The 288,358-nt window shown below is 36.6% G+C and overlaps 3 protein-coding genes, 1 non-coding gene and 1 pseudogene across 8 annotated transcripts; 3 read left to right on the plus strand and 2 right to left on the minus strand.

Moving 5' to 3' along the window:
* Positions 1-14,916: 14,916 nt before the first annotated feature.
* Positions 14,917-15,053, minus strand: LOC111756261 (small nucleolar RNA SNORA2/SNORA34 family). The gene has a single exon (XR_002790739.1). It is a non-coding gene; the product is annotated as a small nucleolar RNA SNORA2/SNORA34 family (small nucleolar RNA).
* Positions 15,054-24,164: 9,111 nt separating this feature from the next.
* On the plus strand, positions 24,165-52,546 carry Ccdc126 (coiled-coil domain containing 126). Of its 2 annotated transcripts, none has more exons than XM_063239496.1 (3): positions 24,165-24,352; positions 40,128-40,506; positions 50,691-52,546. In XM_063239496.1, exons 2-3 carry the CDS (start codon positions 40,269-40,271, stop codon positions 50,873-50,875), a joined length of 423 nt encoding a protein of 140 aa, XP_063095566.1. In that variant the 5' UTR covers positions 24,165-24,352; positions 40,128-40,268; the 3' UTR covers positions 50,876-52,546. The 2 variants fall into 2 exon arrangements, with proteins under 2 accessions (XP_063095566.1, XP_013005908.1); XM_013150454.3 differs by lacking the exon at positions 24,165-24,352 and adding an exon at positions 24,529-24,827.
* Positions 52,547-77,114: 24,568 nt separating this feature from the next.
* Fam221a (family with sequence similarity 221 member A) lies at positions 77,115-103,645 on the plus strand. 4 transcript variants are annotated; one of them, XM_013150457.3, is made up of 8 exons: positions 77,149-77,278; positions 78,232-78,324; positions 79,426-79,599; positions 83,011-83,201; positions 86,232-86,438; positions 88,956-89,060; positions 91,164-91,246; positions 103,261-103,645. In XM_013150457.3, exons 3-8 carry the CDS (start codon positions 79,502-79,504, stop codon positions 103,327-103,329), a joined length of 753 nt encoding a protein of 250 aa, XP_013005911.1. In that variant the 5' UTR covers positions 77,149-77,278; positions 78,232-78,324; positions 79,426-79,501; the 3' UTR covers positions 103,330-103,645. The 4 variants fall into 4 exon arrangements, with proteins under 4 accessions (XP_013005909.1, XP_003467981.2, XP_013005911.1 ...); XM_013150455.3 differs by lacking the exon at positions 78,232-78,324 and having other exon boundaries at positions 77,115-77,278; XM_003467933.5 differs by lacking the exon at positions 78,232-78,324 and having other exon boundaries at positions 77,115-77,278; positions 91,167-91,246.
* Positions 103,646-118,614: 14,969 nt separating this feature from the next.
* Stk31 (serine/threonine kinase 31) lies at positions 118,615-207,833 on the plus strand. The gene is made up of 25 exons (XM_063234589.1): positions 118,615-118,745; positions 119,095-119,172; positions 121,165-121,211; positions 121,292-121,344; positions 123,329-123,427; positions 136,235-136,309; positions 137,605-137,763; positions 141,512-141,870; positions 143,117-143,291; positions 144,699-144,814; positions 150,133-150,292; positions 152,836-152,958; positions 158,753-158,932; positions 159,368-159,484; positions 160,671-160,790; positions 161,731-161,862; positions 163,228-163,329; positions 164,839-164,919; positions 175,299-175,424; positions 176,008-176,133; positions 176,315-176,401; positions 177,037-177,186; positions 180,606-180,728; positions 183,380-183,448; positions 207,437-207,833. The coding sequence occupies exons 1-25, from the start codon at positions 118,696-118,698 to the stop codon at positions 207,662-207,664; spliced, it is 3,135 nt and encodes a 1,044-aa protein (XP_063090659.1). The 5' UTR covers positions 118,615-118,695; the 3' UTR covers positions 207,665-207,833.
* Positions 207,834-252,583: 44,750 nt separating this feature from the next.
* On the minus strand, positions 252,584-253,260 carry LOC100713462 (nucleoside diphosphate kinase, mitochondrial-like; annotated as a pseudogene).
* Positions 253,261-288,358: the final 35,098 nt, after the last annotated feature.

The raw sequence follows: 288,358 nt of genomic DNA on the forward strand, positions 1-288,358 counted from the left end.
TAATTTTTCAGCATCTTAGTATAACAGATATAACGCACAAGGAAAACGGAGAGGCCAGATGTGGTGGTGCATGTCTATAATTCCAGCACTCAGGAGGCTTAGGCAGAAGAATTGCTGAGAGTATGAGACCAGCCTGGGCTACAAAGTGAGGTCAAGGTCAGCCTGAACTGCACACTGAAACTCTGTCTCAAAAAGATAAATAAATAAATAAATGAGAGACATCCTCTTTTTATTTATGTAATTTTAAAGAGAATAAAACCCAACAAAGCAAAACAGAATATAAGTCAATCAAAACAAAGGAGTGAACATTATCTATCCACCACATGGTCTTACATTATAAACATCATGTAACCTTGAATATCTACACTACTTATCACTACTGTATCATTTAGATATAGGTTTCATTGCTCTTTAATTGATTTCTTAGTTGGTCTTATTTTCTTAACCTCTTTGTAAAATCACCAAGTGTAGACCTCTTTTGTGCTTGTCAGGTGTTTTCAAGGAACCAGATGTAAACCTGGGCCGTTGGTGCTCCAGAAATACTTACTGATGAGGTCATTGATTTAGAGGAAGATATCTGTATGAATACTGAGAGTGTGTGCCCCATTCATTATTATTTGCCAAGTAGCACAGTCTAGTTAATCCCTGTCAGTTTTTTTCTTCTTTCTCTCCTCTCAGTTTTTATGGAATTTAGGAGAGATGGCTGACAGTTTGTGGGTGGGAATAGATGAATCCAACAGGGACTAGAATTTCAAGGCTGCATCTATCTGTTCTGCTGAAAGACTATCTGTTCTGTTGAAGGTTTGATCAGAGTTGTATTTGGAAAGTATTGGAATGTGTGTATTGGGGGAGGGAGTGTATTGGAATGTGTGAATTTTATAGAACATGTTTAAGTGGAACAGATGACAGACAAAGCTCTTGGGATTATAAGAATTAAATATAATAAAGCTAAGTAATGTTTACACTAAAATATTAATATGATACAACACTATATATTATTTTCTCTAGATTCTCAGTATCTTCAATCTTGACTTTTTAAAACCTCATAATCTATTTGAGAAACAGGAAAAGATATACATACATTTTATGATGAATGGGTGTTTTAGTTACTTCTCTTGTTGCTGAGATAAAATAGCTGACATTCAAAGTTAAAGGAGGAAAGGTTTTTTTGCCTCACAGTTTGTAAAGGTTTCAGTCCATAGTTAGCTGGCTCAAAGGCAGCGTGGCACATGACAGAGGGGCATCACAGAGGAGAAAAAGTTCATGGCAAAGTGGTACAGGCAGAAGGCAGAAAGCAGCAAGCAAGTGGTAAGTGACAAGCAGGGAGCTTCTTTCTACTCTATATTTTATTCAGCCTAATCATCGTTAGGAAGGATAGCATTCACCCCAGTGTGGGCAGTTTTAATTTTAGTCAGAACTGTGTAGCCTCTGGCTATAGCTCTAGATGTTTAGGAGGAAAGAGAATGGGAAAATAAACAAAAGAGACGAAAATTGAGGTCAGGTGAAACCCTCTCCTGAAAGGAGGAAAGGAACTGCTCAACCACTGTAGGGTTGTTTATACATTTAGCAAGATAAAATCATGTGACACACCTTTGCCTAGCACTCCATTGCTTGAATTGCCTTGGGGCTTGGTGTTCCCCAGGCTGGCTCAGTTTGTTGACACTGTTCACCCAGGCACTCTTTGTTCTTGGGACAGCTTTGCTTTAGCTCTGTGTGTGATCTGACCTCCAGCCTCAACTGCTCCTAACAGAACTATGCCAATCCAATCGGGGACAGATTTAGTAGTCACGCACCCTTGATCCCAGCATCACATATTCCAGATCCAGCTACCTCTGAAAGCCTCACCTATGACCCTAAGAGGCTTTGTGTGTGTGTGTGGGGGGGGGGGGGCGTGGATATCTAGGCATAAACCATAACAAGGGGTAAACTAAAATACAGTTTAGTGGTTTGATATATAGTAAATATAGTAAAGTGGTTTGATTCTTAGGATTCATCAAACACAATTATTAAAAGTTGAATCATGGCAGCAGGACCCACAGGAAGGTCAGGTGCCTTCCTCTCCTTGCCTGGAATGAATGCTTTGGACCCTTATGTAGAAAAGTGGAACTGTCCATGAAGGGTCAGGGATGTGGGCTTCTGGAGGTAGGCCTTTTGGGTGGCTAAATTCGCTTCCAACTTTCTCCCACCATTCTGTCCCCCACTTTGAACTCTCAACAAAGAGCCAACAGCGCTCTTGGGAAAGAGCATTGTCCTACAGGTCTAGTCTAGAGTTCTTTTCATGATCTCAGAAAATGTGTGCTTCCTACCTGAGCATCATGCTCTACCACAGAAATCAGAATAGGAGCAGGACTTCAGTCCCACTTCCCTTTCCTCCCTTCAGTTGCTAACTCCAGATTCATCCCTGCTACACTAGGCGATGTCTTCAGCTCCCCATTCCCACCACCTTTCCCTAATTTTTTTTTTTTTTTGAGATACGTTCTTGTCAAGCTTCTTGGGCTGCGCTTGTCAGTTTCAATGCGCAGGCCTCCTGCCTTAGCCTCTCAAGTAGCTGGGATTACACGCCTGTGCTACGGTGTAACAGTTGCTGACTTTTCTTCAGAGATCACACAATTAAATTCTGAAATGGCTGTTTTTCTTGTTAGCATGGTATCACTCGCTTTGTCTTTTGGAAAGAGACTACCTTCTCACCTAACAAGCTGTGCTGAGGAAGGTGGCACTTTCTGATAAGGAGCCTGCTTGCCACTAGCTAGCTGTGGTTTTTGCCTTTGATCCCAGAAAGGAATGGTTAATTAAATTCATTTGAGCAGCTAATTATATTCTTTTGATTCTACATTTCTCTTTGACAGATGAGTGAGAGGAGTTTGACAATGCATCCTACTACTTCTTTTTTTTTTTTTTTTTTTGTCTTTTTCCTTTTTATCAGTACCAGGGATCGAACTCACGACTGCCTGCTTGCAAGGCAGGTGCTTATGCCGCTGAGCTAAATCCCCAGCCCCCATCCTACTACTTCTAAGAAAATGGTTTCTAAGATGAAAATTCTGTAAAAGTAACTTTTATTATTATTTTTAATCTGTTGAACCTTCCAAATTAATTTACTCTGTCTACCAAGATGTAGAAAGTTGACAGGAAGTCTTGAAAATAACACTAGACGAATGAACCACTAGAGTCCAGGGAAACCTCTGTTACAGAGTCAAACGGCACTGTAAACATATACAGTGTCCAGAGACTTTTATACTTGAGTTATGAGGAAGATTTATTCATTCACCATTTATTTAATGAGTGCTCCTCTCAATCTTTGCTAACAGTAGCTAGTGAGACATTTATAATCTTATACAGAAGAAAGTGGCCTAGCATACAAACATATTAGGTAATAAAACAGTTTCATATAGACAAATAGAGAACCATCTCTGATTTTAACACTTTTTAATGGCTCTCTAAATTAAGGAGAACAACCTTAGCTTGACATTTAACAAGTTCTTGCCTTTTCCTACCTTTTTAGCTTTCTCATATACTTCTGTAGCAGCCTCGACCAATTGAAATGCAATGCAAACACAAAGGAGATTTTATTTTTATTTGTAGTTTTCTTCTGTCTGTGTATGTACGAAGAGACTGAACTCAGGGCCTTGTGTATGCTAGGCAAATGCTCTACCGCAGAGCTACACCTCCAGTCCCTGTAGTTATACTTTAATTTTTAAGAAAACTTGTTTTCAAGGTAAGTTCCAAAGGTTTATTGTACCAAATGCCACAGAAAATGGATCAAAATAATACATGAACAAGTTTTAGTAAAAATTTCTCACACACTGACAATGTATCTATTCAAGTGATCAAAACTAGAAAAAAGTTCCCATCAATTTCTCTTAATGGAGCTATTTTTTCTTTTTCTTTTTTGGTACCAGGATTGAACTCATGACCTTGTGCTTGCCAGGCAGGCGTTTATGTCTCTCCAGTCTCTTTTTGGCCTTTTTGAGGCAAAGTCCCTATGTAGTTCAGGCTGGCCTCGACTGCACTGTGTAGCCCAGGCTGATCTTGAACTTGCAGTGATCTTCCTGCTTCAGCCTTCCAAGTGCTAGACTTACAGGAGTGTGCCACCACACCTGGTTTATAGAGTTTTAATAGTAACACATCCCAGAATTTCCTGTTTTCAGCCACCGTTTAAATTTTAGTATATTGCAATTTCATTTCCCGGATAGAAAGTCACCAAAGCTTAACATTTAAAAATTAACATTTAGAGTGGAGCTGTTTGATTTAGGGGGAAAAAAAATGACAATTATCTTCTCTCCCAAGTACAGGCAAAAAACAAATGGTTTGCATTTTGCATTTTGCATTTAGAAAAGCAAGATGCTACAAAAGTTACACTCAACAGGTAAGGCTTAAAAGTTGAAGAAACCCTAAGATTGAATTCTATCAACTGAGGTAGATTTCTTCATGTTTATTTTTATTTTTTTATTTTTTCTCACAGTGGGTATGGAAGAGTGCTAGGTTCCCCATGGCAGCTAAGGGAGACAGAGCCACCAGTGTCCCGACTGCGCGAGTGGGTGCATCTCAAGATTATTCCATGAGGGTATTTTCTTTTTTACTTTTGGAAAGAGATTGAATTTAAATTTTTTTTTTTTTTTTTTGTACCAGGGATCAAACTCACGACTGTGTGCTTGTCAGGCAGGCATTCGTGCCACTGAACTAAACCTCCAGCCCAAAGGATTGAATTTAAAACAAAGAAAACTTGAGTGGTCAGAAGGTTACAAAGAACAGCAGCATTCCTGGTCTGGTCTTGTAGGTAACAGATAGGAGGATCAGGGTCTGACTAGAAAATACTGTCACCGAGACAAATGCGTGACACACCTGCAGTTTCTCGACAGGCATTTTCTTGAGAGTAAGTTTGGAGCATTATATGATTAAGAGGTAAGTTATCTCAGGCATGTGTGTGTGGAGGGTACTGGGCTAAATAGTTATGTACAGAGTTGAGAATCAGCCATTTACGGCTCAGTTTTCACTGGGTGGGTCTAACTCTCAACATGCTGTGACATCCACATCAGAATAGAACTGATTTTGTGTGGAGTCATTTTTTCTCTGAAACCCTGGAAGGTGGTGAATGAGGCAATAGGCCCACAACATGCAACAAGGAAAAGGAGGCTGGAGATGAAGGGAATGCTTCATGCAGATGGAAAAGCTGTAACATCGGTTTTCCTGATTAATTCACACATCAGGCAAAGCAAATGCCTGGTGAGCCTTGTGCATGGGGGGTGCATTCTTTTTCTGCAGTGCAACAGCAAATGAAAAAGATGGAAAATTTCAATTTCGTGAAATACATAAAATAAAAGTTAAAACTCTTAAAAGCCTTGAGGTATCCACTGACACTTTCATAGAATGAAATGGGGACAGAACTAACAGTTCTGACCTAGTCCTATGAAGTATTTCCAGCGGTGGAGCTGGCTGGCCTCTACTATGTCATTTGATGTTAGAGTCAGAATTTTATCAAACATAACATATCAAGTCTTCCTAACCTCCTGGAAGAAGGTTCTTCCTGTGGTTAGTGTTACAGGCAATTGAGTTGGATAAAAATATTACAGGCAGACAGGGTGAGGTCCTCGAAGGAGCCAGTACAAAAGACCAGATACCTTGCAACTGTGTGGCAGACAGACACCTCCTGCTGTGAGCCAGGCTTCAAAACAAAAGATCAAGCAAATATACCCACATCCTAAGGACTCATATTCTAAATAGGTCTCTATCATCCTGAGGAAGCCAGGAGTAACCATGCTGACCCCCTCCAGGAAGAGTGGCTGCTCTTTAAGCATGTCCCCTTGCTTCTTCATTTGTCCCCGATTTCCTCAATTTTACCTGAGCAATTAATTTTATTGGTTAACTATATTTCTTTCCTACCTTATGCCCCCCTTTCGAGTTCCCATGTTTTCCCCACTTGGACCCATCTCACCTCGTGGTTTTACTGTATAAAAATCCCTGGAAAAGACAGTCTTTGGCAACCCACTCAGGACCCCTCTGCTCTCTCAGACAGAAGTTTTCTTTCTCTCAATAAATATATTCTGCTCTTAACCTCTATTCGTTCCTAAAATTCATCCTTCACTTTTAGAGAACGTGAAGTAGTACAGACATATAGTAAGTAGGCTGGGAGTTTCATTTCCCTAGATCATTAGGACGAAAGGACAGAAGGGGTAACAGTGGTTTGCTTTACTAGATTAGCTCTTGCCCCCTTTCATTGAGGAAGATTTCACTGTGTGATGGCCTCGATCTTGCAGCAATCCTCCTGTCTCAGCCTTCTGAGAGCTGGGATTACAGGCATGCATCACCATGCCCAGCTTTGTTGTTTTTTTGAGACAGGGTTTTGCTTTGTAGTTCATGCTGGCCTTGGACTTACTAGGTAAGTCTGGAACATGCAGTGATCCTCCTGCCTCAGACTCCTGAGTGCTAGGATTACAAGTGTATACTACCTGTATACTTTTAATCATCAATTTTTACAAATATTTTACCTTAGATATAAGGGCATAGTCTGTTTTATGGTCAGCAAACTAAGTTTGCTTTACAGTAACAAAAACTTTTTTAGAAAGTGAACTAAAAATTCTTCACTTTGGTGAGATTTATATGATGGTAAAGTGAATTTCTCGAAAGATATTTTGAAAAGGACAGAATTAAAAAGGTCAGAGGTGATAATGTAAAAGATAATGTAAATGTAACTGATAATGTAAAAATAAAGTATGTAACTGATTTTAAATGTTCAGACTAACTGCTTTCATTACTCATCCTGAACTGCTGCAGGTTTTGGTTCCCACTCAGACAGATGCGCCTTTTAAATATAAGCAGTCGTTTGCATTAACTATTATAGGAAGGTGATGGTGACCACTACAAAGCAGCTCTGAGCAGGATTTAAAATTAACCAGTTGGCTTTCTATGTTTACTTGTGATTCTGTCTGAGGCTTTGGGCCCTTGTCTGGAGGTGGACAGCAGATTCATAGTAAGTGAACCTCTGTGAATCACTGGTCTTGGCTGTAATGGCCTGTGAAGCTGTAATGCCTCAAAGGACAAGACAAGGAAAGCACAGGTGAGGATGTCTGGCTCCAACCTCAATTACCTAGATAGAGACTGTCCCTGCAGGCATCTCCCTTCTGTTGTGAATGCCAATCTGGAGATAAGATAGTTCTCCCAATTAACATAAAATACTACTTGGAGAAGTCTTTGAACCAACTCCCACAGTCCTGCTCAGGTCCTGAACTCCCCTCATTATCCCCTTCCTTTGTTTAAAAACTAAATAAATATGGGCTGCCCAGAGAGGTTCTTTGTCTTAGTCCCCACAGAATCTTGAATTCTGCTAGAGAAGCCCTAGAATCATACCACTTGTCTTCTATTTAAGCTTTTGGCATAAACTCCTTTGGGAGGTTTGGGAGGTTACTGATCAGTTCTTGATAAGAAGAAAGGGCTGGACTGGGAGACTTTGTCAACAGGCACCCTGAGCATACAGAAATACCTTTGGTAAATGGCCTTTCCTAAAAAGGCCACTTCACTGTAAAGCGAGAGACAGACACAGTGTCTGAGGGCATGCTGCTGCTACAAACTACACTTGCTGGGCCTTCAGGATGCCGCTCTGGTTCTTAGATATGTTGCACTAATAATCTATCTCTGAGCACAATGTCTGCATCTGAATCAAGGTATTTTGTTTTTGTTATTTTGGAGGGTACATTTTAGATACACATAATGATCACATTCTTCATAGGGAATTTGTACCTGTACATGATGTATCTTGTTCTTTTTTTTTTTTTTTGCCATTCCCTCCTCTTCAACCCTTCTTCCCCTCATTTACAAAAGCTTCATTTTTTTCTTCTATACTCTTTTTTTCATGTCTCTTCCTTCCTTTCCCCTTCCATCCTCCCTTGTTCTCCTTCTCATTTGAATATTTTCTTCTCATTTCCCAGTATCTATTATACACTTTGGTCCTTCTTTACACTTTTGGTTTCTCACACAAGAGAAACAGTGCAGTATTTACATACATGTGTCTGATTTATTTCACTTAGGACTATGGTCTCAAGTTGCATCCATTTAGCTAGAAATGTCTCAAGCATGTCCTTCTTTATGGCAGAGTAGTACTCAATTATATAAGAAAAAAAACCACATTTTTTTATTTTAAAGTGGGTAAGATTAAACATAACAAAACAGAATGAAACAGTTCATAAGGAAACAATTTAAAGAAACACAGATTTCAAAGCAAGTCCATTGGAGATCACTGTCTATCTTACTGTTCCTAGTTTTCTTCCAAATAGTTGTCCCCATCTTCACACACATTGAATATATACTGAACATTATAGAACTAATCAGATCATTACAGGATGATGGAGGCTTTTTAGGTCTTTAAGACCTGACATTGGGGAAGTCAATAATGACTACCATAATGTCTCTCATTTTCTTCGAAGTAGCTGTTCTTACCTTTATGTATGCTGAAATTGAACATAAGAGACTAGACCAATATCACTCTGAACAGTGAATAATAGTATTGCTAAATTTTATATCATACATAACACTACAGAATTAGCATTGGGTTTCTTAGTGTCTCTTCTTCAGAGTATCTATTCATTACATCGTGTATTATATAATCTGTTCCCGTAAATAGTTTAGAAATTCTCCCCATGTGTGAATCTCTACATGTATATCTATATTTTCTGTATTATAGGGAAAAACAGATCATAACAAGACAAAAGAACAAATTCCTAGAAAAACATGAAATGAAAAAGACATATAAGACTACAATATTAGGGGCTGGGGATTTAGCTCAGTGGCATAAGCGCCTGCCTTGCAAGCAGGCAGTCATGAGTTCGATCCCTGGTACCGATAAAAACAAAAAAGACAAAAAAAAAAAAAAAAACCCAAAGACTACAATATTAGGTGATCTACAGTAGTTACTATGCTTTCTCTTGTTATTTTCAATAGAATTGTCCACATCATTAGGCATAATATAATTGAACATAGCATTACATAGCTATTTTAATAAAAATACAACTTTGGAGACTGTAGAACTTTGAAAGCAGTTAATAATCAAACTGGAATGGGTATCTTTTATATCTTGTCATCTTCAAAGTAGTTGCCTCTACTCTTAGACTTGATACTATCAAGTATACCAAATTCAAATAAAATCAGTCAAGGCAAAACAGCAGTATAACAAACCAACTTCAAATAACATCAGTCATAGTAAGACAATGTAAGTAATACAGGGTTTCCATTTAAGTTAATAGGAAATTAAGGATAGTTACCATGGTATAACCTGCTATTTTTGGGATAAGCTGTCTGTGCCCTCAAATCTAGTATGAGTAGACAGACTGAAACAAAATAAAATCAAACTAAACAGAGCAATGACTACTGTGGCTTTTAAACCCTGATACACTTATAACAATGTCCTCTGACTTCGTTTTTTAGGCAATTTCTCACCTTTCCCCTTCTCAGGATGCTTTGTATATTTTGGGTCCCACTAGCTCCTTTAGCTTTTAGATTAGGGGGTCAAGCCATTAAGAGTGTTGCTGAACCTTTCTACCCCTGAGCTTGTTCTTGAGCTGTACTCCTTTACTTACTAAAGCCACAATGTTTTCCTTCTGTCCAGCTGTGTAGTTCTAACCTGCCCCAAAGTGTCATAACTTTCCAACCTGTCTTCAGCTGCTGGTCGAGTTGTCTCTATTTCTCTCTAGTTCCATGTCACATAGAGCATCGTTTTCTCATCTTTGACTTTCAGTTTATTAACCTTCTTTCAGGTTGAGTATATTTCCTATTCAGAGCATCTCGATGGGTCCTGCCCCCTAATCTACTCTGCCTGTTTTTTTTTTTTTTTTGTTAGTGTATCAAGGCTATCTATGTTAAAGATTATAGCATACCTTTTCTGCTTCATCTCTGCTATTCTATTTTTCTGCTATTATTTGTCCACTTTACTCCTTCATTCTACTGTCTGCCCCATTCATTGAGGCCTCTCTACCAATGTTGCTGGAATACTGGTATTTTTTTCTCTCTCTGTCTGAAATGTCCTTCAATATTTTTTGTAGGGTTAGATTGGTGGCCATGAACTCCCATAGTTCCTCCTTGTCTTGGAAATAGCTTATTTCTCCATTAATTTTGCGAGTTTTTCAGGTACATCAATCTGGACTGCAGGTTATTTTCTTTCAAGGCTTGGACTATTTCCCCCCAGGTTCTTCTCAATTTGAGAGTTTGTGTTGATAAGTCTGTCGTTATTTTGATGATTTTTCCTTTGTAGGTGATCTTCTTTTTTTCTCTGGCTGCTTTTCATATTCTGTTCTTGTTGTGGATTTCTGGGATCTTGATTTTCATATGTCTGGGTGTAGATCTGTTTTGCTTGTAGTTGGCTGGAGTTCTGCATGCCTCATTTATCTGGATATCATTTCTTTTTTCTATGCTTGGGAAATTTTCCTTAATTATTTCTGTGAATAGTCTTTGTAATTCATTTGTGGTTACTCCTCCTTCTTTGCTCATGTTTTTATGTTATAAATCCTTTTGTTGTCTTCTAGCATTTGAATAGTTTCTTCCCAGTTCCTTGTTATTTTTAAGAGATTTTTTCTTTCATGATCACACATTATAAATCTCTCTTCAAGTTTTGAAAGGCTAACTTTAGTTTCTGTCAAGGCATTTTGCCACTTTTCAATGGAGGTTTTAGTTTTCTGGTAATCTGTTTGGCTCTGTTTCATGTATTCTAGGTTTTGTTTATATTCTTCACCAAAGGTTTCTCTTCCTTTTTGGGTTCCTCCATTCTTCCACTTGTGTTTTCTGGGGGGGGGTTAGCATTTCTTTAATTAATCTTTTGATATCTTGCCTCACTTGGATTGAATTTCAGTTTTAAGTTCGTCTATGAGGTCATGAAAGTATTTCTTTATGTCCACTGATGTTGTGGTTAATATTGCATGACTGCTGCACTGGATCTCTTCTGTATTTACCTCTCCTGGACTTATTTTCCCAGGGTCAGTGGCTGGAGGATTTTTTTTTTTTATTTCTATGTCTTGTCATGTTTCTGGTTTCTTTCAGACAGGTGTGTCATGGAGATCTCTGGCCCTCTCTGTATTGCTTATGGTCTTCCTGAAGCTGAATGGGGTTTTGTTGCCCTCTCCAGTTTGCTGTTATCTGAGGTGCATGCAGGGACTGTGGGCTAACCATTCTTCTCTGAGCCAGGCAACAGGCAAGTGCCTTCAGCAATTTAGGCTGTGCTGTGGCGGACATCACCGAATTGTGACAGTTTCATCTCTGGCTATTGGGTCCCAAGTAGGGGCATGGCTCAGCCCAAGTAGATCTCACCTGTCCTCTCTGGGCCAGGGGTGGCTGACTGACACCACTGCAGCACTGGGATTTCCTCCAGCCAGCAACGCCCAGGGTAGGATCCAATCTCCAGTACTCACTGGGAATCAGTGTAGTTCTCCACCTTGACTCCACTCCACGCTGTACCGTGTCCTTCCGCCAAGGGCCTGGGACTCACCAACTCCTGTTATCGGCGGCCATGGATTCAGCGCGACCTTGAATTGCCTGACTCCATGGCGCTGCCAGCACAGCACAGCACAGACCAGTCTCAGGGAGTGCGTTGGGCTCCAGCCCTCCACTCACATTTTTCCTTCCTCTTTCTATTTTTCTTTTCCCTTCAGTTTCCTCCTTGGTTCATGAGAATCCCTCTCCATTTGTCTGGTCCTCTCCATGTTGTCAAATTCCAGCATCTGAGCTGTTTTTCCAGAGAGGCTCTCTATACAGCTACCTAGCAAGCCGCCATCTCTGTTCTCAAACAAAACAAAACAAAACAAAACAAAACAACAACAACAACAAACAAACAAAAAAAAAAACAAAACAAAACAACCCCCCCCAAACCAAAAACACATCTTTATTAATTCATTCATGGATGGGTATTAGGGCTATTTCCAAGATTTAACTATTACAAATTATGCTGCTATAAACATGGGTGTGCATTTATCACTGTGCTATGTTTTTAATTCCTTTGGGAAGATACTTAGAAGAGGAATAGCTGTATAAATGGAACCTTTAGTATTACTTTTTTGAAGAATCTCCACACTGGTTTCCACAGTGGTCAATCACTCTACATTCCCACTAGGTATGGAAATGGGTTCCTTTTTCCTCACAGTCCTACCAGCATTTGTTGATTTTTTGTTTTTGTTTTTATCTTTTTGAGACAGGGTCTTGTCGTGTAGTTCAGACTAGCCTTGAACTTACCATGTGGCCTCTAACTCATGGAAGTTCTCCTGTCTCCTGCGATTACAGGTGTGTACCACCACACTGGGCTTGGTGGATTTCTTGCTGATAGCCATTCTTTCTAGAATGAGATGGAATCTCAGTGTTGTTTTTTGCATCTCTCAAATTACCAGCAATGTTGAACATTTTTTCACACATTTATTTGCCATTTCTACTTCTTCATCTGAGAAGTGTCTATTCATTTTGGATGACCATTTTTGGATTTGGTCTTTAAATGTATGTACGGTCTTTCTTGAGTTCCTTAATACATTCTAGATATTAGCCTTTTGTCTGAGTAACAGCAGGCAAAATATTTTTTCCCACATTGTGGGTTGCCTCTTCTCTTTGTTGGTGGTTTCTCTTACTGTGCAAAAGCTTTTTAAATATGACGAGATCCCAACTGATGATTCTTTGTGATATTTCCTGTGTGATTGGGGTTTTGTTCATAAAGTCTTTGCCTAAAACAATGTCTTTAAGAGTTCTATCTATTCTATCCCCCAGGAGATTTAGTGTTTCTGTTTTCATATTGAGATCTTTGATTCATTTCAATTTTAGTTTAGTGCACACTGAAAGATATGTGTCTAGTTTTAATCTTTGGCATGTAGAAAGCTAGTTTTTCCAGCACTATTTATTAAAAAGGCTCTTTCTTCCAGTGAACATGTCTGGTCCCTTTGTCAAAGGTAAGGTAGCTGAGTGTGCCTAGAGTACTATCTTTGTCTTCTAATCTGTTCTGCTGATCCTCAGGTCTATTTTATTGCTGGTACCATACTGTTTTTATTGTTATTTATTTATTCACTCATTTTTGGTATTAGGACTTGAACTCAGGATCTTATACTTGCCAGGCAGGTGCTGTACTACTGAGCTATATTCCCAGCTCTACCATGCTGCTTTTATCACAGTAGCTTTGTAGTATAATTTCAAGTCAAGATTGTGGTTTTCTCTGCCTTCCAAAATTGCTTTTGCTAGTGTAGGTTTCTTCTGGTTCCAAATGAACTTTAGTATTGTCTTTTCTTTTCTTTTCTTTTTTTTTTTTTTTTTGTCATTTTCCTTTTTATTGGTACCGGGGATCGAACTCACAACTGCACTTGCAAGGCAGGCCCTTATGCCGCTGAGCTAAATCCCCAGCCCCAGTATTGTCTTTTCTAATTTTATGAGATACATAATTGGTATTTTGATCTGGATTGTGTTAAATCTATACAAAAATTTTGAAGTATAAAATATGCGTATTTTCATGTTTGTCCTTCCTACTCAAGAATGAGGGATATATTTTCATTTTTTGATCTCCTTTTTCAGAGTGCTGGAGTTTTCAATGTAGAGATCTTTTACTTCCTTCATTAGATTGATTCCTAAGTATTTTACTTTTTTGGATGCTATTGTGAAAGGTGTTTCTTCCTAATTTCTCTCTCAGTGAGTTTGTTACTAGTGAACAGGAATGCTATGGATTTTTTTTTTTTTTTTGTCTTTTTCTCGGTACCGGGGATCCAACTCACGACTGCCTGGCAGGCGCTTATGCTGCTGAGCTAAATCCCCAGCCCCAATTTTTGAGTGATGACTTTGTATCCAGCTATGCCACTGAATTTGTTTATTAGATCTAAATGTCTCTTGGTGGAGTTTTTGGGCTCTTCCACATAGAATATCATATCATCCACCAATAATAATTCAACTTCTTTCTTTCATATGGTTATTCCTTTTCTGTGTCTTGTCTAATTTCTCTGCCCAATGTTTCTACAACTATATCGAGTAAGAGTGGTGCTAGTGGACATTCTGTCTTGTTCCTGATTTTAGAGTGAACGCTCTCAGTTTTTGTTCATTTAGTATGATGTTGGCTGTTGGTTTTTCATAGATGGCTTTTGTCAGATTGAGGTAAAAACCTATTCCAGTTTTCTCTAGCATTTTTATCATAAATGGATGTTGGACATTCTCAAATGCTTTTCTGCATCTATTGAGCTGATCATGTGGCTTTTGTTCTTGACTCTGTTAATGTAGAGTATTACATTTATTGAGTTCCATGTGTTGAAACTTAATGCCTTCCTGGGATGAATCCTACTTGTTCATGGTGTATAATCTTTCCTTTTAAATTTTTAAAATTTTTATTTTAAAGGGAGTAAAATTAAACACAACAAAATAGAGCAAAATAGGACATAAGAAAGCAATGTAAGAGATATAAATTTCAAAGCTAGACAACCTGAGATCTTCACTATCATATCATATTGTCTCTTGTTTTCTTCCACATAGTTGTCCATATCTTTGCATACAGAGAATTCATATAAAACAACATAGTATAAAATTGATCCAAACAGAATGAGGAAGATGATTTAGGTCTTCAAAACCAGACAATAGGGAAGCCACTAATGGCTGTCGTAGAGTCTCTAGTTCTGTTCAAAACAGCTGTCCATACTTTCATGTATATCTAAGTTCAACAAAACAAAACAGCTAAGGGAAAGGGGTTGCTTGGTTTCCCAGTGCTCCAGGTCCCAGCATGGCATGAGTCCCAGTAAATGCCAGTGGCTCCTGTCCTGGGCCACTGGAGCCTGCCATGCTCACAGCCACTCACCAGAGGGGGAAGGGTTGTTTTCCCGGTGCTCCTGGTCCCAGCATGGCATGGGTCCCAGTAAACACCTGTGGCTCCTGTCCTGGGCCGCCGCAGCCTGCCACGCTCACAGCCACTCACTGGGGGTGGGGGGAGGAGTTGCTTCAAGCTGTGTTTTTCTAATGAATTGACCATTTCACTGCCCAAGTTCTGAAATGGCCAACAGACTATAGAAAGACATCTCTTTAGGCTTCTGCTTGAAACCAGCAGCATCAGGAAGCTTCTGGCCTTGATTCAGGGCCAGGTGTATAATCTTCTTAATGATTTTCTGTATTCTGATTGCCAGTATTGTATTGAAAATTTTCGCATCTCTGTTCAAAAGAGAGATTGCTCTGTAGCTCTCTTTTTTTTTTGGAATGAAATTGTTTCCATAAACAAATTTTGTAATATTTCTTCCTTTCAATTTCATTAAAGAGTTTGAGGAATAAGTGGCTTAAGATCTTCTCTAAATTTCTTATAGAATTCAGCAGTGAATGCATCAGAGCCTGGGTTTTTCTGTGTTGGAAGTTTTAAAATTACATCTTTAATTTCACTGACTGATACTGAGTTATTTAGAATTATTAGGGTCAGGAATATAGCTCATGGCATAAGTGCCTGTCTGGCAAATGCAGTTTCCTGAGTTCAATTCCCAGTACAAAATAAAAAAAGAATTTTTGCATCTTCTTGGTTCAGATTTGGTAATTTATATAGGAATCTTCGCTTTTTCTGTTTTCCATCTTTTTAGAATACAGGTTCTTGAAGTAAGTATTGACAATCTTCCTGATTTCTGTATGATCTGTTGTGATTTTACCTTTTCCATTCCTAGCTGCATGAATTTGAGTCTTTTCTCTCCTTTTTTTGGATAAAGTTGGTTAAGGGTTTGTGAATTTTGCTTAATTTTTCAAAAAAGCAAATCTTTCATTCATTCTTTGTATTTTTTTTTCGCTTATTTATATTGGGGATCAAAATCAGGACCTTGCATTTGTAAGACAAGTGCTGTGCCATTGAGCTATGTCCTCGCTCTGTACTGTTTTTTAAATCTCTATTCCATTAATTTTTGCCCTGATCTTTATAATTCCCTCCCACACATAAGCTTTACATTTGACTTGCTCTTTTTTTTTTTTTTTTTGGTACCAGAGATGGAACTCATGACCTCGTGCTTGCCATGCAGGTGCTTATGCTGCTAAACTAAATTGCTGGTCCATTTACTTGTTCTTCTTTTTCTAGAAACCTGAGGTTCAACACTAGGTTGTTTATTTAAGCTTGCTCTGTTTTTCTGATATGAGAATTCACTGATATAAACTTGCCTTGTAGGACTGCTTTCATTGCGTCCCATAAATTTCAGCATGTTGTATTTGACATTATCATTTAATTGTGGAAAATTTTTAATTTCTTCTTTAATTTTATTGGCAACCCATTGGTTGTTCAGGTGTGTGTCATTTAATTTCTATGTGTTTATGAAGTTTTTGTGGTTTCTTTTGCCATCGATTTCCAATTTCATTACACTGTGGTCTGATAATAAGCATGGGACAATTTCAGTTCCTTTGCATTTACTGAAGCATGTTCTATGAGCTAGTATGTGATCTATTTTGGAGAACATTTTGTGTGCAGCTAAGAAGAATGTGTATTCTGACATTATGTCTGTAGACATTTATTAAGTCTATTTGTTCAAAAGTTTGGTTCAGTTCTGGTATTTCTTTGCTCATTTTTTGTTCTGATATTTCTTTGTTCATTTTTGTCTAGTTGATATATTTGTGACAGTGGGGCATTAGTGCTTACTTGATTGTAGTTGTATTAGTGCTTATTTGATTTTTCGTGTCCATTAATATTGGTTATATATAATTGGGTGCACTAGTATTTGGTGCATGTTTTAATTGCTCTTCTCATTGCTGAGGAAAAATACCTAATGCTTCAAGTTAAAGAAGGAATGTTTATTAAGCTCACAGTTTGTAGAGGTTTCAGTCCATAATTGGCCTGCTCAAGGCAGCACTGCACATGGCAGATGGGCAACATTTTAAGGTGGATAGAAGGTAGCAAGGCAACAAGGGACCAGATGAGCCTTTTTCTTTCTCTTATGTTGTATCCAGGCTATCAGGATTAGGACAATGCTGTGTTCAGCCCAGCGCAGCTCTTGAAGTTCCCAGAGTAGGGTGGGAAGGATGGCAAGAGGATGGGAAGATAAAGAAAAGAGACAAAAGTTGAGATCAAGTGAGCCCTCTCTCCAGATGGGAAGAAAGGAACTATTCAACCATGATAGTGTGTTTATATATTTAGCAACTTGATGTCATGTGACACCTCTGTGCCTAGTAATCTACATGCACAGTAGCCTAAGGGCTTGTTGTTTTCCAGACTGGAACATTTGTCTGCCTTGGGCACTCATTGTTTTCCTATTAGGTTTGCCTCGCTCCTGCATGTGTGATCAGTCTCCAGATTTGAGTCCCAAACCAGTCAGTAGACTGATTTAGCAATCACTCACACTTAATCCCAGCATTGCACCATGTATTAATCACACACTCTGGATTCAGCCACTTCTGAAGAAGCCCTACCTATGACTGCATGAGGCTTTGGGGGAGACATTTAAACACAAGCCATAACAGTATATATATGATAATCAATTCCTCTTGGATTGTTCTCTTTAAAAGTATAGTGTTTTTCTTTGTCTCTCTTAATCAGTCTTGGCCTGAAATCCACTTTGTGTGCAAATAGAATAGCCACCCCTACTTTTTTCTGGGTTCTGGATATTGTTTTTCATTCTTTGACTTTTAGTCTATGAATTTCCTTTTAAATTAAATATATTTCTTGTACGCAGCATATTGTTGGATCTTGTTTTTTAACCCATTCTGCCAGAATTGAGACCATTTACATTGGTGGTTACAACTGATATGTATTGACTTATCCTTGTCATGTTATTTTCTTGTTTGTTTCTCTCTCTGTTTAATTACTTTCTGTACCTGGTAGTTTCATTTTGTTGGGGTTCATGGAGCTGTAGTACTTTTTATCTCATTCTAAAATATCCTTAGAACATTTTGGAGTGCTAGTTTGGTGGTCATGAATTTCTTCAGGTATTCTTTGTCATAGAAGCATCTTATTTCTCTATCAATTGTTTTTTTTAGGCTAGTCAAGTGAAGCAGTGGGAGTGGAGAAGGAACAAAGCAATCTGTAACTGGTTGTGATCAATTAGTTGTAAACACCACTGCACTTGGACCAGCCTTCTCTATCAATTTTGAAAGATAGTTTTGCAGGGTATATAGTCTGGGTTAGAGGTTTTTTTCTTGTTTCTTTTTTTTTTGAAACAGGATCTCACTATGTAGTTCAGGTTAGCCTTGAACTCATAATGATCCTCTTGCTACAGCCTTTTAAGTGCTGGGATTACAAGCATGCAGCACCATGCCCAACGTGAGGATATTTTGTTTTAAGACTTGAAATACTTCACCCTGAGCTCTCCTGGATTGAGGGTTGTATTGAGAATTCTGTTGTGACTCTGATGGGCTTTTTTTAAATACGTGATTTGCTTTTTTTCTCTAATAGCTTTTAATATTCTGTTCTTGTGTTGCATTTCTGGAATCTTTATTATATGCCTAGGTATAGATTTTTTTCTTTTTTGATTATGCCTAATGGAGTTCTATATATCTTGCTTATCTGAGTACTTTTTTTTTTTTTTTTTTTTTTTTTGGTGTGGGGATCGAACTCATGACCTCATGACCTCATGACCTCATGCTTGCCAGGCAGGCACTTAAGCTACTGAGCTAAATCCCCAGCCTATCTTGCTTATCTGTATGTTAAATTCCTTTTCCATGCTTGGAATTTTTCTGCCATTAATTCTGAAAAAGTTTTTTTTTTTTTTAAAATCATTTGTATTATCTCCTGCTTTTTCATTGACTCTGATTAATTTTATGTTATTCTTCTTTGCAGCATCTAGCTGTTGCTGGATTGATTTCTCATGGTTCTTGGTTTTATTTTATTATTTTTTTGTTACTGGGGATCAAACTCCCAACTTGCACTTACCAAGCAGGGACTTATACTACTGAGCTAAATCCCCAGCCCCAGGTCTAGCCATTTTTACGAAACCTTTTCTTAAATTTTAAATCTTTTTTTTTTTTTTTTTTTTATTGGTACTGGGGATCGAACTCACAACTGCATGCTTGCAAGGCAGGTGCTTATGCTGCTGATTAAATTTTAAATCTTAAGACATCTTTTTCTAAATCTTAAATTTTTTCATGGTCATTAACCATAATCCTGTTTTCTATATCTGATAGTCTGCCCTTACATTGGTCATTTTGTTGTGTATACATTCAAAGGAATTTTTAATCTTCTGGATATTTACTTGAATCTGTTGCATGGATTCCAATTCTTTCCTATGTTAACATTCATGGTTTCTGTAACTTCCTTAAGCTCTTCTTCTTCTTCTTCTTTTTCTTTGTACTTGCTCTAGAGTCAGTAACCAGGTCCTTCATTATGGTCACCATCTCAGTGAGTTATCTGAGAGATGATTTCTGAATTGACTTTTTCTAGAGCCTGCTCATTTGCTTTTTGCTTCTGCTGTTAGCACTTCAGAGAGTCCAGCTGGGTGGCTGTTTCACCTCATTGCATGCTGGCTTTGCCTTTTGTGAGCAAAAGTTTGGGGTTGCATCTTGCTTAAAAGTGTCTTCTCACTTTCTTTCTTGTTTTCTTTTTAGTCTAATTCTGTCTCCTGCCCAAGCAGCACCTGGCAATCAGTGCCAATTGCTTAGCAGTTAGAGGAGTGCTGTGTGTTCCTTCCTTCCAGAAGCCATATTCCTTGCTGATTTATGGCTAATAAAAGGCAAAAAGGATTTCTTAAATTCACAAATGCCTTTATGTCAAGTAAACATAGTTCCTCCCATAAAGCGTGCACTTGAAAGCAACAATGCAAGAGAAACTGTGGAATGACTGCTTTTGCTTGCTTTTTTCATGCTTTTGAAGTCATAGAGAATTATTTCTTTCTCTTTCAGTTGAGAATTTGTTTTTGTTCGTCCAAGGAAGAATTGTCCCGAGATTCAGCTTATGAATATTTGAGCCACACAAGGGGAAATGGCTCAATAGTAGTTAATAGCAGTAGGTCATTAGATTCAATTGTAGTAATATTTTAAAGGTAAAAAAACTGATTTTATAATGTATTCTATTTAAATATTGATTATATTTAAAAACCCTAGTTTTTTGAATTTCTTTGTACTAAGTCTTCAAATATTTGGTGTATCCATTATATTTACAGCACATCTCAATTCAGATTATTTATACTGCAAGTTCTCAAGTCTCATGTGACTGGGTGTGATGGTGCATGTGTGTTTTCCTGGCACTCAAGAGGTTGAGACCAGAGGATTGCCTTGAACTTGCGATCAGAATGGGCTGCATAGTGAGTTCATGGCTAGCCTGAACTAGATAGGAAAAAACCTTGTCTCACATACACAAAAAAAGTCACATGTAGCAGTATTAGAGAATTTTTTCCCCTTTTTCCCTAAATCCATTTTATATCAAGGAGAAAAAAAATTAAAAGAAATTTCAATCAGAAGGCAACAATGGTACATACCTTGTACATTATGTTAGAGATTAAAGAAAATCTGTGTTCAGAGAATTCCATTTTGTACATGATCCATATTGTTTCTTTCTCTTTGTGTCTGCCTACCGTGCAAACATTTTCCATTAATATGCAAATTTTTTTCTCTCCAGACAGCAGATACTATGTTCCGCTGAGACTGAATACTTAATCTTCACCTCTATACTCTATGCCATAACCATAAAAGACCATCTCCTGATTTACCTGCTTCAGTGTCTAAAATGCTTTATTGTGGTTATAATAATAACTGATATTTCCTGAGGACCTGCCATGGATGGAGCACAGTAAAAACCACTTTATACACATCAACTTATATTCTTTTCAAATATCCTAATATTCTTACGACTGAAATTTTAGAGGTAGGCTTAGTGAGCAACTCAGTCAGTTGCTCATTGCTGAGACACAAAACCCAACACCCAGAACTTAGAGGAAAAGAGGTTTATGTTGGTTCTCATTTTAGAAGTTTCAGTCTTTGCATGACGGACTGGCTCCAGGAAGAAGCACCATGGTAGAAGGGTTGGTCAAGGAAAGCTTGCTCACATCAACAGCCAGAAAGCAGAGACAGCAAAGAGAGGGGTGGGGAGGGAGGTCTCCCCTTCCAGGTCTTGCCCCCAGTGACTTCCCCCTTTTGACAAGGCCCTGTCTAATAGCAAGTCAGCCATGACACCCCTGTAACCTAATCGTTTTCCAAACACAGAAGGCCTTGGTCATTTTAGACCTAAACCATAACAGCGAGGTTACAGAACTTGCCTAATTCTAGGTCCCAGTACAAATAGTTGTAGGGCCTAGAATTGAATGAAGGCAATTTGATTCTAGTTCTAATTTTAAATTAGAGAACATATATTTGGAAGCATGTATAAACAATAAAGTCTAACAAAGTATAAGTCTCCAATAATGTAAACACCAGCTGCAGCAAGGAATAGAGGATTTATAAAACGTCAACCTGCTATTTCCCAATATCATCTCCCTCTTCACAAGGCTTTCTGATATGGCCATTAATCACACTTTTATAGTAATCAATTGTTTGCTTTTATTTATAGTTTTAACACATAAATAAGCATTTTCTTTTCTTTTTTCTTTCTTCTTTTTTTTTGACAGATTCTGGTTGTGTCATCCAAGTGGTCTTGACCTCCCTTATTTATTTATTTATTTACTTATTTTTGTGGGTTTTTTTGAGACAGGACCTCCCTATGCAGTTTGGGCTCACCTTGGCTCACTTTGTAGCCCAGGCTAGTCTTGAACTGGCAACAATCCTTCTGCCTCAGCCTTCCGAGTGTTGGAATTACAGGCATGAGACACTACGCCTGGCTTTGACCTTCCTTAGAGCTACCTTAGGCTTCTCTTGAATTTGTGATCCTGCTGCCACTGTCTCCCTGAGGGCTGGGATTATAAGTATGCACCACCATGTCCAGCTTCAATATTTTTTCTTCTGACTGCAGTTTTTATATATTCTAGTTACAAGGCTTCTCAGTTATATGTATTATAAATTTCTTATACCACTCTGAAGCTTCTCTTTCACCCTCTTTAATGGTGTAATTTGATGAAACTGAGTTTTAATGTAGCATATTTATCAATTTTTCTGTTATAGATAGGGTTTTTTGGATTAGTTTTAAAAGGTCCAGGGGGTTTAGGGTATAGTTCAGTGGCATGGTGCCTGCTTGGCAAAGCAAGTTCCTGAGTTTATTCTTGGTCCACTTACCTCCCCCCCCCCCAACAGCCTGTTCCCTACCCTTAAGTCACAGTTGTATGCTCTTATGTGATCTTTAAAAACAAAACAGTTGATGTCTTATTATTATTATTACTATTATTTTTTTCTTTTTGAGACAGGGTCTTAGTTTACGCGGTTCAGGCTGGTTGTAGGCTCACGTTGTAGCCTGGGCTGGTCTTGAACTTGGAACTATCACCTGCCTCAGCCTCCCAAGTGCTGGAATTGCAGGAATGTGCCACCACACCTGGATCCAATGTTTTATTATTTTGCCTTTCAAATTTGTGTATGATCTACCTGGAACTAATTTCTTGTGAATAAATAACATGGAGAATCCAATTTCACTTTTTACCCTCTTGTAGGGCTATTTTTTTCCCAACATCAGCTACTTACTGAAACTTGTTCTTTAGGCATTGCTTGGAACTGCCACCATGGCAACATACATCAAGTTCTCATATATGGAAGAGACTTTCTGGGTTCTCTATTGTTTATTGCCTCATTAGTATTTTCTGTTTCATTGATATATTTGATCCAAAACCATACTGCCTTACTTACTATGGCTTTGTGACACAGCTTGATAGTTGACAACATGAATTTTTCTTCTCCTTCCCTCCTCTTTTCCTCATTTCTTGTTCTCCTGAATGCTTATTTTGCTCTTCCATAAAATTTTAAATAAACTTGTCAAGTTTCTGTATTTATCACACAGAAAAATCTATCAAGATTTTGTTTAGATTTAGAAAGACTATTGTCTTCAGTATTGAATTTTCTAATCTATGGACATTTACAGTTATGATTTATGTAGGTCTTTTTTGGTGTCTTTCAATGTTTTCTTTATAGATTTGCTTTTCTTTATTCCCAGGTATTTGATATTTGAAGATACTACAAATGATATCTTTTAAAAATTAATTATACTTTTTCTGGCATATAGAAATTTGTTTTTGGTGGTACTAGGTATTAAACCTTGGCCTCTTGCAAGATAGTCAAATACTACCACTGAGCTACAATCCCAGGCCTTTTTATTTTGATACTGAGATTCACTAAGTTACCCAGGTTGGCCTTGAATTTGCCATATTCCTCTGCCTCTGTCTCCCCAGTATCTGGAATGACAGCCATGAGCTACTAGGCTTGGCTTGTGTCTTAGTTACTTTTTACTCGTCGCTGAGACAAAATACCTGAAGCCCAAAGTTGGGAAAGGAACAGTTTTTGGAGGTATCAGTCCACACTCAGTTGGCTCCAAGGCAGGCGGGCATGGCTAGGCCACAGTTCATGGCGACTGCCAACAGCAAGCTGAAACCTGCAAAGAGCAAGACACACCTTCTTCCTGCCATTACATCACATCCTGGCTCCACTCCTTTGTGGGCGGTGCACTGACACCATCAATTCAAGCACCAGACAATGAACAAATAATAAATGCATAATGCAAACTTATGAGGCCTGGGGGACACAGACATATACCATGACAGCTTGAATTTTTAAAATTATTTACTTATTGGTGTTAGATGTACAATCCAGGGGCATGGGTATGCTAGACAAGTGCTCTACCATTTAAACCCCAAATCTAGATTTTAAAAAAATCTATTAACTTTGTTAAACTCTGCTAATTGTAACAATTTATTTGCAGGTTCTTTTGAATTGGGCATATGCATAATATATCATTTTTAAAGAAAGTAATTATGTTTCCTCCTTTTTAATCTTTAGTCCTTTTACTTTTCTTGGCTTACTCCAGTGGCTCACAATCTTCATTGGCAATAATGGACACACATGCATACTTAACTTCCACTTCAAGTTAATAACTGCACTGGGACGTTCAAGACAGAAGGTTGGCAAAGTGACACCAGCGCCCTCCTGTCAACACCTGCAGGAAATTGGAGATGAGGTGGGCCTCCTACCTTCTCTTTTGATGTGGAGAGCGGAGCCAGCCGCCCTTCTCAGGCTGTCAAGCTCTCGCGAACCAGGAGTCCTAGTGGGGCAGGTGCGAGCACGTGCCGCCGCTGCCTCCCGCAGAGACTACATTCCCCACAATGCCGCCGGGCGCCGGCCCCCGAAGTGGGGGAAGGGCCGGGCCGGGAGGCGGAGCGGAAGCGGAGTGCCAGGGGCGAGGAGAATACTATCTCCGCATGCCGGGAGCCAGCCTCGTCCTGATTCTCAACCCCTGGCCTTTCTCCATCCCGACCTGCTGGCTGCTTCTCGAGCAGGAGACGCTGCTGACGCCCGCTCCACGGCTTCGGCTGCGCCGCTTGGACTCAGGAGCGCCGCGGTGGCGGCGACCGCGACAGGAAGCCCACAGGCAAGGGGGCGGAGGGGGCGCGAGCGCGGGCGCGGGCGCGGGCGCGAGCGGGGAGGAGGGGGCGTCTCTGGGTCCGTCCGTCCGCCCTCCGTGCCGCGCCCCCCGCCCGGACTCCGCCCTCCGCGACAGCGGAACCGGGCCGGGGTCGGACGGCGCAGCGGCCGCCGGGGCTCTTTGTCCCTGCCCTCCGGTGCGACCGTCGCGGACCGGGGCGGGCGCGGGAGGACGAGCGTGGCTCGGGCTGCGGTAACCGAGCGGAGCTGCCAGTCCGAGCTTCGGGGACGTAGAGCTGCCTGGCGCCCGCGCTCACTTCGTGTTCTGTTTTGACAGCTCACTTTCGTTCTACTTTGGGAGAGAAAGGAAGTCAAATGCCCTTTAAAAACTCCTTTTCAGAATTCATTCCCTGGTGACCGGCAGGAATGAACTTAAACTGTCTTGTCGTTTGTTGGCTGTGGCGGTTAGAAGAGGGGCTCAGGTATGCGGGGTTCGTACCCTGATTCTCTGGCCGCCCGCTTTTGTGTTCTTGATTAATTAAACGCTCTCAGCCTGATTTTCCTCATCCATCAGGCGAGGATAAGAACACAGAGCTTTAAGTTGTCAGAATTAAGAAATACCGACTGCACCATTAATTTCTTCATTGGTTGGAAAGATCTTTTGAATCCTATACTTTCCGTTAACCAGGACCCAAATACCCTCTGGACTTGGAACTCTTATACTTTGCTTTGTTTGATCATTAGCACCATAAGTTGTATGTTAATTATAAATTTGTTCTTTGTTCACCTTAACCCTAAGTAGTTTCTTAAAATATGCCTTCTTAATATCCGCTGTTTTAAGATGGCTGAGAATGTTCTTAGGAAATTGATGACTCTGCTTTTCTGGGGATCAGCTCTATGGACACTGTACAAGGACTTACTCACCTCTCCGCCCCAAGCTGCGTCCTGTGAGGATTCTTGAGGGGCTTAACTGTGTTGTGAGCATCTAAGTGGTTGCAGTCTGTCAGGGGCTTCATCATCTTTGTCTTTACCCTATGTCAACTTTTTCCTGTGTTCCACTACACTTTCGCACCGGTTTATGATTTTTACTCCCTTGGGAATTGTGTTTCCAAGTTGCAGTTTTTGTGCTCAAACAGATTGAATGTATTCAATAGATCTGATAAGGAATGACTTGAAAAAAAATGCACATTAGTCCCATTTCAGTTTCGATTATTCTCACGCTGCTTTCTCCTCAGTTCTATTGACGCTGGTGATTTTTTTTTTCCCCTTGAGGGGAAATCTTTATGCCCTTTAATTGAAATTTATTTTTCATTTAAAGTGACTGTACTGTACTATTTAGATTTCATACACTATTGTGTAAATATGAAGTAACATGTTTTGAGTAAATGCTGCTTTTAAATGCACAGTTGTAGGAAGAAGAGGCCAGTGGACCTGACATTGTGTAATTTCTTTAGTGACAGGTGACTTTGAAAGACATTTATATGAAGAACAGAAGGAGAAATCTAATGAATGTATTTTATAGGGACAATAGAGGGCCTAAGAGTAAAATAAGTGGAAAACTTAAATTCTAAGAGAATGCATATATATATATATGCATATATATACATATATGTGTATATATGCATATAAAGATTTCTGATTCATTTTAAAACGTGGCAAAAATACTTATTTGGAGGAAAATGTTTGTTGCTGTTTACGGCATAGGATAGGGAATGTTGACTATGGAAATATAAGACCTTGGTCCTTGTGCCAGCTTTGCCGCTCTCTGTGTATCTTTAGGGTTACATTGTGGTCCTGCATATCCTTGTCTCTAAAATAGTGAATTGATCTGATTCTAAGGACTCTTCTAGCTCAGACCTTCAATGCTAAGGGTTTTTAAAGGTTCTTTTGAACACGGGGAAAAAATTGATGTGAACCATTTTGATCCCACATTTGTGTTCAAGGATTTTTTCCTGCTCCAGGTCATATAGTTCTCTTAGACCACTTTGAGGAAGGGGTTACACTTGAAAGAACTGGAAAATTGCCCCAAACCAGCATCCCTACCATCCAGTTAGAGCCCCCTTTTGCAGGAGCTGTGTATGTTTTATTTGCATTTTTGACATGTGTAGCTCTCTTTCTCTTTACTCTGTCTCTTTTCATAGTCTCTATCTATTGTGTTTGCTATAACCTTAGTTTGCCAGTCCCCTAACCCAGCTCATTGTTTCTCTTTGTGAATTCTCTTCAGCATCTTCTGCTAACCCTGGTTTCCTTTGAGGCCTCTTTTTGTAGATAGCTGCTGGCAAGGATGCCCAGTGCCAGTCTAGTTAGCTGTGGAAGGGGAGGTTGGGAACACATGGTGCTAATCATGATTGGCTGAAGCTGTGGGCAAGTGAGACTTTGTGACTGAAGTATCTAATATTGCATAATATACTTTAGATTAAACTCTTTCTGTAGCACAGCAATTAGTTTTCCTTGAGCTGTAACATTTTCTATTTTTATTCCTACTTTACCCTTCTTTTATCTATTTTTGTAATTTTCTGTGCAATTGTCTTCTCCCTCATCCAAAGATTCCATCTAAAAATGATCTCATTTTTTGAGATTGATATTTGTATATTTTAGCAGGAATTCTAGTATAGCTTCTATTAGGGCAGTGGATTTAAAAAAATTTTTTTTTACTTCTTAGTGCTGTGGATTGAACCTAGTAACTATATCCCAAGGCTCAAGGCATTTTAAATCTTAGATCTAATTATGAAGTACATGCCTGTGTCCTACGTTAAATTTCTTTCCCCAGATATTAGCCTTAGGCAGTATTATGTAGAGAAAATATTTTAGGAATGGACTTTTCCCCTGAAATTACATTTCTGGAGCAAGACTGTAGAGGGCTTCTGAGCCTTTTTTTGGAGAGAACTGTCTGCCCCTCGGGCTCTGTGAATGTGCTTCTTACCTTCTGTCTTCTCTCCTTCTCTGAGAGTGGGGATTGAATTAGTGCCTCTAGAATACTAGTCAACCACTTTTTGCCACTGAACCCAACCCTACCACTGAACTACATCCTCTTGCTTTTTTTTTTATTTTTTATTTTTTATGCAGTGTCTTGCTAAGTGACTAAGTTGGCCAGACTGGGCTTGAATTTGTTATCTGACTGCTTCAGTTTGCCACAAGGCTGGAACTGGTGCACACTATGATGCCCAGTTGCTCTTGACTTTTCTAAGAAATGTAAGCCTCTAGCTGTCAGTTCCTTGGAGTCTAACGAGTAGTGATTATTAAGGCAGTAATGTTTGAGTAAGAGTTGCTCTGCTTACTAGTTGTTGCCATTGTTGATAGAACTTTTTAGCTCTAAGTCATAATACCACAAAAAACACAGCACTAAATAAATGCAAAAATGAGATTTGAATGAGAGATTTTTAAGGTAGGATTAGCCATCTGTTAATGTTTTTAATGTTGCTGTTAAAATGATTGCATAAAAAAATAGAAGGAAGTGCTTTGTGACAGCATGAAATGCAGTGTTTTAAAAACTTTTTACTGAGACCCATAGCAAGAGATCTTTTTAATTTAGACTTTATAGTTATATAATTATGCGTTTATGTGTATGTAAAAACAGGTAAACAAAAATTTTACAAAACAAAATCTGTAGAATGTACACTGTATTTTTTTTATAAGGAAGGAAGGTTTATTTTGGGTTGTGGTTTAACGTTTCGGTCCTCAGTCACTTGGCACTCTTGTATAGAACCTAAGACAGTTCCGTATGACAGTTCAGGAACCTACAGAAGAGAAGAGGTGTGTTCACTTCCTTCAGGGCAGCTCAGACTGCGCTGCTCTTGGGCTGCTGGGTGCCAGTTCTCAATCTCGCCTCTGTCTGGTTCAGTTGGCTTGAGAAATGGTAATTGGCTGGAGGCGCTATATAGTCTAGTCTGATGGTTTCTGCTTATCTTGATTTTTGAAAAGTGCTAGTTATAAGCTAAATTGATTTTTGCTTCTCTGCTTTTGAAAAACATTGGATCCGAGGTTGAGAGTTTGTATGCCTAATTTTCCCCATTTGTCATTCGTCATTAATCCTTTTTGTGCTTCACTTTGCTTGTTTTTAGAAGGAAAGTATTCTGGTTTAAATATTTAGTGGCTCTTTGTCTTTTCTCTGATGCATTTGTCTTTAGGTTCCTGTTAGGGAGAAACCACTGAAAAATTGTTAAATATCTGGTTATTTATATGTGTGCTATTTGGCAAGAAATATGAAACAGCTTTGAGTAGTATTTTGCTCCAAAGATCTCCTAAGTTAGAGTGGAGACATTAACACTTGTCATATAGTAATAAAGAAATTTAGAAATATAGTAATTTAGAAAAACATTTACTTATGTTTGTTGTTCTATGTTTCTTAACAAGGAATATTTTAATTTGAAAAATTGCACTTAAAATGCTTCATAGCAGATTTCTACCTAGAGTTTATATCTTACCTTGTCACTACTCCTTTCATATTAGAAAACAGCATTAAGAGTATGTTTTTCGGTAAAGACCACCACATCATTACTGTCCCAGACATTATCAGTGTAACTACTGTTTCCCTAAGAAAGGGGAACTCACGGCTTTGCACATGGGTTTTCTTCTGTTTACTTTGATTTTTCTAGACCAGGCCATTTTATACTAGAGATTGAGAGCCCTCTCATTCTTATTTGTACCAACGATAGCAGGAATAAGGAATTTACTACCTGCTCCTAAGATTCTGGTCAGAAAGAAGAATGGTTTTAGTTGGAAGGAAATAGGAGGCAGACTTTGTACTACCTAAAATCAGTATTATCTTCTTAGAAGGCTTTTCGTGACCCCAAACCTCATGTAGACTTCCTCACATACCGCTTTATTAATGTTCTTCAGATCAGTTCATCATAAGCTGAAATTAACTTGTTTTGTTACTTACTAATTTTCCTCTTCTACTAAAACAGAGTCTCTAGGAGAATAACAATCCTATTTTATATCATCTTTTATATCTCCTATTCCTGACACATAGTACCTTAATAAATATTATGAATTAATGGAAAAACACATGAATGAATAAACAAAGCTCTTTTTTTCCCTCTTTGTTTTTTTGAGACAGGATTCCACTATATAGCTTGGGCTGGCCTTGAACTCACTATGTAACAGAGGCTGGCCTCAAATTTGTAGTGATCCTCCTGCTGTATGGCCTCCTAAAGATTGGGGTTACAAAGGTGTGCCAACCCACCTGACACAAATCTCTTTCATACTTTGAACACACCTGTAATAGTAAAATCTGGGCCTTTGTATATTTTTTTTCTGGAAATGTGTTACCCTTTTTCCTTGAAAATAAGATCTAGTTGGAAAATAACCTTGAAAACCAGAGCACAAAAATGCCAGCCCCAATCAGCCTATCCCTGCTGTACCTGCCTTACAGAGTAGCCACTAAGAAGAGTTGTGACAGTAGATAAGGCAAGAATTGGCTGCTTGTGGCTGGCATTTTTGATTTCTAGTTTTCAAGGCTGATTATTTTCTGAGTGGGTCTTATTTTGGGGGAACACAGGTGTTTGTTGATTGTGATGAAGGTCTGTAGCTCCAGAAGACCTTGTATTTATCTTTTAAAAAATTAACACTTTTGTATTCTACTTCTGACCTATTTAAAAACTGAGGTATGAAACCTATTCTTAAGTCCTTCTTGTACCAACTTTCAGTAATACTTTTGATTCATGTGAATAAAGTGTATTACAAACTTTAATGGGCCAACCTCATAAACGCATGAGTAATCCAAGCTATGCGTCTACAGGATCTTGAGATCATTGCTCCAAACTGCCTTTACTATTTTCTAGCTGTATTTATTCTTTTAAAGAAAAAAGAAAAAGCTTGATTTAATATTGTAAATAATTCAGTATTTACAAACACAGCCTTTCTAGTGGAGGTTAGGGAGCTGATACCTAGAGGGTGGATCAGGATCCATGTTCTAGACCAGGGCAGTTTGTACCACTGACTGGTTGTCTCATTTTAGGCAAGTCATCTCTTCAGTTCATCTTGAAATGTTAGGAGATTGGATTTGGTTTCTTCTCAAGTCCTTCCAGCCCACAAATGGATAATTAAAGATAGTTCATTTTACCTCCAAATTTTCATCTTCTGCCCTTTTATCCCCAAAAGACATTGCAGGAATGTCACATTACTTTTTGGAGAAAGTGGTGTTAGGCTCAGAGATATGTTTAAAAATAAAGTAAGGCATTTCACTGTGACTGCTGGTTGTTTGCCAGGTTCTGTGGGGGATGTGGTAGTAGTTTAAACCATATTATACTTGCTTTTAAGGGACCTGAGACAATTAAGGAAACAAGTGTCCAACACGTGATTGGACAATATGATATGTAAAACCAGTTGGTACAAAGTAATGTGTGGGGGTTAGAAGATCAGAACAGGCTAAATAAAGCAATAAGGTTTTGAAATTCTTCTAACTTATGTAGCATTTAAACAAGTATATTATCTTGTATCCTTTTAGGCTGTTAGGAAGATGAACTGTTCTCATCAGTATTATGCTGTTATACCATTCAGGACTAATAATTCTTCAGCTCAAATTATTTCTTCACTTGAGGGCCTTTTATAAATGAAGCATTTCTTCTTCACAAATTTTCAGTAGAAATTTAGCCTATGAGAGTTAATCAGAAGAGTATTTGGGTCTGTTAACACAGCCCCTGTGTTAACTCAAATTGCTCAGATTATTAAGAATTAGGAAAGGTTTATTTTGGCTCATTGTAACACTGTTGCATAAGTGGCTGATACTATAAAAATATTTATTAAGTACCATGAGTTTATTTTTGACGTATTAAGAGATCTTACTCAGGCCCTTATGCATGTTAAACAAGCACTCTACTCCTGAGTTATAGCCCCAGCCCTGAGGTATCATTTAATCTTTGTCAGTTTTAGATGGTATTGCTACCCATTATAAAAGTGAGGACATCAAGCTTTAGGGAAATAAAATAATTTGCTTTTTAGGGTTTATAACAGTTGGAGGCTAGCTCAGTGGTAGAAGTGCCCTGAGTTCGAATCCTAGTATCAAGGAAAAATAGTAAAGATTTTGTAATTTTATATAGAAACTTTTAGAGTATTGTCTTATTTTTCTCTCATTGCTAATACAAAATACCTCATACCCCAAGTTAAAGGAAAAAGGTTTATTTAGCTCACAACTTGTAGAAATTTCAGTCCATAACTGGCTGGTTCCACGACACAGTGGCATATGGCAGAGGGACAACACTTCACAGCTGCAGAAGACAGCAAAAGAAACAAGGGAGGTTAATAGTGTCTTTCTGTCCCTTTTATCTTATCCAGACTACAGGGATTAGGATGGTGCCAAACCAGTCAGTGGACTGATTTAGTAATCACATACCCTTAATCCCTGTATCACACACTCTAGGTTCAGCCTCCGCTGAAAAAGCCCTATCTCTGCATGAGCCTTTTGGGGGCCATCTAGACACAAACCATACAACAAACATACCTTAAGGCTAGAGGTAGGATAGAATGAGAATGTTGTTGTTTTTGTTGTTGTTATTTATAGTACTGGGGATTGAACCCAGGACCTTCACACCAATCTGTATTTCCAGCCCCCTCTCCCTTTTAAAGTCTTTTAAAAATTTGAGACAGGGTCTCCCCAATGTGTTCAGGCTGGGGTTGAATTTGGAATCCTACTGCTTCAGCTTTCTAAGGATTGGGATTACAGGTTTGTTCCACCATGCCTGGCCCAAAATACATTTTTTGTTGTGTGGAGTTTTTTTTGGTGATGTTGGAGACCAAACCCAGAGATGCTTTGCTAAGGGATACTCTGCTATTGAGTTATATCCTTGCCCCTTGTATTTTTTATTTTGAGATCGGTTTTTGCTAAGTTGCCCAGACTGGTCTTTAGTCACAAGCAGCTGCATATAAGAGCCACATTTCACTTATTTACTGATCTGTTGATGGACACCTGGGTTGTCTCCACCTTTTTAATTATTGTAAATAATGTTGGATTGGACATTGATGTACAAATGTTTCTTTAGTTCCTGCTTTCAGTTTTTTTGTGTGTATACTCAGAAGTGAAATTTTGGATCATATGTCAATTCTATGTTTATTATTATTTTTTATTTTTTTTGTTTTTATGTTTGTACTGGGGATTAAAGCCAAAGTCTTATGCATGCTAGGCACTAATTTTACAGGGCTACATCCCTATCTCTAGCTCTTCAGTTTTTGAGAGACTACCATATTGTTTTTCACAGTAACTGCATAATTTTAACATTCTCATCAGAAGTGCAGAAGAGTTTTGATTTTTTTTATACTTTGTCAAAATTCTAAAAGTTTTATTTTATTAGAACATGTTTGCAGTATATGATAATCATGTTCATTGTGGGGAGTTACTTCATGTATATAACACATCTTAATTCTTGTTATTTTTTCATCCCTTCCCCTCCTTCCAGCTCTAGATTCCTTTCTCATTTGTCAAAGATCGATTTCCCTGTTTCTTATTGTTTATCTTCTATTTTGCTCTTTAAATTACTTATACTTTGCGTTTTCTTAAGAGAAGCTATGTGATGTTTAATGTGACATGTCTGATGTGTTTCACTTACCAGTATGGTCTGGAGGTGCATCCATTTTTCTTTAGATGACTCAAATACAAAGATGACTTCTTTATAGCAGAGTAGTATTTCATTGTGAATAAACGTCACATTTTCCTTATCCATGAATCTGTTGATAGACCTTTATACAACTTCTAAGATTTACCTGTTATGAGTTGTGCTGCTATAAACATGGATATGTATATTTACCATAATACAAGATCTTTAAGCCCTTTCAGGAAGATACCTAGAAGGGGAATAGCTGGTCAAATGGAATTCCTAATTTTAGACTGTTGATGTTATTCCTTGTACAACTGGGAGTTTAGTCTTTTGAGGAATCTCCAAGCTGATTTTTATAGTAGTTGTAGTTGACATTATCATCAACCATGTAGGAACTGCCCGCCCCACCTTCCCCAGCCTTGTCAGCATTTGTTACTAGTTGATTTCTTGATGATAGCTATTCTTGATGATGGAATCTCAGTATTTTTTTAATTAGCATTTCTCTAAAGACGAGAGGTGACCTTTTATTTATTTTTTTGGAGATACGGTGTTGCTGTGTAGTTCAGGCTGTCCTTGAACTCACTATATAACCCAGGTTGGTCTTGAACTCAGGACAGTCCTCTTGCCTCAGCCTCCCAAGTGCTGGTATTATACAGATTGGCATTTTTTTCAGGTATTTATTGACCTTTTGTATTTCTTCTTCTGAGAAGTATCTGTTTCAGTTGGCTTTTTTTAAATGGCTCTTTTATTTTTGGGGGGGTCTGATTTTTTTTTTTTTTTTAGTTCTTTCTATATTATAGATATTAGTCCTCTATCTGTGGGGTAGGTTGCAAATTTTTCCCCCATTCTCTAGGTTGTTTCTTAACTTAATTGATTGTTTCCTTTGTTGTGTATACAGGAGCCTTTTAATTTGATATAATCCTATTTGTTGATGTTATTCCTTATACAATTGGAGTTTTTAAAATAGTCTTTACCTGTGGATGAATCTTCAAGACTTTTTCTATTTTATCTTCTAGCTATTGGGTCTTTGATCTATTTTGATTTTATTTTGGCACATAGCGATAGATAATGTGTCTAGATTCTGAAAGAGTTTTGGCCCAGAGGACACTGTAGCCAGTAAAACCAAGGAGCTCCTATCTCCCCCACCCCTAGGAATTTACCTATGGCACCAAACAAAGACCAATGGGCTACCTGTGCATCCTTAATGCCCCCTTAGGTTCCACCCCAAACCAAGGCTGCTTATGTGCCTTACTCCACGTGTTCCACGGAGAGATCGCTGACTCCAGGGTGGAGATGCCAGGCCCCAGGGGATGGGGGTGTCTCTCCCTGCATTCTCAAAATAAAAATCATTTATATTTCATACTTCTTATCTTTTCAGCTGCCGCTGGTCTCCCACAGTTCTATCAGATTCAATCTTCTGCATGTTGATAGTTTTCTTTCCCAGCACAAATTGATAAACAGGCTTTCTTTCTGCCCATGTATGCTTTTGGTCCCCTTTTCAAAGACCAGAGAGCTGCATCCTCTCTTTTGTGCCACTGATACATGTCTGTTTTTGTGCCTGTACCATACTGTTTTTATCACTCTAGCTTTGTAATATAACTTGAAATCTGGGATCATGTTGGCTGCTGCTTTCTGTTGTTATTCAGGATAGCTTTTGCTATGCAATGTCTTTAGGCTAAATATAAATTTTAGGGTTACTTTTTGTAGTTCTGTGAGAACAAATGTTTTGGCTGCTTTGGCAAATTTGATACTTATCCAGGGATGGGGGGAGAACTTTCTATTTTATGATGTCCTCTTTGATCTCCTTTTCAAGGGTACTGTAGTTTTTATTGTAGAGCTTTTTAGTTCCTTGGTCCAGTGAATTTCTAAGTAATTATTCTTTATGCCATTGTGAATGGTATTGTTTTCCTAATTTCTTTCTTGGTGGGTTCATTATTGGTGTACAACAGTACTATTGATTTTTGTGTGTTAATTTTGTACCTTGCTGCTATGCTATATTTATTATTTAGTTAATCCTGTCTTTTGGTGGAATTTTTTGGTCTTCTACATAAAGAAGCATGTCATCTGCAAATGATAATTTTACTCCTTTTTCAATATGTATTCCTTTTCTTTATCTTGACTTACTACTCTGTATTTTGAGTACTGTATTAAACAAGAGTGTTGATAGTGGATATCCTTGTGTTGTTACTGATTTTAGAGGAAAGCTTGCAGTTTTCCCCAGTTATATGTTTGCAAGAGGTTTGTTTTAAATCTTTATAAGGAAAGGTTTCTATAATGATTTTCTTCTGAGTTTTTATCATGAATGATGCTGGATTTTGTTTGGTTTATTTTTGATAATAGACAGTCTTCTGGGTATGAAGTGATATTTCATAATAGCTTTAATTTGCATTTTTTAAATGATTAGTGATGTTCAGCATTTTTCCTTCATTGGCAAAATACTCAAATCCTGATTTAAAAAAGTTTTTTTTAGTGGTGTTAGAAATGGAACCCAGGACTTCTTTTTGTTTTGTTTGTTTTGCCTTTGTGTGTGTTCCTAGAATGTAGGACCAGTACTTGAAACAAAGAAAACAGGTGTGGGGGTGCTGGTGGGAGTGGGGGGCGGGTAGGAAGTTGGATGGGGTGTTGAAGTGCAAATTCTTTTATTGCTTGCAGCTTTGAACATTACCCAGAAAAAAGAGACATAGAGCTCTCCCTTTTCTTTTTTCCTTAACAATTGAGGCTTAGACTTATTTCTCTTTCTAATCAGTAAAAGTATGTAAGTAAACTGCCCTCAGTTGCCAAACAATTCAAATTTGTCTCTGAGAACAGAACAGTGTATTCATATTGATAGTAAGAATTAAAGTGATACCAATGGAAATTGCGTTCTCTTTACTTCGCCTCTATGCATGCCTAGTAAAAATGGAGCCTTGTCCTCATGTCAGTAATGACTTGGGTTCTAGCAGAACCCTTTCCTTTCAGGGTCATTATGGGAAAGCCTAAGTGGCGGAAATCCTGTGTGACACCTGATAAGCTGATTTATGACTTTGAATTTAGACACTCTAACTGCAGCTCTCATTGCTGCGTCACAAGGAAGTTTGAGATTTGGGCAGCACATCTCCAGTCTCTTTGCCCATCAAGGAATAAGCTAGTGTTTAAAACAGTAACAGCAGCAACCAAAAACCAAATTCCTGGCTCCTTTCTCCAGGCATTTTAATGTAATTGGAGTGGGATGTGATAGCACTGAGATTTAAATAAAATCTCTCTAGATGATTGTAATGTAGACTATCCCCCCAGAAGAGACCAAAGGTAAAATTTTGTCCTTTTAGAAATTCTAATAACCTCTACTACCCTAGTTTGAAATTGCTTCTGGAAACAAACTGGAATCCTCAAAAGTGAACCCCTCAGCCCTTTGTTAAATGTAATGTTTAACTTGGAGAAGGCGCTTGTCTACAATGTCCTATCTTGGTGGTGATCCCCACACATACTTGAATCCTTGGTGTCCTTTGGGAATTCTCTGGTGTAGAGTGGGATAGTGCTTCCAATTTCTCGTAACTCTGATATTCTCAAAGACAAACCCTTTTCATATTAAATATCTTACTTTTTAGCACTATAACAACTTATATAATGAACATGGTAAGCTGAAAAACACATACATTGCTAATCACAGTACTATGGAATTTCCTCACTTCCCTCTGACTTGGTTGCTTACACCACTTTTATTTGCTGAGTATGTGGCAATACTGAGCAGACCCAGGGTGTACGGAATCCAGGCTGGAAACATCTTTCACTCATGAAGGTATTTTTTTGTTGTTGTTGCTTCTTTTTGGTTGATGGTACAGTCAGACCTTAGTATACAATCCCTATAGACCAACAGGGAGCTCTTCATTTAAAAAGTTTGCAACTGAGATCTTTGGCCCCTCATCTTTGGGACTCACTAGATTTTGTGAGGCCTTCTTGTTTCTTGAGGTTTTTTTATTTTGGGATCATATCTTCAACCAGCTTTGTTCCTGCTCTGCTACTACCATTGTAATTTTGTCTTGTGTTGCTACACCATTTACCCTTAAAGCCAAATGTAGTGGTGAGCAACCTGCTATTCTTTTTTTTGGTACCGGGAATCAAACTCACAACTTCGTGCTTGCCAGGCAGGTGCTTATGCTGCTAAGCTAAATCCCCAGCCAACCTGCTATTCTTAAGCTTGTGCCTACTTGTAAGGACTTGACCTCTTATAGATGAGGTTCCTATTGTTTTCCCTCAGTACTGTTTTCACACTCTAGTGAATCTCCTTTTTTTCTGTTTAAGGCCCTTAATAGTTTTTGGGATTTTCTATTTTTGAAGCTTTGAAAAGCCTACAAGTTTTAATGGAACTGGGTTTGAGTGCCCTTTGAGAAGAGGGCTGGAGAGGGAGGGCTGGTGACTTGGGCAGTAAAAAGAATTTACACCAACAAGGATGAGTTCATCCAGAGTACACTGTCGAGGAGGACAGCTGAGTTTCCAAGAGAGTAATCACAGGCTTTGGGCTAAAGATTGGGGTCTTACAGAGTTTGAGGATATAGAAAAAGGATCTAGGCACAAATGTGATTGAAGAGAGTCTTTTTTTAGGATCATCTAGAACCTTGTAAATATTCCTGAAACACTCATTGTGTTTAAAATTATAAGTTTATACCTGGTGTTTGACAAGATCATTTCCCCTGGCTTACAGAAGGCCTTTTAGGTTTAGATAAGGAGGTGATAAGCAAGTCTGTACATACTACCTTTTGGAGAGCCTGAGTCAGAAGTCAAGGGAGGAATTGCATTTTTATCTTGTGAAGTTTTAATCAGTTTTGTTGTCTTCTGACCTCTAGTGGGGAGATCTAGTCAGTTCCAGTTCCAGAATGGCTTTAATGGAGTTCCAGGGGTTGTTGCCAATGGGCAGTCATTATATTAAGGAGTTTTAAAAGCAATGACAAACCCCGAACAGAGATACAGATTCTGAACTTTTGGATTTTTAGTTCTTACCAGACTTTAGGCAGCTGATGTCAGTAGGCATTGATAAAAAGCTTAGGTAGGTTAATCTCTCTAAATCTTAATTTGGTCATTTTTAATGTGAAAATAGTAGCATATTCCTTGTGGGATTGCTACAGACGTTAAATGAAATAACTCTGTGAAGTATTTACCAAAACATAGGTACATAACAAGAGCTCAGTTCACCGTTGCAGTCCCTGCTGCTGCTGTCTTACTGTTGTTGCTGTAGAGGGGCAGTAGTGAAGAGCCGGAGGTTGAATCCTGTCTTTACTACTGTGCGGTTATATGATGTTGGGCAAATTACTAACTTCTTTTACCCTCAGTTTTCTTACTTGTTAGTTGAAAATGTATTAATGTAGGTAGGGTGAAAATACAATGAGTTTAATTAGCATAAAGTGACCAAAAATATCTACAGGCTATGTTCTACATTCTTAGTGATGTCACTCACCTGGCTTTGTAGTCTACCAATTCTGGAGCTGATGCTGTGACTGCTTCAGGACAGGTTCCCAGTAGATCCTTCCTCTGGCTGCTAGCCTAGGAGTAACAGTTAAACACAAAGAAGATCCAGTAAAGATTGATGAAGAATAAACTGAGTGTAAATATGTAAAGCACTTCAAACTTCTTGCTTGGAAATCTATAATCTGTGTGTGTGTATGTGTGGTTTTTTTTTTTTTTTTTTTTTTTTTTGGTTCTGGGACTCAAACTCATGACCTCATGCTTGCCAGTAAGCACTGTGCCATTGAGCTGTATTTCTGGCCTGCTTTCTGAGCTCAGATGTAAAATATCTTTAGAAAAGATGTTTCCTCATTTTGATAATGAACCAAGTTTGCCAGGTGTGCAGGTAGGAGGATAGCCGTGAGTTTGAGGCCAGCCTGGGTTGCGAAGTGAGTTCAAGGCCAGTTTAAACTACATAGTGAGACCCTGTTTCAACAAAACAAAACAAAACCAAACCAAAACAAATAATAAAGCAAAATTTAGTACTTCAGTGTGGATATTAATGATTTTTTAAACAATAAGATCCAAAGAAACTTGTTTTGTGAATGTTAAGAAATATGTAAAAGGAAATTTGAAAAGGAGTTAATTTCCAATTTTCAGTACACATATTGTTTGTGACAGTAAGGTATTCATTAATGGTATAGTCATGCTTGTGGTGGGATTTGGCAGGAGAGTACACTTTGACCAGAATGGATGGATGTTCAAACCTTGGAGCTCCAGAATTTAGTTGGCGTGACCAGGTGACACACTGGGTGTTTTCTGAGCAAGACAAGTGAATTGACTGGGCTGAGAATGTCCCCTCTTCCGTATGCTTTAATTCACACATCCTATAGAGAATTTTTGTATTTTGATATTTTATATAAAGGTAAATGTTACTTGCAAGGAGTAGGGATATAGCTTAGTGAAAGAGCTTCCTGTGGTAAACTGGTTTTAGTGCCAGTACCACACACATGCACATACCTGTGCACCTACAATGTTGAAGTATAATCTTTAAATTTTTCCTTGTCTAATCCAAAGTGCATACTTTTTTCACTTAAAATGTGAAATTGTAAGTTTAGAAATATAGAAACATATCTTAACCTGTTTTAAGACTTGTCGTTAAGTAATCACTATTATATCTACTATCATTTTATAAGGTAATAACTTGAAAACAACTTATTTTTCCTCATAGGTGGGATGTTTTCTAGGGTTACCTCATTTCTGTTAATAATGTCTTCTAGTGATATTTGCACATGTTTGTACTTTATTTGCCTTGTGGAAATTCTTTTTTTGGGGGTACCGAGGATTGAACTCACTACTTTGTGATTGACAGGCAGGTGCTCATGCTACTGAGCTAGATTCCTGGTACCTTGTGGAAATTCTTCTTAGACAGGCATTTTGATTTTCGAATCCATTTTATCTTTCCTTATTTCAGACTTTTATTTTGGCATTCACTTTTTGTTTAATACGGAGAGCTGTTAGGTGATTAGGTTAGTGATGTGTTTGAACAGATAGAGATCTCCTATAAATCTATTATGTGTCTGTGATTTTAGTTAAATGAGAAGAGATTACTATGGTGACTTTTTCAGATATTTTCAATGAATTGATGTTTCTATAGTTAAAATTTTGAAAAGTTACATGAATGAAACTAGTAAAAGACAAAAATGTCCACTGGCAGTGAGAAAGTTGTCAACGAAATAACACAGTTCCAAATCAAAACTACAGAATCTTTTTAAAATCACTATTCTGTTACCATTACGTGTGGGACTAACTACCTTTTTTTGTCTCAATTTACAGAGTTAATGTAAGAGTGGAGCAACCTTGCCGAAGATGAAGCATATACGTTAGAGAAGTTTTTTCTTTTTTCTCTCAAAAGTTTTGTTTGAGGGCTTGTCTCCAGTTGCTGCTTTACAATCAAGTCTGCTTTCTTCATTGAAAATGTTTTTTACAATCTCAAGAAAAAATATGTCCCAGAAGTTGAGTTTATTGTTACTTGTGTTTGGACTCCTTTGGGGAATGATGTTACTGCACTATACTTTTCAGCAACCAAGACATCAAAGCAGTGTCAAGTTACGTGAGCAAATATTAGATTTAAGCAAAAGATACGTTAAAGCTCTTGCAGAGGAAAATAAGAACACCGTAGATGTCGAGAATGGTGCTTCTATGGCAGGATATGGTAAGATAACCATGAAATATTCCTAGTTTTCCTCTCTTTAGCTTGTTTTCTCTTAAAAATAGCCACAGAGATTGAACTCTACTTCATGTATGGATCTTTAAAAATAATTTTCTTCTTCACTTTTTATTAGAAATGTTAACTTTACTGAAAAATAGAAATATGATACTCATCTATTCATCACCATTTAAAAATTATTAACATTCTACAACATTTGTTTGATCTAAATTGTTGAAGAATAAAGTACATTGTAGAAATTGGGATGGGGCATTTCATTACTGGGTTTACCTGTCTTTAAAAAATATATGTTCAAAAATATATATATAAATGTATGCGTGTGTGTATTTTAAATGTTCTGTTTCTGCGTAACATGATATTTTAGGTTTTGGAGAGATATAGAGGCTTTAGGAATCAAATAGTTTTATAAATATTCACCCAGACCTTTTTTTCATCCCTTCTTTAACCCTGTTTTCAGTAATGTGTGGTAGAAGATTCTAGGGCATTTGGGGGGTGAGGCTCGATGGAGAAGACTGAATTCTTAACTTTTCCTGTTCATTTAAAGTTCAACTTTTTGGTTTGCAAAGTCAGTTATTATTCATCCATTTTCCAGCTTCTGAAGTTTTGCTGCTGTTGTTTCCTTTCTTATTTTACCTCATGGTTAAAAATATTTTATTTTATCAATTAATTAATTTATTTTTTGGTTCCAGGAATCAAACTCAGGACCTTGCATTTGCCAGGCAACCTCATGGATTTATGCTTAGGGGTGGGAGGAACAGAAATGAAAGAGAAAAAATTACTGTAATGTTTAATGAGATATCCAGGGTCAGTGTAGTGAAAAGCCTGTGTTCCATTTACCATCTATATCTGAGACACTTTGTGTTTATTATCGTCTCCTTTATGATGATTTTTTTTAAGTAATAGTGTTGTTCTGCATTTATTCTTAAGAATCAAATTTAGATGACTAGGTATGAAAGAGTGAATGTGTACTGAGATGAAAGTACTTGTGTCACAGATACAAATGTAGAAATTACATTTGTTTTGCATTCTGTTCAGTTCGATTCTGGTAGAAACAGTATGGAAACATGTTCTTATAGAACAGGAGCAGTATTTGAAAGAAATTTCCTCCTACTTGGCCATAATAATGGTGGTATTTTAAAAAGCAGCTGTCTGTATTATGTTACCCAGCTGTGTATAATGGTCAGGTATTTATTTTATAGATATCTTTATGGAGAAAAAAATTACCAAAGAGCAAGCAAAAAGAACCATAAAAAGAAAAATTTCCAGGTCTACTGCTTGAATCTATGCCATTTTATTTTTCTTTATTGTACTACCTACAACTTCATGAACTCATTAAATTTTTAAAAAATTTTATTTAAGGAGAAAAAAGAAAAAAACAGAAAAAAGGTACAAGTTATACAGAATTTCAGAAAAAATAAACAGTAGGAAATCACTAGTTAATAGATTACATATTGTCATCTTAGAAATAATTGTTCAAGTTTTACAAAATTAAAGCATATAGAGTGGACATTCAAACAGTGAGACTGCAAACAGTTCTGTTCAGTGATCCAATAAAACTTGGTAATATGGTTACCTATCCTATACACTTAAATATACATACAATTATGTCCTTTAGAGCACTTTCTTTTCCTCTCTTTTGTACAATGACAATTACACATTTTGGGTTTTATTACTCCCACTGTTCTTATTACTTTTTTTTTGAAGAACGTAAATGTGACATAATAGGACAGAGTCAGTCAAATCAAAAGGATGGACATAATACATAATGTAAAAACAAAATACAAGGTGATCAACAAAGCTTACCATTAATGCCTCTTGCTGTCTTAAAAAGAATTGCCTAGGTGCTGGGGATTTAGCTCAGTGGCATAAGCGCCTGCCTTGTAACCAGGCAGTCATGAGTTCGATCCCCAGTACCGATAAAAAAGGAAAAAGACCAAAAAAAAAAAAAAAAACCAGATTGCCTATATCATCAGTTATAATAAAATTGAACAAAACAGTAAAGATCAAGACCAATAAAACCAAAACATTGGAGACATTAGAGGACTTCAAAAGAAGATAATAGTCAACCAGAATGGGCATCATAATGAATCTTACTGTCTTCATAGTTGTTGCCTATAATTTCAAACTTGGTAGTATCAAGCAAAACAGAATAGAGGAAAATCAGTCAAAACAAGATGGTGAGAGCAATACAGGATTTCAAATCAAGTTAATAGGAAATAAAAGTGGGTTACTATAATATATCCTGCTATTTTAAATTTATTTTTCCCTTAATTAAAAGGATAAAATTGAAAAAGTAGATAATAAAAAGGAGATTGAGATAAAAAAGAGGGCATAACAACAAAACAGCACAGGTCAAAACATAGCCATTTAAGCAAACTAGTGTTTCACCACAAGATAATTTCAACATAAAAATATTTACCATAGTGTCCCTTTCCTTAAAATCTTTGGCTATAACTTCATATACTGTAACATTAAACATATCAAGACAATGTAAAACCATTCAAGAGAATGACAGTATTACAGGGTATTTAGAATCAACTAATAGAAAATGAACAATGGTTTCTGTATAATCTCCTTGTCTATAAAGGTTTTGTTTATATTATCACATATAATAAAGTCCAATAAGATACAACAGGTTAAAACCGATGGAGACAGAAGAACAAAAGCTTGATGGGACTTCAAAACAAGATGATATTAAATAAGCACTAGCTATTATGATGTCTTGTTTTCTCCAAAATGGCTGTTCCTACTATCCAACCTTCTCTGCCTCATTTCTGTTGAGCTCTTTTTCTAGTCATTAGTTGTCAGTTTGTCTTCTTCATTTCGCTTTCTGCTTCATTCATTGTGGCCTCTCTGCCACTGTTTCTGGATTCTTGGTATTTTTCTTTTTTAGAATATCCTGCAGTGTTCTCTGTAGAGTTGAATTGGTGGTTACAAATTCCCCTAGTTCCTCTTTATCCTGGAAGCACCTTGTTTTTCCATCAATTTCTAGAGACAGTTGTGCAGAATATATCAGTCTTGGGTGGAGGTTATTATCTTTCAAAGCTTGAATTATTTCCCCCCACGCTCTTTGTGATTTGATGGTTTATGCTGAGAAATCTGCTGTAATTCTGATGGGTGTTCCCTTGTAAGTGATCTGTTTCTTGTCTCTGACGGCTTTTAATATTCTGCTCTTACATTGGATTTCTGGAATTTTGATTATTATATGCCTGGGTGTAGCTCTGTTTGGGTTGTTGGTGGCTGGGGTCCTGTATGCCTCATACGTCTGAGTATCTTTACCTTTTGCTAAGTTAGGGAAATTCTCCTGGATTATTTCTGTGAATAGCTTTTGTAGTCCATTTGTTTGTGTCCCTACTTCTTCTTTTATGTTCTTAATTCTTAAGTTATAGATCTTCTTATCATCTTCTAGCCTTTGTATTATTGCTGTTTGTTTTCTTGTTATTTTTAGGAAGTTTTTCATTTCATGCTCCTACCTTACAAATCTGTCCTCCAGTTCTGATAATCTATCCTTAGTTTCTTTCAAGCTGTTATGCCAGCTTTCAATAGAGTTTTTAGTTTCCTGGTAATCTCTTTGAACCTGCTTCATGTATTCTATGTTTTCTCTATTTTCTCCATCAAACAATTCTCCCCTTTTTTCTGTTCTTCCATTCCACCGTGTGTTTTTTCCTGGGCAGTGCTTAGCATTTCTCTAAGTATTCTACTTATATCTTGCTTTATTTCATTAAATACTTCATTTTTGAACTTGTCTATGAGGCTCTGGAGATATCACTTTATGTCTATTGGTGCCATGTCTGATATTGCATGTTTTCTGTCCTCATTCTCCTTTGCATTTACCTTTCCTGGATCAGTGTTCTCAGGATTGGGGACTGAGGACCCTTTCTTGTTGGTCCCTCTTCCGATACTTTTTGTCCTTCCATATAAGCGTATGTAGGAGGCCTAGTTTTTTATTCTCTTTGTCTGTTACAGTTTGTTTGAATCCGCTGGCTAGGTGTTCCCGCCCACTGCAGTGTACTAGGGAGACACAGACCTGGGCAGCCTCTGCTGGGCCCGTCCCTCCAGATCAATCTAGTGAAGGCTTCACTGCTAGGGTGCACCACCAGGCACAGGGACCTGGTTTGGGCTAGCCTACTGGATCTTAGTCTGCAGCATCACCAGGCCCAGCGCTCCCCACCAATCCCGCTTGAGAGGGGATATGCGACTAAAGTCACTGCAATGTTCTGTTCCAGCTAGTCTGCCCGGTCCCAGAATGTCCTCTGTTGAAGCCTCCTAGTCTATGAAAGGGTCCCCATTTCTCTCACTCACCACAGCTCGATACAGGGCTCCCTGCTAGTCCTGTTCTCAACGCCGTTTGGTTTGTGGATTCCCGCTCTCAGAGCTTTCGCTCGTCTCTCTCCCTGCCTTGCTGATTGGGAGGAAGCAGCAGCAGCAGGGAATTCAAATCCTGGCTTCCAGTGGCCTGGGCTCCAGCTTCCGTGCTGAGATTTTATGTGTTCCTGTTATAGCGTCAGGATTGCATTTCCAGTTGGTTTCTCTCAGCTTAGTTTGTTTCTGGGTCAGCATGGTACATCTCCCCTCACTTAGGACTCCTCACACGGCACCATTCCTGGATTCTAAGCTGGTAATCTCAGAGAGCCTCCGTGGCTGCTGTTATTTATCTGCCATGTTCTCCCGGAAGTGAACTCATTAAATTTTATGCTCATAGTAATGCCAGCTCCTCAAGAGAAGATTAAATTATGCTGACTCTATCATGGTTTTTAGATATAGAAAAGTTTATAGTGTACATTTACGAAGAGGTTTGTTTTACTTTGGTCACAATAAAAATAACTTTATTTTTATAATAAACTAATATATGTTTCATGTTAAAAATTGACAGGTAAGAAGTAAAGAAGAAATAGTATTTGTGGTCCTACCACACAGATTTACTTAATATTTTGTCTTTTCCTACTAACTTTTTCTGTATGCATAAATGTGCACACAAACTTGGTTTAAAATTTTTCTTTTCCCAGTACTGGAGATAGACTCTAAGGACTCCCTACCACTGAGCCACATTTTAAGCTTTTTAAAAATTTTTAAATTTTTTTTATTTTGCAATGGTACATTGCTAAATTATTCCAGATAGCCTTAAATTTGTGATCCTCCATGTATCAGCTTCCCAAGTAGCTGTGCTTACAGGCATAGACCACTGCGCCTGGCTGCAAACTTTTTTCCTTAGTACTGGAGTTGAACCCAGGGCCTTTATGCTGAACTATGTCTCTGGCCCTTGTAAATCATCATCATCATCATCTTCTCTTTCTCCTCTTTCTCCTCCTCCTCTTCTTCTCTCTTTCTTTTTTCTTTCTCCTTTTCTTCCTCTTCTTCCTTTCCCTTCCTCCTCTTCTTCTTCCTTATCTTCTTAATATTATTATTATATAAGTGTTTTTTATTTTGAAATAGGATTTTGCTAAGTTGCCCAGGGTGGGCTCAAATTTGTGATCCTCAACCTCAACCTCCCAGAGTTTAGGCTTATAGCCGTGTCCTTCCATGCCCAGCTTCCAAACTTGAAGATAAAAGTAAAAATGAGACTCAGCTATATATGGGTATATATATATTTTTTACTATATTTCTGATTGTAAAAATGTTTAAGTATTTGAATATTACAGAAATACGTAACATAAGTAAAGCAGAGAGAATCTGTTAATTTGGGTATATCAAGGATTGACATCCTTGATGTCAATCCTTGATATACAGTGCTAAACAGTAAATATCTCTAACTTTGGTATTCACGTAGTATCTGCAGCAATAAGTGAATATGCTGTTCTCTATTAATAAACTTCATGTACAAAGATAATCAGCCATTTGTAGTTTACTAAAGAGACAGTATAAATGTACATTCTAACACTTCTTTATATTTTGAACCAGGGATTACATTATGCATAGGAGTCTGTAATATATTTGTTTTTACTTAATTTCTGTGTACATATTTCATGGTATTACATGTAAGTTATGCTGTTAATGACTAATAGTTTCCTTCCATAACTATGTCTTTACCTCGCTTAGTCTATAATGATGAGGAATTTGGTGCTAAACATTTGTGTATTTTATTCAGTGCTATAACTATTAGGGAAATTGAATTTATAATTTAAAATCCTCCCCTCTGGCTTACGCATGCCAAAAATCACTAGACTCAGATGATTTTGCTGAAGATTCTGTCAGAAATTTAAAGAATTAATGTTCCAGAAAAGAGAAAACCTTCCCAGTTCACTATAGCAAATTGAAAACAATGTAAGAAATAAAAACTATAGTATGTCTGCTGAATATAGATGAGAAACTCATTAAGAAAATATTAAATAGAATTTAACAATATTTTAAAAGTTATCAGAGCTGGGCATGGTGGTACATTGGCTGTAATTCCAGCTTCTCAGGAGACGCATGCAGGAGAATTATAAATTTGAGGACCACATGGGCAATTTAAGACCAGGTCTCAGAATGAAACATTAATAAAAAGGACTAGAGATACAGCTCAGTAATAGAGTGCTTGCCTAGTGTTCATGATGTCAGTTACAACTACTATAAAACAAATAATCATTTCTTATTTATCCTACCTTTTCCTTTAGTTGCTATTTCTAATCCTAATCAATGATTACACTATACCTTCATAATTTATATTAAGACTCCCAAGGATTTAGCTTCATTTTGTTAATATTCTAGTGATCCTCACTCCCACCCCATATTCTCTTTCTTCAGATTGTAAAGGACTGTCAAGCAAAACAGAGGTCCAGTATTGGTTCTTTTTTTTTTTTTTTTTTTGTAACTTTTTAAACTTTTTATCGAACCAGGGATCAAACTCATGACCGCCTGCTTGCAAGGCAGGTGCTTATGCCGCTGAGCTAAATCCCCAGCCCCTCAGTATTTGTTTTTTAATCTTATTGCTGAAGGATGTAAAAAATAAATAATAATTTCCTATATCCCCTATTTACCAGCCACTCTTAATATTTTTTTTTTCCCCTACAACTCTTGATTGAAAGATCTTGAGAAATGTCTGCTTTCCCTATTTTTAATTTGAAATCTAGAAGATTTTAAAAATTTGTGTTTTAAGAGTTGGGTTGTAGGGCCAGGGGTTTAGCTCAGCAGCATAAGTGCCTGCTTTGCAAGTGTGCGAGTTGTGAGTTAGATCCCTGGTTAAAAAAAAAAAAAATGGGAGTTGGGTTGTAGCCCTGGATGAAGGCCTGAGTTTGGCCTCCAGAGCATGTACACATCAGCATCTAGCTACATAGTTTAGATGGGCCTTGAACTTATAGGCCAGGCTGGCCTTGAACTTGCTACGATCTTCCTGCCTCTGCTTTCCAAGGGTTTGGGATTATAGGAGAGCACCACTGTGCCACTGTGCTGTGGTTAAGCTCTACTTAACCATTTTTAAGGGTACAATTCATTGGTATTACTTACATTTACAATGTTGTGGTCCATCTGTGTTTCTTTTCAAAACTTGGATCACTACAAATAAGAAGCCATCTGACTATTAAGCAATCATTGGGGGAGAGGACAATTCCTTGATGACACCTCCTCGCCAAATAACTCTTTATTCCTTTCTCCCTGGTCCTTGGTAACCTTTCATCTACATTCATCTACTGTTTGTCTCTAAATTTGCTTGTTTAAAAAATTCTGTGTAGTAGACCTGCACAATATTTGATCTTTGTGTCTAACTTACATATTTTGTTTTGCATAGTATCTTCAAGGTTCGCCCATAGCATTGATCCAGAATATAATTTGTTTTTTTATGGCTGAATAATACTGTTTTAGGTGTATAACACATTTTATTTATCCATTTATTTATTTGGTACCTGGAATCGAACTCATGATCTTGCGCTTGCCAGGCAGGCTGTGCTGCTGAGCTATATTCCTGGCCCTCCATTTATCTTTTTTTTTTTTTTTTTTTGTCTTTTTCCTTTTCCTTTTTATCGGTTCCAGGGATTGAACTCACGACTGCCTGCTTATGCCGCTGAGCTAAATCCCCAGCCCCTCTCCATATATCTTTTGATGGACACTTGAATTGTTTATACTTTTTGGGTATTACAAATAAAATTTCACAAAAAAAGAACTTTGGTATACAATATTTCTTGTCCTTGGGGTTGTATACGTAGGAGTGGACTTCCTGGTCATGTAACTTTATGTTTATTTAAGTTTTTGAATTGCCAAGCCATTTTCTATAATAATTGTGCCATTTCATGTTCCCACCAGTAATGTAAGAGGTTTTTAAATTCCTTGTATCCCTTGTCAGTACCTCATTCCTTCTTTGATTATACCCATTCCAGTAGGTAGCAAGTGGTATCTTATTATGGCTTTGATTTGTAGTTTCTTTCTACAAACTACAAAGATCTTTCTTCATGCTTGTTTGCTCTTTCCATACCTTATTCAGAGAAATGTCTGATCAAGTCCTCTGCTCCCCACCCCCCTTTTTAAAAAAAGTATAATCTCTGCTGGGGTTGGTGATTTATGCCTGATATCCCAACACTTGGGAGTCTGAGGCAGGAGGATCTTCATGAGTTTGAGGACATCCTGGACTACATAGTGAGTTTGAATCCAGCCTAAACTGTATAGTGAGACCTTGTCTCAAAAAACAAAAAAAGTGTAATTTCTATTATCTATTTTCCCAGAGGATGGTAAGTTTTTCTTCAGTCTGTAAAGACCAACTCCTTATGGGCATTGGTGGGGGTTGTGATGCAGCATTAGCAGATCTAAATCAGGGTGGTGGTGGGGGATGGTGTTTGGTCCTTCTGTGCTTCATGAGATTGATTCCTGACAACCTTGCCCTGGGTGACACAACTCAAGTAATGATGTAGTTTCACAAGAAGCTTGGGAAGTACATAGAGATTGAGGATATTTAGTTTGGACATTTCCCTGATAACTGTGTCTTTTACTGTGTTTCAGATTTACTTTTGTGTGTATGTCATACTGAGGATTAAACCCAGGGAACCTGTACCACTGAGCTACATCCACACCCCCTTTATTTATTTTGAGACAGGGTCTTGCTAATTTGTCCGTGTTGGGTTCTGACTTGTGATCCTGCTGCCTTGGCTTCCTATGCGATGTGCCACCACTCTGACCCCAGAGTTTTTAAGTTTGAAGAGGTTCAATTTATTTTTTGTTTTCTTTTGTGGTTCATGCTTTTTTTTTGATACTTTAATAATAGAACCATTGGCAAATTTATCAGTTGGCGTTAGGTGATTTTCATTAGTGATCCCAGGTTAGGTTGCTTTTTTGGTCTGAGATAAAAGACAAAAGAAAAACTAATGCAAAAGCAACAAAACACAACAAAAACAAAAGCCCCCCAAAACCAAAAACAAAACAAAAAACCAGTATTATGCAGGATGGTGAGGCAGGAGGATTGCCTGTTTGAGACAAGGCTGCACTACATAACAAGTCGAATGCTAACGTGGGCTGTATAGTAATACCCTATCTCAAAACAAAGCAAAGCAGAAAAAAAAAAGCCCAAAACAATATTGCTAATATTTAGCATTTAATGTCTATTAGATGTGTTTTGTAAACCTGAGAAAATAGAATTTTATAAAAAAAGAAAATCATCATTTCGTTTTTCTCAGGTAGATTCTATTGAAACCCTTAACCTTCCAGTGAGCTCAGGGATGTAGTATTCCCCATTATTTCTTTGGAAGAGATTGAAGTACAAGGTGTGTTACCTCCTGCAGTGACCATACTTCTGGTGTTTGCTTGGAACCCCAGGCTCTCACCTGCACTGTACTCTGCGGAGACAGAGGCTTCTGTTTTCTGTATTGCAGTGTACCTCCTAGCTACCTTTTCACCTTTCCTGCCAGTCCACTGTATTTTTTTCAAACTGCTTTTAAGAAACTCAAAGTGAATATATTCCTTACAGAGGGACTAATATTTTTGAACCAGTCTTTAAATTTGTTCCATTGCACTACAAAAGTGAGCGCCCATATTTACAACTCTCACATTCCTTTTAGTAACTCCATATTAGAACATTGACTAACATAGCCCCCGCCTCTAGCAGAAAAAAAACCACATAAAATAGGCTTTTCCTACTTGTGGTTTGAATATACACTCTGTATATTTTCTCTGGGATGATTTGATAATTATTTACTGTTTTCTTTCAAAGTATAAAAGCATGTATTAAGTGCCCTCCTGATGTACTTACCATTCTGATTTTTCCCCCCTAGCTGATCTGAAAAGAACAATTGCTGTCCTTTTGGATGACATTTTACAACGCTTGGTGAAGCTGGAGAGCAAAGTGGACTATATTGTTGTGAATGGCTCAGCTACTAACACTACCAACGGCACTAATGGGAACTTGGTGCCAGTAACCACAAATAAAAGAATAAATGCCTCGGGCAGCATCAGATAGCAGTTGAAGATCACCTTGCACTGTTATATTCACTGTGAATTATATCCTATCACAGAGAAGCTTTTTAATTGCTGGCTAGGAGAGAGTAATACTTTACAATAAAAGTGCAACATATTTTCAAGGAATTTGCTGGATTCATGGAACTCTAATTCTGTATATAAAATTATAAGTGTCACTAGTTTGCTTTCAGACAAGTCTCCCATGCTGTACTACATCCTTAAAGGGAGTTTGTCAACATGGTTGATGTGATAAGCAGGTAGGTGATCTTTGTGTAAATGTTTTGTGTTTGAGGTCAAATTGAAACAAAAACACTAAAAGATGTGAATTTGGTTTCATAAAATATTTAAGTATATAACATGTTTTCAGACAAGTGGAGAATATTGTTACAGAATTATTCTGTCATTTGTTCTCAGTAAATGTAACTGTTCAACTAAGGTTACTGGAAAATGTGCTTACTTCCAATACTATATTTTGTTACTCAGATTATGAACAGAGAAATGAAGTATAATGTTAAAAGATAGTGTTTTGAAATCATGACCCAAAGAATGTCTTCATTTGCACTATTCGTCAAAATAGAGGAAGGTTAATTGTTGTATATTTTTAAAAATTACATTTGTAAGTATAATCTTGAAATGGTAGCAGCCACTGTCTGTAACCTAGTCTAAATATTGGGGGCAATTTATAACAACATTAAAGTTGCTTATCTAATCTCATATTTAAAATTTCTTACATATATCTGGAAAATAAAAGTATTTTTATGATAAAATGAAATATAGCTATAGTCATGATTTTTCACATACATGAGTGTTGATTTAAAAGTTTAATCCCTTAGCTAGATGCAGTGTTAAACACCTGTAATCTCAGCTACTCAGGAGGCTAGGGCAGGAAAATTGAGAGTTCAAGGTCAACCCAGGCAACGTAATGAGACTGTCTTTAAAAAACAGAAATGAAACTTAACTCTGTGAGTGTCTAGGACATAAGGAAAAGCACATGATTCCGTATTTGGGTAGTTTTGCTTCTGTTGGTGGGACAGGAGGGGACTCAAGGACCTTTGACAGATGTATATAATGTAGGTATTGTGCTGCATAAATTGCTTGGAAAGTGCTGCTATTTATGTTACATGAGTACCCTGCTTTATGAAAGTTTGGATTAGATATTTATCTTACATAATGACCACTTAATTAAGGACATTTATATTGTAAAGATTGACTCTCTTTTTCAGGAAAATAGTGATTATAAACAGCACAAGAAAACTTATACTTGGATAATTCTAATATAGAACAAAATACACCTTTATTTAAATTTCCATGTAGCAAATCTGATTGCTATATGGTGCCCTGTGTTTCATAGTATTTATTCTCTATACTGCTCAAGTGCAGCTAGCATCTAGATTTAGCCTCTATGGACTTTAATTTTAGATACTGTATTGTTCAAGATTTCAATATGCTACCAAAAGTTGTAACATTAATTATAGCATTTTGTTGAAATAAGTATGAGAAAATATTTCATGAAGATAGCTTCCCAAACTGTCTTCTCTGTACCTTTAAATGAAGAAATTAATTATATACCACTACCAGGTAAAGTTTGGAATAATTGTTCTCTCTTGATTAGATGTAGACATTTTGTTTTATGTGTTTGTTTTCAGGGATGAAATAAAATATATTATTTGTACTTAATGTGTTACATGCATTTTTCTTTAATAGTGTTTGTATATTTGATAAATGATAAATGATCAAAAGAAATCATAATTTTAGGTTTGTGCTGGGTGAAGTGGTGCACACCTATATACCCAGCACTCAAGAGACTGGGACAGGAGAATCACTCTGAGTTTGAGACCAGTCTGGGCTACAAAGTGACTGGCCTAGAGTACATAGCAAGATTCTACCTAAAAAAAAATTGGGGGTCTATTTAATCAGCTCTAGATAATTTTTTTGAAAGGAAAATGGAAGGTTATGCAATAGTTCCTCTTTTTGATGTCTTAGCTAAGACAATGGATCTCAGTGTAGGGTCAGAGGGAACAAGTCCAGATTGTGGTAAGAAGTAGATCCTAGACTAACACCTTCAAATTGAAATGAACTGTTGATGGGGGAAGGTAGGGATTGAACCCAGTGCCTTGCATGTGTTAGGCAAGTACTTTACCACTGAGTTTATTACTTATTTATACTTTCAGTTGATCTCAGGTAATTAGGACTTAACACAGAGGACCTCGTTAAAGGTATTAACAACTTAAAACTTTCACATTAATGTTAGAGTGAGAGAGGAGAGAAGGGCCTAATTCTCCCCAAGAAGTACTTCTTAAATTCTTCGGTGGCTAGGTCACCTTACAACCAGCCTATTACATCAGCACCCCACAGCTGCTCTGGGAAATATTTCGTTCAGCTGTAGCATATTCAGTCATGGACCTGTCAGCCTCTCTTGATGATTCTGTCCCTCTGTAGCTCTCATTCTGATCTGCAGAGGCCGGCAACCCATGACCAGTCTGTCTCTGCACACGGGCAAGCCCTCCTTTTTCCTTTGAAGCATATCTCCTGTGCCTTCAGCAGGTTCAGCCTATGTGCTGCTACCTCTGCGCTGCAGTGTAAGTCCTGATAAAGCCTCTGCCAGATGCTGTATTCTTCCCTATAGCATGCTCCCCTGGTTCACTAGGAGCTGGTAATACCAAAGGTTGCTGGCAACACTGGAAAAAGGCTTCTGGTGCTGAAAGTAGCCAGCAGTTGGTGCTTATAATACTCTAGGTAGCTGGCAGCAAGTGATGGAGAGTGATGAAGGGTAGGTGGAGCCACCATCTCTAGTAGCTAGAGTTCCTGAGAACTGCTGATAGTTGCTGGTTCTGAGCAGCAAGGAGGGCCGCTGGCATTCAAAGCCAGGGCTATTAAAACTAAAAGAGCTACACTTTGCCAATATGAAGTTTTTATATGAATTGAGCAGAACTTGCAGTTGATTTAGAATCCAGTGTGCAGTCTGTCTCTTTAGAAGCCCCGGAACAACAGGGCAGACAGTGGTGGACAGTGGCTCAGGAACAAGCTCAGTTTGATTTCTATCTTACATGCAACCCAGAATTCATGTTAGCCAGTGACAAGAGGATCTTTGATTTTACTGTAAGCACTATATTAAACAATATTTAAACATTTCAGGAGAACTTGGGTTTTATTTAGTCTTCAAGAAATACTTGGCTAGAGATAGATAATAGCTCACTGGCACAGTGCTTGCCTGGCAAGGGTGAGTCCTAAGTTTGATTCCTGGTACTAAACAAAACAAAACAAAAACCAAAACTAACTGGGTGCAGTGGTGCATGCCTATAATCCCAGCACTTGAGGCTGAGGCAAGAGAGCTGCCGTAAATTTGAGACTAGCCCGTGCTACATAGTAAATTCAAGGACAGCCTGACCCTGTCTCAAAAAAGCAAAGACAAAAACTAATGACCTTGACTTTGACTAGGTAGGTTGTATTGAATGAAGTATCTTTTCAGAGACAGAACATCCTTACGGATTTACAGAATCTGCCTCATCTCATGAATTTATACCTCAGAAGCTTAAAAGTATTAGTTTGCATTGCAGCCTCTGACTTGCAGGCTTAGTTTAGATGCAAACAATGTTCTGGTTTTAACTGAGCCCTTTGAGTGTAGTAGCTAGCAATACATTGTTTTCCCTTCTTTTAAATGTCTGTTTGAAAGAATGGGTCATGATACAATGAAAAATACAAAATCAAAAATGTTTAGAACAGAGAAGGAGATCCTTTATTTAGAATTTACTGTTTTTTTAACTTTGTGAAGAGGTATAATAAAATGAGTTCTTTTTTTTTCTTTCTTTTTTTTTTTTTTTAATAAAGTGAGTTCTTAAAAAATATTTTTGTCTAAAAACTATTGGGTGGCTGGGGATATAGCTCAGTGGCATAAGTGCCTGCCTGGCAAGCACGTGGTCCTGAGTGATTCCCATTACAAAAAACAAACAAATGAAACCCTAAAACCCCCAAAAACCTGTTGGAGCCAGCCCCGGAAGATTGAGGACCATCGTTATGGTCCAGAGGATTGGAGAGACACTGCTGGATGAGGAAGACCCCACTCAGCACATGGCTTTTCTGCTCCACTTCTCCTTTCTCTTTTTTTTTTTTCTTTTTCTTTTTTCCAGTGACTCAGCCTTTTATTGAAGTGTAAGTTTGCATTTTGTGTGCTTGTTTGCTGTTACATGTGTGTTGACAATCTGTCAAACCATGGCTCAAACTTTCTTAATTTGAGGGCAACAAATACAGCCCTCAGGTCATCTGTTAGTCTGTTTCGTGTATTGTATTTGATAGAACTTAAAGCTGAAAACCTGCTCACAAGCTTAGGGTGATCCAAACAAAGTAAGAAAAGCAGTCCCAAGTGCTTTTGTTGACTTAAAATTTGGCAGAGAATCCCACTTTAAGGATTTCTTTTTCTTTTCTTTTTTTTTTTTCTTTTTCCCCCTTTTTATCGGTACCAGGGATTGAACTCATGACGGCCTGCTTGAAGGCAGGCGCTTATGCCGCTGAGCTAAATCCCCAGCCCCAGGATTTCATTTTCACAACTACCAGTTGTACTCCTTTGTCATGCTTTTATACTCTTAACTAGTATTGCACACAGTTCATATAATTTTTTTTCTAGATAGAGCTCTCTTGAAATTTCAATAGCTCCATTTCCAGATTTCCAAAATCTAATCAGTGTAAGCTAAAAAGATCAGGTTGTTCAAAACTGGTTTTATCTGGAGCAGAAAGAAAATACAGGTCTGTCTCCATCTTATGAGACTAAAAAAACAAATTCTCTTTGCAGCTGCTACAATGCTAGAAAATTCCTTCTAAATTTCCTGGTGGCTTAGGACTGACTGCAAATGGTGAATTTTCTAAATGCATTTTTAGATTTAGAAAATATTTCAGTTACCCAATTTAAAAAATGATGTAGTTTTCTCTCAAATGTTTCGATATTACAAATCATCCTTTGTCTTCCCTGTACTTTGTGCAGGTTTTTTTGTTCATTTAAGTGTGGTGTAACATCTCTTGTGACAAAAAAGCCACCACACAGCACTGTAGATATCTACCCCTGTGTTCTTCCAGGCAGATACCAGTTTCAGGAGCTCCTTTCTCAGGATGTCACCAACAGGGTAACACAAAATTACTGCTACCTTTGCATTATTATTTATATCTCTGCTTTCATCCAACCACATAGAGTTAACAGCCTGCCTTTTATAAGTCAGTGTTGAGCTGCTAACATCATTTGCTATGCACAAAACTTATTTTTACAGTTTTTTCTCTGTTTTTTTTTTTTTAGACAGGATCTCACTATGCAGTTCAGGCTGACCTTGAGCTCATTTTATAGCCCAGGCTGGTCTCAAACTTGCAGCGATCCTCTTGCCTCAGCCTCCCGAGCGCTGGGATTACAGGCATGTGCCACCACACCCGTTTTGCTTTTTTCCTTTCTTAAAAAGCTCATTATACTGAGTCCCCTAAGATGGCGTTTTGAAGAACTTTAAGGTTCAGCCTGTTCATATTCCAATATACTGGTCTTTGAATAAACCTCTAATACTCATCACCTGAATATTGATCTTCCAGCAGTGGGCAGCCTAGACCTTAATCCAGGAACATTTATATGATTTTTGTTTTTTCTTAATAAACCACACACTGGTTTTGTTGAGATTGTGTGATGCTTAGTTTTTGAAGAATCCACCAAATTGTTTTCCAGGGTGGCTGTTTCATTTTATATTCCCAGTGGTAATGTATGCAAGATTGTATTTGTGCATCTTCATCAGCAGTCTATATGTCAGTTTTTAAAATTTAGCTCTTCTCATTGTGTGGTTAAATCATTCTAATCAGCCCTCAGCCAAAGCCTAAGAGTATCCCTTCACACATTGTGCGAGCTCTGCCTCTCTGTGCAATTCTTAGTGTTTTACTTTGCAAATTTATCTGTACTATTATTCCTGAATTCTCCGTTTTTCCTCTTCAATTTAAGGACCTGACCATGTTTGGATTCTTCTTCCCTAAACTGTAGCTTTGGAACTTATGCAGTAAACTGGGGCCATGATAGGGCTCAGCTCATTTTGTCTCTCTCAGGGATCACTGTTCTATGCTTCTCTTGTCCCATATGTGAAAACTTTTATCCTATTTTTTTATTGTGTAAGGTAGCAGAGAGGCGTGTTGGTTTTCTATAATTGCCATTAAAAAATGATTACAAAGTTGGTAGGTTAAACACCATTTACAAAAAATAAAAAGGGCTAGGGACATAACCATGGGCTCAGCCTCCCATATTGAAACAAACAAACTCAAAATTCTTGAGTGCTGGGGTTCAAATATCTAAAGTCAGTTCTAGTGGCTAAAATCAAGGTGCTAGCACAACTGGGGTCCCTCAGGAGCTGTGTGAAGGTCAGGATGCGTTTCCCACTCTGTCCAGCTGCTAGAACTGTGTTCTTTGCATTCCTTGGCTCATGGCCCCACTTGCTGTTCCAAAGGCAGCAGTGAACATCTAGCTTCAGCCATCACACTGTCTTCTGTGGTGAAATCTCTCTCTGCTAAGGACACCTGTAATTAGATTTATTGTCCATTGTATAATCTAGGATAGTCTGTGTGTATTCAACTGCCCATCTTTGTGACAATCCCTGAGACAAACAATTTAAAGGAGGAAAGAATTTTGGTTTATGGTTTCAGTCTATGGTTGCTTGATCCCATCACTTTGGACTTAAGTCACGATTGAACATCATGGTAGAGATACATGGTAGAGAATGTATTGTAGGAAAGTATGTATGGTAGCTGGGGATCAGAGAGAGAGACAGAAAGAGAGCAAGAAAGCGCATGTGAGAGACACAGAGAGGTGCCAGGGTCCTAACACCGCATTCAAGGACAGACTCTAGTGACCCACTTCCTCCAGCTAAAGTTTTGCACCACCTCCTGGGAACCAAGCCTTTGGCACATGAGCATTTGAGGGGAATGACACAAGCTTTAACAGTTTTCTCAAGACCCTTAATCTGCAAAATCTCTTGTCATATGAGTAACATTCACAGGTTCTAGGGATCTATGCTTGGATACTGTGCATGAGTGTGTGTGTGGTCATTATTTATCCTACAATGGAGGGTAAATATAGTCTTCCTTTCTGCACACCATAGGTGGAAGTAGAAGTTGTCTTTTCAGTTACTGGCTTTTTAAAAAATGTGAGAGTTGGCTGGAGATGTAGCTCAGCTGCATAAGTGCCTACCTGGCAAGCACTAGGTCATGAGTTCAATTCCTGGTACCCCCCCTCCCCGCCAAAGTGAGAGCTGGTAGTGTAGCAGCTGCATACTTGGTGCACATGAGGCTTCAGCACCAAAGCAATACCAAAAGACAAGTGTGTTTTTCTGAACTGTGACAGAATTAAATTGAATTGTGATCAAACCAATGTGGCTTTTGTAGTGGAAATCTTGTCAGACCTATGCTGAAATTGTATCTCTACAGTGATCTTGTATTTACTTTCTGCTAGGTAACTTGGTAGTGTTATCAGGATTGATTTTTATCTTTTCACTTATGAATTAAAAAAACCAGCCAGTTACCATGAATTTCAGTGCCAAGCCCCTGTGATATCAGAGTCTTCACTGTAAAAGTAAGAGTAGACCCTGCCACCGCACCTTTAATTAGAATTTTGTGTGAGGAAAACTAGCTTTCTCAGTCTCTTCTGCTGATAAAGTCAGAGTCCCAATCTCCTGACCTCGCACAGCCTGGTAACTGAAGACCTTTGTTTATTGAGATGAATATGTATTCCAATTCCATTTCATGGCAGCCTCCGCTTCTGTTCATTCCTCTATTTTGCTTTCTGATTTTTGTATTTGCCTATCATTTAAGTCCTAATTCTGTGTTTTCCACGATTACACCTGATCAGATGGATCTGAGTATTGCCTGAACTCTCTATCTAACCTTACATAAATTCTGAATGCTGTGTGTCAACTTTGTGGGGTTTTTTTTGTTGTTTATTTGTTTACTTTTTGAGACAGACTGTCGCTATGCAGTGCAGGCTGACCTTTAACTCATGTGCAGCCCAGGCTGGCCTTGAGCTTGCCATCATCCTCCTGACTCTGCGTCCTGAGTGCTGGAATTACAGAGTCCTACCATGTCAACTTCCTTTCTACTTACTGCTTCAATACCTTTTCTTGTCTCTTTAGTTCCCCAACATCTACTTGTCAGTCTCTTCTAAGTTATAAGTTTCATATTTTACTGGAGTACAAGCAATTAGGAAGAGTTTTACATGTTTAAACGTATGCGATGTACTTTCCCCTTTACCTATACAGTAAATTCGCTAACTTTCCTTTTCTTATATTAGCTAACTGCCTCTGTTCCTGACAAAGGCCAGTATTTCCAGTTGACCCTCTGTCTTCAGCAGCATGAACTTTGCCATCTCTCAGTATTCATCTCTCTTCTCCTCTAAAACCAAAATGAACACAAAACAAAAAAGAACTCAACACTCTTCTGAATCTATATTCTCCTTCAGCTACCACCCCTGGATTTATCAGCAAATTTTATAACAAATTACTACGAAAGAACCAGAAGCTTAAAATATAACTCACTTAGCTTACAATTTCTGTCAGAACAGGGATCCAGGCACAGGTTAGCCACGTCTTCTACTCCAGAGTTTCACAGTTGTAATCAACGCATTGTCCAGGGCTGGGGTCTCTCCTGAAGGCTTGACTTCCACACTTAGGTCACTCTTGGCAGGGATCACTGCCTTCTGGGCTTGTGGACTGAGGGCTTCAGTTCTTTGTTGGCTGCTGGCCAGAGATTGTCCTGGGTCCTGAATACGTCAGACTTCCTGTTTGACAGCTTGCTTCGATGAACTGTAAGCCAAGTAGGCAACAGAGAGAAGTCTGCTAACAAGATGGCAGTCACAGTCTTACAGTGTAGTCCAGAAGTGACATCTCCTAATTGTTGACATATTCTATTGGTTATAAGCACACTGTACACAAGAGATGATTATACAAGGTTGTAAATACCATAAAGTGGGCTTTGGGGCTGTCTTAGAGGCTGCTTACCACAGTGACATCCATCTGCTACTAGTTACTTCTTCCTCTCCCATGTTTCCTTCCGGAACCCATTGTAAGCACTGCGCTACCGCAGTTATTTCCAGTGACTTCACATTGCCAAGCCCGTGGACAATTCTGTCAACTGTCTCGCACTATTTGAACAGCATTAGCACAGTTACTCATTCTCTCTCTTTTAAAAAAAAGCCATGAAGAGATAGAATGAGGCTGGTATGGCAGTGCATACTTATAATTCCAGCACTGGGGGAGGCTGAGGCAGGAGGATTGTCATGGGTTCAAGACAGCCTGCTACATAGTGAGTTCAAAGGCCAGCTTGCACTGTGTAGCAAGACCCTGTCTCAAACAAACAAAGAAACAAACAAACAAAACCCCGAACAGTTTGGAGTGGGGGAGGGAGAGAAAGGGAAGTAAAAAAGATTAAGATGTGTTGTATAGATGTACCAACTCCTCATGATGAGTGTAGCCATTGTGTACTGCAAACATGTACCAATAAAAACTTAAAAAATAAGAAAATTACAAAAAGTCCAAATTTATGCAAAAGTAGAAAGAGTACTTTACCACTCTCAGGTGCTCATTACCTACTTTTAGTAGTTGTCAACATTTTGCTGTACTGGTCTCAGAAGTCACCGCCAACCCTTACTTTTATTTCTAATTTGTTTACTTTTTGCTGTTTTTTTTGGGGGGGGGGCGGTTTTCAGACAGGGTCTGGCTATGCAGTTCAGGCTGGCCTTGGGCTCACTTTGTAGCCCAGATTGGACTTGAACTTGCAACGATCTTCCTCCTCAGCCCCCTGAGTGCTGGGATTACAGGAATGTATCACTATAACTGGCTTGCTGAAGTATTTAAAACCATATTTTAAATGACATATTTGATATTTTAATCCTAACTACTTCATTATGCTTTAAAAGACAAAGAGTTTTTCTTATATAATTTCAAAGTCATTTTCATATCATTATGCTGAAATTATACTCAGATTTATGATCTTGTAGGATCTGCTTTGAATTTGTGATGTTTTCGTTTTGTTTTGTTTTGGAAATTGGACCCAGGGCCTCACACATGCTAGGCAGTAAGTGGTTTACCACTCACTGAGTTACATTCCCAGCCCTGAAATAAACATTTTTTAAAACTTAATACAAGCTGGGTCTGGTGGCATACATTTGTAATCCAGCTACTTGGGAGTTCCAAGTGAGCTTCTTGGAAGCAGGAGGACTGCGAGTGCCAGGCCAGACTGGGCAATAGAGTGAGATTGTAGCTCAGGAAACTAAAACTGCTTTGCTTGTAGCCTAGCGTACACTTTAGCTGTGTGAGACCTTGGGTTCAGTCCTCAGCACTGGAAGAGAAAAGAGGAGGGGAGAGAAGAGGAGGATGAGGAAGAAGGAAAAGGAAGAAGAAGGGGAAGAGGAAAAGGAGGAAGAGAAGATGGAGGAGACAACAATTTAATACAGGCCAAGAAGATTTCCCTGATTATCTCAAAAAATGGAATTCGTTTATTTGGTTTTTTTACTTAGACAACTGAAATTTATTTTCTCAGAGTTCTGGAGGCCAGAATTCCAAGGTCAGAGCTGGAGAGCTCTTCCTGGCTTGCAGATGGCCATGAGTCCTTACATGGAGAGAGTAGTTTTGAGATTCTTTGAGATCTGTCCATCTTCTTTCCTTTTTTTTTTTTTCCATTTACTTTTTAAGAAACCAGGGCCTACAGAGCCTTCTGATTGCTTCCTTGTAGTGTCTTATTTGTTCCCGTGTCCAGTATAGTTCCTATAGTTAGGTTGATAGACACTTGTTTAATTTCAATGTTTCGAGAAGAACATGCCATAAATAATGGCAATGTACTTCATATTATTTTAAGTGCCATATAGTTTTATAGCAGAAACTGCCACCCAGCCAGTATACTTTAGTTGCCAGGTGACAGACAGTTCCTCTTCCAGTTCTGGTTGCTTCTGTCTCTTAGAAATGGCTGGTCACTGGGATGCATAGCTGGTCACTAATGAGGCATATTATAAGAACCAATCAAAGACAGCCAACTGGTCTACCTTTGTACCTCTTCCACTGCTACCCCATAAAAGCCTTCCTCCTGGGGCCTTCAAGGCATGATATTTTGGGAATGATCCCAATCAGTGCTGGTTGACATCAACAAATCTGCATCCAAATCCTGGGTGTCGTTTTGGTGTTTCTGCTTGCCTTTGCAGATTCAGATTGTCTCATTTTAGTAATACTTGAATTGTTCAGGAGGTGACAGACTAATTCCATTACTGTAAAATTTCTAATCAATGTTTCATGTATGAGTTTTAGTATCTATTGATGACCATGCCTTAGGATTGCAATACAGTAGTTTTCTTTCTTTCTTCTCTTTGTGTGTGTGGTATCCAAGATGGAAGCAGGCCCTTCACACTGAGCTAAAACTACATACCTGTAAACCTAGCACTTTGGAAGGCTGAGGCAAGATTGTAACTTTGAGACCAATCTGGGGCAACTTATTGATTTAGCAAGATCCTATCTCAAAATAAAGGGCCAGGAATTTAGCTCAGTAGCATAAGTGCCTGCCTGGCAAGTGCAAAGTTGTGAGTTTGATCCCTGGTACAAAAAAACAAATACATAAAAATAGAAAGGGGCTTGTATGAGGCTCAGCAGAAAGGCCTTTTTATTCAATTCCCAGTACCATAAAACAACAAAACAAAAATTTAAAAGCAAGAAGATTATTTTTTATGAATGAATTTGTTTTTATATTTTATTTTCAAACAGTCTAGAACACAGAATATTCGTTTCAAAATTTAAGACACCAACATAGCATATAGCAATTTGGATTGTGAAGTTTCGGCAGGCAATATTGAAAAAGCAGGTCTTATCCTCTATTAAGTCCCCTTAACCAAGACTTTAAGTATAATCCCAGTAGGGTTTTTGGATTTTATTGTGTACTCCTTTATCAAATATTTGCTAAATATGTAGTGAATGGCAACACTACAGCAGCTACTAAAGATGATAAAATTATAACTTATCTGGCTGTGATGATGCATCTCCAATAATGTTGGCACTCTGGGATGCTGAGGCAGGAGGACTGTAAATCTGAGCCCAGTGTGGGAAATTTAGTGACTTAACAAGACCCTATCTCAAAATTAAAAATAAAAAAGGGCTGGGAGTGAAGCTCAGTGTAAATGTCCTGGGTTTAATCCCTTCTACTGCATCCATCCAGCTATCTGTCTATTCCTCTGTTGGTCTGTCATGGTGTGACTTTGAAACATCGTCTCACAAAACTCATTCACTAAAAACTTGATTGCCAGATGATGGAATTTTTGGATGCAATTTGATGATGGGTTCTAATTTATCAAGTGGATTAATCAATTGATGAGATCACGATTTGTTAGAATTATTGGGAGGTCTAGAAAACAGGATGTGGGGCTTAGTTGAAGGCAGTGGCTAAGAGGGCTGTGACCTTGGTGTCTCTATCTGGTCCCCAGCCCCTTTCTCTTGAGGGCTTCCTCCCTTCTGCTTTCCTGGTTGCTATGAGTTGAGTGGGGTTCTACTGCCAGGCTCTTCTACCATATTTTTGCCTCAGTACAGATCTAAAAGCAATAGAGTGGACCAATCATGGATTGAAATCTCTGAAATCATGAGCCGAAAAAAAAGTGTTCCTCCTTTAAAGCTGTTTATATGAGGTAGTTGGTCACAGAGATGAAAAGTTGACTAATACTATGCTTTCCTGAGAGCTAACTAAACATCAAGCAAATGCTTTATAGGGATTAGATCAATTAACTTTCATAAAAGAGGTACTTTTATTATTCTCAATATGCAAAGGGGGAAACAGAATCTTTCCAAAGGATTTTCAAAAAGTTCACCACTCCAGGGGGATAAGAATAACAGTAAACATAATATAAAGTACTAAATGCTCCAACAGAGTGCCCAGGAATTGTCTTTAGGATGCTCAGTGAAGGAAGGTCTAAAGAGCACAGGATGCTTGTTCTGAATTTGAAAAGTAGAGCACAGTTTGCAGGATGGAGGTAAATAGTTGGAAATATTGCTAGCATATATGTTGACACTGAATCTGAAATAATTTGAATATAAGTGAAAATTTTACTTAAGCAGCAGATTTATTATATAGCACACATTCTGTATTTTCTTATTGTTATGGTTTAGATTTAAAATAGCCCTCAAAACCTCATGTGTTTGGAAGGTGATTGGATTATGCAGCTATATTGTTGACTTGCTGTTAGTGAGGTGGGGGGAGTTGGTTGGAAGAGGCTGATCCCTGAGTGTGACCTAGAGGCATTTATTCTCTTCCTGGCTCCTTCCTTCTCCCTCTGTTTCACAGTTGCCGTGATATGAGCAGCTTTGTCCTACTGGCAGGTCTTCCCACTATACCACCATGGAGTCAGCTGATATAGACTCCAACTTCTAAAAAAAAAAGTGACTAAAATAAATCTTTTCTCCTTTATTTTGTAGGTGTCAGGTAGGGAGTCCCAGTAGTGGCAAAGTGACCAAGACACTTATTAATATGAAGATCCTCCTTGGACCAAAAGGATCAACTGCTTGAATTATTACTAGGTAACCTGGAGTGCTGGGAGGGTTTGGTAGGAATAGGCATAGTGTGTAGAACTTTGTGTCCTAAGTTTGTACCTTAACTTTGCAGGTCTTTCAGGGAGAGACATCATGCTGATACAGTGGCTAAGACAACAAATGCTGGGCTGGAGATACTGTTCAGTGGTAGGGAGCTTGCCAAGTATGTATGAAGGTCTGGATTTCATCTTGTTGTAGTCAGAGTTTACAAGGGAGTGGGTTTAATACAAGACACATTGTTTATAGTATTATTTTATAATATTCACCTGACCGGCGCAGCCCCAATGAAACAGGAGACGCTTCAGGTGGTAACAGGAACTGCTGCTTTATTGTTGCGGGTTCTGGCTTATATATCTGACTGTAGCCAATCAGGCTGCCACGAGGAGGCAGGGCTGGAATGAGATGCGGGCTCTGGCTAATATACCCAGCTGTGGTGAATACGAAGTGAGCACGGGGTGGCTAATTTGGAGAGGGATGTAGTGCATTGCGGAAGCTGGCGTGGTCCTTAGTCCCGGGTGGGGTATGGTATGTTGAGCACCTGCGCCCAACATTCACCCAAAGAGTCAAATGCAAAAGTGGGGGAGATCTGTCCACACAGCAGAGACCCAAAGAATCTAGCTGAAGGCCTGGATCTCACAGCAATGTCCTGCATGAGTCCAACCGAAGACCTAGAGCCCATGGCAATGTCTTCCACAAGTCTAGATAGAGGCCTAGAGCCATGACAATGTCTTGTGCAAGTCTGTTTCAAGGATCTGCACTGGGATGGTCTTGTTCAGCGGTAGAAGTTAGAAAGTCTGTGCCAGTGGGATGAAGGATCTGTGCTAGCAGACTGAGGGATCTGTACTAGAGCCAGGAAATGATGCTCAAGGTAAGGACCAGAGCTCCCCTAAAAAGAACTGCAGCCATCCTTAGAGACAGGGAGGACCTGAGCTCCTCTGATGATGACATCCAACTTCAGATCAGGAAAGCCAGTGTAACAAGCTTCTCCAGGAGAATCACCAGCACCGTCTGCCTCTCCAGTTCTCTTTTTATGCTGTTGGCAATGACCCCAGGTAGGCCATCCAAAACCAGTACCATACTGATTCAGTTTAGCTGGATGTTACAAGTTGACCATTAGTTAATCCACCGTACATTCCCAGAACCAAAACAGCCATCATCTTCACAAACAAACAAATGACTATTATTAAGAAGACTTTAGACTTTGAGGTGGTTGTAAAAACCTCCATATAATCTCATGAATGCATTCAACATAAAACATCTAAGAAGTGCATACAAGGATATTAGAAAGTTCAAAGGTGAGCTGTAAGACCTTGTGAAGGGCCAGCTACATGGATGTTCTTAGCTCAACAGACTTTTTAAACCCTATCCTCGACTACTTGTGTCACAGAGCTATAAATCCAAGCTCACTTTCTCAGCCTTTTCTGCCTGTGGGTGGCCATGTGACACAGTCCTGATGAATGACATATACTAAAAATATCTTTTTCTCTTTTTTTATTTTTAAGAGACTAAAACCAAACAAAATAAAACAGAATAAAGCCAATCAAAATAAAACAGTGGAAGCAATACAGAACTTCAAAACAAGAAAATGGCTTCAAAACAAGAAATCAATAATGGCTGCCATAACGCTTCTTGTTATCTTCAAAATAGCTGTTCATACCTTTAGACAGATTAAAATCAAACCAAATAAAGCAGAAGAAAATCAATAAAAAACAGTGAAAGAGATATAGAGTTTCAACACAAGATAATAGGAAATAAAAAATGGCTACCATAATGCCTCTTATATCTTCAAAATAGCTGTCCATACCATTAGATCTAATAAAATCAAATTATGCAGAACAGAATATGCCAATCAAAGTGAAACATTGAAAGTGATACAGGATTTCAATACAAGATAATAGGAAATCTAAAATGGCTACCATAATATATTTTATTATCTTCAAAATAGCTGCCCATGCCATCAGATATATTAAAATCAAACCAAACTAAACAGAGTAAGACCAATCAAAATAAAACAATAAAATGATACAGGACTTTAAAATAAAGTAATAGGGAATTAACAATGGCCACCACCTTCCCTTTACAGACATTTCCTCCCCTTTTACTTTCACAGTGTCCATTTTACATTTTGGATCCCACTGACTCCTTCAGTTTTTTATACTAGGGAGATAACACAGTGCTCACCTATATGAGTCCGAACCATTTCCCTCCAGAGCATGACCACAAGTTGCATCCATTTACCTACAAGAGCCTCATGATTATCCTTCTTTATAGCTTGGTAGCTTTCCACTGTATAAAAATCTTATCTGTTCTGCTGTTGATGGTCAGGCTATCTCTGCTTTTTTCTGGTTCCCTATCACATGGAGCATTGTTTTCTCTCCTTTGACTTTCAACCTATTTGAATTTCCTTTTGAGTTAAGGTGTTTCTTGCAAGAAATCTTATTTCTTGATCCATTCTGCCTGTATTTCTTTTTATTGGTGAATCGAGGCCATCTACATTAATGGTGATAGCCAACATGCACTGGTTCATCTCTTTCATGCCTTTTTCCTGCTGTTGGCTCCCTACTTTTACCCTCCATTCATTAGTCTGCCCTGCTGAGTGATGCAGCTTTGCTGCTGATCCTGAGACTGTGGTGATTTTTATCTCTCTCTAGAATATCCTTCAGTACTCTTTGTAGGGTTGGTTTGGTGGTCATGAATTCCTTCAGCTGTTCTTTGTCACGAAAGTACCTTATTTATCCATGAATTCCAAAAGATAGTTTTTCAGGGTACATCAATCTGATTTGGAAGTTGTTTACTTTCAGGACTTGAAACACTTTACTCCAAGCTCTTATTGATGATCTGTGTTGAGAAGTCTGTCATGATTCTGATGGTTTTCCTTTATAGGTGATCTGTTTCTTTTCTCTAACAGCTTTTAATACTGTTTTGTGCTGAATTTCTGGGATCTTGGTTATTATATGACTGAGTGTAGGTTTATTTTGGTTATGGGTACCTGGAGTTGTACATGCCTCACTTATTTGAATGTCAGGTCCTTTTCCCATGCTGGGAAGTTCTCAACTATTATGTCTGTAAATAATCTCTTTATGTCATTTGTGTTGACTCCTGCTTTTTTGCTGACTCCTATCATTCTTAAATTATTTTTCTTTGTGTCGTCTTGCAGCCATTGAATTATTATTTCCTGGTTCTTTGTTATTGTTAAAGAGATCTTTTTTTTTTTTTTGTGATCACTACTGCCATCCTGTCTTCAAGGTCTGAAAGTCTATCTTCAGTTTCTTTCAAGCAGTTTTGCCAGCTTCCAATGGATTTTTAAAAATTTTCTGGATATCTCTTTGAGTCTGTTTCATGCAGTCCAATTCTCCTCTGTATTGTTCATTTAAGATTTCTCTTATTCTCCTATGCTCCTCTTTTTTTCTGTCTTATTTAGATATGCTCAGCAACCCTTTTATTATGTTTGTCATTTCTTCTTTTACCTGAAATATTATTTCTGAATCTGATTTCTTTTACATGAAGTAGTTTCTTTACTTCAGTTGCCATCATTGCAGAAATTTCAGATTTGCAACTTCTGCTTTCTTTTATGTCCATGTCTCAGGAGGCCAGAGATTGCCTTCTGTTCCTTCATCTTGACATTTTCCTAGGTTCCTCCGGACCAGTTGGTTGTGGGGGTCCCAGGCGTTTCCCATGTTGGCTTCCCATCCACAGTGTAGGGGGGATGGGTTAGGCACCTGGGTTTCTCTTAACCCAGGTTCCCCAGGAGGTGGTGGGGTGCAGGGCAGGCTTCTCTAGACACTGGGGCTTTTCCAAGAGGGGCTGGCCGATTCTCCTGGCTTGCACTGGCTGCCCACCTGAGAATCCTGATGACAGCTGGCATGACAGCTGACAGCACGCAGGGGTTGGGCTGGCTGCTTTTTCCCTGCCCATCCTGGCTACCTGCGGGAGTCCTGATGGCAGTTGGAGTGGATGAGGGGGCTGGGCTGGCTGCTTTCTCCCTGCCTGTGCTGGCTACCTATGGAGAGTATTGATGGCAGATGGAGTCCTGAAAAGCTTTTGCAGGTAGTTTTTTTTTTTAATTTCTTTTCTTTCTTTTTTGCCTTTTTGAGACAGGGTTTCACTATGCACTTCAGGCTGGCCTTGACCTCACTTTGTAACCCAGGTTGGCCTCGAACTCTCTGTGATCCTCCTGCCTTTGCCTCCCTAGTACTGGCTTTTCAGGTGTGCATCACCATACCTGGTTTTTTTGGTTTTTTTCCCTTTGCAGGCAGTTTTTAAGGACAACTTGCTTGATAAAAGGAACAGTTGACCTTTTCCCTGTCTTAGATTTGGATATAATTTCTGAAGCTGTTGATTTCTCTCACACCTGACCCCAAGGCTACCTACCTTCCACTTCTATAAAGTAAAAACATTTTGTATTTAATCAAGTCAGTTGGGCTATTCTGCTATTTCCAAAAGGCATTCCTAAGATGAATTGTTGCAAAATGTTGATGATTTCTATCTTACAAAGGTTTATGAAGAGTCAATATATAAAATATCTAACATTTGCCTACACAATTTTCAAGCTTTCTGTCCATTCTGCCTCCTGAGTCCATTTAGCTATCTTTGGGAGGAAATTACAGTTTGATTATGCATCTTACTGGAAGGCAGACTTTTATATAAAGTAAGGATAACATTTTCTACTTGGCTCTGTATTTTGAATTTGTCATGCTCAATACTTTTGTTGATTTCTTTGCCTAGCAGCGTTTACTGCTTCTGAATCTCTCAGGAAGAGTCTACAAGTGTGTAAACCTATTTTAATCATTTCCCTCTGGATTCATTAAATACCATTGCCCACATGAACATTTCCCTGCTGCTTTTCTTTTTTAAGCTCATTGAGGCTGGCATTTTCTGCTATTTATGTTTGTTAGTTTAGCTGTTGCCTAAAAGCTGGACCAGGTGCTCAGAAAGCAGTAAAACTGGCAACAACAAACCATGGTTATGATTGAAGAGCCCTGGATGGTGATTTCAGGATCACTCTTTTATCTGAAGGTGGACGCTTACTATACTTAAAAAGTCTCTATAAAATAAACATTTGCTTGGTAGACTTCAAAGCTTATTAGATTATGGCTGCATTGTTACAATAGTTAATAAAAATAGAGAGAATGCCAAAGTAGGAAGAGACTGCCTGAATAAAAACATAACGTCATGTGAGAAGAGACTTAAAGGGAAGGACACCCAAATAATACATCTACATAGTATTTTACTTTTTGGATCTGAAATATAGAAGAAAGTACTTTTAAAGTACTGAAGTTCAATGGGTTATTTTTCTTACTCTTTGCCTATATTGTCTCTCAGATGACTTAAGCAGGCATGTCTCAGATGTAACAGGTTTGGATCCAGACCATTGCAATATAGTGAATATTGTGATAATGTAAATTGCATGAATGTTGTTTGGTTTCCAAGTGCATCTAATAATTATGTTTACATTAAGCTGAAGTCTATTGAGTGTGCAGTAACATTATGTACTGCTTCATTGACAAAGTTTATGTAGTATTTTAAAGAAACTCCTTGTTGGCATTTCAACAGTGTCCTAGCATCTTCACCAGGAGTAGAATTTATCATAAAAAAACAACTTCCTTTGCTCATTTGTGAGAAGCAACCTTCATCTACTAAAATTTCATCATGAGGTCTTAGTAAATTTGGTCACATTTTCAGGCTGTACTTGCAATTTTAGTTCACTTGTTATTTGACCACAAATTTATTCATCTCCTCCATTGAACTCTTGAATCCCTCAAAGTCATCCATGAAGCTTGGAATCAGCTTCTTTCAAATTCCCATTAATGGTGATATTTTAACCCTATATGGATCATGAAGTTTCTTTTTTTTTTTTTTAAATTCATGAAGGTTCTTTTTTTTTTTTTTTTTTTTTTTTTTTAATTTTTTTTAAATTTTATTTAAGGAGAAAAGAAAAAAAAAAGCAGAGAAAGGGTACAAGTTATACAGATTTGCAGAAAAAAAATGAACAGTAGGAAATTACTAGTTAATGGATTACATATTGTCATCTTAGAAATAATTGTTCAAGTCACAAAATTAAAGCTTGTAAAGTGGACATTCCATCTATGATACTGCAAACAGTTCTGTTCAATGATCCAATAAAACTCTGTGATATTATATTCTATCTTATACACATAAATATACATGCAGTTATATAGTTTAGAGCACTTTCTTTTCCTCTCTTTTGTACAATGACTATTACACATTTTGGGTTTCATTGCTCTCACGGTTCTTATTACTTTTTTGGAAGAGAGTAAAACCAGTTGTGACATAACAGAACAGAATCGGTCAAGTCAAAAGGGTGGACATAATAGATAATGTGAAAACATAATACAAGGTGATCAACAATGGTTACCATAATGCCTACCGCTATCTCTAATAGAATTGCCTATACCATTAGTTATAATACAATTGAACAAAACAGTAAAGAACAAAACCGACAAAACCAAACCAGTGGAGACATTGTAGGTCTTCAAAAGTAGATAAAAGTCAATGAGAATGGGCGTTATAATGAATCTCACTATCTTCACAGCTGATGCCTAAATTTTCGAACCTGATACTATCCAGCAAAACAGAATAGGGGAACATCAGTTAAAAACCAGATGGTGAGAGTAATACAGGGCTTTAAATCGAGGTAATGGAAAGTCAAAGTGGGTTACTATAATATAGTAACCTGTTATATTTTTTCTTTAATTAAAAGGATAAAAATTTTTTAAAAAGTATTAAAAAAGTAAATAATGGAGTGGAGATTGAGATAAAAGAGGGCATAACAACGAAACAGCGCAGATCAAAACATAACCATTTAAGCAGAATAGTGTTTCACCACCAGATAATCCTGACCTAAAAGTAGTTACCATATTGTCTCTTTCCTTGAAATCCTTGAGTACAACTTCGTATACTGTAGCATTAAGTATATCAAAACAATGTAAAACCATTTAAGAGAATGACAGCATTACAGAGTATTTAGAATCGACTAACAGAAAATGAATAATGGTTTCTGTATAATCTCCTTGTCTTTAAAAGGTTTTTGCTTATACTATCATACATAATAAAATCCAGTAAGATACAACCTATTTAGACCATTGGAGACAGAAGGACAAAAGCTAGATGAGACTTCAAAACAAGATGATACTAAATCAGTATTACCTATTAAGATGTCATTTTCTCCAAAATAGCTGTTCCTATCATCCAATCTTCTCTGCCTCATTTCTGTTGAGCTCTTATTCTGTCAGTAGCTGTCAGTTTGTCTTCTTCACTTTGTTCTCTGCTCCATTAGTTGTGGCCTCCACTATTTCTGGATTCTTTGTATTTTTCTTTTTTTAGAATATCCTGCAATACTCTCTGTAGAGTTGAATTGGTGGTTGCAAATTCTCCCAGTTCCTCTTTATCCTGGAAGCACCTTGTTTTTCCATCAATTTCCAGGGACAGTTGTGCAGGATATCTCAGTCTTGGCTGGAGATTATTATCTTTCAAAGCTTGAATTATTTCCCCCCACGCTCTTCGTGATTTGATGGTTTGTGCAGAGAAATCTGCTGTAATTCTGATGGGTGTTCCCTTGTAAGTGATCTGTTTCTTGTCTCTGACAGCTTTTAATATTCTGTTCTTGTATTGAATTTCTGGAATTTTTATTATTATATGCCTGGGTGTTGCTCTGTTTGGGTTGTAGGTAGCTGGGGTCCTGTATGCCTCATACATCTGAATATCTTTACCTTTTGCTAAATTAGGAAAATTCTCCTGGATTATTTCTGTGAGTAGCTTTTGTAGTTCATTTGTTTGTGTCCCTACTTCTTCTTTTATGTTCTTAATCCTTAAGTTATGGATCCTCTTATCATCTTCTTGTCTTTGTATTATTGCTGTTTGTTTCTTTGTTATTTTTAAGAAGTTTTTCATTTCATTCTCCCATATTACAATTCTGCCCTCCAGTTCAGATAGTCTGTCCTTAGTTTCTTTCAAGCTGTTATGCCAGTCTTCGATAGACTTCTTAGTTTCTTGGTAGTCCCTTTGAACCTGCTTCACGTATTCTATGCTTTCCCTGTTTTCTCCATCAAACAATTCTCCCCTCTTTTTCTGTTCTTCCACTCCACCATCTGTTTTTTCTTGGGTGGGGCTTAGCATTTCTCTAACTATTTTGCATACTTCTAGCTTCAGGTCGTTGATAACTTCATTCCTGAATTGGTCTATGAGGCTCTCTATATGGTGCTTTATGTGTATTGGTGCGGTGTCCGCTATTGCCTGTTTCTCAGAATTGGGGGCCGAGGAGCCTTTCTTGTTGCTGCCTCTTCCCATATTCTCTGTTCCTTATATATGCAAGCTTATATGAGAGGCCCAGCTTCTCTCCCTGTCAGCCACAGCCTGATCGAATTGCGCCGGTTAGGTGTTCCCACTCACCGCTGCGCACCAGGCAGCCTACGCGGAGACCCACCCCTCCCGGCCTCTGTCGGGCTCTGGAATCTGGTTTGGGCCAGCCTACGGGGTCCGCCGGCAGCGTCACGCAGGCCAGGCACTTTTCACCAATCCCGCCCGAGAGGGGAATGTGTGGCTGGAGTCTCCACCGCGCCCTGCTCCCGCAGGACTGCTCGGGCCCAGAAAGTCCGCTGGAGTCAAACTGTGGTGGAGTGTCAGTTTCTCTCACTCACCTCGCCACAAGTCAGAACATGCCTCTCTGCCCGTCCTGTTTTCGACTCCGTTCGCAGACTCCCATTCTCAGAGTTTCCGCGCGTCTCTCTCCTTGCCGAGCCAATGTAGAGGCAGCCAGCCACTGCGCGGCGGGAAACCCAAATCGCGGCTTCCAATGGCACAGGGTCCAGCCTCAGCAGCGAGACTTTTCTGTTCCTGTTTTAGCACCAGGACTGCATTCCAAGTTGGTTTCTCTCAGCCGAGTTCGTTCCTGAGTCAGCAGAGCATAACTCCACCTGCTTATGTCTCTTTAGTCCACACCATATCTGGCTTCTGAGCCTAGTTTTTCAGAGAGCCTCCGGTAGTTGCTGTTATCTGTCCGCCATGTTCTCCCGGAAGTTCCATTGGTATTCTTTTGACGCCATAGGTAAATTCCGAAGGTTCTTAATGGTGTTAAAAGAGCAAATTTCAACAAACCTAGTCTTTAAGATCTCAATTAGTTTTATTTGCAATTCTAGAATTGGCAATAGTCTGAGCCAAAAATGACTCAGAAGGACCTGCCTGCTGTAATACAAGAATAGGTTTATATTTATAGCCAGAGGCAGGCAAGGTACAGAAATGAAGTGAGGTACAGAGATCCTGACTGATTATATCTTATGTCTTATTTTATTAGCAATTATCTTTGGCTGCTTTTCTGGACAACTTCCTGCAGGTTCTACATAAGCACTGGTGACTTTATTTTGAATTTTTATTTATGGAGACAGCTTCTTTCCTCAAATCTCTTGATCCAAGCTCTGCTTGTTTCAGACTTTTGTTCAACAACTCCCTCCTCTCCCTTGGCCTTCACAGAATTTAAGTTAGTATCTTTCTCTGGATTAGGCTTTGATTCAAGAGAATATTGTGGCTAGTTTGAATTTCTACTTGGGTCACTAAAACTTTCTCTATATAAGCAGTAAAACTAATTTGCTTCTCTATAATTTGTTCACTGGCAGAGCATTTTCAGTTTTCTTTAAGAGCTTTAGGAACTTTTCCTTTGCATTGACAACTTGACTGTTCCAAGAGGCTTAGTCTTTAGACTGTCTTGAACTTTCTTTTTCTTTTTTTTTTTCCTTTCTCTGGTACTCAATAGTGCTTTACCACTGAGCTACATCACATCAGCCCGTTTTAATTTATTTCTTTCTGTGCCAGGAATTGAACTCAGGACTTTGTGCTTGCCTGGCAGGTGCTGTGCCATGAGCTATAGCCCCTGGCTCTTTTTAAAAAGTTTTGAGACAGAGTCTTGACAAGTTTTCCAGACAGGCTTTGAATTTGTGATCCTCTTGCCTCAGCCTTCTGAGTAGCTGAGATAGGCATGTATGATAATGCTAGATCTTTCTTGGCTTTTGACAGGCCTTTCTTACGAAACTTAATTGTTTTTAGTTTTTGATTTACAGTAACAGATATGAGACTCTTTTTCTGGAGCACTTATAGCCTATTGTAGGGCAGTGATTGTGAAATTTTTAGGGACTGAGTACCTAACTGCAACCTAAAACTCATTTATTTATTGCAAGGTGTCAACACTGCAATTCATCCTGAATACTGAGATTTTCTTTTAGAAAAAAAACAACTGTTATCCAATACTTGGCTGCTGGAGCAACTTGGCTCACACACAGCCAGAGAAGGCTCTGTGTATCCACTGTGGCACATGTAGGTTTGCCACAACTGGTGTAGGGTATCAATATTCCAATATTATTGTGTCTTATGGAATAGGAAGGCTTGAGGAGGCGGAGAGAGATGTGGCAAAGTCTGGTCATTTGAGCAGTCAAAAATAAACACTAAGTTTGACATTTTATGTGACATCTTATGGTGCCTTTCAAAACAATAACAACATCAAAGATCACAGATTGCTGCAAGAGGATCACAAGTTTGAACCCAGCTTGGGCAATTTAGTGAGACCTTGTCTCAAAATACAAAAGGTGCAAAGGGTCTGAGCGCAATCCCCACTACCATAAGAAAAAAGAAAGGAAAGGAAGATGAAAACTTTGGAAATATATTGAAAATTATGCAAATGTGACATAGAAACTTGAAATGCGCATGTGCTATTGGAAAAATGAGATGGATATGCCTGAAGCAGAGATCACCAGTAACTTGCAATGTGTGGGAAAAGTAAGCAAAAAAAAAAAAAAAGTAATGTCAGCAAAGCATAATAATAAAGTGAAAGGCAAGAAGATGAGGCAGATCTGTAATTCACAGAGGTTGCTAAAACTGATCTTAAATCTTTAATGGACCTTTTGAGTATAAGTACTTCTCCCTCCTAAGTAATGATCAATTCACACCCCTTTCCAGTTAAATCGGTTTATGGCTAAATTACCAATTGCCTGGAAATTCAAGTTTTATGTAGATCTTATAGGGCGTCTTTCAAAGGTTTTAAAAAATCTTAACTTGGGGCCAGGAGTTGGAGAGGTGTAGCTCAGTGGTCGAGCTCTTGCCTATTAGGCATGAGCAAGGCTCTGGGTTAGATCCCCAGCACTGAAAAACTCAGTAAAAACCCCACCAAAATTTAAAACTGTTTCCCTTTCAATTTGTTCTTTATTTTCCTTGAAGAATATGTTTCTTGCTTTGTACTCAAATTGGATGCACTCAGGCCTACTGCTTTTGTATCAAATTATTATTATTATTATTAGTAGTAGTAGTATAATTTTGGGTGCTTTAAACTATTTAACTGAAATAGTTTCAGTTAGGTACCACAGTGATTTCCATTTATTTTGCTACATCTTTTCCCCATGGTGTTTTACGGGATCTTCAAACCAATGTAAATATTGCTTCATCAATATTTAGCTATTTGAGTATATACCTACACAGTACCTGGGCAATATCTTCTAGCAAGAAAAACACTGAAGAGTAAAGACCTGACACAATTAACTAGATACAATGAGAATCTGCTTCAAATATTTGTTTCCGAGGTAAAGGCGCCACATACCTGCTCAATTAAAGAAAACCATCCTGACACACAGGACTGTTTTTTATTTTTAAGCAGGGTCTAGAACGCTTAGCTGCTATTTAGGCGCAAATGGCAGAGCTACAGCCCAGTTTATACCATTGATTCATAGAGAATTAATTCCAGCAACTCAGGCTCCTGCCCATTAGATCTCACAAAGGATTACTTCTCTGAGCAAGGCAGGCTGCGCTTTAGTAAAACCTAAGTACCTTTCAATTTGGCTTTCTTCTTTTTCTCATCATTTTCCTTAACGCAGTTCAGGAAGCTGTGTCGACAGCTTTGAGTGTTTAATATGCTCAGTGTGCACATTAATCCTCATGGCAAGTAGTTTGCCATTAATTTGCTTGTTTAAATGCTGGGTAACGTAGACTCTTCTAGTTTTACTATGGTGATCCTTTTCGAACAGCACCCATTTCCTTGATGTCTACAATATCATGCTATTTGTAGATTTGCACATATGTGGCCGGAGGAGCAACCCTATGTTTTCTAAAAGGCCAAGAGAATGTATACCGGGTTCCTCTCCTCTTTCCCTTCGTGTTCGTCGTTTGGCAAATCACTAGAAGATGTCGGTTCCCGCCGAAAGGAATATTATTATTATGACTCAGTGATGATCGAATTCATGTTTTTATGCACGCTGAACATACGCTCTACACCCGCAGTTGCATGTCAGGTTTTTTTCCCCCCTAAACCTAATCGAAAACACCGTAGTGATTGCTCTGAGGCCGCCCTCAAGCTCACCAAAACCTCAACATCACTAAGATTTTTGAGATAGAGTAAGTTAAACGAGCTGTAGGAAGCAATTTTCTATGAAGCCATTATACACAGGCACTGCACTCGCTGGTTGCTTGTGGACGACACTCGCAGGGAGAAAGCGAAGACAAGGGAACGACTGGGGAGGGCTGCACGTCGCTTCCCGCGTGGCCTCAGTCTGCGCCGCGGACACCGGTTCTCACGTGAGCTGCACGGTAGAAGAGCGCGGCCAATCAGAGGCGGGCGGCAGGGGGCGCGGCGCCGGGGAGGAGCGAGAGGCGGGGTGAGGGCGGAGAGTGGGGGGCGTGACCACTTCAGGGGTGTGGCCAGGCGCGTGGCGTGGCGTGGTGTGGCGGAGTCTGGCGGGTTCGGACCCGGCAGTGGGCGAGCGTGGATCCTCTCTCCTCACCCTCCCGGCTGCCATGGAGCGGCTGACGCTGCCCCCCGGCGGCGCGGCGGCGGTGGACGAGTACTTGGAGTACCGGAGGTGAGGCGGTAGGGGCGGCCCCAGCCTGCTTTCCCTAGCTCTCTCCCCAAACCCGGCGCGGGCGGGGACTGGCGGAGAGAGCGCCAGGGCGCGGGGAATCTATTCCCCGGCTGTGAGGGAGGCCTGGGTTAATTTCAAGTTTCATCCTTCAATAATTAAAGATGCCGATACGCAGTTCCATTCAGTGACGAGTATCTTCCGCAGCCTTTTAAGGAGGCCTTTTCCAGAAGGGATTATTAACTCCAGATGGAAGGTGGGGTCCGATCCCCGTTGCCCTCAAAGAGCCACTGAAGAATTGCACAGTGAGCACCCGGGGCTTGTAAAAGCGAGTAGATCCCAAGTTCCCACTGTCGTCACAGTGGGGTAGGTCGTGACTGCTGGACTTGCTCTTAGTCCTGCGGTGCTGCGTTTAGGGGCAAGATCCGGGCCGGTGCTTTTGGTGGTGCTGGAGACTCCTCCTGAACCCGGAAACGCAGCCTGAGCTTTGATTCGAGCACTTGGTTTATCATACCAGGCCTCGACGTCTTTTGGCTTTGTTTTTTCATGTCTCTCCATCACCTAAGAAAGATTTTGGACAGTTGGTAAATGGTGCATGGGAATCCCAGGACAGGGTTGTCCGGAAGATGTGTATGTGCAAAGGTAAGGTGAGTCGACCTGAGAAGCCTTGAGCAGAGAGGGGCTACTCTGTCGTTTGCGATGCACATCACCTAGGCATTCAGAGGCAGATGGGTTCCCAGCAGACTGCACTGATAGTGTAGTTTTGGGTAGTATTTAGAAAACTACCTGGAAACGAGTGGGAAAAACAAAGTCGAGGAGTTTGAGGATAGGTCAGTCACATTCTTGATTTAGGTGGATTTTAGGGGATGGGCGGGGCGTCCTGGGCCAGAACTGCTACCACCTCACCCATGGCTTCTCCATGGCAGAGCTGGTTCCTTTAACCTTCCGTTTTCTAGGGTTTTTCTCTGGAAGCAAGTTGCTGAGCCTTTGTGTTGACTGAGAAGTTAGATACTAATATATGGGTTGTGGGCCTCCAGAGATTAATTTAGGTAAGTGGATTATGGGCCTCCAGTTGTTTCTTGCCCAGAAAATGCCAGGGGCAGGCCTGGTGGAAATTATTTTTGCAAGGATAAATACACAGAACAGTCCCCTACAGGTTCTTACCTTCAAGATTTGAGAAAGGTGGGGCAAACCAGATTTGGGTGCCTAGATATGGAAGGGGCTGACTGGGGAGGGTAAAAAACATGAGTCTCCACCAAAGATGAACTGTCTTTCTCCAGAGTACCTTGATTTGGTGCTTTGGTGAGAGATGGTTGGGAGGGAAAGTATAGTATTGGCATAAATTGGTTTAAGACTAAATGCCAATGATTTCTTTCTTAAAAGAATTGTAATTACCTTAACATCTCTTTGGTATCTGTTAGTACTCTTTTGGATAACTGTAATAAAACAATACAACTCAAAACTTATCCCCAAATAAAATGCTCATTGGCTAATAAAATTGGTGTTGCTATTGTATATCTGGTTTGTTTAAAAAGCTTGTATTGATTTCATTGCACATGAATTAGTTTTTATTTTCTGCCTAATGGCTTCAAAATATGAAAAAATATATATTGTACAAAGAAGTATCAATTTTATATGAAGTGAGAGCCTGCAGAAAGTGAAAACATACAGGAACTGGGGATCCTGTGCACTTTTATGCTTAGTTGTGATGTAAAGTAGATGGAATCTCTAAAGAGTATGACCTAATGGTAACAAACTGGGGCGGGGGAAAAAGTGTTTAGATTCTCTCTGCATCTCTGTGTCTTCAGAGAGAAGGATGACCCTTCCCTGCAGGTAGAGAGAAGGCACCTGTGGAATGACAGTTGTATACCTGTGTCAGGGAAGAAGAACTCAGGGCAGGGGAGAGTAGCATTTCTGCTTCTGCTGTTTTCTTAAGTTCTAGGTTGCCATAATGTGAGGGTGCATGTCCAAAACTCTCAAAAGAAAATCTTCATTGTCATTATGTATGATTGGGCTATTAACGTGTGCCCACAGTAAAAATTCAAAGCAGCCTTCCCTTTGAATATACAAGTATGGTTTAATTTTAAAGGTTAGTATTTTTAAACTGGAAAATATTCCTGCCTGAAGACTTATTTTTGTTGTTGTTGTAGAATTGTTGGTGAGGACGATGGAGGGAAACTTTTTACTCCTGAAGAATATGAAGAATACAAAAGAAAAGTTTTACCTATGCGCTTACAGAACAGGTTATTTGTGAGCTGGCGGTCCCCAACAGGAATGGATTGCAAACTTGTTGGCCCAGAAACACTGTGTTTTTGTACCCATAGGTAATATATTTTAATTGCTATTCCCTTCCTTCCTTCTTTCTTTTCTTCCTTCCTTGTTTCCTTTCTTCCTTCCTTCTTGTCTGCCTGACCCCTCCCCACCCTTTTTTTGGAGAGTCTTTCAGTTCATCTGGGCAGCAGAATCTACCTGCCTACCATTGGCCACGGTAAAGGATAGATGGTTGGACTAAAGACAACTGCTTTACTAGTTACTTGGTTGATCCACACTGGTCATGCTACTTATCTACTAATAGATGCATTTCTCTTGAAATTCATTAAATCAACCTTCTCATCTCAAGGACTTACCATGTTAATACATTTCTTTAAACAAACAAAAACTCAAGCTCCTGGTTTTTAATGACAAATGGCCATGTCCCAAGAAAATCCCATGGGGAGAAGTATTACATGAGGCTTTAGTCATTGACATATGTTGCCTGTACCTGAGGTTTGCATTTTGCTGTGTGCTTGCCTACTTCTGATTTTACTACTGTCTCACCATTGTACAGAGCAAAATGATCAAAGTACTTCACAGAAAAATCACTGAACCTATTACATGTTTTTAGGCAACAACTCTTAACTGTTTGTTCTAAAGAAACGGCTGAAGGTTAGACTCAAGAGACTTTTTGAATAGTTGCTATTTACAGAGTTGCAGTTTGGCAGGTGTTGTTAGGCAGTGGTTAGGATGAGTATTGTACATAAACTGACTTTAAACTTATCTGGCAACCTCAACTGATAACACTGGAGATACAGAGAATGAAAAGTGTGTCGGTATCTTAGAATTGAAGGAATATGTGGAAAATGTGTGATATCTTTATTTTTTATTTTAAAGAGGATAAAACCAAGGAAATTAAAACAATAAAACCAATCAAAATAAACCAGTATAAGTGATACAGGACTTCAGAACCTTATGAAGCCAACAATAGTGACCATAATCCCTTTTGTTGTCTTCAGAAAGCTGCAGATACCTTTGGACATAGTAAAAACCAAGCAGAACAGAATAGAATAGAAACATTAAAAACAAAACAATGAATGCAATAAAGGACTTCAAAACAAGCCAATCGTAAATCCAAAATGGCTACTATAGTATGTATGGTCTTTCAAACGGCTGCTCATGCCATCAGGTTTAACATAATCAAGCAAAACAAAAGAGAATAAAACCCAACCAACAAAACAGTGAAAATGGTATGGTTTCCTGGCTGGGATCACTTCCCAGTAGGCCTGGTTCTCTCCCTCTGCAGTCTGCAAATGGTCCTGATTTTCTGAGAGAGGCTTGGGTATGGCTGTCCCAATTCTGGCAGCAGCCTGTGGGAAATGCTGGTTTCCAGGTGGGGATCACCTCCTGGTGAGGCTTGATTCTCTCCCTCCGCAGTCCATGAATGGCACTGACTCAATGTGTGATATCTTTATAGGTTATTTTGTAAGAATTTAATGCCAATTTCTTATCTATATTTACTTTTTTCAACATGGAGTTTGCTCTCAAAAACTTTTTTTTTGGATACCAGGAATTAAACTCAGGACCTTATGCTTGCTAGGCAGGTGCTGTACCACTGAACTAAATGCCTCAGCCTCCCCCACTCACCTTTGATAGAGAAATGTTTTTGTAGTACTCGGCACTCATGAGACCTTTATTCAAACAATTTTTTTTTTCCTTTATAAAATTGATAGGTAGGAGGCAGGAGTTCGAACCTACGCTGTAAAACCTTGTTTCAAAGCAAAACAACTAAGGAATGTGGAGACAGCTCAATGCAGAGGCCTGGGCTCAAACTTTAGTACAGAAAAAAAGTGATATTTGATTATTAAGGAAAATGGGGGAATAAGAAGAAAAGTAGAACATTGACTGCGCAAAGCCAGCTCCTATTAATACTTCTTACTTTATCTGTATAACTTTTTTGTATAGTTCATTTAGTTGTTAGTTTTGTCTACATATAAAATCTTGAGGGCCAGGAATTTATCCCAGTGGCATAAGTACGTGCCTGGCAAGTGCAAGTTTGTAAGTTTGATCCCCAGTACAAAAAAAAATCTTGAGCTCTGTTTTCATAGCAGTCACAGAAATATGTTTGCACATTGTTATGTGGTAATCTTAAAGTTTTCAGTAAGTGTTTGATATCCTGGCTGGTGTAGTGGTATTCATATTGTGTGTCCTGGATCTGTGAGCCAAGACTTGGGTGTGTTAGGTAGAAGGGTGGGTTAGAGAAAGGAAGGCCAAATTCCAGTTCTGCTTTTATCTGTTTTATATGTGATTCTATGAAAAATTTTATTTGAAGAAAGGGTTTTATTGCTATAAGCTTGAAAATTAACCTGTAGTAATTAACTATCCCCGTGTGTGTGTGTGTGTGTGTGTGTGTGTGTGTGTGTGTGTATAATGGAATTATTTTCTTAGGGTATATATATTCCAGAATAAATTTTCTGGGAACCATTTAAAGTTTTCTGAAGCATTATTAAATAGAAGTGTTTCTTTTATAATACTTGACAGCCACTATATAATGGTAAATTATGTAATTATATATTACACATAGTTTAAGAAAAATTTTATAAATTATATAATTATAATTAAATAGTTAAAAAATTTTTACTTCCATATCCAGAATGAGTGTTAAAAAAAAAGTTTTTACTAAGTGAAAAATGGAATTTCACTGTTAACATGTATCTTAGATCAGTGTTAAGAAACATAGCATTATTTTATTGAGTTGCACCTATGAGAAGACAGCAGATGACCTGTTTATTATTTACAATGTTTTCATAGAACTTGGCCTTAAGTATATTGACCATTTATTTCTAAGTCAAAAGTTAAAAATAATTCCTGGTACTCAAAAAAAAAATGTTAAAAATAAAGCCAGATATGGTGGTGCCTACCCATCGTGCCAGCTACTCAGAAGGCTGAGGCAAGAGGATTGAAAGTTCCAGGCCAACCTGGGCGAGTTATCGAGACTCTGTCACAAAGCAGTATAAAAAGGGCTGAGCATGTATCTTAGTGGTAGAATACCTCTGTATTTGATCCTGTTACCTAAAAAAAAAGTTGAAAATTAAATTACATTACAGTGAATTACATTAACAAGTTTATTGAGCTCCATTTTTAAATAGCAAAACATGAAAATAATGTAAGTAATGCAGTTTGATAAAAATTTTTTACTCAGAATTTTTTTTTGTACTTGTGATATGCATCCATATTAAAGAGTCTGCAATGACAAGTATTCTAAGAGAATTATATTTCTCTGTACCATTGACAAACTTCTTAAATAGGTAAAAATTTTTAAAAAACTGACGACTCCCTTTGAACAAAGTTGACAGAAAGGCCACACTGAGGGAGGTTTATTTTCAGCTTATTAACAATGTTTTCTTTTGCTAGAATAAAAATTGTAATTTTTTGGTAATACCTACCTCATGTTATATTTCCTATTCTCCCCACTTTTTTAGGTATAAACAACATAAAACTGACTTTGAAACGCTTCCGCAGCAGCGCCCCATTGCCCTGCCTTGCCGCGTGAGTGGCTGCCCGTGCAGGGCTTACCATTATGTCCCTCTGAATGGTACCCAGCCCATTCGCTGCAGGTGCAAACACTTTGCAGACCAGCATAGTGCTGCACCTGGCTTTGCATGTAACACGTGTAAGTCACATTATTATATATATGTAGACTTTTAATTACTTTATTGAATATTTAATGTGTCTTCGTACCAGTTTATTCAGCTTCATAGTCAGGTATTAAATAACTGAGCAAAATTCATTGGATCCTCAGAGATATAGTAGGCTTGAGGATCATAAATTACAATGTTATATAATTCAAATAAATTAAGTAATAGATTTTTAAAATTTAATGATAGCTTTATTGAGATATAATTCACATATCATACTATTCATAAAAAGTATACAAACTTAATATTGAAATTGTTTTCTAGGATTCTAAAGTCAAACCAAGAATTATATCATAATGAATTTCAGTTAATATGATTGTGTTGTTAATAACATAAACACTATCAGCTTATGTGTGAATTTAGAATAACATTTCATCCAGTATGTACTAGAATGTCAATCATACAGTAGTTACCAAAATAGCATGCTAAGTGGTCAAAAGAATTTAACTACTTTCCAGAAAGGCTGTCTGTCTCAACCTGACTTAGTAACTGACATGAGCTTTCAGAGTTGCAGGTTTATTTGGAAAGCATTAAGATTTTTAAATATTCTACAGTATTTAGCAACATCGAGAAACATTTTTGGGAGTTAAAACTAGTGTTGGGGGTATAACAGATCCAGCAAGCAGAAGGCAGAAATGCTGCAAAAACATCCTATAAAAAGTATGGAAGAAAGTTCTCCCCACTGCAAGAAATTACCTGGCTCCAAATGGTAGGAGTGCCGAGGCTGAGAAAGCCCGGTTTTAAACTGTCTGAAACAGTATCCGATATAAAATGCTGCCAGCATAGGAACTTGTTAATGTTACACTTGCATCACACATTGTCACAGTATTAGTAACAAGTTTTCAGGGAGGCAGCCTGGGTGTAGCATTATGTGGGAATTGTGAAGACTGGCTTTGGTGCCAGCGAGGCCAAAAATAGAGTTCCAACCAATTCTAACAAGTCCCAGCCAAAGTTATTGTAATACATGTAGTAGCCTCTCTGTTAGAATTGTGAATATTAAATTAGAAAAATTTTCTAAAGGGCTGAGCACTGGGGCTAGGACTCAGTAAAATCACAATCAATCACAAATACTTAAAAGGAGTGTAGGTTTCATCAACTCTGGTGGCATAAACGTGTAATCCCAGCACTTAGGAGGCTGAAGCAGAATTACTGAGAGTTCAAGGCCAGCCTAGACTACATAGTGAGCAAGACTGTTTCAAAAAAATGAAACAAAATAGCAGAAAAGAAATGTAGGTTTCTTCCACTTGAATCCAGTATTTCACCAAAATGAGATTTCTGACAAAATTATTGATTTATGTGCATTTGGCCTCATCTTCTGGAACTAAAATATCCCTGTTCTAAACCCTGTCTGTTCTAGATTGGTGCCCATCATCTCTCTGTGATTTAGGAAATGTCTTATCTTCATCTGGCAGTTCACCACTGGAACTCCATGATCCATCTATAAGCTTACTGGGACTCTTACATGTGGTAGTTTCTTTCTTAGGACTTGGAGATAATTCAAGATGGTTTCCTGTAATGGTTGCCTTTATAGCTGTTAGTGACAGATATGCAGAAATGTCCTGAAGCTTCTCTACACTTGAGCCAAGCTTCAGCAAGGGAGGCAGCTGCTCCTCTTGTCCTAAGACCTGTTCTCTGGGGCTGCAACAACTTTCCTTCTGGAAAAGATGGGTACTGTGTCCCAGTTCCTCTTCCTCATGGGACTGTGTGTGTAGCCGCTGTCAGGTGTGAATATTGTGCAAACAATAACACAATAAGTTTTAGCATACTTTTGTTACCTAAAAGAGAAATCCCATGTCACTAAAAGTCATTTCTTTTTTCTGTCTATCTCACGGTGCTGGGGATCGAACCCAGTGCCTGCAACATGATGAGCAAAGTATTCTTTCACTGACCTCCACGCCCAGGTCTGAAAGTTCTTTCTTATCCTTAACTCCTTCCAGTGCTCAGCATCCACTAATCTGTTTTTTAGTTTTTTTCTTTCTATTCTTTTCTCTTTCTATTTTTTTTTTTTTTTTTTTTTGTTTTTTTTGGCTTTTTGAGACAAGATCTTGCTATATGCAGTGCAGGCTGCCCTTGAACTCACTATGTACTCCAGTCTGGCCTCAAGCTCAAGTGACCCTCCTGCTTCACCCTCCTGAGTGCTGGGATTACAGGTGTGCCCATCTGTAATCTGCTGTCAGCCCATTAATTTGCATATTCTGCATATTCCATGTAAATGAAATCATAGAATATGTAGTTTTTTTGTGATTGGCTTCTTTTACTGAGCATAATGTATTTATGATTCATGCATGTTGTAGCATGCGTCAGTACTTTTCTTTTTATCTTTTTTGGGTCTATGTATTGATCTTCTAATACGAATTTATGAGGAGTAGATCTGCAGGGAGATTTCTTTACCTGTTCTGGCCACTGAGCTAATAACCCTTTTGTATCTGCTTTTAACTCAGTGTTTGAGGACAGAAACTGCATTTCCTAACATTGAAGTGTTTAATCCAGTTTCTTTTCTTTTTTGATTTTTTGAGAGAGGGTCTTCCTGTGTAATTCAGGCTGGCCTTGTGGTGATCCTCCTGCCTCAACCTCCTGAGTGTTAGGATTACAGGCATGCACAACCAAGCCTGGCTAATCCAGTTTCTTGTAGCTTCTCATAGCTTTTCAGAAACATTTTTCTCCTACCTACCTTTTTGCTACTTTACCATCTTTTAGAATAAGAGCAGTATCTGGGAGGGAGGTCAGGAGCTAGAGGTATGAGATACAGGGTCCAAAGTTCTAGATTTAGCTGGCTTTGGCCAAACTAAGTATCTTTAGTGTTGCATTTATAGCCACTAAACAATAAATCATTAAGGACAATTTAGAAAACATAGGAAATGATCATTCCTACTCCAGTTGGTATACTCATATCCCAGTCCTCATCCCCATTGTTTGTAATAGCAAAATAATATTTTTGGGTTTGATGTATACTTTGTTTAGTATCTGGACTTAAAAAATTTAATTTTCTTTACCTCTTGGTTCAGGTTCCAAGTGTTCAGGATTCCATAGCTGCTTCACTTGTGCTTGTGGTCAGCCTGCATATGCGCATGATACAGTGGTGGAAACAAAGCAAGAAAGACTGGCTCAGGGGAAGCCAGTGGGAGAGGATGTTCCTTACGCAGCGATGGGAGGGTTAACTGGTTTCAGCTCCCTGGCAGAGGGCTACATGCGACTGGACAGCAGTGGGATTGGTGAGTAAGGCAGTGTAAAGGGAGCTTGTCAATGGCTTGTACTGTGTGTCCTCAGAGCAGTGAAGCCTTGTTTTTGTTTAGCATTTTATATTCATCATGTTTTTTTTTTTTTTTTCAGAAAGTCTTTCCTTGCTTGCAAGGATCTCATTGCCATTACGGAAAATTTAGAATAAAAAAGAAAGATTCTTACTTCACTGTTTGTACCCAAATCCCAATCCATACCCCTATTATTTGTAATAGCCAGATGATATAGTTCTTGGTTTGTTGTCACAGTTTAACTGTTATCTTCTCCTATTGTTACCAGTCTTATTGCTTTATCTGAAATTTTTAATGTTTATTTTGCAAATAATTTTTGCTTCTTCCTTTCTAATATTTATGACTCCTTTTACTCTTGATCAATTTAATTGCTACTAGTTTCAAAACATTGCTAAATAATGGGTGGCATCTGACCTTTTTGTGATTCTGGTATTTTATCACCCAAGTGTCTTCATATCTAAAGATGGCTCCTGAGGGAGAAGGGGTGATGTGGACAGGTGACACATGAGGAAACATAAGATACTTTTGTTCTCATGTCAGATATGGGGGAGCCCCAGTGCAGAGAGGCTTCTGCATTACTAGCCATGTAGATCTTAAGAGTTTAAATCCTTCTAGCTGGGATTTGATTCCTTTTTTAAAAATACAAATGGAGTTCATAATTCCACCTTTCAGGGAGTACTTGGCAGCCAACTGAGCTGTGAGATAAAACCGCCTTTACACAGTGTCATTGTAGGGAAAAGGGGACTCCACAGCTGAACTGACAGCCAAATCAGGGAATTCAATAGAAGAAGTAGCCGGCATTGTGGGCGTCTGTAGTTTTACTAAGAGCAGGTGCTAGGTCAGCAGACCCCATCAAGCCGAGAGACTAAGTTACAGCTTAGGCCAGCCTGGAGCATTAAAGGAGATCAGTAAAACATGCAGCACCCAGAGGACAGCACAAAGAGCTGAATGACCCTGAGCCTCTCCTTATGATCTCACTGTCACAAAAGAGAGTGTCTGGGAGAGAAAGGGGGAAGGAATTAGAAAGACTGAACAGTTATCCTATATGATTCACATTACAAGATTAACTTTTTAATATAAGTCTCACTATATAGTTCAGGCTGGCCTTGGACTCACTACGTAGTTTAGGTTAGCCTCAAACTCATGATGATCATCCTGCCTCAGCCTCCTGAGTGCTGGGATTACAGGTGTGTCCCTATATTATTTTCTTTTTGTGTGTGTGTATGCTAGGAATTGAACTCATGACCTTTCACTTGCCAGGCAGGCGCTTATGCCACAGAGCTAAATCCCTGGCCTCTGCCTGTATTAACTTTTGTTTTTTTTAATTTTTAAATTTTTTCTAAATCTATTCAAACATGAAGGGAAGAGAAGAAGAAGGGGGAGGAGGAGAGGATGGAGGAAAGAGGAGAGGGAGAGGTGGATAAGGAGGAGGAAGGAAGAGGAGGAAAAATTACAATATAATTACACAGCATGTTGGGCCAGGGATTTTGCTCGTGGCTTAAGTGCCTGCCTGGCAAGTGTGAGGTTGTGAATTTGATCCCCGGTACCAAAAAAGAAAAAAATTTACATAATACATCAATTGGGATGTATTAACTTTTAAACCAGTTAGGACTGAAAGTTTGTTTCCTTCTCTACTAGTGGTGTGGGAGAGGTGGTGCTTTGTGAGAAAGAAGTTTTACTTTTTTGTTTGTTTGTTCGTTTGTTTTTTTGAGACAGGGTCTCTCTCTGCAGTTCAGGCTGGCGTTGGTAGCCCAGGTGGGCTTTGAACTCATAGCAGTTCTCTTGCCTCAGTCTCCCAAAGGCTGGGATTACAGGCCTGGGTCACCACACCTTGCCAGTTTTACATTTTCTCTGCAGCTTCCTTCCTTTTGGTCCATGCGATCAACACATGTTGCAGTTGCTGTTTGTGGTTTGGGGCGGTGGTTTCCTCCATTGAACAGGAGCTTTCTCCTTATTCTTCATATTTGCTTTTAGATGTCTTTTTAGTAAGGAATAAATTAAAAACACTTTACTACTACTGTATTTTAACCTAGTTAACCAGAAATTCCTTATTTGATTGCCTTGCTTTACATTGTGTTTTGCTACTGTATTAGGGTTTTGTATTCCTTTGCTGACATAGCTATATTAGTGCATAATGTGTTTTTTCCTCTGAGAGAGGTCTGAGAAATGAAAAAATACTCTTAGCCATTTCCCTTTATGTGGCAGATAAAAGTTTAAATACAGGTTCCTTTTTCTTCTGGTTTTGAGTTGGGTCTAGCTCTGTCGGTCAGTTTGCTCTTCACTGGGTTCAGGATTCCTCCTCCCTCAGCCTCCCAATGGGCAGCTGAGCTTGTAAGCGTGTATCACTGCACTTGGCTATTTCTTTTTATAGAAAGTATTTTCAAAACAGTCTACTGAGACTCTAAGCTATTTCCCATAATAAGTTGTCTATATGCTTAAAGTCGAGGTTTAAGTATGCCATTCTCTGTATTTTCCTCTTAGGTACACCTTCAGTTGAAGTTTTAGCCTCTCCAGTTACGCCCATGGACCATCCATTTGTAAAAGCATTTCAGGCATCACCTACTTCTCCAGAAACACTAGCAGAAGGTACTGAAATGAGAATGAGAAGTATTTTTGGTTGTAGTAACAAAATAGAGCTTTTGAATTGTTTTCTAGGTTTCTTTTTTCTATTATTATTACAATTTTACTTTGAGTTACTTTTATATTAGTAACGCACTGTGAGAGAACAAGGAACTTCTTTCTGGGTTGAGAAAAACAGCTAAATCTGAAAATTACAAGGATTCTGATAATACTATATTTTGAAGATTTAAAGCTTATTCTGGTACATGTTGCTCTGATGTTTGAGTAAGAGGCCGCTTTAGTGGATTAACTGCTTTGATCCGTGGAGTTCTCCTCAGAGGGATATAATCCAGAGTCAATCACAGGTTAGGAGGGTTTTTATCATTTATAAATTAAAAGCAAATAGAATTAATTTTAAGCACTAGTAATTTGTATTTATTTATTTAAAAAGGAACAAAAGCATTGAGGATGGAAATTGAAGGGTTCCCCCCCCTTTTATACTAGCGATCAAATTTAGGCCCCCCCTTTTATGCTGGGGATCAAGTTTGTGCACGGTGGGAAAGTTCTCTACCATTGAACTACATTCCTGGCTTTGAAGATGGAAATTTTATGATTTATTAGGTATTTAATATTTTAAAATGGGAATTTTGTATTTTCATGGATGCTTACATTCTCAGCAAAGTGTCTTAATGTTGCTTACAAAAACAGCATTCAATGAAGAAATGATTGACTATACATTGAAGTAAAAAAATGAAAATCAAGAAAAAGAATACAGTTGTTCTGAAACTGATATAATTGTTGCATTAAACCTCAGTTTTGATTGACTGTAGTCGCAGCCACGATACTTTATTAGAAAGGAAGAAGCATTAGTTTCTCAATGTGAATGAATGTTATAACACTGATATTTATTTATTTATTTATTTTCCTGACTAGGGATTGGACCCAGCACCTTTGCACTGAGCTGTATCTCCAACTCTTTTAATATTGAGATAGGCTAAGTTGCCTAGCATGGGCTCAAACTTGTAGTCCTCCTGCCTTAGTCTCCCAGAGTGCTTCGGTTATAGGTGTGCGCCACCATGCCTGGCACAGTAATGAATTTAAAGAAATCTCTATGTGATCCTAAGTGATACAGTGGCCAAGGTCCTTAAGGGCTCGTTTTCAGCAAATATCAAATATGGTTGATTGCTTTCTACAGTTACATCTAGCACGAGTGATACTACTCCATTAAAATGCAGCTCTGATGGTGAATGTGTAAAAGGCTTAGATCAAATGGTCCAACCTCTTCCAGGTTGGACCAGACTTAATTAGTAATTTTTCATAGACTCAGAGTTAATGGAGACTGGAGGTATGCGTTCCTTACCTAGTTTAAGTAGTCTTTTTTAATTTTACTTTTCTCAACAAGGGTTTTGTTAAATACTGTTGGCAGTGTGGTTGTGCTTTGTTGTGATGGTTTTGAGTTAGACACTTGGTGCAGCTAGTTGAAGATGAAATTATATGCTTTAGAAACTGGAAGAACAGGTATTCTGGTTGCTATTCTGTTTTGGAAATGCAAGGACCTGGTAAAGGCATGCACCTATATTGAAGGTAATCTTTTGTTGGAAGGCTCTTAGAGTATCTGCGAAGGCAACTAGATTTTTCTCCTACTGAAGCAATTTAAAATTCTTTTAGCACATAAACTGGTGCTTAATTTTACAAAGTGACTGCTATTAAGGATGACTGAAATTATTTTAATTTTGAAAAATTTTAGACCAATTTATATCATTCTGGTTACAAAGCCTCAGTAAAATCACCATAATGCATACTGCTGTGCGTTACTTCATCAAGTATAATATGGATTTCTAGATGTAACATACAAAAAGTAATTGGACAAATTTAAGTGTATTTTTATATAGAATAGTTCTGTAGTACTATATTAATGTTAGCCAGTTGAATATTTGGAGAATATTTGCCACTAAAAACTACTTTTGTGCCATTCTTTCTAAGAATTAGATATTAGTGCTATGTGTAGGCCATTTCTGTCTTGAAAAATTAAACATTATCTGGAAGGAAGAAATTTTTCTGTGTGTGTGTTTAAATTTTATGGAACTATATAGTGGTATAAATACATTAATTAGAATTTTTTCATGTTAGCAGGTACAAGTAACCAAGTGTCTTCCTTAAGGAGACCAGAAGAGGATGATATGGCTTTCTTTGAAAGACGATACCAGGAAAGGGTAGGTTTTTAGAAAATTCACTTGTGTTAAACATGTATTTGTAATAAAGACACTGGAGAATGATTATCGAGTGAATGTGGAACATCATTAAAAAATAAAGTCTTTACTTATAGATGACATTAGGCCGTGGGGTTGAGAGTAATTCAGACAGAACTAGGACTAATGAAAAATTACTAATTTATTCATGAAAGTCATAATAATTTATTAAATATATAATATGATAATAATAATAAACACCAATCATCAACATCCCTATAAGTTATATGTGTCTTGAATTTTTTTTGTTGTTGTTTTTTTTTGTTTTTATCGGTACCAGGGATTGAACTCACGACTGCCTGCTTCCAAAGCAGGTGCTTATGCCGCTAAGCTAAATCCCCAGCCCCCCAATTTTTTTGTAATACATGTAACCTTTACTTGTTAATTTAAAAATTATAATTTTCAGAGATAGCAGGAATAGTAAGAGGCTAGTTAATAAGTACAGGGGTGTAACTGTGTAGGAGTAGCTTCTAATGTTTTAGAGCCCAGCAGTGTAATTATGGTTAATAGAAATTAATTATATATTTTAAAATAACTAGCAGAGAGGATTTTGAATGCTCCCATACAAAGAAATGATAAGTGTTTGTGATGATAAATATTCCATAATTATCCAATGAGATCACTGCATATTGTATATATGTATTGAAATATCACACCATTCCATGCAAATCCCTAGTTATTATGCATCATTTGAAAAATATGTATTCTAAAACTAAAAGCATTATCATATGAAGAGTAAAAATAGTTTAAATCCTTAGACTATATTATTGTTTCCTTTTCTTTTTTTCTTTTTTTGGTACCAGGGATTGAACTCACGACCTTGTGCTTGCCAGACAGGCAGGCGCTTGTGCCGCTGAGCTAAATTCCCGGCCCCGACTATATTGTTTCTTTTTGAAGGCTTTTTGGTATATCCAGACACAAGTTAAAATTACCTAATAGTTTTTAAGGTTGATTAAAACACTAAACAAAAACATTTTAATAATTTCTAGGTCTCAACAGCTGTAGTCTTGATATGTTCACAACTTTTTAGCAATGATTAGTTTCATCAGTTCTTTATAGTATTTCATTTATCTTCATATTTCTACTAACACCTCATAAAGTACCTTATACATAAGTTTTCAATAAATATATAGGTTTGGGGTATAACTCAGTGACACAAGTACTTGTCTGGCAAGAGTGAGGTCCTGGTTTTGATTCCTGGTCCACCTCCAAAAATTTATAGAAAATTGAAAAAATTAGCACAGAATTGATACTTGCTTTCATAGCTGTCGGCTACTTACTTTTTGACTTATATTTTAAAAAATTTCATAGCTTTCATTGTTTTTTTTTCATTTTTATCGGTACCAATATTGGAAACAATATTTGAGAGTTTTAATTTTTTTTGCTAGGTGATAGAATATTTGCTTAAGGTATAGGGAATAGTATTTCAGCCATATGCATCAAAATGCTTTCTTTAGGGTTATTTTATACTTGTGTTGTGGCTATTGTCATCTCTTGAAAGAAATAAATTCTTCAAAAATAAAGACATCCCTGTCACTTTTGTTGTATCCTCTTAGATAAGAGTTCATTGAGTAGCTGAGGATGTGGAAAAAGAACATTAAATATATTCACTCCCTAAGTGGAGGAAATGAGAAGATAAAAGATTAGTGTGGCTTTCATGATGAAGAAGTCTGAAGTAGAGGGCAGAGTCTTGTATGCAAGTTAAGGCAGAGGTAGACTTTTTTTTGCAGTATTGTAAACTTTGTATATTTGTGCTATAGTTTTTCACCATATGTGGCTTCACAAATATAAATTTAAATAAATTGAAATTTAAGATTTATTCCTTTGGTCATACTAGTCAAATTTGAAGTGCTTAGTAAGCACCTGTGGCTAGTGGCTGCTTACTGGACAGCACAGATATAAAACCTTCCTTCTTTCCAGGAAATTCTTTTGGAAAACTCTGACCTAAAAAGATCTTAGTTTTTTTTGGGCTTCCATAACAAAATATCATATACTGAGTGGCTTATAAACTCAGAAATTTATTCTCACAGCTTTTGAGGCTGAGAAGTCTTAGATCAAGGTGCCTGTAGACTCTGGCAAGGCATCGATGGTGCCTTCTCCCTGTGTCTTCATGTGATGGAAGAGGGAAGGAAGCACTGGAGCCTCTGGTACAGGGTGCTAATCTCATTCCTCAGAGCTTGGTGGTCAAGACCTACAGAACTCTGAAAGGCCCACCTCCTGATATCATTAGATTGGTCATTAAGTTTCAGCATATGAATTCTGGTGAGAAGTAGTAGGAGGATGTCAGGGAAGAAGGTGAAATGGTCAGAGTGATAAAAGGCTGCTTATGCACAAATGATGTGCATACTTCATAATGAAAGGACATGGCTGTGTCTAATATGAATTTTCACAATTCATTGTATTGTGTGTTGTAACAAGCAGGCTAAATGAATGAGAAGTGCTCATTTAAGGAGAACTCTTGTTGCTGGACGTAAGAGACTAAGACCCATGATTGTGACTCCATGTAGTGGAGTCACAAGAAATTTATACTGGATTTCTGGGTTTAGACAGTTATAACAATGTTCCAGAAAAAGATGGTATGACATGACTGCATTTAAATAAATGTGGGGTTTTTTTTACATGAAAAAGTGAATAAATGAAGGGCTGTTTTTGCAGCACCATTAAGGATAAGGCTTGTAATCATTTCTGGAACACAAACATTGGCAGATTAATTTTAGTTTTCCTAGGTTTTGGAACTCTGTCCCTCCTTCAGAGGCCTGGCTAATGTTGACCCTTGAAAATATGCCAGTGGGAGGGACTTCAGGAGAACATGGCAGATAGATAACAGCAGCTATGGAGGCTCTCTGAGATAGCCAGCTTAGATTCCTGGAATGGTACAATGTAGGGAGTCCCACGCAGGGGGAGATATATCCTGCTGACTCAGGAACGAACTAAGCTGAGAGAAACCAATTGGAACTGCAATCCTGGTGCTACAACTGGAACAGCTAAAGTCTCAGTGCCAAAGCTGGAACCCGTGCCTCTGGAAACCACGGCTTGAATTTCCTACCACTGCTGCTGCATCTGAATTGGCACAGCAGGGATAGAGTTGAGAAAGCTCTGAGAATTGGAATCAGCAAACTGAGTTGAGAGCAGAGCTGGTAGAGAATCCTGTATTGACCTGCAGGGAGTGAGAGGAACGGGGATCCGTCCATAGACTAGGAGGCTCCAACAGAGGACATTCTGGGGCTGGGCAGACTAGCTGGAACAGGACGCTGCAGTGACTTCAGTCACATATTCCCCTCTCTGGCGGGATTGGTGGGGAGTGCTTGACCTGGGTGATGCTGTGGACTAAGACCCAGTAGGCTAGCCCAAACCAGGTCCCTGCGCCTGGCAGTGCACCCTAATGCAGCAAAGCCTTCAGCAGGTTGACTAACCTGGAGGGGCAGGCCCAGCATAGGCTGCCTAGGACTGTGTCTCCCTAGTACACTGCAGTGGGCGATTCAAACAAACTGTAACTGACAAAGAAAGAAACTGGGCCTCCTAAATACGCTTGTATGGAAGGAACAAAAAGTATGGGAAGAGGGAGCAACAAGAAAGGGTTCTCAGTCCCCAATACTGAGAACACTGATCCAGGAAAGGTAAATGCAAAGGAGAATGAGGACAGAAAACATGCAATATCAGACACGGCATGAATAGACATAGAGCGATATCTCTGGAGACTCATAGACGAGTTCAAAATTGAAGTATTTAATGAAGTAAGGCAAGATATAAGTAGAATAGTTAGAGAAATGCTAAGCACCACCCAAGAAAAATCAGTCAGATGGTGCAATGGAAGAACAGAAAAAAGGGGGAGAATTCTTTGATGGAGAAAATAGAGAAAACATAGAATATGTGAAGCAGGTTCAAAGAGATTACCAGGAAACTAAAAACTCTATTGAAAGCTGGCATAACAGCTTGAAAGAAACTAAGGAAAGATTATCTGGACTGAGGACAGATTTGTAAAGTGGGAACATGAAATGAAAAAATTCTTAAAAATAACAAGGAAACAAACAGCAATAATACAAAGGCTAGAAGATGATAGGATCTATAACTTAAGAATTAAGAACGTAAAAGAGAGAAAAAAAAGAACATAAAAGAAGAAGTATGGATACAAACAAATGAACTACAAAAGCTATTCACAGAAATAATCCAGGAGAATTTCCCTAATTTAGCAAAAGGTAAAGATACTCAGATGTATGAGGCATACAGGACCCCAGCCACCTACAACCCAAACAGAGCTACACCCAGGCATATAATAATCAAAATTCCAGAAATCCAATATAAGAACAGAATATTAAAAACCATCAGAGACAAGAAACAGATCACTTACAAGGGAACACCCATCAGAATTACAGCAGACTTCTCGGCACAAACTATCAAATCACAAAGAGCGTGGGGGGAAATAATTCAAGCTTTGAAAGATAATAACCTCCAGTCAAGATTGATATATCCTACACAACTGTCCCTAGAAATTGATGGAAAAACAAGGTGCTTCCAGGATAAAGAGGAACTAGGGGAATTTGCAACCATCAGTTCAACTCTACAGAGAATACTGCAAGATATTCTAAAAAAGAAAAATACCAAGAATCCAGAAACAGTGGCAGAGAGGCCACAATGAATGGAGCAGAAAGCGAAATGAAGAAGACAAACTGACAATGACAGAAAAAGAGCTCAACAGAAATGAGGCAGAGAAGGTTGGATGGTAGGAACAGCTATTTTGGAGAAACCAAGACATCATCATAGCTAGTGCTGATTTAATATCATCTTGTTTTGAAGTCCCATCAAGCTTTTGTTCTTCTGTCTCCATCGGTCTTAACATGTTGTATCTTATTGGATTTTATTATATGTGATAATATAAACAAAAACTTTATAGACAAGGAGATTATACAGAAACCTTTGTTCATTTTCTGTTAGTTGATTATAAATACCCTGTAATACTGTCATTCTCTTGAATGGTTTTACATTGTCTTGATATGTTTGATGCTACAGTACACAAAGTTATTCTCAAAGATTTCAAGGAAAGAGACACTATAGTAACTACTTTTATGTTGGGATATCTTATGGTGAAACACTATTTTGCTTAAATGGTTATGTTTTGACCTGTGCTGTTTTGTTGTTATGCCCTCTTTTATCTCAATCTCCTTTTTTTATTATTTACTTTTTAATTTTTATCCTTCTAACTAAGGGAAAAATAAATAAAAAATAGCAGGATATATTATAGTAACCCACTTTGATTTCCTATTAACTTAATTTGAAATCCTGTATTGCTCTCACCATCTTGTTTTGACTGATTTTCCTCTATTCTGTTTTGCTTGATAGTACCAAGTTCAAAAGTATAGGCAACATCTGTGAAGACAATAAGATTCATTATGATGCCCATTCTGGTTGACTATTATCTTCTTTTGAAGTCCTGTAATGTCTCCAATGTTTTGGTTTTATTTGTTTTGTTCTTTACTGTTTTGTTCAATTTTATTATAACTGATGATATAGGCAATTCTTTTTAAGATGGCAAGAGGCATTATAATAACCATTGTTGATCAGCTTGTATTCTATTTTTACATTATGTACTATGTCCATCCTTTTGATTTGACTGACTCTGTTTTGTTTTGTCACATTTGGTTTTATTCTCTTCAAAAAAAAAGTAATAAGAACTGTGGGAGTAATAAAATGCAAAATGTGTAATTGTCATTGTAAAAAAGGGGAATAGAAAGTACTCTACAGGATATAACTGCATGTATATTTAAGCATATAAGATAGATAACCGTATTACTGAGTTTTTGTTGGATCACTGAACAGAACTGTTTGCAGTCTCACTGTTTGAATGTGCACTTTATATGCTTTAATTTTGTAACTCGAATAACTATTTCTAAGATGACAATATGTAATCTATTAACTAGTGATTTCCTACTGTTTATTTTTTGTTAAATTCTGTATAAGTTGTATCCTTTGTCTGTTTTTTTTTCTTTTTCTCCTTAAGTAAAATTAAAAAAATATATATATATGCCAGTGGAATTTGTAGGAAAATAATGGGGGGAGTTCTTATTTATGAATGTTTTAAAAGATGACCTGTCCAGATTGCTTATTATGAGTAAACCTGGAATTTTTTGACATATGAGATATAGTTTAGAACTCTCTAACCCATGTAATTTATGAATTTATGGGACAGTCTATAAACTCAACAGTCTGTTTGATTAATGGAGTATAAAAACTAAGAAGCGTAAGTCTAAATGTTTTCTTTTAAGCTAATATATACCATATACAGTGTTCTTGTCTTTTACATTAAGACCATTCAGGGAAAAGGGATAATTAGGGAACTCTGTCTGATGGTTCAGGAGAGTGATGGTGAACTTTTCAGGGCCTTAAAGATACAAAGAGCCTGATGCAGTATATGTGCTATAAGTTTACCACCATTGGTTTAGGATCTCTCAAGAATTGTGCTATCTATGCAGAACTGGGCATGATGGCACATGCCTGCAGTCCCAGCAGTTGGGAGGTGAGGCAGGAAGATTGCTGCTGCTAGGTCGAGGCAGTCTGGCTACATAGAGAGTTCAGGCCCACCCTTAACCACACAGCTAGACCCTGTCTCAAAAAAAAGTTATGCTATGTGGGTATCTGGTTTTTACTTCTGTTCTTTGCCAATCACTGGTAACATGCATGAGGAAGAATCTTATGATTAGGGTAATTTGACTTTGACAATTGAAGTTTTGTGCTAACATGGTTTACCAGCTACTTGTGGAGGTTTTTGAATTGTTGTTTCTTCTACATATCAGATAAAATTATTTTCTGCTGTGGGTGATGCTTAGTCTCTTTTACCCAAGTAAACAGAATTTTATTTTTATTTTAAAGAGAATAAAACCCAATAAAAACATAATAAAAAAGCAATAATTTGTTTATGCCAAGAAATAAATTTTAAAAAAATGAGAATAGGAGGAGGAATATGTTTGGCCTTAGAATGCTAGATGGTTGTATTTGTTAAGTTCAAATACTTTTGCTTCTGCCTCTTGTTTATATTTGCTTCTTGTTACATTTTTTTTACAGTGTTACTGCAAATGTAACAGTTGGCTTTAAAGGAAAAAGGCCCAGCATTTTATTTAGTGCCTAGTTGCCTCTGTCTCTCTGTCTTTGCCTGTCTGTCTGTCTGTCCTTACTTAGACCTTTAAAACAACTCTGAGAATAGCTAATACTGTATCTTTTTCAAATGAGAGAACTGTTGCTAAGTAACTTGCTCCAAAATCTTACTAAATGGAGCAGGTAGGAATCAAATGCTCTTTTTTTTATTTAAAGAAAAGGAAACAAAAAAAATACATGGAGATTAAAAAAAAAGGGTTGAAATAATACAAAATTACAGACAAACAAACGGTAAGAAATTGCCGGTTGATAAGTTACACATTGTCATCTTAGAAATAGCTGTTCAGGTTATAGAATTAAAGTATTTAGAATGACATTCAAAAAGTGACCCTACAAACCATTCTGCTCTATGATTGAACATAAGCTCAGTAATATGATTATCAGTCCTACACATTTGTTTTACATCTCAAAGAGGGTAAGATTAAACATATCAAAACAGAACATTTAAAAAAAAACAATTTAAAGAAATACAGATTTCAAAGGAAGTCCACTGGAGATCTTCATTATCTAACTGTCTCTAGTTTCTTACAAATAGTTGTCCCTATCTTCACCCACTTTATATACTTATTGCATATTATAGAACTAATCAAATCATTACAGGATGATGAAGTCTTTTTAGGTCCTCAAATTCCAAATTAGGGAAGACAATAGTAACTACCATCGCATCTCTCATTCTCTTTGTGATAGCCATCCCCATCTCTACATATGCTGAAGTTGAACTCAAGAAACCAGTCCAGTGTCATTCTAATCAGCGAACAATAGATTGCTAGAATTTATATTGTAATGCTACAAAATAAGCCTCGGGTTTCTCAGCGTCTCTTCCTCAGAGTATCTGTTCCTTACATCTTGCATTATATAATCTGTTCCTGTAAATAATTAAAAAAAAAACCCATGTGTGAATTTCTACATATATATCTATCCTTTCTGCATTATAGGGAAAACCAAGTCATAGCAAGACAGCAAAACAACTTCCTAGAAAAACATGCAATGGATATGACATATAAGACTACAACATAAATGATCTTCTGTAGCTACTATGTTTTCTCTTGTTATTTTCAATAGATTTGTCCACAACACTGGCTTATTATAGTTAAACATAGTATCATCTATTTTTATAAAAACTTAACTTTGACAGCATTGTAGGATTTGAGAGCTGTTACTAATTAATACCAGTATGGATATCCTTTACAACTTGTCATGCTCAGAGTAGTTGCCTCTACTTTTAGGGTTGATGCTAACAAGCATACCAATTTCAAATAAAATCAGCTAAGGCCAACCAATAGTCTTATGATTCAGATTCAATTAAGATCAGTCATAGTAAGACAATGTAAGTAAAACAGGATTTCAGTTTAAGTTAATAGGAAAGTAAGGATAGTTACCATGGTATAACCTGCTACTTTTGGTTTTAGAGTTCTGTGCCCTCAAATCTGACATGAGTAGACAGACCAGAACAAATTAAATTCAAACTAAATATGGCACTAGGACTACCGTGTCTTTTAAATCGTTATATACCATTAACAATGACCTCTGCTTTTTTTAAAATATAGTTTCAGAGCTGTCTATACTAAAGACTATAGCTTACCGTCTCTGCCTCATGTCTGCTACTCCACTTTTCTGCTATAATTTGTCCACCTTATTCCCTCATTCCGTGGTCTGCCCCATTCACTGAGGCCTCTCTGCCACTGTTGCTGGAATCCTGGCATCTCTTCCTCTCTTTCTCTGTAATGTCCTTCAGTGCTCTCTGTAGGGTTGGATTGGTGGCCACGAACTCCCACAGTTCCTCCTTGTCTTGAAAGTATCTTATTTCTTCATTAATTTTTAGAGAGAGTTTTGATGGGTATATGAACTTTGGTTGCATATTTTTTTCTTTCAGGACTTGGAATATTTCTCCCCACTCCCTTCTTGACTTTGTGTTGATGTCTGCTGTTATTTTGATAGTTTTCCTGTTATAGGTAATCTGCATCTTTTCTCTGGCTGCTTTTAATATTCTGTTCTTTTGGTGGATTTCTGGAATCTTGATTATTATATGTCTAGGCGTAGATCTGTTTTGGTTGTAGGTAGCTGGTGTTCTGTATGCCTCTTTTATCTGGATATCATTTCTTTTTGCTATACATGGGAAATTTTGCTTTAATATATCTGTGAATATTTTTTGTATTTCATTTTTGGTTGCTCCTGCTTCTTCACTCACATTCTTTATTCTTAGGTTATGTATCTTTTTGTCATCCTCCAGTTTTTGAATTGCTTCTTTCTGGTTCCTTGTTATTTTTAAGAGGCTTTTTCTTTCACGATCATATGCCCTAAATCTCTCTTCAAGTTTCAGGAGGCTGTCTTTAGTTTCTGTCAAGGCATTTTGCCAGTGTTCAATGGAGTTTTTAGTTTCCTGATATTCTCTTTGGATCTGTTTCATGTATTCTAAGTTATGTTTAAATTCTTCTTCAGAAGTTTCTCTTTCTTTTCTGATTTCCTCAGTTCTTCCATCTGTGTTCTCTTGGGTGGGGCTTGTCATTTCTTTAATTAATCTCTTTATATCTTGCCTCACTTGGATCAGGAGTACAGCTTTAAATTCCTCTATGAGATCATGTAGGTACTTTTTAATTTCGGCTGATGCTGTGTCGAGTAATGGATGGTTACTGTGCTTGTTCTCTTCAGTGTTTACTTCTCCTGGGCTTATTTTCTCCTGTTGGGCAGCTGGAGATTTTTTTTATTTTTATCTCTTGTCATGTTTCTGGTTTCTTTCAGACTGTCCTGGGGTTCTCTGGCCCTCTCCGAATTGCTTAGGGCCTTTCAGAAGCGTGCTGACTTGAGTTTTTGCTGTCCTCCCCAATTTACTGTTATCTGGGGTAGGCTGGGATGCAGGGGCGGTACAGGCTAGTCTCTAGCCTCTGTGCCAGTTAATCCATAAATTAGGCTGTACTTTCTGGATGTCACTGAGTTGTGACTATTTTGTATCTGCTTATTGGGCCCCAAGCAGAGGCTTGGTTTAGCCCCAGTAGCTCCTGCCAGTTCTCTTTGTACCAGAAGCAGCTGAGTAATGTCACTATGGCACAGGGTTCTGCCCAAATCCCAGCTGTTCTCTTCCAAACCTCTCTGTGACAGGAGCACCAGAACAGCAGATCTGCCCAAAACCAAGATGTCTCCCACTAAATTCTCTGTATGGAGCTGAAGCCAGCACGTAATCAGGCTCTGCCAGATTTCAAGATGTCTTCCACCAGCCCTCCCTACAGGGGGACCTGGTGATGTCACCGAGCTGTAGTTTCTGCCCAACACTAAAATGTCTGCCGCCAGACTCTGTGTTATTGATTTCCCCGTGGTGGCGGGCACTGTCCAGTTCCAAGATGTTCTCTGGCCAACCCCAGCAGCCGCAGGGTTCCCAATACTCACCAGAGTCCGGCGCAGGTCCTCATTCCGGGTCCACTGCACACCAAGCTGCCCACCTTTCCCGCACTCCTGGCATAGCGTGAAATGTTGCACAGCGTGCGCTCCCAGCACAGCACGGAATGGTCAGATATCTGCGCACCGTTTAGATTTGGAACTCCAAAGCCTTGTACGATCTCCTCTGGTGCAGCGGTGCAGTCCTGGCTGCTACTCGGAGTCCCGGGTCTCAGTTTCCCGCAGTCACCAAAAGCAACACAGCTTTTCCTGCTGGGTCCACGGGTCAGTTTGTTGATTTAAAGGCGCGGGATTTGCAGCCTCCCGTTATCAGCGTTCACAGGTCTCAGCACGACTTTAAATCCTCCAGCTGCACTGTCTTGGTTAATAAGAATTGCTATCGATTTGTCTGGCCCTCTCCATGTTGTCATATTCTAGCTTCTAGTATGATTTCTCCGGAGAGACTCTTCGCTCGATCCCCTAGCAAACCGCCATTTTGACCGAATCCCTCAAATGCTCTTTTATTTGACTTCCAAACTAATAATCTTTGCCTTAGAATGTTCCTTGAAAATTCTTCAGGTGACCTGTAGAGTGCTAGGGGAGCATGGTTTCTAAATGAGATTGCCAGCCAACTCAGGAGAGAGGGGGAAAAACTTGGGAAGAGATGAAGTTTAAATTAATTTGTTTTTATCACTGGGAATTTACTACTTGCTATTTGATAGCATTGGGAAACAGATTTTACCAGGTTCTTCATGGCTTTTTGGTATTATTCTGCCACTTGAGAGATAGGAAGCCCTGTTTCCATGTGCCGTCACCTTTATTTTCTGTTTCCTTCTTTTCAATTAAGGCAGTGGTGCTGCCTGGAGAAACTGTGTGTAAATATGATGGGTAGTGAGTAAGAACGAGGTAGACTGTTTTCTGGGGTCTGTAGCAACATGGAAAATGTTTATATGTGTCTAAAAAGTTAGATAGCTGCTGCTTAGGGTATGTGTGTTTCTTTGCTTTAACTATGATCGAGGAAGGTAAGACTTTCAGGAATGGGAATGCAGAAGCCAGAATTCTAAGAAAGCATCGTTAAAGCAGTCTGTACTCCAAAGATAATACAGCTGGATTAGGTTTATTGTGCACTTTTCAGGGAATAAGCATAGGGTGGATGGATGCTTAGACTTTTAAGCATTTAAAAAATGTTTTTTTGTGGACAATTTAGTTTATTCTCTCTAAAACAATATTTATTTGTATGTTATTTTTATTGAAGTGTTTCTGTGAAGTTAAATTCAAACCATTTAAAAATGCACAGTTATGTCCCTTTAATTATCAGATTTTGGCTTTAGTATTTAGTAGCTTCATAACTACATGATACATCTGTGATAAATAAGGCATGAATTCTAAAAAGGTCTGTGTGATATTTTTTTCTTTAGAATGGTTTGCAAGTTATTGTATTAATAAATGTTTTGTATTTATAGATAAAAATGGAAAAGGCTGCTAAGCACAAAGGAAAAGCTCCATTACCATCAACTCCAAAGCCTTCATGAAGTCTCTTGGATAATTAAAGACATCCAAATATATCTTTTCATGCTTATTTAAATGTGATAATAGAGTTTATTTTCTCTGTTTTTAAAATGTGCAAATATGTACTTTGGGATGTTTTCATAATTTATTGAAATAAAGTGGAATTACCTTATGTTTTATTTTTGACAGATTTCATGATTTACCACTTTATATGTACATTTTTCTCTTTCTTAATAAGTGATGTTGTTTTGAGTTAAACCTTAAATGTACAGTATTTTTAGCCTATCATAATTTAAATGTTTTCAGGCTATTTAAAAAAAATAAACATGTGGAAGCCAATACGTAAGTGTTCTCCCTTCCTTCAGGACTGGCTAGGCAGTTCTGAGATGTATTTCATAAACTTCCTCAGAAAAATCCTGTGCGGTTGAGCACTAATTGCCCATTGGAGAGGGCAATTCAATCATGTATTCTTATATAAGCTTTTCCTTTTTCACTCCCCCATCCTCACTTCTGGTTCCTTCAGATCACTTCCCAAATGAATTACCCTTACGTGGACATTTGTCTTGGCTTTTCTTTTGAATGAGGGGGAAAACTCTGGGCAAGGGTAACAAGAATGGCCTTGTAAAGCACTCAGGATGGATCACTTTACTGCAGTGGATTTGAATGAAATGTGAGTGGAAGCTGGAATGTCAGATTATGTAGTAGCCACTTACTGGAGTTGTATGGGATTAACAGGAATTTTAAAGACAGGTTAACTACAGTTAGCTGCTTTGGAAACCTTATCAAAAAAGAAAAATGACATAGGCTTATGCTAACCACTTAATGCCAGGCATGCTTTGAAAGCCATAGTCCTTCAATAGCATGATGTAAGGAAAAATTTCATCTGACAATACAGAGTAGATTGTATTGACGATCAGATCCACATTTAGTAGTAAGTGTAGCAAGGCTGCGAAGGAAATTGAAAACACAGACAGCTTCAGTAGTCACCCTCAACAAAGTCAGCATGCTGACAGGAAAAGAATGGAACTCTCAATGACAGGGTAGGGACATTTGTTTTGGAAAACCTGAGAATTCTGAAGCCTTAGGTTTTCCCGAAGGCTGGTGGAAACAGTACTATGCAGGACTGTACAAGTGGAGAGCAGCCTGCTTTGGTGTTGGCATCTTGCAAAGACTTTATCCAAGACAGTTGCAGTGTGAAGTGACACCTGACCTCCTCAAGACCCACCCCTGATACTCCCATTGACTCCAAACTCTCTACTAGGTTCCGGTCTCAGCATATTCCAAAGGGAAATATACTCCATCTTTTGGAGGTCAAGTTGTACTTTGAATGAACTGCAGAGTGTGGTCAAAGTGTATTGGCTAGAACCCAGGAAATACGTCTGGGAGTAGCTTTTGAGGGTGTTAGATCAACAAGTAGGTGAGGGAAGAATAGAAAGCTTGATAGGTAATAGTGATATGAGAGCATGTACTCATGATACATGATGTAGTGCTCTGGCACAGATGTCTGGAGTTGGTCCTAACAGACTTCAAGGGTGGTGTATTGAAGATATCGTGGATGTACCAGAAATTACTTGGCATAATATTGAAGAATGGTTCAGAAAGCTCAGGGTAGTGAGAATAGTAGAATGGATTTGTCATTTGAAACTAGAGGAGCTAGAATTTTCCCTGGGAGGATCCAGATAATACTTACAACTAAGGTAATCAGACATAATGGTTGAGAGAATATTAGAAACTTTGAGAAGTTGGCACTGACAGAAGAATTAATACAAAATTTTGCCATTAATACTGGGTTCTGTGGTGTCAGTGGACATAACCTGGGATGTAGAAAGCTTGAAGGACAAGTTGTGGAACTTAACTATCAGAGCTCCATGACTAACTCACTGGGCACCAAAGCATGTGGGACAAATTTAAATTTATAATGTTCCAAGGTACAAGATAAAAAGAGAGCTGATTAAGATAGTTGAGTTGTGTGACTACTGTTACCTCATATCTCAAACCCTAGAAGGCTGACATGGTAAGCCAGGTGGTCTTCACCTGGTATCTAGATCCAAGACATATCAGATCTGTACTCAAAATGAAACGGGCAGCCTTGATTCTTTTAGGAATATCCTCAGTTATATTTGATAAGTGTCCCTTGATCCTTTCTTACAGGGGCAGTCATTTACCTTCAGTTACAAGGGTAACTATGCAGGGGATTAAGAGAAATACTCAGACTTTTCAGGTACAGATGCTAAGTCTTCCCTGACAAAGATTCCAAAGGATCAAAAATACCACTGTGGTCCACTGGTTAGAGTAAAGTGTTTGTGCGCGCGCGTGTGTGCGCGCGCGCGCACATGTGTGTGTGTGTGTTGAGATTTGTTTTAGCCAAAGCTCTTGCTATATTGCTCAGGTTAGTTTTGAACTTCAGGGCCCAATCCTCCCACATTAGCCTCCTTACAGAAGTAGCTGGGGCTGCCGGTATATACTGTCATGCCAGATTTATATCAGATTTTATGGAAATTCAGTGACAAGTTCAGACTTGGCCAGTCTAGCTCACAGTGGGTAAAACAGTTCTAACTCCACTTTGTATAGTCTCTGTATATACATATGAGTACAAATATAGTAGTTTAAAGCTCATAGAACCCTTGGACCCATCCTTAAAGCCTTTACTTTTTGTCCCAGGGCTTCTCAGATATACAAGATAGTGTTATTGACCTAGGCTCTCTCTTGACCAATGGATCACATAGTATGACATCAGTAAGGAGTAGAGCTGTTGAACAGCATAATTAATCAACTTGATCTAATTGGTATTTATAGAACATTCAAGCCAATAACTACTTATATGTTATTTAGTCCACATGGAACATTTAGTAAGACTGATCACATAGATAATAACATAAGTCCTCCTGGAGACTGGATGGCCTGGTGTGAGTGTCCCTGCATCATCCCGAGCCCCGGGAGGGAGTTTAAGATCATTGCTCCTGCCAGCCAGGGAAGCCAGCCAGGGAATTTCATGGCTTCCTGCCACACTGAAGCAGCTCAGCAGGGCTTGGGACTGCCTGCCCCACTACCAGTGACCCTCTCTCAATCTGGGGAACTGGGTGGCCAGACTCCCAGGAGCTGAGAGCATAGAAGAGGACTTCCAACATGCCCAGGGGAAGCCTTGGAATAATACTTGAAACACAGAAATTTAAGAAGATAACAAAACGAAAGACCAAAATACAATCTCAAGCCTCCAGCCCATCCCAAGAAACCTTAGGAGCTATGTACATAGAAGAAAACATATGCCATACTCCAGAAATATCTGAAGTAATAGCAACTGAAATAAAGAAGCAACTGCAGGAAGCTTTAAAGGAATTCAAATTAGAAATAATCTCCCAGGTAAAAGAAGAAGTGATAAAAGAAATGAAAGAGATACTGAACATAGCTAAAGAAGACACAGTTAAAAAATGGGAGGAACTGAACAAAAAGATAGAATCCCTGGGTGAACAATATAAGAAACAAACTGAATACATGAAGCAGATGCAAAGAGATATATAGGAAATCAAAAATTCCATTGAAAGTTCTAAAAACCACCTGAATGAAAGTGAAGTTAGAATTTCAGACCTCGAAGACAAGATTGCGGCTAGTGAACAGGAAAGGAAAGATGTTTTAAAAATAACAAGGAATTGGGGCTGGAGGTTTAGCTCAGCGGCATAAGCGCCTGCCTTGCAAGCAGGCAGTTGTGAGTTCGATCCCCAGTACCGATAAAAAGGAAAAAGACAACAAAACAAAACAAACAAACAAACAAACAAAAAACACAAGGAATCAGGAAATAACAATTCAACAGCTGCAAGATGATGCAAAGAAAAACAACATAAGGTTGATAGGGATAAATAAAAAAGAAGGGGCAACATAAAGGATGTCAAGAGGATATTTAGAGAAGTAATAGCTGAAAATTTCCCAAACATGAGAATGGAAACTGACATCAGGATCAGTGAAGCATGTAGAATTCCAAATAGCCACAACCAAATTAAAACTACACCCAGACATATAATAATCACCATCCCAGAAATCCAACATAAGAATAGAATATTAAAAGCTGTCAGAGAGAAAAGACAGATCACCTATAAAGGAAAACCAATCAGAATCATAGCAGACTTTTCAGCACAAACAATAAGTCAAGAAGAGCATGGAGTGAAGTATTTCAGACCCTAAAGGAAAATGATTTCCAACATAGACCGATGTACTCTGTAAAACTGTCCTTCAAAATTGATGGAGAAATAAGATGCTTCCATGACAAAGAACAGCTGAAGAACTTCATGATCACCATGCCAACCCTGCAAAAAATATTGAAAGACAGTTTAGATACACTTAGGAAAAAACCACTAAGCAAAGAAGATAATTAAACAGAACAGAAAGATAAAGATGCAACAGCAGAAAGATAACATGTTAACAATAAACCAATATATAACAATTATAACCATTAATGTAAATGGTATTAATTCACCAATTAAATGTAACAGACTGGCAGAATGGATCAAGAAACAACATCCAACCATATGCTGTTTACAAGAAATCCATCTAACCCAAAAGGATACTCACAGACTGAAAGTCAAAGGATGGAAAACAATACTTCATGCAACAAGAAACCCCCCAAAAAGCAGGGGCAGCTATTCTGTTTGTAGACAATGTGAACTTCAAACCAAGAATGATCAGAAGGGATAAAGAAGGTCATTACATACTGGTTAGGGGAAAACTTCAAGAGGAAGATTTAACAATCTTAAATGTATATGCACCAAATTCTAGAGCACTCAGTTATATAAAGCAAGTATTAATAGAAATGAAAAACCAAATTATCAGTAACACAATTATAACAGGTGACCTTAACACACCATTGACACCAAGAGACAGACCAACCAGACAAAATAAAAAAATAACAGAACTGAATCATACCTGTGAACAAATGGACTTGATAGATATATACAGAGTGTTCTATCCAACAACATGAGAATACACATTCTTCTCAGCAGTACATGGGACATTCTCTAAAATAGACCATATACTAGCCCACAGAACATATTTAAATAAATGCAGAAGAGTTGAAATTATCCCATGCATGTTATCGGATCATAGCACCATGAAACTAGAAATTAATGATAAAAAATACTGCAAAATTCCCACAAACACATGGAAACTGAATAACACACTCTTGAGTAATCAGTGGGTCACAGGGGAAATTAAAGAAATTAAACAATGTCTACAAGCAAATGAAAATACAACTTACCAGAATCTGTGGGATTCAATGAAAGCTGTCCTCAGAGGAAAATTTATTGCACTGAGTTCCCACATTGGGAAAACAGAACGAATACAAATAAATAATCTGATGCTACACTTCAAACATCTAGAAAAAGAAGAACAAGTCAAGTCCAAAGCCAAAAGAAGGGAGGAAATTATAAAAATCAGAGCAGAAATTAATGCAATAGAGACTAAGAAAACAATCCAAAGAATCAATGAATCAAAGAATTGATTCTTTGAAAGAATAAATAAAATTGATAAGCCCCTATCCAACGTCATTAAAAAAAGGGAAGAAAGAAGCAAGCACAACCCCTCCCTGGTAAGCGGTGGCAGTGTGGCAGACTGCCGCCCTTGCTGGGGGAGAACCACCGGCAGCTCTGGGAGATCCATGCTATGTTGGAACTTAGGACACTGGGAAGCCAAGCACGCACTTCCCCTCTGTGGTAAGCGGTGGTGGTGTGGCAGACTGCGACCCTTGCAGGGGGAGAACCACCAGCAGCTTCTGAGATCCACACCATGTAGGAATTTAGGACACTGGGAAGCCAAGCACGCACCTCTCCTCCCTGGTAAGTGGTGGCGGTGTGGCAGACTGTGGTCCTTCTAGGGGGACAACCACCAGCAGCTCCTGAGATCCATGCCATGTTGGAACTTAGGACACTAGGAAGCCAAGCAAGCACCTCCCCTCCCTGATAAGGGGTGGTGGTGTGGCAGACTGCAGCCCTTCCAGGGGAACCACCAGCAGTTCCTGAGATCCACGCTATGTTGAAATTTAGGATGCTGTGAAACCAAACAACCAGCCTGCCTCCCTGCTAAGCAATAGTGAACCTACTGATGCACGGCCTAGAGTCAAACATTCCACTTCCCCTTCCCCACTGCTCCTGTCCTCCCCGTTAGCAAATTGCAACTAGAAATCTAAGGGTCTCCTGGGAGGTTGACCATAGCAAATAAGGGGGACTTCCTTCTACCATCTCTTTGAAGGCAAATATTTTTATTACTGTTTTGCTCTATTCTGATTAATGGTACTGCTCTATTCAATATTCTGGTTTTGATAAGTTCTAAAATGTTCTGTATTTCATCTCATTTTGATATACATGATTGAAATAACAACTATTATAAAAATAATGAAACATACTGTGATACCTATTACTGTTATCCCGGTAACCTGCTGTGAAATTCTGTACCAATTTCACTGTATGATCTTAGTTGGCTTTATTCTGTCTTGTTCTGTTGTATTTTACCACTTTCAAAATAAAATTTAAAAAATTTACAATAAAAGGGAAGAAAAAGTTCAAATTCATGCAACAAGGAATGAAAAAGGCGAAATCACTACAGACTCTGTAGAAATACAGAAGATGATCAACACCTATTTCGAAAACCTCTACTCTCATAGGTTTGATAATACAGAAGAGATTGACAGATTCCTAGAAACATATGAAGTACCAAAGCTAGGTCAAGAAGATGTAAAACTGCTGAATAACACAATTTCTATTAATGAAATTGACAATGTAATTAAGTCTTTACCTACAAAGAAAAGCCCAGGCCCAGATGGATTCACTGTGGAATTCTACAAGAAGTACAAAGAAGACTTAATGATGACAGTCCTCAAACTCTTCAGTGAAATTGAAAGGGAAGCAATCCTTCCTGAATCATTCCTGGAATCAAACACTCTAGTACCAAAACCTGAGAAAGATCCAACTAAAAAGAACTACAGGCCAATCTCCCTAATGAACACAGATGCAAAAATCCTCAATAAAATATTGGCAAATAGGATGCAGCAAATCATCAAGAAGATTATACACCATGACCAAGTGGGATTTATCCCAGGCATGCAGGGATGGTTCAGCATACGTAAATCAATAAATGGAATCAATCATATCAATAAAGCTGAGTAAAAATCACATGATCATTTCTATAGATGCAAACAAAGCTTTTGATAAAGTCCAACGTTCATTCATGGTAAGAACCTTACAGAAAATTGGAATAGGAGTTCTTTACCTCAATATAATAAAGCCATCTATGACAAACCAACAGCCAGTATAATACTAGAAGGCCAAAAACTGAAGGCCTTTCCCTTAAAGTCACGCACAAGACAAGGATGTCCCTTATCACTGCTCCTATTTAATATAGAACTGGAAATACTAGCCAGAGCAATTAGGCAGGAGGGTGAAATAAAAGGGGTAAAGACAGGAAAAGAAGAAGTTAAATTATCATTATTTGTGGATAACATGATACTCTACATAGAAGACCCCTACAACTCCATTGAAAGACTGCTATATATAATAAATAAATTCAGCAGTGTAGCTGGATACAAAATCAATACTCAAAAATCAATAGCATTTCTATACAGTAACAGCAAAATCACAGAGAGAGAAATAAGAGAAGCCACACCCTTCACACTGGCAATCAAAAAATGAAATATTTAGCAATTATTCTCATGAAAGAAGTGAAAGATCTATATTGGGAAAATTATAATACATTGAAAAAAGAAATTGAAAAGGATCTCAGAAAATGGAAAAACATCCTTTGCTCATGGATAGGAAAAATTAAATATTGTGAAAATGGCCATTCTCCCAAAACTGGGAGAATACAGATTCAATGCAATCCCAATAAAAATACCATCAATATACCTCATAGATCTAGAGAAATCACTCCTAAAATTCATCTGGAACCAGAAGAGACCTAGAAAGGCAAAGACAATTCTAAGCTGCAAAGGCAAGGCAGGAGACATCACAATGTCTGACTTGAGGTTATACCTCAAAGCCACTATAGTAAAATCAACATGGTACTAGAATAAAAACAGAGCTGAAGATTAATAGAATAGATTAGAAGATACAACCACAACTACCAACACACTCAACCACCTTATGTTTGATAAAGGGGCCAAACATGTTCACTGGAAGAATGACAGTTTCTTTAATAAATGGTGTTGGAAAAACTGGCTCTCCATATGCTGAAAACTAAAACTAGACCCATGCCTATCACCATGTAATAAATGAAAATCTAAATGGATCAAAGATTTGAATATTAAAACAGAAACACTTAATCTATCGGAAGACAAATTGGGAAAAACCTTGAAGACATAGGGGTAGATAGAGAATTCATGAATAGGAATCAAACCGCATGGGAAATACTTCCCAGAATCAACAATTGGGATCACATCTTATTAAAAAGTTTCTGCACATCAAAAGAAATCTCTAGCATAGTGAAAAGAAAACCTACAAACTAGGAAACAATCTTAGTGAACTGTCCCTCAGACAAAGGACTTCTGTTTAAAACATATAAAGAATTAAAAAAAAACTCAGACCCCCAAAATTCAAAGATCCAATCCAAAAATGGGCTTCTGAGATAAATACACAATTCTCAGATGAAGAAATACAAATGGCAAATAAATACATGAAAAAACGTTCATCATTATTAGTCATTAGAGAAATGCAAATTAAAGCCACACTGAGATTCCATCTCACTCCAGAAAGAATGGCCAGAATCAAGAAAACTATCAGCAACAAATGCTGGAGAGGCTGCGGGGAAAAAGGAACTCTCTTGCACTGTTGGTGGGAGTGTAGACTGGTGTAACCATTGTGGAGGTCAGTCTGGAGATTTCTCAAAAAGCTGGGATTGGAAGTCTCATTTGTTCCAGCTGTTCTACTTCTAGGCATATTCCTAGAAGAACTGAAAACATCATACCACAGTGATACATGTGCACCCGTGTTTATAGCAGCACAATTTGTGATAGCTCAGAGAAAGTAAAGACTATTGTGTTTAATCTTGATTGTCAACTTGATAGGACTGAAAGATTCCTTGGCTAACCCAAGTGTCCATCAATTGAGGAATGGATAAAAAAGTTGTGATATTTTTATACAATAGAGTACTACTCAGCTATAAAAAATGATCACATTGAGATATTCATAAATAAATGGGCACAGCTTGAGACCATACTAATAAGCAAAATAAATCAAACTCACATGTATAAATACCAAATAGTTTCCCTAGTATAAGAAATGGTAAGAGTAGATAAAAGTATGTGGTAATCATGATTCCCCATTATATTGCTGTGAAGCTTTGTAATATTTTTATTCATTAATTGGAATGGTTTTATTCTGGGTTGTTTGATTTTATTGTCAGTGATGGTATGAACAGCTATTTTGAAGAAAGCAAGACATTGTAATAGCTAGTGCTGATTTAATATCATCTTATTTTGAAGTCCCACCAAGCTTTTGTTCTTCTGTCTTTATCAATTTGATTATGTTGTATATTATTGGATTATATGTGATAGTATAAACAATTTTTTATAGATAAGGAGATAATATAGAAACCATTGTTTTCTATTAGTTGGTTCTGAATACCCTGTAATACTTTCATTCTCTTGAATGGTTTTACACTGTCATGTTGTGTTTGATTCTATAATACATGAAGTTATACTCAAGTATTTCAAGGAAAGAGACACTATGGTGTCTCTGTTATGCTGTTATGTTGGGTTGTCTTGTGGTGAAATACTATCTTGCTTAAATTGTTCCGTTCTGACCTGGTTGTTATGTCCTCTTTTATCTTAATCTTTTTTTTAAAATAAAAAAAGAAAAAGAAGAGTAAATAAAAGTGAAAGTTATGTAGGAAACAAGGAATAAGAAAAAAATTGGCATGAATTGAAATAAGTAGAAAACAACACAGAAAATCAATAAAATGTATGCTCTGGTTTTGAAACCAATAAAATTGACAAACCTGTCGCCTGACTGATTAGTGAGAAAGAAAAAGCACAACATTATCACTGTTAGAAATGAGAGTGGTAACATCACTATAGACTCTACAGGTATTAGGATGCTAGGGAACTTATAATTTTATGCCAATTATTTTGCTAGCATAGATGAAAGGGACAAATTCCTTGAAAAACATTGCATTGTAAATGAAGAAATAAATCCCTCTTCTGGGATCTTAAGGGTCATTCTGATATGGTCACATACATTTCAGAGAGGTAGATGAAATTAAAAAGATTTACTATGCTGTATGTCCTAGAAAAGGGAGGCATAGTCTGTCACATGGTGCTATGCAGGGAAGTGGGTAATGGTAGGGGGCAGGCTCAGTGAAACAGGTGGGGAGCTCAGAGAAAGTAAAGACTATCATGATTAATCTTGATTGTCAACTTGATAGGACTGAAAGATTCCTGGATGATTAATAAAGCACACTTCTTGTGTATCAGGGTGTGTCTGTGAGGGTGTTCCCAGAGATGGCTGGCTGTGGGCCAGCAATTTGAGGACAGAAAACCTGCCCTGAATATGGGTGGTACCCAAAACAATAGTCGCCTGATGAAGCTAAAGCAGGACGAAACCAGCTAGTTCTTACAAACTTGATTCTGCTTGAGCAGGTGAGTTTCTTGCTGCTACTGTTACCTGGGAAAGCTAATCTAGCTTCTTCAGCCTTTCAAAGTGGATGGACTTACATCAGCAACTCTTCTGGAAGCTTGCAGGGATTCAGCTTTTTTTGTTTGTTTACTTTTGGTACTGGGGTCGAACTCAAGACCCTGTGCTTGCTAAGCAGGTCTCATGCCGCAGAACTACTTCCCTGGTACAGGAGCTTCAGGCTTGATGAGGGTTGTGTTCATTGGTCCGTCTTGTTCTGAGGATTCCACCTTAAACTGAACAGCTACTGGGTTCTCTGTTCATTGTGTAGATGACAGTTGTGGAACTATCCATCCTTTGAACCTCTAAGCCAATCTAATAAATTCCTTCTTATATGACATTTATATTCTATTGGTTCTGTTCCTTTAGATAACCCAGATCAACACAGACTCACATACAGATGCTCTTATGAGGTGTCAGAATACACAAACAGAAGGCACAGGAGTATTTCAGTGGGGCTTTTACATATCATTAGGTCACAGGGGAGGGAAAGAAAGGGAACTTGTTATAGAGACCATCTTACTACATTGGTAGACCTGATTGCTGGGCATGTTGGGTGAGGTGCACTCAGCCTACGTGTGGAGATGACGAGGTTTCAGAAAAATGAGAACTTTAAATAATTCATAATACAGATATGAATACTAAACTCACTCAATAAGATAACTTGATTAGGCACATATCTATTAAAGAAATTGAATTTTTAGTGAGAGCAATGAAACCCAAAATGTGTAATAGTCATTGTACAAAAGAGAGGAAAAGAAAGTGCTCTAAACTATATAACTGCATGTATATTTAAGTGTATAAGATAGAATATGATATCACAGAGTTTTATTGGATCATTGAACAGAACTGTTTGCAGTCTCACTGTTGGAATGTCCACTTTACAAGCTTTAATTTTGTGACTTGAACAATTATTTCTAAGATGACAATATGTAATCCATTAACTAGTGATATCCTACTGTTCTTTTTTTTTCTGCAAATTTGTATAACTTGTACCCTTTCTCTGCTTTTTTTTCTTTTCTCCTTAAATAAAATTAAAAAAAAAATAGTTCAAACTATTAAAACAACCATGTAAAAAAAAAAGAAATTGAATTTTTAATTAAAATCTGGGCCCACATAGCTGCACTGAGAATTTTATCGACTATTTAAGGAACAAGGAATGCCATTCTGTACAAATATTTTCAGAAAATTGAAGTTGGGAATTATAAAAACTTATTCTGTGTCCAGCATTACTCTGATGTCAAAACCAAAGAGACTAAAAGAAAATTTCAACCACTATGCCTTTAAGCATATTTGCAGAAGTTGTGAATACTTTTAAAATCTAATTCAAGAATATAGAAAAAAGATACTCCATCAAGTTTTAAAAAAGTTTTATCCTAGGAATGCAAGGTTTGTTTAACATTTGAAAATTAGTTGATATAATTCATTATAAGACCAAAAACCACATGAACATTTCAATAGATGTAAAAGAAGTATTTGCAGAGATTTAGTGTACAGTTATAAAAGTTCTAAGCAAAATAAAAATGGTAACTTCAGTCTATTAAAGGGTAGCCAATAAACCCATAAGTACTATCATACTTAATGGCACTCTCAGCATGCCCATTCAACATCATACTAGAAGTTTTAGCCATTGCATTAAGCAAGATAAAAAGATATCCAAATTGAAAAGGTGGAAGTAAAAGACTTTAATTGCATATACTGATACCTATGTAGATAGTTTTAAGTCTACAAGAAGCCTATCACTATAAACAATGAGTTTGCAAGGATGCAATAAATATGATCAATATGCAAAAATTTTACTTCTACATACCGCAACAAAACAACCAGAAATTGAAATTAAGAAGAAATACCATTTAGAGTAGCATTAAATAATGGAACTCTTTAGTGATGTTACACAAAAAAGATTATAAAACTTTAAATGTTTACAACTTTGCTCAGGGAAATAAAGGAACTAAATAAATGGAGGAATATGTACTGTGTTCATGGATAAGAAGACTTAACTACCAGTAAGATGTAAACTCTCAAATTGATGTGTGGATTCAACATTATAATCAAATCTTAGCAGGATTTTTTGGTGTGTTTACACATTAAATTGACTACAATTTACCTGGAACTGTGAAGTAAAAGCTTTGAAAAAGAATAGTGGTGGTATGTAGTTTACAGTATCTGTCTTCAAGACTTATAAATTAACAGTGATAATAGTGTAAAGAAATCAGTGTAATAGGACAGAGAATTCAGAGACCTGCACATATCTATTCAACTGTTCTTTGATAATGGTGTAAAGATTGATTCAGTAGAAAAATATTTTCAACAAATTACATTGGAAAAATTGGATGTCCATATACATTTTAATTAATGTTTTGCATTTTTTTTGAGACAGGATCTTGCTGCATAGTTCAGGTGGGTTTGAACTCACTATGCACAGGCTGGCCTTGAACTCACACAAATCCTCCTGTCTCAGCCTCCTGTGTGCTGGAATTAAAAGGATGTGCCACCACATCTGGCTTCGCATTTTGCATCTTATAAACAGTAGCTAGAAAGTATTACAGATAAGCACTAAAACTATATAAATCCAAAAGGAAATACAGGAAAACCTCCATGAACTGGTTTGCTAAAGGTTTGTCAAATACAATACAAAAGTGTGATCCATAAGACCAAACTGATAAGTTGGACTTCATCATGATTAAGAACGTTTGCTGCTCCCTTCTATGTCTTTTTTTTTTTTTTTTTTAGTGCTGAGGATTGAAGGTAGGCCTAGGTCATGCCAAATGTGCTCTGTCACCAAGTTACAACTCCAGTCCCTGAACCTTTGGTCTTTAAAATACTCTATTAGAGAATGCAGACAGCCTTATCTGGGAGAAAATATTTGCAAATCGGAAGTTATATTCATAGTATAGAAAGAAGTATCAAAAGTCCAGAATGAGAAAACTATCCAGTTAAGCACAGGAAAAGGTTTGCATAGATACTTCACCCAATAAGTATGTGGGTAATAAACACATAAAAGACGCTCAATATTTTTAGTCTTTAGAACACTGCAAAGAAAGTTTGGTCTGTGCCTATTGTCTCGGCACCAAGACCGAGGTGGGAGGGATGCTTCAGTTTAGGGGTTTGAGACAAGCCTGAGCAACATAGTGACATCCTGTAAGAAAAAAAAAAAAAAGCCCCCAAAGAGATCCTATCGTGCATACATATTTAAGCCTAAAAATAGATCAAGTGATAGTAAAAATATGGAACAACTAGAACTCTTAAACTGCGGGTGGTATTATAAATTAGTGCATATTAATTAATTAGTGGTATTATTAATTAGTACTTATTAATAGACCTATGGCAGGTGTGACGGTTACTTTTTTTGTTTTGTCAATGATAGTATTTTAGTTCTTGGTTGGTTTTCTTTTTAGAAACTTATTAGTACACATTTGTGGCACATGATGATTACATTCATGGTACACTGAAGGAGTTGGTATCTTAATTCTTTTTACCCCTTGCTTTTCCTCCCCTCCCTTCACCTTTCTCCCTTGCCTTCCTTCCCTTTTCTTCCCCCTCCCTCCATCTCTTGGTCTTTTTTGTTTCTCTGAGACTGAGTCTCATTATGTAATCCAGACTAGGCTTTCATGATTGTCCTGCCTTAGTCTCCTCAGTGCTGGGGTTACAGGTGTGTGCCGCCACAGTTGGCCAATCTGGCAGTTTCTCGCTCACATACAATTTAACCACCTAGTCATCTGCTAATAGGCATTAATCCAAGAGAAATGAAAGCATCTGTCCCTCCAATGACTCGCACACAACAGCTGCTTTATTTGAAGATTTGCAATACCCTGTATATCAATGTAAGTGTTCAGCACTTTTGCTTTTGCAACAAACTAATGCAAAACTGATGAATATTAAAATAATTATACTGTTTGGAAGAAGTCAAATAAAATACAGGTGCCACATGATTGATTTCAATGATATATAGAAATGTTGATGGTTAATACATGAATTGCTAACTGCAATTTCTTACATGTAAATTTACCCTCAATGTTGTTAAAGGTACAAAATTTTCAATTGTGCAGATTGCCACAAAGTGTAATACTATTTGCATGTAACCTCACAGTTAAACTACACTGACCCCCACTCCTCCAACATCAGAAAAACAAAAGGGCAGTGGTAACAGACCCTTGGATGCTAAGGATGGCTTGAGAAACACATGTAAAACTTTTATTTTTATCTGGTAATTTCCTTTTTTTCATCTCATAAAATGAATACGGAGAAGCTTCTACTTCGAGCGTTTTGAGATTTACATCTTCCACAATAAATTAGGAAAGCTCATGTAGCCCCATGTAAGGGGTGCTTTTTTTTTTTTTTTTTTTACTGAGGATGGAACTCATGACCCTGCACTTGTGCCTGCTGAGATAAACCCCTGACCCCACATAAAGGTGGGCTTTAGATAAACCAAACCAGTCATTAATCAGAAGGTGCGTGGGAGCCCAAGAGTAAGATCCTAGTACAAGTCCACAGGAACACTTTCCTAGAGCTGGTAGGTGGCAGCTTGCAGAGTTCACGCCTTACAGCGTCGTGCAGGGCTGAGGTTTGGCACCACGTGACTTGGCCTGGTCTTCAGCCCTGCCCTGACGACGACGTCGCTGCGCCGTTTGCGCAGGCGCAGTGTGGGTCTGAAGCGCGGAAGCAAGCGCGGTCAACGTCAGCACGTGGGCGACGGCTAGTTGAGGACTAACGAGGCTCGGGGTGGCGGGCTGAGGGTCCACAATGTGGGGTCAGGGCTCCTTTTCCAGAGCGTCTGTGGTGGACAATGTGGGGTAAGTAGTAGTCCTGTGGCACATGTGTGCGGTAGCGGCCACTTTAGGGACAGTATTTTAGTTTCTGGTGGTGTGTTAAAACTCTGAGCACGGGACGCGGCCTGCACGCGGCCTCCTCGCGCCGCCAGCCCAGCTCAGAGGCACCTGGGTCCGTGGGGGTGTGTGGTGCCAAGTCGCAAAAGTGACTTGCAGATGGCGTGGGTTTGCGATTTGTGAAGACTGGGGCCCGCTTGCTTGTGCTGGGTGGAATCATTTCCTCTCCTTGCCATAAATTATGTGCTATTTGAACTGCGAAAGTAAGTGTTAAGGAGACCCTTGTATTGATTTATTCCAAATTCTCATTTTGTAGTGCTGACTTGGACGCATCCTTTGGTAATCCACGTTCGCCGAAAATGGGTACAGCATCTGTTCCTTCATCATCATCTGGGCAAGTCACATTTTAAAATAAGACCATTCTAAAAAATAACTTTTTAGAACAAGTGGCATAATTTCAAAACAAACATTTTATTTTTACTGTTGAAGACTGTCTTCCAGAGAAATGTATGTTATCCCTCAACAGATTCCAACTTGGTTTTACAACTGCTGTCAGTTTTATTTTAAAACTATGTTTAGATCAGTATGAAAAACCTTGTTTTGAAGACATTTCGATGCTCTGTAGTGTTAATTCTTTTCACATTTGAGAGAGCCTTTAAAACTTTCGTGTTAGTTGTGTTTTTAAACTGTCAAAGCTTTAAAGTATTCATTCATATCTGTTTCCTAGCATTGCAGGCACTGACGTCTACCTCTACTAGGCAGTTCTGTGAAGGGGTTTCGTTAAAAATTTTTGGCTCTTTATATATAGAATGCTTTGTAGAATATTTGTCTTAAAATTCAAGGCCACAGAAACAGTATTGGGAGAGGGTAGAAGAAAAGCATGCCAGCTAAACAGGTCAACTCCAGTGCTCATCAAGATAATTGATTTATGCCTTACATAAATAACATTTTCTTGCAATTTGAGGCCATTCTCATAAGTGAAATAAATCACACACACATGTGTAATGTTGTCTCACTAGTGTGAGATGAAAGAAGCAACGTAGGTGTGTGTGTGTAAAAAGTTAAGATAGGTATACTACTGATTACTCGAGTTCATTGAAGAGAAGATATGTGCTGGTATTGTTCAGACAATTGAATGCAGATGTCTTGTGCTCTGGGTGAATGATTTGGGGATGGCAGTGCACAATGTATGTATCGTTCCTTGATTGCCATTTTGAAATTTTAGTTTTCTTTTGTTCTCTTTGAAATAAAATGGATTTGAAAAAAACAACTTTTTAAAAAAATGAAATAAATCAGCCGAAACTGAACACTAGAAAACTATTTTATTTTCTTTTAACATTTATGAATGAAAAATGCACAATTCCAGCATGTAGGGAATAAAATTATAATGTAGTGAATGTTTCTTTTGAAATATTTTACAGATACTATAGTTTTGTGTAATTAAAAAGTTATTTTTGAATGGAGAAAAGTTATTAGACTCCAGCATGGATAATGTATCTAAAAGTGTACCTTGACTTAATGTGATTGTCTTATGTGTTTTGTATGTTTTTGGCTTCTTGGGCTGTCAGTTGTATAAATTATAATTATATAAATCTGATGCTGGCAGGAGAAGGTGGAATAGGAGAATTGAGATGTGTTACGCACATGTATCGATTCCCCACAATGGATATAATCATTATGTACTATGAAGATATACTAATAAAAATTTTTTAAAAGTTATTTTTGAAAGAATGGGCAAAATTTGATCACTTTTAGTTGAGCATGGTGGTGCATGCCTGTAATCCCAGCACTTAGGAGGCTGAGGCCGGAGGATCATTGCGAGTTTGAGACCAGCCTAGGCTGCAAAGTGAGCTCAAGGCCAACCTGAACTGCATTGCAAGACCCTGTTTCAAAAAGACCAAAAAAAGAGATGATCACTTTTAATTGTGGTTAGTACCAGAATATCTTAAAAAATAGTACTTGCTGTCTTTTAAATAATACCAGTTTCAAGCATTTGTAGTGTTTGACTTTGTTTACACTGTGAAAGTTCAACACTTGAGAGGGCATTATTTTTTTAAAAATATATACACATTTTTTCAAAGTATTGATTTATGTAAGTGATCAAAATATGCATGAATTATCTTCAGAGTGAAAGTTTGAGTAAAGATAGTTTTAAGAATACAGATTGCGTATGATGAAATTACAATCTACAGCATACTCAAAGCAAGCAATTATCAGAGAAAAAATTTTAGGTCATTTTAAATGTAGTGTAGAGTCCGAATTTTGATAACTTCATCATTAGGGCAAAACAGTACTTGTAAGAATTTGAACATTATATGGTTTAGTCTTTTGTTGTTGTTAATGGATAGATTATTGTAACCTAATTTGAGATGTTGAATTGTTTTAGTTTTTCAGAAATCGTCCAAAAGGATGAAGACACATGTTCCAATGAAGGTACTGACACTAAAAATTATTTTGGGGTGTAAAATTCAGATATTAACTTCTAATTTTTTTACATTGTAATTTAATTTTAGTTGAAGATGTGGTTGGAAGTCATGTAGAAGATGCAGTAACATTTTGGGCTCAGGTAAATAGCAGCCTGCTTGATTTCCTGTCTTCCCTCTCCTTCCTAATGTCAGTCTTCTTAACAACAGCAAAAATCAAAACAAAACCCACATACAAAAACAAAAATAAAAACATAGGAAACCCAGGTGTAATGATGCATGCCTATACTACTAGGCTGTGTACGAGTAGTATACCACCATGCCTATACTACTAGACTGTACTATTTGAGGGCTGAGGTAGGAGAATACACAGAGGCCAGCCTTGGCAACTGGTAAGACCCTGTTTCAAAATAAAAACTAAAAGGTCTGAGATCATAGCTCCGTTTGGGCCCCCAGATTTAATCCTTTGTACTGTAAAAACACTGCCCAACAATAATTATGTCATTATTTTTAGTGCTCAATTTTTATTGAATTTGTTAGCAGAAGACAGTATTAAAAGATAAATGTCTAGAAATATAATTTTACTTGAATTATATGATCATAGTAAAACTAGGTTAAAAATTCAAAAGAAAATCAGCAAGATTGTTACTCAGAGTTACACTCCATTTATTACTAATATCCTAAGCAGCATAAATTGCAGGTGGCTGAAGTCTATTGTATTTGTGAAGTTATAGCTCCACCTAGAGACTTTTTAGAAGATTGTTTCTTGAAAGAAGTTTTCAAATCTGCTATTAAAAAAAGGAAAAGAACTCTGGGATTTTTTCCCCCCAGTTTTGCTTTCTGCTGTTTGTGCCTTAAACATGTTCACAAATGACATCTTCCTCTTCGGTGAGGGAAGCATGCTTGATCCACTCATGGACATATTAGTTTAACTCATGGAACACATAGATAGGCCTTGTTGATTTAGACAATCTCATACAGCACAGACTCTTTGAAGTTTGCTTAGGTACACATTAAATACAGAAATTTCTGTTCTTTCTCGTCCTTGTTGGTGAAAAGGTAACTGATTCGTTACCTGGGCCTGTTAGGGGCTGTTTGGGCTGATATGTCAAATGCTTAACCATTCTGACTGTTCTTGACAACTCAGAGAACTGAAAGTTCCAGATTCCTCAGATGATGACGAGTTGCACAGGAAATAAAGTTAGGGAGAAGAAAAAGCTGCTACACCTGTAAATACTGTCCCTGGAAGAGGAAAATTCAGTCATTTTTTTCTAATGGCTTAAATTTGAACTTGACACATATTTTTCTCATAAAATTTGAAGCACTGATTAAACATTTCTAATTTTCTAATTTTCTATTGCCAGGCTGCAAATAATTGTAAGTTAAGCACCAAAGATGGAGAATTCCTTTGTTGCATATCAGTTTTTGATTTTGTAAATACATATGATATGGGAGGGAAGAGAATTACATTTTCTGTAATTCCTATGAAAAGGAACTTCTTTTGAGGGTAAGGGTAAGTTGACAGTGTGTGAAAAGGGAGAATTTATGAAAATTATAGAAGAGCAAACTAGGAATTCTTAAGTAATGTAGAAAACATTGTAGCATTGTGGTACTGGTAGAAAATTTGTGGCAATTTTGTATTTTTCCTTAATGTACATATTCTCTCTAAAGGTTGCCCACAATGTTGTTATGCCCACTGCCTCTGTATTAATACTACCAGTGCCTCAGATTGATGATAGTATATATGTTTAAGCTTATTTTGTAGGAGCAGGATTTATTAGTTTAACCAGTATTTTCTTATTAGCAATCTAGTAAAAATAGATGACCCACATAAGTAATTTTAAAAGTATTTTTAGCAGCTGTATTGAAGAAAGTAAAAAAAATAGGTCAAATTAATTTTAATAAATACATTTTATTTAACTACGTAAAATTTTTTGCTTAAAATATAATTAGTATAAAATATCTACAAAATAGTTTATATTCCTTTTGTCACATTAAGACTTTTAAATCTAATGTGTATTTAGAAATTAAGTGAAACCCAGTCTATACCATGCATAGTAGTACCACTAATAATATCACACTATTAAATAGCATTTTCCTGAATCTTGTACTTTGTTCTTCTTTTAGAGTGTTAATAGAAATAATGACGTTATGAAGCTTGGTTGCTCACTGTCTAAAGTTTGTCCCTATGCCAATTCAGTTTTTGGAAATCTTGATCCAAAGAAGGTGAGCCCATTCTTGAAATAATTTATGTCAGTTTTCCTGTTAGCATAGATTGTGTAGTTTTTGAATTTTGGGTCTATTTGAAAGGAAATAGAGTTTTAGAAATTTGTGTAAATTTCTGATTTGTGTAAAAGAGTTTTAGAATTTGTGTGAATTACACATACAGTAAAATTATTCATTCAGAAATACTTATGGACTGAATATTGCAAGAGTTGAAGATATATAGTGAATGTTAAATTTAAAAAATGTATTATATTGAGAGAAGTTTGTTGAGAAAGATGGGATAGGTATGTTGGAAGAAAGGGGAAATATTTTGAAGGGGATTAATGGCAATGTGTCTTTTACTATAATAAAAATTTTTTAACATTCACTGTATGTTGGGACCACACCTCATATTTGACCTTAAAAAGGAAAGAAATTCTGCGGGGGTGGGGAAGGGTACTTTAAAAGAATCAAGATGTATTAAGTACATGTACCAACTGTCTACAATGAATGTAATCATTATGTACTGCTAACATGTACTAACAAAAAAAGGAAAGAAATTCTAATATGACCTATAATATTGGTGAGTTTTGAGGACATTATGCTAAGTAAAGTGGGCCATTTAAAATCGAGTACACCAGTATGATTCCATTTACATAAGGTAAACACCTTAGAATTCCATTAGAATGGAATGTATAGCTTATAAATGTATAGCTTTATCTAAGGTAAACACCTTAGATTCCATTTATATAAGGTAAACACCTTAAAACTACTCAGAATTATAGAGACAAAAGGGACAGGCAGGAGGATTGGAATGATGAGTTGTTTAATAGATACAGAATTTAATTTGTATTAAAAACTTTAGAGAAAGATGAGATAATGGTGATGATAATATGAGTATGTTCAGTACCCCTGAACTGTGCACCTAAAAATACTTAAGACCGTAAATTTTATATTTTACCACAATAAAAGTTGGGAAAAGAGTTAAAAGCTGCAATATTCCAAGCGAAACAAACAAATGAACAAAAACACAGAAATAAAGGTGTGTATTAATCATTGTAAATGCAATTGTGAACAAAATAGACTCTTTGCCTTTGACACTGATTAGAAAATCTGTAAGAGTCCTGTTTATGGAGAACAATTTGCCTGTTTTAAAACTGAGGTGTAATTTGCATACAGTTAAGTGTTTATCCCCTAACATGTTAAGCATATGGCTTAGTGAATTGTTATGTACATACACATTTATGTAACCACCGTTCAGATCAAAGTATGGTTCCATCATCCCCCAGAATTCCTCAGGCTCTTTTTTTTTTTTTTTTTTTTTTGAGATCTTACTCTGTTATTCAGGCTGGCCTTGAACTCTGTATGTGGTCCAAGCTGGCCTCAAACTTGTGGTACTTTTCATGTCTCAGCCTCTCAGTGCTGCTGTTACAGATGTGCGTTACTACACCCAGCTCAGGCTACTTATTTAGTTTGTAGTTAGTGGCCTCAACAGAGTAACATCATTTTGACTTCTATCATACTTCTTTTTATTCAGCATAATAGACTTTCATCCATATTGAGGTGTGTACTAGTGGACTGATTTTTCTTATAAGCTATATATTATTTTGTTGTACAAATGTAGCATTTTTGTGTTCTTGATGGGCATTTGGATTAGTATTGCCCATTTGGATGGGCAGTTTTTGGATACTTGAGTGAAATTGCTTTGAAATCCTTATATAAGCTTTCTCTTGGATGTGTTGATTCATTTATTTTTCTAATGTATCTAGGAGTAGAATGCTAAGTCATATAATAGGCATGTTTTATTTTAGTAGATTCTGACAAAGATTTTTGCAAAAGTGTTGAACCATTTTGTACCTACTATCCACTGGTAATCCATTTCATCACTTGCATCCATATATTTTATCTCAAACACAGTATAAGAATCCAGTTCTTAGACCCAGGTTTTAGCTCAGTGGCGTAAACCCTGCCTGGTGAGCTCAAGGTTGTGAGTTTAATCCCCAGTACCACAAAAAACAAAACAAAACAAGAATCCAGTTCCTCTATTTTTACTACCCTTTGCATTATCTGAGTTTAATCCCCAGTACCACAAAAAACAAAACAAGAATCCAGTTCCTCTGTTTTTACTGCCCTTTGCATTATCATTTTTTTCAAGCATACTTTAGATTTTATTTCTGGATAAATCTAAGGCACCAACGGCATCCATTTAGAGAATGGTTGTTTCATACAAGTAAATGCTAAGCATACTGCGTATTTAATTATCTGAGGTAGTAATATCTGCAATATAAAGTTGAATAAAGAGACTCAAGGAAAGTGACTTCTCTATTATCAGACCACATATAGGCCTGTTTATACTCAAATAGTTCTTTGAATAGCTTGAAAGAAGACAGTAAAAAATTGCCATACTTCAAAAGAGAAATGTATAAAAACAAATATAAACAGAAGGCAAAGCATTAACCAGGTCTTATGTTCATGGTTAACAGTGTTTCAAGTAGTTTTAAAAAATTTTATTGGTACATTTTATGTCTATCTATTTAATCATAGGGAATTGGTACCTGTATCTTGATTCTTTTTTCCCATTCCCCTCCCTTTTAACTCCTTTCCCTCCTTATTTACAAAAGCATTGTTTCCATTTTTTTCTTCTCTTTTTCTTTTCCCCTTCATTTTCTTCTCCCCCTCCCTTATGCCTCTCCCTATTTGAACATTTTTCTCTTTCATAATATCTATTATATGTTTTGGTCCTTATTTACCCTTTTGGTTTCACACACCAGAGAATATATTATCATTTTTGAAAATTTTAACCATTCTGATGGGTGTATAGTGCTGTCTTGTGGTTTTTATTTTTCTGGTGAGTAGTGTAATGTTAAGAATGTCTTAATATTCTTGTTAGGCATATTTTTGTTTTGTGAAATGTCTCTTCACATTATTTCCTTTTGTTTTTGGTACTGAGGATTGAACCAGTGGCTTCACACTGAACTACATCTCCAGACCTTTTATTTATTTATATAATTAAAGTCAGATCATGCTGTACTTAAATTTACCATCCTCTTGTTTCAGCCTTCCAGATTGCTGAGATTACAGGCATGTGCCACCATGCCCAGCTATCTTTTTCTTATTTTTATTAGGCTATCTCGACTGATTTGTTGGAATTCCATAAAATATATACGTAAACACATGTGAATGTGTATGTGTGTATGGAGGGTGGCACTGGGGATTTAATACAAGGCCTCCACACAGAGTTAAATCCTCTTTTTGTTTTGAGACAGTCTTTCCAAATCACTGAGTTACCCAAGCTGGGCTCAAATTTTTGATCCTTCTGCTTTGAACTTCTAGAGTGCTGGGATTACAGGTGTGTACTGTTTTAGTTACTTTCTCATGGTAGAGACAAAATATCGGACACACACAATTTGAAGTACAAATTTGTCAGTTTACAGTTTGTAGAGGTTTCAGTCCATTGTCATCTGGCTGTAAGCCAGGACAACCTGGGAGGGTAAGCAAAAAGTAGCAAGCAGGAACTGCAAGCCTCTCTCTGTCTTGTATCCCATCCAGGCTATAAGCCTTTTGAGTGTTGCCACCCACACAGTGGGGGTCTTCCTATTATCTATACCCATGACCATGATAAACTAATTAGTGGAACACAGATCCTCAATCTGATTATCATACACCCCTAATCCAGTAACCTTCCAAAATCCTACCTCTGAGGACATGAGGTTTTGGGAGGATATTTTCTTTTACTTTTTTGGTGTTTTTTAAAATTTGTTTTGTTTTTTTGAGAAAAGGTCTTGACATTTTGTTCACGCCAGCCTTGACCTCACTATGTAGCCTAGGCTGGCCTCAAACTCACATTGATCTTTCTCCTCAGGCTCTCAAGTGCTGAGTTTATAGGCATCCACCATGGCTAGCTGGGGGACATTTGATAAAAGACATAACAACTACCATGCTTGGTTTCTATATATATATATTTTTTTTGTCTTTTTCATTTTTATTGGTACCAGGGATCAAACTTGGTTTCTATATATATATATATTTTTTGTCTTTTTCATTTTTATTGGTACCAGGGATCAAACTCACAACTGCCTGCTTGCAAGGCAGGCACTTATGCTGCTGAGCTAAATCCCCAGCCCTCTATATATATTCTTGATGTGAGTCTTTTGACTTACATGTGTACTGTTAATATCTTCTAGTTTGTATGTATCAGTTCACTTTCTTATTATTATTTGAAATCAGTTTATTTATTTATTTTTGGTATGTATTTTCTCCTATTTTAATTCTCCATTTATTCCAGGTTATGAATTTATTCTCATGTATATGTGTGGGTTTGTAAGAAGCTTTCACTTAAGGCTACAGTAACCTCCAGGAAATTTTTTGATCATATTTTATTGGTACATTTTAGATACACATAATGATCCCATTCGTCATAGAGAATTTATTCCTGTATATGATGTAACTTAATTTTTCCCCCCAGTTTCATATTCTTCCTTCAACCCCTTCTCCCCTCCTCATGAACAAAAGCTTTGTTTTTATTCCAGTAAATTTTTAGATTAAAATTTTTTTAGTATATGTTTGTAATGATTACAGTCAGTTTTGGGGTTTGATACATACACATATTGGATCTTGATCATTTATGGTCCCCCTGCACTCCCATCTCCTGCCTCACTATTCTTTCATTTCTACTGAGTCTACTTCTTGTTTCTTAAAATGGCTTTTATTTTGCTCTCTAAATTATTTATATAGAGCCCCTTTTATTAGACCATGTGATACTTAGCCTTTTGTGATTTATGGGTGCAAGATGCATCTATTTTCCTACAGATGTGTATATGTTTTGTATAAATTGTGTACATATTTTTGTATAAATTGTGTATAAATTTTGTTTATTCATCTGTTGGTGGATATAAGGGTTGCTTCCCATAATTCAGCTATTGTGAGTTGTGCTTCTATAAACATGGCTATTCATGTATCACTGTAGTACCTTTTGAGAAGATGCATATTAAAAGCATGGCTAGGTCAAATGGAACTTCTACTGATTTCCAAAGTAGTTGTTCTAGTTTATATACTTGCTTCCAATGTACATATGTTATTTTTCCTCACGTCCTTGTAAACATTTTTTTTTGAGTCCTTGATAATGGCCATTCTTTACTGGAGTAAGGTAGAATCTTAGTGTTGTTTTGATTGGCATTTCTCTAATGGCCAAAGATGCTGAACACTTTTTCATGCATTAGCTATTTGTATTTCTTTTAAGAAATATTTGTTCATTTCAAATTGCCCATTTTTTTTTTTGTTTAAGTCTTATATTTTTGGAGATCCAGTATTTTTGAGTTCTATATTCTGGATACTATCCCTGTGAGGAGTATCTGGTTAACACTTTTCTCATTCTATAGGTTGCCTCTTTATTTGGTTTCCTTTGTGTATAGAAGTTTTAAAGTTTTATATTGTCTCATTTTATATGTCCTGTTTGTTGATCATAAATCACAAATTATCCAAATCTTGTACAATTGAGATTTTGTTCAGGAACTCCTTATCTCTGTCTGCCTTTTCAAGAGTTTTATCAGTTTTCTCTTTTAGCACATTTCAGTATTTCTGCTTTTATATATAGGCTTTTGATCCATTTTGATTTAACATCTATACATATACATGCACCAACAGTAAGACACTTTATAAAATAAATACTACTAGACATAAAATATCTAGTAAGCCCAACTGTAGTGGTGTAGTTTAATATTCCACTATCACAAATAGGTAAAAAAGACAAAAAAAAAATCAACAAAGAAATACCAGAATTGAACCACAGCTTCAAATAGATTTAAGAAATATCTGTGAAGTGTTCCACTACCAACAACAAAATACACATTTTATGCACAAACAACTGTCCAAAACAAGCTATACTTAGGCCATAAAGCATACTTAAATAAATACAGAAGAAAATAGTCTTGTGTGTATTATGAGGTCAGAATGCAGTGAAAGTAGAAAGCAATATAAAAGAAATCACAGTTATGCAAACATAAAAATTAAATAATACAGTCTTGAATAATCACAAAAGAAAACAAGAAGACATTTAAAAGTTTTATAATCAAATGATAATGGCAGTATAATGTATCAGAATCTGTGGGACACAAAGCAGTCCTAAGTCAGAAGTTTACAATTATGAATGCCCAAATTAGAAAAATAGAACAACCCAAAATAAATAGTGATGCTCATCAACATCCTGGAGAAAGAATCCAAATCCATACCATGAAAAAGAAATTATAAAGGTCAGAAAAAAATGAGTGGTACCTCTGTTTTGTCAAGAAGTTACCCTTTGAACATTTTTTATAAGTGCACAAAGGTATTGGAGAATACAAATAATGTTAAAATAAATACCTTTCTCCAATACCTTTGTTTTAACATTATTATTTATTTTAACATTATTTGTAATAGGCAATACAGGAGACTAACGATGATCATCACATGAAGGACTAAGCACTTGGAATGTGCTAATTCATTTAATCCTCATAGCAACCTTACATAGCTAGTGTTATTTTGTATTTTTTGAAAATTGATGTATAGCCAGGATAAGTTTATGAAAATCAATATGTAGTTAATGGTAGATCAAGTATGCAAACCCACAGAACAGTTTCTTAACTATTTTACCCTGTATTGGAAAAGTTAACAAAATCCTTATTTTATAATACTAACTTTCGGGGACTGATAATAGAGTGTGAAATTTAAGTGTAAAACTTAAAATGACATTAACTTTCATACTTTAACTACAGTGTTGGTACCTTCAGTGAATAAGTGGGTGCCTGTTCTTGAACTTGCTTCAGGCTCTGCTTGTTTAAATGAGAGGGATTGTTATGAACTGAATATCCATATTCATGTCCATATCCAGAATTCACATATTGAAGTCCTAACCCTGAACGTAATGGTATTAAGAGATGGCTTTTGAGATGTAATTAGGCCATGAAGGCGGAGCCCTTGTAAGTTAGACTACCATCCTTATAAAAGAGGACCATGGAACTCATTTGCCCTTTTATCAATGTGACAAATTATAGGCAAAAACAACAAGAAGGTTGCAGCAAAGCAAAACAGACTCTCACTAGGCATCTCTACTAGTGGTCTGATCTTAGAGTTCTGAGCGTCTAGAGCTGTGAGAAATGTTTGTTATTTATGACCTACTTAGGCTAAGGCACTCGGTCATAGCAGCCCAAACAGGTTTAGACAGGTAGATTTCTGTATTCTGGAAATAAGGTTCAGTCTAGTGTACGTAACATGTAAATAAAACCAAATGATAAACATACATTCTTGGATGTATGTGAATTAATGTAAATGTAAAATTATTTTCTGGAGATAATGTTGGACAGTGGTGGGAAGGATTACTTTCAATTTCTTCTTTTTTTTTTTTTTTTTTTTTTGGTACCAGGAATTGAACTCATGACCTTACGCTTGCCAAGCTGGTGCTGTTCCACTGAGCTATACTCCCAGCCCTTGATTTCTTTTGTTACGGTTCCCTTCAGCCTCTTTTTTTTTTTTTTTTTTTTTTGTTACAGTTCCCCTCAATGCCCTCAAATCCTCAGGGTTTGCGCATGCTAAGTATGTGTTGTACTGCTGAACTAACTCAGCCTCTTGATACATTTTGATGTTCTTTTTAAATATTTCATCTTTGTTGGTTTTGTTTTAAAACATCCCAGTAGCATATGTAAAAATGTGTATAAACAGATACTTTAAAGGACAGATTATAGCTCGGAGCTAAGTATCTGATACATAACCTAATACATTTTGTACTGCCTTTAGGTTTTTTTTTTTACATCCTTGTAGTCTATGACTAGACTTAACATTCTTATAAATTAAGACATAACTCCTTTTCTACTGTTAAATATGAAAATTACTTGTGCTACCAAAAATTAACCTACCTTCAATAATTGGTACCTGATTATAAATTGTTAGTCTCCTGGCCTTTTAAATTTTGCGTTGGCAAGTCTGTTGTAGTCCCAATGAGTGTACCTTTAAAAGTGATTTGTTGCTTTTCTCTAACAGCTTTTAAGATTTAGTCCTTGCATTGGACATTTTGGCTTTTGACTGGAATGTATTATAGAGAAGTTCTTTTCTGGTTGTGGCTATTTTAGTTCCTATATACTTTCCGTAACTGTATGTAGAATTCTTTGTCTATATTGGAAAAGTTTTTGCTGTGATTTTTGTAAATAGATTTTTATTTTGAAGAGAATAAAATCATGTGAGACAAAACAAAATGGGTCAGTCAAAACAAAAGGATAGGGGCTAGGGATTTAGCTCAGCGGCATAAGCGCCTGCCTTGCAAGCAGGCAGTTGTAAATTCGATCCCCAGTACCGATAAAAAGGAAAAAAGACAAAACAAACAAACAAACAAACAAACAAACAAACAAAAAAAACCCCAAAAGGATGGACATAGTATATGACTTAAAACCAAAATACAAGGTGATCAACAATAGTTACCATAATGCCTCTTGTTATCTTCAAAAGAATTGCCCATATCATCAGGTGTAATAAAATTGAACAAAACAGTACATAACAAAACCAATAAAAATAAAACATTGGAGACATTATAGGACTTCAAAAGAAAATAATAGTCAAACTAAAATGGGTATCATAGTGAATCTTACTGTTTTCAAAGTAGTTGCCTCTACCCTCATACTTGATACTGTCAAACAAAATATTTGAATAAAATCAGTCAAAACAAGACAGTGATCAAACAAAACAGATTCAAATAAAATCAATCAAAACAAGACAGTAAAGCAATATAGGTCTTCAAATTAAGTTAATAGGAAATAAAAAAATGCTATAGCATATCCTGCTATCTTTAGAACAGCTGTCCATGCCATCAAATCTAGTACAAGTAGACAAACTGAAACAGAATAAAACCAAACAGAGCAATGAAAACAATATGGATTTCAAATTATGATACAAGATTAACAATGGCTACTGCCTTCCCTTTTTAGACAGTTCCTCCCCTTTCACCTTTACAGGGTGCATTGTACATTTTGTATCCCACTAACTCCTTTAGTTTTTAGATTGGGGAGGTAACCGGCTATTCACCTAAGTGATTCTGAACCTTTTTACCCCTGAGCATAATCTCAAGTTGTATCCACTTAACTACAAGAGCCTCAAGATTTTACTTCCTTATAGCTGAGTAGTTCTGCATTGTATAAAAGTGTCATGTGTTTCCAACCAATCTGCAGCTGATGGGCAAGGTACCCCCACTTTTCTGGTTCCCTGTCACATAGAGCATTATTTTCTCCTCTTTGACTTTCAGTGTATAAACCCTTTTTCAAGTTAATTATATCTCTTATATAGAGCATCTTGGTGGACCCTATCTCCTGATCCACTCTGCCTGTGTTTTTCTTTATTGTTGTATTGAGGCCATCTATATGTTATTATGGCCAACCTTCTCTGTCTCATCTCTGCCATGCTATTTTTTTGCTTCTGGCTGTCTACTTTTCCCCTTCATTCCACTGTCTGCTCTGTTCAGTGAACTCCCTCTGCCCCTCTTCCTGAAACCATGGTCTTTTTTCTTTCTCTAGAATGTCCTTCATTATTTTTTTTTAGGGTTGGTTTGGTGGTCATGAACTCTCCCAGTTCCTCTTTGTGATGGAAGCATCTTATTTCTCCATTAATTTTGAGAGAGAGTTTTGCAGGGTACATCAATCTGGGCTGGAGGTTATTTTCTTCCAAACACTTCTTGATTTGATGGTTTGTGTTGAGAAGTCTGTCATGATTCTGATGGGTTTTCCTTTATAGGTGATCTGTTTATTTTCTCTGATAGCTTTTAATATTCTGTTCTTGTGTTGAATTTCTGGGATCTTGATTATTATATGTCTGGGTGTAGATCTATTTTGGTTATAGCTGTCTGGAGTTCTGTATGCCTCATTTTTCTGAATATCATTTCCTTTTCCTGTGCTTGGGAAGTTTTCTGTAATTATTTCTGTAAATAGTTTTTGTATTTCATTTGTGTTGACCCCTGCTTCTTCACTCACATATTTTGTTCTTAAGTTATAGACCCTCTTGTCATCTTGTAGCTTTTGAATTGTTACTTCCTGGTTCCTTGTTATTTTTAAGAGCTCTTTTGCAATTGCAAGTTACAAACCTCTTCAAGGTTTGAAAGTCTGTCTTTAGGGTTTCAAGCAGTTTCCAGCTTTCAATGGAGTAATTTGCTGGTAATGTCTTTGAATCTGTTTCATGTATTCTAAATTTTTTTTATATTCTTAAGTGAAGATTTCCTTCTTTTTTTCTATGCTCTTTTTCCACCTGTGTCTTCCTGAGAGGTGCTTAGCATTTCTTTTATTATGTTTCTTATATCTTCCTTTACTTGTAATAGTATTTCTGTTTTAAATTCTTTTATAGTTTCCTGAAATTGTTTCTTTATGTCAGTTGCTGTTACTTCAGAAACTGCAGGTGTGGGACTCCTGGTCTCTTCTGTGTTTACCTCTCCTGGACCAGTACTGCTTGGGTTGGAGGCCTGAGACTGCCTTATGCTTCTTCCTCTTGTCATGTTCCAGACAAGTGGGTACTGGGCTCCCTGGCACTTCCTGTATTGGTTATAATTACTCTGAAGCGTGCTGGCTAGGGATTTCTGCTTTTTGCTCCTTCCCCCAATCTGCTGGTGACTACTGGAGTATAAGCAAGGGCAGGGCAGGTTGGTGCCTCCCTCCCGAGCTGGTTAACCACAAGGAGTCTTCACTAAATTTGTGTGTGCTGGGGGGCTGAGGTTGGTTAGGTATAGCTTTAGGGAAATCTCAGCATTGGCTGTTGGACCACGCACAGGGGGTAGGGAACGACTCAGTCCAAGCACTTTTCACCAGTCTGTTCTGGACTGGGAGTGACTGCAGTTCTGGTTCCGGGCTTATCCTGCCCAAGTCCAAAATGGTGCCCGGCCAATTGCCCACTCCTGCAGGAGGACTGAGCGTGACCCCCCCCGCCCCAGTCGATGTAGTTCTCTGGTCTGCTGCTCCCCTCCACACCGTGTTTCCCACTGAGACCTTTGGACTTAGCCACCACCTTCACTGTGACTGTGTGTCTCTGGATTGCAGTGTGACTTCTTGCACAGTGGGACTGGCTCCGGTGAAAGCACCTCTGGCTATTGCCTTCTGTTTAAGTTTTTCTTTTTCTTTCTTTCTTTTTTTTAATTCTCTCTGTGGGCTGTGATTCTCACTTTAGTTTCTTCCTGGGTTGAGAGGACTCATTTCTTTCCTTCTGGTCTTCTCCAGAATGCTGTATTCCAGCATCTGGGTTGTTTCTCTCAGTGAGGTTGTTTTTTCTGCTGCTAACTGTTCTGCCATCTTCTCAGACCTCTGTAAACAGATTTTTAAATTTTGTATGTTCTGTATTCTGACTTTGTCTAACTCCAGTTAGTCTTTGGTTAATCGTCCTTGCTTTATCTAGTAGCTATTGGATTAGTGTTCTTTGCTTTCTTGTTTTTAATACATTTCTAAGGATGTGTTCTCTAAGAATGTGATCCTGTACACATCTGAATCTGGTACTTCCCACTAGTTCTCTTGTGCTGCTCATTATTTCAGTGGAATTCTTTTTCTCCAGCATCTCAATTTGTCATCTTTTTATGGACTATAATTCTTTGGCCAATTTGTCATTCCTCTTTTGAATCATTTTTGTTCTTCTAATTTTTATTGAGTCTTCTTTATGTTTGTTGATCAGTTTATTTATTGGGTCTATCTTTTTGGTTGTATAATACTTGAGATCACTGAGTTTGTTTCCTCTTTGATGATTTTGAGTAAATTAACTGCCTGCCTTCTCCTTTCTTCCTCATCAGTGTCCCTTGCATCTGCTTTGGAAGAGTTGGGAGTTTTGGGAGGCATTTTGCCTTTTTTCATTTCTTCTCTCTCTCTTTTTTTTGTGCCTATGGTTGAGGATCAACTACAGTGGAGAGACCATGGCTAATATGGAGATCCTTTTAGTGTCTGCTTTCTAGTGGTATGATCTTGGATTTCTTTAATTCTTGGTATTGTTTGCGTCCTCAACTTACTTAAATAGGATTGGTCTTAAACTGTATTGCAAGGGGAGAATTCTTACAGGTTATAGCAGTGTCAGCAGATCCAACCATGTACTTTAAAATTTGTTTTAACGGTTTCACTCATTTATCAGTACCACTTAATAGACTGAACTGTACTATCATCAACAAAGTAGATTGCGATGTAGAAGGAGGGAGAGTAAATCAGGAAAGAAAAAGGAAGGGAGTAAATCAGGGACAAGGGAGGTAGGGAAATATTAACATGAAAAAACATAGAGGTAGTTAGGCTCTATTGGGGTTATCTTTATGGAGAAAAGGGTTAATGTTGAGATTTGAGAGGAAACTTGTGGGAGCTAGAGGAAGGATGAGAGGGAGGAAGATGTTGAAGGGAAACTGAGATTGCTGGAACCTCTTAATCTATTTGCTCTAACAGTCTCAGAGCTAAGTTTATAGTTTGGATCCTGTGTGCCCAGTTTTGGTAATGGTTATCCTGACATGTTCTTGAAATGTACTATTTAAATTAAAGCACTGGTTAATTTTTATTCCCTTTTGCATGTATATGTATATCCTTACTTTTCTTCAGTGCATGACTTAGCCTTCCCTTGGTCTTGCCCCCTAGTCTCCTCTTAAGTTCAAATTTTGATTTTTCTGTATTTTATCTTAAGACTGGCTACTGAGTGGTAAAATATAAGTATTTGTAGCATTGAGTCTTTGTGAGAATTAAATGTTTGATAAATAAAGCGCTTAAATTATTAAAGTGCTTGTTGACATATAATAAGTACTTAATAAGTGCTAATCTTTATTCTACTTAGCATGCTTTTCTTTAAAAACTGAATAATTTTTCTTTCTCTTTGTAGATTTATGGTGGATTATTTTCTGAAGATAAATGTTGGTACAGATGTAAAGTATTGAAGATTGTCAGTGATGAAAAGGCAGGAAATATAAGTTCTGCGTTTTTTTTTGGCCTTAAGGAATATTCTACCTCCAAAATTAAATGCTTGTTTAGTTTAGCACTGTTTATTCATAGTAGTCATAAGTCATTTAGTGAACTTTAAAGTTTATTAAAATACATTCCTCCCCACTGAAGAGGACAGAATTCTGAATTAAATCTCCTCAGATTGTCTAATAATAGATGATATAATTTAAAGATTACTTTGGAGATTAGTTGATTCTTTGTACTTCAGTTCTTAATGATTATGTTTGGTTCTTGCTAATAAGTAACTTCGAAAGTTCATTTTATTGAGACTGATAAGTAAGAAGACATTTTAGTGATCTTGAAGTTAGGCATCTGTTTTACTTAGTTATAAATATTATTAATGATAAAGATTGATTTGCCCCTTATGCTTATGTTAAATGAGATGAATTTTCTTCATGGTAAGCTGCTTTATTTTTGTGGAAAATTTTTAGCAGAATTTGGGAAGATGAGATACTAACTAGCTGGTAGTAACTGCACATTTAGGTTATATAAAAGCAGATTTTAGGTTTTTATTTTTTGACATCTGCTTTCTGGACTTCCATATTTTATAGTATGTTTTATACACATTTTTCTTGGTATAATAAAGTATTAAGATGAAATAATTTTATGAATACTCTGAATGGCTTATATTTTACTTTTCACAACTATTATTGTAATAGATGATGCTTTATTTTAATGGAATAGACATTTCTAGTAGAAATTTTCCAGATAATTTGACAATTGAGATTTTATTTTACATTCGTTTTTGAATTGTCCTTTTTAAATTCAGGACCAAGATGACATTTGACTTTGTAAAACTTTTAAAATAGCTGGAGTTAAGAGTAAATTTGATCAATTTGAGTCTAGTTGAAAGTGATCTAAGGAAATTTGATAACTTTGCCTTTTCAGATTTTATTGTTTTCCAATTTGAATTTAAGAATGTTGATTGATTTTAATTTTTAGACAGGATAAGAGAGAACTATAGCTTAATAGACTTGTGTTTATTTGAAGTAAATGCTTTAAAAAAACTACAAAGTGAGAAATGGTACCCTTGGAATTTAATACCAAATGTAGAAATTAATGATTTCATGGATTTTCCCTATTTTGAAGATGTTGCTAGAGCTCTATTTCTGAATCTGTTTTGTCAATTTGAGATAAAAAGCTATCTCAGTTTATAAGTAATTAACAGAAAGCCACAAATTGTGGTTTCTTTGGAGATATTTAATTGAAGTGCAGTATTAGTATTAGTATTTATGTCCAATTTTTTTGTAGTGTTTGGTGAGGTACATTGACTATGGAAATACCGAAATTCTAAACCGATCTGACATAGTAGAAATTCCTTTGGAGCTGCAGTTTTCTAGTGTTGCCAAAAAGTATAGACTTTGGGGACTACAAATTCCTTCTGGCCAAGAAGTCACCCAATTTGATCAGGCAAGTAACAGGTTTTAAATATTCTTGTTAAGGAAAATAAAACTATGTGAAAAATAAGTAATTTATCATTAAATCTCATTAACTTTGATATAAAAACCTATATAAATTAATGAGAAATGTGAATTACAAAATAATTCAGAGCTGGGAACTGCTCAGTGGTAGATCACTTGCCCCATGTACAAGGTTTTGGGTTCTATCTCTAGCACTAGACACATACAAAACAAAATAATTCAAAAGAATTATGCAACTGTGCTCATCTTTATTAGGTAAGCATTCCTGATGAATAGATACAAATGATATGTGAAATATGTATGTGTATATATAGATGTGTATATATACGTATAATTCCTTATGGTGTAAAAATTTAAAATGATTGTATTTATATTATTGAGAAAAATAATGCATAGTTACTCTGTTACTTGTTTTTGTAATATTAAATACAAATGATCTTTAATCTAGAATTGACCATAAATATCACAAATTTAAAATTAGTGGGATTATAATTAATTAGATTTTAGTGTTTCAACAGAAGCTCATATAATTTGTCATAGTAATTGGCAGTGATGTTTTGTTAATCCTGATTCTAGTTTGTATTAAGTTATAGGTTGGTAACATTTAGAAGACATTTGATAATTTCAGAGGTGGACTTACAAGCATCTTACCTCCTTTAAATCTATAATACCATAGTGATGTTTCTTTTGGTGAGTGGTAGCACTGGTCAGGGATATTACATTTTAAAGTAATCAGACTTGTAATTGTTTTATATAGCACCTCCAGTGATTTATATGAAACATGATTTAATCATTAGAAGAGTCAGTGATTGAAATTTGGAAACCTTGTATGGTAATACCTTGATTTCACAAATGTTTCTGTTTGTAAACAGTTTGGTTTATAAATAAAAACAGCAAAATTTACTTCTGTTTGCAAACTCCATGTTGGTTGACAGACATGACCATAGCCATTGTCCCCACACAAACACAAATGTAGCCCTCTCCCCCCAAATTATAAAGCAGATTAAGTTTGTAAGACAAAGTACTTCTTGTTTTTAGCATGTTGTAGGTATGTTTAGTGCTAAGTTTGTCTATACTATAATTACATATAAGACACATTTATAGCTAGGCATGGTGGTACATGACTGTAATCCCAGCATTCAGGAGGGTGAGGCAGGAGAATTGCTATCAGTTTGAGACCACCCTGGGCTACATAGTGAGTTCAAGATCAACCTAAACTAAAAACAAAAAACCAAAAAGACAACCCCCCCCAAAAAAAAACAAATCAAAACAAAAAACCCCTCCCAAGAAAAATTTCTACATGTATAACTCAGACTTCTGTGATGTGTAGATATAACAAAATTATACCCTAAGTTTTGGGTTTATTATTGGGTTTATATCTAATTTATTACTTTTTAAACAAATATGTTGAAGAGGATAAGGCTTGTTTTAAACTATCTGCAAAATTCTCAGAATCATATATTTTTATTTAAAATTCATGTGTTCTTACAGATGAGAAAATAATGATTAGAATAATTACATGAGTTATTTAAAGGCTAAATGCTAATAGTGCAGGACCAGGGGTAGAATTCAATCCATTATTATTTTCATAGTAAGATACTACACACAGATATATGTTGAGATGAACATGAATTGAGAAAAAAACATTTTAAAAAAGTTAATTGTGGAGCTGAAGGTATAAACTTCAGTGGAGAATATTCTCATATGCTTCACAGATTCTTTATAAGTAGTACTAAATAGAAATGTTTGTATTTGGTTGTTTAGCTCAGTAAAAAGATCATCAGTTAGGCTTAATTGGCAGATTTTTTTTCTTCTGGAAAATAAGTTATTTCTGAATATCTCTGCTTAGAAAACCTATGTTTAGTCATTAGTTCTTAGCTTAAGGTTCAATTGTGACCTTCTATATGGAGTCTTTGGTGATACACGATCTGTTTCTCTACATATTTTAGTTACTCTGTGTAAGCATATGGAGTTATAATTTCTTTCCTCAAGTAGTAGTGACAAGACTGTCTTGGTAGTTACAAATATTTTATTCATTTTTTAAATGTCTAATCTTCTTGCCTGTTAGGTGGTAGATGAGTTCTGTTTTATAGCTTTCAGATGAATGGACAAGTAGTAGGGATTTATTAAAACAAAAAACCTCTCATGCTTAAAGGAAGTGTCCTGGAAACTGTTCACACAGTTTTAAACTAACACTTTTCACACCCATCTGGCTGCGTGGTTCAAATTGATATCAGAATGAGTATGACAAACTGCTGAAGATAAAGCAGTGATTGAATATTTCATATTTGCTTTTTGTATTTTAAAGAATATTTGTAGAATCCAGAGAATGGAAACTGATGACTGTAATTTGGGTTGAATAAGCCTATTAGCCTGTTTTCTAATATACATATACATGATTAAACTAAAATAGTAAGCAAGTAAAGCTTTCTTGTTTCTGAATGCAATTTAAAAATTTGAAAAACAACAAATATATCTTAAAGTGACAATCTTTTTTAATGATTGTAAACTCTATGTTCTAAACCAATGACAGGATTTATTTATTTCAAGTTTAATTCTCTTTTATGTATTTATTTGTATTTTTATTTTTGGTATCGGGATCAAACTTACAACCTTGCACTTGCCAGGTGGGTGCTTGTGCTGCTGAGCAAAACCCCTGTCCCAAATTCTCTTTTAAATTGTTAAATATGTTTAGAAGATAAGTATATGTTTCTGCCTCTAGAGAGTTATTTAACACATTTCTTATGTTACAAGTTAAATGACATTTTCAAACGAATATATGGTATTACAGATATGGCAAAGTACTGAAACACCTAGGTGTCATCTACTTTTTCATTGTTGCTTGTTAGAACTAAGGGTAATTCAGATTTTGCCTACGTCTATTGAATGCTGGGATTACGGCATGCACCTCCGCTCATGGCTAATGAATTACATTTTGAGTATATTATTTTTGCCTGCTTGATCTCAAGGGGTTTGTGATACCTTCTGGATCATACCTGTTACCTATGTTGGTACTTTTTATTTTCTTTCCGTAGTTTTTTGAAGCAGGTTCTCAGTATGTAGTTTAGGATGGCCTTGAATTTGAGGCAATCCTCTTCCCTTATTTAGCCTCCCAAATGCTGGGATTATAGGTATGTGCCGCTGTGTTCAACCTGTATTGGTACTCTTGGTGATTCAAGCTTCTTGATAAAGTGTTTATAAATTTTATGCTTTGAAAAAGTTGTAAGAACTGTGTTTTTATTAAATAATTTGCCATTTTGACTATCTAGGTTAAAAAAGTATTTTTATAAATAATGATAGTTGGTGATTCTTGAGTATTACATAGTTTGAATCTCCTCTGCCCACTTCAGATAATTATTCTAGGTCCACGAGCTTTCATCCTAGTGTTAAATTGTATCTCAGTTAAATGAGATATAGTATATTCTGTGCATTTTAAAACATTGTTCTGAGAAGGGGTGCAGTGATTTCACTTGACTGATAAAAAGAGCTCACGGCACCAAAAAAGAACTCCTGCATAGGTCTCACTGTACCCTCTATACTTTCGTATAATTAAAAAGAGGTAGAAAATCTTTAATTTTTATCCCTATTACTGAATTTCTTGGATCTTAAAGAGGGAAGTCAAATATATTTTAGAATGATGAAATACAATGCTTGCAAAAAATGAGTAGAAATATAACTAGTGAATATAAAAACACGTTGAAGTAGCTGGTTTATGTCTTCTTTTCTATCTTTCTTAGGGCAGAACCTTTCTGGGGAGTTTGATTTTTGAAAAGGAAATAAAAATGAGAATTAAAGCAACCCATCAAGATGGAACAGTTATTGCTCAGGCTGAGTTTGACAGTGTGGATATTGGAGAAGAGGTGGCTAAGAAAGGATTTGCAGAAAAATGTCAACCCACTGCTAGCACTAACATCTGTGATGAAAAAAAATCAGATCCCAGTCAGCTTGCTCTCAGGAACCTCAAGAATCCCATTCCCTTATGGAGTCACAGATCAAAACAGCCGAACTTCAATAGGCCAAAGGGGCGCTTAAGTGGGAAGCTGACTCTTAACTTGAAGAATGAAAATGATTCAGGGAATCATGTGACATTTTCAAAGTAAGAGTGTGATAGAGTTTGTCATTTCAACAATTTTCAAATGTATAGTAGTGGCCTTTGTAGAAGTGGATGCTTAGCTTATAGAATATTAGGTCAGTGATTTTGGTGGATCATACTGATAACATTTTTTCAAATGTATTCCTTTGTTTAGCAGCAGTATTTTTATTAATGAAGTTTGAAAGGAAAATCATTCCTGAAAATGTTAAAGTTCACAAAATAAATTTTTATGCCAAATACTTTGAATATATTTATCAAAAATAGAAATTTGTCTCTAAATGTGAATTATGTAAGCATAAACAGAATTCTGTATCAGATTTGAAATTGGGACTGGCAGGGAGGTCGCTCAGCAGTAGAAAATGTATATTGTATGCATATGGTTCTCTGGCTTGAATCTTTAGAACCAAAGAAAATACTGGGTTTTTTGGCTGTATATTTTTTTGTCCTTTTTTTTTTTTGTACCTGGGATCAAACTCACAACCTTGTACTTGCCAGGCAGGTGCTTAACACTGCTGAGCTGAATCCCCAGCCCTTGCCTTTTCTTCTTTAACAAAAGAAGTATTCTTTGATTTTCCTGTGAACAATTGATGTGATGGAATTTGATTATTCCAAAAGAATTCACCTTTAAAATTTTTTTATTTACAATTGACACCAATTGGACATTTTTATGGCATACCATGTGACGTCTTCACACATGTGTACAGTATGTAATGTGATCAGGAGAATCAGCATGTCTGTTACCTCACAATGTATAATTTCTTTAGGACTTTCCTTTTTGGGTAAGTTTGAATTACCAACTTGATGGAAAGGTCACATTTATTTATATATACAGTATTGTGTATTATGATCCAAGCCATGATTTCATATTTTGCATGATACAGCGGTTTTACAAGATCTTACCAGTACTTTAGGAACCAAACTGTCAAATAGGATGAGGGTGAGGGTGGCGTGGAGGGGGTAGGGATTGAAAGAAAGAGATATAGAAATGAGTTTTATTTTGTTCTGTGGAGTTGGTAATACTACATAGAGACATTTGGAATATAGGAGAATTGGAGGCATTATTTTTGAAGTGTAACTCAGTCATAAGACAGTTTGTATTACATTTAAAAATATTCAATTAGGTAAAGATTTTAGTTTACAGTATTAACTCTAAGATATGATATAAAATGGAATAAAAAGCCTAAGATAATTTTGATCTGTGAACTCAGTCTTACACAATGTTTTGAAAAATGAATTTTACTTTTCATAGGGAAAGTTTGGCTGTTGGTGCCTTTAATTTAGGTTCTAATGTCAGTCTGGCAAAAATAAAGCAGGACCAGAAGCTGATTGAAGAAAATGAAAAGCTTAAAGCAGAGAAGGAGGTTCTTCTTGAAAGTTACAAGGCATTAGAATTGAAAGTAGAACAGATTTCTCAGGAGCTACAGGTAGGAGCAAACTTAAGGCAGTAGTGGTCAAATGTGTTACTTGTCTTTTAAGACAAGTGATGCTAATGTGTGTATTTTTTCTAAACTAAAATCTTTATTAAGGTTTAATTGCAATGTTGGCACTTTGTGATAAATAAGTGAGTTTTGGGTTGCAGTTTGAGCTCTCGGTCTCTAAAAGGTTTGTTTCAGGTAAAGAATATTCAACAGGGTAATTTGCATAATTTGTTCTTACTTGTGGTCAGTTTTCTCCCTTCCTTTTCTTTTCCTTCCTCAGTTTTTCTTTTCTGTATATTTGTTTATAGATGAATTTTTTCTTGTATTTCAAACTAATAATTTTAAAATTTCATTGAAGTTTAATTATTTCTTATTTACATTTTATGTTCTTTTGAAAGATTTTACATCAAGAAAATTTTCAAACATTCCAGGAGAGAGAATTGAACAATTTGTCTTCATGTGCTCATCATCAGTTTTTTTCAGTCTTGGGTACTTCATAGATTATTTTAAAAACAGATCCTATTCATACTTCATATTCTTCAATATGTACCTATAGCCAATAGAAAATAACTTTAAAAAATCCAGGCATTGATGTTGTAGCTCAGTGGTATGTGCATAATACTGTACATACTGAAATTAAGCTGTAATTCCTTAATGTCATTTAACATCCAGATAATGTTCACATTTCCCAGATAGCTGTACAGAAGCCCTTTTACAGTTAATATCCTGCAGTCATCACTCCTGTTAGGCTTATACATTGTATTTTGGTTGGTGATTCTCTTAAATTGCTTGATCTGTATGTCAGTTTTCTTTATCTTCATTTTTCTTTTATGATAGTCTCAGGATTTGTTCAGAGTCAGGTCAGTTTTTTCCCCATTTCAAGAAGAGTGTGGTTTTCTTTTTTTGGGCAGGAGCACTGGGAATTGAACACAGGGCTTTGTGCATGCCAGCCAGGCAAGTGTTACATCACTGAGGTATATTCCCAGTCCTTGTGTGATTTTCAGTGGGTGGTTTTTTTCAGATGCTACATATCCATTCTGTAATTCTCTTGACACCTGCTGAGACCCTTTCTAATTGTTCTTTTCAATTCTGTCACTAGCATTTTTTCATACTTTTTTTCTTTGGTTACACATATTGATGGGTTTCTTTTTGGGCAGATTTGTAGATGCACATAATATTCTTCGATCATTTTCACACCTGTTCTTTCCTCCCCTTGTTCTGTTGTTCTATTTCATATTATTTTGGGAACCGATTGAATGTGTATAGTATATTTTGTTGTATTTATCTCCCTAATTACTGATACTTACATTTATGATCTTTAAAATTTTGTTTAATTATCCTTAATCATTTACACCATAGAAAATACAGTTCCTTATTTGTGTCTTACTAGGATTTGTTTGTTCCTTGTTTCAGCAAGAGAAAGAAGCTACTATGAATTTGACTAAATATTTAGAAACTAGTCTGAAGACTCATGTAGGTACCAGAATGAAAAATCTGGCCACTAAAGTAGAAGTGTTAAAAGAAATTAGGTAAGTAAGAGCATATTTTTGGAAAGAATAATTTAAAATAATTGCCAGCTACTTGGTTTATTAAATTGTATACATACTATTTTTGCTTTGAAATTCTGATCTTTGTGTTTTTATGAGTAACTAAAAATATTTATTCCTAAGGTTAATTTGATAATTTTTATGAGGGTTCTGTTGCCAGTATTTGGAGCTATCATGTTTTAAGGTCATCTCTGAGAGTTAAATTTTCTTTTTTATTTAAAGAGAAAAAACAAAGCAGTAAAAGGGTACAAGTAATACAGAATTTCAACAAAAAATATACAGTAAGAAATCACTAGTTAATAGATTACATATTGTCATCTTAAAAACAGTTGTCCAAATTACAAAATTAAAGCATACAAAGTGGACATTCATACAGTGAGATTGTAGACAGTTCTGTTCAGTAATCCGACAAAAACTCAGTAATATGGTTTTCTATCCTACCCACTTAGTAAAATCAGTCAGAACAAGATGGGGAGAGCAACACAGGGGTTCAAATCAGGTTAATAGGAAAACAAAAATGTTACTGTAATATATCCTGCTATTTTAAAATTTAGTTTTCCCTTAATTAAAAAAATAATAAAAAATAAATTAATTTAAAAAAAAAAAAAAAGGAAAAAAGGGGCTGGGGCTTTAGCTCAGCGGCATAAGTGCCTGCCTTGCAAACAGGCAGTCGTGAGTTTGATCTCTGCTACCGATAAAAAGGAAAAAAAAAAAAAAAAAAGAGGGGAGATTGAGATAAAAGAGGACATAGTAACAGAACAACACAGGTCAAAACTGAACAATTTAAGCATCATTGTGTTTCACCGCCAGACAACCTGACATAATAGTAGTCACCGTAGTGTCTCTTTCCTTAAATTATGTGAGTATAACATAGCATCAAACATATCAAGACAGCGTGAGGCCATTCAAGAGAATGAAAGAATTACAGGGTATTTAGAACCAGCTAACAGAAAACAAACAACGGTTTCTATATTATCTGAGAGTTAAATTAAAAAAAAAGTCAAAACACATTTGTGGTTTGATGGGAAACTACCATATCCAGTTATTTTGTTTGGGGCTGATTTTTTTTTTAAAATTTAAGGAGAAAAAAAACAGAAAAGGTACAAGTTATACAGAATATCAGAAAAAATGAACAGTAGAAAATCACTAGTTAATAGATTACATATTGTCATCTTAGAATTGGGGCTGATTTTTTAACTCTGTCTTAAAAAAATACTTGATTTGCAAAGTGATCTTCTTAGAGTCAGAAGAGAGGAAATTAGTTAACAAGTCTTATGAATTGTCTCTCAAGGTCTCTATAGGATGTACTATATGTAGGCATTTTATCTGAGTAGAAGTTGCTTTATTGTTAAGGATAATTTGTCACTCAAAGTGTGGACAATTGTCAGAGTATCTAATTCCCTTTTCATAGTGTACATTGGATTTAAAACCAGTAATTGATTTTCTCCTGCACTGAAACTTTGAGATGCTACCCTGAATGAGTATTGCATGTTGTTTTAAACTGCAATAGAGGTTTTAATCTCCATTATAAATCCATCAATTGGCATGTGATTTATAAATCTTTTAAAATTTGAGTAATTTGGTCCCTATGGAATCTAACTAACTTGATATACTACCAAAAGGCAAGGGGTTACACTGTCAAATCTGTGAGCCAGACTTTGGGCCAAAATGCACATGTATACAGTATATTTATACACATACATTATTATGATTACATATACATAAGTACTTTATATATGTGTATCATGAAGTATATGTTATATATGTATATATTTTTTGTGGTACTAAAATTGAACTCAAGACCTTGTACATGTTAGGCAGAAGTTCTACCACTGAGCCTTATTTTGAGACCGGATCTAAGTTGCTCAGGCTGACCTCAGACTTGTGATCATCCTGCCTCAGCCTCTTGAGTAGCTAGGATTACAAGCATATGGCACTGGGCCCAGATGGAAAATACCAACACATTTGAATCTACATGCGAGGAAACAGTGTGCTGTTAAAATGGTGGGACTTTACTTGGAAGCTGCAAAAATTAATATGAATGAATCTTTTAAGGTTTATTAATTTAACTGCTTTTTTGATTATTTAAATTCAGGTTAGTGCACAAGGACTGTATTCTTGTCTTATTTAACAAAAGTGGCTGTGTTTAAAATTTTTAGAAGTATTTACAGATCTGATTATAGGCCAGAGCTTTTAGGCCCATGTGGTATCATTTTAATTTCTTCAGACTCTGAAGTTGTCTTTTTGCATAATGGTTTTTAAAAATTTATTTTCTACATTTTAATTAGATGTTTGTTTATATTAATAAGTTCACAGTGGGACCATAAGTTGTTTGGCTGCTGGTAACTCTGACTTTGATCTTCTGATGTTACACAGCTAACCTGTCTGTGTAAGCTCTTTTTTTTAATCATAAGATGCTAAAATAAAAACGGTCATTGTTATTTGTAGCTAGATTATTATTAAGCTCTGTGGTAAGTTTTTTATTATTTCTTTGTTGTTCCTTGGTGATTCTTCTATCTTTGGGATTTTTGTTTGTGATGTATAATTTTTGTATACATATATGTATGTTATAACATATTCACTTTTTAATTTTAAGAATATTTCAATTGTGTGAAATTTTTTCCCATTAGAGTGTCACAGAAAATGGATGAATCTGTAATTATATCTCATCAAAGGAAAAGGTCAGGATCTATCTATTACTCTTCAGATGAAGATTTGAGTTAGATGAATTTAATCTTGTGGCCAATACATTCAGTGAACATAGTATAGATTTGGATATGAATAAGATGAGCAAGAAGAAAAATGCAGCTAATAATAGAAAAATGTGATAGAATGCAAGCACATAGAACTGCAGAATGCAGAATTTCTAATAAGAAATATTCACTACAATGAACATTTTATGTAAATTATTCATATCTGTTAATATATTCAGAATTATAGTTGAAAAACAGATATGCATACAATGCAGCTTTAGTGTAAAAAGAAGAAAGCATCAGCAGTGTTGGGAATCTATTTCAATTTGCAAGATGAAAATTTTTACAGGTGTATTATTGGTTATGGTGATAGTACCATTACCAGGTATCAGATTATATTCACGTGAAAATAGTATGTAACCCAGTGGACATATAATGAATGCCATGCAATGTGGAGGACCACAGGAAAGGAATTGCTGAAATGAAATGTGATCATTTTTTGGTTATTTTGAGCTATTTGTATTTCTCTGACAATACAACATGCAGAACTGAGGATCCTTCAAATAAATTTAGGAAAATCATGGAAGATATTAGTATATTCAGTGGTGCAGTAAAACCTGGAAAAAACTTAGTAATTGATGAAAATATGCTCCTATGAAGAGGATACCTGCATTTTTGCCAGTATATCAAAGAAAAATGGTACAAATGAGGGATAAAATTATATGAGTTAAGTTTGTCATATGATTATACCTACAATTTAGATGTCTTTGCTGGAAACCCCTTTGATGCATAGGTATTCTTATGATAATGTTTTGAAATTAATTAATGGCTTATTATTTGAACATCCTGCATTATATACAGGTAGATATTGTTCTTTGGCACAAGAATCAGTGTCTATCTGTCTGTCTGTCTGTCTGTCTGTTGTTTTGTGAAACAAGGTCTTGCTGTGTAGTCCAGGCTAGCCTCGAACTCTTGGTGATCTTTCTGCTTCAGCTTCCTGTGTACTGGGGTTATAAGCATGTTCCACTATGCCTGGCTAGTGCAAGAACTTTTAGACATACATATTTTTGTGTTACAATACAGCCAAATTGAAAATTTTTACCAATACAAAGACAAAGTGAAAATCATAAACTTTGAAAATTGTTCTATAAAATTTGTTAAATGGATGATAGAACCATTTATATGTTAATGACTTATAAAAATCATATATATACATTAATCAAAGGAAAACTTGGAAGCATAAACTTCATCTTGTTTTTGATTATAGTAATGCAAAGAAAGGCATGGATTTAGAAGACCAGATGTCATTATATTACAGTTGCTTAAGAAAACATTAAAATAGTATAAGAAATTGTAAGACAGCTAATTTGTGGTATAACAGTTGTTAAATGCATATTTTATACACTAGCAATGGGGTATTCATATGAGTTCCATGTTAAAATTTATAGAATTAATTTTTGATAAACTCTTAACCTGTAACAAAATACCACAGGCACAAATTATTTGAAAAATCTTCTCTTTATAGAAGCTTATTTAGGTTCAGTGAGAAACACATTCAGTTTAGAGAATGTTACTGAAAATATCTGAAAAAGTGGGTGCTTCCAATTTATAATAGCTAAATCTTGGAAACAACCCAGATACCCATCAACGGATGATTGGATAAAGAAAATATGGTATTTATATGCAATGGAGTTCCTCTCTTCTATAAAGAAGGATAAATTTGAGTCATTTTTAGGTAAATGGATGCACCTTGAGACCAGAATTTGAAGTGAAATAAATGAGGCACACAATTTTAACTCTCACATTGTTTCCCTTAGTGAGAAACATAAAAGGATAAGGAGCAAAATGGAGGATAAATATTGGGAAGTAGAACATGTTCACATGGGAAGGAGAACAAGGGAGGAGGGCCAGGGAAGGGAAGGTAAAAAAAAAGAGATTTTAAAAATACAGGGAAAAAATTGAAACAAAGCTTTTGTAAATGGGGAGGGGAAGAAGGGTTGAAGAGAAGGGAGGGAAATTGGAAAAAAAGAATTGAGATAAAGTATAACAAGGTTTAAGTTCCCTGTGATAAATGTGATCATTATGTATGGCAAATATGTACTAGTAATAATAAAGAAAAAAAGTGGGTGCTGCTGTGGCTACAAAAAGAAGCCAACCACATTATGATGTTTTGTGCACGCCACACAAATCAGCCACCATTTTGTATACAATGTTGTAAGAAATTCATGAATATAAATTTTTTAATTTAATGAACTGAGTTGATTATTGTAGTAATTCTTTAATTGATACAAATTGCATTAATATATTTAGGCCAAAATTAGATTCAAGCAACTTACTAGATTTGGTTCATTTACAGACCTTTATTAATTTTGTTAGTAAAAACACCAGTAAAAGTGATTTGGTCATGCTTCCTGATGGAGCAATTATGCATGTATCACCAGTGGCTTAAACAGTGGGAACATGTTAAAGTTACATAAGATTTTATGTACAATTTCAAAAAGTGCCTCTTCATAACCTGCACTGCAAATAATAACTTTTAGATGACTGCTATACGTGTAAGTTTTTTTCACACTAGCTTTCTCATTTTTTGATCTTCTTAAAAAACAGGCATGTCAACGTCAATGTCCATTTTGGGAATGACCTTTCAGATGCTCTAAAAATGTTGGATGAAGGACGTGTTACAACTATACCTTCTTTGAATGCATTAGAGAAAATTTGGGCAGAATACAAGCTGGCTCAGGAAGAGATTCAAACATGTGATAATGTGGTGGGTTGAGAATTTTTTCTATTAAGATTTTTATCTGTTGAACATGTAATAGTATTTAGAAGGCAGAGGGACTGCAAATGGTATAATGATAGTTTATTTGCATCATATAAATGCGTTCATTTGCATTTATATGCATGCTTTATTTGCATAATCAATTTGTTAATATGAAATGCTATAAAATACTACCTTATAAAGAAAGTGTAATATATAATTGGTGATTGTGGATAAATGATTAACCAATCTTTTTCTTGTTGTATGCTGTTTGATTTTTGATTATCTCAATTCCATTGAGAATCTAATAAAATATTTCAACCATGTTATTAGGCAAGATTGTTCATGTATAACTCTGTTTGTAAGTTGTGTATGGACTGGAATGATCCATAAACTACAAATTTTTGATTGGAATTCTTGTAGGTATCCTTTTGAGGGACTCTGAAAGCTAAACTTTAGGGTGTTATTATAAGAAATACTGACTTTTCGAGGGGCTCATATAATGCCTGTGAATGAGGATGGTTTTCATACCTGCTAGTATAAACCTTAGCTTTTAGTGTGATTGACATGTTTTGGTATAGTATTGAACTCTTACATAGTATTAAATACTATCTAAGCCATCTAGTGTTGAGAGTTATGAAATGTTTTATATGAATTCTTTATTAGTTTTGACACATGTATGTATACTTCCTGTTGTTTTCTATAGTTATTGTATTGAGCTGAACATAACTCCTTGTCTTCTTTGTAAAGATATCTCCTACAGCCATCATAGCTTCCTATAACTATTTTTGTTTAGATTGTGTCACTGTAAATACTGGTGGTGTCTCTTCTGTGGTTCGTACTCTGAAACACTTATTTTCCTATTCATTCCTAGATTGACCAGTTGAATGAGAAGTGTGGGCATGATAAATAGTCTCTTAGAAATACAAACAGTGTTTAGTTTGGAAAAGGAATTAGACTTGGATTATTTTGTGTACTAGGTAATGGCTCACTTTTTACTATGGAAGAGAAAAATGATAGAATTAATCATTTTCGAATCTCTGTGAAACATGACAATGTTACAGATACTCTTGAAACTTTCTCTTACACTAACTTTTAAATGGAAATTTTTTGTTTCTCTTTTGTGAGGAAACAAACTCACAAGAATTAAGGGAATTTCTCAAGAATGTATAGTTCTAAGTGTTAATATGGAATTTGGATCTAAGCATCTTATTTAAACCATAGATCAATATAAAATGCTTTTTAATGTATTTTTATGTAATAAGATAAAAAGATGAAAAAGAACTGCTTTTTATCATCTTATTTTTGTGATTTGAGCATAGGGTGGGGGGAGGCTTAATGTAGCTGTAGGATTTGGTATTTTATTAGTATAAATGTGACTTAGAAAAAAAGCAAATACTTGTTTCTGCCACTGCTGATGTTTTAAGACTTGAAAGTTCATTTGATGGAGCTGGACCAAGTGGCCCAAGCCTATAATTTTAGGTGTTTTGGAGACCAAGGAGGAAGATCACAAGTGAAGCTAGGCTTAAAATAAAAAATAAAAACTTATCTCAAAATTAAAAAATGCTAAGGATATAGCTCTGTAAAGTACTTGCCCTGAGTTCAGTCCCCAGTGCTAGGAAAGAAAGAGTTCATTTTGATAGTCCAAACAATAGCTTATGGGACAAACATACAATCATAATCACCATTCAAAAGAAATTTTCATTTTATTTCTTTTATTGTATTTGAGTCTTAGAATTGTTACCTTCATTTTGCGTGTTCTTGCCCTGGTTATCAAGTGGATTTTTTTTTTAGGTTAAGTAAGCTTTACATGAGTTTGTTTTCTTTTTATTTATAATTAGAAAATAGTCTTGAGCACATACAAGAAAAAGTATCCAAAAGTTTAAGCTTTTAAGTATGTATGCCACATTGCTATAGGTGATAGAAACATAGATTTTTAATGACATGATCCCTTCTATCTTTCTGAGACTATGGGATAGGTATCTTGGTAATTTCAATATAGTATGATAAATTTAATAGTGGAGATAATGTATAGGGATTTTTGATGTCCTTTACCCACATTTCCAAATACAACTCCTGAGATCCCTTGTTTGTATTGAAGGTTTTATCTTGGGGTAGTATAGCAGTTCATGCAGTGCTGCAGTTCATATGTCTTGCTGACAGATTGCTCTCATTTGAATGTATTTAACCAAATCTTGAAAGTTGAGTAGGTAAGGAATTGAGGATGGAATGGGTACAGGAGGAAGGCAATGTATATTGTATAATAATAGAAAGTTGTATAAATTTCTTCAGAAAAAGTTTATTGTAGAAATTATGGGAAAATAGACTAGGAGGGCAGAATATTTGAATCTAAATATTTTACTTTTAATTGAAGGAAAGGAAGTTCTTTGTCAGTTTGGTCCTTGGAAGAAATATTTGTTCTAAATTTATACTATAATGTTTGTAGAATGTAATGTTAAAATGGTCACTCCTTTTTGTAAATATTGATAAAAACGTACTTGTGTAAAAAAACAAATGTATTAATGGTGGTTATTCTTTTTTCCTTCCTCCAGAATGAAGGGAATATTTTGATTGCCAAAAGAAATGAAGTGCAACAGAAGCTAGATATGACAATACATATTTTTATTCTGGAAGTAGATGAGTTACCACTTAATGAACGCTTAAAGACATTGCAGGTTGGAATTAAAAATATATTCAATATGCATTAAATCATATGTTTACCCTTTGAGGAATGAAATTAGTGTTTATCTTTGGATTTCAGGTGGCACTGTGTGGATGAGTTTTTTTTAAAAAATTCTGCTTTTGATTGTATTAAAATTTTCTGTTAATATATTTAGTGTTTATGTATAGTGTATATCTGTTCTGGAAACAGGGTAAAATGTCAGATTTCAGGCTTTCTGGAGCATCATTCATTGGGGAAACTTAGGAGATAAGAACATTAGCAGGTATAAGTGGCCCTGTTCCCTTTGCTTTTTAGCAGAGCATTATGTCAGATTGGTCTACAATCAGGGAAGTTCTTCTCCTGGTATGAGCAGGGATTGCAGTATAATAGCTACTGGTGTATAATATGGTACTATTTTTCTGTCTGCACTGTGTTGTCACCTCTGCAATGACTTTAATTTGGGATGCATAAGCATGACAGTGCTGTCATTGTGTCTTTTAACATACTATTTCTCTCTACTTAGTCATACCCATTGTTATCCTGTAATTTGGCTTAAATTTTTTTTGCAAGTCTTCCTGCATTTCTCATTTAACTTATAGATATTTACATTTTTCTTTTGTATTTCCATTTTATATTTTACAGTTTTTATTTTTTTAGCAGAATTGGGTGGGACTTTATACATGTTAGACAAGCATTTTATTCTGAGCTACATTACCAGCTCTTCCTGATTACTTTTGATGGAAAAATACTATTAGTTTTTACATATTGATGTCTCTCTGGAAACACTCCTGAACTCTTCATTTTCATTTATCTGTTAATACTCTGCTTTCTCTTTGGTCATAAAATTTGGAACAACAACCTTTTTATTTGTCTCTTCTAATCCTTTTTTAATTATGTATATCTAGTAGTTCTTTTACTTTGCTCTAGTGAAGATACAGTTTTGATGATGGTTCAGGAGCCATTGAAGCCCTGGTTTGAAACATTTTCTTAAATAGAATTACTTTAGTGGTGTTCTTTCAGAATAGTAAAATAAATGTTGAATCTAAAAGGGTAGTAGTTTAGTAAGAAATTATCTTTGTACAATACTATAGAGATCCCTTTTTTATTCTTATCGTGGTCTGGGAAGTATATATTTGTAATCCCATGAAAAAGTTACTGGAATTCTAGCAATTCCAATCTACCCATTAATCCCAATCTACCACTTCATTGTAATTCACAGCAAGAATAAACTAAGACATATTTATAGTTATGGGGATCCAAGAGGGTCCTAAGTCCGGCCAGGAGGAAGGCTTATTGGAATAAGACCTTGACCCAGGGCCTAACCTAGATTTTATTAATTCAGGAAGAAGGGAGTGACTTAAGATGAGTGACTGAGAGTGGTGGGAAATACGTCAGTACTGTGAGTGAGGCTATGTAGGAGGCCTGAAAGAACCTCTGCAGTATGCAAAGAGAAGGATACGCAGAAAGACCATTCTGTATAACACAGTCGAGGTAGCATTTAATGTTAGGGGGTGGTGCTTTAGCTCTACTATGCATGCAAACTTTTCTGTCCTGGGAAGTCATGGCCTCTTATCATGAGGCTTGAACCCACTTAAAAACCCTGGAGTGGTGGCTCTACATACCACCTGGCTCAACCATGTTTTGGGAGTCATGGGGCAGGGAAACAGTGACTGTTAGCTGGCTTCAAATAATGCACATTAGCATCTTAGCCAGCCCTTTCACATTGTTTAGAGCCAATTGAAGGGAGAAGGAAATGCCTCAGCCAACTCTGCACACATCATTACAGGTTTAGCCAAAGTGCAAGTAATTGCTCTTTGTTCAAGGAGAGTTGTTAGGTGGTCCTTCACATAATACAACTTTTACCTTACCCTGTGGTTATTTCTTCTCACTAGATATTGGTAAACTTAGGTTGAGAACCTACAACCAAAAAAATCTCTTTTGTTATTCATGTTAGTTATATAGACTGAAGGATTTCATTTGGCATATTTGTATATGAATATATTTTAATCCTTTCCTTCTATTACCTCATGCCTTTCCCCTTGATCTACTTCCTCCTCTCTAATGGTCTTTCTTGTACTTTAGGTTATTTCTTAATTTTTAAAAAAAATTTCTTATGAGAGAAAATGTGGATACTTGACTTTGTGGATTGTTTAAATTTCTTAATATGATGGGCTGCAGTTCCATCCATTTCCCTGCAAATGACATGATTTTGCTCTTATAGCTGAATATTTCTGTGTGTGTGTGGTCTGTTTATTTGCATATTATTGATAGGGTTTTTTTTTTTAAGTTCAGGATATTAATCTTCTCTTTGAAAGAGTAGCTAGCAAAGCTTATCTCCCATTCCATAGGCTTTCTCTTCACTTCCGGTTTTTTCTGCTGTTTAGAAACTTTTAAATTTCATTAGTTTCATTTATTGATTTCTTGCAGTTATTTGCTATGCTATCAGAATCCCATTCAGCAAATCTTCGTGCCTATGGCAGTTTTTTTGCTGTTCTCTTTTAGCATTTTAAGTTTCAGGTCTTATACCTAGGTTTTTGATGTACTTTGGATTGATTTTTGTACAGGGTGAGAGAGAGAGGACTCTAGTTTCAATCTTCTACAAGTGGGTATCTGGTTTTCTTAACCCCAATCTTAAAAGAAAATGACTTTGCAACACATTGGTCCCTTTGTTGAGAATCAGGTAACTATAATTGTGTGGATTTGTTTCTGTGTTTTCTATTTCATTGGTGTATGTATCAGTTTTTGGGTCAGTATCATGCTGTTTCTGTTACTGTAACTTTATAGCATATTTTAAAATCAGGTGTTGTAATATTTCAAGCCTTGTTCTTTTTGCTCGGGATTGATTTGGCTATTACGAATCTTTTGTGCTTCCATCTGAATTTTAGTACTGTTTTTTTCTATTCTTTGAAGAGTGTCATTGAGATTTTGATGACAACTGTATTGAATCTATAGTTAGCTTTTGGTAATATGGCCATTTTAACAATGTTCTAATCCCTGAATGTGACCTTCTCATGGTCTCTTTACCATTTGTTGTCTTCTTCCATTTTTTTCTTCAGCACTCTGAAATTTTCATTGTAACACTTTAATTTCTTTGTTTACATTGATCTCTAGGGAGTTATTTTTTGGTAGCAATTGTAAGTGGAATTGTTCTTGGTATATTCTTTAGCAGGATCATTATTGGTGAATAGAAAAGTTACTGATCTTGCAGTGTTGATTTTATATCCTACTTTGCTGAAATTAATATAAATGGCTGTTTTTGGAATCTTTAGGGTTATCTAAGTATAGGCTCTTACATATAAACAAGGGTAATTTGATTTTGTTTTCTATTTCTTTCTTTCTGTTCACTATTGCTGTAACTACAATTTCAAGAACTGTTTTGAGGAAGATTGTATGTGAATATCCTTGCCTTATTCCTGATTTTAAAGGAAGTGCTTTCATTTTTTCTCATTTAGAATGGTGTTGGTTATGATTTTGTTGTATATAGCTTTCACTACATTGAATTAAAATCCTTTAATACCTAGTTTCTTTAAGACTTTGATTATGAGGGGATGTTGAATTTTGTTGAAAGCTTTTTCTCTATCAGTTGAGATGCTGACCCTATCATAACAATGACTTCTTTTGGAGTACACCTGGAGGGCCTACCTGAGGCTGTTTTATAGTTATCTGTGTTTTAATAAGTAGAAATACATAAGAAAATATATAGTATGGTAAATATGCCAGCAACAGTTATTTAATTAATTTTCATGTATACAATACATACATTTTATGTGCTGTACTTTTTAAAACTATGTTTTCTGTTTAAATAGTGTGTAGCATTATTTCACATAGGGTGTTTTAGGATAAAATTGTATTGTTTCCTTTTAAAATCCCCCCCCCCCTTTTTTTTGGTCTTTTGAGACAAGGAATCACTATGCAGTTCACTATGAGCTTACTTCATAGTGTAGGCTGGTCTTGAACTGTCCTTGATCCTCCTGCTACAGCCTCTCTGGTACTGGGATTACAAGTATGGGCCACCACATAGATCTGGCTCCTTTTAAAATTTCTATCACATTTTTCTTTCTTTCTTTTTTTTTTTTTTCTTGGTACTGGGTGTTGAACTCATGACCAGGCAAGATTTTTGAGCTGCTAGACTAAATCCCCAGCCTATCCCACTTTTCTTATTGGTCAATATTTATTAGTTTAAAAATGTTTCTTAGATAGCACACTTTAATTAATCCAAGAATATAACTTATAAGTTTATCTTTTAATTGATAATTAACTGATTTGCATACCTTTAATTAGTGCTTCATTAGGACTTATGTGATCCTAGTTTTATTTCTGTTTATTTATATATTGGATTTTTTTTCCCCTCAAGAGGGCTTTATAAAAGGTCTTTGTGTGGTTGACTTTGTGAGATAATGTGTTTCAGGGTATCTTACTTCTGTCTCCTATATAAATGGTTGTTTAGGTGGCTATGAAATGTTAGGTCCAAAGATGATTTTTTCTTTAGATCTTTGATAATCCATTGTCTTATTATCATAATTATTGATATCAGTCTAATTTTTGATCCTCTGTGAAAGCCTGGGCCTCAATTTTTAAGACTTCACATGGGTTTAGGGAATAGAATGGGAGTTGTATTTAGGGTGCAGAACTTCCTTTGTGGTAACTGAAGCTCAACTATTCCTTTTTCACTTTTTGCCTAGATTGTCCTAATCTTCAGCAAACCTCTTAGTCCTTTTTACATTAGCTGTTGCTCTTTCTGGGGGATGTCACTCTTGGGTGTAAATGTTGCCAGGTATTTTAGGGGAAAAAAAAGCAGGAGAATGCTCAGGGGCTGGCTAGTTCTCTGTACTGCCTGTCCATTTTTGCCTCGTCTGCTTGTGTATTCTTTGTATAGTATCACTGACTCTTAACTGGTGCTGCTACTTTTCTGCCTAGTGAAGGGGAGGGAGGAGCAGATGGAGAAAGGTCTGTTTTTTTCACCAGTTGTTCCAAGTTGTAGTTTAGGCTTCTCATTTGCAAGGACTGTAGTTACTTGGTGCTACGCACCAATCATCCTGTTGGTTTTTGGGATTTCTCACAAATTTTGCGATAAAAATTTCTTGGGTCTGTTATGCTTTACTCTTGTTTCTGTAGCATTTCTAGGAGCTGATTCTTGGAGAGAGGTAGAAGACTATGCTAGTTGCCTACACTTTCTTCTATTCCTTTAAAAGTGCTTTTAATATGTATATATGTAACATTTTTACTTAGTTTGAAATGCTTGTATATTTTTGTAGCTATTTTATTTTATTTTTTTGAGACAGAGTCTCACTGTGTAGTTCAGGGTGTCTTTGAACTAACTGGAGGTTGGCCAGGTTGGCCTCCAACTCACAGAAATCTCTTGCCTCAGCCTCCTGAATGCTGGGATTATGGGCATGTACCATCACCCCTGGCAGTTTATTGTTACTTAGCAAGACAGACAATAGTAAAATGTACCAATAAACATAATTAATTTTTTAAAAAAGCAAAGAACAGCATATTTTAAAAAATCAAAGAATAATATTTAAAATCAGGGTAATAAAGATAATTTGTACATAATTAAATCCTAAAATATAAAACTTAGTATTTGTAACTAATTCACTTAATAAGTTTTAACTGTTGTAGTTCATATAAATCACTTTGCTAGATAGTTTTGTTTTCATCTCTGTCTAAGGAGTCTTTAAGTTTTACTTATAAAATTCTCATAAATGGAGATTTAACATTACTTCTACATCTTTTGGGTACTAACATAGTGCTTGAATCATGAATCATAGTCTGCAGTTAATATTCAGAATTATTTCTTTTTGTAGGATCTGTCAGCTTCTTTAGAAGCAGTGTATGGCCCTGCCAAAGAAGGAATAAACTCTGAAGAAATACTTAGAAAATTTTATGATTGGAAGTGTAGTAAAAGTGAGGAGTTCACCAGTGTTAGGAGTGAAACAGAGGGTTCTCTGCTGCATCTTGTAACATGGTTCCAGAATGCTCTAAAGGTAAGAAGAACTCTTGGTCAGTAGCATTTGTGGCATAAAATATATGTGTTCTTTTTTCAACAACTGATACTGTCTGCTCTTCATTACTAGCTATAAACATAGGACCCGAGTGGTCAAGTTTGTTTGTCAGCTTTTGGTCAAAATGTACCTGGTATTAATGTTGAAAGACATTTTTTTTCCTTTTTCTCTTACTTTTCCTCTGAATTGTTCCTGCACTTCCCTTACCATTAATTTTCTTTAGTTAATGCTCTGTATAGGTATCTTTTCTCCTCTGGTACGTAAGATATATGAAAGATACTTTATCTTTTTTTCCCCTGTGATCTTATTTCCTCTGTATTGCCCAGGGAACAGCCTAATGTTGTGCTTTGGATATAAGGGCATAGTGGATGGTAATTGAATTAATTGAGATACTTTGTTTTTATTTTTGCAAATGAGGTTTTTGATCTGTCTTTGGAAGAACCACTGACTTCTGAAGACACAATTGGTAATATTGATGAAATCCTAGAGAAGGCTGAGTCATGTGTTTGCAAGGAGCTAGAGATGTCTCAGATTGTGAGTATTGATAGTCTTTTATTGCTTCCCTTGAAGCAGTGGTTTCTCTTGCTAATTTTTTTTTTTTTTTGTCTTTTTCATTTTATCGGTACCGGGGATCGAACTCACAACTGCTGCTTGCAAGGCAGGTGCTTATGCTGCTGAGCTAAACCTCCGGCCCCCTCTCTTGCTAATTTGAATGTATGAACGAACAAAGTAGTTATTCTTGCTACTAAGAGTATTAGGAGTGATCTTAATTTTTCTCTTATAGGCTTGTTTGAAAGTTCTAATCCAAACACAGTGCAAAGTCTTACTTTTTCTGATGTTTTTGTTTTAATAGGTAATTTTACATTAAGAAATTTAATATTTAATTCTAGGAAGCCCCTCTTAATCTTAGTGGATCAGCCGACTATATAATTTGATTCTTGAGTGCATCATACCCAATGACTATAAGAATCTTAGCTCTATTGAAAACTCAAAATTAAAAAATTAGTATAATTCCTCAAGAGTATTTTGTAAGCTTAATTAACATTACAGATTAGAATTCTTTCTTATGTATTTAGTCTGCTTTTCAGAGTCTCAGTGGCTATGTTTTTTATTCCTTTTTTAGTTTTTATAGTTGTATTCACTTTGGATTAAACATATATTACTATACCAGGTATGGTGGCATGAACATGTAATCCTAGCTACTTGGGAGGCTGAGGTACCAAGGATCAAAAGTTCCAGGGCAGCCTGGGCAACCTAGTGAGACTGTGTTTCAAAGTAAAAAGGGGCTGGGGCTGGAGGTTTAGCTCAGTGATGTAAGCACCTGCTTAGCATGCGTGAGGTTGTGAGTTCAATCACCAATACAAAAACCAAACAAAGTAAAAAGGGATTGGGGGTAGTTTACTAGTAGAGTGCTTGCCTAGAATATGTGAGGCCTTGGGATCAATGATCAGTAGTGCAAACAACAGCAATAATAAAAAAATGCATTATTAACATATTCTGTTTCTAATAGCTTTAGGAACATTTGGTGTGGTAGGGTTAATATTTTTTGTATTAATGTGTTCGATATCTTTCTTCTGTCTAGAAAAAAGCTGGATTTTTAAGAAATTTGAAGTGGATGTAGAAATTAGAGGCATCGTTTTGAAGTTTACCCATTGTTATTGGAGTATTTAATTATTTTAGCTACTCCTTTGTGTATAATTCTATCTGTAATTTCATTTAGGAGCAAGGTGATACAGACAGGGAGATAATTTTAAGTACCTACAGTCAAGTACTGCAGAAGATCCGTTCAGAGGAAAAGCTCATTGCCACCATACAATCCAAGTACAGAGACAGTATTGAGGTTGGATTATGCTTTCTCTAATTGGTTTTATAAATTAATGCTTTAAATTTTTAATACTTGAATTTTTCTGAAAGTGCTGAGCAGTAATTCAGTAATCATAGTGTTGAAAAGTTTATTGCTAGAAAAGGAATATAGTCATTGCTATTAATTCATTGCTATTAATTGAATTCACAATAAAGAGGGAATTTTGATTTTTTTTAGTTACTTGAAAACGTTGTCATCATTTTCTTTATGCCTCTGTAAGTTTAATGTAGGAAATTTGCTATATAAAGATAAGAAATTAAGACAGTTCTTACAATACTTTAGCCTAAGATAGTTTCACAGGCACACATAATCTACACCCACACATACACACAGACAGTGTGCATTGCATTGTCTTGTAAGCTATGTTGAAAATATTTTTTTCATTTAATAGTATGTTATGAATATTTTGTGACATGATTAAGGATTCTTTTGTACTGTCATTTCGAATGACGAAATTATTCTAGTATAGATGTATAACACTAACCTTTCATATATATTGGACATTAGGGTTATGTCCAGTTTTTTCTACCATAAATTTTATACATAATATTTGTGTATAATTTTGTATTATTTCTCAGATTCCAAAACTTAGACTTTCCAAGTTAAAAGGGCTAAACATTATTAAAACTTGACACATATTATCAAACCTACTTTTGTGAAAAGTTTTTATTGATATTGAAAATGTATATACTATGTTATGTTTCAATTGAGATAATTCTTTAGTCTTTGCTGCTTTGCTAGATATAATATAAATAGAAATGAAGTAGGCAATTAGGAGTATTGTCTTGCTGAAAATTGTGGCATTTTCTTATTTTCTCATAGTCGAATATTAAAAAAGTAGTAAGTGGTCAGGTAACTGTTTAGTAAATATTGTTGTTTGATATGGTTGAAAATATAGTAACTCTCTCTTGCTTAGTTTAAAAAGCAAATGACTGAATATATGAATATGAGCCCCAGTGTGGATCACTTGCTGGCCATTAAGAAGAAACTAAAAGGCTTAAAAGCTAACCTGAGATGGAAATTGGTTGAAAAGAATAATTTGGAAGAAGTAAGGAAATAGTTGCTTCTAACTTAATGCTGTTCATACCCCATTTGCTTGGATTCTGTTTTATAAAATACACTCACATTTTATTCTGCATATTGTACCTTTTTCTCTGTATATCAATAAGCTGCATTAATAAGTGTAAATGTTGTATCTTCCTATATAATTACTTTTTAAAAATATTTTATATGATTACGTTGGTTTTTAATAACATGAACATTTAAAAATGTTTTGAAAAAAATTTTTGGATTTAGACTGTTGGAATGTTTAATACAATACAAACCTACCACATGAAAGTAATAAATAAGGTGTTTCCCCAGTGGTAGATTTTTGTTGTATTTTAAGATTATGGTGTTTTACGGCTGACAATATTTCTAGAAAGTACTTTCAGTTGCTTTCATAAGATAATAAAAGGGGTTGGGGATATAGCTTAGCAGCATAAGTGCCTGATCGGCAAGTACAAGGTCTAGAGTTCAATTCCGAGTTACCCCCGCGCCCCCCAAAAAATAGAGCTGGAGGGGCTATGATGTTATAATCTGTACCAACTCAATTCTGTAGGCTTGAAACTTTGTGAATAAGAGTAATTCTATAATCTTTTGAAGAGTTGTGTTAGAAAAGATTTATATTGTATCTTCATCTAACTTTATTATGTCTGTCTTCTTGAGTACCTAGTTGAGAGTGAAATGGAAGCTGTTCTCATTTTCAGAGTTTAAGAGTTTTCCAATGTTATCTTGTTCTAAGCTGTGGAGAAGATGGCCTTTTAAAATCTAATTTTTCAACTTTTGGAGAAACAAATCCAACTTCTAAAGCATATTTCTTTTGTAAGGTGGCTTATTTATTAAAACACCATTGGAGTCTTTTGGAGTACTTTGTGAGATCCATTTTTTTCCTGTAGTAGATGCTTTCTACATTCATGCATTTACTGTGTTTCTAGCTAATACCATTAAAAAACAATGTCAGAGAATTCAGCTTTAGCTTCTGTTCATAACATTTGCTTTATAGTTGCAGTTGGTCATTTGTATTTGAGAAAATCTATAGTAAATTCAGAAATAAGAAAAATGTATGTAATTGTATTTATTTTTTTATGATTCTTTAATGTAGCTTTTGGAGAAGTCAGTGTTAGAGTAAACTGATCTAAGTTAATTCAAGTGTTTCAAGGGTCAGTTATATGGTAGGCCCTAAAGGATATATAGAAATCACACAGAATGATTTACTATAGAAATTGCATGTTTTCTGTTTGTTTGTTTTGGTCCTGGGAATTGAGCCTATATCCTTTTGTATACTAGGCATAGAAATTGCATTTATTATAGGAAGATTTATTTTCGTCTACTTCAATAAACCTATAAAGCCATTTTTTCTTTCTGATTAAAGTCTGATGACCCTGATGGATCTGAAATTGAAGAAATAAAACAAGAAATAACTCAGTTACGTAATCGTGTCTTTCAGGAAATTTATCATGAGAGGGAGGAATATGTAAGTATTTTGAAATTTAAATTAGATTTTACTGTAGAAATTGAATCCAGATACTCATTTTATGAAATGGACTATAGTCATAAGGCTAGAGATGTTATCTTGGCCTATGTAGTAATATGTATGTGAATATTGAAGTTAATACTTTGGGGAAATGTTGGGGATTGAATTCTGGGACTTCACATTAGATAAGAACTTTACCACTAAGTAATAATACCTCCAGCCTGAAATTCTTTTCTTTTTTTTTTTGGAAATTATTTTCTTATAACAAAATAATTCATGACTATTGCACCAATGTAAAAATTATAAGAAATTTTGAGGAAGAAGAAAGTATCACTTAGTGGTATCACTGTTAACTTTTGGTTTCCTTTTTAGTTTTTTTTGTGCTTGTTTTTACACCTGCATATGCATACATGCTATTATTGCCTGCTGTTTTTTTGTGTAAGATGAAGCATAAGGCCTTGTTCATAAAAACCTAATGAACACCATGTTATCAAAATGTTGTAATGAAAACATTAGTGAAGCAGCATAATTAATTGAAGAACATTATAATAAAACTACCTAGTTTGGGGGAGGTTATATTTTTAAGTCTTCACTACAATTTAGTGATTTTTTAAAAAAGAGAATTAGGGCTGGGGATTTAGCTCAGCGGCATAAGCACCTGTCTTGCAAGCAGGAGGTCGTGAGTTCGATCCCTGGTACTGATAAAAAAATGAAAAAGACAAAAAAGAATTAGTCACTGTATTTTTTCTTTACAAGGTAAAGAATACTGTATTACATATCTGAGATATTATGGGGAGGAGGTTAGCTAAAAAACTATTTTGTAAATAAAAATACTATGAAAATAACAAACATTTTAAATGTCATGCTTTATTAGTGAACATATCTGACAATTTGTAATATCTTAAGAATCTTTGTTTAAAATTTGACAAATGTGTAGAAGCATGTGATGTATCACTTTTGTAAGGATCTTACAATTTCTCATTTGCTTCAAAATGATTTATGTAGAACTGTACTTTTTTTTTGCCTCAAGACTTTCATGATTTTCCTTATAATGACAGTCATTATTTTATAAGTTACTGTGGAGTTTTTTTTTTTTTTTTGTATTGGGACTCAAATTCAGGATCTTGTGCTTGCTGTGGTATATCCCCAGCCCACTGTTTTTAATATTTTGCAGAAATGACAGTTTTATGATTCAAATTGATGTATTATTACCCTTTTTCATTTTAATTTGGAAGTGAATGTGGCCTTTGACCTTAGGCAGCATTTTTGTTTACATATGTGTTTACATACAAGGCATAATACTGATAAATTTTTTCCCATTTGTGAGGTGATAATTTAGATTCAAATTGTCTCTTGGTTTTGCTTTATGTTTCTTAACTAGTGGTCCAACTCAGTAATACAAATATATTAGATTTTCAAGAAGTCTGATGCTGATATATTTTTCTAAAGAACAACATGCCATAATTGAATATATAGATCTGAGATTAAAAAGTGTATTTTTAACTTTAGGAGAAGTTGAATAACTTGGCCCAGAAGTGGTTCCCTGAGCTGCCTCTGCTTCACACTGAAATAGGATTACTTAAATACATGGTAATCTTGATTTCCCTTGGAAATTATTATTCTGCAGAGAATATAGAAAAGTGATGATTTTCAAATTGTATGTGAATGTTAAATTTACAATATTTCTATAAAAAGCTCATTATGAATATTTAAAAGTACTATCAGAAGGTTTTATCAAGATTCTTACTAGTTGCATAGTTCACATTTTCTTTTTTATTTTAATATGCATGTTTTTGTTTTTTGTGTGTGTATGTGATACCAGTGTTTGAACTCATGACCTTGCACTTGCCAGGCAGGCGCTGTGCCACTGAGCTATATCCCTGGCGCTGCATGTTTTTCTGTATCTTCATTCTCATTCAGGATATTGCATGACCCTTTTTTGAATTATAGGTATTGATTTATTGATTGAAGTACTGAGGATTAAACCAAGGGCCTTCATATTAATATACATCTTCAACTTTTCTAAAATTTTTATTTTGATACAGGGACTTCCCTAAGTGACCAAGTTGCCTGGGTTGTGCTCAGACTTGTGATTTGCCTGTCTTAGCCTCCTATAGTGCTAAGATTGGAGGCATGAGCCTCTGTGTCTTATCTTTTCAATTAAATTAATTACATTTTAGAATGTGGGGGATTTAGCTTAAAGCCTTTCCACTGAGCTATCTCCCTAATCCGCTACTCTTCCTTTCCTTTTTTTCCTTTTCTTTCTTGAGACTGCGTGTATTAATTTCCTCATTATTGGACACAGTATCCAATATTCACAATTTAAAGGGAAGAAAGGTTTAATTTACTCCCAATTTGGGGAGATTCAGTCCATGGTCATCTGATTCTAAGGCAGGAACATCATGTCCAAAGGGCATGACTGAGCAAAGATGCTTAGCTAATGGTGTCTAGGGCACAGCAGGAGAATAGCACCAGAGAGAAAAACGTGAAAGACCATGTATAATGTGCACAGGTACAGCTCTGTGACCCACAACCAAGAGTGTGCTCTACTAATCTGCTAGGTGTTTCTAATTCCAGTGAGGGGAGGTGGTGGCGGCAAAAAAACAAAACAAAACAAAACAAAACAAAACAAAAAAAATTCCAGTGAGATGGACTATCAGGATTAACAGGCATGCAGGGTCCTTCTATGTCACTAAATTGCCTAATTAGATATTTAGTTTTTGAAGTGATAAAAATTTAACTGCTGTTTCAAGAGTTAGTATATAAATAGAATACTGTTAGCTATGAGGAATTTAAACACAATGTGTCTTTCAGGTTAACTTAGCTGAGAAAAATTTTTGAAAGAAGTAGGTTAAGGTAGATATGTGGAAGTATCTAGGCAGGCAGAATTTAAAGGCAGGAAGACTAGGGTATTAGGGGCAGTATGGATTGGTAAATTCTGGCACTCTAGGAAAGAATCTATTACCTGCATGTTTCAGATTTTCTGTAAAGGATGAGGAGCTAGGAGAGGTTCAGCTGTTTCTTGACATCCATAGGTCATTGGTTCCAGATTTCCTTCTCCATCTTTACCAGAATCCAGGATGCTCAAGTTCCTTATATAAAATGGCTTAGTGTTTGTGTATAGGTTATGTGTAGCCTGCTATATACTTCATATTATTTCTGGTCTGTTTATAATACTTATCACAAAAGTGTGTGCTCTTTAAATAGTTTTTATATAGTAGTATTTGGAGAATAATGGCATAATAGTAAACAAGTTTAGTTCAGAAACAGTTTTTTTTTTTTTTAGCATTTTCAATTTGCAGTTGTTTGAATTCATGGATGTGGACTCCATGGACGTGGAGAGCTAACTGTATTTATTTATTTTTTTTGTCTTTTTCTTTTTTACCGGTACCAGGGATTGAACTCAAAACAGTACACTTGCAAGGCAGGTGCTTATGCCGCTGAGCTAAATGTATTTATTCTTTAAGATTGTCATTAAGTCCATGATAATAAGTATAGTATAAAAGGGGGTGTTTGAATAAACATGAATTTATTTTCATAAATATGTAAGATGAAAGTTCTCTAAATTAAACAATTACAATGAAGTCTTATGAAGGCAGACTTTTTAAAAATTTTTTTTATTTTGAAGAGAATAAAATGAAATGAAAACAGAATAGAGTCAATAGAACAAAAGGATGAACATGGTACATGACTTAAAAACAAAATACAAGGAAATCTACAAGGGCTACCATAATGCCTCTTGTTATCTTCAAAAGAATTGCCCATACCATCAGAAATAATAAAATCAAACAAAATAGTACAGAATAAAACCAATAAAAACAAAACAATGGAAACACTATAGGACTTCAAAAGAAGATAATAGTAAAATCACAGTGGATATCATAATGCATTTTACTGTGTTTAGAGTAGTTGCCTATACTGTCAGACATGATACAATCAAACAAAACAAAATGGAATAAAATCAGTCAAAACAAAACAATGAAAGCAATACAGGGCTTCAACTCAAGCTAATAGGAAATCAAAAATACCATAATACATTTTTTATCTTTGAAATAGCAAGCAGTCCATGCCATCAAATATAATATGATTAGACAAACTGAAACAGAATAAAACCAAACTAAACATGAACAATGAAAACAGCATGGATTTTATTTATTTATTTATTTATTATTTTTTATTTAAGAGGAAAAAGAGAAAAACACAAAACAAACCAAAGCGGTGTAAGGGTACACGTAATACAGAACTACAAAAAAACAAAACAAAACAAAAAAAACAAAACAAACAAAAAAACATAACAGTAAGAAATCACCTGTTAGTAGATTACATATTATCATCTTGAAAATAGTTCCACAAATCACAGTATCAAAGAATACAAGGTGGACATTCAAACAGGGAGACTGCAAACAGCTGTGTTAACAATGATCCAAAAACATTGATATAGTCAGCTATTTAACACCCCTAAACACACTTGCTGTTATATCCGTTAGAGCTCTTTTTCTTTTTTTTTTCCCCTCTCTTTTTTACAACAAAATTTACACATTTTGGATTTTATTACTCCTTAGTGCTTATTACTTTTTTTGGGGGGGGGGAAAGAATACAGTCAAATATGGCAAAACAAAGCTGTCAGTCAATACCAAGGATAGACATAGCACATGGTATAGAACAGAGTACAAGTTTCTCAACAATGGTTATCAACGTTGTCCCTTGTTTCCTTAAAAAGAATTGTCTATCTCATTAGATATTAAAAAGTTGGACAAAACAGTAGAGAACAAGACCAATAAAACTTAGGCATTGTAAACATTACAGGACTTCCAAAGAAGACAATAGTCAAACCAGAATGGGTATCTTAGTGAATCTTATTGTCTTCAAAGTAGTTGCCTATGGCTTCAAACTTGATACTATCATATAGAATGGAACAGAGTCTAATCAGTCAAAACAAGATCGTGGGAGTACTACAGGACTTCAAAACAAGTTAATAGGAAATCAAAAAGAGTTACTATTTATATATCCTAATTTTTTGAATTTTTTCTTTAATTAAGACAAACATAAGAAATGACTAAATAATTTTTTTAAAACAATAAGGGGGAGATTGAGATAAAACAGGACATAACAATATAACAATAGAGGTCAAAGCATGACTGTTTCAACAACCTAGTACTTTACCACCATATAACCTGACTTAATAGTAGTTACCATAGTGTCTTTTTCCTTGAAATATTTGGATAAAACTTCATATACTCTAGCTTCAAATATTTTCATATCAAGAAGCCCAGAATAAAGCCTTTCTAATTAATGAGTGAAAACTTTATAAGGCTCCAAGGCCACCTAATGGGGAATCATGATTACCACATATTTTTATATATTTGAATCATTACTTACATTAGGGAAACTATTCGGTATTCACACATACAGCATGGATTTTAAATCACGATAATAGGTCAACAATGGCCACTGTCTTCCCTTTTTAGACAATCCCTTCCCTTTCACTTTCACAGGATATATTGTACATTTGGGATCCCATTAATTCCTTCAGTTTTTATACTAGGGAGGCAGCACACTATTCACCTATGTGACTCTGAGCATGATCTCAGGTTGTATCTATTTATGTAAAAGAGCCTTAAGGTTATCTTTCTTTATAGCTGAGTAGTTTCCCATTGTATAAAAGTGTCATTGCTTTCTAACCAGTATGCAGCTGATGGACAAGGTACCCTCACTTTTTTCTGGTTCCCTGTCATATAGAGCATTGTTTTCTCACCTTTGACTTTCAGTCTATATACCCCCTTTTGAGTTAAATGTGTGTCTTATATAAAGCATATTGATAGACCCAGTCTCCTGATCACTCTGCCTGTGTTTCTTTTTATTGGTGAATTGAGCCATCTATATTAGTGATTATGACCAACCTTCTCTGCCTCATCTTTGCCATGCTATTTTCCTGTCATTGGTTGCCTGTTTTTCCTTTTCATTCCATTGTCTGTCCCTCACAGTGAGCCCCCTCTACCACTGTTCCTGAAACCATGGTCTTTTTTTTTCTCTGTCTAGAATGTCCTTCAGTATTTTTTGCAGGGTTGGTTTGGTGGTCATGAACTTCCTAGTTCCTCTTTGTCATGGAAACATCTTGTTTCTCCGTTAATTTTGAAAGATAGTTTTTCAGGGTACATCAGTCTGAATTGAAAGTTGTTTTCTTTCAGAACTTGAAATACTTCACTCCAAGCTCTTTTTGATTTGATGATTTGTGTTGAGAAGTCTGTTGTGATTCTGATGAGTTTTCTTTTATAGGCGATTTACTAGTTTTCTCTAACAGCCTTTAATATTCTGTTCTTGTGTTGGATTTCTGGGATCTGGATGATTATATGTCTGGGTGTTAGCTCTGTTTTGGTTGATGGTGGCTGCAGTTCTATATGCCTCATACATCAGAATATCATTTCCTTTTCCTATGCTTGGGAAGTTTTCTATAATTATTTCTGTAAATAGCCTTTGTATTTCATTTGTGTTGATCCCTGCTTCTTCACTAACATTTTTCATTCTTTTTTTTAAATTTTATTTAAGGAGAAAAAAAAGCAGAGAAAGGGTACAAGTTATACAGATTTACAGAAAAAAAATAAACAGTAGGAAATCACTAGTTAATGGATTACACATTGTCATCTTAGAAATAATTGTTCAAGTCACAAAATTAAAGCCCGCAAAGTGGACATTCCAACAATGACACTGCCTCATTTCTGTTGAGCTCTTTTTCTGTCAGTAGCTGTCAGTTTGTCTTCTTCATTTTGTTCTCTGCTCCATTCGTTGTGGCCTCCCGCCACTATTTCTGGATTCTTTGTATTTTTCTTTTTTTAGAATATCCTGCAGTTCAGTGTTTGCAATGACACTGCAAAGTTCTGTTCAATGATCCAACAAAACTCAGTGATGTCATTTTCTATCCTACACACTTAAATATACATGCAGTTATATAGTTTAGAGCACTTTCTTTTCCTCTCTTTTGTACAACGACTATTACACATTTTGGGTTTTATTGCTCCCACAGTTCTTATTACTTTTTTGGAAGAGAGTAAAACCAAATGTGACACAACAGAACAGAGTCGGTCAAATCAAAAGGGTGGACATAATAGATAATGTAAAAACATAATAAAAGGTGATCAACAATGGTTACCATAATGCCTCCCGCTATCTCTAATAGAATTGCCTATATCATTAGTTATAATAAAATTGAACAAAACAGTAAAGAGCAAAACCAACAAAACCAAAACATTGGAGACATTGTAGGTCTTCAAAAGTAGATAAAAGTCAACGAGAATGGGCATCATAATGAATCTCATTATCTTCACAGCTGTTGCCTAAACTTTCGAACCTTATACTATCCAGCAAAACAGAATAGGGGAACATCAGTCAAAAACAAGATGGTGAGAGTAATACAGGGCTTTAAATCGAGATAATGGAAAGTCAAAGTGGGTTACTATAATATATCCTGCTATTTTTATTTATTTTTCCCTTAATTAAAAGGATAAAAATAAAAAAGTAAATAATGGAGTGGAGATTGAGATAAAAGAGGGCATAACAGCAAAACAGCGCACATCAAAACATAACTATTTAAGCAAAACAGTGTTTCACCACCAGATAACCCTGACATAAAAGTAGTTACCGTTTTGTCTCTTTCCTTGAAATCCTTGAGTACAACTTCGTATACTGTAGCATTAAATATATCAAAACAATGTAAAACCATTTAAGAGAATGACAGCATTACAGGGTATTTAGAATCGACTAACAGAAAATGAACAATGGTTTCTGTATAATCTCCTTGTCTTTAAAAGGTTTTTGCTTATACTATCGTACATAATAAAATCCAATAAGATACAACCTATTTAGACCAATGGAGACAGAAGAACAAAAGCTTGATGAGACTTCAAAACAAGATGATACTAAATCAGTATTACCTATTAAGATGTCATTTTCTCCAAAATAGCTGTTCCTATCATCCAATCTTCTCTGCCTCATTTCTGTTGAGCTCTTATTCTGTCAGTAGCTGTCAGTTTGTCTTCTTCACTTTGTTCTCTGCTCCATTCGTTGTGGCCTCCATTATTTCTGGATTCTTTGTATTTTTCTTTTTTTAGAATATCCTGCAATACTCTCTGTAGAGTTGAATTGGTGGTTGCAAATTCCCCCAGTTCCTCTTTATCCTGGAAGCACCTTGTTTTTCCATCAATTTCGAAGGACAGTTGTGCAGGATATCTCAATCTTGGCTGGAGATTATTATCTTTCAAAGCTTGAATTATTTCCCCCCAAGCTCTTCGTGATTTGATGGTTTGTGCAGAGAAATCTGCTGTAATTCTGATGGGTGTTCCCTTGTAAGTGGTCTGTTTCTTGTCTCTGACAGCTTTTAATATTCTGTTCTTGTATTGAATTTCTGGAATTTTTATTATTATATGCCTGGGTGTTGCTCTGTTTGGGTTGTAGGTAGCTGGGGTCCTGTATGCCTCATACATCTGAGTATCTTTACCTTTTGCTAAATTAGGAAAATTCTCCTGGATTATTTCTGTGAGTAGCTTTTGTAGTTCATTTGTTTGTGTCCCTACTTCTTCTTTTATGTTCTTAATTCTTAAATTATGGATCCTCTTATCATCTTCTTGTCTTTGTATTATTGCTGTTTGTTTCTTTGTTATTTTTAAGAAGTTTTTCATTTCATTCTCCCATATTACAAATCTGCCCTCCAGTTCAGATAGTCTGTCCTTAGTTTCTTTCAAGCTGTTATGCCAGTTTTCGATAGACTTTTTAGTTTCCTGGTAGTCCCTTTGAACCTGCTTCACGTATTCTATGCTTTCTCTGTTTTCTCCATCCAACAATTCTCCCCTCTTTTTCTGTTCTTCCATTCCACCATCTGTTTTTTCTTGGGTGGTGCTTAGCATTTCTCTAACTATTCTGCATACTTCTAGCTTCAGGTCATTGATAACTTCATTCCTGAACTGATCTATGAGGCTCTCTAGATGGCGCTTTATGTCTATTGGTGTGGTGTCCGCTATTGCCTGTTTCTCAGAATTGGGGGCCGAGGAGCCTTTCTTGTTGCTGCCTCTTCCCATATTCTCTGTTCCTTATATATGCAAGCTTATATAGGAGGCCCAGCTTCCCTCCCTGTCAGCCACAGCCTGATTGAATTGCGCCGGTTAGGTGTTCCCGCCCACTGCAGCACACCAGGAAGTTCCAGACCAGGCAGCCTACGCAGGGCCCACCCCTCCCGGCCACCGTCAGGCTCTGGGATCTGGGTTGGGCTAGCCTACTGGGTCCGCCAGCAGTGTCACGTAGGCTAAGCACTTTTCACCAATCCTGCCTGAGAGGGGTATGTGTGGCTGAAGTCGCCACCGTGCCCTGCTCCCGCAGGACTGCCCGGGCCCAGAATGTCCTCTGTTGGAGTCAAACTGTGGTAGAGTGTCAGTTTCTCTCACTCACCTCACCACAAGTCAGTGCACACCTCCCTGCCCGTCCTGTTTTCGACTCCGTTCGCAGATTCCCGTTCTCAGAGCTTCCGCGCGTCTCTCTCCTTGCTGAGCTGATGTAGAGGCAGCCGCTGCACGGCGGGAAACCCAAATCGCGGCTTCCAATGGCGCGGGCTCCAGCCTCCACACTGAGGCTTTTCTGTTCCTGTTCTAGCACCAGGACTGTATTCCAAGTTGGTTTCTCTCAGCCCAGTTCGTTCCTGGGTCAGCAGAGCATATCTCCACCGGCTTATGGCTCCTTACTCCGCACCCTTCCTGACTTCTGAGCCGAGTCTTTCAGAGAGCCTCCGTAGTTGCTGTTATCTCCCGCCATGTTCTCTCTCTCTCATTCTTAAGTGATAGATCCTCTTGTCATCTTGTCGCCTTTGAATTGTTACTTCCTACTTCCTTGTTATTTTTAAGAGATTTTTTTCTTTCCCGATCACAAGCTGCAAACCTGTCTTCAAGGTTTGAAAGTCTGTCTTTAGGGTTTCAAGCAGCTTTTCTAGCTTTTGGTGGAGTTTTTAATTTGCTGGTAATGTCTTTGAATCTGTTTCATGTATTCTTTTTTATATTCTTCATTCAAGGCTTCCCTCATTGTCCTATGCTCTTCTGTTCTTCCATTTATGTCCTCTTTAGAGGTGCTTAGCAATTCTTTTGTTAATTTTCTCATTTCTTCTTTTACCTGAGATAGTATTTCTGTTCTAATTTCTTTTATAGCCTCATGAAGTAGTTTCTTTACTTCAGTTGCCATTGCTGCATAAACTTCAGGTGTGGGACTCCTGATCTGTTTACATCTCCTGGATCAGAACTTCTTGGATTGGATGCCTGAGACTGCCTTTTGCTTCTTCCTCTTGTCATATTCCTGTTTTCTTCCAGACAAGTGGGTAGAGGGGGTTCCTGTCACTTCCTGTGTTGGCTATAATTTCTCTGAAGTGAGACTGTTTGATTTTTGTAGCCAGTGCTGGCTCAGGATATCTGGTGGTGACCATTGGGTGTGTTAGTGTAGGGCTGTGTGCTGCTTTTCAGAGCCTGCTTTGGTTCACCAGTGGCAGATGGAGTGCAAGCAGGGGCGGGGCAGGGCAGGCTGTCACTTCCCTCCAAGCTGGTTAACAGCAGGGTACCCTCACACATAGAGTATATGCATGGGGTGGAGCTGGTTGGGGATACTTTTAGGGAAACCTCAGCGATGGCTGTTGGAATGTGCACGAGGGTGGGACTTAGTCCAAGCAATTCCACCAGTTTGCTCTGAGCTCGGAGTGGTTGAAGGAAGCTGGCTGCAGTTCTGGATCTGGGCTTATCCTGCCTGACTCCAAAATGACTCCTGGCCAATTGCCCTCTCCCGTGGGAGGACTGAGTTCTCTACACTCACCACCAGCCAGTGCAGGTCTCCCAGTCTTGTGCTCCCCTCTGCCACCATGTCTCTTTGCGGATGCCTTTGGGTTGCCAGCCAACACCATCACTGTGACTGGTGCGTCCCTAGGTTTCAACAGTTCTTGCACAGTTGGTCCTGCTCTGGGTGAATGCATTGCTTTCTTCTTTGTTTAATTTTATCTTTTTTTACTCTCTCTGTGGGCTTCAATTTTCACTTTAGGTTCTTCCTGCATTAAGAGGACCTACTTCCTCGTCTTCTCCATGATGCTGTATTCCAGTATCTGGACTGTTTCTCTCAGTGAGGCTTTTTTTTTCCTGTTATGCCGTCTTGAAAGTGAGGGCAGACTTTAATATGACATTTTTCCTTGCAACTATATAGAATGTAATTATATGTGGCACCAGAAGATTTGAAAAGTAATTTTAAAAGGAGTGTTAATTTACTTTATTATAGATTATAAAAGGTTGGAATCATGGTTTATGGAAGCCTTTGATGACTTTTAAGATGTATCCTTGGGAATCTTTTTGAGATTATGTATTATGACTTACTTAAATATACTAACAATACTTAAACTAGAATTATTACGTGTATTACTAAAACTATTGCAATAAAATCTAGTTTGATTTGAAATATTATATCAAATTTTAGTGTACAGTCTTATTGCTTCAGAAAGGAGCAGAAATATCCAGTTAAATTTAAAACCATTTTCACCTTTGAAGACTTCAGGCATAGGCATAAGTGTTACAATTACTTCATAGTGGACATAATCTTCAGGCATTTTATTCTGATTCTACAACTGCCTTTTTATTTGTCGTTATTTTAATGTTTTTAGGAAGCATATGAAATTTTTCAGGTAAACATTAGGTTCCCTTAGAAATGTGTGGCTAATCCCAGTCATTTCTAGGGTCTGTTCTAGAACTATGGCAATAATTAAATTTGTGATTTCACTGTGTGTAGCAGGAGTCCTAGAGTGAGAATGTAGAAAAAATGTAAAACTAATAAAATCTAAAGATTTTTATTTTGTTTTTTAATAGTGTTGATGGTATCCATTCTGTATAATAGCATGTAACTAACTGTGTTGATGGTTTAAAATGGATTTTTAAAAACTCTTCATCTGTAATAAAACTTGTGCATAGAATTCTGGTGGTCTTCTTACTATGAGCTTAGAACGAGATCTTCTTGACGCTGAGCCCATGAAGGAACTTAGCAGCAAACGTCCTTTGGTACGCTCGGAAATTAATGGGCAGACAGTTCTTTTAAAGGTAATAGTGAATTCTGACTTGAAGATTGGGAGGTATAAGAGGGAATGGTGGTATTGTTTTTCAGGAAAGAAAACACTGATTACATTGTTTTCTAAAGTAGGTAGTTTGGCTGACATCATGATTGTTTCTCTAGTATGGTTGCCAAACTTTTAAGTTTGATTTGAAAGTATCCCACATTGCCCCAAATAGTACCTAATTTTAATATGTACTTGCTTGTTATTTTTTCTACTTGCTTTCCTTTTCTTGAGTGAACTTACTATATTTTACCTAACAGCTTTTTGAAATTTTGTTTTGCTTAGATTTCTGTTCAAAATCTCAACCATATTGTCAACACAATTTCTGCTTTTTAATTTCCTCCTTCTGATTAATATGGGAAACTTCATTATTATAATAGAATGTTTAGGTTAGCCTGAATTGATTACATTATCGTAATCTTGTTTTCCTTTCCAAATTATAACATTAAAAATTTAAAAAAATTAGATGTAACTTAACATACATAAAGTCATTTATTACAGTTGAGTGATGTATAGAGTGGAATTTTTAATCTTGAAATTACCAGTGCCTTTTTTTTTTTACATGCAAGGGCTATTCTGTGGATGTAGACACAGAAGCCAGGGTGATTCAGAGGGCAGCTGCCTATCACAGAGCTTGGGGAGAAGCTAAAGAAGAGTCTGGGTTGCTGCCATTAATCTTCCTGTTTTTGTGTAAGGTAAATCAAGTTATTATGCTAAACTCTTAGAGAAAGCATTTTGTTTAAAGTAAGTTTTGGCTCCAAGTTTTAGAGTAGTAATTAATTCTTTTTAACAAAGTACAAAAATTGTAAAGTCAGAGTATACTAAAAATACATTGAATTTTTTGCTTTGAGTCACATTCTCTGCTTTGCTTCTTAGTCTGATCCTGTGGCTTATCTCATGGTCCCATACTATCCTAGGGCAAACCTGAGTGTTATTCAAGCCAGTATGCCTTTATCATCAGAAGTAAGTAAAAAAACTTTTCATGGATATATTAAATAAGAAAATATCACCTTGTCTTAATATTTAGATTATACTACAGAATATATGATGTAAAATTGTGGTGTGTGTTACTCTCACATTAGCCCTTTGGGTGTGGGTGTGAGAGAAAATCAGGGTTAGAAGGATTAAGTGACTTTAGAGTCCCTCAGCCAGAAGTAGAGTTGGAACTTGAAATTAGATTTTTTTTGGTTTCAATCCTAAGCTTATAACTATGAAATCTGCTATATATAAATTGATAGCTTTAATTTTTATCACTGTAAATTTAGAATACGGTAATAACAATGGAGACCATAAGTCTGTCTACCTAATAATGCTATTTAAGCCTCTTTTCTAGCTGCTTTTCATGATTATTTGTAAACTAAGTCTTTTTAGAAACTGCAGAATATATATTAAGTATATACTCATACACTCAAATATACAGTAGCCACTGGTTTTGTAATCCAAGCTTCATCTCATCTTTAATTCTTTATGCTGTATTGTTAGTAAAAGTTCCTTTGGAGGAAGCTTTACCTCTAGAACAATCTTTTAATATAAAACATATTCATGTATTAAAATTATTTTCCTATTTTTTAACCTATTTTGCTTGTATTTATATATAGGAAGCTTTAAAAGTTATGAAAGGTGTTGCCCGGGGCCTGCATACATTACACAAGGCCAATATAATTCATGGATCACTTCATCAGAACAATATATTTGCTTTAAATCGTGAACAAGGAATTGTTGGAGATTTTGATTTCACCAAATCTGTGGTAAAACATCATAATCTTTTAAATAGGTTCTAGACTTCATTTAATATCATTGAGCAATAGTTCAGCACTTGTGGTAATGTAGTATAAGATACGTACTTTCAGTTAAGGTGTGTCATGTAACATAAAGCAATTGTCTGCTATCAGGTGACAGAATAAGAGTTTCTAAATTCTTGCTTTGTATATTTTAATCAAAAATCTTAGGGGCAGCCTGACATTATACTAAATGATAATAAACAACATTAATCATAAGTTATTTTGTCATTATTAGAAAACATTCAATTGCTAGAAATTGCAAGAACTTCTCTCTGCTGGTGTCCTCCCTCCTTCATACATTTGCTTGAAATACACATGTCATTTTTTTATTATAATGCGTAGTTTCAGAAATTGGGACTCTTGGACTTTTTTGTTTAGTTATTGAAGTTCAACCATAGTGACTGGTAATTTGGTGCTCTGTTACCTCAGAATAGCCAGTTTGTAGAGGTAGCAAAAATCAGAGAAGTAAGAACAAGTTGTAAATGTTTTTGATATAATTGGCAGCCTCAAAATATATCTGATCATGTGGGAACAGTTTCTTATTTAATTGACAAAGATAAATTATATATGCAACATATTTTGAAATATGTACACAGTAAAATGGCTAACTCAGCAGTTCCTGTTTTAAAAGTAACAATTTTATTTAGATAGAATTAATGTATCATAAAGCATACAAATCAGTAATAGTTTCTAGTATATTCATAAAGTTGTTCATGAATTGTTACTACCTAGTCCAGAACTTTTTTTTCTTTCTTGAGACAAGTTGTTGCTGTGTAGTTCAGGCTGGGCTTGAACTCATTGTAGTCTGGCTTGGCCACTGACTTGCAGTGATCCACTTAGCTCTATGGGTGCTGGAATTATAGGTATGCACCACCATGCCCAGCTCCAGAACATTTTTAATCACTCCCAAAAATAAATGCTTTATTGATTAGCGGTCATTATTCATTTGTCCTGTTATTTAGGCTTAGGCAATCTATGCCTATGGATTTTCTTATTCTGGATATCTCATATAAATGAAACTATACAATATGTGGCCTTTGGTGATTGGCTTGTTTTACTTCTATAACATTTTCACGGTTCATTTTTTGTCATGATTATTGCATTATATGTGTATATCATCTTTAGTTCAGACACTTATTAGTTGATGGCTGTTTGGGTTTACATTTTCTGATAAGAATGATGTTGCTATGAATGTTAGTGTACAAGTTTTTAGGTAAACATGTATTCATTTCTATTGGGAGGCAGATTGCTAGATTATATAGTAACTCTGTTTTTACTTTTTGAGGATTTTTTTTGTGGTATTGGGGATTGAACTCATGACCTTGCCCTTGCCAAGCAGGCGCTTTGCTGCTGAGCTATATCCCCAGCTCACTTTTTGAGGAATTTAACTTTCTCAGTGTGACTGAATCGTTTTACATTCTCTTAGGTGGTATATAAAGATCCTAGTTTTTCCACATCCTTGTCAACTTTAACAACTTGAGCAGTTCATTTTGACTACTTTATATCATAATGTTTTTTACTTTGGTCACCTGCAAACTATAGAGTAATGCCACTACTATAAATGTTATCTCAATAGTTTTCATATGGTAACTAAAAAATATGAAAAAGTGAAAATGTAAAGCTATAGTCAAAAGTTAGATCATGCAGGATTAAGACAGATTGATTTGGTTAGATATTTATCAGATTTATCTGAGAAAATTAAAATACTAGCCTAAGAAGAATCACTTAAATTCTGAGTTTCAAAGGCAACTCTGATGGGTGTAATGGCTTATACCTTATAATCACAGCAGTTAGGAGGCTGAGGCAGGAAGATCATAAGTTCTAGGCTAGCTTAGCCTATATAGTGAGTTCTAGGCCAGGTCGGACTACTTAGTGAAACCCTGTTTCTTTTTTTCTTTTGTCCTTTTGAGACAGGGTCTGGCTGTGCAGTTCAGGCTGGCCTTGAGCTCACTTTGTAGCCTAGGTTGGTCTTGAACTCGCAGTGATCCTCCTGCCTCAGCCTCCCTCCCAAGTGCTGGGATTACAGGCGTGAGCCACCACACCCAGCTGAAAACCCTGTTTCTAAAAAATAAAAATTACAGCACAAAAGTTCTCAACTTTTACAGATTCTAATCACTTTACATGTATCATTTGTACAGCTGTAGAAATACTATTCCAAGAATTACTGTTTTGGGGCTGGGGATTTAGCTCAGCGGCATAAGCGCCTACCTTGCAAGCAGGCAGTCGTGAATTCGATCCCTGGTACCGATAAAAATGAAAAAGACAAAAAAAAAAAAAAGAATTACTGTTTCTGTTTTATACTAGTTTGTCACCTGTTATTTCCCAAAACATTGTTTAAATCTTCAGGGTAAATTATTTGATCTGGGGTTTTTTTTTTTTTTTTTGGTACCAGGCATTGAACTCACGAACTCACGGTGCCAGGCAAGCGTTTGTGCCACAGAGCTAAATCACAGTCCTTAAATTATTTATTCTGAAGTATTTATTAAGCTCACTTTTTGCTATATGTTTCATACTACATTAAGATGGAAAAATATTAAGTCAAGATAAATTTGGAAAAGTAGTCTATAATCAAGATCATTGATCTTGAAAGACTTTACAGTCATAAGAATCACCTAGGAATCTTGTTTAAATGCAAATTAATTTTCAACATTTTTAAGATAGAGATTCTGTGTTTTTAATGTTTTCCAGTTGATGCCTTAGCTGCTGGTCTTTGAACAATGCTTTAAGAGGCAAAAATAAAGGTAGTAGGTAGAAAAGATAGGTATAAAGATACAATTAACATTTACTGATATGTGCTGAATATTGTGCTAATTATCTTTATTTTTACAACTTTATAAGTAGATGTTACTATTGTAGAGATTAATTTAGATTTTAAGAGGTTAAAACCTAAGTCACACAGCAAATAAACAAGAGGACGGGGATTATAGCTAAGGTCTGATTGAATTTAAGGGTACTAGTGTTGTCATTGACCATTCTTAAACATGACAGAGATGGTATATTTAGAAAACAATAAGTAAAGAATTTTGTAGAATTTAGTTTCAAACAATTAAAAATTTTCAGAATTACAAAATAGTACTGATGCCCACTCTTGTGAAATTTTATTAAGACAGAAGAACACCAAAGTACCAGTAATGAGAAATTAATGATTGTTATATTGAATCTGTCCTCTTCTATAATCAGATTGTAGTGAAAATTTATGTCAGTTTTGAGAATGATTTTAAGAGAACTTTTACTGAATAATATAAATTCAATAAAAATATTTGAGACCAATAGAATGAAATAATTTCAACTGAAAATTTGAATGAATTCAATGCAGAGTATTTCACATAAAAGCACTTCAACTGCATTTGCTCTAAATTAGTCAAAATAACATACTGTTTTTGTAGAGTCAGCGGGCCTCAGTGAACATGACGGTTGGTGGTTTAACTTTGACATCACCTGAATTGAAAATGGGTAAACCTCCTTCTTCAAGTTCAGACTTATATGCATATGGCTGCCTTTTATTGTGGGTATGTTATTTTTTGAAATGGATCAGTCACTTTATATTTCACTGTGTAAAATGGTGATTATAGTGATTCTCCTTAACATGTTACTCTGAAGTGGTAGACTTTTAGTGGGTTTTTACTTTAGTTTTTATTTTAAGCTGTTCTTATACTTCCTATTACCTATTGTGTACTTTCTATAATTTGACTTGGTATCTATTATTAGTGTTACAAATTTGTTAAAGTCAATATTAACAGTGAAGATAATTTGAACTAGATTAATATAGAAGTAGTTCATGGATATGTGGAAAATACATACTAAATGAGCTAGGGTAAATGTTTTCACTCTCAATGAAAACCAAGTAACTTTCTTATTTGTGGTTTAAGAATCATAAGGGATTAAATATTAACAAGGAAAGAATACCTTTTTCCTCTAGTCAACATTGTACTGGAGGTTCTAGTCTAAAGATCAACAAAAAGTGTTTAAGAATAAGCAAATTTAAAAATCATTTACTAAAGTATCAAAAATATAGAAATTTTGACAAGCGTAACAAAAGATATAATGCCAGTTACACTGAAAACTACAAAACATTTCTAAGAGGAATTACTTGGATAAATGAAGAGATACACTATTCTGATGGGCTGGAAACCTTGTTTGGAAAGTCAGTTCTCCTGTTGTCTGTAGATTCAATGCAGTTTCAACAAAAATGCTGGGTGTTTTGGCAGTTAGATTCTGTAATTGATATATGCATATGATTTGGAATAATGAAAGGAATTTTGAAAAAGAGCAAAATTAGAGGATTTATACTACCTGATTTTAAGACGATAAAAAGTTACAGTAAATCGAGACAGTATCATATTGGTGTGAAGTTAGAAATATAAATGAATGAAACACAATAGGACAGTGGAAATAGACCTTCCTATATGTGGTCAACAGACTTTTGACAAAGGCACCAAGATGGTTCTCTGACTCAAGGAAGCGTCTTCAAAATAAGTGGTTCTAGAACAAACAGCTAGCCATATTTAAAGAATAAGCTTTGATTAATCTATGCACCATTTATAAAAACAAACTCAAAACATATACTAGATCTAAATGTAAAACTGAACTTTCTAAAACTTATAGAAAGTAACAGGAAAAAAAATCCAAACATGGAAAATATTTCTCAAGTAGGGTAAAGAGAACATCATCTAATAACAGAAAATAATACATCAAAATTTAGAAGTTTAGTTTCAGTTTTTTGAGGAATCTCTACTACTGATTTCCATAGTAGTTTATTCTCACCAACTGGAAGGAAGACTTCTTTTTTTCCTGAAGCCTCTCCAGAATTTATTATTTGATTTCTTGATGATGGCCATTCTTTCTGGGGCGAGGTGAGATTTCAGTATTGTTATAACTTGCATTTCTCTAGTGGCCAGCAGTGTTGAACATTTTTTTTTATGTAAGTATTGGCCATTTGTGTTTCTTCTGAGAAGTGTCTTACTTATTTTGGTTGACTATTTGTTGACTGGACCTTTTATTTTGGAGTGTCTAATTTTTTGAGTTCTTCATGTGTTTTAGTTACTAGTCCTTTGAAGATTGGCTGGCAATTTTTTTTCCCATTTTGTAGTGTCTCTCTTAACTGTTGGTTGTTTCCTTTGCTGTACAGGTTTAAATTTAATCTAATCCCATTTGTTGATTCTTGATGTTATGGCTTATGCAGGTAGAATTCTGTTAAAAAGTCCTTTCTTGTGCTTCTGTCTTTAAATTTTTACTTTATCTCTTAGCAGATTGCTTATATTTTAGTATTTACATCTTTGATCATTTTGATTTAGTTTACAGTGAAAAATATGGATCTAGATTCTGCATGTGGATACTATTTTCAGAACCATTTGTTAAAGAGGCTATCTTTCCTTTACTGTTAAGTTTTTCTTCTGTTTGTCAAAGATTAGATGATTGACTGTTCTTAGGATTCTTTCTGTGTCTTACATTGTTTCACTGATCCACATGTCTGTTTTTGTGTCATATCGTGCTGTTTTTATCATTGTAGCTAGTAGTATAAACCCAAGGTTGTGGTGCCTTCTGCTTTACTCTTGTCGCCCAGGATTGCTTTTGCTATCCTGAATCTTTTCTGGTGGCATATAATTTCTAGGATTGTTTTCTTTAGTTTTATTAGGAATTGTATTGGTATTTTGATTGAGATTGTATTAAATCTGCATATCAATTTTGGATATTTGATCATTTTATCGGTATTGGTTTTGCCTATCTGAGAATAGGGAATATCTTTCCATTTTCTGAATATCCATTCAGTTTTAAAATTGTTATTTAAAAAAAATAATGTCTTCCTTTACTGGAGTATTCCATTTTCTCATTTACTCTAGAGAAATTATAATTATTAAGGTCTTATAATGATGCTTATTAAGTTACATGGGTATGTAACTAGTTCATCATATGTAGTAAATTCTTAAAATGTTTATAGGATGTATATCTCCTATTATTGATGTTTTAAGAGTCTCAGGAACCATTTGATTGCTTGTGAGTAGGTAGTTAACTAGAGTATCTTTATTCTGCAGTAGTTAACGTGTTTCTTAAAATGAGTTCTTCCCTTTTCACTAGCATTTAAAGAATTTAATACTTAAGGCTTTTGTAGGATTAATATTTTGATACATTGAAAGTCTTTAATTTTTTCCTTGTGTTACAGCTTTTTGTTCAAAATCAAGAATTTGAGATGAACAAAGATGGAATCCCCAAAATGGAGCAGTTTCATTTGGTATGTGACCTTTTTGTCATTTCCCGGTGTGAAACATATATAATAATGTAAACTTAAGATTTTTTCCTGAATCTAAAATAGCATTTGCAGTAAATTACTACTGAAAAACATTGAAGTGCCTGACATATTCCACTGTTAGATAACTTGATATTACTAAGTTACATGTTTGTCACATAGATTATATAAATTATCCAGTGATAATTAAGGAAAAATATTGTTTACTATATGTAAGTACCTATGTCTTTTCTCATAAATTATATGTCTTTGAGGTCGTTTTGTCACTTACATGTATTTTCAGCCATTGTATTTTGAGTACCTTTCTGTCCCAGGGATTAAACTAGATTCTGAATTATAAGGATTCCAGCATTGAAAATAATAATTTAGAACTATGAACAAGTGAACAACCAAGATCTATAAAAGACTATGAGGAAAGTACTTTGGAGAAAGTTTTTTATTTTTGCAGAAAAGGGGAATCCAGGATGACTAAATATTAGAAGGTTAAATGATAATATAATTATCAGATTCTAGAAGTTCTTATGCTATTTTGATGGTTTCAGTTATGATGAAGAAATATATATGAGTGTATTTTTGACCACAGAAATACATTGTTTTATAATAACTACTATTTTAAACACTTTAGAAATAGTGTGTTGGAACTTTGCCACACTTCCTGGTAAGTAATAAAGTGTATTTGAGACTACTTTTGAGAGATTATGAAATTATGCTTACACTTCCCAACTATTTCTGGAGAATGAGATAACAAGGAATATTGATAAAGGTTTACAATTTTGAATATGACTAATATTTCTTGCTATTAGGTAATATTTCATCAGTGGTTTACACTTTACCCAAAGTGTGGAACCCTTTGTATTTTTAGGTTTGATAGAAAAATTATTTTCTGTCAAGTTATTCTAAAACAGTGATTTAAAACACATTATCTTACCATTTGATGAGTCAAAAATCGGTACAGCTTATTTGATCCTCTGCTTCAGGGTCTTTCATAGGCTGTAGCCAAGTTGTTATCTGGGCCATAGTTATTCTAAAGCTTGACTGGAGACAGATATGGCAAGCTTCAGTCACAAGATTCAGTTTCCTTGATTGTTAATCTGAGAATGGCCTCAGTTCTCTTCTAGTTATTGGCCAGTAGTTGTCCTCATTTTGCCATTTTTTCATTATGGCAGCTTGTTTCCTCAAAGCATGTAAACAGTTGAAGGTATTAAGAGTGTATTTGCTGGACAGAAGTCTTTTTCAGAACCAAATTACAGAAGTGGTATTTTGTCACTTTTGCTATATTGTCTTTGTTAGATAACAATTCTTGAGGTGCAATCTATTCTCAAGGTAAGGTGATTACATAAGGCCATGAATACCAGGAGGTTGGGATCACTGGGGACAGATTTAAGAGTTTGTCTACCATAAAGTACAATCTTCCGGGTCTGTGTTAGGTACTCTGCTTAGTGTATGTTTAATGAGGCTGAATAAATACAAAGTCACTGTGTTAGCTGCTCAAGGACATCAAATTACTGTTTAAGAGTCCTTGGCTTATGTACTATTTAATTCTAAGATATGAAGTAGCCATAAATGCTAAGAATTGGATTGCCTTGACTCCCTTTCATGATTACATATAGTTATCAAATAGCCAGGATTATAGTCTGGGTAGATACTCCATTTACCTGTAAAAGCCTCAAGATCATCCTTTTTATAGCTGAATAATATTCCATTGTATAAAAATACCACATATTTGTCATCTATTCTTCAGCTGATGGACATTTTGGTTGTTTCCAAGATTTAGCTATTACAAATTGTGCTGCTATAAACATGGGTGCTGCTATAAACATGGCTGCTATGAATTATGACATGATCTTTTCAGTTTTTCTGGGAAAATAGAGAGGAACCGCTAGATTGAATGGAACTCCCAATCCTAGTTTTTTGAGGACTCTCCATGCTGATTTCCACAGTGGCTGCATCAGTCTATACTCCCACCAACAATGGAAAAGTGTTCTTTTTCCCCACAGCCTCACCAACATTTGTTATCAGTTGATTTCTTGATGGCAGCCATTTTTTCTGGAGTGAGATGAAATCTCAATGCTGTTTTAATTTGCATTTCTTGAATGAACAGTGATGGTGAACATTTCTTCATGTATTTATTTGCCATTTGTATGTCTTCAACTGAGAAATTTGTGTTCATCTCGGATGCCCATATTTGGAGAGTTTTTGAATTTGACGGACTTGATTGATGTTTTTTAATTCTTTATATGTTTTGGATATAAGTCCTTTGTCTGAAATACTGCTGGCTAAAATTCTTTCCCATTGTGTAGGCTTTCTTTTTACTTCGGGTGATATCTTTTGAAGTGCAAAAACTTTTTAATAAGATGAAATCACAGTTGTTGATTCTTTGAATTATTTCTCGTGCTGTTTGTGTTTTGTTCATGAACTCTTTGCCTACCCTGTGTCTCCAAGATTCCTACCTGACCTTGTCCTCTAGTAGATTCTGTGTTTTTATTTTAATATTTAGACCTTTGACCTATTTTGACTTTAGTTCAGTGCATGATGATATACATGGGTCTAGTTTCAGTCTTCAGCATGTAGAAAGCCAATTTTTCCAACACCATTTATTAAAGAGGCTATCCTTTTGCCAGTAAACATGTTTAGGCTCTTTGTCAAATATAAGGTGGCTCAGTGTCTTTGTAGTTGCGTTTGCATTTTCTAATCTGTTCCATTGCTCCTCAGGTTTTTTTCTTTGCCTGTACCATGCTGATTTTGTCACTGTAGCTTTGTAGTATAGTTTCAAGGCAGGAATTGAGATGCCTCCTGTCTTGCCTTTGTTGACCAGAATCTCCTTTGCTATTCTAGGTTTCTTCTGTTTCCAAATGAATTTTAGGAATGTTTTCTGTAGATCTGTAAGGTATGTTAATGGTATTTTGATTAGGATTGCATTAAATCTGTCTAACAGTTTGGGGAGTATGGCCATTTTCACAATACTGGTTCTTCTTAACCAAGACCAAGGAATATCCTTTCATTTTCTAATATCCTCTTCAATTTCCTTTTTAAAACTATTATAATTTTCAGCATATAGGTCATTTACATTCTTGGTTAGGTTGATACGTAAGTGTTTCATTTTTTTAGATGCTATTATGAAAGGTGATTTTCCATAATTTCTCTCTCAGTGAATTTCTTGTTTGTGTACAAGAATGCTACTGATTTTTGAGTGTTGAATTTGTATCCAGCTACATTATTAACTCTAGTAGTCTTTTAATGGAGTTTTTGGGGTCTTCTATGTAGAGTATCATGTCATCTGCAAATAGTGATAATTTAACTTCTTTTTTTTCTATCCTTATTCCTTTTATTTATTTCTCTTGTCTGATTGCACTGGCTAATATTTCCAGAACTATATTGAATATGAATGGTGGTAGTGGGCATGTTTGTCTTGTTCCTGATTTTAGAGTGAAAGCTTTCACTTTCTGTCCATTTAGTATATATTTAGAATAATGTTGGTTGTTGGTTTGTCATAGATGGCCTTTATCAGATCTGGGTAAATACCATGTATTCCAAATTTCTGCAGGGTTTTTATTATGAACAAGTGTTGGACTTTATCAGAAGATTTTTCTGCATCTATTGAGATGATCATGTGATTTTTGTCTTTGGCTCTGTTGATGTGGTGTATTACATTTATTGATATGTGTATGTTAAACCATCCCTGCATTCCTGGGGTAAATCCTACTTGGTCATGATGTATAATCTTCTTTATGATTTGCTGTATTCTATTTGCTAGAATTTTAGTGAGAATCTTTGCATCAATGTTCATTAGTGGGACTGGCCTATAGTTCTCCTTTTTGGTTGGGTCTTTTTCTGGTTTTGGTATCAAAGTAATACTTGCCTCCAGGAATGAGTGAGGGAGGATTACTCCCCTTTCAATTTCATTGAAGAGTTGGAGGTGTATTGGCCTTAAATCTCTAAATTGAGGTTTAAAACCCCATTGTCACAAAGATAGTGGGTTATTCAAAATTGCTGAGCTTTGGTAGTTCATATGTTTCTAGAAATCTGTCCATTTTCTCTGTGTTTTCCACCTTATGTGAATAAAGATTTTCAAAGTAGATATTCATGATCTTTTAAATTTCCATGAGGACTGTAGTAATTTCTCTCTTTTCATTCCTTATTGCATGAATTTGAGTTTTTTCTTTCTTTTTCTTGGTAAGTTAGTCAGACGTTTGTCAATTTTGTTTATTATCTCAAAAAACCAGCTCTTTGATTCGTTAATTCTTTGTATTTTTAGTCTCAATTGCATTAATTTCTGCTCTGATCTTTATAATTTTAACTATGAGCTTTGGGTTTGACTTGCTCTTCTTTTTCTAGAAGCTTGAGATGTAGCTTTAGGTTGTTTATTTGTGCTCTTTCTGTTTCCTTGATGTAACAATTTATTGCTATATATTTCCCTCCTAGGACTGCTTTCATTGTGTTCCACAGGTTTTAGTACGTTGTATCTGCATTTTCATTGAATTGTAGGTATTGCTTAATTTCTTAATTTCACCTGTAATCCATTGATTGTTCAAGAGGTTATTTAATTTCCGTGTATTTATGAAGGTTTTGCAATTTCCTTTGCCATTAATTTCCAATTTCAGTGTACTGTAGTCAGATAATATACATGAGGTAATTTCAATCCCTATATATTTATTTAAGAATATTTCTGTGGGCTAATAAATGATCTATTTTTTTATTTAAAGAGAAAAAAACCCAAAACAGAAAAGGGTAGAAATAATACAGAATTTCAGAAAAATAAACAGTAAGGAATCACTAGTTGATAAGTTACATGTTGTCATCTTAGAAATAGTTGTTCAACAAAATTAAAGCATACAAAGTGACATTCAAATAATGACACTGCAAACAGTTCTGCTCAATCATGCAACAAAAACTTAGTAATATGGTTATCAGTCCTACAGACTTGTTTTTTATCTTAAAGAGGGTAAGATTAAACAGAACAAAACAACAAAACAGAACAAAACAGATCATAGGGAAACAATTTAAAGAAACACAGATTTCAAAACAAGTCCACTGGAGATCTTCACTGTCTATTTTATTGTCTCTAGTTTTCTTCCAAATAGTTGTCCCCATCTTCACACACATTGAATATATACTGAACATTATAGAACTAATCAAATCTTTACAGGATGATGAAGGCTTTTTAGATTTTCAACCTGACTTTGGGGAAGTCAGTAATGACTACCATAATGTCTCTCATTCTTTTCATAGTAGCTGTCCTTATCTTTACATATGCTGAAATTGAACATGAAAGACAAGGCTAATATCACTCTGAACAGTGAATAATAGTATTACTAGATTTTATATCATAATGCTACAGAATTAGCACTGGGTTTCTTAATGTCTCTTCTTCAGAGTATCTGTACATTACCTCATGCATTATATAATCTGTTCCTGTAAACAGTTTAGAAATTCTCCCCCTATATGAATCTCTACATGTGTATCTATTCTTTCTGTAATATAGGGAAAAACAGATCATAACAAGACAACAAAAAAATTTCCTAGAAAAACTATGAAATGAAAAGGACATATAAAACCACAATATTAGGTGATCTAAAGTAGTTACTATGCTTTCTCTTGTTATATTCAATAGAATTGTCCACATCATCAGGCATAACATAATTGAGCATAACATTACATAGCTATCTTAATAAAAACACAACTTTGAAGACATTGTAGGACTTGAAAGCAGTTGATAATCAAAACTGGAATGGGTATCTTTTACATCTTGTCATCTTCAGAATAGTTGCCTCTACTCTTAGACTTGATACTATCAAGTATACCAAATTCGAATAAAATCAGTTAAGGCAAAACAGCAGTATAACAAACCAGCTTCAAATAAGATCAGTTACAGTAAGACAATGTAAGTAATATAGGGTTTCAGTTTAAGTTAATAGGAAATTAAGTATAGCTACCGTGGTATAACCTGCTGTTTTTGGATTAGCTGTCTATGCCCTCAAATCTAATATGAGTAGACAGACCGGAACAAAATATAATCAAACTAAACGGAGCAATAAGACGACTGTGACTTTTAAATCCTGATATACTACTACCAATGTCCTCTGCCTTCCTTTTTTAGACAGTACCTGCCCTTTCCCTTTCTCAGGGTGCTTTGTATATTTTGGGTCCCACTAGCTCCTTTAGTTTTTAGATTAGGGGGCCATCCTGTTATCTGAGTGTTGCTGAACCTTTTTACCCATGAGCTTGATCGTGAGCAGTACTCCTTTCCTTGCTAAAGTGGCAAGGTTTTCCTTCCTTCCAGCTGTGTAGTTCTACACTACTCAAAAATTGTCATAACTTTCCAACCTATCTGTGGCTGCTGGACGAGTTGTCCCTATTTCTCTCTGGTTTCCTGTCACGTATAGCATTGTTTTCTCATCTTTGACTTTCAGGTTGAGTGTATTTTCTATTCAGAGCATCTCGATGGATTCTGCTCCTAATCTACTCTGCCTGTGTTTCTTTTTTGTTAGTGTATCAAGGCTATATTAAAGATTATAGAGTACCTTCTCTGTCTCATCTCTGCTATTCTATTTTTCTGCTATTATTTGTCCACTTTACTCCTTCATTCCACTGTCTGCCCCATTCATTGAGGCCTCTCTGTCACTGTTGCTGGAATCCTGGTATTTTTTCCTCTCTCTCTCTGGAATGTCCTGCAGTATTTTTTGTAGGGTTGGGTTGGTGGCCATGAACTCCCACAGTTCCTCCTTGTCTTGGAAATATCTTGTTTCTCCATTGATTTTTAAAAATTTTATTTAAGGAGAAAAAGAAAAAAAAAACAGAAAAAGGGCACAAGTTACATAGGATTTCAGAAAAAATAAACAGTAGGAAATCACTAGTTAATAGATTACATATTGTCATCTTAGAAACAGTTATTCAAGTTATAAAATTAGAGCATATAAAGTGGACATTCAAACAGTGAGACTGCAAACAGTTCTGTTCAATGATCCAACAAAACTCATTATATGGTTATCTATCTTATACACTTAAATATACATGGAGTTATATCCTTTACTGCACTTTCTTTTCCTCTCTTTTGTACAATGACAATTACACGTTTTGGGTTTTATTACTCCCACAGTTATTACTTTTTTTTGAAGAGGGTAAAATCAAATGTGACATAACAAAACAGAGTCAGTCAAATAAAAAGGATGGACATAATATATAATGTAAAAAGAAAATACAAGATTATCAACCATGGTTACCATAATGCCTCTTGCTATCTTAAAAAGAATTACCTATATCATCAGTTATAATAAAATTGAACAAAACAGTAAAGAACAAAACCAATAAAACCAAAACATTGGAGACATTACAGGACTTCAAAAGACAATAATAGTCAACCAGAATGGGCATCATAATGAATCTTATTGTCTTCCCAGTTGTTGCCTATACTTTTGAACTTGGTACTATCAAGCAAAACAGAATAGAGGAAAATCAGTCAAAACAAGATGGTGAGAGTGATGCGGCGTTTCAAATCAAGTTAATAGGAAATCAAAGTGGGTTACTATAATATATCCTGCTATTTTTTATTTATTTTTCCCTTAGTTAAAAGGATAAAAATAAAAAAGTAAATAATAAAAAAAGAAGATTGAGATAAAAGAGGGCATAACAACAAAACAGCGCAGGTCAAAACATAACCATTTAAGCAAAATAGTGTTTCACCACAAGATATCCTGACATAAAAGTAGTTACCATAGTGTTTGTTTCTTGAAATCTTTGAGTATAACTTCATATACTGTAGCATGAAACATATCAAGACAATGTAAAACCATTCAAGAGAATGACAGTATTACAGGGTGTTTAGAATCAACTAATAGAAAATGAACAATGGTTTCTGTGTAATTTCCTTGTCTATAAAAGTTCTTGTTTATTTTATTACATATAATAAAATACATTAAGATACAACATGTTAAGACCGATGGAAACAGAAGAACAAAAACTTGATGGGACTTCAAAACAAGATGATATTAAATCAGCAATAGCTATTATGATGTCTTGTTTTCTCCAAAATAGCTGTTCCTACCATCCAACCTTCTCTGCCTCATTTCTGTTGAGCTCTTTTTCTGTCATTAATTGTCAGTTTGTCTTCTTCATTTCGCTTTCTGCTCCATTTATTGTGGCCTCTCTGCCACTGTTTCTGGAATCTTGATATTTTTCTTTTTTAGAGTATCTTGCAGTATTCTCTGTAGAGTTGAATTGATGGTTGCAAATTCCCCTAGTTCCTCTTTATCCTGGAAGCACCTTGTCTTTCCATCAGTTTCTAGGGACAGATGTGTGGGCTATATCAGTCTTGGCTGGAGGTTATTATCTTTCAAAGCTTGGATTATTTTCCCCCAGGCTCTTCATGATTTGATGGTTTGTGCTGAGAAGTCTGCTGTAATTCTGATGAGTGTTCCCTTGTAAGTCATCTGTTTTTTGTCTCTAATGGCTTTTAATATTCTGTTCTTATATTGGATTTCTGGAATTTTGATTATTATATGCCTGGGTGTAACTCTGTTTGGGTTGTAGGTGGCTAGGGTCCCGTATGCCTCAAACATCTGAGTATCTTTACCTTTTGCTAAATTAGGGAAATTCTTCTGGATTATTTCTGTGAATAGCCATGGTAGTTCATTTGTTTCTCTACTTCTCTTATGTTCTTAATTCTTAAGTTATAGATCCTCTTATCATCTTTAAGCCTTTGTATTATTGCTGTTTGTTTCCTTGTTATTTTTAAGAAGTTTTTCATTTCATGCTCCCACATTACAAATCTGTCCTTCAGTTCAGATAATCTATCCTTAGTTTCTTTCAAGCTGTTATGCCAGCTTTCAATAGAGTTTTAGTTTCCTAGTAATCTCTTAGAACCTGCTTCACGTATTCTATTTTCTCTATTTTCTCCATCAAACAATTCTCCCCCTTTTTATGTTTTTCAATTCCATCATCTGTTTTTTCTTGGGCGGTGCTTAGCATTTTTCTAACTATTATACTTATATCTTGCTTTATTTCGTTAAATACTTCACTTTTGAGCTCATCTATGAGGCTACGGAGGTAGCGCTTTATGTCTATTGGTGCCATGTCTGATATTGCATGTTTTCTGTTCTCATTCTCCTTTGCATTTACCTTTCCTGGATCAGTGTTCTCAGGATTGGTGACTGAGGACCCTTCTTTGTTGCTCCCTCTTCCCATACTTTTTGTTTCTTCCATACAAGTGTATATAGGAGGCCCAGTTTCTTTCTTGTTCGGTTACAGTTTGTTTGAACCTGCTGGCTACGTGTTCCCACCCACTGCAGTATACTAGGGAGACACAGACCTGGTCAGCGTCTGCTGGGCCTGCCCCTCCAGGTCAGCATCCTGAAGGCTTCACTGCTAAGGTGTGCCACCAGGCGCTGGGACCTGGTTTGGGCTAGCCTACTGTGTCTTGTCCATGACATCACCCAGGCCAAGTGCTTCCCACCAATCCCACTTGAGAGGGGAATATGCAACTAAAGTCACTGAAGTGTCCTGTTCTGGTTATTCTGCCTCGTCCCAGAATGTCCTCTGTTGGAGCCTCCTTATCTATGATGGGGTCCCTGTTCATCTCACTCAGCGCAGGTCAATGCAGGGCTCTCTGCCAGTCCTGCTCTCAATTCCGTTTGCGGATTCCCACTCTCAGAGCTTTCGCGCGTCTCTTTGTCTCTGCTGTTCCGATTCAAGTCTCCATTGATTTTGAGAGAGTTTTTTTGGGTACATCAGTCTTGGTTGGAGGTTATTTTCTTTGGGGCTTGGACTATTTTCCCTCATGCTCTCTCGATTTGAGAGTTTGTGTTGATAAGTCTGTTGTTATTTTGATAGTTTTTCCTTTGTAGATAATCTGCTTCTTTTCTCTGATTGCTTCTATTCTGTTCTTGTGGTGGATTTCTAGAATCTTGATTGTCTGGGTGTAGATCATTTTGGTTGTAGGTGCCTGGAGTTCTCTATGCCTCATTTACCTGGATATCATTTCTTTTTCCTATGCTTGGGACGTTTTCCTTAATTATATCTGTGAAGAGTCTTTGTAGTTCATTTGTGGTTACTCCTGCTTCTTCACTCATATTTTTTATTCTTAAGTTATAAATCCTCTTGTGGCCTTCTAGCCTTTGAATTGTTTCTTCCTGGTTCCTTGTTATTTTTAAGAGATCTTTCATGATCACACATCATAAATCTCTCTTCAAGTTTCGAAAGGCTAACTTTAGTTTCTGTCAAGGCATTTTGTCAGCTTTCAATGGAATGTTTAGTTTGGATCTGTTTCATGTATTCTGGGTTTTGTTTATATTCTTCATCAATGGTTTCTCTTCCTTTTCTGAGTTCCTCTGTTCTTCCATCTGTGTTCTCTTGGGAGGGGCTTAGCATTTCTTTATCTTTTTTTATATCTTGCCTCACTTGGATCAGAAGTACAGTTTCAGATTTTTCTATGAGGTCACAAAGGTATTTCTTTATGTACATGATGCTGTGTCTAATAGTGCATGATTACTGCACTGGTTCTCTTCTGTGTTTATCTCTCCTGGGCTTATTTTCCCAGGTTCAGTGGCTGGAGGTTTTTTTTTTATTTCTATCTCTTGTCATGTTTCTGGTTTCTTTCAGACTGGTGTGTCCTGGGGGTTTCTGGCCCTCTCCGTATTGCTTAGGGTCTCTCTGAAGCATGCTAACTGGAGTTTTTCTGCCCTCCCCAATTTCCTGTCATCTGAGGTACATGCAGGGACACAGGGATGGTGCAGGCTAGCCTCAAGCCTCTGAGCCAGTTGACCCGCAAGTTCCTTTAGCAACTCAGGCTGTACCTTGTGGACGTCACAGGGTCGTGACAGTTTTTACCCTGGCTATTGGGTCCCAACCAGAGGCATAGCTCACCACACACAGATCGCACCAGTCCTCTGCACCAGGGGTGGCCGACTGACACTGCCATGGCACTGGGCTCTGCCCAGCTCCAAGATGTCTTCCAGCTAGCAACAGCAGCCATGGGACCCAATCTCCAGCACTCACTGGAAATCAATGCAGTTCTCCATCTTGGCTCCACTCCATGCTGCGTTGTGTCCTCCTGCCAAGGGCTCGGGACTCAACAATTTCCATTGTTGTTGGCGGCTGTGGCTTCGGCTTGACCTTAAATCACCTGACTTCATGGTGCTCCCAGTATAGCACGGACTGGTCTAAGTGAGCGCTTAGGGCTCCAGCACTCTACTCGTGTTTTTCCTTCCTCCACAAGAGGTAGATTCTAGCTTGATGTGGTTTTTCCACATCTAGATCAGTATGCTGCCTCTTCAGAAAACTGCACAGCACCTGGCTTTGGTGTCCAGGTGTGTGATCCTCTCCATAGCCTCCTCCAGTGAGGCCAGGCAGCTCCAGCTGCTCCTCGGAGCCCTGGGACCCAATTTCCAGTACTCACCGAGAGCCATTAAAGCTCTCCACCTTGGCTCCACTCCACACTGCGCCACATCGTCCCATCAAGGGCCCAGGACTGATCGACTCCTGTTATCGGCAGCTGCAGCTTCAGCCCGACTTTGGATTGTCTGACTCTAGGTCATACCCAGCACAGCACAGAACAGGTCTCAGTGAGTGTGTTGGGCTTCAGCTCTCCACCCATGCTTTTCCTTCCTCTTCCTAATTTTATTTTTCCCTTGGTCTTCCTCCTGAGTTGATAAGAATCATTCTCCAGTCGTCTGGACCTCTTCATGTTGTCAGATTCTAGCATCTGAGCTGTTTTCCCCACAGAGGTTCTCTATCTAGCTTCCTAGCAAGCTGCCATTTTTTTCCTATATGATCTATTTTGGAGAATGTCCCATGTGCAGCTGAGAAGAATGTGTATTCTAATGTGGTTGGGTGGAACACTCTGTAAACGTCTTGAGTCCATTTGCTCACAGGTTTGATTCAATTCTGTTCTTGGCCGACTTTTTGTCTAATTGATCTATCTGTTTGTGATAATGGGGTATTAAGGTCCCCTATAACAATTGTGTTGTTGTTTGTTTGGTTTTTCATATCCATTAGTATTTGTCTTACATAGTTGGGTGCTCCTATTTTTGGTGCATCTATATTTATGATTGTTAGCTCTTCTTCTTGAATTATTCTTCTAACCAGTATGTGTTGACCTTCTTTATCTATTTTGATCATTTTTGTTTTGAAGTTCACCTTGTCTGCAAATTGAATAGCTACCCCTTCCTTTTTTCTGGATTCCTGTTTCATAGAATATTGTTTTCCATTCTTTGGCTTTTTATCTATGAGTTTCCTTTTGAGTCTGATGTGTTTCTTGTACACAGCATATTGTCAGATCCTGTTTCTTGATCCATTCTGTCAGTCTGTTTCTTTTAATTGCTGAATTGAGGCCATTTATATTGATGGATATAACTGATATGTACTAATGCAACTTTATCATGTTATTTTCCTGCTGTTGGTTTTCTGCTTTTCCCCTTTGTTTAATTGCTTGGCCTGCCTGGTGGTTTCTTTCTGTTGTTGTCCTAGAAATTGTAAGTCATTGTTTTCTCTATCTAGTATGTCCTTCATTACTGTTTCTAGGGTTGGTTTTGGTGGCCATGAATTTCTTTAGTTGTTTTTTGTCATGGAAGTATCTTATTTCTCCATTAAATTTCAAAGAAAGTTTTGTAGGATACATCAGTTTGAGTTGAAAGATGTTTTTTTTCAGTTCTTGAAATATTTTACTCCAACCTTGTCTTAATAGAGGGTTTGTTCCAAAAAGTCTGGTGTGATTCTAATGGACTTTTCTTGAAAGGTTGTGTCTTTAACAGCTTTTAGTATCTGCTTTTATGCTGTATGTTTGGAATCTTAATTATTATATGTCTGGGTGTAGCTTTATGTTGTGACTGGTATTTTATATGCATCACTTATTTGTATATCAGATTCTTTTCCCATGTTTGGGAAATTTTCTGCTATTACTTCTGTAAATAGTTTACTGATGTCCTTCGCATTGACTCCTGCATCTTCATTGATGTCTATTAGTATTATATTGTTTCTCTTGGCATCATCTTGAAGCTTTTGAATTGTCATTTCATGCTGCCTTTTTATTTTTTTATTTTATTTTATATTAATAATTTTATTTAAGGAGAAAAAGAAAAAAAGCAGAGAAAGGGTACAAGTTATACAGATTTACAGAAAAAAATAAACAGTAGGAAATCACTAGTTAATGGATTACATATTGTCATCTTAGAAATAGTTGTTCACGTTACAAAATTAAAGCTTACAAAGTGGACATTCCAACAATGAGACTGCAAACAGTTCTGTTGAGTGATCCAACAAAACCCAGTAATATTATTGTCTATCTTATACACTTAAATATACATGCATTTATATCATTTAGAGCACTTTCTTTTCCTCTCTTTTGTACAATGACAATTATACATTTTGGGTTTTGTTGCTCCCACAGTTCTTATTACTTTTTTGGAAGAGAGTAGAACCAAATGTGACATAACAGAACAGAGTCAGTCAAATCAAAAGGGTAGACATTATAGATAATGTAAAAGCATAATAAAAGGTGATCAACAATGGTTACCATAATGTCTCCCGCTATCTCTAATAGAATTGCCTGTATCATCATTTATAATAAAATTGAACAAAACAGTAAAGAACAAAACCAATAAAACCAAAACATTGGAGACATTATAGGTCTTCAGAAGTACATAATAGTCAACCAGAATGGGTGTCATAATGAATCCCACTATCTTCACAGCTGTTGCCTAAACTTTCGAACCTGGTACTATCAAGCAAAACAGAATAGAGGGACATCAGTCAAAACAAGATGGTGAGAGCTATACAGGGCTTTAAATCAAGATAATGGAAAGTCAAAGTGGGTTACTATAATATATCCTGCTATTTTTTAATTTATTTTTCCCTTATTAAAAGGATAAAAATAAAAAAGTAAATAATAAAATGGAGATTGAGATAAAAGAGGGCATAACAGCAAAACAGCACAGATCAAAAATAACCATTTAAGCAAAATAGTGTTTTACCACAGGATAATCCCGACATAAAAGTAGTTACCATATTGTCTCTTTCCTTGAAATCTTTGAGTATAACTTCGTATACTATAGCATCAAATATATCAAAACAATGTAAAACCATTTAAGAGAATAACAATATTACAGGGTATTTAGAATCAACTAACAGAAATGAACAATGGTTTCTGTATATCTCCTTGTCTATAAAAGTTTTTGCTTATACTATCATACATAATAAAATCCAATAAGATACAACCTGTTTAGACCAATGGAGACAGAAGAACAAAAGCTTGATGAAACTTCAAAACAAGATGATACTAAATCAGTATTACCTATTAAGACGTCATTTTCTCCAAAATAGCTGTTCCTATCATCCAATCTTCTCTGCCTCATTTCCGTTGAGCTCTTTTTCTGTCATTAGTTGTCAGTTTGTCTTCTTCATCTTGTTTTCTGCTCCATTCATTGTGGCCTCTCTGCTACTATTTCTGGATTCTTCGTATTTTTCTTTTTTAGAATATCCTGCAGTATTCTCTGTAGAGTTGAATTGGTGGTTGCATATTCTCCTAGTTCCTCTTTATCCTGGAAGCACCTTGTTTTTCCATTAATTTCCAGGGATAGTTGTGCAGGATATCTCAATCTTGGCTGGAGATTATTATCTTTCAAAGCATGAATTATTTCCCCCCATGCTCTTTGTGATTTGTGCCGAGAAATCTGCTGTAATTCTGATGGGTGTTCCCTTGTAAGTGATCTGTTTCTTGTCTCTGATGGCTTTTAATATTCTGTTCTTGTATTGGGTTTCTGGAATTTTAATTATTATATGCCTGGGTGTTGCTCTGTTTGGGTTGTAGGTAGCTGGGGTCCTGTATGCTTCATACAACTGAGTATCTTTACCTTTTGCTAAATTAGGAAAATTCTCCTGGATTATTTCTGTGAGTAGCTCTTGTAGTTCATTTGTTTGTGTCCCTACTTCTTCTTTTATGTTCTTAATTCTTAAGTTATAGATCCTCTTATCATCTTTAAGCCTTTGTATTATTGCTGTTTGTTTCCTTGTTATTTTTAAGAAGTTTTTCATTTCATGCTCCCATATTACAAATCTGCCCACTAGTTCAGATGATCTGTCCTTAGTTTCTTTCAAGCTGTTATGCCAGTTTTCGATAGAGTTTTTAGTTTCCTGGTAATCTCTTTGAACCTGTTTCACGTATTCTATGCTTTCTCTATTTTCTCCGCCAAACAATTCTCCCCTCTTTTTCTGTTCTTCCATTCCACCATCTGTTTTTTCTTGGGTGGTGCTTAGCATTTATCTAACTATTCTGCTTATGTCTAGCTTCAGGTCATTAATAACTTCATTCCTGAACTTGTCTATGAGGCTCTGGAGATAGCGCTTTTTGTCTATTGGTGCCTTGTCTGCTATTGCCTCTTTCTCAGGATTGGGGGCTGAGGGCCCTTTCTTGTTGTTGCCTCTTTCCATATTCTTTATTCCTTATATATGCAAGCTTATATAGGAGGCCCAGCTTCCTTCCCTGTCAGCCACAGTCTGATTGAATATTGCCGGCTAGGTGTTCCCACCCACTGCAGTGCACCAGGAAGTTGCAGACCAGGCAGCCTATGCGGTGCCTGCCCCTCCAGGTCACCTTCAGGCACTGGGATCTGGGTTGTGCTAGCCTACTGGGTCTCAGCCAGCAGCGTACGTGGGCTAGGCCCTGCTCACCAATCCCGCTTGAGGGGGGGATACATGACTGAAGTCACTGCAGTGCCCTGTTCCCGCAAGTCTGTCCGGTCCCAGAATGTCAGCTGTTGGAGTCGCCTAGACCATGGAAGAGTCCCAGTTTCTCTCACTCACCACAGGTCAATGCACAGCTCCCCGCTTGTCCTGCTTTCAACTCCATACATCAATTCCTGTTCTCAGAGCTTTTGCTCGTCTCTATCCCTGCGGAGCAGATGTAGACACAGCAGCGGTGGTGGGAAACCCAAATCGCGGCTTCCAATGGCGCAGGCTCCAGCTTCCACACTAAGGCTTTTCTGTTCCTGTTATATCACCAGGATTGCATTCCCAGTTCGTTTCTCTCAGCCCAGTTCGTTCTTGGGTCAGCAGGGCAGATCTCCACTTGCTTATGATTCCTTACTCCGCACCATTCCTGAATTCTAAGCTGGGTCTTTCAGAGAGCCTCCATAGCTACTGCTATCTGTCCGCCATGTTCTCCCGGAAGTCTGCCTTTTTATTTTTAAAAGTTCTATCCTTTTATGATCGCTAGCTGCAATCCTGTCCTCAAGGTCTGAAATTCTATCCTCCGCTTCATTTAAACAATTTTTCCACCTTTCAGTAGAATTTTTTGTTTCTTGGATATCTCTTTGAATTCGTTTCATGCATTCTACTTGTTTTCTATATTGTTCATTCAAGGTTTCAGTTTCCCATGCTTCTATACTTTTTTAATGTATGTGTCTTCTTTAGTTATGCTGAGCAACTCCTTTATTAAGGTTGTATTTCTGTCTTTACATGAGAAACTATTTCTAATTTGATTTCCTCTATAGCCCCATGGATTTGTTTCTTTATTTCACTTGCTGCTTTTCAGAGATTTCAGGTGTATGACTTTTAAAGTCCTCTATTTCAATGTCTCCTGTACTTGCTCCTGATGGACTAGATGTTTGAGATTGCATTTTGCTTTTTCGTTTTGTCATTTTCACCTTTTGGGCTAATATTTGGGCTTTCAGTCTTACTAGTCTCAACTGACAATAGTGTGTATCGTAGGTCCTGCTGTGTGGTTGATATTTGTGCAATTGCTGCGTACCACAGTGAAGAAGCGGGCCAGTCACCTGAATTTTCCTGCAGGGCCTGTTGAATGAGTCCTATATTCTTCCTAGGCTGACTGGCCTAGGAGTATTAATGTAAGTCAGCCCTTAGTTCCTGTTTCACGTTCCTATGTCTTTACGTTGTTCCAGGCCACCAAATTTACCTGTCTATAGTATTTGCCTTAGCTACGACCCTGCTGTGTCACTGGGTCTTAGAGATCCTTTAGATTTCCTTCTGCTTGGGGGAGGCATTATTGGTACTCTTTTCAACCCACTTATGTTCTCTTTATGGAGGAAGGACCCACTCATACTCTTTTAGGCTCACGAAGGTCCTATTGCTGGAGAGGACTTCCCTACTGCTCCTCTTTACCCACTGAAGTCCTTTATTTTCCAGGCAAACTCACCACCCTGATGCAAGCCCACTTAGGTCTTCTGTTTGCATGAGGGGTTACTGAGTCTTCCATCAGCCCAATCAAGGTTAATCCACTGTGGTAAATTTGTCCTGGGAGAAGGGATAGCTGAAGATCCACAGCAGTTTTAGGTTCAGAAGGTCAAAAGGGCCTGGGCAGCTGAAGCTCTGTGTTCCATACGAGCTGGGGGGGGGGACAATGGAAGCCAGGATGCAGAAGCTTTATGTTCTTTTTGAGGTCTGTGGGGGTGAGGTGGGACAGGCAGCTGAAGCTCTGCATTCCTTCTGAGATGGGAGGAGGTGATGTGGGGTTGGCAGCCAGATACACTTATTTTGTCATTGTAAAAATACTTCTTTTATTTAGGACTTTATCATTATTTTACTGTTTACTTGATTGATAGATTTTTATTGTCTATCTCCCCTCCCCTGCCCTCCCTGAAAGGGGAAGATGCCTGAAACTCAGAAAGTACAAGTTCATTCTGTCCCAGTGAGGACAAACAATAATCAGAAGTAACATAGGCAAAACGAAAACCCCCAACTGACAGGAGGCCTACAACCCAGCAATGGGGACCCACCAACCAATCAAAAGACACATCTGCATAACCTCTTCCCCTCCACTGAGTCTTCTCATAACCCATAAAAGATGCTTCTTCTGCCCCACCACTGCCTTGCTCTGGTCTGCGGGGAAAAGTGCCACTCCTGCTTCCTTTGATTAAAACCTTTTGTGTTGATCTCACTGTGTATGTTCTGGTTCTTGGTATGGAGTTTGGCCACTGTATCTGCATTATTTTTAAAAATTTAATATCTCTGGAATTGAGATATGTATATAATTGAAGGCTTTTAGTCATTGTTTGTAGTTTGGCAGTATTTTGATTTCCTTAATGTTGTAATGGATCTTAAATTCAGTAAAATATAGCATGTTATTCAATGATACTTTTAATAATTTTTAAAGTTATATTAAGAAATAATCTACCTTTCAGTTCATCCATTTAAAGTATATAATTCATTTGTGTTTTAGTATATTCATAAATTTATGCAACCATCATGATTTTAGAACGTTTTCATCATCTCAAAAAGAAACTCCATATTCTTTAGTTATCCACTCCCAGTATTTCCATTTCCCCCTATATCCGTAATTAACCACTTATAAGTACATGTTTTTGTATGCACAGATTGCTCTATTGTGGACATTGGTATGAATAGAATCTTATACTTAATGTGAACTGTGTGCCTTCACTTAGCATGTTTTCAAGATTCTAGTTCTAGAATGTACTTCATTCTTTGTTATGGATGGGTAATACTCCAAATAGATTTAAAGTCAGGTACATTTATCTGTTGTTGGACATTTGCTTCTGTTGTATTTTTATATATAGATGTTTCTGCAAAGCCTCATGCTCATATTTATGGCTTTTTGGGGATGGCTGGATCTGCAGTGTGTGATACTGGGGTTAAGGATGTGTGGTACTAAATTAATCCATTGATTGGCATTAGCATATTTCTGGTTGTGTCTGAATTAGATATACTGAAGACAGGTGCCCCACCCTGGGTGTGGGAGCACCATCTTAAAAGTTCGTAGCCTGAATGGGATAAAAGAGAAAGCAGGCTCACTGCTTCTTGCTGCTGCCGCCTGCTATCCCATCACATGGACTGTTTGTCCTGTGCAATGCCCTTCTGTCATGCTGACTTGTAGCCAGCTGATTATGGACTACAACTTCTACAAACTGTAAGATAAAATAAGGTTTTCCTCCTTTAACTTTGAATGTTGAGTGTTTTGTCTCAGTTAAAAAGTAAAGTAAGATTGTTTCTGTTTTTTAGATATTATAAATAATGATACTATAAACACTTGTATATAGATTTTTAAGTCAATGAAAGTTTTCATTTCTCTTGGGTAAACACCGAGGAGTAGAACTCTTGGGTCATGTTGCAATTCTGTTTGTTTAGAAAACTAATGAACTATCTTTTAGTGCAGTTGGACTATTTTACACTTACAGTGACAATTTTTCCTCATCAGTACTTGTTACCAGACTTGAATTTAGATACCTTAGGGTAAAGTATTATCACATTATAGTTTTTTGGTTTGCACTTCTCTGATAACTAATGATGATGACCATCTTTCTTGTACTTACATGCATTTTGTATGTCTTTCTGGGAAAAATGCCTATGAAGATCCTTTGCCTCTTTTTAAATTGGGTTGTCTTATTATTGAGTTGTATAATTTGCTTATGTAGATGCAAGTTACTTATTATATACATTTTGTAAATATTTTCTCCCATATTGTGGGTGGTATTTAATTTTTTTTTTTTAGTATCCTTTTAAGCATGAAAGTTTCTAATTTTCATGAAGCCTGGTTTTTGATTTGTTGCTTGTGCTTTTTGGTGTCATATCTAAAAGTCTTTTGACAAATCTAAGTCACAAATAAAGTGGAATGTGTAGCACAAACCTGTAGTCCTAGCACTTGGGAGACCAAGGGAGGATTACAAATTCAAGGCTAGCCTGGGATGTGTAGTGAGTTCCAGAACAGCCTGGACCCTTTCTCCAAAGAAACATATATTAGAGATTTACTTCTATATTTTCATCTTAGTTTTATAATTTTAACTCTTACATATACCTCTTTAATCTATGTGAGTTGAATTTTATATATTAAGAGAAATATGGTTCATTCTTCATTCTTTTTACTAGGACCAGTTACCCAGCTGTACTAACACAATTTGTGGAAAAGACTACTCTTTTCTCTACTGAACTGCAGTGATAACCTTGTTCAAATTAGTCAATCACAGATGTATGACTTTACCTATATATTTTGAATTCTCTTCCACTTATATATAGATGGTCCTCAGCATATGATGGGGTTACATTTTGATAACCCCATCATTACTTGAAAATACTGTAAGTTGACAATGTATTTGTCTTTCTTTGCTCATTACTGAGATAAAATACTTGACATCTACAAGTTAAAGAAGGAAAGGTTTACTTCAGCTCACAGTTTGCAGAGGTTTCAGTCCGCAGGGCTGGTTTGAAGGCAGGGTGGCAAGGCCAAAGGGCATTGCAGAGGAGAAATGTCCATGGTAAAGTGTGATGAAACATTAGCAGTGGCAGAATAGTAGCAAAGCAAGCCTCCCCTTCCCCTTTATTCTCTTCAGGCTAAAAGCCTTTTGGATGGAACCACCCACACTCAGGGTGAGCCTTCTCATTATCTACACCCAGAAATATGCTAATTTCAACCAGTGACTAACTCAATACCATATACCTTTACTTCCAGTATACCTAGACCTCCAGTTGGACTTGTGGGAAGCATTGTCATGGGCTCAACTGAACTCATGCAGGATATTGCCATAGAATCCAGGCCCTCAGCTGGATTTTCTAGGTCTCTAGTGTGTGGACAGATTTCTTGCACTGGAGGTCTAGAGTCCACGACAGTAACTCATGCAAATCTGTTTTTGGATCTGTGCTGGAAAGGCCCAAAGGTGAATGGGCAAGGATGAAACAGGAGAACATGGTTGTTGGGAAGAACAAGACAAGGGAAAGATGAACTGAAGTTTTTAACCTGAATGGAAGAGTGTATTTAAATTTTAGGAGATTCCTATTTTTTAGTCTTGCCTTACCCTGTTAAAATTTACTGGGAAGCAAGGACTATGATTGTAATAGCTCTTCTAGTGGTTTTAGTTATCATTATTAGATATATGCTTATATTCAGGTGAAAGTATTGTGATTTTAGCCTTGAATTTTGGTCATCTTTTTTAATATTTTGCATTTGGTTTGAGAATGAGTGCAATAATAGTTGTATATATGTAATTGTATTAGTGTAAACCTGAATAGACTAAGACATGTTAATTTTTCACAAATCTAAAGACTGATTTAAGGAAATATGTTATGGTTATCAAGTTGACTAGGGGTGGATTGTGGTGGATTAAAAACTGGTGGTGAGCAACACCAACTGAACTGAATCAGTGCAGCACTGAGTATAGGCCCACCAGAGGTTTGTGGTCAGCATAAAAAGGAGACCTGGCCAGGAAGACATTGTTTGGAGCTGTTGGTTCCTTTGGAGTTGTTCGTTCTCCTAGAGGAGCTTGTTACACTGGCTTCCCAGATATGAACTTGGCTGTTCTCATTGTTGAAGAAGCTTGGGACCTCATTGTCACTGAGGATGGCTATGATATTTTTCTGGGGAGTTCTGGTGCTTACTCTGAGCATTGTTTCCTGGTCTAGTGCAGAACGCTCAGCCTACTCGCTTGGACCCTTCATCCCGCTGGCACAGATTTTCTAGCTTCCAATGCTGACCTTTGGGCCTTCCCAGCACAGATCCAGGAACAGACTTCCCTGAATCATTGTTGTGGGCTCTAGGCCTCCAGTTGGAATTGTGAGAGGCACTGTCATGGGTTCTAGGTCTTTATCTAAACCCATGCAGGATATTGCCGTGGAATCAAGGCCCTCAGCTGGATTTTCTAGGTCAATTGCATGTGGATAGATTTCCTGTACTTTCTTTGTACTGACTCCTTGGATGACCATTATAAATAATACTATATATCATGTGTTCTGTATATAATTGTTTTCCTTGCAATCCCTGACTATGGCAATTACCCTCATGAACATGTGGCTGACTAGGAGCTGTGGCTTACTGTAGTTATTCACCATTATGAGTATCATACTGTGCATTTCTAGTTTGGAAAGAAATGAAATTAAACATTTGAAGTATGGTTTCTATTGTAGGTGTATCATTTTTCTACCATTGTAAACTGAGTTTGAGTCATCATAAGTCAAGGACCAATGGTATATTTGTTATTTTGGCACTATCTTATTATCTTATTATACTTTTTAGTCAGTTTTGAAACTGGGAAATAGGGGTTTTTCTGCTTTATTGTTCTTTTTCAGAATTGTCTGTCCCAAGTCCTTGGAAATTTTTATGTGAATTTCAGAATTAACTGTTCAGTTTCCACAGTGAAGTCAGTTAAGATTCTGATAAGACTGGATATGGTGGTGCATGCTTGGAATCCTTACTACTTGGAGACTGAGATAGGAGGCCAGCCTTGACAATTTAATGAGATCCTTTACTAAAATAAAAATTTTAAAAAGGGTTGGAAATGTAGTTCAGTGTTAACAGCACTTGCCTCATGTGTGAGGCCCTGAATTCTGTTCCAAGAACCTCTACCTCTCCCCATCCCCTCAGTACACAAGATTCTGATAAGGATTGTTTGCGATCTATGGATCAGTTTGGGGGGTGTTACCAACAACTTGTGAATGTTACGTCTTCTGATCCATGAATATGGGATACTTTTCTATTTATTTATACAAATACTTTCCTTTAATAGTGTTTTGTAGTTTTCAAAGTATATGCTTTGAATTTCTCTTGTTAAATTTATTCTGAAGTATTAGTTCTCATATGTTTTTAGTGAATGTTTCCATGCCATCTGCAAAGAGAGATAGTTTTATTTTCTCCTTTTCACTCTTGAGTTTTCTTTTTCATTTTCTTGTCTAAGTGCTTGGAGCCTCATTATGTGATGTTGAATAGAAGTGATGAGAGTAGACACCATTGTTCTAATAAGTAATTAAGGATAGCATAGTTTAGGATAAAAAATCCTGTTCTAATAAGAAGTAATTAAGGATAGCATAGTTTAGGATATAATATCAATATACAAAAATCAGTTGTGTTCTTACAGATTTGTAATACATAACCAGAAAATGAAATTGTCAGAAACAGTTTTATTCACAAAAACATCAGAAAAAATATTTGGTAAGGCTAGTTCCTTTTCTATTTCTGTTTTGTCAGAGATTTCATGGCTCTTCTTGCTTATTTTCCTTCAAGACATTTATAATCAACTGACATAGTTTCAAGAAGACTTAATTGTATTTTTATTGGAGTCCTGTAAACTTTTTAAATTAACCTAGGGAAAATTGATGCATTTGTGATGAGAATTGCTTTTGTCTAAGAATGTGATAAGACTTTTGATTTGTTCCATATCTATTTTTCTGGTTTTGAGGAGCATATTTGTTTTTCTCATTTCGATTTTTAAAAATTTTAGCTAAGTTTGTATCTAGCAAATATATTCTGTAGAGTACATTATGGACATTGGCATTCATTAATTTATCAAATATTTACTAACTATATATTCCAAACTCTGAGTTGTTTGGGAAGGAGCTGATAAACTTAACATTTCTGACATTAAAATCTTAGAGTTTAATAAGGATATTAGTAGTAAACAAGTGACTTTTATTGAGTGTAATATATGTTCCCATGGAAGTAATCACAGCACAAATACAAGATATAGAAAGGTGCCATGGGAAGTGGAAACAATGGAAAAATATCTTTGGATTGTTCACATGTGATAATACAGAGAATGTTATTTGAAATAGTGGCAGAAAGTAAATTCTGGCTCCCACAATGGTAGGGGAGGTAGAAAGTTTCCAGAGATGGATCATGTCAAAACTGTGACCAAAAATAGTTGACTACATGAAGGAAGTTACCTTCTGGGCAAGGAAATCTCAATGTGAGATTTTCATACTATGAAATTATGACCTACTTAGTACCCTATAAAAGAAGATAAAGAGGAACTAATGAACTGTCAGTTAAAATCTCACTGTCTTTGAGAGACTTGAGCAGTGATTCTTTTTCCTTTCACATTTTTGCCCTATAATTTGGTTTTGTTGTTTTATTACTAGAGATATCCCTTTCCAGTGAACCTAGGTTGAATTTGGTGGGAATGTTTAAAAATTTAAATAGAAAAATTTGATTTTAGCTTTTATCAGTGAACAGAGTTTTTAGTTTTAATTACAGGATTATCCTTTTGTTTCAATATTTTATTCTTTGTTTTTAACCTTTGTTTTTCCTTGCAGGATGATAATGTCAGATCCCTCCTTTGTAGTTTGATATGTTTTAGAAGTTCAATGACTGCTGAGCAAGTTTTGAATGCTGAATGTTTCTTGCTACCGGAGGGGAAATCAATTCCGAACCCAGGAAAAGAGATTGAATATAATCAATATAAAAAGGAAGATGAATTAAAGATGGAGATCTTAGATACATATAAAGAAAAGATAAGAAATGGTGAATCCAACACTTACTGATACTAATATTCTGTTGTTGCAGATGTTCCTTTAAAAACTTTTAGTTTAATAGATCAAAGATCTGGAAACGTTCTGGAACTGGTAGGACAATGTCTTTCGTGTTCACATTGTGAAAAATAAAAGATATTTGGTCATACCTAAAGATTGTTTGTATGCTTTGAAATTTTGCTTAATTTGGAGTTATTAAGTTGGGGAGGAGGATTTTTGTATTTACTACAGTTGAGTAGACTGATAACTTGAAATGGAGAAGATTATTAGATTGACAGATAAAAAGTCATACAGATTTTCAATGTATTGACTGCCCGGTAATGAAAGTACTTTTGTTCAATAAATGATAGTTGGCATTTCATTTGTTGTTCTGGAAAAACAGAGAAATTCAAACATTCTCCCTGCATTTAGGAAGATGTCAGCTATTGAAAAATTCAAATATATAAGCAGATCTGTATAATACAATACGGAATATACAGTGGTAGTGCTGGGCTTTATGGGATTATATAAGAAAGTACTCACCCTATTGAGTGGTTTCAAGGAAAGCTTTCTAGAGGAAGTAATACCTTAATTAAATCTTATTAACTTTTGAATATTGTCTTTTAACTGATAAAAATTTAAATTATACATATTAGTGAAATAACAATTTTTCTGTACTTATATATCTTGGATAGTGTTTAAATCAGGTTAAACATATTTGTCCTCTCAAATATTTATATACCTTCATGGTGGAAATGGGTCAAAATTCTTTTAGCTTTTAAGAATTTTTTGGTTTTAAAGGGAATAAAACCAAGCAAAATAAAACAGAATAAAGCTAATCAAAACAAACCAGTGTAAGTGACACAGAACTTCAAAACATCAGGAAATCAACAATGGTTGTGCCTCTTGTCCTCACAATAGCTGCAGATATCTTCAGTAATAGTAAAAATCAAAATAGAACAGAATAGAACCAATAAAAACAAAACAATGAATGCAACAAAGGACTTCCAAACAAGATAATAGCAAATCCAAATGGCTACCATAATGTATATTATCTTTGAAATAGCTGTCCATACCATCAGATATAATAAAATCAAACAAGATAAAACAATAAAACCCAATTCAACAAAGCAATGAAAATGATACAGGACTTCAAAACAAAATAATAGAGAATTAACAATGGCTACCACCTTCAGAAGGAGATAGATGCTGCATTACATATTATCCACTAAATCGATGATCAGACTACAGACTTTAGGCCTACAAAGTCAGTGAAACACTAAATGCAATGAGCATTAAATTGTATTTTACCTCAATAGCTATCATCACAGCCTGTGTTTCTCCAGATCAGCTGATCGCTTTTGGTGGGAGGGGGAGACTTTGTCTCTTCTTGTCTCCCAGCTTGTGTGCCTGCAGAGGCTGGCATCTTGTTCTCCCTACAGTGGGCTGTGTGTGGTGCCAATTTGCAGGGGGAGCTTCTTAGTGACTACTTGTTCTCTTTCCCCCTCAGTTTGCAAGTGGTACTGACTCACACTGGCATCTGGCAGTCCCCCTCATCTCCCAGGGAGGGCTTGCTTCTTGGTTACTTCTTACTCTCTTCCTCCACAGTCCTCAAATGGTGCTGACTCACGGGAAAAGGTTGGTGTCTGGCTGTCCCTGCAGCAGCCTGTGCTTGGCACCAACTCACAAGGAGGGCTTGTTTCTTAGTAACTTCTTGTTTTTCCCTGCAGTCCAGTGAATGGCACTGACTCATGGGAAAAGGCTGGTGTTAGCTGTCCCCCTAGGGGCCCACACATGACGCCAATTCACAGGGAGGGCTTGCTTCTTAGTGATTCCTTATTATTTTCTCCCACAGTCTGTGGATGATGCTGACTCATGGAAAAAGGCTGGGGTCTGGCTGTTTCCCCAGTGGCTTGTGCATGGCACTGGTTTGCAGGGAGAGCTTGCTTTTTAGTGTTCTCTTCCCCTGCAGCTCACTAATCTCTTCTAGTTTTTTGAGATATGCAGTACATTACTGTTACCTGTTTATATCTTTCTGGGAAATAACACGTTTGAACTTGTTGCTCCTATCTAACTATAACTTGATACCCATTGATGAACCTTTCCCTATCACCATCCCCCTCCCACACCCCTTTCACTCTTCCTGGCTCCTGGTAGCTACCATTCTACACTCAGGTTTTATGTGGTCTGTTTCCAGATTATACTGATGAATGAAATCATGCAGTACTTGTTTTTCTGTGCCTGGCTTCACATAATGATCTCCAGTTCCATCTGTGTTGTTGCAGATGATGGGATTTCATTTTTGTTCTTAATGGCTGAGAAGCATTTTATTGTGTCGAGTTTCTTTATTCATCATTTGATGGACATTCAGGCTGTTTCCATTTCTTGGCTATTGTGAATAGTGCTGTGTGTTCCATGGCAATTCAGATGTTTCTTCCATATACTGATTTAATTTCATTTGACTATATATCCAGGAATAGGATTGCTGGCAATTCTGGTTTTAATATTTTTAGGCAACTCCACAGTGTGTTCCATAAGACCATACTAATTTACATTACCCCCAATGTAAGGGTTTCCTTAAAACACATTATCTTTAATTTTTTTAGTAATAGCCATTCCTACTGGAGTGAGGTGATAATCTCATTGTTTTCATTTGCATTTACCTAAAAGATTAGTGATGATCATGTTTTTATGCATGTGTTGGCATTTTTGTCATCTTTTGAGAAGTATGTATATACATTGCCTAGTTTTTAATCAGTTTAATTTATTTTTTGCTATTGAGTTTTTGGGATTCACTATACATTCTGGATACCAGCATTGTCAGATAAACTGCAAATATTTTCACCTGTTCTGTAGGTTGTCTTTTTACTCTGTTGATTGTTTCCTTTGTTGTGCAAAAGGATTTTAGTTCGACGTACTTTCATTTGTCAGTTTTTCCTTTTGTTTCCTGTGCTTTTAGGATCTTGTCCAGAAATTCTTTGCCCATTCCAATATCCTGAAGTGTTTCCCCAGTGTTTGCCTCTGGTAGTTTCACTTACTGCATTTAAGACTTTAGTTTGTTTTGAGTTGATCTTTGCAGCTGGCAAGAGGGGTAATTTCATTATTCTATGTGCAGGTGATCAGTTTCTGAATACCATGTATTAAAAAGGGTATTTTTTCCTAAAGTGCCTTCTCTTAGCATCTTTGTCAAAAATCAGTTTGCTGTAGATGTATGAGTTTACTTCTAGACTCTCTGTTGTGTTCCATTAGTCTCTGTGTCTGTTTTTATGGCAGTATCATGCAGTTTTGATTACTACAGCTGTATTGTATGTTTTGAAGTTAGGTTATGCTTTGTTCTTTTTGCTCAAGATGGCTTTGTGTGTGTGTGTGTGTGTGTGCTCTATTTAAAATTTTTTTTCCTAGTTATGTGGAGACTGTGATTAGTATTTTGTTAAGGATTGCATTGACTCTGTAAATTGCATGGGTAGTATGAATGTTTTAGTAATAGGTTTCTAATCCATAAAAAAGGATTCCTTTTAATTTCTTTGTGTCCTTTTAAATTTTTTTCTTGAATGTTGTGCAGTTTTCTAGAGGTTACAGAGATCTCTTATCTCTTGATTTAATTTATTATGGGATATTTTATTTTTGTGTCTGTTGTAAATGTGATTGCTTCCTTGATTTCTATTTCAGACAATTTGCTACTAGCATGTAGCAACAGTATTGATTTTTTTATGTAGATTTTGTATCATGTGACTTTATTGAACTCATAGTTCTGACATTTTTTTGGGTAAAATTTTCTAAATATAAGATCATATCATTTACACAGAGAGACACTTTGACTTCTTTTCCAGTTTAGATGCTCTTTTTTATCCTGGTTTTTTTTGGGCTACGATTTTTAGCTGTATGTCTAATAAAAGTGATGAAAGTCACATTAATGAATAAGAATGTAAAACTCACTGATAAGAGTGTACAAATTCTGAATGCTCTAATCTTGTAAATATGATGTATAATCATCTGTATCAAAAAGGACTAAAATAAAATTAGGTTGCCCCAAAATAAAAGACCTGATCAAAAAATGGGCAACTGAAATGAATAGTCACCTATCAGAAGAAATAATAAATGGCCAATAAATACATGAAGAAATACATAAATAATTTCTGGCCATTAGAGAAATACAAATTAAAACAACACTAAGATTCAATCTTATCCCAGAAAGAATGACTATAAAAAAATCAAATACAAGTGCTTGTGAGGCTAAGTGAGAAAAAAGATCCCTTCTACATTGTTGGTGGAAACGTGAACTAGTATAGTCATTGTGAAAATTTCTGAAAAACCTAAAATTCAAAATGCCATTTGACTCAGCTGTTCCTTTTTAGGTATCTTCTCACAAGAATTAAAGACATATTACAGTGATACATGCATATCTGTATTAAGCACAGTTCATAGTAGTTAAATCTTAGAAGCAGTTTGTATGTCCACTAACAGATAACTGGATAAAGAAAATGTGGTGTTTGCGCACAAAGAAGTACTACATTGCCATAAAGCATAAATTTGAGTCATTAGTAGAAAAACGTATAGACCCTGGGACCACAGTGTTGAGATAAATTAGACACAAACATATGTAGTATGGTTTCTCTCATTTGAGAAATCCAAAATATAAAGTGTAAAATAATAGGAATGAGATCTTTCTCAAAGGGGAAGAGATAGAGGAAATGGAGGGAGAGATGAGAAAGAGAATGAAAAGTTGTGTTATGTGCATGTATCAACTTCCCACAAGAAATGTAACATTACAAGTACAATCATGAACAAGTACAAATAAATCATATCTTTAGTATAAAAATTAGGGCATAGGGTAATACCTACATTAAGATGTTAAGAGATAAGTGATAAAAAGTCATCCGGTGCGTAGATTCACCTGCCCTCTTGGTAAGCGTCTGCAATGTGGGCCAGGAGGAAAATGGAGCTCCAGAGATCCAGCCATGGAGGGACTCAGGCAGCTTATTCACCTTCCCTCTTGGTAAGCACCTGCAGCTTGGGCCTGGAGGAGAACCATTACCTGTGAGCCTACTGCCACGCTGGCTGAAAATCAAGCACCCTTCTCCCGCTTGCCCCCTCCCCCCATAGCTACTGGGGATAGATGTTTCAACATCTCTTGGGAAGATGACCATATGCAGTATAGCAAATATGGGGGATTTCCTTCTATCTTCTGTTCGAAGGCATAGGTTGTTTTCACTGTTTTCTTATTTCTTTTGCTCTATTCAAGTATTCTCAATTGGTTTTATAATGTTCTGTTTTTGGTTTGATTTTACAGTACCTAACTGACTGGACAACTATTGTCAGGTTAAAGAGATATACCATAGTACTTATTATTAGTATCCCAGTATCCTACTGTGAAATCCTGTACCAGTTTCACTGCGTTGTCTCGATTGGCTTTGCTCTGTCTTGTGCTGTTGCTTTTTTACTACTTTCAAAATTAAAAAAAAAAGAAACACATGTTAAGACTCATGCATATGTAGAATCTATAAACAGTTTGTGAGAACTGATCTTATGACACATGATGAAATGAACAGATACTTTGAAGAAAAAGAGACACTAAAATACCCAGTGCTGATCCTGGAGTGTCATAATGTGAAACCCAGCAATAGTATTATTCTTTGTTCAAAGTGATATTAGCCTGCTTGTGTTTATTCAATATCAACATAATTGAAGATATGGGTAACTGCATGTATATTTAAGTGTATAGGATTGATAACCATATTTCTAAGTTTTTGTTGAATAGTTGAACAGAACTGGTTGCAAGCTCACTGTTTGAATCCCCACTTTGTATGCTCCACTTTAGTATCTTGAATAACTGTAAGAAGACAATCTGTAATCATCAATTAGTGATTTCTTACTGTTTATTTTTTCTTTGAAATTATGTACTATTTCTACCCATTTTCTGTTTTGTTTAGTCTTTCTTTAAATTCAGTTTTAAAAAGAAGACACTACAGTACCCAGTGCTGATCACACAGTGTCATGATGTGAAATCCAGCAATACTGTTATTCTTTGTTCAGAATGATTTTAACCTGCTTTAGTTTGTTTAATCTCAACATAGATGAAGATATGGATAACTGCATGTATGTTTTAAGTGTATAGGATTGACAATCATGTAAATAAGTTTTTGTTGGACAGTTGAACAGAACGTTTTGCAATTCAAACTTCTCTGAATTCCCACATGTACCTTGAACAGCTATTTGTAAAAAGTCATCAACTAGTGATTTCTTACTGTTTATTTTTTTCTCTGAACATATGTACTATTTCTACCTCCTTTCTGTTTTGTTTAGTATTTCTTTAAATAAAAATTCAAAAAAGAAAAATGTCATCAAAAGTTTAAAATTCAGGGAGAAATGAAGTGCAAGTATAGTTTTCTTTCTTTCTTTCTTTCTTTTTTTTTTATTTTATTGGTACCAGGGATCGAACTCACCACTGCCTGCTTGCAAGGCAGGCACTTACGCTGCTGAGCTAAATCCCCAGCCCCAACTATAATTTTCTTATGAATATATTTTTCTTGGTCTTTAATTTTATTGGTAGTCCTTTGATAGACATAGTAATCACATTCATCATAGGGAATTTGTACATAATAAATCTTGATTCTTCTTTTTTTTTCCTCATTCCCTACCCCTCTCTTCAATCCATATTCCCCTTCCCATTTACAAAAGCTTGGTTTCTGTATTTTCTTCTGTTTCCTTTTCCCCTCTTTTCCTTCTCCCCTCCCCTCCCTCTCTCTCTCTCTTTTTTTTCCATTTGAACATTTTCTTTCTATTTCCCAGTATCTATGGTTCTTATTTACACTTTGGGTTTCTCACACAAGAGAAACAATGTGACATTTAAACATGTATGTCTGATTTATTTCACTTAAAATTTAAAAATTATATTCTCAAGATATATCCATTTAACTAAAATTTTTATTATCCTGTATTTAAAAAAATTGGACTGGTAAGTGGTTAGTATAGTCCCACATTTTGTTACAGGTGTGTCCCATTTTGCAGGCTGCAGGCCATTTCCTTGTAAAAATATTAACATGTAAAAAATAAAGGGCATTATATTGCTTATATAAATTATCTATATGTTTAATATGTGTTTCAAGACAGTTCTTTCTTTTTACTCACTGTGGCCCAGGCAAGTGACAAGATTACATATGCCTGCAGATACAAGCATTTCTCATTCCTCCTTTTTATTTTTCTCTTCCAGCTGTGTTTTCAAATAACCCATTTTCATTCGCACTGTTTTTCTTGTGTTTGGTTTGTCCTGTTATTGATGCCTTCTGTCACATTTTAATATCACTGCATGTATTTTTTGAAGAACTTGATTTTAAAAAGTTGTCTCCATCACTTTATTTCTTGGTTAGAGCATCGAAACATTTCTGTTTTCTTCTCAATGAGTTTCTTTAAAAGAGCTGTTTTAAATTCTGTATCTGTACTAATTTCTAGCACCTTATTTTGAATATTGGTTGAGGTCATAATTTCTTGAAAGCTCTTGATACTTACTGTTATGTAATGTCATCTGGGCATTGAAGGGTTAGGTATTTATCTCAGTCTTCCTAATATGGCTATTTGTGTATCTTTCAAAAAAAATTCTAAGTAAGCCTACTTGTTTTTTTCTACATCTGTAGTCACTTCCAGTATTTCAATATGGTCCACATTTGCTGAAAGGTGATTGTTGGTGTGTTATTACTTCCATACTAGAGGGAAGTCTAAGCCCAGGTTTGTCCCAAATATACAATTGATGTATTGTTCAGGAAAAATCCAGGATTCCTAGAAAGGGTATCTGTTCTCATAAGCCTCCACATGGGGCCAGGGTAGGCCCAGTGTTCAGATGCCTCATACAGTCTTGGGCCTATGGTCAGTCACTGTAGGATCCTGCCTGGCTCTGGGTAGAGTCACCTTAGATGACCATCCTTAGACTCCTACGTCAACCTGTGGCCACAAATGATGCCAAGCTGTCAGCATACCCTGAACCCATGGCCCACCAACATGCTTAAGGCCAGGACCCACACTTTTATGTGTAGCCTATTGCTGAGGTGGACTCATGGTCCAAGACTGCTGAAGACAGCCATAGCTTATTATTACATGGAATAGTAGTCTGATAGATTGGGATTGCATGTCTTCTCCTGGCACTGGTGTACTTCCAGAGGCTGTTTCCACAGGCATTCCTGGGGATAAAGATTGTGATCTGTCTAGCACTAAGTTTTAGGGCAGTCTTACTTGTGTCATACTCTTAGTGAACAGGCTCTTTTACTATACCTTACTGCCTAACAGCAGTACTGTTGGTGAAGGCACATCTTTGGTCGCTTGGGGTGATACTAAGCTTGGATGCCACCTAAGTCTCATAGTTGCAGGGCCTATACAGTTGGAAGAGGGAAGATATGCCCAAGGCCTACTTCAAGGCTGGAAATGATGGTTTAGAGTCTTTGACTGTGAGTTCTGGCCTGCAAATGGGGCCTTCTGTTTTTGCTGGTTCCTTGTTTTTGTTGGGGGGTGGGGTGGGGGGGTTGCCACTGGTCTCTAGAACAAAGCCCTGTGCCAGCTTTATGGGAGTCTTGTTCCCCACTCTTTCACCCAGGGTCTGGAGATGGGTGATGTAAATAGCCTGGCCTAACAGTTTCAATAACTCAGTTTGCGGGTATTGGCTTGGTGGTAAGAGTCTTGGGGCTTTGCCAATTACTGGATTTCACCATGGCAGGCCTGGTATTGTTTCCCTCGTGAAGGAACATGGAATTATCAAACACCTATGAGTACTGCACATGCAGCTTTAGCTCTCTCAAAATCTGTTTTCTGCTTACCAGCAGGATACTCCTATGAGATAATTTGGAGGCAAAATCATTGGAATTAATTGAAATGTATATAAAAGTAGTATGGCACTTTTAGTTGCCTAGTCAATATCCAGTTTTCTTTTCATTCTTAGTAATATATTTCCAGCAATTGATTTGGGGTGGCAGTGTATTTACTAAGAATACATTTACCATTATCTCTATAAGTTGAGGCGTTTTGAGTTAGGTTTTTAATAAGGCTCTTTAAAGGAGTTGATACGGCTGGGAAATGTATTCTTTTGCTTTCACCTCTTTTTTGCTGCCTAAAACTGACATAATGGTTAGAATCCAAGTAGCTTGTTTGGGTCATGAAGGACCTTGAGGATGCAAGTCATGACTGGAATGATGGAGCAGTGAATTCAAAGGAATGGAAATGTTCTTAACATTCCTTTTATCTGTACTGGCTTCGAGATTTTATGTTACTTGTGGTTCCTTTACCTGAAGCCTCAGGATCACCTGGGAACTAGTTAGAAATTAGATTCTTGGCTGCACTCCAGACCTACTAAATCAGAATCTCCGGGGAGTGGAGTCTGAGAGTCTGTTTTAGTGTGACCTTTATGTCATTCTACTGAATACTAAAGGGAAATGTTAGGAGAGAGGGACGGTGAAAGGTTAATTAAGGGGTATTAAAAGTTAGGGTAAAAAAGAAGTTCTGGTTTTCTATTATATAGTAGGATGGCTATAGTAATGATATAACTGTATTTTAAAAAGCTACAAAGAGGTTTTGAATATTTTCATCATAAAGTAATGATAAATGTTTGAGGAGATAATTTGATCTGATTTGAACCCCACACAGTAGGGTATACATGTGTCAAAACATCATGGTATATCATACGTATTATTTTTTATGTATCAGTTAAAAATGAAAAAGGGAACCATTACCATGTATTCAAGGACATTGTTAAATTTTGAATTTTGTATGTCATAGAGCTCATTTTTACTTGGTTCCATATTAAAGGAATAGCATGTAGATTTAAAGTAAATTTGAATGTTTAGAGAAGGAAAGATAGACCACTTTATTTACACTATTTAAAATAAAGAATTATACCAGCATTTTCTAAGTGTATACTGTTGAACACTAGTTTTTTTGGGGTGCTTACCAAAAAAAATCAATCCTGAGACTATTTTATGATGTAACACTACTTGGAGATTGACCATATATATTATAAAGTTCTAAGAAGTTCTTTAGGATAGAAACTTTAGTTTTATTTTGGTTAGCATTTTCCAAAACAGTGACATCCCTTTTTATTTCACATACTACTTAACAACTATAAGAAGGGATATTGAGGTTGAAGAATAGACCCTTTACTGTGGAGCACAGTAGAATTGTTTTTAGAACTTGAGGAAGGGCATAGCAGATTAAAGAAATTAAGAAAGTATAAACCACCTCTGGAAAAATTAATGGGAAGTCTCCATTTCATAGTGCTCAGTCATTTCTCATGTATTTTAGTGCCAGCATATTAGATTTCTTCTTAGCATCTGTCTTTTAACACAGTGAACAATTATTTAATTTTTCCTTACTAGGGCTGGCATAACCATATTTTTTTGCCTTTAAAATTATACACAAAAGCAGTTTTGATAAGGACCTGTGGAAATATAATAGTCCTTCATAAAAGCAACAAGAATGTTAGCAAAAGAAAATGGTCAAAATCAAGTTTAATCAGAATTCTGGAAATTAACCAAAGGTTTGCAATAATCAGAAGAATATTCAAGAAAAATGGATATATATTGTAATAATATCAAACTGTGTGGGGTTTAATTTACCTTTTCTCATTCCCTCATCCCCAACTCTGTAATAATCTTGTAAACTAGTACGTCAAAATCACGTTAACTTTGAAAAGTGACATAACATCAATGGGAGTAGCAGACTGTTTAGAGCTATTCCCAAGCTCCCTTACAGTTTAACTGTCACTATTTGACCTGTCTTGTGGCTGACCTATTAACAGGACTTGTCTATACCTGGTTCAAAACCAGTGGGAATAATTCATTTTCCAAGGTATTTGTTTAAAATAAACCAAAGCAATTGTTTAATATGGCATCTATGTGAAATAGTGAATTAGAGCAAATTAACTGAAAATCTGGGTAATGAGATCTCTATAGGGTACTTTGAAAAGCTCTGACAGATTTGTGGGGATCCAGAACACACTGCATGTCTATTCAGGGCTTTGCACATTTCCAGGAGATACCTGAAAAGGCCCAACCATTCATCTTTGAATGATTTTAAAGTTTTGAAAAGCAAGGTAGGAAAAGTAAGGCAGAGTTGTAAGCTGCCGGAATGTTGCAAGTATACCACCATATACATGGAGCTTCTCAATAAGGGTTGGGAAAATCATTTGTTCTAGGCATTCAAAGAAATGTATCCCCAGTAATTAGGTGACCACTAAACAAAATGGCCCATGACAGAGAATACAGCCTCTGGCCAGATGTGTTGCACATCTGTAATCCTAGCACTTGGGGGCATGAGGCAGGAGGATTGCTTCAAATTCAAAGCCAGCCTGGGCTACAAAGTGGAATTTAAGGCCAACTTGAATGGTATAGTGAGATTCTGTCTCAAAAAAAAGTTTTCATAGCATTAGTCCAGAAAGTAATTGAATGAATATCACCTTTAACAAAAAGGACTAACTACAAATCCTGAGTTGAGGAGAGAAATCTGATTAGTTACTACCTTCTATTGTTTAAAAATTTCCTGTTTTCAGCAACAAAAATTGACAACATACAATGAAACGAAGTATGGCCTGAAAGATGCAAGAAAAATAAAGTCAATAAAAACTGTCTTTAAGGAAGTCCAGATGTTGAACTTAGTAATGCAAAGACTATCAGCTATTATACATGTGCTTAAAGAATGAAATCAAACCATATTTAAGGTGTTAAAAGCATGAAAGAATGTTTCACCAAATGGAGAATACTAGTAAAGAGACAGTATTGTAAGAGGGAACCAAATAGAAATTAAGAAGTGAAAATTACAATTACAAATGAATAATTTATTATAGGACTCAATAGTATATTTGAAATGGCAAAAGAAAAAATTGGTGATAGTAAAGATAGGGATTGTTGGGATTGTCTAGACTGAGGAACAAAGAAAATTAAGAAAACTTATAGGAGCTAAGAGGCTTTTGAGATACCATGAAACATACCAGTAGCATAGAGAGTTCCAGAATGAGGTGAGAAAAGGGAACATAAAAGGATATCTATGGAAATAATGGTCTAAAAATCCCCAAATTTGATGAACATGAATCTGCATATGAAAGAAGCTCAATGAATTGCAAATAGATCAAAAGAGATCCACAAATAGACACATCATAAATTACTGAAAGTTAAAAGTAGCAAGGGAGAAATGGCTCACTGCGTACAAGTCATCCACATTAATATTGATAGTTTTTCCTTACAAATCATGGAGATTAGAGACTGACATTAGCAAGATGATAGAATAGAACTTTCCAGTTCTTCTCTTCTAATGGCAACATCAATTTAAACAATGTTCATATGGAAAAACACCTTTGCAGGAGCTGTTAATTCATGTTGAGAGATGGTAGCACTTGGGCATAGCATAGAAATGAAGGATACAATAAAGAAGGTAGGAAGAAAAAATTCCCATTATTTCTGCAGTCCCTCCCCCAAGCCTGGGTAGCACAGTATGGAAAGAGATATCCTCTGCATAGAGGACTGAGTGTGTAGAGTTTCAACTTGATCTGATTGCAGCCATCTTGAGTTGTAACTGCCAAGACTGCCCCCGATTGCCTTGGTTAGAATGATTTGTGGAACTTTACAACTGGATATCTTTGATACTAGCCTGAGAAAAACAGGGTATATTTTGACCACTTACAAGCCCCCTAGTGTTGCTGCCACAGTTGACCATGTTTCTGTCAGTAAATCCCCATCTGTTTAATCTTTGATTGCCTTTTGTTGTAGTTCTTATACATGTAGTACTTTTTTTTGACAGCTAATGAAGGAAGCACTAGGCTCTCCTACAGACCCTAGCACCAGACTTCTAGACTGAGACCTTGGCCCTAGAATTCAGGTTCTCTCCAGGTCTAGGCTGGAATGTATGACCTCAGGCTCTAGGCTTTCCCTGGAGCTAGCTAACCCTAGTGACCTCAGGAAGTCCCAGTATCAGGTTAGCTACTGCGGTCCAGACCAGCACTTTATTTTTAACACTTCCCTTTATTTATTTATTTTTTAAGATTTTATTTAAAAGGAAAAAGAGAAAAAACAAAACAAAACAATGCGGTGTAAGGGTACCAGTAACACAGAACTACAAAAAAAAAAAAACCAAAAAAACAAAAAAACAAAAAAAACCCCCAAAAACAAAAAACAGTAAGAAATCACCAGTTAATAGATTACATATTATCATCTTAGAGATAGTTGCTCAAGTCACAGTATCAAAGCATACAAAGTGGACATTCAAACAGTGAGACTGCAAACAGTTGTGTTCAATGATCCAACCAAAAACATTAATATGGTCATCTATTTAACACCCCTAAACACACTTGCTGTTGTATCCTTTAGAGCACTTTTTTTCCCTCTCTTTTGTGCAACAAAATTTACACATTTTGGGTTTTATTACTCCTTAGTTCTTATTACTTTTTTTTGGGGGGGGGGAGAATAAAGTCAAATATTTGCCTTTATTTTTTTAACCTTCCCCAATTTTAATTATATTGCCGTGACTTTAAAAAAAATTTTAAAAAACCATAAGAATACAAACAATGATACAGAACGTCAAAACAAAATAATAGAAAATTAACACTAATAATATTGCATAGTTATCTTCAAAGTACTTGTTCAGATTACAAGATTTAGGCATAAAAATGATCAACAAAAGCACGAACTGTTCTTTTTGATGAACTAACAGGTTAGTAGTATGGTTATCTATCTTGTATATATCTATTTATATACACACATAATCTTTTCCCTTCTTTTCTCTTTTTCCATATCCCAGTTATGCTTTCTTTTGGAGCACTTTCTTTTCCTTTCATTTTAATAATATCTATTGTACATTTTGGATCTTATTTACTATTTCAGTTTTTTTATACTAGGGAGACTATGATATTTACACATGCAAGTCTGATATATTTCACTTATGAGTATGGTCTCAGGTTGTATCCATTTACCGTAAAAGCCTCAAGTTTATCCTTTTTATAGCTGGGACTCATTGCATCAGAGGGGCAGCTTGAAACTGCAGAATCATGGTGACTGCTGGTGAATCCTGAGGCTTTCACAGAGAAGTATACCAATGGAGTGGTCAATAGATGCAGCAGACTGTAGTGGCTGGTTTGTCCCATTCTGATATCCTGCAAGAGAGGGTGATTGGCTGGGGAGCCCTCTTGGAAACAGGCCAACTGAGTTTAGGCCTCAGAATGGCTGCTGGCTCCACTTACTGGCTCCCAGTCATATTCAAGCTCAGAGGGTGCATGGGGACTGCTGTGGGCTGGGTGGGTCCCCAATCTTCAGTGTTAATAGGGATGCAGCCTCACTGGAATCATCCATTATGCTGCCATGGTGATGTTGCTGGCTTGTTGGGATTGATCACCATGGGTTGGGACTCTGCCCACATTGTCTGCCAGTTGTCACACATCATGAAGTGGGCATTTTTTCTTTTTTTCCCTTCATTTTCTCTTTCTCTTTTTTAAAATTGTTACTGTTTTTCTACGAGTGAACATGCTTTCAGGTTTTCTGCTCTTCTGTTTTCTTCTTGTTTTTATTTCTTCTGTCTTTCTCTCTTGTTTTCAGCACCAGTTTCCCAAAGTTTGTGTGATCCTCTTTTGTCTTCTAGCCTTCTAATCTCTTCCTTTTTTTCTGTCCTCCCCACCCTTTTAAAAATTCTTTTGAGACAGGGTCTCACTGTGCAGTTCAGGCTGGCCTTTGGCTCACTTTGTAGCTCAGGCTGGTGTCAAATTTACGTAGCTCCCTAAGTGCTGCCTCAGCCTCCCAAGGGCTAGGATTATAGGAGTGCTTCACCATGCCTGGCTTCCCCTAACCCCATTTAAGTTTTTTCCCTTAAGGCTAAAATTGCCATATTCAGGGCTTATTTACTGCATACAAATTTCTGGTGTGTTTTAGATTTTGTTATATCACCACAAATCTGGTTCATATGGTTACAGGTGGCAAGTTAGTTGTTACCTCAGTTGGTCATTTTCTAGTCTGTGTTTAATGTTATTTTTATTGCTGATTCTACCATTTTAACCAAAGTGACATGGTTTCTCTAATCAGTTTTTTTTGACATGCCAAGACTGAGATTGTCTAAGGGTCATAAAAATACTATAGGCCACTGTCAAAGAACCAGGGGCTGGGCCAAGTAAGCAGCAACTTCTCATCCCCAATAAATTGAAAAGGTAGGAGCTTGCAATAGACTCAAAACTCAAAAACCAGCTGTACATGGAAGACACCTTGGAGAAGTAGTAAATTCCTAAACATTCTAAGTACGAGCAATAAAGCTACTCACCATGGACAATTTGTAAGCATCAACCAGGAATTAAACCAAAAAAGAAATGCAAAATGACAAGACCCTTAAATAAGATATTACTCCAGACCTCTAGCTCACCAAAGGCAAACCTAGAGGATAATAAGGTAGAACAGTCTGAAATCCACCCACCTGGACTCTGAAGTAGTAAAAATGGAATTAACTAATAGATGAAAGAGGCTCTAGAAAAAAATCAAGTCAGAAATAATTTCTCAGATAACTACAGAGATGGTGACCATAATGATAAACATGAGTAGTGACTGAGGAGCAGATACTGTTAAAAAAATAGAGGCACTCAGAAAAATGAGGGAAACCAGGAATGCCCAATAGAGATTAGTAGAATAGTATATATATATATGTGATAGATAACTTTACTAGTATATATGTCCATGCTTGGAATGTTTTCTGCCATTATATCTGTGAAGAGTTATTTTTTTAAATGGCATTTGCACTGTCTTCACTTTTCTCATTTACTCCAATCAGTCTTACGTTATTCTTCTTTGCTTCATCTTGTAGCTGTTGGATTGATTTTTCATGGTCTTTTTCTATTTTTAAGATATCTTTCTTTTCATGATCTCTAGCTGCAATTTGGTCTTCAGGCTCTGGTACTGAGTCCTTTGCTTCATTTTGGCTGTTGTGTATACATTCAATGGAAGTTATTAATCTCTTGGATTTCAGTTTGGATGTGTTTCATGGATTCAGTTTCCTTTTCATGTTGGGAATTTCTTGTTTCCATCATTTTCCTAGGCTTATCTATTTTTTATCTGTATCTTCTCTAATATCTTTGATTTAAAGCATCTTTTTTTTATACCTGTGATTATTTTTTCTATGGTGTCTTCCACCTTTTTTCACCTCTGTGACTATCATTTCAGAAAATTTCAGTGTTTGACTTCCAATTTTGTCTATCTTATTGTGCTCTGGGCTTGTCCTGGGTGAGCTGGGGGTCTGAGGTTGCATTTTGCTTCTTCATCGTGTCATTTTCTATTTTATCTTTTTTATTTTATTTTGTTTTCTGTGTTGATGCTTTCTGACTTATTGTGGTAGATACTTTATTACTAGTATTACAGCTTCCCTAGGAGATGTATATTCTTCAGGAATGCTCTCTACATGTAGGTTATTTATAGATATCTCAAGAACCTACTTTCCCAATTTGTAAAGAATGCAAAGTTACTATTTGGGTTAGTCCTTTGATACTGGATGGTGATGATGATTATGACCCTGTACAATCACAGTGTTATACAAGGGAGAAAAACTGATTAAAATGCATATGACATCCTGGCTGAACACTGTATAGTTAGTAATAATAATAGTTTCAAGTAAACAGTTTAAATACTGAGAAATTATGTTAGCAGTTAATCTGCTACCTTCAACCACAGGAGCAAACTCTTAAATTATATAACAAAATCAAATATATACCATGTACTTGTATACAGTGATTTTCCCCTCAGTGGAGTGATTTTTACCCTGCTGTGGGGGTGGTGGTGGCACGAGTTAAGATGAGTAGGAGACAGGATGATGTGATGGATGAGGTAGAATACAGTAGAATTAAGGCCGGAGGTCAAAGAGAGTAATCACTCAAGATTTGGGAAACTGGAGGATACAGGAGGGATAGAATGAAAAAAGGTGAAGGAGTACTCAGAAAGGGAAAGGGGCAGTGTTTAAATTCAAGTGGTAGCTAAGGAAAGAAAGAGAATAAGAAAGCAAAATAGAAAGATAAGAAACCTAAACAATGAAAAAAAGAAGAGAAAAATGAAACAAAAGAAAAAGGAAAACCAAAGGAGACTAGAAAATAAAAAAATCCAAAACCAAACCAAACTAAACACAAAAGACAAAAATAATCACAAACCACTAAACAAGACAAGAAAAGGATAGCCACTCTAACAAGAGAGAATAAAAATAGTAAAATACTTCTGGTGTTTACAGTTCTATGATAGGGTCCTAGTTAGATTCTGGAAATGTGCTGTGTACTCCAGCCAAGTTTGTTTTGGGAATTGTGCTGGGTATGGAGCTGGTCTGACCTCTGAATGTGAGGCTGGGAGTGGTCTTCTGTGGTGGGGATCTTCAGAGCCCAGTGCTGGTTCCTCACCACTGCTTCAGACACTTCCACATTGCTGGTCTTGCTGATTATTCCATTCTGTAAAGGCATGCGTGTACTGTGTGCTCAGGGCTGACATGGATATCTTTGGTGGTGGTCCAGTGGCTCCACCCATTAAAGGCACATATGTGCCAGGGTCCTTCCTCTGATTTTTTGAAAGGTAAACACAAGCCCTTAACCAACCTTATTTAAAAAAGAAAAGACTCAACTCCAGGCAATTAGGAATGAAATGGGTGAACTCAAAACAGATTCTGGAGAAATCTAGATCATCTATATCTACTTTGAAAACCTGTATTCTAATAAAATAAAAAGTACAGAATAAATAGATTCCTAAATATATATGAATTACCAAATCTCAAGCAAAAGATATACAAATCTTAAATAAATCAATATCAGATGATAAAACTGAAGATGTAATTAAAAACTTACCAATGAAGAAATGTCGAGGCCCTGATGGATTCACCGCTGAATTTTACAAAAAATTTAGAGAACCCTACTACTGCTATTTCTCAAACTTTTTCATGAAATTGAAAGAGAAACAGTTACTCCCAAATTCATTCCTGGAATCAAGCATTACCCTGATACCAAAGCTGAAGACCCAGCCATGAAAGAGAATTATAGTCCAACCTCCCTAATGAACATAGATGCAAAAATACTCAATAAGATAATGGCAAACAGAATGCAACAAATATCAAGAAGATTATACACCATGACCAAATAGGACCCATCCCAGGGATGCATGGATGGTTCAACATATGCAAATCAATAAATGTAATACACCATATTAACAGATCCAAAGACAAACCCTATATGATCATCTCAATAGAAAAAGCATCTGACAAAGGCTAACAGCCATTCATGATAAAAATCCTAAGAAAATTGAAATATTCTTTATCTAAATCTGATAAAAGCTATCTGTGACAAATCAACAACCAATATCATACTAAACTATTAAAAAGTGAAAGCTTTTACTGTAAAATCAGGAACAAGACAAGGATGCCACCACTTTGTCACCACTTTTAATGTAGTTCTGGAAATATTTGCCAGAGCAATTAGATAAGAGAAAGAAATAAAAGGACTAAGGATAGGAAAGGAAAATGTTAAATTATCATTATTTGTGGATGACATGATATTCTATATAGAAGATCCCCAAAACTCTACAAAATTACTTCCGGGTTTAATAATCAAGTTCAGTAGTGTAGCTAGATACAAAGTCAGCAGTCAAATATCAATAATATTCCTGTATACAAATACCAAACTGAGAGAGAAATTAGGAAAACATATTTCACAATAACATCAAACAAAATGAAATATCTAGGAATAAATCTAAAAAAGAAGCAAAATACCTCTACATTGAAAACCATAGTAATCTGAAAAAAGAGATAGAAAAATGTATAAGAAAATGGAAAGTTATTCCTTGTTCTTATAGGAAGAATAAATATAGTGAAACATACCACAGTTAAAAAATTGCTATGCAGATTTAATGCAGTACTGATCAGAATTTTAACAGCAGATCTCACAGAATTAGAGAAAATAATCCTAAAATTCATTTGGAATGTGAACAGACCTGGAATAACGAAGTCATTTCTGAGCAACCAAGGCAAGGCAAAGTTATCACAATCCCTGACTTGAAATTATAGTAAAAAATTATACTACTATGATAAAGCTACAAAGCATGATACTGGAAAACAACAACAACAAAAATAGATCTAAAGATCAATGGAACACTAAAGATCAGTAGAAGATGTAGAAACAACCCCAGACATAGTTAAGCCACTTTGACAGTGGTAACAAACGCAGTCACTGGAAGAAAGGCAGCCTCTTTTTTTAATAGTCCTGAAAACACTGACTTTCCCTATGTCAAAGAATAAAACTAGATGCATATCCTTCCCCATGTAGTAAACTAAAATTGAAATGGGATCAAGAATCCATTAAAACAGAAACACTAAATCTGCTGAAAGACAGAATAGGTAGATCTCTTGAAGATATTGGTATAGGCAAAGACACTATGAACACAACCTCAATGACACAGGAAGTACCACAATCAATAACTGTAATTTCATCTTAACTAAAAATCTTCTGCACAGCAAGAGAAACCACCAACAGAGTGAAGAGAGATCCCACGGGTTGGGAAAATTTTTTTGCTACTTGTGGATCAGACAAAAAAACTACTACCTAGGATATATAAAGAATTAAAAAAATTCAGACCTCCCCAAAGTTAAAGACCCCATCCAAAAATGGGCATCAAAAATGAATAAACATTTCTCAGATGAAGAAGTAGACATGACTAAAAATATATGAAAATAAATTCAACATCATTGATCATTTGAGAAATGCAAATCAAAACAGTGGTGAAATTCCACCTCGCTCCAGACAGAATGGCTATTATAAATAAATCAACTAATAACAAATGCTGGTCGGGATGTGGGGAAAAAGGAACCTCTTTTTAGTGCTGGTGGGAGTGTAGAGTAGTGCAACTACTGTGGAAATCATTGTAGATTCCTGATAAATCTAAAATGAGATTCCATTTGATTCAGCTATTTATCTTTTTGGTATCTTCCCAAAAGAATTAAAAGCATCATGCCATTCCAACCTATGTATGCCCATGTTTAAAGCAGCATAGTTTGTAGAAGCAAAATCTTGGAAACAGTCCAAATGCCCATCAACTAAAGAATGGATAAAGGTGTGTTTTCTTTTCAAACAATGGAGTACTGTTCTGCCATAAAGAAGGATAGGCTTGAGATATTTCTAGCTAAATGGATGCACCTGAGGCCTTACTCAAATTAAAAAAAATGTCCACACATGTATAAATACCACTTTGCTTTTCTGGGTAAGAAATTGAAGTGGCCCAAATAAGGGTTAAAATGTATAAGAGATATATTTAAAATGTATACATATAAAATGTATAAGAGATTTCACAGTTGAAATAGGGAAAAAGTGTTCAAATGGGAAGCAAAGTTGGTGATAGGGAAGGGCAAAAAGAAGTAAAAGAAAAAATGAGAAAAGAAGGAAAAAATTGAAACAAGGTTTTTATTAATGGGAAGGGAAAGAGGGTTGAAGGGAGTGTAGGAATGAGGAAAAATATCAAGATGTATCATGGAGAGGTACAAATTCCTCCTAATAAATGTGATCATTATGTACAACTAAAATGTGCCAATAAACTTAATTTAAAAAAGAAAAGCAAAATCACCCAAAACAGAAACAACAAAAACAAAGACCTCTTCAGTTATCAATGTTAGACCACGCAAGGCTAACCCTCAGGAATGTAGGACAGAAAAGGAAATTTTCAGCCAAAAGCTATAGCATTTAATCACCAATAGAACTATCTTAGAAGAAACACTAAAGGGAATAAGGGCCAGCTGTGGTGGCGGAAGCCTGTAATCTCTAGCTAAGGCAGGAGGATTGCTGAGATTTCAAGGTCAGCCTGGGCTACAAAGTGAGTCCAAGGACAGCCTAAACTACATAGTGAGGCCTGTCTCAAAAAACAAAAACAAACAAACAACAAACTGAAATGAAACAGTGCTGGTAGCTTGAAAATATAAAAGTGTAACACTCATTGTAAAGGCAATAAAATTTCAAATTCAAAATAATCTAATACTATACTGGTAGTCCATGAAACATAAAAGTTAAATGACAGGTATTAAAATTATAGCTAAGATAATTTGCTGATGGATATTTGATGCAAAAAATGTAAATGTGACAACATGTTAATGTAAATGTGTCATGTCAGAGGCAGGAGAAGTTGGTTGAAGTTGTATTAGCTAAAATTAGACCACTGTAAGAAGTATTATGTAATCCTCATAATCAAAAGAAAAAAACTAGTACAGTATGTACAGGATCAAGAGAAGGAATCAGAGCCTCTCAATCATCAAGTTATGAAGAATACAAGAGAGGAAGAATAGAATAAAGGACTAAAAACATGAAAAATAACAAAATGTCACTCCTATTTCTGTGTGTATACACAAGAGTACCTTTATAGCTGAGTAGTTTCCCATTGTATAAAAGTGTCATGGCTTTCTAGCCAGTGTGCAGCTGATAGGCAAGCTACCCCCACATTTTTCTGGTTCCCTGTCATATAGAGAATTGACTCTATATGACTTTGACTTTCAGTCTATAAACCCCCTTTCGGGTTAAATGTGTGTCTTGTATAAAGCATATTGATGGACCTTGTCTCCTGATCCACTCTGCCTGTGTCTCTTTTTATTGGTGAATTGAGGCCATCTACATTATGGCCAATATTCTCTGTCTCATCTCTGACATGCTATTTTCCTGCCATTGGTTGCCTGCTTTTCCCCTTCATTCCATTGTTTGCCCCTCACAGTGAGCCTCCTCTGCCACTGTTCCTGAAACCATGGTCTTTTTTTTTTCTCTGTCTAGAGTGTCCTTAAGTATTTTTTGTAGGGTTGGTTTGGTGGTCATGAACTCCCCCAGTTCCTCTTTGTCATGGAAACATCTTGTTTCTCCATTAATTTTGCAAGATAGTTTTTCAGGGTACTTCAGTCTGGGTTAAAAGTTGTTTTCTTTCAGGACTTGAAATACTTTACTCCAAGCTTTTCTTGATTTGATGATTTGTGCTGAGAAGTATGTCGTAATACTGATGAGTTTTCTTTTATAGGTGATCTGCTACTTTTCTTTGATAGCTTTTAATATTCTGTTCTTGTGTTGGATTTCTGGGATCTGGATTATTATATGTCTGGGTGTAATTTATTTTGGTTATGGCTTGCTGGAGTTTTGTATGCCTCACATATCTGAATATTTTTCCTTTTCCTATGCTTGGGAAGTTTTCTATAATTATTTCTGTAAATAGCCTTTGTATTTCATTTGTGTTGACCCCTGTTTCTTCACTCATATTTTTTATTCTTAAGTTATAGATCCTCTTGTCATCTTGTTGCCTTTGAATTGTTACTTCCTACTTCCTTGTTATTTTTAAGAGATATTTTCCTTCCACAATCACAAGCTGCAAACCTGTCTTCAATGTTTGAAAGTCTGTCTTTAGGGTTTCAAGCAGCTTTTCCTGCTTTCAGTGGAGTTTTTAATTTCCTGGTAATCTCTTTGAATCTGTTTCATGTATTCTAGTCTTTTTTTTTTAAATATTCTTCATTCAAGGTTTCCCTCATTGTCTTATGCTTTTCTATTCTTCCATCTATGTCATCTTTAGAGGTGCTTAGCAATTCTTTCTTATTTTACCTGAGATAGTATTTCTGTTCTAATTTCTTTTGTAGCCTTATGAAGTAGTTTCTTTACTTCAATTGCCATAAACATCAGGTGTGGGACTCCCGATCTGTTGTGTGTTTACATCTCCTGGATCAGAACTGCTTGGATTGGAGGCCTGAGACTGCCTTTTGCTTCTTCCTCTTGTCATATTCCAGACAAGTGGGTTTTCTTCCAGACAAGTGGGTAGGGGGGGCTTCCTGTCACTTCCTGTGTTGGCTATAATTTCTCTGAAGCAAGACTGTTTGATTTTTGTAGCCAGTGCTGGCTCAGGATATCTGATGGTGACCATTGGGTGTGTTGGTGTAGGGCTGTCTGCTGCTTTTCAGAGCCTGCTTTGGTTCACCAGTGACAGGTGGAGTATAAGCAGGGGCAGGGCAGGCTGTCACTTCCCTCCCAAGCTGGTTAACAGCAGGGAACCCCCACCCATGCATGGGGTGGAGCTGGTTGGGGATACATTTAAGGAAACCTCAGCAATGGCTGTTGGAATGCGCACATGGGTGGGACTTAGTCTAAGCAGTTCCACCAGTCTGCTCCGAGCTCGGAGTGGCTGAAGGAAGCTGGCTGTAGTTCTGGTTCTTGGCTTATCCTGCTTGACTCCAAAATGGCTCCTGGCACATTCCCCTCTCCCATGGGAGGACTGAGTCCTCTATACTCACTGCCAGCCAGTGCAGGTCTCCAAGTCTCCTTGAGTCCAAGCAGTTTCCACCAGTCTGCTCCAAGCTAGGAGTGGCTGAAGGAAGTGGCTGCAGTTCTGGATCTGGGCTTATTCTTCCCAACTCCAAAATGGCTGCCAGCCTCTGGCCCTCTCTCCTGGGAGGACTGAGTCCTCTACCCTCACCGCCAGCCAGTTCAGTTCTCCAAGTCGCTGTTCCCCTCTGCCTTCGTGTCTCTTTGCAGAGGCCTTCAGGCTTGCCAGCCACCACTGTTACCATGACCATGTGTCCCTAGGTTTCAACAGCTCTTCTCGTACAGTGGGTCTGGCTCTGGGTGAAGGCACTGTCAGCTACCGGCTTAGCAGCAATAAACTCAATGAAATTGCAGGGTAGAAATCAGCGTGAAAAACCAAATGAGCTAATTAAAAATCAAACCAGTGTTTTGAAAAGATAGGTCTTAAAAGAAGAAATGGCCACAAATATATGAAAAATCCTTAATATTTAATGAAAACAAATCAAAATACAATGAGGGACCAGAGGTGTATCTCAGTGATAGAGTGCTTGCCTTGCATGAGACACTGAGTATGATCCCCAGCATTGTAAATTAACAGAAACACATCCTACAATGAGATACTGTCTCACTTCAGTTATAATAGTTATCTATTTTAAAGATTACAAGAATGTGAAGAAAAAGGAACCTTGTATGCCACTGATGGGATTGTAAAATTAGTATGCTGTAAAGGCACCATTATATATATATATATATATATATATATATATATATATATATGCAGAGATACAATTATATAAAATAGTAAAGTAACAGTTACAGAATAGCAAACTAATGGACATAGTGGCCCTTGCCTGTGTTCCTGCATCCTGCCCTGTGAACACTCTGCTAAATTCAATGAACCCTGACTGTTTGGGTACAGTTGCTTTTCTTTTGATAACATGCTAAGCCAATTTGACTGTTCCTAGCTTGTGTTTCCCTTAGTTAAAAGAATATATTGCTTACAACTTGCTTTAAGAACTTTGGTTGGGACAAAGTAAACCAGCCAAGGACACTTTTAAATGTGCTTACTTTGTCCAAACTCCCTTCCCTTATTGCCAGTGTATTACGGTAAGTAATTCCTTTTAAAGTAAATCTATTTAGAGTTAACTTGGCTGACAAAATGTAACTTAATTCATGTAACCAGTAATGTAATAACCAGCATCTGCCTTATACTTCCTCTTGTAGACTGTATTTAAACTGCACTCAAATCTGGCTCCTTGCTGTTAATTGTCCCCCAGCCTACTAGCATTAAGGACAATAAAGTTGCCTTCGAGAGTCCTCTGTGCAGAGTCTTCCATCCAGTTTGATATTGGTTTTTCTGTAACACAATCATTGTGAAGAACAATATGACAGTCCCTCAGAAAACTAAAAATAGTGTTACTATATGATCCAACATTTACAATTATGAGTATATATTTAAAAGAAATGAAATTAGCCTACCAGAGATGCCTGCCTATTTATAATAATACTGTTTAAAATAGCCAAGATATAGAATCAGCCTATTGATGTGATTAAAATATATAGTAAATGATAAAAATGTTGTTATAATAAAATACACATTACCATTAACCCCTTGTAATACTGCTCTCACTTTGAACACACTTATCCTTCTTTCCACTTGCTGAAATAGTTTCGGAAGCCCGATTTCATATCTCTAGTTGCACAGTCGTGACAGTCTGTATGTCCTGAACTGATTAAAAACATTTACCTTAAAGACTTTCATAAGATAGCAGAATGGTATACAGCAGAAAATCAACCTCTATGAGATTCAGAATCCAAACACTGGAACATGACAACTTGGGAAAGAGGCTAGGGATTTACCTCAGTGGTACAGTGCTGCCTGGTAAGTGTGAGATTTTGAGTTCAATACCCAGTACCAAAAAACAAAACAAACAAAACAAAACAAAAAACAACTTGGTGAAAAAGAAAGAGGGTGATTCATCCCTGGGACCCAAGAAGGATCTGAAGGGAGAATTGGAGTCCACAGAGAAAGTGAAGAGACAGACCTCAATGCAGACAAAGGAGCTAGTAAACTGCACTTTATTCCTGATTTCTGGCTAGTGATCTCAAAGAGGTGGCTTGAATATGCAGAGACACAGTGAGGGCAGGTAACTCCAAAGTCCTCCAGGGAGAAATGTACCAGTGGAACATATGGATGGATGTTGTGAGTTACAACAGCTAGTGAATGACTCCAGTCCAAACGTTTACCTTGTCTGTTGGAAAGGGCACTTGGCCAGACTCCATTTTAGGGAGGGGCAACTGAACTTGGGGATTAAAGCAGTCATGAGTTGGCTTGATCTCAAGGCTCTCTGCAGCTGGCTGAGGGACTCAGATCCTAACCCATAACTAGAGGCCAACATTAGCCTGAACTTCTGTGGAGTTGTGACATCACCAGAATCAGTACTCTGCCCTAATCTTACTTCAGATGTGCTGGGATTATCCAGCACCTTTCCCTAACCCTGTTGCAGCCTTGCATGGATCCAGCATGGATACTGACTCTCTGTCTCTGTTGACCACTAGTGACAGTGGAGATATGCCCTGAATTGGACACAACCACAAAACTTTAGATACTACAAAATAACCACAGGCTTGAAATAACAAAGAAATCTCTTTGCTTTCTTTTTGGATTGTTTTTGTTTTTTCATGAATGTGAACATGGTTTAAAATTTTTTTTGTTATTATTTTTGTTTTCCCCTTCTTTCTTTTCCTCCAGTCTTGTTTAGAAATTTCCCAAATCTTGGGTAATCTTCCTTGGTCCTTTAGCTTTGCTTCTAATCTCTTTCTCTTTTTTAAATCTATTTTTCCCCTTAGCTGTTTTAAGTGTTCTTCTCTGAGGGTAAAATTGCTCTATTGGAAGGATATTTACTGTACATAATTTTCAGATTTGTTTTAGATTTTGTTATGCAAATCTTTCTTTTTGCTAATTTTTATTTTAAAGAGAATGAAACCAACTAAAATAAAATAGAATAAAGCCAATCAAAACAAAAAAAAGTATGACACAGGACTTCAAAACAATAGAAACCCAACAATGGTTTTCATAATGCCTCTTGTTGTCTTCAAAACAGCTGAAGATACCTTCAGATATAGTAAAAATCAAACAAAACAGAACAGAATAGAGCCAATAAAAGCAAAACAATGGATGCAATAAAGGACTTCCAAACAAGATAATAGTAAATTCAAAGTGGCTAATGTAATCTATCTTGTTATCTTTGAAATAGCTGTCCATGCCATCAGATATAATAAAATCAAACTAGACAAAATAGACTAAAAACCAACCAAACAAAATAATGAAAATTATACAGGACCTCAAAACAAGATATTAGGGAAATAACAATGTTTACCACCTTCAGAAGGAGGTCCCCCATAGATGCTGCATTGTATATTATTATCCTCTGAACAGATGATCAGACTACAGGATTTAGGCCTGCAAAGTCAGTGAAACACTAAATGCTATGAGCATTAAATTGTATTTTACCTCAATAGCTATCATCACAGTCTGTGTTTCTCCAGATCAACTGGTTGCTTCTGGTGAGAGGAGGAGACCTTGACTCTTCTTGTCTCCCAGCCTGTATGCTGTAAGGGGCTGGTATCTGGTTCTCCCCCAGCAGCACATTAATGGTGCCAGCTCACAAGGAGGGCACAGCTTCTTGTTCTCTTCCCCTGAAGTTTTTGAATGGCCTTATTATATACATCTAGTCCCTATGGTGTTATGGCTTGTGTCTAGATGTCCCCTCAGAGCCTAATAAAGTCATAGGTGGTTCTTTTTAGAGATGGCTGGATCTAGAATATGTGATACTAGATTAAGGGTGTGTGATTACTAAATTAGTTCACTGATTGGTTTGGCATAGTTTCTGAGTAGGATTAAGGGTGTCCCACCTTGAATATGACTGCTCTAGGGTGCGTAACCTGAATGGAATATAAGTGACATAAAGAGGGTCTTCACTTGTTGCTTGCTGCTTATTGCCTTCTGCCTGCCCTGCTTTGCCATGACTGTTTCTCCTCTGTGATGTCTCTTTGCCACGTCACCCTACCTTGGAGCCAGCCAACTATGAACTGAAACCTCTACAAACTATGAGCTGAGTAAACCTTTGTTCCTTTAACTTTGGATGTCAGTATTTTGTCTCAGCAATGAGAGAAGTAACTAAGATGTGTTTAAATGTGGCCCATTAACAGTTACCACACTTTGTCATTTTCTAGACTGTGCTTGATGCTATTGTTATTATTGATTATGTTAGCCTAAGTGACTTAGTTGTTGTGATCTACTGTTATTCTTTGTAGGCCAAACTGAGATTGTCTAGGGGTGATAAATAATACCATAATCCAATACCAAATAACTAGGTGCTAGGCCAAGTAGACAGCAACCTGTCATCCCTAATAAATTTAAGAGCCAGGATCTTGCGACAGACTCAACAGCCAAAAGTCAGCTATACTTAAATGTCATCTCTGCAAAATAGTCATCTCCTAAGGATGTCTTGATATTAATAATAAAGCTACTTATCATAAGCAATTTACAAGCAACAATGAAGAAAACAAATTTAAAAAGTTATTTAGAACAGATATGGAAACAAGAGGCAACCCCAGACTTCTAGCTCACTGAAGGCAAATTCTGGGGGCATTAAAGTATAAGAAATCAAAAGCCACCCAGCAGAACTTTCTGAAATGGTAGCAGTAGAAGTAAAAAGCACAAGAATGAGTCTCAAGAAAAAAACAACAACACAGAAATAATTATACAAATAACTAAAGAGATGATGACCATAAGGAAAGATATGATTAGTGAATCTGAAGTAAATAGAGATTTTAAAAAGCAAAAAAGCTTAAGAATATAGGGGCTGGGGATTTAGCAGTGGCATAAGCACCTGCCTTGCAAGCGCACGGTTGTGAGTTTGATCCCTGGTACCGATAAAAAAAAAAAAAAAAAAAAAAAAAAAAGAATATGATGAAAACCCATAAATGCCCAACATAGGAAAGAAATGGAATCCATGAAATAGATTTAAACAGATATCCAAGAGATTAAAAATTCTATTGAAAATGTACAAAGCAGAATCAACCAATATGAGGTTAGAATATTAGGTCTAGAAGACAGATATGAGATTAGCAACTGTCAAATGAAAACCTTCTTAAAAACAGCAAGGGACCATGAAAAATTAACCCAACAGCTGCTAGATAATGCAAATAAGACTAATAATTCATGACTGATGGAAATTAAAGAAAATCAGAAGATAGCACAAAGGATATAAATAGCCTGTTCACAGAACTAATGAGAGGAAACTTGCCCAGCATGGAAAAGAATTTGACATACAGATAAGTGAGGCATATAGAACTTCATTAGCCATGATCAGGAAAAAACTACACTAGTAGATCAGGAAAAACAATGCTCATAACAGTCAAGATTCCTGGAACTCAACACAAGAAAAGAATATTCAAAGAAGAAACAAATAATCTATAAAGGAAAGTCCACCCATGAGAATCCCAGCAGATTTTTCAACATAAATCCTTAAATCAAGGAGAGCTTAAAGTATTTCAGACTAAAAGAAAACAACCCCCCAACCCAAATCAATGTCCTATGCAAAATTGATGTACCCATAATTGAAATTTGATGGAGAAATAAGATACCTCCATGATAAAGAACACCTGAAGAAATGCATGACCACTAAACCAGCAATCCAGAAAGTTCTGAAGGATATGGTAGAAAAAGACACTAAAGACAACAATTCCATGAATTTCAGTAGAATAAATCCACCAAGCAAGGAAAGCAACTAAACAGAAGGGAAAGAAAGGAAACCAACAACAGGAAAATAATACGACAAGGATAAGTCAAATACAAATCAGTTATAACCATGAATCTAAATAGTCTCAATTCACCAATCAAGAGAAACAGATTGACAGAATGGATCAAGAAGGAAGATCCAACAATATGCTGAATACAAGATACACACTTAATTAAAAAAGAAATTCATAGACTGAAAGTCAAAGGATGGAAAACAATAATCCATGTAAGAACCCAGAAAAAAGCAAGTGTAGCTATTTGTAGACAAAGTGGATTTCAAGCCAAAACTGATGAGAAGACACAAAGGTCACTACCTGTTTTCTAAGGGAATAATCCAAGAGGAAGAAATAACATTGATAAATATATATGTATCAAATACTGGTGCATGCAACTATATAAAACACACATTAATGGATATGAAAAGTCAGATAAATACTAATACAATTGTAATGGGGGACCTCAATGCCCCACTGAAAAAATAAACAAATGAACTAGACAAAACAAATCAATGGAGAAATATCAGAACTGTATCAAACTTTTGAACAAGTGGATCTAGTAGATGTCTATAGAGTGTTCCACCCCCTTACCAGACACTCCTTAGGCACACCACACACCGATGATCACTTTCCTCAGTGCTCTCACAATCTTCTTGATCAGAAGACCAGGGACTCACTGAGTAAAGGATGTCACAGCAGAGTTTCTCTCATGTTCTGGGTCCTCACTGACCTTGGAGGGCTAGGGCCAAAATATTGGCTATCCTCTTAGTCCATCTGTTTCTTTAATTGTTCTCCAAACCTCAATTGTTGAACATCCATAAGAAAAGATTAATAACAGTGCAATGTAGTTAGAGGCATTATCATATTATCTAAATATCAAACATCTTAGAACATAAAATAGAACTACTATTTTTAAATCATGGATGTTTTAACATTTGAATATCTGTAGACTATTAACAAATAGCTACATATTTTACACAGAAAATTAGAAGTCAAAACCATACCTGATGTTAAAACTTGACAATCATGATGACATTTTAAAAACACACTTGAATTTGCATTTTGACAGCAAATATCTCCTTTTAGTCAATTATCCTTATCTAACACATAAAAGCTTTTACCTAACTTGATGTTTAGTGAGATGTGGATTTCATAAGCATTTGTTGAAGGCAGAGGTCTGAATCTGAGCCAAAATTTTGTCACCATAAACAATCCCTGTTTTACATTTTGGAAAATCAGTATATCTGAAAGCATGAATATATGAATACACTATGAGGTTAATAACAATCATTTGTCATAACCATATGAAAACCTTCATATGGGCACTTTAAAATAAAAAACCTTATTGTATTATTTCTTTTGATGATGACCAATGTGAATATATAGCAAAAATATATTTTAAAGCTTTAGCTGGGGTGTCTCCCATAAGGCTATGGAGATCACTGAGGCCCCAAATCAATGAACAAGAGCTGGTAAAATGTTACCAGGTGGCCATTTCCTTATTCATCAGTTGAAGCCTTGTCCAATAATCCCAACCCCAAGGGACTTTTAATTATCTTAATATAATTTTTGATGACTTATGAAAACCCAACTACAACATTTTCAAATTTTTAAACGAGAGACTCAAGTCAATAGCAAACAGCACCATATACTACATTTATATAACCAATCTTTGCATCATTTGGATCAGCTGGCAACCTAGGTGGCATTTGGATCAGGTGGAAACATGTTTTGTAATTTTATAACTCAAATAAATCTTGATTAAATGGTCCAAAATGCAAAAGAAAAAGAAAACTGTTGAGCTCAAAATAAAAATAACAGCTGTTCACAAACAGACAAATGGACAAACATGAACAGACAATCTGTACAGATTCAAACAGACACCGAAACAAACATAGAGTTAGTGTCCATAAGAACTCTCCAAGTTCCTGGGGGCTATTTCATGCCCCTTTGCTGAACTAGCTAATTTCTTGCACCTTGTGTCCTCGGGGTTGAAACACCTGTCACTTCCAGCACCCAATGCCCTCAGGATGTTTCTCAGGTCCCCGAGCCACTGGGCACTCCTGTACAGGCACTTGTGCTGTTGGTTGCACATGTGTGAGTGTCACAAGCTTCAGTGACTTCCAACAGCTGCTTAATTGACTGGACAAACAGACAGATTCACAGGCAGACTAACGAACATCTTACACAATCAGATTGCGCTCCAATATATTTTAGCCAAATTGAATTACACAAATTTTTTTTACAATTGTAGAATTTTTAATTTTAAATAGACTAGTAAGATTTTTTTGTAGCTCCATTAGCAGAGATCTCTTATCAAAGAACTTAAAAAAGACAAAATTTTATCTATAATTGACGTATTTTTATTTTAGGACTTAACATACACTCATCATCTATTTGGACCTTTTTTATTTTTTTTATTACCATCTTCTGGGCATCTTGGGTCAATTAAGGTTGGTTCTAGCTTCATGCTTTTCTATCTGTGGTGGTGTGGTCTCCAAGGCATCACTATCATAGGACTGAGCATCTGCTTCTTGAGAGGTAAAATTAACTCCTTTTCTGGGTTTGGGTCCATGATACAGCTGGACAGCACACATTGACACCCAGATAGGCCATTTAACTTTTCCTGGAAAAACATAAGCATACCCTCGACCCCACATTAGCATTGGACTGGGTGCTTTTATCGTCCAGAATGAAGATCTTTCCAATGCACTCTTTTTAGCCTTTATTTGATTGCATTATCTTTCTGCTGTGGTAGTTACAGCTTTATTAGAATTTAAATATTTTAAATATTTTAAATGGTATATACTGCCAAGTGAACTCTATTATGAGGTGAACTCTCCCCTTTTTAAAAATTTAAATTGTGAGCACATTTAACTACTTTTAGACCAGAAGATTATTATAAAGAATTTTTGTGGTAACATATAGAGAAAAAAGAAAACTGCATTTTGTATTTGGGAACTTTGGGCTCTCTTGTGACATGCAGGTTGTGCTCCTGCTCTGACTGGGGCCCCACTGTTGTTGGGGATTCAAGCACTGGTGCAGTAAACTTTTGATGCATAAAGCATGTGCACGGGTGATAGGAAAAATGGGGGTGGCTTGGGCAGGCCAGAGCCATGTCCCACCTCTCTAATAATATCAGAAGATCCAAAATCCTTAGATGCCCTTTCTGTACTTACAGGTTTTACAATTTTTGTCAAGGGAAGAATATCTAATTGAGCAATACAATAATCTAGGGAGATTTGAACTGTGTTTTGAATGGAATGAACCATGACCCTGATTTGTCCTTACAGCTGAAGCAAGCAACACTATTTCTTTACCTTCTTTTTCTGGGCCAAACTCCAGGCTCAGTGGAGGTTTTGGTGCCCTCCTCTGCCTGGGGGCCTGTGAGAAGTAGTGAGAGGAACAGAAAGCAGCAGTTTTATTAAATAATCCTTTAAAATCTGTAGAGGGCCAGCTAGAAGATTTGTGTTGGTTGGTTTTTCTCCTAGTCTTGCTCTAAAGTGTTTTCCCATTTCCTCTCAAGTATGTAAATTTAAAATTTTTTCTTCTGGAGACAAATTCAGGAAATTTAGCAAGCTGTGTAGTATCGGCATATTGGCAACTAAAATTGATTTAAGAAAGCAGAAAGGACATAAGTAAATGTAGAGTTACATTAATCATGAATTTGAAACAAGTACCTTTGTAGTAAACAATTTTGAAAAACAATGGAGTTTGAGAATTTACATTACCAGATATCAAGACTCACTACAAAGTCATAGTGAGACAGTGATATGCTGGAGCCAGCCTATTATTAGCTCGTGAAATCCAAATGTTGAATTTTTAAAAGTGTTAAAGTTTAGTTGTTGTCATATTGGTTATTTGAAATTGTATTTTGTAAGAGCATTTTGTAAACAGAAATTGGCAAACCACAAATCAGGACCACATTACCCCTCAACCACTAAGAGCCTGCCGGGCAAGCCGGGCTGTGCTATCACAACCCTACTTTTTGGCAAAGCTGCCAAAGGCCCTGCTGTAAGTTTTTCTTTTGTAACAATTGAGTGGCCCAATGATACCATTGTCTACACTTTGGACAGATAGTTGAAAGTTTTGCTGAATGGGCGGTTAATGGCTCAGTTAAAGTTATCAGGGTAGTGGTCACGCTGCCAACTTTTCCCTGCTCGGGACTTGATTCTAGAACAGTGCCTAGAGCCAGTTCCATTATGGTTGTCTCAAGAAGCTTAAGGTTATTAAGACTCTGTCTAATCCAGATCCACAGAAGGAATGTAAACACTGGAATCAAGCATATAACAAACAGTTTCTTATACATTTATGATTCTTTTGAATGTTTGTCCCATAGTTAGACAGCTGATATAATCAATACACCTTTTTTTTTTTTTTTTCTTTTCAGGGGCAGGGGTTTCTCTCAGGTTTGTTTATAATTGGCCCTAGAGAATAAGGGAGTTTCAATGCCCCACTCTACACCTGATGAAGCCAATATCAATACACTATTGATGACTACTGATCTATACCAATGCACTTCTCCCCTGGCTGCGCACACATGAGAAGTGTCCCTCGCCCTCAGTCTCTTAACCTGTCCCTGTTCTGGCACCATATGCCATGATCCAATGTGGCTTCTGAGGTTCTTGTGGTTAAGGACCGCAAGAAGATGAGAAAAATAAAGAAAAGAAAGCTGGGGTCAGGTGGAGCCCTTATCCTCCTGATGGGAGAAAAGGAACTGCTCAATCACTCTGGCACCCTTATTTATATACTGGGAAAGATGATGTCAATTTGAGCCCCTCTGCCTAGCAACCCACTGCTTGGCAGGCCTGGGGCTCTTGCCTACTTGGTGCTGGAACAACTTGTTTACATAGCTTGTTTTGGTCTCTGTTTTTTTCTGGGCTGGCCTTGCTTCAGCCCGATGCATGTGATCAATCTCTAGCTTCAATGGCTCCCAATAGAGACCAAGAAAATAATACAAAGAATCAATCAATTGAAGAGTTGGTGGGGTTTTTTTGGACCAGTAATAGAACACAGGACCTTGTGCTTGCCAGGCAGGCACTGTGCCACTGAGCTGTATCTCCAGCCCTGGTTCTTTGAAAGGTTAAACAAAATAGACAAACCCTTATCTAACCTTATCAAAAAGACTTATCCATGCAATTAAGAATGAAGAGGGCAAAATCACAATGGATTCTTCAGAAGTTCAGAAGATCATCTCTACTTTGAGAACCTGTATTCTAATGGGACAAATTCTTAGATACATATGAATTACCAAAGCCAAGTCAAGAATATATAAAAATTCTAAAAATCCTTGTATCAGTCAATGAAATTAAAGAAGTAATTAAAACCTACCAACAGTAAAGCCCAGGCCCTTAAGGATTTACTACTGAATTCTGTAAGAAGTTTAGAGGTGATCTAATGTCACTACTCCTCAAACTCTTTAATGAGACAAAGAGAAGCTATGATCTAAGCTATACATCATTCCTGGAATCAAACATTACTCTGATACTCAAACCAGAGTAGAATTCAACTAAAACAGATCTACACGACAATTTCTTTATTGACTGTAGATACAGAAATCCTCAGTAAGATATCAGAAAATGGAATACAGCAAATAATCAAGAAGATTACACACCATGACCAAGTAGGATTCATCCCAGGGAAGCAAGGAACTTCAACATATGCAAATCAATAAACATAATATACTACATTAACAGCTAAGGACAAAGCCCACATGATCATCTCAATAGATGCAGAAAAAGCATTTGGCAAAGGCTACCAGCCATTCATGCTAAAAACCCTAAGAAAACTGAAAGAGATGGCCTTTATCTCAATCTGATAAAATCCATCTATAACAAACCAATGGCCAGCATCATACTAAACTGTCAAAACTGAAAGCTTTCATTCTAAAACCAGGAACAAGATAAGGATGCCCACTATCATCATTCCTATTCAATATAGTTCTGGAAACATTTGCTAGAGCAAGTAGACAAGAGAAAGAATGAAAAAGAAGAATAGGAAAGGAAGAAGTTAAATTAGCATTATTTGCAGATAACATGATACTACTCATAGAAGACCACCAAAACTCCACAAAAAGACTCCTAGAATTAATGAAATTTAGTAGTATAGTAGGATGCAAAGCCAACACCCAAAAATCAATAGCAAATTGTATACAAATAAAAGCTCATTAAGAGAGCAATTAGGGAAACAGGACTTTTCACAATAGCATCCAAAAAAATGAATTAGTTAGGAATCAACCTAACAAACAAAGTAAAAAACCTTTTACATTGTAAATCACAGTACTCTGAAAAAAGAGATTATTATAGTCTGGGTTTGCTAGGAGAACAAGATAATACGGGACAAATAATTTATAGTATTAGCTATAATACTATAAATTACACAAGGAGTCAAATACAAAGAAAATGCAGGAAATCTTTCCACAGACTAAAGACCTAGAAAATCCAGCTGAGGGCCTGGATCCCATGGCAATATCCTGCATGAGTTCAGCTGAAGACCTAAAGTCCATGATAATGATTCCCATGAGTAAAATTGAAGGTCTAGAGCCCACAACGATGACTCATGCAAGTTTCTTTCTGGATCTGTGTTGGGAAGGCCTCAGGGTCAGTGGTGGAAGCTGGAAAGTCTGTGCCAGTGGGATGAAGGATCTGTACCAGTAGACTGAGAGTTCTGCACTGGATACAGTAAGTGATGCTCAAAGTAAGAACCATTGCTCCTCGGAAAAGTACTGCAGCCATCTGCAGTGACAGTGAGGTCCCAAGCTCCTCCAACAATGAGAACAGCTGAGTTTATATCAGGAAACCAGTGCAACAACAGGTTTCTCCTGGACACTGAGCAGCACACCATCTTCCCTTCCAGAGCCAGGAAGCAGTGCTCAAAGTAAGGATCAGAGCTCCCTCAAAGTGAGCCACAATTATTCTCAGCAACAACAGGGTCATGCACTAAACTAAAATTGAAATAGGTCAAAGATCTAAATATTAAAACAGACATAATCCATTGGAAGATGGAACAAGTAAAACTCTTGAAGATATAAGTGTAGACAAAGACTTTATGAACAACCTCCAATTGCACAGGAAATATTACAAAGAATCTACAGTTGGGAGCATGTCATATTAAAAAGCTTTTGCACAGTAAAGAAACTATCAGCAGAGTGAAGAGACAACCTACAGAATGGGAAAATATTTTTATCAGCTATTTCTCAGGCAAAAAATTAAAATCTAAATATAGAAAGAACTCAAGATAAGTCAAATCACCCAAATTTAAAGACTCAATCCAAAAATGATCTTCTGAAATGAATAAATACTTCTCATATGAGGAAGTAGTAGCATCAAATAAATATATGAAAAAATGTTCATCATTGGTCATTCAAGAAATGCAAATTAAAACAACACTGAAATTCCATTTCACTGCAGAAAAAATGGCTATCATCAAAGTATCAATCAATAAAAAACTCTGGCAAGGCTGAGGGGAAAAAGGAACACTTTCCCATTGTTGATGGGAGTGTAAATAGGTATAATCAATATAAAAATTAGTATGGCAATTCCTTCAAAAATGAATACTAAATTCCATTTGAGCCAGCTATTCTTTTTCTTGGTATCTTCCCCCAGAGAGTTAAAACATCATACTGTAGTGTATCTGCACATTCATTTTTGAATAGTAGCACAATTTTTAATAGCTAAATCTTGGAAACAACCCACATGCCCATCAATGGGTGAAGGGGTAAAGACAATGTAGTTGTTATACACAATAGAGTACTACACTGCCATGAAGAAGGATAAACTCGAGACATTTTAGGTAAATGGATGTACCTTGAGAAGAGAAGTTTAAGTGAAATAAATTGCACATATATGTTTAAGTATTGCATTGTTTCTCTTGGGTAAGAAACTCAACAGATAAAGAAAGATGGTAGATATTGGGAAGTAGGAAGAAAATGTTCAAATGGGAAGAGGAACCAATTAAGATGGAGCAAGAAAGGAAAGAAGGAAAAAGAAATAAAAAGAGAAGAAAAATAGAAACAAAGATTTTGTAAGTGGGGAGGAGAAGAATGGTTAAAGGGGATGGAGGAGCATGGGGAAAAAGATGAATCAAGTTATGTTATGTTGAGGAACAAAATCCAGTGTCGTCATTATGAATATCAAAAGCATACCAGTAAAATCAGTTACAAACATTTACCTTCCGTGCTCATTTTGGCTTTGGGAACTAACCAAAAGTCACACAGTGCCAGATCCAGTGAAGAAGATGAAGGTGCACCGCAGTGTTTTTATGAGCTTGCCTCTCCTTTGGATGGAACTGGCCCCAGCATTCATTTATCACACCCAGTAAAGAAAGTCATGAAAGGACTTCCAGAACTGTGTCAGAAAATAGCAAGAACCATGCATGTGTTCCAAGACAGGGAGTATTTCAAGGGGATTTAATGACCATGTATCTTTTCTTGTAATAAAAAAATTAAATTGAAACCCGCACCATATGTTTGGATTAGCTCTTACCAATAGTTAAGTAGATAAAGCAAATGTGGCTAATGCACACAATAGATTATTCAGTGATAAGAATGACGTCCTATCATTTGCCTTAACATGATGCTACTAAAGACATAATGTTAAATGAAAGAAGCCAGACATAGAAAGGCAGTACTGAACGTTCTGTCATGTGTGGAAACTAACAAATGTTGACCTAAATGTGTAATAGTGATTACTAGATGTAAGGAAGGATTAGAGGGAGGGTATACAGTGGTAGGTTGGATTTGATGAGTATATGTTGTTTGCTTGTTTAAATACCACACCGAACCCCATTAATATTTGTAATTTATATGGTTTAGTAAAAATGAAATCATTTTTAACAGAAAAATTGCATGAACATGTTATGTCCGTAGATACTTGAGTGACTTCTGATTGTTAGGTATCTGCGTTTGTCCACTGTAACCTGATATTACTGCTCTAGTTAAAGATTCTCAGTACATCAGCGAGGTGACTTGGGGCCCTAGAGCTGTAACAAGTATCCTGCACCCTTATTTATCTTTGATGTAGCTAATCTGGGCATCACTTTTGGAAGCAGTGCTCTGGGAACATGGCCTTTCAGTTTTCACCGGCCACGTTTCTGTCCATCCCCTCTCCTACCTCTTCTGCCTGTATTTTCCTTTTCCTCTTCTCATTCCTTTGCTTCCTTTTCCACTTTCTCATTTTCTTTGGTTCTTCTTTTTCTTCCTCCAGTTCTTCCTTTTCTTTGTCTTATCCCCCCCCCCCCCCCGCTTTCCTCTCTTTTCCTGCCCTAAGGCCTAAACCAAGGCCTTCACACTGAGCTTCATCCCCAGCTCCTCCCTCCCCCAGCTGCCCTTTTCCTTTAAAAATTTGAGACAGGATCTTGCTGTAGCATTAAATTTACCAGGCTGAGCAAATGACATTGCAGTCCTCCTGTCTCAGCTTCCCAGAGTGCTGAGGCATGTGCCACCACACTTGATTTACTTCCCTTTTCTTAGAGATTTTTTCTCTGACATTAAAATATACAGATTAAACCATAAGATTTGGAATGTTTGTATGTTTGTGGAACAATAGTATATTTTCTAGGGGATAAAATATATATTAAAAGGAACACAGTGAAAATAATTAGAGGATGAGACCTAACCAGAAAGACATGCGTAAGTTTAGGAGACAAAGTATTAGCAGTCAAAATACATAAGATTATTCAGTGATTTATAAGAAGTTAAGAAATTAATGATTTATAAGAAGATTCCAATAGATAGGTGAATTTTTTTTAAAAATAAAGATTTTCACTTGTGATAGAAATGTTAATGTGGTAGAAAGTAGCTTGATCATATGCCTAATAAGCTGTAAAAATATTACCTTTGATCCCAATGATATCTGTCTGAAAATTTGTCTTAGGAACATGGGATTAACAGAAATACATACATACATATATCAATGTCTAATTGGAATTTGGATAAATGTGAAGCAAATGAATTTTTTCATGGAATGTTGTACATCAATTTAATATATCACCACACATGTGTAATTATGTCACCTTATGGAGTCCCTAAAGGAAACAATACCTAAAAGTTGTTTGTAGTTAAAATATGGATGCAAATCTGTAATTTTAAATCTTCCATTTAAAAGTCCTTAATTTTTCAGCATTGTACAATGAAATTTCCCAATATACAGCAAAATCTAAGAGAATTTTATAGTAATTATCCTTGTACCAATCACCTTCTGTCTACCATTGACATGCTGTTATACTTATTTAACTCTCTACATTAATATATTCAGATTTGTTTTTCTTAAAAGTTTTAAATCCCCAGCTACCAAGTAATAATGTACTGTTGTCTTGAAAGATTTTTTCCATGTTTTTGATTCTTTTTTTTTTTATTTAAAAGGAAAAAGAGGAAAAAAAGCAGAACAAAACAAAACAGTGGAAGGGTACAAGTAATTCAGAACTACAAATAAAAAAACAGTAAGCTATCACCAGTTAATAGATTACACGCTATCATCTTATAAATGGTGTTTCAGGTCACAGGATCAAAGCATAAGTATCAAGTATCAGAGTATAGGCAACTACTTTGAAGGCAATGAGATTTTTGATTAACAGGGTTAAATTTTAAACGTAGGCTAGGAGGTTTGAAATGTTTCTTGTAAGTTTGTAAATGGCCACCAGGTGTAGCTCTGCACTCATCAGATCCTTTAATGGGCATCTAGGGTAAAGTTTGAGTAAAGGCAACTTCTAAATGAAATAAGAATTTTATTTGGATAAGGGAGATTAAAATAAATTTATTCTTTATTAGTAGCTAAAATAATTAAATATCTTTGACATAGAGCCTATAGAATCTGCCATCAAGTGGTTATATATTTTCTTTATTGTTCAAAAAGTCTCTACCATAGTTCTCTTGCCTGGAATATAATTTTCCTACTCCATAGCCTCCAAAGTTGTGAGTTATATAGCAAATATGTTCATGTTACTAGTAATGGTACTTGAAATTATTTTAGGAAGTCTAGGAAGTTTTAAGTTAGTTACGTATACAAATAGTCATACATTTTTGTATAATAAAACTCATTATGATTGTAATTTTTCTTCAGTGTGATTATTTGATTGATTATATCCCTTTAAATATAAACTTTATAATGTTTGAGACTACCTACCACATATATTCATTAAATATTTTTTGAGTGAATATGGAAAGAACAATTTGAAACTTTGACTGAAGGCTGTTTATAACAATAGGTAAATCTCTGTACAAATATGCTTGCTCGTTTCATTCCTTATTTTCTTTTAATGATTATAACATCAAGTTTAAAAAAATTATAGTTTTAAAGTAACATCTAGAAGAATAATTTTAAAGAATATAGTTATTTTTAAAGGGAAGTAAAATGTAACGGTACTGAAATGTGTTTTACCCCAAAATACTTTCTCCTTTCCTTTAAAGAGAAAGTTTCTTTCTATATTAGGATATTATCACCTATTGATTTTTTTTAATTATCAGAAAATAAAAACATATAAGTAAAAACCCAATAGTTTATGGTCAAATAAATTAGTCTACTGAATTAGCTATGTGAAAAAAATTTCAATTTCAAATAGATTTTTTTAAAAGGAGAAGATATTTGATAATGTATGGGGAGATTGTTTTTTCCATAAAATGAAAATATTCAAAGAAAGATCTTAGGAGAATTTTAGTGGGTGTTAAGATTTTTTAAATTGAATAATTTAGTGTCATACTTTTAAGTATCTGGCTAAGATGGTAAAGGTTAATCAAGGAAGAAAATAACAAATATCAGAACGGTCACTTTTGATTCTAGTTTTTCAGAAAGGAGATAATTATTGATGTGTTGCTTTTGTTTTATAATTGTACTCAGTTCTTACATATAATTTCAAATGATGCTATTGACAAGGAATAACCATAATATCTATCTTAAAGGACTGTGATTCCAAAGATCTGTTCTGAACTTCATTTTCTTCAAAGGTATGTAATGTCTATGTTGCATACCTGAGTCATAATTCTCCCTCCTGCTTTCTCTCCTCTAGGATTTTTCTCTTCTTTCTTCTGTTTGTCATTACTATTCCAAAGAACGAAAGCTGCTCTGAAAAAAGTAAATAATATGTATATTTACAACATATATTCTGGAAATATTTAATTGTTCTTGAAAAAATTTATCCTAAGATACAGACAAGTTTTTAACATCATGTTTTCATAACTGTCCCCAAATATTATGCAGATTAATGTTTTGACATTTATTGCTTTTCATTGAATGTCGTGATTCATTTTTATCTGATATCAGCTCCATTTATGGCAATCAACTGGTAACTTCAAATTACAATTGCTATGACAAACTGCATATGAAAAATGTAAGCATAATTTTGATCGTGATTATTGTTGTCTGAGTCATGGCCTGCATCATCTTCTGCAATTTGATTTATGATTCACAAAATTTATTTTCCACCACATCCTTTTTAGCTCCCATGTAAGCATCGGTTATAGCAGATAAATATGTGATGACACTTTGTTTTAGGAGAAACACTTAGGGAGTTTTTGTGAGCTGTTACACAAGTTTTCAAAAGTCTTTTATTTTTCTTTAAAGCAAAAAACAATTTTTATCCCCCACTAAATAATCACTCCCCCATCTCTCTGCTTCCTAGTGTGTTTAGAATCATCTTTAGAGGTTATTATAAAAATTTATAACTAAGGAAAGAGCTTGACAAAAGAGTTTCATTGACTTTTTGGAAGCTGGGAAGGATGTGGCTTGAAATTAGCCTATTCAGAATAAAATTTCATGCTGAATACACATGGAAGAATTTAAACCCTCAGACTCTGATATAGTTGTTGACTTTAAAAGATGTGCTTTGGGAATCAAAGATCTAGTTCAGCGGTAGGTACTTTCCTAGTTTGTGCAAGGCCATCGTGTCACTCCTTACCACTACAGAAAATGTACTGATTGTCAGTTTAATGTTTCTTTCTCATCTTTTCCCTTTTCTCTCTTCTTTCTTTTCCCCTGTCTTTCATACTAGGGATTGAATTCAGGCATTGCACATGCCAGGCGAATGTTCTAGCCCTGAGCTAGAGACTCAGCTCTTTTTCACTTAACTGTGAGATAGTCTTGCAAAGTTGCCTAGGAAGACTTCAAACTCAAGATTCTCTTCCTTCATCTTTCTAAGTACTTGGGGTTACAGTTTTATAACACCACACGAACTTGCTTTCTTTAACTTTCCAAAAATTGAGACATAGTGTTTTTTCATTTCTATGTGGTATCTTATGTCACAGAATAGGTTGAGGCCTTTCCCCAGTTCTTGTGGGATGAGCACAGGTGATACTTGTTTTGTGCCAGTGTTATCTGTGGACTTGAGATTGGGAACATTGAAAGAACCTTTGCTGTGGGTGATTATGGGTGGCACTGGGGCTTTATTGGTAGTCCTTCTCCTGGAGCTGTGGGATTCATGTGATATCTTTTCCACATCACAAGGGCGCTAGCAGCTGTGATCCAAAGTCCATGGACTGGTAAGGAGATCTTCCTTAGGTCATCAGGGCATGTCCTCCAGATAATATTTGGGCTTGTGATGTTGATATCTATGCTCTTGGAGATGTAGGATATGAAGACCTCCTCTAGGCCCTGTTGGTCAAGTATGGGAGGTATGGGGGTTTATGCTTTTGGTACCTGTAGTCCAGGAGTTGCAGGAAGTGGATGGAAAGGCCCTTAGGTCTGCTGGAGCAGAAGTTTATGGCACTGATAGATGTATTCCTAGAGTTGTGGTACATAATTCAAATTTGAATGGTCAGCTATGGGTAGAACCAGGACTTTGCACCAGTATCTGCAGACCCAAGGGTGTGGGCTGGGGAGAAGGCCTCCTTAGCTCCTCACAGCAAGCACAAGTGGGACTTGGGATTGTGACTGAAGCTGCAGGATGCTAAGGGGGCTGTTTTCCAGCCAGAGAGGCAGGCACCTGGCCCAAGGCTTCTGCCAGTGGCAGGGAGCTGACTACTGGTCTCTAAGGCAAAATGATCTCTATCAGTAGCTGTTTAGCAGCTTGAGTTCTGGATGTTGGGGAGGCCAGATGTGAGTTCCTTTTGAGTAGAATATGTAGTTTGCCATACTGGATTTAAAGCCTGTGTTTCTATGTCTTATCCTGAAATTAGAACTGCAGCTCTGCTGCTGTGGTGGTGGATGCTGGCTCTTCTCTGCTTACCTTTTCCTAGCAGTGTGGGTGGAGTCCTCCTCCTCATGCCAGCAAGCTGGAACTGAAGTTGCAATTTGCTTTGGTTTTTCTCTTGGTTACCTTATTGACTCTCTCACTTTGACATTCCCTTTAGTTCCTTGCTGATTTCCACAGTTTTTCCTCAGTTGCTTTTCTTGAGATAGAGTTTTTCTTTTGTTGCTCTACTTCTTTTCTGTGGCACAGTCATATTGAGGGCATCTTTATTCAGCGATTTTGACCCAACTTTTATTGTTTTCAAGTCTCACCTTTTGTGTTAAACTTTGAGTTCTGTGAATTTATTTCATAAGTAAAAGTTATGTAGAATTTATTACCGCAGTGTATTTGGTGGAATGGATACCGGGTGTTATTTACAACAACCTTGTGAAGAGCAACTGTTATTAATCTTTTAATAGAAGAAAGGAAAATGAAGCATGAGCGATTAGATTATTGCTATAATTAAAATGATGTGTGAGACACTGAGATAGATGCTGAAGACATGAAGAGGCGTGTATCTTTGTTTTAGGAAATCTTCAGTATGGTTTTTGGTGCAAAGCATATCTGTTGAAAAAAGGAGATAATAATTACCTTTTTAGTGCCATTAATCCTCAAGTGGTATCTCCCAGCAGAATGAATTTATCTTGGAGTTATCAGTCCTCCCTAAGTCTATCTTAGAAGAGGAATGCAAATGAAGTGCAGGTCTACTATTTTCTGTATGAATCCATTCACTGCTCTTACATTCTTGTAAACATTAAAATGTTGATTTCCCCTGTTTTCTTGAATACTATGGAAGGAGATTTCATATAGGCAAAAATTGTCCCTTTAATAGGAGTTTAAAATAGAAGCTATTTTTTTCAGACCATAGCCATTTTTTAGTGACAATCTCTATAGAACTAACACAAAAGCTTTAACACAAAAGTTATTTTAATATACAATACAGGATTTCCAATCTGGCTTGAGTAAAAGGTTGAAGTAAGCTAATGAACTCTTACACCAGTTTAAAGGCAAACATATAGTAGTTATGCTAGCTTTTTTCTTTCACTATTTATCATCAGATTTTGAATGAAAAGAAGATATTGTAATGAAAAGCATTATTAAATGTGGTGAAATAAAAAGCATTACCTCTGCATTTTGTTTTCGTTACACATTTTTGAAGAATAGAAATTGTACCTGCTGTTTTCAGACTCCGTTTGAATGCAGTATCATTTTCTATCCTTTTGCTTTCAGTTTATGAGCTTCTTTTGGATGAGGTATGTCTCTGGTAGGCAATTTATATGGTTGTATTTTGTTTTTTGATTCAATCTGTTAGTCTGTGTCTTTGATTGGGGAGTTGAGACTGTTGGCATTGACTTATTATTGTTAGATATTGATTGAGTTCTGTCATTGCATTATTTTTCCCATGCTATTTCCTTTATGTATTCCTTTGTGAAGCTACTTTCCCAGTTAAAAGTATAGTTTTCTTTGGGCTTTTTGGTGCTGTTAGACTTTCTGTCTCTGTCTAGGATTCTGTTCAGTTCTTTCTTTCTTTTTTTTTCCATTCTAAGGAATGAATGTCAATGTTTCTCCTTTGGGACAGGGGAGGTCACCTTTGAAGACACCCTATAAGTTGCCTGGCACTTTGATAAGGATTTGGCCTAATCTTGTGCCGGCTTAGGGCACAGAAAGGCACATAAAGTTGGGGATCAAACATCTGTGGGCTGGAGTGGAGCAGAAGGTGAACAAGAAGTGGTTTAAGAGAGACCAGATGGGTGTAGGCTCGAGTTCTTGTTAACCGAGGTAGTTAGTCCTTGGTGTACAATGGAGTGCCAAGGGTAGCATGAGCCCTCAGCCTGGGTAGGTGCTGTTATGGTGCCACAGTCGGCCCAGTTCACCAGCTCACTATTCTGGAACCACAGCTGGCTCTCCCTCCAGGCTCCTTTCACAGGGTCACTGGCATGGATGATGTTCCTGCTGGTATGAATGCTGAATGACCTGTATGAATGACCGGGATGAATGACCTGGATGGTTCCAGGGGCAGCCTCAGTAGAATCAGGGTGACCTATCATTGCTCTTGAGACATGGACCACATTGTATCCCTCCCAAACCATGGCCACCAGAGGCCCAGAACTCATATAGCTGATAATGGCTGGGTAGAAGGGCTTCCTCTGTAGGTCCTATTAGTGCTTAGCAAGGATATTCTCAGGTGCCTGCAGTATCTTTATCCCGACCAGTTTGAAGCCTTGCCTGTCAAAGCATTGGATCACACTCCCAACAAGCTGCTGGACCCCATCTGGCTTCGCTGTCCCCAGGGACCTTTCCTGGGTCCACGTGGGCCCTCCTGAGCTGGGTTGCACGAGCAGGCACAGAACAGGCAGCGCAGCACGCAGAGCAGAGCCTGCAGCACTGCATGCCCAAAGAGGTAGCTCATGGCACTACTTTTTTAGTACTTTCTGCAATGGTGATTCAGCTCATGTATTTATTTAGAATTACTTTGTCATGGAAAATCTTTACTTCTCTGTTAATTTTGTACACTACAACAATCTGGGTTGACAGTTATTTTCTTTTAGGGGTTAAACAAACTTCACTCCATTCTCTCCTGGTCTTTGAGACTTGTGCTGAGAAATCTGTGCTTATTCTGATGTGTATGTCTTTCAGGGTTACCTGCTGTTATTCTCTAATAGGTTTTATATTCTTTTGTTTTGTCAATTTTCTGGAATTTGGTTATGATGTGCTGTGGACAGGTTCTTTTCTGGTTGTAGCTACTTGGGCTTCTCTGTATCCCTTGTACCTGGGTATTGAATTCTTTAGCTAGATTTGAAAAATTATCTACTGTTTTTAATAAATAAATTTTTAAAAATACTTTTTGAGTTGTGTTCTAATCTTTACTTTACTCCTATGATATATTTTTTTGGTGTCAGAGATTAAACTCATGACCTCATATTCCTGTAATTGGTTTTTCATGTAGTACCTGCTGCATGGTGTCTCATCATTTTAACAGTATCATTGAGTTTATAACCTTTTACATCCATCTCATCTTCTGTTTCTAATATTGTGTCCTCACATTGGCCAAGTCTGCTACCCACTGAATTTTTCATATCTTGTATCTCTGAAACCTTTCTTCTTGTATTTTCTAATTTTCTTCCAAAGTGATCATTTATATCTTAATTAGTTTATTGTTTATTCTTTAAGCTCATTAACATTGTATTGGTAAAATCTTTTATCTGTTTAATTAAATGAGCTCATTAAATATTTGAACTCATTAAATATTTTATGCATTTGCTTAGTATTTATTTCTTCAAACATTTTGACTACTTGAATTTTGAGTTCTTTCTTTATTACTTCATCTACTTCAAGATCTGTTTTTGGGGAGTTAAGGGTTTTAGGGTATTTTCTCATTTTTCTATTTTTGTTGCCCTGTGGGTTGAAAAACAGTTAAGGTAAAGAAAATGTCACTACTGTAAAGTTTTCCTTAGTTTTGTCTCCCTAGTATGTGTTCTTGGATTTGGTTATGTTTTGGCGTTTATATCATTTACAAACTATTCAGCATAGTATCTGAAGGTCTTCACAGGTCTAGCCCTCCTACAGGGACTTGATCCCTAGTACCATTCAGGGAGGAGAAAATGAATTGCCATAATGATGATATAAAGACAAATCTAATAGTGGCATATAACAACAGCCAATTAAGAGCAACAATGATGTCATTATCAACAGAAAACAGATAATTGAGGAAAAGAGTGGAGTGGTCAGCAACAGAGAAAGAGCCTCTCTGAGATTTGGTGTCCAGACACTGGAATATAGCAATTTAAGCAAAATAAGAAGGAATGAATTGACCTGCAACCTGCAGCAACTGGTGGGAAGAGAGTCTGAGACTGGCTCCTGCTTTCTTCATTCACTCAGAGCTGTGGCAGCTGGCAGAAAGAGACAGAGACCAGCTCTCAGTCCCACCACTGAACTGGAGCTGCCAGGACTGGCCGGAAGAGAGTCCAAGACCAGCTCTGGCCCCCCCATTGATGAGACTGAGGGACCGGAGATGCAGAAAGGTGGGAATGCCAGCGATGAAGTAGGAGCCCAGCTAAAGTACGCAGGATGGACAAGTGGGACTAGTGGCATGGAAAAGTGTGATGCAACAGTAACAATACAAGCCAGCAGGTAGCAAGTTAGGTGAACCAACATTGTGTTTGGGAACAAAGACACATGGGTAGAAGCAGGTGGGCAGGGCTGCCCCTTTTCTTTTTTTTCTTTTAAAAAAATTTACATTAACTGTTTTCTTTTTTAAATGACTAGAGAGAACTCTAACCCACAGAAAACTAACCCTATCCTCCAAATTGAGAGACAAAGATCAGACCCAAGCATTGCACAAATCCACCCACAATCTTGGTTAGAGTACATATTCTGGGATCAGACTTGGACTCATCACAGAACTGTAGACACTAGAGGAATCTCACTACTTTTACTTTTCTCTGACGGGCTTTTTTCTTGGTAGTTGGCTGGGTTAGTGTATGAGTTTTTTTATTTTTAAAAAACTGTTTTTTTTTTTGTTTTTTCCTTTTACTTTTCTCTTTTTACCTTTGTTCTGTTTTGCCTTGTTTTGTTTTTCTTCTATGTATTTGTTTGTTTGCCATGTGTATGGTTATTTTTGTTTCTTCTTTTTTATTTTTCATTTTCTTTTATACCTTCTTTTCCTTCTTAATATCTCTAAAGGTTCTCTTTGTATTAGTCTACTCATCCTTGTCCTCTCTTTCATCAACTATCTCACTTGATTTTATGATACTTTCATGTGAGTAAGCATTGTATCTTCTCTTTCTGGTTTGCTTCAATACTCCTTGGCTTTGTCTTCCAATTCCTTCCTCTGGTATCCTACAATTACCCAAACTTGGATGATCATTCTATGTCCTCCACCTTGCTTCTGCTTTATTTAATCTCATCCATATCTCTGTCCTATCCGTACCCTTCTCAAACCACTCTCCCAACAACAATATAAAATCACTCTACTAAGTGGGAAAATGTTGCCTATAAGTTCCTGGTATAAACTGGGTTATATTATATAAATATAGAACTTGATCCTGTGATTAATGATACCAGGCTAACTAACAGTTGCCACAGTTTGCCAGCCAGGCATGCTTGAGTCCATTGTAATTGCTAACTATATTATTTTAACCAGAATGTCATACTTGTCATAGTCAGTTTTTCTCCCCTGTATGACAACATTGTGATACACCATAGTACAGTACCAAAGGAATGGGCCTTGAGTCAAATAGATGGCAACTCCACATTCTTAATATATTGGGAAGAAAGATTCTTGGGATATACATAAAGACCAAGAACCACCTATATCTAGAAGACATCCTGAGGAATGGATGTTTCCTAGGAAAGCTTTGACACCAGGGATAAAGCTGCCTCACATAAGAAATCTACAAGCATCAACACAGAAAATAAAATAAAGTAAAAGATAGAAAATAAAAAGAAGAAGAAGCAAAATGAAACCTCAAATGCCTAGCCAATGTAGGATAAGTCCAGAGCATAAAGAAGCCAACCACTGGAACGCTCTGAAATGACAGCAGAAATAAAAAACAAAAGGGGGAGGCCATAGAAAAAATATTGTCTAAACTGCAAAAAGAAATGAGAAAATGAAAGGCATTAAAGCAGACACAGATAAAAAATAGAAGAGTTTAGGAAAATGATAGAAATCACAACATAGACATGAAATGGAATCAGTGAAACATCAAAACAGAAATTCGGGACACTAAAAACTCCATTAAAAGTATACGCAACAAATTGAATGAAGACAAGGATAGCATATCAGACCTAGAAGACAAGAATGTGACTCACAATCAGGAAAAGAAAAGAAAGATATCTCAAAAATATCAAGAGACCGTGAAAAATCAACCCAAAAGCTACAAGATGAAGCAAAGCGGTACAACACAAAGTTGAGTCAGCGAGAAAGCTAGAGACGGCACAAAAGTCACTGAAAACCTCTTCGCAGACATAATGGCAAAAAACTTTCTAAAGGTGGATAAAGAAATTTTTAAAAATTTTATTTAAAAGGAAAAAAAGAAAAAAACAAAACAAGACAAAACAGTGTAAGGGTACAAGTAATACAGGACTACAAAAAAAAAAAAAAAAAAAGTAAGAAATCACCAGTTAATAGATTACACATTGTCATCTTAGAAATAGTTGCTCAAGTCACAGGATCAAAGCATACAAAGTGGACATTCAAACAGTGAGACTGCAAACAGTTGTGTTCAATGATCCAACAAAAACTCTATAATGTGGTCATCTATCCTAACACACCTAAACACACTTGCAGTTGTATCCTTTAGAGTACTTTTTTTCCTCTCTTTTTTTTACAACAAAATTTACACATTTTGGGTTTTATAACTCCCATACTTCTTATTATTTTTTTGGAAGAAAATAAAACCAAATATGACAAAACAAAGCTGTCAGTCAAAACCAAGGATAGACATAGTACATGATGTAAAAACAGAGTACAAGGTTATCAACAATGGTTACCATAATGCCATTTGCTTCCTTAAAAAGAATTTTTTATATCATTAGGTATAATTAAGTTGAACAAAACAGTAGAGAACAAGACCAATAAAACCTAAACATTGTAAACGTTACAGGATTTCAAAAGAAGATAATAGTCAAACCAGAATGGGCATCATAGTGAATCTTATTGCCTTCAAAGTAGTTGCCTATACCTTCAAACTTGATACTATCAAACAGAGTGGTACAGAGTCTAATCAGTCAAAACAAGATAGTGGGAGTAATACAGGACTTCAAGTTAACAGGAAATCAAAAAAGTTGCTATAACGTAGCCTGCTAATTTTTTAATTTTTTCCCCTTAATTAAAAAATAATTAAAAAATAAAAAAATAATTTTTTAATGAATAAGGGAGAGATTGAGATAAAAGAGCACATAGTAACATAACAATACAGGTCAAAGCATGACAATTGCAGCTACCTAGTGCTTCACCACCAAATAACCCGACTTGATAGTAGTTACTATAGTGTCTTTTTCCTTGAAGTATTTGAATATAACTTCATATACTATAGCATCAGACACATCAAGATAGTGTGAAACAATTCAAGTGGATGAAAGTATTACAGGGTATTTAGAACCAGCTAACAGAAAATGAACAATGGTTTCTATATTATATGTTTTCCTATATAAATTTTTGTTTATACTATCACATATAATAAAATCCAGTAAGATACAACATGATAAAACCAATGGAGACAGAAGAGCAACAGTTTGGTAGGACTTCAAAATAAGATGATATTAAATCAGCACTAGCTATTATGATGTCTTGTTTTCTTCAAAATAGCTGTTCATTTCATCACAGACAATAATATCAAGCAGCCCAGAATAAAGCCATTCCAATTAATGAGTGAAAGCTTTATAAGGCTTCAAGACCACATAATGGGGAATCATGATTACCACATACTTTTATATATTTGAATCCTTTCTTACACTAGGGAAACTATTCGGTATTCACACATGTGAGTTTGATTTATTTCACTTATGAGTATGGTCTCAAGCTGCGCTCATTTATTTATAAATATCTCAATGTGATCCTCCTTTATAGCTGAGTAGTACTCCATTGTATAAAAATACCACAACTTTTTTATCCTTTCCTCAGTTGATGGGCACCTGGGTTGTTTCCAAGATCTGGCGATTACAAATTGTGCTGCTATAAACATAGGTGCGCATAAATCACTGTGGTATGATGCTTTCAGTTCTTCTGGGAATATGCCTAGAAGTGGAATAGCTGGAACAAATGGGACTTCCAATCCCAGCTTTTTGAGAAATCTCCAGACTGACCTCCACAAATGTACCAGTCTACACTCCCACCAACAATGCAGGAGAGTTCCTTTCCCCCCACAGCCTCTCCAACATTTGTTGTTGTTGGTTTTCTTGATCCTGGCCATTCTTTTAGGAGTGAGATAGAATCTCAGTGTGGTTTTAATTTGCATTTCTCTAATGAGTAATGATGATGAACATTTTTTCATGTATTTATTTGCCATTTGTATTTCTTCATCTGAGAAGTGTGTATTCATCTCAGATGACCATTTTTGGATTGAATCTTTGAATTTTGGGGATCTGAGTTTTTTAAAATTCTTTATATATTTTAGACAAAAGTCCCTTGTCTGAGGGGGAGTACACTAAGATCTTTTCCCAGTTTGTGGATTTTCATTTCACTATGCTGGAGATTTTTTTTTGACATGCAGAAATTTTTTAATAAGAGGTGGTCCCAGTTACTGATTCTGGGAAGTATTTCCCATGCAGTTTGATTCCTGTTCATGAATTCTCTTACCTACTCCTATTTCTTCAAGGTTTCTACCCAATTTGTCTTCCAATAGATTTAGTGTTTCTGTTTTAATATTCAGATCTTTGATCCGTTTAGATTTTAATTTAGTACATGGTGATAGGCATGGGTCTAGTTTTAGTTTTTGGCAAATGGAAAGCCAGTTTTTCCAACACCATTTATTAAAGAGACTGTTGTTCTTCCAGTGAACCTGTTTGGCTCCTTTATCAAAGATAAGGTGGTTGGGTGTGTTTGTAGTTGTGGTTGTATCTTCTAATTTATTCCATTGATCTTCAGCTCTGTTTTGATTCCAGTACCATGCTGATTTTACTACTGTTGCTTTGTAGTATAACTTCAAGTCAGGGATTGTGATGCCTCCTGCCTTGGCTTTGTTGCTTAGAACTGTCTTTGCTATTCTAGGTCTCTTCTCACTCCAGATGAATTTTAGGAGTGATTTCTCTAGATCTGTGAAGTATGTTGATGGTATTTTTTATTGGGATTGCATTGAATCTGTATCAGAGTTTTGGGAGAATGGCCATTTTCACAACGTTTATTCTTCCTATCCATGAGCAAGGGATGTCTTTCCATTTTCTGAGATCATCTTCAATTTCTTTTTTCAGTGTATTATAATTTTCCCTGTATAGGTCTTTCACTTCTTTCATAAGAGTAATTCCTAAATATTTCATTTTTTGGGTTGCTAGTGTGAAGGGTGTGGCTTCTCTTATTTCTCTCCCTGTGGTTTTGTTGTTAGTGTATAGGAATGCTAGTGATTTCTGAGTACTGATTTTGTATCCAGCTACATTACTGAATTTATTTATTATGTCTAAGAGTCTTTCAATGGAGTTTAGGGGGTCTTCTATGTAGAGTATCATGTCATCTGCAAAGAATGATAATTTAACTTCTTCTTTTCCTATCTTTACCTTTTTTATTTCTCTCTCTTGTCTAAGTGCTCTGGCTAGTATTTCCAGTACTATATTAAATAGGAGTGGTGATAAAGGATATCCTTGCCTTGTGCCTGATTTTAAAGTAAAGGCCTTCAATTTTTGGCCATTTAGTATGATACTGGCTGTTGGTTTGTCATAGATGGCCTTTATTATACTGAGGTAAAGACCATCTATTCCAACTTTCTATAAAGTTCTTATCATGAATGAATGTTGGACCTTATCAAAAGCTTTTTCTGCATCTATAGAAATGATCATGTGATTCTTATTTTTGGCTTTATTGATATGGTGGATTACATTTATTGATTTATGTATGTTGAGCCATCCCTGCATGCCTGGGATGAATTCCACTTGGTCATGGTGTATAATCTTCTTGATGATTTGCTGCATTCTATTTGCCAAAATTTTATTGAGGATTTTTGCATCTGTGTTCATTATGGAGATTGGTCTATAGTTGTTGGGTCTTTCTCAGGTTTTGGTACTAGAGTAATATTTGCTTCCAGGAATGACTTAGGAAGGATTTCTTCCTTTTCAATTTCATTGAATAATTTGAGGAGTCTTGGCATTAGGTCTTCTTTGTATTTCTTGTAGAATTCTGCAGTGAATCCATCTGGTCCTGGGCTCTTCTTTGTAGGTAAGGACTTAATTACGTTTTTAATTTCACTAATAGAGATTGGGTTATTCAGCAGTTTTACATCCTCTTGATCTAGCATTGGTACTTCATATGTTTCTAGGACTCTATCTATTTCTTCTGTGTTATCAAACCTTTAAGAGTAGAGGTTTTTGAAATAGGTGTTGATGATCTTATGTATTTCTAGAGTCTGTAGTGATTTCACCTTTTTCATTTCTTATTGCATGAATTTGAGCTTTTTCTTCCCTTTTTAAAATAAGGTTGTCTAGGGGCTTATTGATTTTATTTATTCTTTCAAATAACCAACTCTTTAATTTGTTGATTCTTTGGATTGTTTTCTTAGTCTCTATTGTATTAATTTCTGCTCTGATTTTTATAATTTCCTCCCTTCTTTTGGCTTTGGGCTTGACTTGTTCTTGTTTTTCTAGCTGTTTGAGGTGTAGCATCAGGTTATTTATTTGTATTTGTTCTGTTTTCCCGATGTGGGAACTCAGTGCAATAAATTTTCCTCTGAGGACGGCTTTTATTGCATCCCACAAATTCTGGTTAATTTGTATCTGTATTTTCATTTTCTTGTAGGTATTGTTTAAATTCCAGATTGATGTGATATTGTGGTTTGTTTAAATGTCCCCCCCCCCCACGGCCTCATTCAGTCATGGAGGCAACCAAGTCTAGCGTTTGTGATTGTATTGTTGTCTAGCACTGGGATTGGTGATGTGAGTGCTGCACCAACACAGGGTGGGGAACTGGCATACAATATAAGGGAGGGAAGAAAACATGATTTCCCTCTTTTCCCCTTTCTCTCTTGTTGCTTGCTGCCACCATGAATGGCTGCCCCTCAGCCATTCCACCCTGCCCCGGAGCCAGCTGAATATGGATTGAAACCTCCAAAAACTATAAGATAAATAAAACTTTCCTTCCTTCATTTTGAGTGTCAGGTATTTTGTCTCAACAGCAAGAGAAAAGTAATGAAGACATGTACCCCACAAAACTTATCTTTGAAAAATCAGTGGACAAATAAGATACACCCATGACAAAGAACAACAGAAGAAATTTATGACCACAAACCAGCTCTACAGAATGCTATGAAGGATGTATGAGAAAGAGGTGTTCAAATACGTGAACAGCAATACAAAGAAGCCACCAACCAGGGCAAGCAGTTAAACAGAGGAACCAACAACAGGACAGGGAACCAACAACAGAACAATAACATGAAAAAGACAAGCTAATACATATCAGTTATAACCATCAATGTAAATGGTCTCAACTTACCAATCAAAAGAAACAGACTGGCTGAATGGATCAAAGAGCAAGATTTAGTATGTTGTGCTCAAGAAACATATTTAACTCAAAAAGAAATTCATAGCCTAAAAGTCAAAGAATGGAAAACAATTCCGATGCCACAAGAACCCAGAAAAAATAAGGAGTAGCTATTCTATTTGCATATGATGTAAACTTTAAGCCAAAGTTGATCATAAGATACAAAGAAGGTCAACACATACTTGTTAAGGGAAAACTCCAAGAAGAAGAGACAACAATTATAAATATATATGCACCAAACACTAGTGCCTTCAACTACATAAAACAAATATTAACAGACACAAAAAGCCATATATGCACTAACACAATTGTAGTGAAGGACCTTAATACCCCTCTCACTAATAGATAGAACAACTAGACAAAAAACAAACAAAGAAATATCAGAATTGAACCCAGCCTGTAAACACATGGACTTGATAGATGTTTTCAGAATGTTCCACTCCAAAACATCAGAATATACATCCTTCTCAGATGCACATTGGATGTTCTCCAAAATAGACCACAAATTAGCCCACAAAACATTTTTAAGTAAATGTAGAGGAATTGAAATCATCCTTTATTATCTGATTGTAGCACAATAAGACTGGAAATCAATGGCAAAAGAAATAATAAAAACTACACAAATACATGGAAATTAAACAACATACTTCTGAACAAACACCAGGTCACAGAGGAAATTAAAGACAAAATTAGACTTCCAGGAGAACATGGCGGACAAATAACAGCAGCCACGGAGGCTCTCTGAGATTACCAGCTTAGAATCCAGGAGCGGTGCCCTGTGAGGAGTCCCACGTGAGGGGAGATGTAACTTGCTTACCCAGGAACAAAGTAAACTGAGAGAAACCAACTGGAAATGCAATCCTGATGCTATAACAGGAACAGATAAAATCTCAGTGTGGAAGCTGGATCCCATGCCATTGAAAGTCATGATTTGAATGTCCTGCTGCCGATACTGCGTCCCAATCTGCATGGCAGGGAGAGAGGTGCGCCAAAGCTCTGAGAGCGGGAATCGGCCCAAACAGCATTGAGAGCGGGACTGGCTCGACCTGCAGTGAGTGAAATGGGGACCCTTTCATAAACTAGGAGGCTCCAACAGAGGACATTCTGGGAACAGGCAGACTAGCCGGAACACATCCCTGCAGTGACTTTAGTCGCATATTCCCCTCTCAAGTGGGAGTGGTGGGGAGCGCTTGGCCTGGTGACGCCGCGGACTAAGATCCTGTAGGCTAGCCCAAACCAGGTCCCTGCACCTGGTGGTGCACTCTAGCAGTGAAGCCTTCACTAGGTTGATCTGGAGGGATGGGCCCAGCAGAGGCTGCCCAGGTCTGTGTCTCCCTAGTACACTGCAGTGGGTGGGAATGCTTAGCTGGCAGATTCAGACAAACTTCCACAGACAAAGAGAAAAAAAAAACTGAGCCTCCTATATACGCTTGTATGGAAGGAACAAAAAGTATGGGAAAAGGGAACAACAAGAAAGGCTCCTCAGTCTGCAATCCTGAGAACACTGATCCAGGAAAGGTAAAAGCAAAAGAGAATGAAGACAGAAAACATGCAATATCAGACATGGCACCTATAGATATAAAACGGTATCTCTGGAGCCTCATAGACGAGTTCAAAAATGAAGTATTTAATGAAATAAAGCAAGAAATAAGTAGAATAGTTAGAGAAATGCTAAGCACCGCCCAAGAAAAAACAGATGATGGAATGGAAAAATAGAAAAAAAGGGGAGAATTGTTTGATGGAGAAAATAGAGAAAACATAGAGTACGTGAAGCAGGTTCACAGAGATTACCAGGAAACTAAAAACTCTATTGAAAGCTGGCATAACAGCTTGAAAGAAACTAAGGATAGATTATCAGAACTGGAGGACAGATTTGTAAGGTGGGAGCATGAAATGAAAAACTTCTTAAAAATAACAAGAAGACAAACAGCAATAATACAATGACTAGAAGATGACAAGAGGATCTAGAATTTAAGAATTAAGAACATAAAAGAAGAAGTAAGGACTCAAACAAATGAACTATAAAAGCTATTCACAGAAATAATCCAGGAGAATTTCCCTAATTTAGCAAAAGGTAAAGATACTCAGATGTATGAGGCATACAGGACCCCAGCCACCTACAACCCAAACAGAACTACACCCAGGCATATAATAATCAAAATTCCAGAAATCCAATATAAGAACAGCATATTAAAAGCCATCAGAGACAAGAAACAGATCACTTACAAGGGAACCCCCATCAGAATTACAGCAGACTTCTCGGCACAAACCATCAAATCACGAAGAACATGGGGGGAAATAATTCAAGCTTTGAAAGATAATAACCTCCAACCAAGACTGATATATCCTGCACAACTGTCCCTAGAAATTGATGGAAAAACAAGGTGCTTCCAGGATAAAGAGGAACTAGGGGAATTTGCAACCACCAATTCAACTCTACAGAGATTACTGCAGGATATTCTAAAAATGAAAAATACCAAGATTCCAGAAACAGTGGCAGAGCGGCCACAATGAATGGAGTAGAAAGCGAAATGAAGAGGACAAACTGACAACTAGTGACAGAAAAAAAGCTCAACAGAAATGAGGCAGAGAAAGTTGGATGGTAGGAACAGCCATTTTGGAGAAAACAAGACATCATAATAGGTAGTGCTAATTTAATATCATCTTGTTTTGAAGTCCCATCAAGCTTTTGTTCTTCTGCCTCCATCGGTTTTAATGCGTTGTATCTTGTTGGATTTTATTATATGTGATAATATAAACAAAAACTTTTATAGACAAGGAGATTATACAGAAACCATTGTTAATTTTCTGTTAGTTGATTCTAAATACCCTGTAATACTGTCATTCTCTTGAATGGTTTTACATTGTCTTGATATGTTTGATGCTACAGCATACGAAGTTATACCCAAAGATTTTAATGGAAGAGACACTATGGTAACTACTATTATGTCGAGATTATCTTGTGGTGAAACACTATTTTGCTTAAATGGCTATGTTTTGACCTGTACTGCTTTGTTGTTGTGCCCTCTTTTTTTTTTTATCTCAATCTCCTTTTTATTATCTACTTTTTCATTTTTATCCTTTTAATTAAGGGAAAAATAAATAAAAAATAGTAGGATATATTATAGTAACCCACTTTGATTTCCTGTTAACTTGATTTGAAATTCTGTATCGCTCTCACCATCTTGTTTTGACTGATTTTCCTCTATTCTGTTATGCTAGATAGTACCAAGTTTGAAAGTCTAGGCAACAACTATGAAGACAATAAGATCCATTGTGATACCTATTCTGGTTGACTGTTATCTTCTTTTGAAGTCCTCTAATGTCTCCAATATTTTGGTTTTATTGGTCTTATTCTTTACTGTTTTGTTCAATTTTATTATAACTGATGATATAGGCAATTCTTTTTAAGATAAGAGGCATTATGGTAACCATTGTTGATCACCTTGTATTTTGTTTTTACATTATGTATTATGTCTATCCTTTTGATTAGACTGACTCTGTCCTGGTATGTCACATTTGGTTTTACTTTATTCAAAAAAAAAGTAATAAGAACTGTGGGAGTAATAAAACCCAAAATGTGTAATTGTCATTGTACAAAAAAAGGAAAAGAAAGTTCTCTAAAAGATATAACTGCATATATATTTAAGTGTATATGATAGATAACCATATTACTGAGTTTTGTTGGATTATTGTTGGATTGTTTGCAGTCTCACTGTTTGAAAGTCCCTTCTATATGCTTTAATTTTGTAACTTCAACAACTATTTCTAAGATGACAATATGCATTTAACTAGTGATTTCCTACTGTTTATTTTTTCTGAAATTCTGTATAACTTGTACCCTTTTTCTGTTTTTTTTCTTTTTTCTCCTTAAATAAAATTAAAAAATAAGACAAAATTAAACAGTATCTATAATTAAATGATAATGCTGGTACAACATATTGAAACTTGTGGTACACAATGAAAGCATTTCTACAAGAAAATTATAGTGATGAACTCTCACATCAGGAAAACAGTGAGGTCAAATAAACAACCTAATGTTGAACCTCAAACTTCTAGAAAAAGAAGAACTAATCAAGCCCACCATATGAAGGAGGAAATTATAAAGTATGAGCAGAAAATAATGCAATAGAGACTCAAAAATATACAAAGAATCAATAAACTGAAATGTTTCTTTTTTTGAAGAGAATAAAACCAAGTGAAATAAAATAGAATAGAGTCAATCAAAACAAAATAATGTGATATAGGACTTCAAAACAAGATAAAAGGAAATCAATAATGACTACCATAATGCCTCTTTTATCTTTGCAGTAACTGTCCATACCATCAGATATAATCAAATCCAACAAAACAGAAAGAATAAAACCAATCAAAACAAAACAATGAAAGCAATATAGGGTTTCAAAACAAGATAATAGGAAATCACTAATGGCTATCATAATATATTTTGCTGTCTTTGAAATAGCTGTCCATGCCATTAAATATAATAAAATCAAACAAAACAAAGCAGAATAAAACCAAACTAAACAGAACAATGAAAACAATATAGGGTTTCAAAATACACAGCAACGGATTAATAATGGCCTCTGCCTTCCCTTTTTAGACATTTTCTCCACTTTCACTTTCACAGTATCTATTGTGCGTTTTGGATCCCACTAACTCCTTTAGTTTTTTATATTAGGGAGACAACATGATGTTCACCCATGTGACTCTGAGCCATTTCATCCATGAGCATGAACTCAAGTTGCAGTCATTTACTTACAAGAGCCTTGAGGTTATCTTTCTTTATAGCTGAGTAGCTTTTCCTTGTATAAAAATGCTGTATCTTTCTTATCCATTCTGAAATTGAGGGAAAGCTACCCCTACCTTTGTTTTGGTTCCCTGTCACATAAAGCATTGTTTTCTCTCCTTTGATTTTCAGTCTATGAAAGCTTTCAAAGGAGTTTCTTTTGAGTTAAATGTGTTTCTTGTATACAGCATGTTAATGGGTCCTGTCTCTTGATCCACTCTGCCTGTATTTCTTTTTATTGGTGAATTGAGGCCATCTATATTAGTGATTATGGTGAGTATGCACTGGCTTATCTGTTTACAAAAGTAACAGCAGAAAACTTCCCAAGCATGAGGAAGGGATATGGAGTACAGATAAGTAAGGCATATAGAACTCCAGCTAGCAATAATCAAAATAAATCTACACCCAGACATATAATAATCAAGATCCCAGAAATTCAACACAACAACAGAACATTAAAAGCTGTTAGAGAAACAGCTTTTCCTGCCTACTGCCTACTTTTCCCCTCCATTCAATTGTCTGCCCTGTACAGTGATCCCCTTCTGCCCCTTCTTGAATTGTAGTCATTTTTCTCTCTCTCTAGAATGTGCTTTAGTACTCTTTGTAGGGTTGATTTGGTGGTCACAGATTCCTTCACAAATTCCTTCTTTGTCATGGAAGTATCTTGTTTCTACATTAATTTTGAAAGATAATTTTCCAGGGTACATCAATCTGGATTGGAACTTGTTTTCGACTTGAAATACTTCACTCCAACTTCTTCTTGACCTCATGGTTTGTATCAAAATGTCTGTCAAAATTCTGATGGGTTTTCCTTTATAGGTGATCTGTTTCTTTTCTCTAACAGCTTTTAATGTTCTGTTGTTGTGTTGAATTTCTGGGATCTTGATTATTATATGTCTGGGTGTAGATTTATTTTGATTATTGCTAGCTGGAGTTCTATATGCCTTACTTATCTGTACTCCAGATCCCTTCCTCATGCTTGGGAAGTTTTCTGCTGTTACTTTTGTAAACAGACCTTTTAATGTCATTTGTACTGACCACCTGCTTTTTCACTGGCACCTATCATTCTTAGATTATTTTTCTTTGCATCATCTTGCAGCTGTTGAATTGTTACTTTTTGGTTCCTTGTTACTTTTAAGAGATCTTTTCCTTCCCAATCACTAGCTACAAACCTGTCTTCAAGGTCTGAAAGTCTATCTTCAGTTTTGTTCAAGCAATTTTGCCAGCATTCAATGGAGTTTTTAACTTTGCTGGATCTTTTTGCATCTGTTTCTGCATTCTAAATTCTTCTGATGTTATTCATTCAAGATTTTCCTCATTTTCCTATTGTTGCATATTTTATAAATCTATGTTTTCTTTAGAGATGCTTAGCAATTATTTTATTGTGTTTTTTATTTCTTATTTTATCTGCAATAGTATTTCTGTTCTAATTTCAAGTATAGCCTCATAAAGTTATTTCTTTTCTTCAGTTGCCATCACTTCAGAAACTTCAGGTGTGTAACTCCTGATCTCTCCTGGACTTGCTCTTCTTGGTTTGGAAGCTAGAGACTGCTTTTTGCTTCTTTGTCTTGACATATTCCTTGGTTTTTCTGGAAAAGTGAGTAGTGGGGTCCCAGGCACTTCCTGAATTGGCTACAGTTTCTCTGAAGCATGACTGTTTGGTTCTCCTCGTCAGTGTTGGCTATGGGTACCTAAAGGTGGTCATTGGGTGCCCTGGTGAGGGGCTGGATGCTATTTTTTCCAGCCTATGTTGGCTACTGGTGGAAGGAAATGTCCCTGATGGCAACTGGTATGTGTTGGGGGCAGGGCTGGCCACTACCTCCCGGACCTGAGCTTGTTACTAGCAGGAAGTGTTCCCAGTGGCACCTGGTATCAAAATGTTTGTTCTTTGAAAGAATAAGTAAAATTGTAAATAACTAACCAATTTCATCAAAACAGGAAAGAAAAAACACAAATTCAAGCAATTAGAAATGAAAAAAGTGGAAAATCACAACAGATCCAACAGAAATTCAGAAGTTCATCAATACATACTACGAGAACCTAAATTTTAATAAGATGGGAAACAAGAAGAAATGGACATATTTCTAAACACAATGCAATTGCCAAAACTAAATTAAGAAGACACAAAGATTCTAAATAAGCTGATATCAGTCAATGAAATGGAAAATGTAATTAAAACTCACAGACAAAGAAAAACACAGGATTTGATGGATTCACTGTTGAAGTCTACAAGAATTCAAGAAATACAAGAAAAAAATACAAGAAATTTAGAGAAGAAGTAATATCACTAATACTGAAATGCGTTGAGAAAACTGAAAGAAAAGGAATACTTCCAACATCATTTCTGGAAGCAAGTGTCACCCTAATTCTAAAACTAGAGAAGAACCTCACCCAAAAGAAAACTACAGCCCAACTTCCCTAATGACCATAAACACAACAATCCTCAATAAGATACTGTAGAATAGAAAATAGACAGTTTCTACAATTAAATGATAATGCCTGAAACTTATGGACACAATGAAAGCAATCCTATGAGGGAAATTTATAGTAATGTATACCCATATCAGGAAAACAGAGCAAGCTCAATGAACAACATTGAATGTCAAGCTTCTAAAAAAAGAAGAGCAAGTGAAGCCCAAAACTCATATGAGGGAGGAAATTATTAAGGTTAGAGCATAAATTAATGCTTTATTAAATTAATAGAGACTAAGAAAATACAAAGAACAAATGAAGATTTGGGTTTTTGAAAGTTTAAATACAATTAACAAACCCTTAGTCAACCTTATCAAAAAAGGAAGAAGTAGACTCAAATCCATGCAAGTAGGAATGAAAGGGATGAAATCATAATGGATCCTGTAGAAATTTGGAAGAGTATCTATATCTACTTCAAGATAAGAAAATAAGATGGAAAATGCAGAAAAATGGATAGATTCCTAGATACATATGAATTATCAAAGCTGACTCAGAAAGATATAAAAATTCTACACAAACGAATATCACTCAATGAATTGAAGATTAAATTTTAAATGTGATTTAAAACCTACCAACAAAAACTGCCCAGGCCCAGACAGTTTCACTGCTGAGTTCTACAAGAAATTTATAGAATTTATATAAATTCAGCCCTGCGCCCCCCACAGAAAATTATAGAATTTCTTGCGGTAGTTTGATACTGGTGGTCAACTTGTAATACCAGTTGAACTGAATCAGCATGTTGTTGAGTGCAGTTGGCCCACCTGAGGACTGTTGCCAGCATATAAAGGAAATCTGGAGAGGAAGAATAGCATTGTGGGTTCTCCTAAGTTTTGTTGTTTGAAACTGTTGGTTCTCCTGGCAGAACTTGGCATGCTGGCTTCCTGGATATGAGCTTGGCTGTTATCATCAGAGGCACTGAGAATGGCTGAAGTTCACTTTGGGGGAGCTCTGGTCCTCACTTTGAGCATTGCTATCTGGTCTGGAGGGGAGGATGTATACTGTTGAATCTCCAGGAGAGGCTTGTTGCTCTGGCTTCCTGATATGAATTCAGCTGTTCTCAAGGCTGAAGGAACTTGGGACATCATTGTCATTGAGGATGACTGTGGTCCTTTTTAGGGGAGCCCTCATCCTTATTTTGAGTGTCACTTCTTGGCTCCAGTGCAGAACCTCAGCCGACTGGCATAGATCCTGAACCCTGCTGGCATAAACTTTATAGTTTCCACCACTGAGCCTTGGGCCTTCCCAACACTGATCCATAAAATAGACTTGCATGAGTCATTGTCATGGGCTGTAGGCCTCCAGTTGGATTTCTGGGGTGCATTGTCATAGGCTTTAGGTTTTCAGCTGAACTCATGCAAAGGAAGTGGAAAGACTGATACAATAAAGACTTTAAATCAATTAAATGAAAACAATGTAAATATGGCAGTCAAACCTCAGGCTAGTCCTTTATTAAGATCAGTACAATTCATAAATCTTTATCAATGCTAATTAAGAGAAAATACTAGTAACAAGTTACTAGTATTACAAATGACAATGGGATCAGTACTATCAGTCCTACCAAAATTAAAAGACTTGTTTTCTGTTTTGGTGGTGGTGGGGCGTTCAGTACTGGGAATGAAACCCAGGAGTTTTGTAGAGGATTAACTAATGGTCACCTGGTACCACCCAAGTGAACTCAATTAGTATGGTTCTGGGGTGGAAGGCCACCTCAGAATTGTTGCCAACAATTTGAAAAGCAAGGTGGAAGGAAAGATGGTGTGCTATTGATCCTCTAGAGAAACATGTCCTGATGCAAACTCATCTGTTCTTATCATCAGAGGAATCCAGGTCCTCATTGTCACTGAGGATGACTGCGGTTCTCTTTGGGGGAACTCTGGTCCTTACCTTGAGCATCACTTCCTGGCTTCAGTGCAGATCCTTCAGCCTGCTGGTACTGATGTTTCATGTCTCTGGCACAGACTTTTTACCTTCCACCACTGACCTTTGGGCCTTCCCAGTGCAGATCCTTGGTATAGACTTGAATGACACATTGCCATGGGCTCTAGGTCTTCCATTTGACTCATGCAGGACACTGTTATGAGGTGCAGGCCCTCAGCTGGATTCTTTGGGTCACTAGTGTATGGACAGATTTCTGGCACTCTTCTGCATTTGACTCTCTGGATGAATATTATAAAATAATCCTATAAATTATGTGCCCTGTATTAAATCTATTCCCCTAAAAATCTTGATTACAATAGCCTTCATGCTGAGCTACCTCCCTAACCCTTTTTATTTTTATCTGTTTATTTTTATTTTGAGATAGAGTCTCAATAAATTGCTAAATTCCCTGACTGGGGTAAGACTTGTGATTCTCTTGCCTCAAATTTCCAGAATTCTGAGATTATGGATGTTATTTTAAATTTTGAGGGGGGGCTTCGTAAATTGCTCAGGCCAGACTTGAACTTGTGATCCTCTAGCTTCAGCCTCTCAAAGTGATTTTTTTAAAAAAACTTTTTAGCGGTACTGGGGGTCGAACTCACGAACGCCTGCTTGCAAGGCAGGTGCTTATGCCGCTGAGCTAAATCCCCAGCCCCTCAAAGTGATTTTTAAGATTATACTATGATCAACTTGATGGCAGTAAATCTAAATATAGCCATTTAGAAAATGATATAATGGACACATTGCTTCATAGATATAACTTACCAAAGCCCAGAAAGAAATAGAAAATTGGGGTAGCTCTATATCAATTAAATAAATAAAACTCATAAATCAAAATAGTTCTATAAAGAAAACTCAGCCCAGATGGTTTCACAGAGTTCTATCAAATATTTAATGTAGAAATATTATCAATCCTACACAAAGATATTTCAGAACACAGAGGAAAAGACACCTTTTACCAGCTTATTTAATGAGTTTGAAACTATCTGAGTACCAAAACTAGAAAAAGCCATTTCAATACATTATACACATCAACCAACCTCATGAGCACAGATTTAAAAATCATTAGGATATTAGTGAATCAAGTAATGTATAAAAAGGATAATGTATTATGACCATGTAGGAATTATCACAGGAATTCTAAGTCGATTTAATACTTCAAAATATATCAATACATCTTACCAGAACCTGTGGATGCAATGAAAGCAGTCTTTAGAGGAAAATTTATTGCAGTGAACTCCCATATCAGGAAAATAGAGGGAACACAAATAAACAATGAACAATGTGATGCTATACCTCAAATATCTAGAAAAAGAAGAGCAAGTCAAGCCCGAAGTCAAAAGAAGGGAGGAAATTATAAAGGTCAGAGCAGAAATCAATGCAATAGAGACTAAGAAAACAATATAAAGAATCAATGAATCAAAGTTGGTTCTTTGAAAGAATAAATAAGATTGACAGGCCTCTTACCAACCTTATGAAAAAAAGGAAAGAAAAACTCAAATTCATGTAATAAGGAATGAAAAGGGTGAAATCACTATAAACCCTGTGGAAATACAGAAGATCATCAATATCTATTTTGAAAACCTTTACTCTCATAGGCTTGATAACACAGAAGAAATGGAGAGATTCCTAGAAACATATGAATTACCAAAGCTGGGTCAAGAAGATGTAAAACTGCTGAATAACCCAATTTCAATTAACAAAATTGAAAATGTAATTAAATCCCTACCAACAAAGAAAAGCCAGGTCCAGATGGATTCACTGTGGAATTCTTCAAGAAATTTGAAGAAGATTTAATGTTGACACTTCTCAAACTATTCCATGAGATTGAGAGGGAAACGATTATCCCTAACTCATTCCTGGAAGCAAACATTACTCTAATACCAAAACCTGAGAAAGACCCAAACAAAAAAGAGAACTACAGGCCAATCTCCCTAATGAACATAGATGTAAAAATTCTCAATAAAATTTTGGCAAACAGAATGTAGCAAATCATCAAGAAGACTATGCACCATGACCAAGTGGGATTCATCCCAGGAATGCAGGGAAGGATCAACATATGTAAATCAATAAATGTAATATACCATATCAACAAAGTCAAAAATAAGAACCACTTGATCATTTCTATAGATGCAGAAAAGGCTTTTGATAAAGTCCAACACTTATTCATGATAAAAAAACCTTACAGAAAATTGGAATATATGATCTTTATCTCAATATGATAAAAGCCATACATGACAACCCATAGCCAACATCATATTAAATGGCCCAAAACTGAAAGCCTTTACCCTAAAATCCGGAACAAGACAAGGATGTTCATTATCACCACTCCTATTCAATATAGTGCTGGTAATACTAGCCAGAGCAATTAGATAAGAGAGAAATAAAAGGAGTAACGATAGGAAAAGAAGAAGTAAACTTATCATTATTTGCAGGTGACATGATACTCTATGTAGAAGACCCCTGAAACTCCATTGAAAGACTCCTAGGTATAATAATCAAATTTAGTAATGTAGCTGGATACAAAATCAACACTCAAAAATCAATAGCATTCCTATACACTAACAACAAAACCACTTAGAGAGAAATAAGAGAAGCCACACCCTTTACAATAGCATCCAACAAAATGAAATACTTAGGAATTACTCTAACAAAAGAAGCAAAAGATCTATTCAGGGAAATTTATAATACCCTGAAAAACAAATGGAAGAGACATCCCTTGTTTATGGATAGGAAGGACAAACATTATGAAAATGGCCATTCTCCTAAAATTGTTATACAGATTTAATACAATCCCAATCAAAATGCCACTAGCGTACCTCACAGATCTAGAGAAATCATTCCTAAAATTCATCTTGAACCAGAAGAAGCCCAGAATAGCAAAGGCAGTTCTAAGCAACAAAGGCAAGGCAGGTAGCATCACCATCCCTGACTTGAAGTTATACTACAAAGCTATTATAATAAAATCAGCATGGTACTGAAGTAAAAACAGACCTGAAGATCAATGGAATAGATTTGAAGATACAACTACAACTACAAACATCTGCAGCCACCTTATCTTTGATAAAGGGGCCAAACATTCACTGGAAGAAAGATAGTCTCTTTAATACATGGTGCTGGAAAAATTGGCTCTCCATATGCCAAAAACTGAAACTGGACCCATGTCTATCACTATGTACTAAACTAAAGTCTAAATGGATCAAAGATCTAAATATTAAAACAGAAACACTAAATTTGTTGGAAGACAAAGTAGATAGAAATCTTGAAGAAATAGGGGTATGTAGAGAATTCATGAACAAGAATCAAACTGCACATGAAATACTTCACAGTCAATAACTGGGATCACATCCTATTAAAGAGTTTTTGCATGTCAAAAGAAATCTCCAGCATAGCCAAAAGAAAAACCTACAAATTGGGAAAAAATCTTAGAGAATGACCTTTTAGACAAAGGACTTCTGTTTAGAATATATAAAGAATTTATTTATTTATTTTTTAATGGTTATCAGTCCTACACATTTGTTTTTTATCTTAAAGGGGGTAAGATTAAACATATCAAAACAGAACAAAACAGTTCAAAAAGAAACAATTTAAAGAAATACAGATTTCAAAGCAAGTCCACTGGAGATCTTCACTGTCTATCTTATTGTCTCTAGTTTTCTTCCAAATAGTTGTCCCCATCTTCACACACTTTGAATACATACTGCATATTATAGAACTAATCAAATCATTACAGGATGATGAAGACTTTCTAGGTCTTTAAGATCTGACATTGGGGAAGACAGTAATGACTACCATAGTGTCTCTCATTCTCTTCGTAGTAGCTGTCCTTTATGTATGCTGAAAATGAACTTAAGAAACTAGACTAATATCACTCTGAATAGTGAATAATAGTATTGCTAGATTTTATATCATAATGCTACAGAATTAGCATTGGGTTTCTTTGTCTCTTCTTCAGAGTATCTTTTCATTACATCTTGCATTGTATAATCTGTTCCTGTAAATAGTTTAAAAAAGTCTTTCCATGTGTGAATTTCTATCCTGTCTGTATTATAGGGAAAAACAAATCTTACCAAGACAGCAAAACAAATTCCTAGAAAAACATGCAATGAAAAAGACACATAAGACCACAATATTAGGTGATCTACCATAGTTACAATGCTTTCTCTTATTATTTTCAGTAGACTTGTCCGCATCATTGGGCTTAATATAGTTAAGCATAGTATTACATAGCTATTTTTATAAAAACACAACTTTGAAAGCATTGTAGGAGTTGAAAGCAGTTAATAATCAAAACCAGTATGGATATCTTTTACATCTTGTCATCTTCAGAATAGTTGTCTCTACTTTTAGAGTTGATACTAGCAAGCATACCAAATTCAAATAAAATCAATCAAGGCAAAACCGCAGTCTAACAAACCAGATTTAAATAAGATCCATCATAGTAAGACAATGTAAGTAATACAGGGTTTCATTTTAAGTTAATAGGAAATTAAGGATAGTTACCATGGTATAATCTGCTATTTTTGGGTTAGATGTCTGTGCCCTCAAATCTGAAATAAGTGGACAGACTGGAACAAAATAAATTCAAACTAAACAAAGTGATAAGACTACTGTGACTTTTAAATCCTGATACACTATTAACAATTATGTCTGCCTTTTTTATAGTGTATCAAAGCTATCTATACTAAAGATTATAGTTTACCATCTCTGCCTCATGTCTGCTACTCCACTTTACTGCTGTAATTTGTCCACTTTACTCCCTCATTCCATTGTCTGTCCCCTTCATTGAGGCCTCTCTGCCACTGTTGCTGGGATCCTGGTATCCCTTCCTCTCTCTCTCTCTGGAATGTCCTTCAGCACTCTTTGTAGGGTTGGGTTCGTGGCCAAGAACTCCCACAGTTCCTCCTTGTCTTGGAAACATCTTATTTCTCCATTAATTTTGAGAGAGAGTTTTTCTGGGTACAGTCTTGGTTGCAAATTATTTTCTTTCAGGGCTTGGATAATTTCTCCCCAGGCTCTTCTCAATTTGAGAGTTTGTGTTGATAAGTCTGTTGTTATTTTGATAATTTTCCTGTTGTAGGTAAGCTGCTTCTTTTCCCTGGCTACTTTTAGTATTCTGTTCTTTTGGTGGATTTCTGGAATCTTGATTATTATATGTCTGGGTATAGATCTGTTTTGGTTGTAGGTGGCTGGAGTTCTGGATATCATTTCTTTTTCCTATGCTTGGGAAGTTTTCCTTTAATGTATCTGTGAATATTCTTTGTAGTTCATTTTTGGTTACTCCTGCTTCCTGGCTTACATGCTTTATTCTTAAGTTATGTATCCTTTTGTTGTCTTCTAGCCTTTGAATTGTTTCTTTCTGGTTCCTCATTATTTTTAAGAGGTCTTTTCTTTTGTGATCATATATCATAAATCTCTCCAAGTTTCAAAAGGTTAACTTTAGTACCAAGGATCGAACTCACAACCGCCTGCTTGCAAGGCAGGTGCTTATGCCGCTGAGCTAAATCCCCAACCCCTTTGTTTAAATTCTTCATCAGAGGTTTCTCTTTCTTTTCTGATTTCCTGTTCTTCCATCTGTGTTCTCTTGGGAGGGGCTTATCATTTCTTTAATTAATCTTTTTATATCTTGCCTCGCTTGGATCAGAAGTACAGTTTTAAATTCGTCTATGAGGTCATGAAGGTATTTATTTCTGCTGATACTGTGTCTAGTATTGGATGGTTACTGTGCTTGTTCTCTTCTGTATTTACTTCTCCTGAGCTTATTTTCCAAGATTCAGAAGCTGGAGATTTTTTTTATTTCTATCTCTTGTCATGTTTCTGGTTTCTTTCAGACTGGGTGTCTCTGGCTCTCTTCGTATTGCTTTGGGTCTTTCCGAAGTGTGCTGACTGGAGTTTTTGCTGCCCTCCCCAATTTGCTATTATCTGAGGTACAGGCAGGGATGCAGGGATGGTGCAGGCTAGCCTCCAGCCGCTGTGCCAGTCAGTCCACAAGTTAGGCTGTATCTTGTGGATGTCACAGAGTTCTGACAATTTTGTATCTGCTTATTGGGTCCCAACCAGAGGCGTGGTTCAGCCTCAGCAGACCCTGCCAGTTCTCTTTGCATCAGGGGTGGCTGACTGATGTCACCATGGTGTCGGGCTCTGCCCAACTCCCAGATGTCCTCCACCAGTCCTCTCTGTGTCACTGATGCCTCCACGGTGCTGGGCTCTGCCCAATTCCAAGATGTCCTCCACCCAGCACAACAGCCACAGGACCCAGTGCCTAGCACTCACCGGCAATCAATGCAGATCTTCGTCTTGGGTCCACTGCACACTGCAATGAGTGTCTTTATTGCGTTCTCAGCACAGGGTGGATCAGTCAGAAAAACTGCGCGGTGTCCAGCTTCGGAGTCCAGGAGCTTCTTGCAATTTCCTCTGGTGCAGCCAGGTGGCTCTGGCTGCTTTGTGGAGCCCCAGGTCTGTACTTCCAGCAGTCACTGAGAGCCAATATAGCTTTTCCCCTTGGATCCACTGCTCACTGTGCCACATCCTCCCATTAAGGTTCCGGGATTTGCTGGCTCTCATTATTGGTAACCATGGTCTCAGCGACCTTGGATGTCTGGGCGCACCTAGTACAGCGCAGAACGGGGCTCAGTGAGCATGTCCGGCTTCAGTTCTCCACCTGCGCTTTTCCTTCCTCTTCCTCGGTTACCGCGTTGGCTAATAAGAATCGTTATCCATTCATCTGGTCCTCTCCATGTTGTCATATTCTAGCATCTGATCTGATTTATCCGCAGAGACTCTGCAAGCTTCTATTTTTTCTCTTCCCTCCCTAGAACATATAAAGAATGTAAAAAAATCAGATCCCCAAATTTCAAAGACCCATTCTAAAAATGGGCATCTGAAATGAGATGAATACACAATTCTCAGATGAAGAAATACAATTGGCAAATAAATACATGAAAAGATGTTCGGCATCATTGGTCATTAGAGAAATGCAAATTAAAACAACACTGAAGTTTCATCTCACTCCAGAAAGAATGGCCAGGATAAAGAAAACTACCAACAACAAATGCTGGAGAGGAGGTGGGGAAAAAGGAACGCTTCTGCACTGTTGGTGGGGGTACAGACAGGTGCAGTTACTGTGGAGGTCAGTCTAGAGGTTCCTCAAAAAGCTAGGATTGGAGATCCCATTTGACCCAGCTGTTCCACTTCTAGGCATATTCCCAGAAGAACTGAAAACATTGTGCCACAGTGATATATGTGCACCCATGTTTATAGCAGCACAGTTTGTATTAGCCAGATCTTGGAAACACCCTGAGGAATGGATAAAAAGATGTGCTTTTATACAATGGAGTACTGCTCTGCTATAAAGAATGATCACATAGGGCTGTGGATTTAGCTCAGCGGAATAAGCGCCTAGTTGTGAGTTCGATCCCTGCCCCCCCCCAAATGAGCAAATTGAGATATTTACAAGTAAATGGATGCAACTTGAGATCATATTCATAAGTGAAATAAATCAAACTCACATGTGTAAATACCATGTAGTCTCCCTAGTGTAAGAAATGGTAAGAGTACATAAGATACAAAAAAATTCAATAATTATAGTGAAAGGATAAGAATCTGCTTAAAGAGGAAAAAATAATATCTCAGGGAAAATGAGGAAAAAGCAAAAGGAAGGGAAAAGGAAAAAATGTCTAAAATTATAGAAACACAGGATAGCTAAGATGATTGTGCTACAAACTCTGTAAGTTCTTGGAACAAAATAGCTAACATTCATAGGACTGAAACAATTGTGCATATTATTGTATAGTTATCTGGGAAATCTTGAAGATCATTGTGTAAAATAACAATCCTAGTTATGCTCATACCATCTTGTTTCGAAGGCCTATATTGTCAGTGTTCTGGGCTCTTTGCTATTATTGTTTATATGTCTTTTTCATTCCGTGTTTTTCTGGGAAATTGTTTTGTTTTGTCTTGGTTTGTTTTGTTTTTCCCTCTGATATAGAAAAGATAGGTATACATGTAGAGACTCATGCATGCATAGAACTTCTAAAAAGTTTATGAGAATTGATAATATAATGCACAATGAAATGAACAGCTACTTTGGGGAAAAAGAGACAGTAAAGTACTCAGTGCTGATTCTATAGCATCATGATGTGAAATCCAGCAATACTATCATTCTTTGTTCAGAATGATTTTAGTCTGTTTTGTTTAATTTCAACATGCATGTTGAATGAGCTATTTTCAAGAGAATGAAAGACATTATGGCAGTCATTGTTGACTTCCTTACTGTCTGATCTTGAAGACCTAAAATGCCTTTGTCATTGTGTTCTGATCAGTTCTATACTATTTTGTTTTGTGTGAATTCATTCTATGTGAAGATATGGACAACTATTTGGAAGAAAACAAGAGACAACATGATAGACAGTGAAGATCTACAGTTGTCTTGCTTTGAAATCTGTGTCTCTTACATTTTATCTTATGATCTGTTTTGTTCGTTTTGTTCTGTTTAATTTTATCCTCTTTAAAAATAAAAAAATCAATAAAATTCTCTGTATTAACAGACTACAAAGTAAAAGCATATGACTAAAACTTCATGGTCCAAATTCAACATCTTGTATTATAACAACTCTCAGAGTGCTAGGAATAGACAGGAACTTCTTTGACCAGATTAAGGGCATTTGTGAGACACTTCATGCCTACCGGAGAATGACTCAATACCCCTTAATATTGGAAACAAGTCAAAGATGTTTATTCTCACTACTTTACCCAGTGTTTTATATTACACTGGATATTATAGCCAGTATAGTAAGTAAAAATATACACACAAGGCATAAACATTGTAAAAACTAGTAAATAAACTTTAGAGACAACGTGACTGTGTAGAAAATCTACTAAATAAAAAAGCTACTAGACCTAATAATTTGGTTATTAAGTTTTTAGGATTCAAAAAAGTTTCAGGATGCAAAAATTAATGGCATTTCCATGTTCTACTGTGATAGCTGTGCTTTGTTGTTCAAAAATACCCAAAGAAGAAAGGTGTATTTTGGCTTATGATTCCATATGTATCAGTCTATGGTTGGCTGGCTCCATTTTTTTTGTGCCTGTTGGGAAGCAAAACAACACGATGCAGATGTGTGTTGAGACAAAGCTTTTTATCTCTTAGCAGCTGGGAAAGAGAGGAGAGAGAGAGAAAGTAGATGAGAGAAAAGAGAGACAGACTAGGAAGAAAACAAACTGTGCAAAGACTTCTTCCAGTAACCTACCTCCTCCAACTAGGCCTCAGCTCCTAAAGTTTCCACCAACTCCCAATAATGCCATCAAATTATGAATCCACCAGTGCACTAAGCCGCTGATGAGGTTAGTGCCCTTGTGATCCAATCACCTTCCTGAAGGCCTCATCCCTGGATACTGCTGCAATTGGGGACCAAGCTTTTAACCTATAAGCTTTAAGGGAGATTTCAGATTCAAGGTAAAACAACTACCAACAGCAGGAAAGTAAAATTAACGAAACAATGCTACTTAAAATAGAATCCAAGGACTTAGAATATTCAGGAAAAATTTAAAAAATATGTGCAGAACCTGCATGTTGGGAACTGCACAAACTGATTAGAGAATTTTTAAAAATGAGGCCTAAGAGGTAAAGAGATAGTCTATGGTTGTAGGCCCTATAACTCAATATTGTTCAGATATCTGTTAATTCCAATTTGATTTTAATCTATTCAAAATTGTGAGAAGCATTTTTTGTAGAAATTGATCAATTGAGTCTAAAATTTACATACTAAAACAGAGGACTAAAAATAACCAAATTATTTTCAAAGTCAAGATCAAAGTTAGGCGATTATCTTGATTTCAAGACTATGATCATACAATAACCTAGAAAGTATAGTATTGGCTTTAAAATAGATGGTAGATCAGCAGAACAGCATAAAGAGACTATGAATAGATTTATACATGTAATCAATTTCCTCTTATTAGAGTGCTCATATAACTTGATTATGAAAGGTGTTTTTTTTTTTCTTTCAAAAAATGATACTTGGAACAATTGGTTATAATGTGGGAAGAAAAGAACCTTAGTCTTTATTCAGGGCCATGCATCAAAATTAAATGAAGAAGGATGATAGATTTAAAGGTAAAAATGAAGTTCTAAAACTTCTGGGGGATAGCATAATAAATATTTGTTTTTGTGTCTATGGTATAGACAAAGATTTCTTACATAAAATACAAAAGGCACAAAGAAGTATAAAATGACTAAAATGAATTTCATACTAAAAATTCTTCAGCTGTTCAAAAGGTACCATTAAGAATGAACAGACAAAACTGCAGATCAACAGAAAATATTTATGACACTTACATTTGGGAAATCACTTATATTCCAAATATGCCTGTATTAGTCAGCTTCCCAAGGCTGGAACAAAATACCTAATACACTTGAAAGAAGAGAGGTTTATTTTGGCTTATAGTTTTAGACAATGGCTTTCCAGCTTCAAGGCTGAAACATCATGGCCGATGGGCATGATGGAGGAAATCTGCTCAATTCAATTCATCTGGGAAACAAAGTGTAGGAGAAGAGCCCAATGGGAAGGAATCAGGAACTAGATACAGTCCCCATTGTCACACCCATCTTGATTCACCCAGACATACCTGGAAATAAGCTTTACTAGTGTCTTTCAAGTCACTCAAGTTGACAAGATTAACTATGAAATGCAAAAGATTTATTACTCAATGTTAGGAAGACTACCAAATTTTTAAAAAGGGATAAAATACTTAAAATGTTTTACAAAAGAAGATAGACAAATGGGAAATAAGCGCATGAAAAATGCATCATTTGTCATCAGGGAAATGCAAATTAAAAGCACAGATACCATTATACATCAATTAGAAATGATTCTAACTGAATTCAAAAGGTAGAATGAAGTGTCAAGAGACATGAGTTTAAGCTTCAGGTGATTAGGTTGTAAATTATGATGATGTGGAAATGAAAATGAAGTGACACATTTCAAATGACAGAATGTGAGAGCATAATGCCTGCCTGAATAAGGAAACTGCAGGTTGGAAAGAGGAGTCGGAAACGATTCACTCTTGAGAATAGTGATACTGTGGAAAGAAACAGTCAGATCAGGAGAAAGAAGTGATTTTGAAGGTTGCATAGCTTTTGGGTAGGTGTGATGGTTAATCTTGCTGTCAACTTGATTGGATTAACCCTTCAATCCCTACTGATCCTTTTTTTTTTTTGTCTTTTTGAGACAAGGTCTCACTATGCAGTTCCGGCTGGCCTTGAGCTCACTTTGTGGCCGAGGCTGGTCTCGAATTTGCAATGATCCTTCTGCCTCAGCCTCCCGAGCACTGGGATTACAGGAGTGCACCACCATGCCCAGCTTACTGATCCATTTTGAAATACCTATTAAAATGAAACATAATGAAATGTGTTCTATTCAAATTTTTTTATTTGAAAAAAGCAAACAGAAAAGATATAAATAATACAGAATTTTAAAAAACAGTAAGAAATCAACATTAGTATATTGCATATTGTTATCTTGGAAATAAATGATCAGGTTATAAGAGCTAGGCATAAAAATGATCAAACAATCAAACAATGACAGCACAAACTGTTCTTTTTGATGAATTTATTCCTTAAATTTTTCTAACACATAAATTTCATACAAATATTCAAAAAATTTCAATCTTTAGTACAAATAGGTTAAGAGATACCTAAAGAAAGAATTGGATTGCAAGGCGCTTGTAGAGATGTCTATACCTACAGCCTGCCTTTTTGGCCCTCTTTTAAAAAAATTAATAATAGAGACTGAGAGAACATGGCGGACAGACAACAGCAACTACTGAATGCTCTCTAAAGACTCGGCTCAGAGGCCAGGAATGATGCGGACTAAGGAGATACGAACCAGTAGAGATATGCTCTGCTGACTCAGGAACGAACTGGGCTGAGAGAATCCAACTTGGAATACAGTCCTGGCGCTAAAATAGGAACAGAAAAATCTCGGTGTGGAGGCTCGACTCCGCGCCATTGGAAACCGCGGTTTGGATCTCCCGCCGCCCGGCGGCTAGCGGCTCGGCAAGGAGAGACGCGACAGCCGAGCTCTGGGCACGGGAGTAGTTCCCGCGCCATCGGAAACCGCGGTCTGGATTTCCCGCCGCCCGGCGGCCAGCGGCTCGGCAAGGAGAGACGCGACAGCCGAGCTCCGGGAACGGGAGTAGTTCCCGCGCCATCGGAAACCGCGGTTTGGATTGCCCGCCACCCGGCGGCCAGCGGCTCGGCAAGGAGAGACGCGACAGCCGAGCTCCGGGAACGGGAGTAGTTCCCGCGCCATTGGAAACCGCGGTCTGGATTTCCCGCCGCCCGGCGGCCAGCGGCTCGGCAAGGAGAGACGCAACCGCTGAGCTCTGGGAACGGGAGTCTCCGAACGGAGTCGGAAACGCGACGGACAGGGAGGAAGGCTGACTGGTGGCGAGGTGAGCGAGGAACTGACTCCCTACCGCAGTTTGACTCCAGCGGAGGTTTTTCTGGGCGTGGGCAGTCCTGTAAGAGTAGGGCGCGGTGGCACTGCAACCGCACACTTCCCTCTCCGACTGGATTGGTGAAAGGTGCCTGGCCGGAGGGACGCTGCTCGCGGACTCCCTAGGCTGGCCTAACCCAGATCCCAGAGCCTGACAGTGGCCCGGAGGAGCGACCGACTCCTGCATAGGCTGCCTCCTCCGCAACTCCCTGGGGCGCAGCGGTGAGCGGGAACAACTAGCCAGCGCAATTCGATCAAGCTGTGGCTGACAGGCAGGGAAGCCGGGCCTCCTGTGTAAGATTACATTTTATAAGGAACAGAAAATATGGGGAAGGGAAGCAACAAAAAAGGCTCCTCGACCCCCAATCCTGAGAATCAGGCAATTGTGGACACTGCACCAATATACATTAAGCGCCATTTAGAGAGCCTCATAGACCAATTCAGGAATGAAGTTATCAATGACCTGAAGCTAGAAGTATGCAGAATAGTTAGAGAAATGCTAAGCACCACCCAGGAAAAAGCAGATGGTGGAATGGAAGAACAGAAAAAGAGGGGAGAATTGCTTGATGGAGAAAACAGAGAAAGCATTGAATATGTGAAGCAGGTGCAAAGGGACTATCAAGAAATTAAGAAGTCTACCCAAGACTGGCATAACAGCTTGAAAGAAACTAAGGACAGACTATCTGAATTGGAGGGCAGACTTGAAACATGGGAGAATGAAATGAAAAACTTCTTAAAAATAACAAAGAAACACACAGCAATAATACAAAGACAAGAAGATGATAAGAGGAGCCATAACTTAAGGATTAAGAACATAAAAGAAGAAGTAGGGACACAAACAAGTGAACTACAAAAGCTACTCACAGAAATAATCCAGGAGAATTTTCCTAATTTAGCAAAAGGTAAAGATACTCAAATGTATGAGGCATACAGGACCCCAGCTACCTACAACCCTAACAGAGAAACACCCAGGCATATAATAATAAAAATTCCAGAAATTCAATACAAGAACAGAATATTAAAAGCTGTAAGAGACAAGAAACAGATCACTTACAAGGGAACACCCATCAGAATTACAGCAGATTTCTCTGCACAAACCATCAAATCACGAAGAGCATGGGGAGAAATAATTCAAGCTTTGAAAGATAATAACCTCCAGCCAAGATTGAGATATCCTGCACAACTGTCCCTGGAAATTGATGGAAAAACGAGGTGCTTCCAGGATAAAGAGGAACTGGGGGAATTTGCAACCACCAATTCAACCCTACAGAAAGTATTGCAGGATATTCTAAAAAAAGAAAAATACAAAGAACCCAGAAATAGGGGCGGGGAGGCCACAACGAATGGAGCAGAGAACAAAATGAAGAAGACAAACTGACAGCTACTGACAGAAAAAGAGCTCAACAGAAATGAGACAGAAGATTGGATGATAGGAACAGCTTTTTTTGGAGAAAATGACATCTTAATAGGTAATGCTGATTTAGTACCATCTTCTTTTGAAGTCTCATCTAGCTTTTGTTCTTCTGTCTCCAATGGTCTAAACAGGTTGTATCTTATTGGATTTTGTTATGTACGATAGTATAAGAAAAAACCTTTTAAAGACAAGGAGATTATACAGAGACCATTGTTCATTTTCTGTTAGTCGATTCTAAATACTCTATAATGCTGTCATTCTCTTAAATGGATTTACATTGTTTTGATATACTTAATGCTACAGTATATGAAGTTGTACTCAAGGACTTCAGGGAGGGAGTCAATATGGTAACTATTTTTGGGTCAGGATTAGCTGGTGGTGAAACACTATTCTGCTTAAATGGTTATGTTTTGATCTGCCCTGTTTCGCTGTTATGCCCTCCTTTTTCTCAATCTCCACTCCATTATTTACTTTTTTATTTTTATCCATTTAATTAAAGGGAAAAATATAGCAGGATATAATATAGTAACCCACTTTGACTTTCTATTATCTCGATTTGAAGCCCTGCATTACTCTCACCATCTTGTTTTTGACTGAGGTTCCTATATTCTGTTTTGCTGGATAGTATCAGGTTCGAAAGTTTAGGCATCAGCTGAGAAGATAATGAGATTCATTATAACGCCCATTCTCGTTGACTTTTATCTACTTTTGAAGACCTACAATATCTCCAATGTTTTGGTTTTGTCGGTTTTATTCTTTATGGTTTTGTTCAATTGTATTACAACTAATGATATAGGCAATTCTATTAGAAATAGTGGGAGGCATTATGGTAACCATTGTTGATCACCTTGTATTATGTTTTTATATTATCTATTATGTCCACCCTTTTGACTTGACCAATTCTGTCCTGTTATGTCACATTTGGTTTTACTCTCTTCCAAAAAAAAGCAACAAGAACCGTGGGAGCAATGAAACCCAAAATGTGTAATAGTCACTGTACAAAAGAGAGGAAAAGAAAGTGCTCTAAACTATATAACTGCATGTATATTTAAATGTATAAGATAGAAAATGATAGCACAGAGTTTTATTGGATCATTGAACAGAACTGTTTGCAGTATCATTGTTGGAATGTCCACTCTACAAGCTTTAATTTTGTGACTTAAACAATTATTTCTAAGATGGCAATATGTAATCCATTAAAAAAAAATTAATAATAAAATGTTAAAAATTTTTACTTAGTTACTTATGTATATTAACTATCGTTATAGTTATTTAATTTAGTTACTTATATATGATATAGATTTTATTTGTAGACCAAAATAATCCCCTCCTCCTCAAAAAGTGGCATAGGGGCTGGGGATTTAGCTCAGCGGCATAAGCACCTGCCTTGCAAGCAGGCAGTCGTGAGTTCGATCCCCGATACCGATGAAAAGAAAAAAGAAAAAAAAGTTAAAAAAAAAAAGTGGCATAGGTTGGATGTGCCTGAATAAGCTCACAGATAAATAGATGGTTAGGAGATGAGGCCTTGTTGGAGGAAATAGGTCACTGGGACATGACTTTGAAGGGTGACTTTGAAGGGTTTTCTAGGACTTTTTCACTTTTCTCTGCTTCCTAGATACAACGAGGTGAGCGCCTTCCACTGATGTTCTGCCTCACCTTGGGCCATAGCAATGGAATCAGATGACCACAGTCTGAAGTGTCTGAAACCATGAGCCTTTCTTCCTTCAAGCTGTTTATGTCAGGTATTTTTGTCAACAGTGATGAAAAGCTGACAGGATAAACACATAGTGGCATAACGTCTGAATGGAAATGATGGGCAGGCAGAGAGAAAGGCTAAATTTGAACAAGGATAAATAAATGAGAACTGAAGTCTTGGTCCCTGGAATCATCTGTTAAATTCACTGAAATCTGTTGATTTACTTTATAAAGTAGGTTTTATTTTCCCCATTTTATAGATGAGGAAATTAGGGGCTCAGAGAGGTTAAATAAACTTAACTGGCATGCAAATTGGCAGAGCTACAGCTGAGCCTGAGATCCCAAAGCTCTCCCATCCAACATCTTTCTAAACTCCTGTCTCAGAGGTTGGATTAAAATTATAAGATGGAAAAACAGGACTGATGTGGAGCTAAGTAAGATTGGCATATAGTGATATAAAATGGAAGTGCAGGCTGTCTTGGATAAGAGAGACTGAGAAATTGCAATACTAAAGGATCTTATAGTAGGTAAGGGTATGATCGCTACATATGCCTATAAAGGACAGAATAGTGAACAAACCCTTTACTTCGGGAGTTTGGAAGTGTGCCAAGAAGTATGTTTTGACGTATAGTTATTATGATGGGATATATTACTTGGGTCCAGATTTGGCTGCCTTAACATAAACTAAAAATAACAATGACTTAAACAGGACAAAGGTTTATCCCTTTAGAGAGTCTGAACATAAATATTAGTTTAGAGGGCTTTGGATATTTCACACTGTCAGAATTTTAACTCCCTCTCTTGATGCACAGCTAACTGTTGGCTGTGCCTCATCTGCACAGTCAAAGGTGCTTTACTACTCCTGTGTCCACATTTGATGACAAAGGAAAAGGATACATCCTTTTCCTTTTCAGAAGATATTTCAGATGTTGCATATGTAACCTTCAGTTACAGGTCATACAGAGCTTTAAGGGAGACTGAAATTGTGTTTTAAACCTGAATGACCACATGTCTAAATGAAATTGTATATTCTATTAATATATAATATTATATATACAATATTGCATAATATTGTATATACAATATAGTATACAATAATATATGATATAATATGTAATTCTATTAAATAGGATAGAATGAGTACTGGAGGATAAATACACCTAATATTTTCCATGTGAAGGTAAGCAATATGGTAGTATCAGTAGTAGATTTTAAGACAATGATCTACAAGAATGGCTTCTAAGTGAAGAAATCAGTACATAGGTCAATTACCTGGTTCCAAAGTGGTATTAGGACTGAGTATGTGGCCAACTTTCTTTTCTTACCCTCTTACATGAAGTCAGAGAACATGGAGACTCTACAGTAAGGGAGTAGAGATGGATACTATCTTCACAGAGAGCCAGGAAAGGAGTAGGAAAGACACTAAAATGAATCATTATAACTTAGAACCATTGCACACATCTGCTACCCCCTACCAATTAAGAGGCTATTTTAAAAACTGTGGTCACAATTAAAATAATAGTCATAGGAAAATGAAACCCA

The sequence above is a fragment of the Cavia porcellus genome, unplaced genomic scaffold, assembly GCF_034190915.1.
Source record: "Cavia porcellus strain 051 isolate PalLab524CR breed Dunkin Hartley unplaced genomic scaffold, mCavPor4.1 scaffold_2, whole genome shotgun sequence".
Lineage (NCBI taxonomy): Eukaryota > Metazoa > Chordata > Mammalia > Rodentia > Caviidae > Cavia > Cavia porcellus.

Bases quoted from the DNA above. Each gene is read 5' to 3' on its own strand.
- Ccdc126 (XM_063239496.1), top strand. From the start codon at position 40,269: ATGTTTTTTACAATCTCAAGAAAAAATATGTCCCAGAAGTTGAGTTTA. The intron at 40,507-50,690 runs GTAAGATAACCA...TTTCCCCCCTAG, and splicing joins TGCTTCTATGGCAGGATATG to CTGATCTGAAAAGAACAATT.
- Stk31 (XM_063234589.1), top strand. From the start codon at position 118,696: ATGTGGGGTCAGGGCTCCTTTTCCAGAGCGTCTGTGGTGGACAATGTG. The intron at 118,746-119,094 runs GTAAGTAGTAGT...CTCATTTTGTAG, and splicing joins TCTGTGGTGGACAATGTGGG to TGCTGACTTGGACGCATCCT. The intron at 158,933-159,367 runs GTAAGAAGAACT...TTTGCAAATGAG, and splicing joins GGTTCCAGAATGCTCTAAAG to GTTTTTGATCTGTCTTTGGA.
- Fam221a (XM_013150455.3), top strand. From the start codon at position 77,214: ATGGAGCGGCTGACGCTGCCCCCCGGCGGCGCGGCGGCGGTGGACGAG. The intron at 77,279-79,425 runs GTGAGGCGGTAG...TTGTTGTTGTAG, and splicing joins GAGTACTTGGAGTACCGGAG to AATTGTTGGTGAGGACGATG. The intron at 91,247-103,260 runs GTAGGTTTTTAG...TTGTATTTATAG, and splicing joins AAAGACGATACCAGGAAAGG to ATAAAAATGGAAAAGGCTGC.